General features: G+C 35.9%; 1 protein-coding gene and 3 pseudogenes across 2 annotated transcripts; all 4 read left to right on the top strand.

The window, feature by feature from the left end:
* The first annotated feature begins 55,804 nt into the window (after positions 1-55,804).
* On the top strand, positions 55,805-55,894 carry LOC141523157 (U6 spliceosomal RNA; annotated as a pseudogene).
* A 49,046-nt stretch (positions 55,895-104,940) lies between these two features.
* On the top strand, positions 104,941-237,719 carry PRIMA1 (proline rich membrane anchor 1). Of its 2 annotated transcripts, XM_074235472.1 has the most exons (5): positions 104,941-105,039; positions 113,008-113,158; positions 137,006-137,071; positions 199,079-199,208; positions 230,118-237,719. In XM_074235472.1, exons 1-5 carry the CDS (start codon positions 104,947-104,949, stop codon positions 230,218-230,220), a joined length of 543 nt encoding a protein of 180 aa, XP_074091573.1. In that variant the 5' UTR covers positions 104,941-104,946; the 3' UTR covers positions 230,221-237,719. The 2 variants fall into 2 exon arrangements, with proteins under 2 accessions (XP_074091573.1, XP_074091574.1); XM_074235473.1 differs by lacking the exon at positions 137,006-137,071 and having other exon boundaries at positions 230,118-237,115.
* LOC141522223 (translation initiation factor IF-3, mitochondrial pseudogene) lies at positions 141,392-145,317 on the top strand (annotated as a pseudogene).
* On the top strand, positions 237,206-237,710 carry LOC141522225 (acyl carrier protein, mitochondrial pseudogene; annotated as a pseudogene).
* Positions 237,720-288,358: the final 50,639 nt, after the last annotated feature.

The following is a 288,358-nucleotide window of genomic DNA, read 5'->3' as shown; positions in this document are numbered from 1 at the left end:
GACTTGTTCTGATCCCTGGCTTATTGCTGGCCAAGATTTTGCCTGTGCAGCCCAGGTATTGCCTATGTAGAGCTTCATTTCCTCCTTTATGTCCAAATTCTGCTTATGCAGTAATTTGTTCCCAATCCAGCCTCAGTGTTCCCAGGGTTCAGATTTTGCCTGGGGTTAGGACCCTCCCTGTTGACTTATTATCTAGCTGCTGGGACCTAGATGTACTGTGGCCAGAAGTTTTCCACTGGTATTCCTGCTATCCTGCCTAACAGGGCTTTACTTCCTCTTCTTCCTCCTCCCCACCCCACCTCACCAAGAAGCAGACCTTCACTGAAGATCCTTCACAATGTCTACCGTTGAAAACTTGCTTCTAATTTTTCTTTCTTTTCTTGGTGGAATCTGTAACTTTAATGTCTGTATAGAGGCTTCATTTATCTTAGTTTAAGGAAAAGCTCAGGCAACATGCTAGCTTTATAATATCTTTTTTTTCAGGTTTCTGCAAGGTAATGGGGTTAAGTGGCTTGCCCAAGGTAAAGGTAGGTAAAGGTAATTATTAAGTATCTGAAGCTGGATTTGAACTCAGGTCCTCCTGACTCCAGAGCTGGCACTCTATCCACTGCACCACCTAGCCACCCCCTTTATACTATTATCTTGACTCTGCCCTGGAAGTCTGTCCTCTTTACTTTCTGCCATCAGAGTAATATCAACAGCACATCTGAGATTGTTGATATTTCTCCTGGGAACTATAATTCTGGCTTTTGATTTATCCAGTCTGGAATTTCAATGATATTCTTTACATATAAGTTAAATAAATAAGATGACAATATACAGTCTTGTCATATTCCTTATCCAATCATAAACCAATAAGTTGTTCTATGATAGGTTCTAACTGTTGCTTCCTGACCTATATAAAGGTTCCTCAGAATATAAGCAACATGATATTGTACATCCATCTCTTTGAGGACTTGCCACATTTTGCTGTGATCCACAGAGTTAAAGGTTTTGATGTAAATAATGAAGTAGAAATAGATGTTTCTCTGGTGCTTCCTTGCTTTCTCTATAATTCAACAAATTTTGGCAATTTGGTCTTTAGTTCCTGTGCCTATTTGAAAACCAACCTATTCTTCTGGTAATTCTAAAGCCTAGCTTGCAGAACTGTAAGCATAACTAAAATGAGCACAATTGTTTGATTGAAAATTCACTGGCATTGCCCGTCTTTAGGATTGAGATATAAATTGACTTTTTTTTCCAAACCAAATCTTTTAGGATTTTAAATAGTTCAGCTGGAATTCAATTGTCTTCGGTAGCCTTACTGTTAGCAATACTTCCTTAGGTCGACTTGACTTCATTCCCCAGAATGACTCTAGAGTAAACATTATATCAGTGAAATTGAGATCTTCCTTGTATAGTTCTTTTGTATATTATTGCCATCTCTTCTTTATTTCTTGTTTCTACCATGTTTGTTTTTGCATGAAATGTTTCCTTCAATTCTCTAATTTTCTTAAAGAGATTTCTTCTATTTCTCCTTCTATTGTTTTCTTCAATTTATTTAAATTGCTTATTTAAGAAAATCTTATCTCCTCCTTGATATTTCTATAATTCTTCACTTTAGAAAAGAAGAAACTGAGATGGAGTGAAGTGATTTATTCAAGATCATAAAACAATAAATGAGAGCCACCTCATTTTTCTCTCATTCCTCCTCTACTCTGGATATATTCCATGGTTATGGCAAATACCTGTTTTATGCCTCTCAGAGGCAACTAGGTAGTACAGTGGATAGAGTACTGGAATCAGAAAGATCTGACTTCAAGGGTATGAGTCTCAGACACTTACTAGCTATGTGACCCTGGGAAAGTCACTTAACCTCTGTTTATCTCATTTTCTCAACTGTAAAAGGGGTATAATAATGGCACCTCCCTTGCAGATTTGTTGCAAGGATAAAATGAGATAATATTTGTAAAATGCTTGGCACAGTGCCTGGTGATTGTAGACACTACATAAATACTTATTCCCTGCCCTCCCCTTCTACTCCAATCAATCAGTCAATCACTTAATATTTATCAGGTGGCTACTCTGAGCCAGATACTGTGCTAAGCATTGGGGAAGGGATGGGGCATAAAAAGAACCAAAAGACAAGTCCCTGTCCTAAAGGAATTTATAGTATAATGGATATGGATTATCTGAAAATATTGAACCAAGTCATTTCTAATTCTATTAAGTTAAGTCTCTTAACTGCTTGCCTGCCTCAATTCCCTTAACTGTCAAACTGTAAAAAACTGTAAAAAGAGCATACACCTACCAAAGTTGTGGGCATCAAGTATATAATCATATACATATATTATATATATATATATATATATATATATATATATATATATATATATATATATATGTACATGATACAATGCTTAGCCCACAACCTGTTGCATATTAAGTACTCAATTAGGTACTTGTTTTCCTTTCTTACTTTTTGGAGCTTTGAGTTTTGGACCTTTACATTTGCTGAATCAACAATGTTTTTTATTTGTTTAAGTTTTAGGGGTTTTTTTGGTTAATCAATAAATCATAATCATAGGATGATAAACATATTGTCTCTGTTTCCCAGAGCTGCTGTGAAGAAACCACTTTTTCCACAGATCAGAGCTAAAAAGGGGACTTTGAAACATTGCTTGAAGTAAAACATGCATCACCAATAGGCAGTGGATTGTCCATGGTTACTATTTTTCCCACTGATGGTTTTTGGGTGAAGAAAAAAAAATAATTTTTTTTCTGCCTAAATATTTATATCGCCACAGGGAGTTGGCTGAATGCGGGAATGAGTCTAAACAGCAGTCATTTACCATGAAAAAAAAAAGTCGACTGGAAAGTGTCAGAGCTACAATGAATGAACTTCTCTTGCTAATGGCTGACTGGTCTTGTTATTAATACAAATGTAATGCTATTAAGTTTCCCTTATTAAGTCAGCAGCTCTGGATCTCTGTTACCCTTTATGCCTTAGTTACAGGCTCATTTTTCAATTATATTTTAATTTGCCACATCTTCAAAAAATGCCTGATGTACACAAGAGAAGGCTGCTGAATTTCATCTGAAGAGAAACTCAAGAGGAATCAAGTATCTAAACCTTTGGTTTGAGTTCCAGGAACTTTCAGTTTTCAGGAAGGATAGAAAAGGGATCCCACTGTGTTATTACCAAATGGCCTAGATTTTTTTTCTCACCTATCTTAGAACCAAGACTTTAAAAAGTATTGAGTTTGTGAATACAGAATTCTAGAATTTTAAAAAAGAACACTTTTTGGAGAGGAGGCCTGTGAGGCCTGAAAAGCAGAAATAAGGACAGGAAGATAATAGAAAAAAGGAAAGGAAAGGGCAAGAAAGGAAGGAGGAAGGAAATAAGGAGTGGTAGAAACCAATAAAGGTGTTTTACTTTCCACAAACTCTAAATAGATCTAGAAAGTGTACTAGATCAAATCCAGAGGATGCTGTAAATAGAGCCCTCAAGTTCCCAGAGCAAGAGGAGATTCCACCTATACCTGAGTCCTACCAAACTATGCCAGGACATTGTGACAGAAACAGGTGTGAAAAGACACCTTTGCCTCTCACTATCCAGTTCAGGGATTAAAGATCCAAGGTAGACTGAGAAGGAGATCTGTACATAGGGTGACTTTTCCCTGAAGGGAGGCTCTGATGTTATACCAAGAAAACAGCAAGTTCAAAACCTATCGGCAGTACCCATAGAAGTCTGACATCACTTCATTTCTAGTATTTAGTGCAATCTGCAGATGAACGTTGTCGTCATTGCTTGCCTTTCATTCACAAAGAAGACCAATGACATGAGGAACATGATGTTTTGACTTGTAAGTGAATTGGATTTGAGTGAAGCAGAGCTACACAAAGTCATCATCCTCAATCTCTCCTCTCATCATTGGAGTCCAGTGGTAAGACATCACAGTGGCTGGTAATGGCCCAAGATGCAATGGGTGACCTTGGTCTTTATAAATTAAACTGCAGAAGAATAGCCAGGACAGAAATCCCAGATCAAAGGGGAACCTAAAATTCTGCCTCTGATCCAATAGAACTTTCTGGCTAATGGAGGCTGAGTCTACCAGCAATCTATTGTTGCTCAGACCCAAATCCAGGTCAGGAATTTATGGAGCTAAGATCCAGAAGGCAGCAAACAGCCTTTATCCTGGATTAGACCACTCTATGAGCACTGAAAGGTTTCAGTTCCAAGATTATCCCTGAGATCTTGGAATAACACCACACTTAATACAACAACAACAAGACCAGCCCAGACCTTTCCTCCTAAATTGTTAGAGCCCAACTCTAAAATCAAGTCCCACAGGATATGGGTTGAAAAAATAAAAAGAATCCTACCCAAAAGAAAAAACTAACAAAACTAATCATATATTTAAAAAATTTCATTATATGAGTTGTTCCACACCCAGGGATGCCCTCCCCCATTCTGTAAAGGAGGGAGGGAGAGATATCTTCCCCTATCTCTTCTTTGGAATTGCAAAATTAATTTTTTATTATTTTAATAGGTATGATGAGCTTCCCATAAGGAAAGTCTTCCACACCTGCTATCCAATTTGTTTGAGCTTCCTGGAGTACAAGGTTATTAAATGACTTGGTTAGGATCACACAAATATTATATATCAGAACTGGGAGTAGAAACCACTTTCTCCTAACTCCAAGTCTTATTCCACAATGGCACACACTTCTCTTGCATATAATAAATGTTTCTTCGGTGGAATTTAGTCAAAGATTTTCACAATGGGAAAAGAGCTCAACAATCACCTATTCCAATAATAACAATTTAAAGAGCAGAAAAATAAGACCCTGAGGATGGATATGACTTGCCAAGGTCACATACTTGATGGGAGAGCTGGAAGGAGAACCAGGCTCCTTAGACCCCCAAGCCAGGATCATGTTCTATTTCTCAGAGAAGGAATGCCTAGTACTTCTTGCTGGAAGCAAAAGAAGCCTGTTGAATACAATCAAATCTCCTAGGCCTTTGAGGCAGTAACTGAACCTTCATGTGAAAAGTTTATGCAAAAATCCATCTCTGGGAGAAAACACTTGAGTGGCAGGCTTCCCTCACTTGCTTTGGTCATCAGACTCACAAATTTATTTCCAACCTTTTCTGTCTGAGTCACTGCCAGCCCAGGAAGTTCTACCTTTAGCCCTGAATCCACAATTACCCTCCCCATCCCCCCAAACCCCGGGAGAATTGTCCATGGAACCAGAAGCTTTTTTTTCTTGCTTAAAGAGATTTCTTTATCCTAAGTGAGAACATGACTCCACAAGTCCAGCAAGTTCCTCTATCTGCCAGTGAAACATTAAGTTGCCAGATTAAATGAATGGTTTTAAGTTGTGCCCGATGTTCAGGGTAGCTGGGAGGCAGTTTGTTATTTTTTAAGAGACTCTTGATTATCCCATACATTAGTAGTTGAGTACTTGAATTGTCTGGTGCCCCATCTTAGTGGCTTTTGAATTATGACCTCCTTTGCTTTGATTTTATATAAAATCTAGTTTTCCCTGCTCCCTTTTCCCAAACTCTCATCCATTTTCAGTTCATATTGCTTGCCATTCTAATTTTATCAACCCACATCATTGCCATATCAATAATTTCTTCAGGATGGTGAGAGTACTGGAGACCATACTAAAATGAACCCAAGAGCCTCCTTACTCAGCTCAAGGAAAAAGCACCAGGAAAATTCAAAAATCCCCAAATTTCCCTGTAAGGGCAATGGCTCAAAGCCCCCTTTTCTCCAATGGGATGTTAAAATATCAATTCCCCAGGAATCTATTTTTCTAACCTCTCCTCCAAGTAGTATGAATTAGTACTAGTCCCCATGTCTAGTCTCCTTATTTTCTTTTCTCAATGTCTGGTCTTGCTCTACCAAGATAAGATTTCTATAAAATTTACAGAATTTACAGATTTGGGAAAGCGTAGCCTAACTCCACCCAAGACCACAGTAGCCTATCATGTATTCATCCTCTATTTTGTGAGTATTGTCACTCAAAGGGTTTTATGGAGTATTCAGGAAAAAACTAGTATCTTTGCTATGAGGGCTTACAGAGCCTTTTCAAGACCTCTTATCCACTTATGGTGTCTACTCATACCCAACTGTCTCTAAGAAGTTGTAGCATGTGTAGCAGCCATGTCTTGGTAAAAGGGATCTTGGCAGATGGGCTAAACCAGTTTGAGAATAACCAAAAGGCCTCAAAGTGAGGTAGGTGGCTGTCTGCCTCAAGCATGGGAAGACTTCCCCCAGGCAGAATGGGTAGATAAGAACAGTTAAAGCTGGCACTGGGGAGTACTAAGACCTTGGAATTTGCCAAGGTCATTCACTGCATCCCTGCCCTCGCCATTCATCCTGACTTCTGTCACTGGACTTCATGAAGCTTGAAAAGAGAGTGAAGTTAATGACAACTTTGACAACTCTGCCTCTCTTAAATCCAATTCATGCACAAGTCAGGTATCATGCATCATCCATTATTTTACTTCAGTATCAAGGTATCATCAGTCCTCTTCAAAAATTTTAGACTAACAATCTTCATTCTATAAAGCTGACTTGTTTTGTTGTCTTCATGTGAACTCCATGTCTCCTGGTTGGCAATAAAAGACATACTGTATGAGGATTAGTTGAATGTTGATGATGGTGCTGATGATGATAATGGCAATGATGATAGCTAGTATATTTAGAAAGCACTTTGAGCTTTTTAAAATACTTTTCATATATTATCTCATTTTATCCCCAGCAGTTGTTACCCTCTGAGGTAAGTACTATGATTATCTCCATTTTTCAGATTAGGGAAAAGAGTTTAAATGAATTGTACAGGATCAGATCTTCAAACAACTAGAAATAATTAAGACTTAGAGTAATATAGATGTAGTTAAGCCTCTGGTTGGTTGTTACCCTTTTGTCTAAAAGAGAACCAAAATGACCTTATTATGTGGGGTCAAGGTACAGTATAGTACATATAGTACAGTATAGTGACTGATCAGATGAGCTTGGTCAGAAGCCTCTACCACACAAGTAGTTCATATGAATATTTAGAATGGAGATGTCTCTGAATTTGTACATCTCATGTTTCTTTAGAGCTACTAAAACTCTGATTTGCTCAGAGTCCAGTGCCTTCTTTGATGTGGCCATGCCAAGCTGGAGGGTCCCTGTGCCAATGACTCCCATTTTCACAATCAGATTCCAATGTTCTCCAGAGAGACCTTGAAAATATCTCTGTATCACTTCTGACCTCCATGTGCCTTGTGTGAGTTGGAAATGGAAATGCTTAATGTGGGAGTGGTTGTGGGAAGAGGACTCTAATAATACACATTAGTAAATAGTCTTTTGGGAAAATGCACTTTTGTTTTTCAAACAACATGATCAGACCCTTCATTCACAGGAGTTGTGCACTCTGTAGCAGAGTTTGAATACTTGACAGTTGAGTTTGAGAATGGACCTCTTTGTCTAGTATCTTATCTTGCTAGGTGATCTTCAGAATCTTCTTAAGACAATTCAAATGGAAGTGACACATTTTATAGGAATGGTACTCATAGACTGTTCAAAGGCATACAACAAAAAGGCCAACACAAGGACTCTGTAGACCTTCAGCTTGGTAAGTTCATTTACCTTAGCACAGTATACTTTCCAGAATGTTCACATGAAGTTGTCGCACACATTGCCATAGTTCAGAGTTTGAGAAGTTCTGAAGGAAAGTGTGGAAGAGAAGAAGCATTTAAACATATAAAATGCTGTCATATTAAGGAAGGATAAGAGATAATTTCAGTTACAGGTTTTGTTGGATCCCAGTGCATAGAACTAGAAGCAATACAAAAATGTTGTGAGGGGGCAGAATTAGCTTTGATGAAAAGAAAAAAATTCTTAACCATTAGTGCTATCCAAGTATGCAAAATGTTTCCTTGGGAAGTAGTAAGTTGCTCATCACTGAAGCATTTTAAGTGGAACCAAGATGACTGTCTATTGAGTATGTTTAGACAGAATTATTTTGATAAGAGTTACACCAGATGACTCTGAAATTCTGTGATCTCATTTTTCCTCCAAAGGATTTCACATTTTATATATCTGATCTTCTCTAGAAGGTTTGTTAAGTAATGTCCAGAACTCTGAATTACATCGTCTCTGATAGAATAGGACTGAGACTCAAAGACTTTTGTTTGCTCTTGTTGTCAAAAGTCTTTAAGCACTATCCATAAATCAGTACAGTAGCCTAGATGCAGTAAGGGCCAGAGAAATGAATCTCTTTTTCCAAATGGATACTTGGTGCTAAATAGATCCATGGATTGACCACAGAGACAAAGAGGAAATTAGGAGCCTGTCTGCTTAGTCACTCTTGTAAATATTATAATTAAAGCTGATGCTATTACCTTTCAGTTGTTTCAATAGTGGAGATTGGAAAAGACTGGTTCCTATCCCTACCTCCCTCATTTCTAGCTAGAACAATAGCTCTCAGGTACTAAAACTAGCAATGAGGCTGAATTGAGGAGATGGTTTTTGGTTTAATAGGGCATGACCTCTTTGATTAAAAATAATTTATTCTCTAAGAGAATGATGTCAGACACCTATCACAGTTATGGTTTGGGGAGAGTTCATAACTAAACAAAAGATAAATGTGATCATAGAAGATAATAGATAATTTCAAATGCATGAAATTGAACAGCTGTTGTACTAACTTAATCAATGCAACTAGGACTAAAAGAGAAGCTGTTGATTGGAGTTGATGTGCATCAACTATCTCTGGCAGGGGCATGTTTCCCAATATATGTTGGAAATTAATGAACATATATAAGATTAAGAACTATTTTCTGATAGATAAATGATCCAAAACTATGAACAGACGGTTCTCAAAAAAAAATGCCATTAACAACTATATGAAGAAAAATCACTAATAATTAGAAAAATGCAAATCAAAATCAAAGCATCTCTGAGATTTTTGACTCACACCCAACAAATTGGTAAAGATGGCAAAAAATGGAAATGCTTAATGTGGGAGGGGTTGTGGGAAGAGAAGCACTCTAATAATACACATTAGTAGAGTTGGAAATTGGTCTAATCATTTTGGAAAACAATTTGAAATTGTGCCATAAAAACCTGATTTTTAATGTTCATAGCCTTTGCTAGTCATATTTCCTAAGAATGTCAAAGACAGGAATAAAAATCCTATATATAACATGACATTCTTATCAAAAGCAAATTAAAGTTTCATCAGTTGTGAAAGAGTGAAACAAGCTATGGCCTGAAAAGATAGTTAAATATTTCTGTGCTATGAGAAGCCATGAACATGAAGAAAACAGAGAAATATGAGATCTATATGGACTGATATAGAAGGAAGCAAGTAACCAGAAAAAAACAATACCCCCACAATGACTTCTAAGATGGAAATGGAAAGAAAAGCAACAAAAAACCCAATGAACTCCTGTGAAATTATGATAACTAAAGTGGGCCTCAGAAAATAGTTGAGAAGATCTTTTTTTCTTTTGCAGAGGAGGAGAACCATGCATATAGAGATTTGCATTTACCTTCAGATTGGCCTAATGCATTGATGACTTTTGTTGAACTACAATTTCTTTCTTTTTTTATCCTTTCTTAGGGAGGGGCAGGGATTTTTTGGAAATTAAGGTGATATAAAAACAAGATTTATTAGTAAGAATTTTAACAAAAGCTGACTTGTCCTTTAAAAAGTGACACCTTCACTGACCTTCAGATACAGAGCTGTAACTAGGAATTCTGATAGATGGTACAAATTTAGTTGAGTTGAGGGATGGGGGGGGCATGAATTGAGGAGAACCTGAAGTCATTTATCAATCTACCTATATATCTCCACCACACTCAGGCATGGTTATACTTGCCCTCAAGTTCATAGTGGCAAGGGAGGGGGTGAAGGGAGGGGGCAGAGGAAAGAGGAAGGGAGAGAGAGATAAGAAGGGGGAGGTAGAAAGAGAGGGGATGAGGGAAGAAAGGCAAGTGAGGCAGAGTAAGTGGGAAGAGGGAGAGGGAGAGGGAGAGGGAAAGGGAGACTTAGAAGTCAAGTTGTTCAAAATATGCAAGAGATTGGGGTGAGTAGATGTATGCTAAACTTTGTGGTGGAGAGGTATTGGAGAGTCATCAATGACAACAATAAGAATCTGAACTAGATGAGTCAACTTCAAAGGATGAGAGGTGGTTGCTGAGTGATTGTGGAAGAACAAAGAGTATCCCAATTTCTCTTCATCATCCTATATATCAGAGAAAGGGTATAACAGAAGTTGCTACTGACATGGAGAGAGGGCCAAAAGATGTAGTATCCATAGAATGAATCCTTAGCTCACTGAGCTCCACAAGATGGAAGAAACTTGACAGGAAAAAAAAAATCACAGGATCTTACATTTTCAAGGACCTTAGAAAAAATTAAGGACCCCTCAATCCTCAGAAAAGGAAAATGAGATCTAGTTACATAAAATGAATTTTTAAGAGTTAGGGAGTGATCTGGTGGTGGTGCACATAATTGAATTTAGATTCTTTGTCTTTAGATAGACTTTGGCACTGCAGTACAGTAGAGGGACATTCTTAGAGGGTACAGTGGAAGAAAGGGTAGACAGTTCAAGGAGCCAGAAGGTTGCTCCCTTCCACACTAATTCCCCCTTCTGTTTCACCCTGATTTTAGGTGTCTACTAGGTCTAATAGTTCAGGATACATTGTAAAGGGGTTAAGACAGGGAGAAGCAAAGGGAGTACAAATTACTCCACCATGGTGAAAAAGTCCCCATGAGAGGTGAATAGTGGCCACAGGGCTTAGAAGCCAGGGTCTTTGGTTGCACAGCTGGGCTTGGGGAATAAAACTTTTCCTCCTAGGGAATAAACAGCCCCTCCCTTCCCAGGATGTCAGCATCTGAGACACTGTTCCAAACAATTCTAGCTAGTTCTGTTCAGTTCTGACAAAGAATTTGGAATACAGAAAGTACTATATCACTTCAAACCATAATGAGGGAAGCTGAGAAATAAGTATAAAGATTCCATTTTATGACCTGACCAAACCAGATATAGTAAATGAGGCTTAAAGAAAGCAGATTTTCTTGTATAGCACCCAATTCTCATTTGTATTGGCAAGATAGGTCCCCAGATGGTGACTAACTTACTTCTCCCTTCAAAGTTCTAGGAGTAACTTTAAAGGATTTTGGTTTATAGTTTTGTCCCCACTGTTCTGCTCCCCATTTTCAACCAACTGAATTACATTAGCTTTTAAAAGGGGGATTTATTGAAAAGATGAAGCAAAAAAATTTATGCCATTTGACCAGAACGCTCTCTTCTTCCCCCTTTCTCACATCATTCAGTTGCTTTCTGTCACTATCTCCTCCTTTATCTCTGTTTCACATGAAAAGGTGACCCTTCTTTTTCTTAAGGCAAACCCCTCGACACAGATAAGCAATTTCATTCCATTTTATCTTTTTCCTGGAGACTGCCCTCTCTATCATGACTACTTTTTAATCCCTCCCTGTCTACTGACTACTTCTTTACTACTTATATCTCCCCTGTCCTCAAAATGTCCTAACTTGTTGTGTGGTCCCCCCACTAGCTGTAGTCCAATACCTCTCTCCTTTCTTTTATGGTTACTCTTTTACAACCGGTGCTTCCATTTCCTTTTTCTTTCACTGTCTTTCAAACTCTTTGCAGTTTGGTCTCTGACCTTACCATTCAACTAAAAAACTGCTCACTTCAATTACTAATGAGCCCTTAATTGCCAAAACTAATATCTTTTCTCAGTCCTCATCCTTCTTGATCTCTCTTCATCCTTTGACTTTTCTGATCACTTTCTTATCTTTGATTCTCTCTTCTTTCTTGTTTTTCATGACACTGAATTCTTCATGGCACTTCCTATATGTGTAACCACTCCTCCTCTGTTTCTTTTACTGGATCTTCAACTATGTCATAAAGTGATGTCCCACAAAGTTTTGACTTTTTCCTCCAGTCAGTTTCACTTAATGATTATATTAACTCCCATAGTTTCAATAATCATCTCTACATATCTACCAGGTCAGTTTTAATCTCTCTCCTGACTTCTTCTTGTATTTCCAACTACCATTAGACTTCCCAAATTGCATGTCCCATAGACATCTTAAATTTAACATGTTCAAAATTGAACTCATATTTCTTTTCAAATGCTCCCTTCTTCCTAACTTCCCTACTACTGTTGGTAATACCACTATTTCCCAATCACCCAAACTAGAAATCTAGATGTCACCCTTGACTTCTCACTTTCTTTCACCTACCCTCCCCCATATCCATCAGTAATCAAATTCTATCATTTCCATCCTTCTAGAATCTTTCCTGCTAGAATCCATCTACTAACATCTCTTATATATGCTCTGATTTTTCTCCTTTGACACTGCCTTTGCCTTCCTCCTGGATCATTACAATATTCTTTTGGTTTGTTTTCTTTCGTCAAGACTCTTTCTCATGTCAACCAATTCTCCATTTAGCTACCAAATGAATCTTCTTAAAATGCAGACTCCTTCTTTCTCATTCAGTAATCTCTAGTGCTTCCTTATTAATTATATCGAGGATCAAATGTAAAATCCTGTTTGACTTTTAAAGTCCTTCCTAACCTGCCCTCTTCTTACCTTTCTATTCTTCTTGCATCTTACTTCCCTCTATATATTTTTCCCATGCAAGGTCATTAACCTCCATTGCTGTTCCTCAAAGCTGGCATGCCATCTCCTGACTGTACATCTTTCTTGCCTGGAATTCTCTCACTCCTCATCTCTGCCTCTTTGTCTTTGCCTTCCTTACTTTTCTCAACCGACTTTCTGCAAGAAGCCTTTCTCAGGCCTGCTTAGCCTTCTCTTTGAGACTACCTTCATCATGTTTGTACATAGTTGTCTCTTCCATTATAGACCATGAGTTCCTCCAGGTCAGGGACTGGTTTTTGTCTTTCTTTGTATTCCCAATGGTTAACACAATATCTAACAAGTTGTAGATGTTGAATAAATGCTAGTTGATTGATGGGGTATATTCTCCCCTAAAATAAATGAGATTCCCCAAGAGAGTTTAAAGGACAATGGTACCAAGGCACACAAGTAGAAAATACATGTATTGAGTGCCTCCTCTGAAAGTCCTTCATCAAGTCACCTCCCAATTCCTGCTCTTGAAAGTCTTTCATGATGCGGACTGTGGACTGGGTCAATTACATAGGCTGCTTTTCCACCTTTATTCTTGAGTGTCAGGAAAGGGGAAGATACCAGCTATAGCCTGGCACCTGTGATGACTCCTCTTCAGACTGTAATCACACCAAAGACTGCAAAGTTAACAATGTCATTGTCCGATCATGTCCACCTTCTGACTGTGGCAGGTGCTACTGCTTTCCTTTCCAAGTATCTCTGATCCTGACTGATGCTGGAGAACTCTGATGGGGCTCTATGGATCTTTCTTTTTTTTAAGTTTTATTTATTTAAGGCAATAGGATTAAGTTACTTGCCCAAGGTCACACAGACAGGCAATTATTAAGTGTCTGAGTCCAGACTGAACTCAGGTCCTCCTGACTCCAGGGTGGGTGCTCTATCACTGCACCATGTTCTATGGATCTCTTAAACTCACAAGGCCAATGCCTGGACATTTCCACTCTGAAGTACTCATCTTACACTCAGTTCTGGCTTAGCCACTTCTGAGTCATTAATTCTGATTTTGAAATCAATTAGTTGACTTTCTGTCATCACTTGATGCAGACCCCCTGTCACTTATGGCCAAAAATCAGCTCTCCAAAATTTCCATGCAGTTGGACTGGAAGCAAACAGGGAGGATTGCTCTCCTCCTTCCCCACCCCCATTGGCTAGTCTATCCAAGCTACATAAGCAACCTTTTTTTTTTGTTGTTCTAGCTCCTCTTTCATTTCTCAGAGGGAAGAATAATAGTTCTCTTTATAGTATAATAATTAATTTAGAGCTATGAAGAACCTTAGAGATTATCCCTATTTTATAACTGAGGAGGCTGAATCTCAGAGAGGTTGTGACTAACCCAAGGTTACATGGGAAACAAGTAGTACAGTTAAAATTTAAACTGAATTTCTCTGAGTTTAAATTCAGTATTTTTTGGTTTTTGTCTTTAAATTCTACTTCCAATCTTATTGAATCACACATTGAAGCCTTTATTTCTGCTCCATCCCTTCTCCTTCTCTGTTTCCCTCTCCTTTCTCCCTTTCTCCCTCTCCTCTTTACCCTCTCCTTCCTCCTCCTCTTCCTTCTCCTCCTTCTCCTTCTCCTTCTTCTCCTCCTCTGCCTCACCTTCTCTCTCCCCCTCTCCCTCTCCCTCTCCCTCTCCCTCTCCCTCTCTCTCTCTCTCTCTCTCTCTCTCTCTCTCTCTCTCTCTCTCTCTCTCCTTGTTTAGTTTTTTTTTTTTGATTCTTTCTGGTAGTCAATCAGTCAACAGGCATTTATTAACCTTCTATCATATTTCAGGTCCTGTGCTGAGCACTAGGGATATAAAAGACAAAGGCAAAAGTCAGTCCCTGCTTTCTGGAAGTAAACAGTTAGATTGAATATAATAGTATACAAACAACTATTTGCAAACAAGTCAGAGACCGAATTAATTAGAGATCATCTCAGAGGGAAGGCACTAATATTAAATGGGATAAGGACATTTGCTCCTTGCAAAAGGGCAGATTTTTGACTAAGAGGAGAAAGAAGCAAGAAGGTGGAGATGAGGGAAAAGGATTGTAAACCTGAGGACTGCCATTCAAAATGCATGGTGTTGAAAGATGGAATATCTTGAATAAGGAACAACAAAGAGACCAGTAGATAGAGGTGATGCTGTCCCTTCTTGGTGGGTAGCAAAGTCATTACCTCTCTGACTTAATCTGTCTCTCTTTGCTCTTTTCCCCTTTCCTCCTCCTTCTCTCTATCCCTTCTGCCTCTCTTCCCTCTTGCCCCTTCCACTTTCTCTCTTCTCTCCATCTGTTCCCCTCTGCCTCTCTTCTCTTTTGCCCCTTCTTTTTTCCCCCTCTTCTTTTCTCCTTCCCTCTATCTTTCTCCTCAGCCTCTCTTTCCTCTTATCTCTTCCTTTTTCCCACCATCCCAGGCAAGCCCAAAAGAGTCTACCCCTTCCCTCCTTTCAGGACCCCATATATGTCTTTGCCTCATCCTGAGTTTCTATTAAGAGTTAAATTCCCAACTTAGCGAAGTCATTTTAATGGATTTGTATGTTTATATTATGCTAGAAATATCCCTGAAAATCCATGTACTTGATAGTTCTTATTAAATTTCTTTCTCAAACGAAATTGTTTGTTTATTCAATATGGTTCAGCTTGCCAAGTATTCTATTGTTGATTGCTCAAAAGGCTCTGAGGTCAAGAGAGCTCTGCCTGGGAACATTTTCTGGTGGAGGAAATTCTACTATAAATTCATCTTTTACAGGTGGTTTAAGCATTGTTTTTTCAAATTGTTTTGCTTTATTTGGTTTTAACACTATGGCCTCTTCTGAACAAATACCATAATAGATCCCATTTGGAAGTGTATTCAAAACCCTCTAGAATCAATGAATCCTAATGGCCCAGAATTGGAAAGGATTTCAGCAATTTCAGGGAGTTCAGAACCTGGAATCCCCTCAAAATATGAAGAAGATATTGACAAGAGGGTATCTTACCAAACAGTCATTCATCTGGCATTTATTAAGCCTCTATGGTATGGCAGACTTTCTGCTAAATGCTAGGGAAACAATGCTAGAAAAGACATGTAAATAAGATAGAAAGGATAAATTGGAAATTATCAACAGAGGGAAGGCACTAACAGTAAAGGAGGTGTGGGAAAGAATTGTTGTTACCTAAGCTTCTTGGATGTGAGATCAGTGTTTTCTTGATGCTCCCCAGTTCCCCAACATTCCTACCTTCTCTGACTCACTTCCTCTGCACATGCAACCTGATTGGTCACAACTTTCCTAATAGACCTTCCTGGTCTGGAGGCATAAAAGGTTCCAGCCTTGTATACTCAGGGCCTTTCAGTCAGGTACTGAATCCAAGTGAGTGATCATATTCTGATCACTGATGGATCAGATGAGTTTCCAAATAGAGGCAAGGTTGGGGGGGATGGCAATCAAGAAAAGCTATGTTTATCCTTATTGCTTAGCCTTACTGTGTTAGAGGAGAGCCACACCTCTCCTTTGTTAAATGTTTAATGACTTTTTCATCCAAACATCAAACCTGAACTAAGAGAGTGCTGGTATTAGGGCTATTCCTATAACATAGGGGATATTACAATAATAAAAGCTAACATTTATAAAGTGAGTTAAGGTTTGCAAAGCATATTATTTGTTATCTCATTTGATACTTCTAACAACCCTGGATAAATGAGTTGTTATTAACCTCAGTTTTACAGGTGAGGAAAATGAGGCATCTAGGTATTGTAGTAGACAGAACCCTGGGACTGGAGTTAGGAAGATTCATCTTCCTGAGTTCAAATCTAGCCTCTGATACTTATTAGTTGTGTGACCCTGGACAAGTCACTTTAATCTATTTGCCTCAGTTTCCTCATTTGCAAAATGATCTGAAGAAGAAAATTGCCCATCATTTCAGTATCTCTGTAATGAAAACCCCAAATGGATTTGTGAAGAGTTGAATATTTCTAAAAAAGATGAGAAAGACAGAGACTAAATGATTTGCCTAAGGTCACTAAGCTAAAGTTTTGAGGCTGTGTTTGAACTGGTGATTCCAGCTACAGTGTTCTCTCCACCTTCACTACTTAGCTCCCCTTCTTTGTTGTTTCTGTAAGCAGAAAACTCAATATGTTCTGATTTTATGTACTCCCATTTTGAGGACCGCTTCCATTATTGTTGGCAAGTTTTTTGTTGTTTGTTTTTATATTCAGATTAAATATGCTTTCCTGTATCTCTCTAAACCACTGGTCCACAGTTCTTCCCTTTGGGATCACAGCTATATCAGCCCTTCAAATGTTTGATGATAGCTCTCATGCTCCTCTAAGTTTTTCCTTTTCTCTGTCTACACATTCACATTTCCTTCAATCTAAATATCAGGTTAATTCTTCAACAAGCATTTTAAAAATACCTACCAAATAGGAATACCGCTAACCTCCAATCTAATTCATTTTTTCAAAAAACTTAGCTAAGACAAGACATTGAAGACACCAAGGTAATGCACTGCATCCTGAGCTATCATAAATCATCTTGACTATTGTCTTGCCATTTGACTTTGATGACTCTGGAAGAGAGAGTGAGGTTGATAACTTTGCATAGCTCTTCCTCACTTCAGTTCAAGTCAAAAACGTCAGAATATCACCCTCTTGATATAATTTGTTCCTCTTCAAGAAGGAAGGATGAACAATTGACTGAGTGATTTTGGTCAAGTCAGTTAACATCTCCAGTGCTCTGCCCAGCTCTCTTGGGTGAGAAGTTTCAGAGAAAGTGTCTATCCTACAGTTGTAGAGAGAGTTGCTTTGCCTGAAATTTCCCAATGGAATAAGATAGAATATATAATAAGACATAGAAAACCTTTCAGATTATTTGCCAAGCTCTCTACTTTTAGTAATCTGTTCAGTTCTTGTTGATCCTATATTATGAAGGGCTCTAAGAAGGTGCTATTTTGAAGTACTCAAAAGAGAGGCCCTCAGAGCAGGACTCTTATAAATGGGGAGGGGGGGGATTTCTTCTGAAGTTTAAAATCAAGTATAGAAATCCCTGAAAGGAATTCAGGTAAAAAGAGCCAACTTGATAGTAAATGCTTAACAAACTCCCTCCTGTCTGCGTGTTCACTTAAAACATTTTAGCAGCAGCTGGCAGTCTGCAGCCATCAAAGTAATCTATGTAAATGATTTATTTACACGTAAAAATGAGACATTTCACAATAGCTAGACGACAGCCCCTGGAGTGGGGCACTCTTCGGATAGCAATACCACTGAGGCTTGGAAGCCTTCACAGCTCAATGCTCTTGGTTGCTCCACAGGGGGGTGATTACCCCTCCATAATGGCACTCCTAGCCCAGAGTTGTCAATGTTATTGCTCAGAAATAAATGGCCTAGGAGACTTTCAATGTGAGAGTGAACTTGAAATACAGTAAACATTTTGATTTCAGGAATACCACGAGCCCCTGCTGAAAAACGAGAGTCAAAATGGCAGCAGAGAGGCAAGGGTAGGGGGTCCCTGCTGTGCCCTGCCACTTGGGGTTCTCTTCTATGCTGTTTCATGCTCTAATTGACTCTAATTCTTTTTTTCTCCCTGAAAAGTTAATAAACTCTGAAGAGGAAGGGAAAGTAGTACATTAGGAAGAACAAACAAAAAGTCAGGAACCTTCATCAGTCCTTAACGAATTAATTCAAAATGAGATCTTGGGGAAATTATTCCATCTTTCTGAGTCTCCAGTTCTGTCCTCTATAAAAAGAGGGAGTTAGGATGAACTGACCTCTTCTGGGCAATTGTCTGTGTACTAACACTCTGGATTTTAAGGTTCCTCCTCTCTCAAACATGCTATGTTCTTACCTTCATTGTTCTCTGAAGGCTCATAGAATTTTAAATGCATTTATTTTGAACTTAGCAATCACTGACAAACAGCTATTTCAATAAACAAAGAAAAAAGAAGAATGTATACAAATCCATGAACTTCTGGTGTGTATTTTTAAGTGTCCATTAGATTTGTACAAATTAATAACAAAATTCCCCTAATTGTGAACTCCTTTTTGTTTTCCATATTTTATTGAGTTTTTATTCCTTCTTTCCTTCCCTCCTTTCTAACTTTCCTCTTTCCCTCTATCTTTCCCTTATCTTTCCTCCCCTTTCTTTCATTACATTTTCCCTTCTTCCCTTTTACTCATCTTTCCTTCTCTTTTTCCTTTCTCCTCCCTCCCACCTTTCTTTTTTCCTTCCATCACTTTTCTTCCCTTCCTCTTCTTCCCTCCAACTTTCCCTATCTTTCTTCTCTCCTTTCTTTCTCCTCCCTTTCTTCTCTCCTTTCTTTCTCCTCCCTTTCATCTCTCCCTTCCTTCCTTCCTTCCTTACTTCCTTTCTTCCTTCCTTCTCTCTTTTTTTTCTTCCTTCAATTTCCACCAACTCCCCCATCCCATCTTCTTTTATAACAAGTATTGATAAACAGAAATCAAAACACTGGTCAAGTCTGAAAATCTAAGCTCCATTCTATCTCTCTTACCTTTCAAAGGGTGGGAGACATTTCATAATCATTACTCTGAAGGATTGATTGACCAATGTGTTGATCAGAATTTTAGGGGAATGTTAAGAGCTGAGGGATCTTAGGATATAGAATATTAAAGCTAGCAATGACCTTGGATCATGGAAAAAAAGTATTAGAACTATAAAGAACTAGAAAAATCTAGAATGACTTTATATTTGAGGATATTGTATATTTGAGGAAGCAGAAGACTACAGAGAGAAGGAAAATGACTTGTGCAAAGTCACATGGCTAAATAGCGACTGAGCCAGTTCTCTTCATTCCCAGGTTATTTTTCCTTTGCATCCCCCTGGCATCTCCTTGCCAAGAACATCAGGCACATAGTAGGTTCCAAAAAGTTCATTCTGATTAAGAGAAGGTACCTGCCAACCATAAGTGATCATCACTCAGGCATCAATCCCATTATGCAATTTGGGCTTCCAAGACAGATGCTTCTCAGCAGAGTGCCAAATATACCAGAGTGGAAAACCATTTTAGAAGAACAAGACAATCAATTTACCAAGTTCTTGTGTATACAAAAATACTTTGCTTACCATTCTCTGAAAAATAACAACTTGCCTTGAAAAAGTAAGTGACTGATAGGAAGGTTAATTCCTGCCCTAACCCTTTTTTTTTGCCATTTATGGTCAAACAGCACCTTCAGACTTTCCAAAAAGAGGTAAAGTCTAATCCACAAAAACTTCTATTTCTTGGCTAATGCCAAGATTTCATCTGATATCATGCTCCAAAAGTTTCAGTGTGTTAGATTTTGGAGTGTACTGCATTATATTTGCTAGCAATATATAATTTTCCTTCAAACTTGACCAGATAAAACCTCCTACATGATGCCTTCCCCGATCTTTCTCTAGTTAGAAGTGATCTCTGCCTCCCAAAAAATCACAAAATACATCGATATGAATGCTTTATAAGCATTATTTCAATTCATCCTTACTACAAATTCTGTGAGATAATAAAAACAATAATTAATGTTTACAAAGTCTTTTCTTACCAGTCAGGCAAGCTTAAAATTGTTATCCAATATATGAAAGCATATCATATATATGCAAATGTATTAATTTATGCAAATATTATGATTCCATTTTGCAGATGTGGAAATTACAATGACAACAAATTTGCTAAAAACAAATGACTAGTTATGAATAAATGAAAGAGGATTTATTAAGAATTTATTATATATTCAACTCCAGTGGTACAAATAAAAAAGTAAATAAAGGATAGAGTCCCTGCTTTCAAGGAACTTACACTCTAATTAAGTGAGATATCCCATAAAAGATGATTCAGTTGTAAGGTGATTAGAAAAAATTAGAAATACTAAGGGTACATTTGCAAAACAGTTGACAAGATTCAGGGATCCACAGAGTGCCACAGCAGTTAGGATTTCAGAGCTGTGGCATCTGGCTGGCTGATGTTAAGGTACAGGGGAACCTTAAGATGAAGATGACTCTCCACTCACACAGCCATTACCCTAATTCAGCACCTTGTCACCACTCACCAAGTTTTTTGCATTAGTATTCTAATTGCCTCATCTCCTTTCTCCTCCAATCCATCTCCCACACAGCTAGCTACCAATGTGATAATACACAAAAAAATAGTTCCAGCACTGTCACTCCCCCATTCCATAAACTCCATCGATTTTTTTGCCTCTATAATAAAATAGAAATTCCTCTGTTTGTAATGTGCCACCGGTCACAACCTGGCTCCAACATATTGAGGTTGATGTGGGAACAACGTCCAGTGATGTACCTATCCATTACTTCTGGGCCACATTCTCTCTTCTTCCTTAGAGGAACTAACTAACTTGATAAACACTGTGCTACAAACGTTTGTTACTTTAAAGTGAATTTAAGAAGACTCAAAGAGCAAGACACTGAAAATTGTCTCTGTGAGACAACGCAAAGAAGAAATACCCTGAGTTGTTTTCATTTCATTTTTTATTCTTCCCTTGGGAGCTGTGCTTTCAATAAGATTCATTTTCTGCCTATAATTGGAGGCATAGTGTAGAATATACCGCATACTTACAGCCGAATATGTTTTCTCTAAATTTCCTGTCACACAGGGTAACTGCTTTCAATTTACAAGCATTAATTAAGCCTTAAAACACCTCTGGGAAATATGTTTGATAATTATGTTGCAAGTCAGCAAGCTAACTCATAGCCAGCTTAATATAAGGCTTATTTTTTTAACAAAGTAACAGAATTAAATTTGTGTCAATAACAAACAAAAAAAGTGGAGATTCGCCATCTATCTAAAAAATTTTATTGATAGCAAAATAAGTGCTCAAATCACTAAATGGTTTGGTGATTTTATTAATGCAGACATTCACTCTATTGCTATATGTTGCAACTCATCCATGCCTTCCTATCCTATATGAGCCTCATCCATGGCTTCCCAAATGTTAATTATAGCTAGTTTATATAATATAGAAGAGAACTTTCTTGAATTCTCTTGACATCACAAAGATGTCAATAGAATCACTGAACACTCTAGATTTTCCCTGCTCCCTTTCTTTGAAAAGTCCTTTTATTTATGATCAAAAATTTATTTTATGACATCTTTTCCTATATTCCTTATTTATAATTCTGTATTTGTAATAAGTAGCTTGTTCATATCAGCCATGGACTTTCCTTTTCAATTAATCTTTGGAGATTTTCAAATTCAATTTTTAGCAAAATAGAATGTTTCATGATTCATAGCTATATACAATTTGATGAATAGTCATATTAAAAAATATTGGGCCTTTCTTTTAGAAATAAACAGATTCTACTATACATTCAAATAAGAATGATAATAATAATAGTTTGGAGGAAATTAGCTGGTACATTAGAGTAACGAGCCTAGAGTCAGGAAGGTTCATATTTACTGACTTTGTGACCCTGGACAAGTCATTTAATCCTGTTTGCTTCAGTTACCTCATCAGCAAAATGAACTGGAGAAGGAAATGGCAAACCACTTCAGGATTTGTCAAGATAACTCCAAATGGGATCATGGACTGACCAAATGACTGAACAATAACCAATAAATGTTTGAAAGGCAGTATGACATAATGTATAGAGAGCAAGCAGTGGAGACTGGGTAATCTGACCAGAAGTTCTAGTTCTCACCTGTACTAGGTATATGAACCAGGCAAGATTCTTAGTCTCTCACTTCCCCAAAGAAATTTCTATGACTATAAGTTGTAGAATACTTGCCAACATGTATAGGGAGAGGAAGTTGCCTGACCTGAAGTTCTTTATACTACCCAAGTCAAAAAATATTTTAAACTAAATAATTTACATTTAGATAGTAGTTTTAGATAGTAGCAAAATCCTTATAGCTTTCAGAATGGGTACCTGGGGTGATGCTTCTCTAGGTTCAAGATGTAATTTGAGTCTACAGAAATTCAAAATCATTCATGAGCTCCTATGTATGTGCCTACTAGTAGTAGTCATTAGAAAACTAGCATAATATGAAAAGTGGAATCAAACAACTTCCTAAAAAACTGAGGTACATTTCACAAAAGGCTTAGTTATCAGAGAGAAGAGCAGACAAACAATATAGAACATGTGTGACCAGAGTGCATATGTGTAGAAGCATACCTGTATGCCTCTACATGAAACCAGGGGGACCTTGAGGTAGCAAGGTTGTTGATGTCTTCTGTTGATATCTCACTGAGCCTGTTCCCTACTGGTCTCTGTCATGCATACTGATATATGATATCTGCCACATAAAGCTCTACTGATTATATGACTGTGGAACTTCTCTTCCTTTCCAGCTTTTGACTTCAATTGAAGTACTTGGCATTAATGATATCTCTCCTTCATGAGAAGAATAGTCTCTATTGTGCTAATAGAGTTCATGTTCTGCAGACAAGCAAAATCTGTCCCTAGGTGGAAAAACCTTAGAGAGCATCCTATTATCAGAATCTTTTCTAGAAGGTGTCATGCCAGTAATGAATTCTTTATCCTAAGTGGCAAGTTCTTTAGGCCAGGTTCACTGCTAGCAACATATTTAATGTCCTTAAGTTTAGAACCAAGTTTCCAGATCTCTAGGCTCTCCTCCTTAAGCAAGACCTCACTCTATTTTATGTTGCATTTTCTGTATGCTTTCTGATTTTAGTCCCTGAAGACGAATCTACCAATACTGCTACTACTGTCCACCCCACCACCACCCTCATTACTATCATTGCCTCTATGACTATTCCTTCTACTGCTATTACTACTGCTACTACTACCACTACCACAATCATTATCAATATCATTGCTACTACTACTATTACTATTACTAGCTGCTACTATTAACACCACTAACTGCTATTACACTACTTCTACTACAAGCATTTATTCAACATTTTAAAATTACAAAATACTTTGTAAACATTATTTCATTTTAGCCTCACAATAATCCTTGGAGGCAGATGCTATTATTATCTCTATTTTACAGATGAGGAAACTGAGGCTTTACTAACTTTTTCTAATTAGTGTTTGAGATCCAGACCTGAACTCAGGTCTTCCTGAAGACAGGTCAAAAGTTCTATCCACTCTATGAGCTCTATCCACTATTCTATTCCCTTAGCTTCCCAGTCATAATCTATGGAGTAGGATATTCACCCAGTAACTGCCAAGGACCTTAGGGTTTCAAGATCTCCTAATATTTCAGTTTGAAAATTTTTCCACTCTTCCACATAGAGTTAAGGGTATGGAAAAAGCACAGAGAAAAGGAAGCAAGCTCATTGTTTCTTCTACCTGTTTCCTACATTCTTGTCATATATCTCTATAGACATGACAATTATATAGATATATATCTTTATATGTATATGTATATATACATGTAAATATATAACTTATGAATATATTGCACATACATGTGCATTTATTGGCAACAATATTATATCAACAAAGCTGTTCATCTTACATATATGTATATATGTGTATATATGTATGTCTGCATGGGGGGGGAGTGCACATGAATGTGTATAGCTGGGTGGTGCAGAGGATAAAGTGCCAGGTTTGGAATTAGGAAGACTCACTTTCCTGAATTCAAATCTGACCTCAGATCCTTACTATTGAGTGTCCCTGGATCAGTCACATAGCCCTGTTTGTCTCAGTTTCCTTATCAGTAAAATCAGCTGAAGAAGGAAATGGAAAACCACTCCAGTACCTTCAGTATCTTTTCCAAGAAAACCCCAACTGGAGTCATAAAGAGTTTGACACAAATGAAATGAATTAACAACATCCATACTCTCGCCCTAACATATATACAAATGTATTATATAAGAATATGTGTGTGTGTGTGTGTGTATGAGAGGAGGGATTGTGTGTATATATATATATATATATATACATATATATATATATTTGCATTTATATACATGCATACATACATACATACATATAAATATTCATTTAATCCTTTGAGTAGATAGTAGAAAAGTAGAAAAGGGCCTCATTGGAATTCAGAACAATGATTCAAGTCCCAAATCCTGACCCCTTCACTACTTGTTTGATCTTTGTCAAATCATATTTGTCAGTTGTGACTTAGAAGGGTCATCAAAAGTCCTCTAGTACTTCCCATACATAAGCAAAAATTCCTTTTCAATTCACATCCAGGCTCTGCCTAAAGGCCTCCAGTGATGGGGAATCACCACCTCTGGCAATAGCTCTAATTCACTGAACTTTTGATGAAGATGACTATATTTTGGGGGGAGGGGTTGACAAAGTATTCCCACTAATCCCACATACCTCCCTATTTATATATTCACCAGGATTATCATAAAATGTTCTTTATAATGCATTTATCATACAAAAATGTGGTGTTGTTAATGATGATGACACCAATTTTACAGATGAAGAATAAAGCCTAGAGGAATCTTTTTTAACCATAATTATTTTTTGAATGTTATTTTACTTTATTTTTTCAATTACTTGCAAAGATAGTTTTTAAATTTTATCTTTTTGTAAGTTTTTGAGTTCCACATTTATCTGCTTTCTTCCCTTCTTTCCCTCCTCCCCATGAAAGCAAGTCATCTGATAGAAGTTATACATATACAATTATGTTTAACATATTTTTATATTAGTCAAGTTGTGAAAGTTCTCCATCAGAACTAATGGAGAAAAAACCATGAGAAAAAAAAAAGTTTTAAAAAGTTAAAATAGTATGCTTTTGTTTGCATTCAGACTCCATAGTTTTTTCTTTGGACGGGGATGGAGTTTTTTTTTAATCACAAGTCTTTTAGAATTGCTTAATTACTGAATTCCTGAGAGGAGCTAAGTAAGCCTAGAGAATCTTAAAGATAACTTGCCTGATAACACATAGAAAGTAAATTTCAGACCTGGGATGCTATGAATCCAAATTCAGTACTCATTTCAATACTTTAACTCTGTCCTTATTCAGTGTATCTTATGCAAAGTACAATGGAAAATTTAGAGATGTCAGAGGATATGGGTTCAAATGGGCAAGTCAGATAGTCTATCAAGGTTTCCTCATCTGTAAAAATTAGAGTTGTACTAGATAGATGTCCATAATATGCTCAAACCAGATTAAAATATAATTGGGAAACATTTAACAAAATAAATGAAAATACACTAAAACAAATAAAACAAATAAATAATAAACAAATAAATAAAACTAAGGCAAACAGGTATAAATGTATGGATTTGTAGCCCCTATTTCTATTTGAGTTTGATACTTCTGAAAGCAGTTAGAACTCTAAATCCATGATCCCAGATCTCTATGGTACTCCTTACCTCTCCTACAAATTTTATAATTCTTATGACTAAAACCCTGTCCCTTCCCTTAAAGAACAGTCTTTTAGACAAAGTAAGATATGAAAAGAAATAACTATAATGATTTCTTGTGACTCCATTTGGGGTTTTCTTGGCAGAGATATTGGAGTGGTTTACCATTTCCTTCTGCAGCTCATTTTACAGATGAGGAAACTGAGACAAACAAGGTTAGATGATTGGCACAGGGTCACACAGTACCCTAAAGCTAGTAAGTGCCTGAAGCTTGATTTGAACTCAGAGATGAGTCTTCCTGACTCCAGGCAATGTGTTCTATCTACTGTGCCATCTAGCTGCCCTCTTATGGTTGATACATATGGGAAAATTAGTTATGGCTAAATATATCTTGAAACCAGAATGACTCCAATTGGTCATCAATACTGATCTCTAGTGGGTCCATATTATCACTAAAATTCCCCCTTCCCTATCTGTATTGTGGTCACAGCCATTGTAAACCAGGAGATTCTAAAGTCATGCTGGGATGGCTGGCCATTTTGCCATCTGCTCAGTAGCAATGTGGCAGTCTGAGTGACAGATGAATTTTCAACATCCCAGGAGTGACAGTGATCTGAGTGTCAGACTGACCCTAGAGATGTCACCTGGAGGCCACAAAGACCTTATCAGTCATGTACCAGAAACAGGAGGAGAATCCAATAATCATGTTGCCTGCTGCTTTCAAATCTGCGAGTAAGTTCCCAAATAAAAACTTTTTTTTTCTAAGAATATATGCAATATACAGAAACTATGGTGGAGGAAAAAGTCACAGGCAGCACAGTAGTGTTTAGAAGGAGGGATACCAAGGCTTTGCTAACCACAGAATTTTTAATGGGTCTCAAGTATATTTTCCTACTAATGTGACCAACTTTTCCCTGAGACTGTTCCCAAGAATTAAATCCATTTGAAATTTCTGGAAAGAAGGCTTAATTCCCACATCCCAGAATTTAGTTTCATTCAACAAATATTTACTCAGTACTTATTGGGAGGGGAGAAGTCACAAATAGAAAGGATTCCTTGACACAGATATGAGAAGCATTTAAATGATTTTTCATCTATCCATTTATGCCTTGAAAGGATGATAAGAACAAAGTAAGGATCCAGACAAAGATACTCTAAGAGATTGCAGGAAGAAATCATTTTCAATTTAAGGATGGTCTGATGGTAAATGTTTCACAACCAGCTATCTAAAAGCACATTCTTAAATCTAAGCAATCAACAAAACAACAAGTCAAGTCCTGATTGTATCTTTTCCTGATTTTCAAGATGTAAATTCCTTACACTGAAAGTTTAACAGCTAAACTCTGTTTGCTGCCTTCAGTATAACCTTGGATGGAAGGACAGAAAAGATATCCTGAAAGAAATGTCACCTGAACTGGGAATTTATTACAATCCAATTCAGTTCATTAGTTTGATGATGATGATGGTGATGGTGGTAGTGGTGGTAGCCAATTTATAGAGATCTTTAAAGTTTGCAAAACATTTTTGACACATCTATTATTTGATTCTATATTATTTGTCAAGGGGCTATGTATACTGGAGTGACTTGCCATTTCCTCTTCAAGCTCAATTTATAGATAAGGAAACAAGTTATCATTGTGTAAAGATAAGCCACTAAAATACCAAACTATAATAAGGGCATAAAGATTAAATAAAGAAGGATAAGACATTTGAAGAAAGAGATGTAGTTGGAGGGATCAAGGAAGTCTTCATGGAGAACATGCACCTGAACTGGATTTTGAAAGAAAACCTGCTTTTTTGTTGAATTAAATGATGATAAAGGGAGAAAAATGCTCACAGAATTAATTTAATAAAACAAAGTGGTTCCCATGTAACCCTCCTTTGCCTGCTGAATTTGTAGCATTCCTTTAAAACACAAATCAAATATTATCTGTTTCAGGAATTTTTCCCATACTTCCTTGCCACTCCCTATCTCCTCCCATTAACTCTCTCTTCCTGCTTATCTCTTACATAGCACTTTACTCAAACCTTCCTAGTGCACTTTTACATTATTTTATGTTATAACTTTAAGGGTTTAGGTGTAGGTATCCTTTCCTTCCGATGTCCTTGAGAGCAAGAATGCTATCTAAGATATATATTTCTGCCAGCACCTAACCAAAACAATTCTCTATACGTAGTAGACAGCAAAACATTGCTTGTTTTGAAAGGTGTGTGTTTCAGGAAGCCAAGAAAATTCCCAGACTTCAGGCAAAAGAAGGTTGAAAGTCAAGTTTATAAAAGTTGCTTCTTAAAAGTCAACATAACACAATGGCTTGAGTTGTCTTGACACTGCCTTTTTTATGATTTTTTAAAAATAAAAACTAATGTCAGTTTCCTTAAAACAATCAAGTAAGCACTAATAAATTACTAAGTAAAGCTAGTCAATGGAAACACAGTGTGCTAAAAATATTAGGAGAGATTTATTTGGTTTCTCCACATGACATCTTTTATAATTCATTATGGTTGCTCATGCTTACTCTGTTTTCTCCTCTAAGTGCCTTTTTCTATGTGCTTTTACACACACCATAATAATATTAGATAAAGCCATGCCAAAAGGAGGGAAGGTATTATCTTTGGCATATGAATATGTGTTCTTCCTGATGACAAAATGCATCCTCTTGGGGGGTGGGAAGGAGAGTAGCATTGAGTAGCAAAAGTGTTTGGGAGCAGATCTGGCATAATTCACTGGCCCCCAGGCTTAAAACCTCACCCCTTCTGTAGACAGTAATATTCATTCAAAAATCCAAAAAGCAAATCAAATAGGAAATGTTGAGGAATTCATCAAGTATGAATGATTAAACTTAGATTCCAGAAGCTAAACAGTAATATGTCATCAATATTCAAGAAGGAAAATGAGACAAGGTTTAGGAAATTAGAGACCCATAAGGTTTCTATCATATCCTGGAGTCAATGAAAGTGATCAATAGTCCCTTCAGCTTTCATTTTAAAGATTAAACAGGAGACCAGATGACTGCATGAAAATTCCAGGAAGTATTTAATTTGGAGCTGTATGAGTTGCAGCTCAGGGACCCCAGAGACCTGTATGCATGTAGAAACTGAAGGTTTACTTCTCCCTTCTATTTCAGGCTCCTTTCTCCTCCTCTTCTTCCTCCTCTTCTCCTTTTCCTCCTGCTCTTTCCTCCTCCTCTATCTCTTCTTCTTCTTCCTCCTTCCACTTCTTTTCCTGCATACCTCTTCTTCAAGTAAAGTTTTCTGTAGATTGCCAAGTCCTGAGTGAATATGACAGTATTCTTGTTGCCTGGATTTTTATTATGTGTCTTAATATTGAACTGAGCATACCCAATAGCTCTATTTCTTTCTCTCCCTCCCCCTCCCTCCCTCCTCCCCCTTCATTTCCCCATCTTCTCTCTCTCTCTCTCTCTCTCTCTCTCTCTCTCTCTCTCTCTCTCTCTCTCTCTCTCTCTCTCTGTCTCCTTCTCTGTTCTTTCTTTCAATTCTGAAGTAACTTTTCCAACCTCAGAAGTTCCAAAGTCTCTCAGTGCTACTTTCCTACAAAGTTTCTCCCTCTAGGATCTTCAGTCTCTATCTTGATTTCTTTTTTCTAGATTTCAAGTATGATTATGAAGTCAGGAGAAATGCTTAGGGGAGGGGCTTTGAGGAGCAATATGGGTTCATTTATCAGTGAAGAAATCATAGAAGACTCTCTAACTCAGAAGGGTAATAAAAGGGTTAAATCTTAATTCACAGGTTACTGCAATAGTTCATAGGCTAATTAACAGAGTTCTTTAGCAAGGTAAAGACAGTGAGTTTTTAAAGCTGATAGTAAATTTCCACAAAGAAGAAACCACTACAAGCTAGGCAGTTAAGAAAGGGAAAAGGGAAGGACAACAGCCATGAGACAGGTAACTGAACTGGGATCACATGGATCCAGCAGGATGGAGAAGAAGATGGAAAGAACTTTTATAGGGAGCCTAGCCCACCCCCTGTGCAAGGAGGAGTCAGGGAAAGAGGTCAAAGAGTGACCCACCTGGACATTACTGTAATCAGTCATACACCTTGGAAGGCTAAAAGTCAGACAGATAGAGGAAGGGGAAGGGAAAGGGACTGAAGTTGCTTTCTTTTATCTTATTGAATTTGAATCACTTATCTTAATGAATTTGCATCTGAGAAGGTCATGAGACTGAACAATGGGGAGGAAATCCGCTCCCACAGAAAATGCCAGACAAGAGTAGATAATAGTTCTTTAATAATACAGAAAAGTCTAAACAAATATCTCTCTAATATTTCTCCTTCATCAGATATATTGTTTATCTTAAAGAGAATCTTGTACTAATCTGATGCTATATCTATTTCTCATCTCCCTCTCAGAAACAAGTTTTTGAATGAATGGCTTCATTTTTACCCAATTGAGTCCATCCTCAGGGTCTCTTAAAGTCTAGTTTCCATCTTTGCCATTCTAACTAATCAACAAGTATTTATTAATCATCTACTATTGCCAGGCACTGTGTTAAGAAAGGTCAAAACAAAGCAAAACACCAATCCTTAATTTCTTTGTAGAGGATAGATTGGAGTGAAGAGAAATTTGAGACAAGAAAACCAATTAGGCGGCCAATGTAATATTCTTTTTTTTTAAGGTTTTTGCAAGGCAATGGGGTTAAGTGGCTTGCCCAAGGCCACACAGCTAGGTAATTATTAAGTGTCTGAGGTCGAATTTGAACTCAGGTATTCCTGACTCCAGGGCCGGTGCTCTAACCACTGTACAACCTAGTCGTGCCCTTCCCCCCCAATGTAATATTCTTAAGGAGAGGGGATGAATGAAGGGGAAGGAATGAAAGAGATGTTGTAGAAGCAGAAAAAACAAATAAAAGTTCTCAAAAGACAAAATAGTGATCTATTTACTGACTAATCTTCTTAGCCTTTAACTCGTTTGACCTTGGTTATACCCTATCTCTTTTAGTACTTCCCTTCCTTGGCTTCTCTGACATTGTACTATGCCCTTTCACTCTTTGTCCATTCTTTATGGGTCTCCTCCATGGAGTTCTTCTTATCCAGAGTCATTCAAGAGTCTATCTTTGATCTTCTGTTCTTTTTTATAGAATTACTCTGTCAAAGAAATAATCACCTAGAAGGAAGGATATTGTTCCTGAGTCAGGAAGTCCTTTACTCAAATTCTTCTTCTGAATTAGCTTTATAATCATGGATAAATGGTTTGTCTCAGATTCCTCACCTGAAAAATAAAGGGGTTTGACTCAATGATGATCTTGAAACTCCCATTCAGCTCTAATTCTATATCTATGATCCTTTTCTCTATTTTGACCACTTTTATCTTTCAAACCAAAAATCAAAATTGTCTCATTTGCACTAATACTTCAATAGGCTTTTGATCTCAACTCCCCCTCCCCCAAAGCACTGTAAATTTTACTTTAAGACTTATTTTTTAAGAAAACAACTCTTTTTTGAACTTGAACACCAAAATAAAAGAACATTTCCATATACATAGGATGACTCAAAACCAGGATTGTATATGAAACAATGAATCTCCATTATAGATTTCTTGATTTAAAAAAAATATGTGACAAATTCCATGTTACTTGCAAAATAATCTTATCTTAAATGGTTTCTTCCAAATTACTTTCTTGTATCTTCTATATATTGGAAAAATGTTTCAATGATCCTCTTTTTTGGGGGAAAGGACAACACTATCATTAATCCTTCCTCTCTGTTATAAATGGCCCATAGTTATAAAACTTAACCTGGAGTTATTGAATTAACTTTTATTAACTTTCCTGCAGGAAAAGTTCCCCCTAGGGAGTAAAAAGCCCCAAATTGTGCTAATGACCAGTCTTATATACAATTTGAAAGGTTTTCTCCTCCCCTCCAAGCCAGCCATTGGTCTGAATCATCAGAGGTACAATCTAATGGATGCACCTACCTCATACCACTCTTTAGTATGTTTTCCCTGCCCTGCTCATCCAACACATGTTATGCTGATGAGCCTCAATCATCCCAGGAGGAGTATATAGTAATATGCATGGACTTCATTAAGCAAGCTCACTTGCAGAGGAGACTCTAGCTCAACCCAGGACTAGCTGGACCAAGCCTCAGTCTAATCTCAGATCTGGCATCTTTAGATCAGGTTGGAAGACCTCCCAGTTTGGGGATTGCTGAGGTTAATTCCTTTCTCTCCCCTTTTGTCTTACTCTCACATTCCTGAACATGGTCTTTCCTAACCAATAGCCATAGACAGACCCCAGTTTTTGTAATGCATATATTTTTTTAACTAACCATCTCCTCATGCATCCTGTGGAAACCAAATGCCCTATAATTCCTCACACCTCCTCTCAGTCCCCTCTAATTAAAAAAAACAAAACAAAACTAAGAAAGAGAAAAGAATCTTTAACAATTAGACATAGATAAGCAAAATGAGTTTTTGCAATAGTTATATTCAAAAAGGTATCTCTTTCTTCACTCTGAGTCCTTCACCTCTCTGTCAGGAATTGGGTAATATGTTTCATTGTAGATCTTCTGGAGGTCATTTGTCATCTGGTTGGTCATTTCACTGATCAGAGTTCTTAAGTCTTTCCAGGTTGTTTTTCTTTTTTTTCCAATTACAAACAAAGGTGGTTTCAACATTCTTCCTTTTGCAAGCTTTTAGAGTTCCACATTCAAGTTGTTTTTCTTTAAAAGTTGTTATCCTTATATAAAATTGATCTCCTGTTTTTCCACACTTCCCTCTGGATTATTCCATGCCATCCAAGATTTTCTGAAATGGTCTTTTAAAAATTATTTTATATGCAATAACAATATTTTATTATATTTATATACACTATAATTTTTAAACCACTCTTCATTTGATGAGCATCTGATTTTTTCCAGTTCTTTCTTTTCAATTTTTTCTTTTTCTCCTTCTTCCTCTCCCACTTTATCTCCTTCTCCTCCTTTTCCTTCTTGCTCATACTTGCCGTCACCATTCCACCTCTCTCTCTCTCCACCTATCCCTTTTTCTCTCCCTCTTCCTTTCTCTCTCCTCTGCAATCTCTCCTTAACTATTGACTCCTTTCCCACTATAGTATACCCAGATCATTATATTTATAAACATACTTATCTTTTGACCTTAGGAAAATTACTTAATTTCTCTGGGTCTCTGTAAAATGAAGAAATTGAACTTGATTATCTCCAAGTTTCCATTCCCCCTCTTACCCCCACATCACCATGCTAAAGAGAATAATGTACTCTGAAGTGATTATATTTGCCTTACCTGGAACAACTCATCTCTACCATCTAAAGAAATAGATTTTCATCTCTTTAGAACTGTCCAAAAGCTGCTTTACCAAGGTGGTATTCCATATCAGTGAAGACAAATATGCAGAATATGAATGACCATTATGGATCATATAAAAAAACTTTTTTGTTCAGCTATGGACTGGTCTAGATGACTTCTGAGGACATTTTTCAGATTTGAAATTTTGGAATTCTACAAGAACAAAAAAGCATTTATTGGTGAAATATCTAAGTGGAGAGGTCTCCTGACAGAATATTTGGATGCATGATGCAGATTGAGACAAAAATTTTTTAGGCATGGCAAATAAAAGAATTTGTTTTGCTCAGCTCTTCTTATTTGCTATATCTCTCAATGGGGAGGTGGAAGAGAGAAAAAATAGATTTTTGTTAATTGAAAAAAAATTTAAGTAGAATAAATGAGATGAGAGTGAAACAGATGGCTGATCATTCTGGCCAATGGATGTACCAATGACCTTAATGGTTTGAGTAATAGTCATGCTGTAATTCTATGCATAACATTCACAGAACTCTTATTTTCTCTGACTTGAACAGCTCTTGTATTATATAGGCAGCATGTAGGGGAGTATAATGGCTCCTGTCCTGGATAAGACTCATAAAATCTGGCTTCCTGTCCTAATTCTGCCACTTACTGGTTATATGATCTAGAGCAAGTCATTTGTCCTTTCAGAGGTTCAATTTCTCCAGTGAGGTAGGATGGTATTCCCTTAAAAAAACTGAATTTTGTTGTCCAGAAGACCTAGAATCTAATCTTCTTATGATACCTGACACTATCTCCAGGTTTCTATGGACAAGTCACTTAGTTTTTCTCAACTTCAGTTTTCTCAACTGTAAAATGGAGATAATGGAAGCAGTTGCTGCTTAGCAGTGTTGTGAAAGTCAAATGTGATAGTGAATCTAAAATGCTATAGAAATAAGTTATTATTTCCTCATCTATAAAAATATCATAATAAACCATTACATTAGCTCCCGAGGTTATTATGAGGATGAAATGAAATTAAACTTGTAAAGGGCTTTATAATATAAAGTCCAATATAGATATGTTATTATTTGTCTATGTAACAACCCCTTACTAGGTATGATCACAAGACCTTCTGAGGTCTTCCCAATTTGGGAAATGTGGGAGGAAGGTTTTTACCCCATATGGTTTAGCACAACTACGATAGTTTTGGGGGAGGGGTATTCTTAAAGAGAATGAGGAGGGAAGAAGGGAAAGATGGCAGTCATTCCACAGAGTGACATGACCTGGGTAGCTATTGGTGTCCGTCACATCCATAATTGTGTGTATTTCATTAGGGGCTCTTGCCCTAACATTCAGAGCCAAGTGAGAGGACCCAAGGCCCCTATTCTACCAAAACCTTACTTCTGTAAGACATAAATTGTCATATTTAATATTATTTCTCATAAACACTTTTTGTTTACTGTGCATTTATGTTGATGGGTATCCCTTGCAATCTGAGGGTACATTGGGAGCCATAAAGGAGAGAGGAATCTTTCCAAGTATAAGACTGGGAGCTTTACACCCCCAGGTCTTTGTTAGAGTTTAGTTCTTCAACTGGGGGCATAATCAGTGCAGAATCCCTATGAATCTCTACCCAATTATGTAGATCTACCTTTTAGATGCAAGTCAGATTATATCTATATGCTTGGATCATCTGAAAAACTGATGAGTTAAGTGATTATGATGTTTCATCTGGTCAAGTAGGAGCTGAGAATAGCCTAGAAGAGTCTGCAGTTTCTCAAATTTTATGGTTTTGACTGAATCCTCTCCAGAGTGGGGGAGATTGAGGGAGATGTTCCAGTTATCCCATTCTAGCACAGGTGATGGGGTAGGGAGGGGAAGAAGGGGACACAGGATGATAGTGAATAAGTAATGGTTAGTGGTCAAGGATACAGGTCAGTTAATCAACAAGAATTTATTAAGCACTTACTATCTGAGATGCACCTTGGTTAAGTAATGAAGATCCAAAGAAAGGCAAATCTACTCCTGCCCTCAAGAAGCTTATATTCTAATATACACTATGCAAACAGCAATGTACATAAAAGATAGATAAATGGCAAATTGAAGATAATCTCAGAGGGAAGGTACAAGCATTAAGACTGACTCAGAAAGACTTCTTGAAAAAGATGGGGTTTGAGATGAGTCTTTTAGAAAATTAAGGATATTAGAAAATAAAGTGTAGTGAATGAGTAACAGCAAGAAGACTGGTGCAGCTGAATTTAGTGAAAGGGAGAATATAAGAAATTTTGGAATTTCAAATGTCAGGTATTAAGTTTTGAGGTCTAATATGGAAGCCAAAATTGATAGTCACTAATTGTTGAATTTGGGGCTAAGTAGATTTGAAATAGTAGGAGAATCCTATGCAAAGGTCAAAACCATAATCACAAGGTGAGATGATAATGCAGGTTAGGGCAGGTCAGAACCAGGGTTTACTATTAGGTGGATTTAGGATTTAGGAGGGGCAACTAGGTAGTACAGAGGTTGAGTCAGAGAGCATGAGTTCAATTCCAGGCTCATACACTTAACTAGTCATGTGATCTTTGTCACAATTTCCTGATCTGTACAATGAGCTGTGGAAGGATATGGCAAACCACTCTAGTTTCCTTGCCAAGAAAACTCTGAATGGGGTCATGAAGAGTCAGACAAGATTGAAAAAGGGTTGAACACCAGGATTTAGGGTTGCTTTAGGATTTTGAGCCATCAGAGACCTCAGAGAGATCAACTTTCCTAACTCTCAATTTTACAGAGATGGAAACTGAGGTCCAAGTATTAAGTGATTTGATCAAGATCACATAGCTAATAAGAAGCAGAGCTCAGATTTGACCCCCCTTTTTTTGGCTCCATATCCAAGATTGTTTCCACTAGGTGCTATATTGAGCTATTGAGTATTGATCAGGACCAGAAACATCCACCTTGTCCCAATCTTCAGCTTTGGTGGCATGGGAATCTTTAAGCATTAACTTGTCACCTTTAGGTGTGGAACTCTCTCTGGCCTCAACTCCCTCATTAACTCAGAATTGTGGTGAGAGACCCTGGAAATTTTCATCAAATCCCTTAGTTTACAGGTGAGAAAACAGGCTAGAAAGAAGTGGCTTGCCCAATCTGACCTTGTTTCTAAGTCTCAGAATTGCAAAAGACCTCAGCAACCATCTTCAACTGGGACTTCTACTATAACATCTTCACTTACTAGTCATCTATCCTTTGTTTGAAGATCTTTATTGAGGAGAAGGGAACCTGCCACCTTTCAAGGAGGTTCAAAGCACATTTGGCCTGCTCTAGGTATTAGAAACAGCTGAGTGATAGAGCAGTGGCCCTGAAGTTAGAAAGACTCAACTCCTTGAGTTCAAATTTGGCAACTGTATCTCTGCCAAGAAAACCCCAAACAGAGTCATGAAGAGTCAGACTCAACATAAATGACTAAATAATAGGTTGTTAAGATATTTTCATTGGAATCAAATCTACATAGACTCCATTCAGAGCGAGCCTACAATTTCTGCTCCAAGGGAGACTGAAGCTGATGAATCCCTTAGTTGGGGAGTTCTGATCTGCAATATGACTAAAGTTGACTGGGTGTCTTCACCAAATCTGGCATCAGGACATCTGCCTAAGACACCAGGCTGCCTAAGACATGTCAAAGCTTCCAAACTAATCAGTGATGGGATCAGGCCCATGTGTAGCTTCTGTATTGCCTGGGTAAGATGAGTTGCAAAATAAAAAAAAAATAAAAAAAACAAGCAGCCAAATAGACATGACTAGGAGATATTCAAGTGTTCTTTAATTCAATTCAATGAGGATTTATTAAGCAATCATTCACTATCTGTCAAGCATGGTGTAAGGCATTAGTATAGATACAAAAGTAAAATAGTCTCTGCTCATAAGGAGTTTAATATCTGTTGGAGGAAATAACATTCATAAAGATTGTGATGATGTTTGTTTTTCATTCTTGAGACTATGACATCAAGGAGGTGATGCTGGGACAAGAAAATGCATTGGGTCTGAGTGAGGGGTTGCTGTGCTACATCAACAGTCTCATTTCTCCTACAGAGCTATCTGGGTCCAGTGGCCAGATATGGATCAGGACCTGGATGCAAGGCAATCAGGATTAAGTCATGTGTCCAAGGTTACTTGGATAAGTGTCTGAGGCAGTATTTGAACTCAGGTCCTCCTGACTTCAGGGTTAGTACTGCTGCTCATACAGAGAAACAAATACTGGCTATATACAAAGTAATTTCATGATGGGAAGGGAGGGAAGCACTATGATCTGGGAGGATCAGAAAAGACCTGTCTAAGCCTTTAAGGAAGAAAACAAGCAATTATTAAACACTTACTCTGTACCAGATTCTGTGCTATGTCTTTTGCAAATATCATCCAATTTGATCCTTGCAGCAATCTTTGAGGTAAGTGCTATCCACATCTCTATTTTGCAATTGGGAGACTGAGGCAGGCAGTTGTGAAATGATTTTTGCCTAGGTTTAGAAAACTATTAAGTATCTGAGGCCTGATATGAGTACAAGTGTTTCTGAATCTAAATTCTCTGTGCCACTTAGAAAACTAAGGAGATGGAAGTAAACTGAGGCTAGAAGAGGTTCAGGGACTTTCCCAGGGCAATAGAGCTAATGGAGTGTCTGAGGCAGGATCTGATTTCAGTTCTTCCTGACTTTAGTTCCAGGACTCCATCCTTCTGAATCAAGTAGCAGCTGCCTCTAGTTGGTGATTCTAAAAGGAGGAAATGGTAACAATAACAATAGCTGACATGTTAAAAATCACTTTAAAATTTGTAAAATGTCTTACGTATGTATCTGATTTGTTCCTCTGTATGACATTATTATACACTGGTTTCCTCAAAGGACACATGGAGTGGTGGACCCAGTCTGCAAATGGCAGCCAATGAGAGGCTTTTCTGAGAAGAGCCATCCTTGGTTTGACATTTGACAGTGATGAAATTCCATAGAGGATTGTTATTCAGGACCCACAAGAGTTTTTTTCTTTTTGCTCTTATTAATAGCTGTGGTGGGGGCTTGCGACAATTGATATGTCAGATCGTGTTCCCCTGGGGATTGTGCCGTGGAGATTGAATGCACAAATGAGAACAGCCCCCAGATGGTGGCATGACAAATCCTTCTCACAAGAAATGAACCAGTTTATGCTGCTGGCTGACCCAAATGTCTAGGCTCCTCCCCTGCCATGACAGACTATGCTAAAATAATTCATAGTAAAGAACAGAATTTTGATTGAAGAGAGCGTTCATGTGGAACATTTATAATTTTAAGCATAATCAATGTCTTATCTGGTATCATCCTGGTTTAGGGCAGCAAAATGATGTAATGGATAGACCTCTGTTCAAATCTGTCTTAGATACTTGTTAGCTATGTAACATATTTGTCTCAGTTTCCTCATCTGTAAAATGTGGATAACAGTAATACCTTCCTCCCAGGGTTATTATGAGGATCAAATTAGATGATATGTGTATAGCACATAGTGCCTGGCTAATGTTTGTCCTTTATTCTCTAAGATGACCATGATACCAGGGAGGTGGTGCCTTGACAAGCAAGTGAATTGGATTTGAATGAGGGGGTTCTGTGCTGTCATCAGCCTCACTTTCTTCTCTGAAGCCATCTGGGCCCATGGTCAGATATGAATTAGGATAATTGGAGATGTTCCTGGATAAGAGGCAATCAGGATTAAGTGACTTGCCCAAGGTCACACAGTTAGGAAGTGTTGGATCTGAACTAAGATCCTTCTGACTTCAGGGCCATGGCACCACCCAATGTTCCATCTTAGTTTGGCAAACAGTAAGCACTTAATGCATTTTCCCTCTCCCCAACTTACTTGGACTATGATAATAGCCTTCCTGCATCCTTTCTCAGACTGTCTTCTAATTCATAGCTAAGTACAGCTTATGTGATTCTCTTTTTTCCTATTTAATAATACCTGTACTTATCCTAGAATTCAGTCTCCATATCCTTCCTTTCCATCCTTCAGTCACCTTGCTTCCCTCCATATACTCAGTGATCCAGACAAAATAACCCATCCCCTACAGAAATCCCATACTTCCCCACCTCTTCTCTCCTGGATTCAGATCATTTCATCAGACTTAGAATTTACTTTCTACCATTTGTTTGTTGATATTCCAACTCAAAAGTCCCCTTCATTGTCTCCATCCTCCTACTCAGCACTCCAGAAGAATCTTCCCTTTTCTGAACTTCACCCAGCATCATACACTTCTCATTGGCAGGTATCTTCTATTCAAATTTGTATTATATATCCATATTTTTTGTATCCTCCCACATTAGCTCCTTAAGAATTATAGAAATGGGAGTTATATAAATATGAGTTATTATTGTGAGGGCAGGGATAGTATCTTTGTTTTTCTATCTTCCCTAGCAACTGGCACAGGGTTCTACACAAAGCAAGTCCTTATTTTTTCTGACTCCTATGATTAATATTTGATTTCCTTGGTTAGGGGAATGGAAGGGAGGGAGATAAGAAGGAAAAAGAATAGCAAATCACCAGTTCAATTTCCAATGACAGATCTTTAAACTCTGCTTTAATATTCTAACTGGGAAGGCCTTGCAGAGAGGCAAACTTTGTTTCACTACAAACAAAATCTTCTGAGCAATTAGAGCTATTCTAAGTAGTAAGGTTTGCCATGGGGTACATTGAGTTTCTTCTTACAAGAGGCCTTCAAAGCTGGAAGACCACTTGAAGGGGCATCTTAGGAGAGAGTATTTATTCAGGTACAGGTTGAAGCAGATGGCCTCTGAAGCTGTTTAATACCATGGTCCTCTAAGAACCAGACTACATCCCTCAGGGACAGATAGAGCCTTATCTGAGAAGACTTTGTTTTTCAACAAAAGGTCATTCATTAGGATAGTCAGCAGTTACTTTGAGAATATGATTTATTTTCAAAGCTCAAGACAATGTTAACAAAAGATAAAGCAGCTGCAAAAACAATGAAACATAGGGAAAGAGTATAAAATACAAGAAAATGTTATATGTGGACAGTTTTCTATTAGTCATTATTGGCATACATGCTCATGCATGCATATGTATACACACACACATACACACCCACACACACACATACACACACACAACTATTCCAAAGCTTGTAAAATTGATCTGGATTGATACATGTAGGAAAACAAATAAACTCTACCTAAAGATGAGACTTAGCTCAGACTATTTGACCATTTGTATATCAATACATATTGATTGAGTTGAATTAGCCAGAATAGTATTGAATATAATACTAATCTCCAAGAATTCAGCAGTCTATAATACGATACAATACAAATGTCAATTAAGCAACTACTTTGTGCAAACTCTGTGTCAAATGCTGGGGGAGAGAAAACATCTCAAAAAGACCCAGTCCATACTCCACTCAACTGTCTTTCTGAAACTCAGATGAAGGACAGCTAGGTGGTGCATTGGCTAGAGCACTGGTGGTGGAGTCAGGAAGACCAAGTTCAAATTCGACCTCAGGATACTTGCAAACTGTGTGACCCTAAGCAGGTCATTTCACTCTACTTGTCTCAATTCTTCATCTGTAAGATGAACTAGACAAGGAAAAGGTAAAGCATTCCAATAACTTTGCCAAGAAAACCCAAATGAGGTAACAAAGAGTTGGGCATGACTAAATCAACTTAAGAACAAAAAAGCTTGGGTGATCATGTCAACCTTTTATATTCAGTAAACTCCAAGGTCTCCCTGTAACTTCAGGATAAAAGTTTTCAGTTTTGCATTCAAAGTCCCTTGTAACCTGACCTCTTTCTACCTTTTCAATCTTGTTATAACTTACTTATTTTCATGTATTCTGAGACAGTGGCACTGGGCTCCTGGCTGTTTTTTTTTTTGCATAAGACTTTTCATATCCTCATTTCAGCCTTTTCCACAGACTGTCCCACAGGCTTGGAATTCACTCCCTCCTCATATCCATCTCCTGCCCTCCTTGATTTCTTTTAGGTCCCACCTAAAATCCCTATCCTTATAATGTTATATGTGGACAGTTTCTTCATGTACAAAAAGTTTGACAGACATAGTTTCTGGGTAATTAGTTTTGAGTTATCCAGAATTTTATTAATTTTGCTTGTGTATCCTTAGAAGAGTTGATAATGTATGTATTAGTATACTGTGATTGTTGAGTAGATTAGTCATGTTTGATATTTTATTAAACCATTTGGGATTTTCTAGGCAAAGATATTGGAGTGGTTTGCTATTTCTCCTTCTCCAATGAGGAAACAGAGGCAAACAGCATTAAATGACTTGCCCTGGGTCACACATATGGTAAGTGTCCGAGGTTAAATTTGAACTCATGGAGATGAGTCTTCCTAACTCCAAGCATGGCACTCTACCTATTATACCACCTAACTGTCCAAATATTATTTTAGACTTTATTACTTTGGACTTTAGATACCTTAGGTGGTAGACAAATTATTGAAAGAGTACTAGATATTAGATAGAAGACCTGAATCAAGTTTTGGTCACTTTATCCCCCTCCAAAACTCAATTTATCATCTTTATATACTTTAGATATACTGGGAAGAATACATTTGACTTATTATAAAGCAATAATAAGTGAGTGGTTCTTATTAGCAATGACAATCATCCAAACCATCTGTTAAGTTGATTTCTATTTCTCAGATTATTTCAATATCTGAAGGTTCAATTGGTCCAGGGTCCCTCAGCTGCTTTCTTCCTAGAGATATAGACACAAACATGTTTGTGAGAGGGAAAGGAAGAAAACAATAATTTATTAACCACCTACTATTTTCAGGCACTGTGCTGCAGGCTTTTCAACTATTATTACATTTGAGACTAGAAGACAGTTCAGAAGGAATTATCCAAAATTCAACTGCCCTTGACTTTGTGATATCAGGACATCATTTCTGAGCTCTTTGATAGATTCCTTGCCTAAGATCTTAAACAAATTAGAACACAGTCCAAGATAGAAAGTTTTATTAGATTTAAAGGATTTAGAGTTGGAAGAGCAATCTTCATACATTTTTTAATATCATGGACCTTTTCTGTAGACTTGTGAAGATGATGGATTATTTATCAGAATAAGGTTTTTAAAAGAATGAATTACAAAGAAAATCAATTATATTGAAATATAGTTATCAAAATATTTTTTAAGTTCAAACTCCCTGCTCTCATTCAATAATTCACTCACTTTGCAGAAGAAGAAACTGGGAAGAAACTGAGACTCAAAGGGATAACAAATGTCAAAACAGGGATTTGAAAATTTAGTGAGCTGATCTGAGAGATGATAGGTTCCCTGTCTTGGGATATTTTGAAATTGAAGCTGAATGACTAATGATCAGTGATCTGATGGCTGCTGAAGTCCCTTTTAACCCTAAACTTCTGTAAACCCAGGTCTTCTGACTTCATACTGCTCTGTATTGTCTTAAAGATTAGAGCCCATGATTCAGACACATTCATTTTATGTTCTTTCTTCTTATCCTCTCTAACATTATGATGAATTATTGCATGGAAGTTGGGGGAGGATGTATCCACCAAATCATTCCTTAGTACCAGACCCCAGGATCTAGCCAGTCTTCTCGAGCTCCTACACTCACACAAAGATTCATTCATTCTTGACTTTATACAGTGACTAAAATTCTTACTATACTTATGCAGAGCACTCTTTTCTTTCACTCTCAATTTTACTGCAAGATACAATAAGGATCACCCTTTCCACTTAAAGCTGAGCTTGGAAAGAGTACCTGTTCTGGAGTCAAAAGATCTGAGTTCATATTCCACCTCTGACATTTACTACTGGATGAGCTTGGGCAATTATTTTTATTTGTGCTTCAGTTTCTTCAAGTGTAAAATAAGGAGGTTGAACTAGGTGATCTCTCTGGTCCTTTCTATGACTACCATTGCTAGTTTACATGCTTCCCTGCTTTTTTCTCCCACAGTAGTCTGTGAATTTCTCAATTGTTAAAATATTAGATATTGTGCTTGTAATTGCCATAAAATTGCAGTGAATCTGAATTCTGTTTCCCATAAATAGTATAGACCATAATCCACTGATGTTATCTCCTCCAGAGAACTTCTTGTCCATGTTCTCCCACTAATATTCTGTAAATACTATCACATATAAATGAGCCCCGAGAACACACGGTTCTATAAACTCTATCATTTAATCTGTTCTCAAAGAGATCTTCTCAGCCATTTTATGTAAGGGCCCCCAATAATCTGGATATCTTCTTGCATTTTAATGGGAAAACCTTTTCTTAATGTAAATATTTTTAATATTTTCCTCATAATATAGTAGTTCATTTTCTGTGCCTTTCAACATCTAGAGTGCAACCAGCAACCAAATCATATTATGCTAGTCTAATTCAACATAGATAAAGAAATTCAGAAGGAAAGCAGTTTAGTGAAGGGCAAGAATTCTCTTCTGGATATGCTAAATCTGAGATGTCTACATCCAAGTAGAGCTATATAGCATGAAGTTGGTAAAGAGGGTTTGAAACAACCACTTTAGGGAAGTGTGATAAAAAGTCATTCAGGAAACTTTTGTTGTTCAATCATTTAGTCCCATCCGACTCTTTATGATCCTGTGGACCATACTGAGCATGGGGTTTTCTTGGTAAAGATACTGAAGTAGTTTGCCATTTCCTACTTCAATGGATTAAGCAAACAGAGGTTAAGTGACCCAGAATCACGAAGCTAATAAATGACTGAAGTCAAATTTGAACTCAGGTCTTCCTGTCTCCAGGTCTATCTCCTCCATGAAGTCTTCCTAGGCCCTCCTAACCTAAAGTAACCTAAAAGAAATCTTTCCTTCATCAAAATTTCCTAATACACTTTATTTGCATTTCTCCTTTCCTCCATTACACTCCATAAAGTGTAAGTTTATTTGAGTTCACAGGTTTCCTTCATGCTTGATTATAAACTCCATGAATTTGGGAATTTATCAGTTTTTATTTGCATATTTCTGAGACCTAACACAGTTCCTTGTACATATACTCTTGAATTGAAATGAATTAAACTGAGTTAAATTGACCAATTAAAAGAGTGGTATTTTGTTGGCAATATGTTTCCTTGATAGTCTCCAACATTTGTGAATACAACATACCTGTACATTGAGTCAAAGCTACTTAGAATAGCTTTTAAAGTTGATTTAAAACTTAGGGCTTAATTTCATCTTCTCCCCAAAATAACTCTCCCTAAAAACACAGGTCTGCATATAGGTGTGGGAATACCTTTAAGAAATTATTTACAAGAATATAGTTCAATAGATTTTTGTTATGACTTTTATTAATTATTCAATAATTCAATGAATTATTCAAAATTCTCCTGCTGGTTAATTAAACCAGCATATTGTTTTTCTAAGCCTGATATAAATGCATGCTGATTGTGTTTAGGATCACATGTATATTGGCGGGTTTGTGTGTTTGTCATGTGTATGAATGATATATGTAGAAGTATGCAAGTTATCCAAGATGGGAGCTACCTTCTACTGAGCTGTTGAGCAATAATTCTCCCTGGATAATCTGCATTATTCCTTCTTAGCAGGCAATATATTATTAATGCATTAAGTGCAATATGGAAATCATGTTTTTAAAAAAAAGTCATGCACTGAGGTCTCACTTCCCTTAGAAATCTTCCTAAAGATAGAATTAGCATTCTGTTTCTTTCAATAATGGTGTACCCTGAACAGACCAGCTTGTCTTTTCTATGATTCACATACCATGTGCAGGAGGATATGGAAGTGAGTGATACTGATTCAACTAGGTTGGTTCAGGTTTTTCTCTCATAAGTCCTTTTGTCTTACTGTGTGAATTTTACTGCTACACAACTAGAAAAGGCAGTTAGGTACTCATGTGACATATCTGTGATTCTACAGGTACCTTGTATAGTTCATGGTCTGGACCTATGCTGTTCTGAAACCAAAAATTAGAGAATATATGAGAAAAACCTGAATAGTCATAACATGTCCAACAAATTCTGGATGAGAGTTTTAGACTTGATCATCTAAAATTGAGATCAGGTCCCCATCACTAAATAAAATTACTCATCTTCCTAAGAGTTCTGCTTTCATCTTTAAGTAATGACTATTTTTTGCAATGATGGACAATTTCTCGCACGTGTCTCCCAAAGATACCTTCTGTATCCTAAATAACTTGTTATTTACTAAAGAACACTATCAGCTCATATGGACATTTGGTACAGATAATGTCTGATAGATGGTACAATTTAAGTGCTATGCCTGCAAGGGTTTCTAAAAGAGTTTAGTGAAATGTGCCACTCTCTGCCCAGAGGAAAATTGGATAAGGTCAAGGAATACATAACACATTTTCTGCACTAACTTACCATTTATCTGCAATGGAAATGGGCACAGTATTTGTACATGACTGAATTTGTCCGAAGTGCAATGCAATACACTTTGATGATTCTTATTTCAGATTGCATAGAAGTGTGTTCCATATCTTTGTTTAGAAGATCATCCAGAGACTTTGCCTTTTTTTGTAAGCACAGAAATGCCATTTACATGTGGGTCAAACACCCACATGTAACTCAACCCTCATTCAATTATGTTTCCATGATCTGATCATATAGTCATAGAGCACACCTTCTTCCAATTATGGAGATGGACCTAAAACATAGAAACTAATGGATGTTCCTATGCTGAAGTCAGAACAAAAAAACCCAATAGCCTAAAGGCCTTCTGGAGGTTCTTTAACTTTACCTGATGGCTAAATCATGAAATATTAAGTAGGGCTACATAAAGGCTAGGGAATTCACTCTGCATACCATTTAACTAAAACTTAAATACCCTTCCAAATTTCCACAACTATGTAAACAAATATCACTCATTCATTTTGGATCACAGGAAGCATATGAAGGAAGGAATACTTTAAATAACACACAATAGAGATAATAGCAAAGAAAGAGACAGTTATGAGGAACAGATATGACAACAGGTAGAGTATTATGTATTTGTGAATGTTTGTGTGTGTGTGTGTGTGTGTGTGTGTGTGTGTGTGTGTGTCTGAGTTTGTGTATACACCTTGGTACTCATCAGGTATTTTCACCTAGAATATCCAGAAAGGATATACCTCCTTTCCTGGATAAATGGTTCAGGGACGGGGTCTTGCAAGGATGCATAGTGTTATCCATGGGCAAAAGAATTACCAAGTAGAATTAAAACAATACACTATATCTGTACATCAGGAGCTCTACCCTTACCTAGTTTAGGAAAGGAGACAAGTTGAGAGTTAAGAGGGACTTTAGCCTATACATGGTGGTCATCCAGATTCTGCCTTTTAATATTCAGTATTACAAAGATTAATATATAAGATATTAGATAAGATATAAGAATAGAATACTACTTGATGACCTCCTAAGAGATGGAAGCTACAACCATGTGAGACAACCCATTCATTTTATTGTTGTTCAGGCATTTTCAATGGTGTCTGATCCCATTTGAGGTTTTCTTGGCAGAGATATTGGAGTGGTTTGCCATTTCCTTCTCCAGCTCATTTTACAGATGAGGAAACTGAGGCAAACAAGTTTGAACAAGCTGCCCAATCTCACATAGTTAGTGGCTGAGGTTAAATTTGAACTCAAATCTTCCGAATTCCTGGCCCAGGACTTGATGTATTGCGAATCTAGTTGCCTGACATCAGATGTAAATTTATGTCTTAGTACTATTACCCTTTTTTCCCTAGTACTGCTCTCTGGAGCCAAAGAAAACAAGACTAATCACTTCTACACATGAAAACTCTGCAAGTATTCTAAGATAGATAAAATGTCCTTCCTACTTTGAGAATTCTCTTCTTCAAACTAAATATACCCAGTTTTTTCAACTGATTGGGTCCATGGCCCTCTACCATCATCATTGCCCTTTGAAGTCTTTCTAGCTTATCAAGGTACTTCTTAAACTGATACACCTAGAACCCAGTATCCTATATAAACTTAAACAAAGGCAGAATACAATGAGAAAGATCACCATCTTATTTGTAGAAGTTATGTCCTTCTTAATGCCTTCCAATACCACATTAGCTGTTTTAGCTGCCACATCACACTGCAGACTCACATTGAGCTTTCAGTCCCCTAAAACCCCTGAGTCTTTTTTCAGAATTAATCTTTCAGAATAATGCCCTAGGGAAGGGCAACTAGGTAGTATAGTGGATAAAGGGCCAGGCCTGGAATCAGGAAGATTGATCTTTCTAAGTTCAAACTCATCCTCAGATATTTATGATCTGGGTGACTCTAGGTAAGTCATTTAACTGTTTGCATCAGTTTCTTCATCTGTAAAATGAGCTGGAGATCATTACCACATCTTTACCAAGGAAACTCCAAATGGGTTCATGAACTGGAAATGACTGAAATGACCGGATAGCATCAAAAAAAAACATGGAAGCAGGCAGATGTCCAAGGTCTGGAAATATATTTTGGTCATGCTGAAACATGAAGATGCATAGGGCAAACAATAGTGAGTTTGTCCCAAAGATTCCTACCTATTATGAAATCTTTCCCACTAGCAGATTAGCTCAGTCATGAGATAGGCAGCTTTTAAGGAAATTTTCAAAATTTATCATCCCTATGAGTTTTCCTCTCTTAAGGTCCCTGTGCTCTGGCTCCTGAATCATCCCCACTCAACAAAAAAGGCCAGAGAAGTTAAGGAACTTGCTTTGCAAGTCTTGAACTTGTGGGCTACAGACAGATGCCCAGAGGACCCCAAGCCTGCCACATAAACTCCTACCTGCCCTCCCAGGAGGAAGAGTACTCAGCATTAAGGAAGTTTAGAGGGGGAAATTCAGAACTGTTGCAAGTTTCTTTATCTGCTATTCTCTTCTATAATCTCTCGTACACTGCACTATAACATTTGCCATCTTAGATATCTGCTTCAATAAATGAAGGAAGCATTGAATGTTGTTGCTGTTTAGTTGTGTCTGACTCTTTGTGATGCCATTTGAGGTTTTGTTGGCAAAGAAACAGGAATGGTTTCTTATTTCTTTCTCCAGTTCATTTTAGATGAGGAAACTGAAGCAAATAGGGTGACTTGTTAAGGGTCAGATAGATAGAAATTGTCTGAGTCTAGATTTAAATTCATGAAGGTGAATCTTCTTGTGGCTAGACAGCATTCTATCTACTGCATCATTAAATTTTAGCCCTCTTTATTAAATCATGATAATTAACCCTTTGGTCTTCTTTAAAGTTTCATTTGCTTATGATTCTTCACTACTGATTACTAAAGATTCAGAAGTCCTGGGTGCAGATTCTGCTTCTGTCACTACCTGTGTGATCTTGGGCGAGTCAACTCAGTGTCCACATCTGTAAAATGAGAGGATCAGATTCCATGACTTCTGGGATCACTTTCGGTTCTAAATCTATGATCTAACATATCTCTGACCTTGAACAGTCCATCCTGCTGGGAAAGAGACCATTCCATAGGGGGCAGATGGAACTGAACCTCTAGTCAGTTCTGCCCTTCACTCTACAGAGTTGGTGGTACAAGGATGAGTTCCATTTACATACCTCTGCTCTAGTGCCCTCTGCTAACATTTGATTAGTGCAAAACTAAGGAAAAAGGACAAATCCTAAACAAATAAGACTTTTTTTGGAAGGATCATGTCCTTAACATACTGGTGAAGTAAGTGTCCTCACAAAGCACAAGAGATAGATACAATGGGGAAAACAATTGCAAAGAGATGGATTAATTCTTATTATGTTCTAATAATTAGAAATAAAGATAGATAAAATCAGATCATTCCTGCTTTCAGGGAGCTCACATTCTAACAGGAAGAGACAAATGTATATCAGGGTTTGGACAGGACTGGAGGTCCAAAAATTCTAGTAACAGATTATGTCAAAATCCTTAGAGTTCATTGGGATGCCTTCATTGGAAGGGTAGAGAACCTGTTGGGGATGAGTATAGCACCATTGGAAAGGAAAGGGGAAGAGGTGTAAAAACTGGGATGGAGATCAGTGTTCAGTAAGGAAAAGAAATAAGAAAAGGGATATTGGCAGATTATGAGTGGGACCTGAGTTGGAAAAAGAATATTCCCTTCTACAGTGTGACTTGATCCATCACAGTTTTGATATATGTTGGTCAGCATTCGAAATTAAATGAGAATGGGGGGGGGGGAGTTTTGTGTAACATATGAGACCAGTACCAAACCAAAACACAGAAAAGGTTTAAAAACTTAGAAATGAATAAAATATAAGTTAATTATTATTTTTATATCAATATATTTTATCTTTTCATACTATAAAAATAAAAATTTCTTTTTTAAAATTAAAATAAGTAAAAGTTAAAGTTTGAGAAAAAGAACACAAAAACCAGCAGTTAATACATAAAAATCTAGAAATGAAGTTATTTTAAAAAGTTTAGTAACTCATAAATGCATAAAATATATTTACTGTTATGTATAATATTACCAGTATAATATATATTTTGTTGTTTAATAACATATCTAAAAACATAATTTAATAACAAATATATATCTCCACAATTTAAAAAAATAAATTTATAGTAAAAGAACTGCTGTTCTATGCACTGGTTTAGAGATGCCAAGCATGTTTACAGCAATTTCTCATGTGACACCTTGTAGTGATCCTACAATGATCTTTGCATCTGTTGTATCTGGAATTTCTCATATCTTGCATTGTTATTTTTTTTACCATTATTTATTTATTTATTTTATAGTATTACAATAATCTTGTTGTGAGAGTAAACATAAACCCCTCCCCCTCCCCCCCCAAAAGATGAGAAACCTCAAGAATAATGAGAGAGAAAAAAAGTACTTCAGTCTATGTTCAAATTCCAATGGCTTTGTCTCTGGGATGAGATGCCTTCTTTATCATAAGTCCACCAAAGAAGTTACTTCAATATTTTTCCCACAGTTGCTATTACTAGCTGTATTTCCCTCCACTCTATTCCTTCCCACTCTCATTTATTCCGTTTTCTCCATCCTTTAACCCTGTCCCTGTTCAAAAGTGTATTGTATCTGAGTACTTTCTCCCACAATCTTCCCTCTCTTCTATCACCTATTTACCTCTTCCCTCTCCCATTCCCCCTTATCCCATCTCTTTCTTCTCATTTTTCTCTAGGGTAAAATAGATTTCTATACCCTATTAAGTGTGTTTGTTATTTCATCTCTGAGCCATTTCTGATGGGAATGAAGGCTCACTCATCCCTCACCTTCCCCTGTTCCACTCCATTGAGTCCAAAAACAAAAGCATTTTCTTGACTCTTATGTGAAATATCTTAGTCCCCTTCTTCCTCTCCTTTCTCTTCCTCCCAGTACTTTCCTTTATCACCCATTGACTCCATTTTTTAATATAATATACCATTATATTCAGCTCCTTCCTGTACCTTGTCTATATATGCTCCTTCTGTTCTAATAAATGAGAAAGATCATATGAGTTATCAGTATCTTCTTCCCATGCAGAATAAACAATTCAACATCATTAAGTTCCTCATAGTTAGTCATTTTCGTCCACCATCTCTATGGTTCACCAAAGTTCTGCATTTGGAGAACAAACTTTCTGTTCAACTCTGGTTGTTTCAATGGGGAAGTTTGAAAGTCCCCTGTTTCATTGAAAGTCCATCTTTTCCCCTGAAAAAGGATGTTCAGTTTTGCTGGGTAGTTGATTATTGGTTGTAAACCAAGACCTTTTGCCTTCCAGAATATCATATTCCAAACCCTATGAACCCTCAATGTAGATGCTGCCAGATCCTGTGTAATCATGGCTATAGAACTATAGAATTGTTTGTTTCTGGCTGCTTGTAGTATTTTTCTTTGACTTGGGAGTTTTGGAATTTGGCTATAATATTCCTGGAAGTTTTTCTTTTGGGAATTCTTTCAGGAAGGGATTGGTGAATTCCCTCAATTTCTATTTTACCTCTGCTTCTAGGATCTCAGGGCTATTTTGCTGTATTATTTCTTGAAAAATGAAGTCTAGGATCTTTTCCTGGTCATGACTTTCAGGTAGCACAATAATTTTTAAATGATCTCTTCTGGACCTGTTTTCAAGGTCAGTTGTTTTTTCCAATGAGTTATTTCACATTGTCTTCTCATTTTCATTTTTTGGAATAGTTTTATTTATTCCTGATTTCTTGCAAAGTAATCAGCTTCCTTTAGTTCCATACTGCATTTGAAGGAGTTATTTTCTTCAGAGAGCTTTATTATCTCCTTTTCCAGCTGGCCAATCCTGCTTTTTAAAGCATTCTTTTCTTCATTTGCCATTTGTGTTGCTTTTTTCCATTTGGACCAAACTGGTTTTTAATATATTATTTTCTTCAATTTTTTTTTTGTATTTCTTTCACCAAGCTACTGATTTGGTTTTCATGATTTATCTACATCGCTCTCATTTCTCCTCCCAATTTTTCCTCTACCTCCCTTAATTGCTTTTTAATGTCTTTTTTTGAGTTCATCCATAGCCTAAGCCAATTTTCTATTTCTCTTGGAGGTTTTGGATACAGAAGCTTCAATTTTATCGTCTTCTGAATCTTCTATGGGGCCAAAGTAATTTTCTATGGTCAGATCCTTCTTTTTCTTTTGTTTGCTCATTTCCTCAACCTATGACTGATGTACTGCACTTCCAAGACTTTGGCGGGGGGGTTTTGAGACAACCCACAGGGACCTTAATTCTTCCAAGGTCTTATGAGAGGCTCTCTTGCCTGTGCTTTGCTATGTGGATGATCACTGGTCCTCCCCTCTGTCCTGGAGCTATGAGAAGGGTCCCTGCTTGGCTATCTTAGTATGGAAGCCCAAACTGCAACCTGGATCTGAGTGTGAGCAAACAGCAGAGTCCTACCCCAGGAAGAGAAGAGAGACCTCTCCAGCCCCCACCCCCTACCCCTTTACCATCTGGAGGCTGGCTTCCTTGATTCCTGCTGCAGGTATTCACTGCAAGGGATGCTTTGAGGCCAGCACTCTCTCCACACTCACTCTGGTGTGGCAGAGTTCTCTCGCCACCTCTTCAAGCTGTTCCCAGTGATCCCTGGGCCAGGAGGTCTGGAAACCACCCCGCTTGCCACAGACCCAGGTCCCCCAGGGATCTAGGCACCTGGCCTGGCTGCACTGCAGCTGTGGCTGCACAGCAGCTGCAGCTGTACTTTCAGAGGCTTTTTCCAACTCCGGGTCCTGGTGAAACAGACCTTTCCCACAGAACTTCTAAGTTGTCTTGAACTGGGAAATTGTATCACTCAGTCTTTCTATGGGTTCTGCCCCCTCTAAATTTTGGCTAGAGTCATAATTTGATGGCTTTTGGAGTTTTGGGGGGAACAAGTTTCTGGGAGTTCCTGCCTTTGTGACACCATCTTAGTCCTGCCTCCCTCTTGCATTGTTTAAATTGGAAAAGTAAAGGTCAGAAAATTTGATGCAGATTTTCCAGATTGCAAAGTGCTTCCTTAATGTGAAAGTGATAACTATAGTAAGGATTATTTAGATCTAAATATTGCAGCAATCTCCCATCATGGTTGAATAGCTAGATGTGAAACAGAAAATCTAGACACTGCTTACCTACCAAACTTGGTCAAATTCCTTCATCTCTTTAGACTCAATTGCCCTTCTTATCAAATGAGAACTTTGCCTGAGTGTAGACCAATATACAGATCATATGATATTTTAAGTTCCCTTCTAGCTCTCTAATTTTAAGAAAGGTAAATACTGAAACTGCTATATAAGAGTTTATTCCTTAATCTACTTTTATTCTTATCTTGTACCAATTTTTGTTCTTTCTCTAGTCAAAAGATAAAGTATATTATTAATGAATGAGCCAACTCTCAATTACCTAATTCTTAATTTTATTGACATATACCCAGAAACTGCCATTAATAACTGCCATTAGGGTTGAGTATGACAAGCTGGGAGACCTTGGTGGATAATTGGTTAACCTTAAAAGGGGGCAGGCTTGCCCCCTTGTTTCAGGCTCTAGTTAAGAGTTTATTTTTGAGGAGAAAGATGGGGGGGGAAGGAGGAAAAGGACTTTGATAAATCAAAATGTCTCATTTATAAATTTGTCTTAACACATACAGTAAATTTAGCCCTTAATTCATGTAATCAATACACTCTAAGTAAATACAATAAATACTTAGCCAGAATGGCAGCTCTGATGATGGCAATTGGCAATCACTATAAAACATCATTACTTTAGTTAATATATTTGTCATTCTGTATTTTTATTGCCCTAGATAGGGACTGGACTGAGTTTTATTTTTCCACTAAGAAGAAATGCTTTGTTAAGCAAATTAAAATAGTATTTAAAAGATGCTGGGAGAAAAATGGAAATATCTTGAGAGGATTAAAAGGGTTTTTTTTTAATGCAACTGGAAGAATTTTAGAGGTACCTTATTTTTTTTAACAAATACCTCTGAAAGTTGTAATAAAGAACTTTAATCAATACAATGATCATTTGTGTTTCCAGAGGCAGATATTGGTTACATATGTTATCCATGACAGACAGGTGACCCTCCTAGGCTTTCATCTTGGCTCTTTTGGCTGCTTACAGCTTTCCTGAAGGCTGACAACAGCATCTCACCTAAAATTCTTCCACCAAGGTCACTATCCCAACCTTGATTGCTTATATTCCTGTCTGCCTGACACAAAGTAAGAATTTAATAAATTACTTTTCACTCACTCACTCATTCATTCAATATCAATGTTCAGTTGGCATACTCCATTGGTATCTACCTAAGGTATGAACTCATGGCAGATTTGTTTGAAGATAAGGATAAGAATCACATGGAGTAGACAGGAATGGATATCAAGTGACATAAATTGGGGCAGTCTTAATATTGAAGAGATTATAAATCTTCTATATCACATATATTTCAACTTCTTATTTTCTTTGTATAAGAGTATACCCCTGCCCCAGGGCAGCTAGGTAGCACAGTGGATAAAGCACTGGTCCTGGAGTGAGGAGTACCTGAGTTCAAATCTGGCCTCAGACACTTAATAATTACCTAGCTGTGTGGCCTTGGGTAAGCCACTTAACCCCCCATTGCTTTGCAAAAACCTAAAAAAAAAAGTTATACCCCCTCCAAGAGTATTTATTACAATATAATTCATTAATCCAGTTGAATTTGCCAAAGTTGGAAAATTTTTATACTAACACTGCCTAATCTTAGGTTTTGGGAAAGTTGTCTCTCATTTCTATGCCTCATTTTCTTTATCTAAAAATAAGAAGTGTTAACTAAGAGTATTGCTTCCAGGCCTGACCTTCTATAACTGCCTTTCTTTAAATTTAAATTTCAAAATGCAGTCATCCCACATTGAAACTTTCCCTATCTCAGTTTCAATATATTGTGGGTTGGCATAAGAAATTAAATGGGAATTTTGTAGAAGCCACAGATGACAGGAGAGGGCCAGCAGATGACATAGAAAGAGTTTGGCAACTCAGAAATGCATAAAATATAAGTATAGTATTGTATGATGTCAACATATTTTATCTTTTAATACCATAATAATTCAGACTTCTACTCTGATACCAGAGTAGAAAAATTTTACACAGGTTTTCCAGTTTTCAGGGGTGCCATGTCCCTCATCCCCATGATGTGGAAGGAATGTTTAATTCTTTGGCTATTCTTTCATTTAGCCTGAATATGTCAAGTGTCTCTGTAGGTTTCTTTCCAAAGTAACTATGAATAAACATAATGAAAAGTATTAGTCCTGAGCTCCATTGTGTAAGTTCCAGGTCACAGGAACTCTTGGCATGAAGTCCAAGCCCAATTTAACTAAGCTGATCTTTGGTGAAACCTATTTAGAATCAAATACCGCATAGAAGAGCATCCCACTTCAGTCTTCCCTTCAACTTTTCCTACTTCTCCCAGAATAATTTCTTTGTAAATGTGTACTTGTCAGCCTGTTACTGCATACTCCTCTATTTGCCCTGCTTCAAGTTTTCTTTATATATTTCCAAAACATGGAGTTTTCATCCAATTCTTTTATACAACTTATTAACATATTACATAATTATTTATATAATTATTATTATTTATACATCTTATTATTATCATTTATAGAGAAAAGTCCATGTGTCTGGGACAGCCAGTATTCCTAGATCTGTCCCAAGAAAAGTTTCCACAATTCTACTACTTGGCTGCATCTAGATACCAACATGTCCAGATAAAATCGAAAAATTCAACCATTCATTCAGCTGGTTTACTATGGTGATGTGCTAAATGCATAAATTGCTCTCTGTGCCATGCATTGTAGCAGTTACCAAAAAAGCCAAAAATAGATTTTGTGCTTGCCTTCAAGAAGATATTTATGAGGGGCAGCTAGGTGGCACAATGAATAGAGTATTGGAGTTAGGAGGTCTGGAAGGAAGGATGAAGAGGAGTGCTATATAGGTGCCACAAGGGGTCAGCTAAATATTATGTAATATTATATTTACATTATAATTAATAATTATATAATATTAATATTATGATATTTTATATAATGAGATTATTGACTCATTGAAGAAAAGAAAGAAACACATGGAACATTAACTAATAACTTTGAAGAAGGAAATGGCAGACTAGTATCTTTGCCAAAAAAGTCCAAGATAGAGTCAAAAAAGAGTTGAATGGACCTGAAAAATGATTCAACATCTAAAAATTAACAGTTAGACTGGATTCAGAGACAGGCTCCCTTAAAAAAAAGTGATGAAGAGTGCTCACTTTGGCAGCACATGCACTAAAATTGAAATGATGGCCCCTGTGCAAAGATGACATGCAAATTCGAGAAGTGTTCCATATTTTTAAGTTATAGAGCATTCTAAAATTATGAAGTTGAGAAGTATATCTATAAATATTATTCTTTCAAGTCAGTAAGTACTTGATTCAGTTCTGAAGTGTTAATGGAAAATATTTCACCAAAGTGACTTTGATCAAGTTCTGTTATGATGTAACTCCTTTTAAAGTGTAAGTAAAAGAACAATCTAGGGAAGTAATTATGGCTGCATATATATTTGGCAGCATGTCTAAGATCCAAAATTGCAATTAAAAGTGCTTTAGGGGCAGCTAGGTGGTGCAGTGCATAGAGCACCAGCCCTGGAGTCAGGAGGGCCTGAGTTCAAATCCGACTTCAGACGATTACTAATTGCCTAGCTGTATGACCTTTGGCAAGTCACTTAACCCCATTGCCTTAAATAAAAAAATTTTTAAGTTCTTTCTTTAAAAGATTTAATGTATTTATTTAGATTTGGTATCTTCTGTGTCAAATATTAAACTAAATATATAAACATTTCCTTCTTTTATAAAGCTATCTGGTGGTTGGAAAAAAAAGAAGTGATGAAGAAAATGCTAAAAAATGCAGATTAAACTTAACAGAGAGTAATATCTTTTTTTGGAGAGCTATATGTTAAATAATTACCAGTACATTTCTGTAATGTTCCAGTTCTATTTCTAACATGTCACACAGGGCAGCCACCTAACCCCTCAGTGACTCAGACAGCACTTTTAGAATAATATTTTGTCCATTCAGCTTTGATTTTTCCCATAATATCAATGGTTTAGTGGAAATTTCAAAATGGATAATCCAGATATCTCAGATTCAACATGTCCAAAATAGAATTCATTATCTTCCCTCCAAAAAATCTTTTTCTCATTCAAACTTCCTTATTTCTGTTCAAGACTCTAATAACTATTTATAAAAAAAATTTAAGATTTACAAAATGCTGTACATATTTTATCTCATTTTATCCTTTCATATTAACATCCTTTTAAGAGCCAAATTTCAACATCTTACCCTCATCATCCTCTACTCCTCAGTGTCCTTCACTTCATTTAGCTAATCACTTGTCCAATCCTGCCATTTCTTTCTCTACAACATCCCTCAGATTCTACTCTTTCTATCTGTTCACTCAGTTTAATCTTAATTTAGACCTTCATTACTTTTCTACTAGATAAATTTAGTAACCCCTATTTGGATTTTCCCCAGAGTCTCTCACCACATTGATCCTTTTTATCAACTGCTGCCAGAATAAATTTCCTTAAGCTCAGATCTAACCATGCCACTCCCTTACTCTAGGATAGACTATATACTCCTAACTTTTTCAATTCTTTAATAACCTGTCCCTAAACCATTTTTCCAGTCTCATTAAGTAAGACTCCCCATATGACTGTATGATCCATCCAAATTTCCCTTCTCTTTGTTCCTCACATATCTGGTTTCCATATCTTTCCTTTGCAGCTTCTGTAGTTGGAATCCACTTCCTTTCTTCTCCACTTTATAGAGTCATTCTGAAATACAATTTTTGGAACAACAAAATGACAAAATGGATAGAGTTCTGGACCTAGCATTAGGAAGACATCTTCCTATGTTCAAATGCAGCCTCAGACAAGTCCTAGCTGTGTAACCCTGGGTGAATTATTTAATCCTGTTTGCTTCATTTTTTTCTCCTATGTAAAATGAGATGGAGAAGGACATGGCAAACCATCCAGTATCTTTATCAAATGGGGTCACAAAGAATTGGACACAACTGGAAAAAAAGGCAAAACAACAACAAAGATACAACTTTAAGATAATTTTGTAAAATACAATTCTTGCTTTTAGTATATAATTCATGGAAATTGAGGGAATGACCACAAATTGGGGAATGGCTAAACAAGATATAGTATATGAATATGATAGAACACTATTGCTCTCTTTTCACATATTATTTATTTATTTTAGTGTTTTAACTTTTTAAAAATTTTAAAAAAATTTATTTAAGGTAATGGGGTTAAGTGACTTGTCCAAAGTCACACAGCTAGTTGTCTGCAGTTGGATTTGAACTCAGGTCCTCCTGACTCTAGGACCAGTACTCTAGCCACTGTGTTGCCTAGCTGCCTCTTCATCCTCTCTCCCACTCATTGAAAAGATAACATGATATCAATTATTTAGGTTACATCATCTAAAATATATTTCTTTATCAATCATCTTGAAAAAGAAAACATATACATAATAAAGTGAAAAAAAAAGATCTGCTTCAATATGTACTGAGTTGATCGTTGTCTTTCTTCAGGTGGATATCATGTAAACTCCTTGAAGAGAGATCCTGTCACACTAGTGCTGAGTGTTACCTTAGACAAACTGAGACCTGGGAAAGACTTTGGCTTAAAAAGGATAAGGTCTCCCACTGCACCTGGGGCTAACCCTAATCATTCTTATCTCTATCTGGCCACTGGACTCAGATGGCTCTAGTGGAGACTTTGCACAGCCTTCCCTCACTTTAATCCAATTCAAGTCATAACATCACCTTCCTGAGTCATATTCCCCTTCCAGAATGAAAGAGGAACAAGGAATTCCAACAGAGAGACAAAATGCATGTGAGAACTTACTTGAGAATTTATCTTCCATAATTCAAATGTTTTCAATCTTGTACTCTATCTCTTAGAATCCCTTAATTCTTTTGTATTCATATATATGTATATGTACATAAATACATATATAAAGTACTAGCTCTTATAAAAATCCTTCCTTGACACCCCCCTAGTTGTTATTGACACCCCTCAAAGTCTTGTATGAAGTTAGGTGGCAAAACACTATTGTTCTATAAGAAATGACGAGCAAGTGGATTTCAGAAAAATTTTATATAAAAACGTCTTACATGAACAGATGCTGAGTGAAGTGAGCAGTGCCAGGAAAAACATTGTACACAGTAACAGCTACATTGTGAGATGATCAACCATAATAGACTTAGCTCTTCTCAGTTATACAGTGATCAAAGAACTCAAAGACTTTTGAAAAGGAACAATGGAGTCTGAATGCATACTATTTTCACTTCTATTTATTTTTTTCTTTCTCCTGGTTTTTCCCTTTTGTTCTGATTCTTTTTTCATAGAATGATTAATATGGAAAAATTTAACACAATTGTGTATGTAAAACCTATTTCAGATTTCTGGCTGTCTTGAGGAGGAGGGAGGGAAGGGAGAAAGGGTGAAAAATTAACAAGAGTGAATGCTGAAAATTATCTCTACATGTAATTGGAAATTTTAAAAATTAATTTAAAAATATGGAAAAATGATATAATTCAAGTATCACCTTCCACATGAAGTCTTTCCTGAAACCCTCCCAACTGTTAGTATTCTCAAGCCCAAATGACCTTGTATTTAACTACTTTGTATATATTTGCATTTATGTACTTTATATTTATGCTATCTGAATTTAACAGTGATTACTCTGGCTCCATTTCTAGATATCTGAGCTTGCTACATCTCTCTTCCCTTAAGGTTTGGTGTTGTTTTGTCTCTCTGCCCACTAATTGTCTTCCACAATTTTTGGGTTCCTTACACCCAGTTCTATTTAACTGCTTAACATTCAAGTTAGCTCTTTCAAAATAATATCTACATCAAAGGTATAGCAAAAATAAATATACAAATCCCCACTCCCCCCTAATACCCGGGAGGCAAAATCCAACTTTACACTACCACTACCTCAGTGTCTGGGAAGGAGAAGGAGTTAGGTTCACAGTTTAACTATATAACATTGTCTTAGAAAATCCCAAATCCAAAATCCTCCTGGGCTTGCATCCTGGCTTCCTGGATTATCAGGGTTTCCTTGAAGGCTGGCAGGAACATCTATCCTTGAATTCTTTTACCAAGGTCACTATGCTGCCTTTAGTTTTCAAAGGAAAAAAAAATCAAAGATATTTAACGTAAGGAAAAGTGCTACAAATTGCTAATAATTATAGAAATTTAATTAGGGTAATTCTGAGGTTCTACCTCATACCCAATAGATTGGCGGAGTTGGCAAATGTTGGATGACAGTGAGAAAATGCGTATATTAAGGTGTTGTTGATTTGATCTGGTATAACCATTCTGGAAAGCAACTAAACTATATACTCCCTTTAACAGAGTAATTCTAGGACTATATGCCTAAAAATTTCAAAGAAAGAGTACAAATATTTATAGCAGCTGTTTTTTGAGGCAAAGAACTGGAAACTATAGAGGTGGTTATCAGTTAGGAACTGGCTATACAAATAAAAGTAAATATATAGATTTATATCTATCTATGTATATATTCATCTATATAATTTTATTTATTTTATTCTGAAATTAAGAAATAAAACAAACATCTCTATAACATAGTTGAAGGTTGATTGCACATGAAATTGCAAATCTATTATGTATAACTTGCTATTCCTCTTAAATATGCATTAAAGTTATTCTATAGCTTTCTTTTTTCTTTATTCTCTTCCCCCACCCTAGACAGGGTTACCATTAGACATGAATATTTGTATATATGCATATACATGTATCTGCATATACATGTATACATATATACATATATACATATATAACCATAAAATCATTTTATACACATATCTATAAGTTCTTTCTCTGGATACAGACAGTTTTTTTCTTTTATAGGTCTTTTTTAGTTAGTTTAGGTATTTATAATAATCAAAAGTTGTTCTTAAAAATATTTTTGTTCTTGTATATAATATTCTCTAGGTTTTGCTTATTTTTCTCTTCATTATTTCATGCAAGCCTATCCATGTTTTTAAGATCACTGAGTACATTATTTCTTATAGGATAGTTGTATTGCATCAGGATCATATACTATAAACTTTTCAACCATTCCCTAATTGGTAGACATTTCCACAATTTCCAGATCTTTGCCACCACAGAGAGAACTACTATAAATATTTTTTTAGGGTTTTTTTAAAGGCAAATGGGGTTAAGTGGATTACTCAAGGCCACACAGCTAGGTAATTATTAAGTGTCTGAGACCGGATTTGAACTCAGGTACTCCTGACTCCAGGGCTGGTGCTTTATCTACTGCACCACCTAGCCACCCCTATATTGTGCCACCTAGCTGCCCCTACGCCACCTAGGCGCCCCTAGAGAACTACTATAAATATTTTAAAGCATATTTAATTTTTTTCCTTTTGCTCTAATCATCTTTGGGAAAAAACCTAGTATGGTATAGACAGATTAATAAATCTTTGTGCATAATTCCAAACTGCTCTCCAAAAAAGTTAGATCAGTTCATAATTTCACAAACAGGAATTATTGTCCCAATTTTTTCACTTCCACTCCTACCTTTGTTTCTTTTCCTTTCAGTCATTTAAGCTAATCTTATAGTTGTAAAATGATATCTCAAGGCTGTATTTAATATGTATTTCTCTCATCAATAATGATTTACAGCATTTTTTCATGTGATTATAAACTGTTTTCATTTCTTCAGCAGAAAATTGCCTGTTCGTATCCTTTGATCATTTATAGAGATTTGATAAAGTTTTTTACATATTTGAAATATGAGCTCTTTATCTGGGAAACTGTTAGAATTTCCCCCCATTTTTCAGCTTTCCTTCTGGCTACAATTGTTTTATTTGTACCAAACCTTTTTAATTTAATGCAATAAAAATTATTCATTTTACATCTAATTTTGCTCTCTATCTCTTATTTATTCATAAAATATTTACTTATTCATAAGTATAATAGGTGATACTAACATTCTTCCAATTTTCTTGTAATATCTCTCTTTAAATCTAGATTATGTATCCATTTTGACCTTATCGAGGTAAATGATATAAGATATTGGTCTATATCCAATTTTCACAAGATTGTTTTCCAACTTTCCCAACAATTTTTACCAATCATGAATTCTAATCTCAAAAATGTAAGTCTTTATATGTATGTCTACTCTGTTCATATGTGATCTACCTTTCTATTTCTTAGCTGGACCATAAAGTTTTGAAAATTATTGCACCTTATAGTTTAAGATGTAATATGGCTAATCATCTTTCCTTTACATTTTTTCATTTTTTCCTTTGATATTCTTTGATATTCCTTTGATATTCTTGCAAATGAATGTTGCTGTTTTTCTAACTCAGTAAAATAATTTTTTGATAATTTAGGAATGGCATTGAATATATTAATTAGTTTGGGTACAACTGTAATTTTTCTTATATTAGCCTTGTCTGCATATAAAATTAATATTTCTCCAATTATTTAGATCTGATTTAATTTGTATAAAAAACTTTTTTATAATTGCTTATTGCATAATTCATGTAATGGAATACTGTGATACCATTAAAGTGATAAATGGGACAATTTCAGAGAAACCTAAGGTTTATATGAAATTATGCAGAGTGAAGTGAGTAGATAGGAGAATAATTTATACTATAATAGCAATATTATAAAAATAAGTAATTATGAGAAATTTGAGTTCTTAGATCATTGCAGTAATCAACCATGATTCCAGAGGACAAAGAAGTTTGCTACCCACCTCCTAACAGAATGATAATGGACTTGGTATACAGAATGAAAACAACGTGAGAATTTGCTTTGGTGACTATGGATATTTATTTTTCTTATTCTTTTAATTGGTAGGGAATAGTGGGAAGGATCAAAATTAATTTTTATTAATTGAAAGAAATAAATACAACTTTAAGAAAAAATTTCCTTTTGATGGCTTTTTTAAATTGTCTTGTTTCATTTCTTTCTCTTGTCATTGTTTCTTTGTTTTTTGTAAGAAAGGAATTTTTACTTGTGTTATGTGGTGAGGTAGAGGGAGAGTTACATTTAGGAAATTTCTATTGTCCACCCAGGATTCCCTAATAGTGACTGACATTTCTAGATAAAAAAGCAACTTCATGAAAAATGTTATCTTGGGAAGACCAATATGGCAGCACTGAGTTGCAGAGACTAGTTGCAATAAGACAGTGAGGAAGCTTTTAAAATCCCATAATCATGAGGTAATATGAGATTGAAGTAGGGTGATGGTGATAAAAATGGAAAGAAAAGAACAAAACAGAAAGACATGAATTGATAGGATCTAGTAAATGACTGAATATGAGGATAGAGGTAGCAGGAGGACCCCAAAAATGAATCTGAGCCTTTGAGCCTGAATGATTTGGAAAATGAAAGAGAAAAATAAGTCAGAAGTGAATGTGAGCCAATGTTTGATGGGCACAGGGAGGGACTGAATTTTATTTGAAATATACTGAAGTTGAAGTGATGACAGAACTTCTAAATGGAATTGGATATTCTACAGATTCTTTAAATACAGTACCCAGAAACTGTCCAGTCACCAACTGAAGAATTAACATAAGAACTGGGATATAGATTTTATTATCAGTTGTGTAGAGGTGTTCATTAAAGCCATGAAAGTAGTTGAGTTCTTCAATAGAGAGGGAAAAAATGCAAAAGGAATGAGTGGCAAAGAACTAGAACCTCAAATTTGGAAACCCATAAGATGATTGGTTGATATCTTCAAGTTTCATTTCTCTTAGAGAAAGCAGTATTTGTTACTAATTTCTTGCCAAAGAATCATTTAGATCTAGTGATGATTTAGACAGGATATTTAATGAACAATTTGATAGCATTTTTTTCTGAACTAGATTGTTTTAAAAAATATTGTTATTTTCAAGAAAATAATTAGTATTTTCCAAATTGTGGGAAAAGAGAAATATGGAGTAAGGAAGAGTAGAGTTCAGATCCTGCCAGAAATACTTCCTAGATGCATAACTAAGGTCAAGTCACTTAACCTCTTAAAACCTATTTCCACATCCATAAAATGAACATAATAGAAACTTGGGCAACTAAGTGGAGAGAGTGCTGGGCCTGGAATCAGGAAGACTGGAGTTCAAATATGGCCTCAGACCCCTATTAGTTATGGGATCCTGGGGAAGTCACTCAACCCTGTTGGCCTCAGTTTCCTCATATATAAAATGAAGTGAAGGAAATGGCAAAGACATTTAGTTATCTTTGACAAGAAAACCAGAGTCATGTAGAGCCAGACATGATTGAAATGACTGGATAACAATAATAATAACTCTAATATAATGGTTCTCAAACAGTATGCTGCAAATATTTAGATGTTATGGAAACATCATGGTTCATTGGGGAAAGTGTTGGATTTAGAATTAAAGGACTTGAGTTAAATACCCCCCTCTGATATCTACTAGCTGTGTGACCTTAGACAAGTTACTGGTACTTCCTGGTCCTCAGTTTCCTCCTCTGTAAAATGAGGAGTTGGACAATATGACTTCCAAGGTCCCTTCGAGCTCTGTCTATTACTCTTTGACTCTTGCAGATGTAACCTGGAATTCAACTAACCATATTTATAAGACATTATTTATTGATGGAGAGAACGATTACTGGATGCTTGGTTCCTCCATGAAGAACGATGAGGGAGAGAACTTGAGAGAGGAGAATTCTCCATTTGGTTTTTATGCTCTTTTGGGAGTGATGCCTCTGTAAAGGACAGAAAGACTCTAAGAAGCTAACTTGTAGAGAAATGGGACCCTGTGCCAGTTCGTTTCCTTAGAGACTTTGGGGAGATTTGCTCCTTGATTTAGATCAACAATACTCTTCTTTCCAATTGAATCTGAGCTTTCCCTCTCCCAGAGGAAGAACCCATTTATTCTGTGTATTGTCTGGTATATTCTGCTCTGTATAATTTCTCTTTTCTTTGTTCTCTGCTCATATAAAAGGTTTTATTTGCTGAATACTGTGTGTCTTTGTGTAACTGGCATTTGATGGAAAAGGAATCAAGCTTGGGGCAAATCTTCCCTGTTACAAAACAGTGACTTGAAAGAAAAAATGTAGCTTGAAACTAATTCCACCCCCAAGGGCATATGAGGGATTAATCTATTGGGGAGTGCCAAATAGATGTAATTCTAGTCTTTTTTTGCCTCTCTGAGGAAATCAGAACAGCCAAACTCTTGACCTTAATCTCCTGCTCCCCTGTAGGCAGAATTTAGTCTCCCTTGGAGATATTGGGAGAGACTCTAAAGATTCATATGCTAGGAGCAGCATTTTGACAAATCTTGTGAACATATACATAGCATATGTGGGCAATACATATACAATGTAAACAAATAAAAGACAATATATAAATAATTTTGTTCAATACAAATTTGGCTTATCCAGCATATGTAATATCACAAGAATAGAATTCACAAAAATAAGCAAAACTTAATGATTACACAAAAATTATATCACCAAAACATGTTAGACCATAGTCTTTCAAAGTGCTCAACAAAAAAAAGCTGTTTATTTGGAAAGAAATTGAGAATGAACTTTTCACCTCTCCCAAGAAGCCAATAATTTAATATATAGTTCCTCATGGCAAAGAATACTATGCTGTAAGAACAACAACAGCAAAAACAACAATATTTGAGAACCAATAAGATAATGTGTGGAAAGTACTTTGTAAACATTAAAGTGACAAATTCTAATGTCCATTGTTACTTGTACAATTAATTAAAATTTGCTACATAGGTCAGCTAGGTCATTCAGTGGATAGAGCACTGGCCCTGAAGTCATGAGGACCTAAATTCAAATCTGATCTTAGACACTTAATAATTACCTAGCTGTGTGATCTTGGGCAAGTCACTTAACCCTATTGCCTTAAATAAATTTTTAAAAATTTGCCATATAGCCATACTTTCTCCAACAATAATACAAAAACTTAATCAATATTATAAGGGTAAAGTAGGCAACTGAGGGAATTATCCATATTATATATAATCTTGCCTCATTTACTGAACACCAGGTAAAAATCATCTTATTTATTTTTAAATTAAATTTTATTTCAAAAATAACAAGCATTTATTTTCTCTTCCTCCCACATTCACTCCACCACCATTGGAAAAAAGAAAGAAAAAGAAAACCCTAGTAACGAATATGCAGTCATGCAAAATAAACTCCCACAATGGCCAGGTGCAAAAGTATGTGTCTCATTCTGCATATGCAGTCCATGACTTCTCTGTCAGGAAATTGCTAACATTTCACAATAGATCCTCTGAAATCTTGGTTAAGAGTTGTATTCATCAGCATGCTTAAGTCTTTCAAAATTACTTATTTTTACAATGTTATTATGGTACATATTGATCATCAATTCTCTACCTACTTGATCTCAATGATAAGTTCTTACCTTTTGCTCTTTTCTTTTTAAATTCCTCTTCACAATCCTACCTTTAAGTTTAGGGTTTGTTTTGCTTATGAATAAACTCTCCCTGAATCTCCTCTGCTTTCCCCTCTGTCTTTTCTCTTCTGTTTGGCTGTGGAGTTGAATGTATTTCTACTCCAAAATCTTGGTGAATGCCTATTGAACCCTCTTTTGATCAGTTTATATAAGTGTGTTTCAAATGACTTTCCATGCACCTACCCCTTCCTTATTTGTATAGTTTTTCTACCTATACCTCCAATTATGTATTAAATTTTTCCTTTATTGCTCCTCTTTTTTTCCTTTTGTATACTCCCATCCCCTATATTTCCTTTCTTCTTTTCATAGCACCAGAACATAGTAAAATCATTCCTAGGCTCTCTATCTGATCAGACTCCTCCATGATTCCTAGTGACATTAAGGTTCTGAAAGGACCCTTGTACTATTGCTCTTCCTGCCCTCTTGCATTAGAATATAAGCCATTAATTAATATTTCTCTTTTTGTGTTTCCTTTTACTTTTGTGATTATATTTCAAAATTCTACTTATATTTTTAATAAGGAATACTTAAAAGTCCTCTGTGTCATTAAGGTCCATTTTGCCCTCTATGAGATTATACTCAGTTTTGCTAGGTAAGTTATTCTTGGTTGTAAGCCTACAGCTTTTGCATTTTTGGACTATTGTGTTCTAGTTTTTATTCCTTTTAATTAATAGCTACTAAACCTTGTGTGATTCTAATTGTGGTTCCATGGTACTTGAACTTTCTTGCCATTTTCAGGACTTTTCACCCTCTTTACAGAATCAGAATTAGAAGAATTAGATTTTACTATTATGTTCTTAGGGATTTTCATTTTGAGGTTTCTTTAAGGGGGTGATCATATTTCTTAAATTTCTATTTTGCCCTTTTGTTTTAATATGTGCAGTTTTTCATGTTTTATTGAAATATGATATTCAGTCCCTTTTTTGTTAGTTGTGGCTTTCAGATAGTTCAAAGTTTCTTAAATCTCTTGAACTGGTTTCTAGAATAGTTATTTTTGAAAGATATACCCTAATTTTTTCTTTTTTAATAAAGTTTTGACTTTATTTTGATATTTCTTTTTGCCTCAGAGAGACATTAACTCTTGTTTGGTCCATTAGAATTTTTTAGCAAATATATTATTCAAGTAAGGCTATGGACAACCTGTGCTAATTTGTTCAGTTCTCATTCCAAGTCTTTCTTCCAAATGCCTCATTTTCTTTCCACTTCTTTCCCCAATCACTTTTGTCACATTTATAATACCATTTTAAAATATTTTTTAAACTCGTACTTTATTTCTTCTAGAATTTCTAATTGGTCTTATAGCCAAGCTGTATTTTAACTGGACACTTTGCTTGTGGGTGTTTTGGAGGTATTATACTCATCTGGGTTGTATGTTGGGTGTCCTTGAAATCAAAATAGTTCTATTTCCCTTTTTATTTACTCATTCCTACCTTATTTTTTAAAATGGAACTTCATGTTAGGGCCAGGCTCTGCATAGTTTATTGGGATTGTTGTGGCTTTGTATAACATATTTCTACTGGGACTGTTGTGGCTGTGTATAGTCCTGACCTGTCTCATTCTCTTCTCCTGTTATCTTGAAAGTACATGGGCTCATCAAGGTACCTTGAAGATCATTCAGTTCAATCTCCTCAATTTTCATAGGCTGAAACTGAGATCCCAGGAAGTTACATGATTTTCCCAGAGATCCTTTCCAGTTCTAGATCTATAATCTTATAATCCTATGTTCATGCTGACTTTTCTTGTATTAAAGACCCCATTGATAGTCTTATCAACCATTTTCAGTGGTCTCTGAAAACTGTCTTTTAAATTCAAATAAATGCACATTCATCATTTTTTCAGCTTCCCATAGCTTATGTAGGCTTAATCTCATTGAAGCCAAGATCTATTTATAGAGATAGTGCAATTTATTGTGTTCCAGAATGCATGACCAAGTGCTAAAATCCCTCAAGGAAATCACCAGCAGCAGGCCTGAAAATTTTGCAGTCCCTTGTGATTCCAGCTCTGTAAAACCATAATTGAGCAATCACTGCATTAAGTACTATGTATATTATGTGTTTCATGGAAACTAATTCTAATTCTCATATTAATTCTATGGCATCCATTCATTTACTGAATATCAATATTTCATTATTACACTCAAGTCAACATCTCTCCCACTCTTCATTTCTTCATCACTGGAAACCTGGAATTCAGGAATTTAATTGTTTTTGATAATTATATTGCAATATAGTTTTCTTTTATGCATATCAAAGCATATCATTTTCACTTTTTAAAATTTGTTTATTGCTTTCTTTCTTGTGTTTTTTTCTTTTGTTCTGATTCTTCTTTAACAGTATGACTAATATAGAAATATATGGAACAGGATTGTGTATGTATAACCTGTGTCAGATTACTTGCTTTCTTAGGGAAGGGGGAGGGAAGGATGGGAAAGAGAAAAATCATATAAAGATGAATGTTGAAAATTATCTTTACATAAAATTGGGGAAATAATTGCTTAATTAAAATATTTTTTATGCAATTAAAAACAGCATTCTAAGGAGTCCATAGGCTTCATCAGACTGCCAAAGGGGTCAATGGCATAAGTTAAGAATTCCAATTAGTAAAAATGTAGAATCATAGAATCATGAATTTAGAGCTGGAAGGGACCTCAATGGCTGTATAGTCCAGGTTTGGGCAACTCACATGACCTCTCAGGTTCTCACTTTCCTCATATTCAAAATGATGGGATTGAAATAAAAACCCTTGGAGATCCCTGAAAGGATCTTTTAAAAGTGATGAATTTATATATTCTTTCATGATAACAGTTGTTCTGTGGGAAAATATCTCATCTTGAGGTATAATTTGAGAGTCAGATTTTTGGAATTTTGAAGCCTGGCTTGAATTTCAAATTCTGTTACTGTAATTGACAGACTTTTTCTACCTCCTGTCAGAGAAATAGATTTCAGAGCAAATCCATCCAGTGGTATTGATTGTCCACAGTCATATAATATTAGAGCTAGAAAAGGTCTTAGAAGAGATTATCACTTGGAACATAAAATATGAACTGAGGTATGTGGGGGTGAATTACTGCTTTGGATCCTGGGACATTACACCCACCCCCAACATTTTCTCCTTCCTCCCAAAATTGTCCTACATTTTCATTATACTCAATAGGCCTGGGCCCCTACTCTTTCTTCACCTCCCCCCTTTCCAGTCACAGCAGGATGAGAAAATTGGGTTGCGATTATGATATCATAATAAGCTCAATTCTTCTTCTCCATCCCTCCTGCCTCCCATATTTGAGAAAGGGCTCTTGCAGAACTTCTGTATCTATCAAATCCCTTTTTTATTATTTATGTAGAAGAGGTCAGACCCAGCAAAGACCTTTCTCCTACAGTTACTCTTTGTTCATATAGCAGTAGTAGTTACAGAGAGGAAAAGGCTATTCATTCACCAAAGACACAGGATTCTGACTCTGAATTAAAGGGGCAAGTTAAGATTGAGACTCAGCAAATCCTAAGAAAGGCCTAAATTGAAAGGAGATAAAATAGAGGAAAAGGTCAGACACTGAGAGAGACTCCCAAGGCAATAAAAATGAATCCACAGCCATGTCATGACACTATTGCAGAGATCTGTATGAAAGCACTCTGAATTCTAGGAGTTTTTACATGAGAAGGAAATTTGATCAGATTCTCCTACCTATTTCAATTCCTGTATTTGACAGCAAAACTTGCTCATAATGAATGGTTATGTGATAACTCAAAATACACATTATAAAAAATGTGGAATCAGATCTGTAGGTCCACTTATTTTATTATGCATCTAGAAAGATTGACATTTCTATGGAATTCTTTGGGTAGAGCAGGAATTGTTAACATAAAGAAACCATGGGAGGGGGGAGTGTTTTCTATTCCCTAGCAGGATAATGGGAAGCACTTGTTCACCTTACAATAATTAATTGCCTGAGGATATAACAGATCTTTCCCCAAAAGTACCTTATACATAATCTGATGCCATCTCTTCCTTTTACAGGTGAGGAGCACTAGACACCTTAGTTCAAATCTTATCTCTGAAAATTAATAGTTATGTGATCCTGGGGATAGTCTTTTAACTTGTTGGAGCTTTAGTTTTCTAATCTGTCAAATGAGCCAGTTGGTCTTGATCATTGTCATAGATGATTTGAATTAAGAAGCAACACCCACTTCCCAATACTCTCTTAAAGGGCTGAAATGGCTGATAATGATTAGATTGACTATGCCCTTTGCATAGTTCTAGGGTTTTCTAAACAAGACAGAGACAAGGCAGTCACAGATACTTCAACTAATAACTTCAAGGATCATGAAACTTTTGCAAGTATTCTTAATAGAGTCAGAGGGACTTTTTGGACATTTTTACTTAAGGGTACAGAATATTTATTTCTGTAGTCTGACTTCAAGAAAAATCAGGGATTTGTAGCATGAATACTCCAATTTGACCTCTGACACCAATTAAATCCACAAGATAACTGCTTAGCATACATTTTACTTTTTCCATTGCCCTTCAAAGCTAAATTGCCCATGGACAATCCAGTTTTTCCTTCTTTCATTTCCTTTTTTTAAAAAAGGAAAGGAAAGGTTGGGAATGCTTGGGTCTTATGAATTTCTGGAGGGGTGTGAAGGAATTGAATAGAATAGAAAGGTGTGAATGGGCTGCACTGGTAGAGAGGGTATCATACCTCTGAGATCATGGACCCCTCAAAGTATAAAGTATTTGTTTTCCATTTCAGAAATCTCTGCTGTTCCAGTTTTTTTAAAAAAAATAAAGGACAAACTCTGATGAACTAAAAAGTCTCTGGGGGTACCAAAAATGTTCACAATTATTATTTTGACTCACAATGCTCTTTTGTATCAAATTTTAATTAAGTGAAATGTGCCAATAACTTCAAATGAATTGACCAAGTTCCTCTCAAAGTCCTCTGATTGAAGTAGACCCAAATGTGTAACCACAAACAGAGTACATAAAATTATAATACAAATAACTGTTGCTGTTTTTAAATAATGTTTATTAGAATCTGTTGGCATTCAATAAATGTAATTTACATTGGCCTGTAGTCTGACTTACACAAGACCTCCTATGGTTTTGTTCATTAACACACACAGAGGGAAAAGCTTTCCTTTTAATACTCTCCTTCCGTTTCTACTTTTTAATGAGATCAGATTATGAAACTCTTACTGGATAGAATTTCTCATCCACTTCAACACAAATGATCCTATATGTTCATAACCTTTTAAGGAACACAGTACAAATAGATTTTTAAAAGTCTGGGGAGGGGGGAGGAACATCACATAGTAGGTTCAGATTCACTTCTGGATAAAAAAATAAGAATTTCGAAGTATCATTTAATATGAAAATGTTTGTTGGTATCCCTACAATGCTATGAAAAAGATTTGGATTAGGATTTAGGAGACCTTTGTTCCAGTTTGAGCTCTGTCTGAAACTCATTTTATGACTTTGAGGAAGCAAGGCACCTTTTCTCTCGGATAATTTTCCTTCTATGAAAAATTAGTAAATTAACCTAAAAATGATCTTTCATTCTTTTTTTCAGTTATAACTTTTTTTAAATTTTATTTATTTAAGGCAATGGGATTAAGTGACTTGCCCAAGGTCACACAGCTAGGTAATCATTGTCTGAGTCTGGATTTGAACTCAAGTCCTCTTGACGCCAGGGCCCATGCTGTGTCACCTAGTTGCCCCAGTTAAAATATTTTAATACATCCCCATCCCTACTTTCACAATTAGAAAAGTTAAATCTAAGATCAAGCATCCCAGTTCAGTGACCCACAGATGAATTCATGGAGTTCTTTTTGAGACAGGTGGTGTCAGGAAGATCTGAGTTTAAATTCAGTCACAGACACTAAGTGAATCCCCTTAGGCAAGTCATTTAAAACCTCTGTTTGCCTCAGTTTCCTCAACTACAAAATGGGGATAAAAATAGCACATACCAAAGATATTGTGAAGACCCAAAAAGAAAATATTTGTAAAGCGAAAAACATAATGCCTGGTATATAATAGCTCTACTTCTGACTTCATTTATTTTATCTGTGGGTAAATTTTTTTTATTATTTTATGTGGTAAAAAAATAAACTTTTTATAATTTGACTATCTCTTGTTGGTTAGGAATTCTCTCTATATTCATAGTAATAGAAGATATATGGTTTTACTCTTTTAATTTTAAAAATGAAATAACTTTTTTATAGATCATATATTCTTTTTAAGCTTGTGGCAAATGGCATGAGATGTTGGTCTAACCCTCATTCTTCCAAACTCCTTTCCAGCTTTTCCACTGATTCTTGTCACAAAGTTTTCTGTGTTGTTGTGGTTTTTCATTTTTCCTCAAGTAACTTATATTTTTGGATTTATTAAGAACTGGGATAGTATTGTTCATTGTTTCTTCTTCTTACTTATTCAAGCTGTTCTGTTGAACTACTGTTCTGTTGGTTTTGTTTTTTCCCCAACATGGAATAGTTCTCATGCCTATTGTTTTTAAATGTAGTTTGAGATGTGATAATGCTATGACACCTTCAATCATTCTTTTTTTTTCCTTACTATTTACCTTAAAATACTAACCTTTTTAACCTTCCAAACTAATTTTGTTAATCTTTTGTGGGGTACAAAATTTACTGCCATGGTAATTTGAGTACTAAATCTGTAAGTTGATTGAATTAATTTTGTCATTTTTGGTACATTGTTATGGCCCAACCATCAACAGTGACTGTGGTTCCAAATGCTTATGTATGTATTTCTGTAAAGAATGCTCTGTAGTTAAATTCATATATCTTATATGTGCCTTGGTAGTTTAAGACTTAGATATTTTATATATTTCTGCTTATTTTGAATATTATTTCACATCCAACCAACCCCAATTCTTTATTTCTTTAAGCTGATTCATTTATACAACTTATATACATTATAACATGTCTGCAAGATTTTTCTTGGACAGGAGAATGGTCATGAGTAGTCACTGATAAATTCACTCACAGATTCATAGAGGTAATTTTGGTGTGGGGTAACATTCATGTCTCTACCTCATGAGTTTGCATCAAAAAGTTTCCTATTTACACAACAGCACTGCTAACTCTAAAGCAAAGCAAGACAAAAACAAAACATTAATTATTTTTTAACATTCATTAAAAAAAATTTGAGTCCCAAATTATTTCCTTTCCTCCTGCCCCTCCCAAGCCCATTAAGAAGACAAGCAATATAAATATGCATACCATTTGATCCAGCAATACCACTACTGGGTCTATACCCTGAAGAGATGATGAAAAAAGGGTAAAAACATCACTTGTACAAAAACATTCATAGCAGCCCTGTTTGTGGTGGCAAAGAATTGGAAATCAAGTAAATGTCTTTCAATTAGGGAACGGCTTATCATATATATATATATATATATATATATATATATATATATATATATATATATATATATATATATATATATACATATAATGGAACAGTATTATTCTATTAGAAACCAAGAGGAATTAGAATTTAGGGAAGCCTGAAGGGATTTGCATGAACTGATGCTGAGTAAGATGAGGAGAACCAGAAAAACACTGCACACCCTAACAGCACCATGGGGGTGATGATCAACCTTGATGGACACACTTATTTCATCAGTGCAACAATCAGGGACAATTTTGGGCTACCTGCAATGGAGAATACCATCTATATCCAAAGAAAGAATTGTGGAGTTTGAACAGAGATCAAGGACTATTCCCTTTAATTTAGGGGGAAAAAAACTGATATCTTGTTGTCTGATCTTGCTATCTCTTGTACTTTATGTTTCTTCCTTGGGGATATGATTTCTTTCTCATCACATTCAATTTGGATCAATGTATGCCATGGAAACAATGTAAAGACTGACAAATTGCCTTCTGTGGGGGGGGGGGAAGTAAGATTAGGGGAAAAATTGTAAAACTCAAAATAAATAAAATATTTAATAAAAAAGAAGACAAGCAATGTGATATCAAATAAAAGTGAATAATTATAAATAAAGTGAAAAATAAAGTGAAAAAAGTCTTGTTTCAGTATGGACTCAGACTTCATTTGTTCTCTGTTTGTACATGGATAATATTTTTTCATTAAGAGTCCTTTGAAATTCCCTTATATTATTGTATTGATCAGAGTAGTCCAGTTTTTCACTGCTGATCATCATAATATTGCTGACACTGTGTACAACATTCTCCTGGTTTGGCTCACTTAACTTTCATAAGTTTATATATATGTCTTCCAATTTTTTCTGAAACCATCCTGCTCTTCATTTATCACATCACAATAGTATTCCAACACAATCATGTACCACAACTTGTTCAGCCATTTCCCAGTTAATGAGTACCCCTTCAATGTCTAATTCTTTGCCACCACAAAAAGAGCTGCTATAAATATTTTTGTACATCTGGATCCTTTCCCATTTTCTTTGATTCCTTTGGGATCTACATCTAGCAGGGATATTGTGGGTCAATTTCATAGTCCTCTGGTCAGAGTTCCAAATTATTCTCCAAAATTCTTGGACCAGTTCACAACTCCATCAGCAGACACTGTTAACTGATAAAACATGAAACTTAAACCAAAAGGCAAAAGCAAGGAAGTTTCAAAACATAATGGTCCACTGAAAAACCTATGTCTAGAGTGAGGGGACACACATTTAACAACAGAAACCTAATAGTGAATTTTATATAAATAGCTTGTCTCAATTTTTATCAGCATTTTAGCTCTGATGTCTCCTACATTCTCTTTTTTCTGATGTATTGACTTCTTTACTTGATTTCAATGTTCTCTCTGTCTCTGTCTCTCTCACTTTCAGTTATTGAATCTAGATCTTCTGATTTGATTCTAATCCTTAAATCAGAGTTCTTTATGTGTAGTGTGACCCATATCTGTTAGGCTGAAAAGCACCAGATCCACATATCTGTCAGCTATAGCACAAATAGTCCACTTGCCATAATCCCAAAGTCCTAAAACAATTCTTTGATTCATGGTTTCCCAGCAATAAACTCCAAAGTCCTATAAACAGTTCTGTTCAAATTAGCTAGTGGAAAACAATGCATGCAGCCATCTCGAACATCAATCATTACTGTTGCCTCTGAGCTGCTTTTATTCATGTTCTCTCAGTATTTTTATCTAAGGGGATTTTTTCCCTTGGTCTTAAGAGCTGTTTTTCTTCTTAGAATGCCTTTTCCCCCCGGATTTCACATAAAATACTTTTTTATGTCCACTTTTAGTAAATAAAATGACCATATTAAAAAGAGTTATTATCTTATTTTTCTTTTACTCCAATTATATAGACAATTGGTACTTTCTTTACCTTCTCAGACACTTGATTAATATTGTTTTGTGTGAAAATCAAACAACCAACAGGAAAAAAAATCCCACATTCATGTCATTGTCTAATTCTAGCTTGATGAAAAGAAACTTTCCATTTGTCTTCACTTACTACACTTCACTACTTCTGTTATTTGGTCAATTAGCATGGTAAATAATTCAGCACTTAATTCTAACTCCCATTAAAAGAATTGTTCAAATCCTTCCATTTTACTTAATATCCAGATATTTTCTATGATGGCCAAGTTCAATTTTTCAGGATATAATTTTTAGATACCAGTCACATTCCTTTGATCCTCAGAATCTCATATTCAATTTTCCTTTGATTTATTATAACCATGGAGGAGTTCTATACTGATCTGATTTATTATTCTTAGAATTTGGAGAGTTTTTTCTTACTGCTCATAAAATATATTTTTTGATACAAATCTGAAATTTGATTACAATTTTTCTTGATGATTAAATCCTTGGATTTTTTTTCTAATGGTGTTCTATGGATTACCTCAATCTGAGCTTTGCTATTTATTTCAATATTTTCAGACAATTATCTTTTTTTCTTTTTTTCTTTTTTTCAGACAATTTTCTATAAGATTCCTTAAAGAAAATGGTGTTTAGATATTCTTATAGAAAATAGTGTCCACATTTTTGTTTTTTTGAAATTTTTCTGGTTATAATCCATAGATTATTTTTTACAATCTGCTTTCAACTTTGAGTTCTTATTTTTTAAGAAATATTTTATTTAATTTTGAGTTTTACAATTTTATCCCTATTCGTGCTTCCCTCCCCCCACCCCAACAGAAGATAGTCTGTTCATGTTTGCATTGTTTCTATGGTATACACTGATCTAAGTTGAATGTGAAGAGAGATAAATCATATCCTTAAGGAAGAAAAATAAAGTATAAGAGATCTCAAAATTACATAATAAGATATCAGGTTTTTTTCCTAAATTGAAGGTCATAGTCTTTGGTCTTTGTTCAAACTCCACAATTTTTTTCTCTGGATACACATGGTATTCTCCATTGCAGATAGCCCAAAATTGTCCCTGATTGTTGCACTGAAGGAAAAAGCAAGTCCATTAAGGATGATCATCATCCCCATTTTGCCATTAGGGTATACAATGTTTTTCTCGTTCTGCTCATTTCGCTCAGCATCAGTTCATGCAAATCCCTCCAGGTTTCCCTGAATTCCCATCCCTCCTGGTTTCTCATAGAACAATAGTGTTCTATCACATACATATACCACAGTTTGCTAAGCCATTCCCCAATTGAAGGACATTGACCTGATCTCCAATTCTTTGCCACCACAAACAGGGATGCTATGAATATTTTTATACAAGTGATGTTTTTACCCTTTTTCATAATCTCTTCCTATATAGACCTAGTGGTGATATTACTGGATCAAAGGTATGCACATTTTTGTTGCCCTTTGGGCATAATTCCAAATTGCTCTCCAGAAAGGTTGGATGAGTTCACAGCTCCATCAACAATGCATTAGTGTCTTTGGGTTCTTGTTTTGTTGAGCTCATATATGTTCTTTTAATTTTGCTAGATTTAAAATTTTGTTCCATTAATTTTCCTTCTGTCTTTGTATTTTTGCATTCCAATTCTGTCATTTTATGTTTATGGAAATAGCTTCTCATTAGGTTAATATATATATATATATATATATATATATAATTAAAAGTTCTAATTTCTTTTATATTTTGCATAATTTTTTTTATTATTTTTTGAAACTAATGTGGACTTCCAGTCAAGATGGCAGAGAGAAGACAGGCATGGTGTTAAGTGCTCCTGATTCCCCTCAAAAATAGCATGAAAGAAACCTCTTAACAGAAATTCGATCTACAAAACCCAGAAAGAGAAGCTAGGAGAAGAACACCTACCAACAAGGTCTGAACCAGCAGCGTAGACCGGAGAGCTAGTGTAGGGACAGCAACTGGGGGAAGGCAGGGGCCTGGTGTTAGCCACAGAGGCTTTGGTGTGTGACTGTGCAAAAGCCACCTTTAGCTGTGGAATCTTTGTTGGGGGGGGGGCAGGGGGCAGAACTACGGGAAGTTGAGTTCCAGCACAGAGAGTTTCCCAGAGCATGCCTGGAAAATGACCAGCTGGACTGGGACCTGAAGGCCATACTTTCAGCAAAGTCCCCTCCCCAGAACAAATGGTAAACAACCACTACCCCCTTAGGCTCATGTGTGGGCAACAGAGTTCCCTCTACTGAGGGCTCAGCCCATTGTTCAAGGTCAACTCAGACCCTGCTGCTGAGGGCCTCAAACACTCCAGAGAAAGCAACCAATGCCCCCTACTGGCGAACACTTCGAATTACTAAGCCAAGTGAACAAAGCCTCTAGAATCTTCAAAAGCAAACCTCTGAGAGCCACCCCCCCCCAACAAAAGATCGTAAGAAGATGAAGAAAGGACAGAGGAAGAGGGCCCATGAAGAAATACTTGGAAGAAAAAGATTCTAACCCAGAGAGATCTAGCACTTCTGAGGAGAATATGAATTGGTCTCCAGCCCAGAAAGACTTCCTTGAAGAAATCAGGAAGAGGTTTAAAAATCAATTGGAAAAACTGGGAAAAGAAACTCAAGAGAAAATCAACATGTTGCAAGAGAAAATAAACATCTCAATAAGAAAATTAATCCTTGGAAAATACAATTGGACAAATACAAAAAGAGAATAATTCTCTCAAATCCTCAATTGGGCAAATGCAAAAAGAAAATGATTCTCTCGAAACTGCAATTGGGCAAATGGAAAAGTCCTTCAAAAATAGAATTGACCCACTGGAAAAGGAGTTGAAAAACATAAATGGGGGTGGCTAGGTGGTGTAGTGGATAAAGCACCAGACCTGGAGTCAGGAGTACCTGGGTTCAAATCTGGTCTCAGACACTTAATAATTACCTAGCTGTGTGGCCTTGGGCAAGCCACTTAACCCCATTGCCTTGCAAAAAAAAAAATCTAAAAAAATTTTTTTAAAAGAATGCATCAATCCCCTCTGGAAAGTGATCCTAAAATGAAAACACCAACTATCAGATAAAAGAAAAAATTCTGCAAGCAGCCAGAAAGAAACAATTTAAATACCAAGGAGCCACAGTAAGGATTATGCAGGACCTGGCTGCATCAACATTAAGGGATCAAATAGCCTGGAACAAGATATTCCGAAGAGCAAGGGAGGTTGGAATGCAGCCAAGAATACACTGTCCGGCAAAGCTGAGCCTTCTTTTTCAGGGGGAAAAGAGACATTTAACAAAGTAGGAGACTTCCAACATTTCCTGATGAAAAGGCCAGAGCTAAATAGAAAATTTGGACATTAAATAGGAAGCTCAAGAGAAAGATGAAAAGGTTAAAAAAAGGGTAAAGGAACTAAAACACTTTTATCCAATAAGATGAAACTAGCTATATTCCCACTTGGGAGAAAGATTCTCATAATTCTTAAGAACTGTAACTCTATTAGAGAGAATATACTTAGCCAGAGGTGATGGGAACAAATGACTTATTGGTGAGATTGTTATCCTCCAATAAGATGAAACTGGCTAAATCCCAACCTGGGAGAAAGTCTCTAAGAACTCTCAAGAACTGTAACTCTATTAGAGAGAATATATTTAGACAGAGTGATGGACACTCATAACTTTTCTGTGACTCAGATAGAATTATTGAAAAACAATACCTCCTCAAAAAGGGGCACAGTAATGAGATGGGAGGATGGAGGAGATATAATAGGGTAAATCTCATTACATTAAGAGGTAAAAAAAGACCTATTGTAATAGAGGGGAAGAAGGGAGGAGGTGAGAACTACCTGAATCTTCATCTCATCACATTTGTCTTAAAGTTAACTTACATACATTCAGTTAAGGTAAGGAACTTATTTTACCTTTCAAGTATTAAAAGGGGAAAAAGGGAGGGGGACAGAGATGGGGAGAAAAAAGGGGAACTAACAGAAGGAAGGGAAGGAAGAAGGGGAAAAAGGGAAAGGGGAAAGAAAGGGGAGGGGGTTGATATAGGAGGACAAACACATTGAAGGTGGCATTATTCAAAAACATAATACTGGGGAATATCAATAAAGGGATAAAAGGGGGGAAATACAAACAGAAGGAAGATAGCATGGAGGACAATAAAGAGTTAGTAATTATAACTTTGAAAGTGAATGGGACAAATTCTTCCTTAAAAAGTAACTGAATAACAGAGTGGATTAAAAACTAGAATCCTACAATATGTTGCTTACAAGAAACTCATTTGAAGCAGAGATATACATATAAAGTAAAGGTAAAAGGTTGGAGTAAAATATATTTTGCTTCAGCTGAAGTGAAAAAAGCAGGGGTAGCAATCCTTATCTCAGACAAAGCAGCTGCAAAAATAGATAGCATTAAAAGAGATAAGGAAGGAAACTACATCCTCCTAAAAGGTACCATAGACAAAGAAGTAATTTCAATACTAAATTTGTATAAATGGTATAGCATTCAAATTTTAGAGGGGAAGTCGAAAGAGCTACAGGAAGAAATAGACAAGAAAACTCTTCCAGTGGGAGGCCCCAACCTCTCACTCTCAGATTTAGATAAATCTGATACAAAAATAAACAATAAGTAAGTTAAGGAGGTAAATAGATTGCTAGAAAGCCTAGATATGATAGACTTATGGAGGAAATTGAATGGGGATAGAAAGGAATGTACTTTTTTCCTGTAGTTCATGGCACTTACACAAAAAATTGACCATGTACTAGGACATAAAAACCTAATGATCAATTGCAGAAAGGCAGAAATAGTGAACATATCTTTCACAGATCATAATGCAATAAAAATCATATGTGATATTGGACCAGGGAGATATGGACCCAGAATTAATTGGAAACTAAATAGCCTCATATTAAAGAATGAGTGGATCAAGCAACAAATTATAGAAATAATTAATTATTTCTTCCTAGATAATGACAATATGGGATACACTCAAGGTGGCAGTCAAGGGACATATTATATCTTTAAATGCTTACATGAATAAATTAGAGAAAGAAGAATTCAATGAACTAAATATCCAATTAAAAACATTAGAGAAAGAACAAATTAAATACCCCCAATTGAATACCAAATGAAAGGAGGAAATTAATAAAAATCTAAAAATGAAAGGAGAAATCAATAAAATCAAAAGCAAGAAAACTATTGAACTAATAAATAAAACAAAGAGTTGGTTTTATGTAAAAAAAATAAAATTGATAAACCTCTGGTCAATTTGATTAAAAAAAAAAGAAAAAAGAAAACCAAATTGCTAGTATCATAAATGAAAAAGGTAAACTCACCACCAAATTAAAGTAACACTTCAAAATTATTTTCCCCAATTCTATGCAAGTAAATTTGATAATCTAAGTGAAATGGATGAATATTTACAAAAATATATGTTGTCCAGGTTAAATTAAGAGGAAATTAAAAACCTAAATAACCCTATCTCAGAAAAAGAAATTCAACAAGCCATTATTCAACTCCCTAAGAAAAAAATCTCCAGGGCCAGAGGGATTCACAAGTGAATCAATCATTTAATTAATTAAATGATTAATTAAATACCAAACATTTAAGGAACAAGTAGTTACAATTCTATATAAACTTTCTGGAAAAATAAGTGAAGACGGAACTCTGTCTAACTCTTTCTATGACATCAATATGGTGCTGACACCTAAACAGGAAGAGTTAAAACAGAGAAAGAAAATTATAGACCTATCTCCCTCATGGATATAGATGCAAAAATCTTGAATAAAATATTAGCAAAATGATTACAACAAGTTATCACTAGGATAATACATTATTATCAAGTAGGGTTTATCCCAGGAATGCAGGGTTGGTTCAATATTAGGAAAACTGTTAGTATAATTAATTATTTCAATAATAAAACTATAAGAAATCATATAATTCTATCAAAAGATGCTGAAAAAGCTTTTGACAAAATACAGCACCCATTCCTACTAAAAACACTAGAGAGCATAGGAATAAATGAATTGTTCCTTAAAATAAAAAGTAGTATCTATCTGAAACCATCAACAAACATTATATGCAATGGGGATAGGCTAGAGGAATTCCCAATAAGATCAGTGGAGAAACAAGGATATCCATTATCACCACTACTATTCAGTATTGTATTAGAAATGTTAGCTTCAGCAATAAGAGAAGAAAAAGAAATTGAAGGAATTAGAATTGGAAGGAAGAGACAAAAACTCTCATTCTTTGCAGATGACATCCCCAAACGTCATCTAAAAAATTACTAGGAATAATTAACAACTTTAGCAAAGTCACAGGATATAAAATAAACCCTCATATATCTTCATCATTTCTATATATGACTAGCAAGATGCAGCAGAAAGAGCTAGAAAGAGAAATCCTATTCAAAGTAACCTCAGACAATATAAAATACCTGGGAGTCTACCTGCCAAGGCAGACTCAGAAAGTTTTTGAAAACAATTACAAAACACTTCTCACACAAATAATACCAAATTTAAATAACTGGGTAAATATCCACTGCTCATAGATAGGCTGAGCTAACATAATAAAAATGACAATTCTATCAAAATTAAACTACTTGTCTAGTGCCCCACCAATCAAAATTCCCCCCAAATTACTTTAATGAGTTAGAAAAAATTGTCAATAAATTCATATGGAGAAATAAAAAGTCGATAATTTCCAGGGATTCAATGAAAAAAAGTGCCAAAGAAGGTGGCTTAGCCTTACCAGATATAAAATTATATTATAAAGCCAAACTGTCTGGTATTGGCTAAGAAGTAGAGTGGTGGACCAGTCTAGAGGCAATAGCAGGAAATTATTATAGTAATCTTCTGTTTGATAAACCCAGAGAGCCCATCTATTGGGATAAAAACTCTTTCTTTGATAAAAACTGTTGGGAAAATTGGAAGTTAGTATGGAAGAAACTTGAATTAGACCAACACCTCAAACCCTATACTATAAGATCAACATGGATACAAGATTTAGACATAAAAAACAATATTATAAGCAAACTAGAAGATAAAGCAGTAGTATACCTGTCAGGTCTATGCAAAGGGAAGCAGTTTATGACCAAGGAAGAGATGGAGAAAAATCATTATAACCAATTTTTGATTACACAATTTTGATTACTTTAAATTAAAAAGCTTTTCAACAGACAAAACTACTGTAACCAAGATCAAAACCAATGTAGTAAATTGGGAAACAATTTTTAAAACTAATATTTCTGACAAAGGAATCATTTCTAAAATACACAGAGAACTGAGTCAAATTTTCAAAAAAACAAGGCATTCTTCAATTGACAAATGGTCAAAGGATGTGCAAAGGGAATTTATAGATAAGGAAATCAAAGTGATCCATAGGCATATGAAAAATTGCTCTAAATCATTACTTGTTAGAGAAATACAAATTAAAGCATCTCTGAGTTACCACCTCACACCTCTCAGACTGGCAAATATGACCAGAAAAGATAATGATCAATGTTGGAAGGGATGTGGGAAATCTGGGATACTAATATATTGTTGGTGGAGCTGTGAACTTATCCAACCTTTCTGGAGAGCAATTTGGAATTATGCCCAAAGGGCAACAAACATGTGCATACCCTTTGGTCCAGCAATACTACCACTGGGCCTATGCCCTGAAGAGAGTATGAAAAATTGTAAATCTTAACTTGTACAAAAATATTCATAACAGCCCTGTTTGTGGGTGCAAAGAAATGGAAATTAAGTGAATGTCCTTCAGTTGGGAAATGGCTTAACAAACTGTGGTATATGTATGTCATGGAACACTATTGTTCTATTAGAAACCAGGAGGGATGAGAATTCAGGGAAGCATGGAAGGATTTGCATGAACTGATGCTGAGTGAGATGAACAGAACCAGAAATACATTGTGCACCCTAACAGCAACATGGGGGTGATGATCAACCTTGATGGACTGGCTCATTCCATCAGTGCAACAATCAGGGACAATTTTGGGCTATCTGTGATGGAGAATATGATCTGTATCCAGAGAAAGAATTGTGGAGTTTGAACAAAGGCCAAAGACTCTTTACTTCAATTTAGAAAAAAAATTATCTTATCATGTAATTTTGCTATCTCTTAAACTTTATTTTTCTTCCTTAAGGACATGATTTCTCTGTCATCATAATCAACTTAGATCAATGTATGTCATGGAAACAATGTAAAGACTAACAGACTACCTTCTATGGGGGTGGGGGTAGGGAAGCAAGAATGGGGGGAAAATGTAAAACTCAAAATAAATAAAATCTTTCTTTAAAAAAAAGAAATTAATGTGGATGTGCTTGAAATCATTCCATTATTATTTGAAGTGTCTTTACATAATGTGTTGTAGGATCTTGTGTTCAAATTTTGCCTCAGACATGAACTTAAATGAGTTACTTAACCTCCCAAATTCAGTTTTCTCATCTGTAAAATTAGAAATTTTGACTTAAAAGTCTCTAATGTTCTTTTCAGCTCATCATCTGGAATCTTCTGATTCTATAACCAAAAGTCCATATCAATGACATCTATGATAGATTCTCTTAAATGCTAAAGCATCAAGGTGATATCCTTTGATATTCTTCAAATGCAGCACCCTCTGACTCTTACTTAAAAGATGATAATCATTGAACTTTATGGGGCATGTCTGAATATTTGGATGTAGCCATGGTAAGTAGATAAAAATGAATATGGGTCTTCTATCTAATATGTTAGTTTTGGAAGTTAAGGCTAATTTATCTCCCTTTGATAATGGAATAAAATTGAGTTCTTATCACTAATATATCTCTAAGTCTCTAATTTTCTAACAGTCTTAGTCTGAAATCTCATTGCCATTTACAGTTAACTCTGTGATATAAAATTTAACTGTGCTACTAATCTGGAAAGGCTTCAATCACATGTCAAACTATAACCAAAGGACTAGCTTAATATGTTTGGAGAGGATCTTCATCACTCTCAGAACATTTTAAAAAATTGATTTCTGGTTTGGTTTTTTTTGGCACAGTGATGCAGAAAAACTGTCTTCTAAAGAGGTGAGAGGGAAGGTTGGAACTTTCATTGATAGCAGGAGTACTTTCATACACAAAGTAGTAGTAACTAACAGGTTTAGTTTAAATGAATTAATTTACATATTATATCTGAAATACTTCACTGATATGTTGCTATACAATGAATGATAATTTTCCTTATTGTTCAGTCATTTTTCAGCTGTGTCCAAATTTTCATTACCTCATTTGGGGTTTTCTTGGCAAAGATCCTGGAATGGTTGGCCATTTCCTTCTCCGGCTCATTTTACAAATGAAGAAACTGAGACAAACAGGGTTAAATGACTTGCCCAACGTTAAATAGCTCATAAATGTCTGAGGCAACATGTGTGTCAGGATGATGACTTTTTCTGAATTCACATCCTGCACTCTATCCACTGTACCACCTAGCTGGTGAAAGCTATGCTTAATCTTAGATAAAGTTTAGCTTAAGAAATATTTTTAAGTTAATCAATCCCATAATAGTTATATAACTGTATGTTCTCTCTAAGAAAGGTATGTTGTTTGAGAAGTTTCAGAGCTTAGGTGTCTGATATGGCCACCAGTGAAATCTAATGCCAGCAATAACATTTGTTAGTAAAGCATTCACTGGAATAGTAGCAGCAATTCTCTGTGTTCCCTCTCATCTTCCTAAAAATATCATAAAATTGAAAGGAATTTTAACTAATAGAAACACAATCTAAGTCTTAGAAATACCGTTTCTTGAACAAGAAACATCAATTACAAAATTTGATTGTGACTACAAAGAGGTGAAATTATACAGACTTTCTTTAGGAAAATAAACAGTTTTCCTAATGCTATGTTAGCACTAGTTAGTTTTTTAAAGAGCAAAATAAAACTTTTGGGGGGGAATTGGCAATCCAAGTATTTTAGGAATGTGGCAATGGGCCCATTGTGTGGGAGAACAGCATGTGATTATAAGAAAAATTAGTTCATTTGGATTTGGCAGGTATTTTCCTTACAGCAGTCCTGGACAGTCCTCCCAAGGTAGATCTACCAAACATCTTGTCTGGGCAGATTTCTGCAAATTCAGTCATCAGCAATGAAAATGCTCTAAGTGGGTAGCAACCAAAGCCTCAATTAATTAGTCATTTTGCTCAGTTAAGATAACTCATTTCATTCCCCTTTCAAGGTCTTAAAAAACTACAAATGAGGAAGGAGAGAGAACTTTCCCCCTTTTAATTTAGAATTGACTTAACTAAAGAAAACACTGCACAGTACTTCACTAGATTTCTAAATTCTCTGTGAGCAGAGCTGTAACTATTACAGGGGTGAACGATGCTTTGATTGAGGCCCTTAACCTTCTGGGAAGGAGAATTCTTTGAAAGGGGTTAGACATGTGTGTACTTCCTGCTATTAACTGTTTTCCCATACTTATTCTCAAAGTCCTCTACCTGACCATTCATCAGTGGTGAGAGACTATTGAGACTATCTCCTACATTGCCATGATTAGTTTTTCCCTTTGTCACTTTAGATAAAATTAGTCCTCTGTATCTTACTTTATTCAGCTATAGACTGTTAATACTTTTTTGACCCAGCAGTACCACTTCTAGGTCTATATATCCCAAAAAGATCACAAAAAAGGGGAAAAGCCCCACATGAATAAGAATATTCATAGCATCCCTTTTCTTGGTGGCGAAGAATTGGAAATTAAAATAATGCTCATCAATTGGGGAATGGCTGAACAAGTTGTGATATATGAATATAAAAGAAAATTATTGTTCTAAACAAACAAGCAGATTTCAAAAAAAAAACCTGAAAAGGCTTAAATGAACTGATGCTGAGTGAAGTGAACAGAACCAGAAGAACATTGTATATACTTTAACAGCCACATTGAGTGATGATCAACTTTGACAGGCTTTGCTCTTCTCAGCAATACATCAATCAAAGACAGGTCCTAAAAGACAATTCTAAAAGACCTGCAATAGAAAATGCCATCCATATACAGAGAAAGAACTATGATATCTGAATGCAGATCAAAGCATACTATTTTTACCTTTTTCAAGTTTGTTTTTGCTTTTTTCCTTCTTATGGTTTTCCCCCTTCTTGTTCTGATTCTTCTTTCACAGTGTGACTTATATGAAAATATATGTAACATGATTTTATATGTATAACTAATATCAGATAACTTGCTACCAAAGGTGGGGGGGGGGAAGAGAAGGATGGAAGGAAGAAAACTGCACAAAAATGAATTTTTAAAATTATCTTTATATAATAAATAGAAAAATAAGCAATAATAATAAAAATTTGAAAAGAAAGGTCTATAAGAGTTGATCTAGTGTAGCTAGGTGGGAGAGTAGATAGAATGCTGGCAGTAAAGTCAGGAAGATGAGTCTTCTTGAGTTCAAATTTGGTCTCAGACATTTCCTAGCTGTGTGAACCTTGGCAAGTCACTTAACCCTGTTTGACCCAGTTTCTTCATCTTGTAAAAATAAACTGGAGAAAGAAATGGCAAATTATTTCAGTATCTTTTCCAAGAAAATCCCAAATGAGGTTATCAAGAGTCAGACACAACTGAAAACTGACTGAATAACAACAACTTTTTCTGCAAAATACATGGTTTGAGCCTTCAAGGAGTTCATACTCTAATGGAGGAGACAATATACAAATCTTTTCATAGATATATGTTAGATACAGAATAAATGGAAGATAATACAGTAAGTCAAGTGAGAAGAATACTAGACCAGGACCTAGGACACAACTTCTAGGATCTATTTTTTCTATTAACTCCCTGAGTAATCTAGGACAAATTATTCCCTTTCTGTAAATGAGGAGGTTTCATTTGATAATCTCCAAAAGTGCTCTGAAATTCTTTATTCAAAGGTCCCTTTAACTTCAGATTGCTTCCACCAGGAACCCTTTGATAGGTCCTTTAATTTTCTCATAATTAATATATTTTTATCTTTTTAAACACTGAAATATATATTATTTTGTATTGTTGTGCCAGGCTCATTGTGACCCCAGTTGGGGTTTTTCTTGGTAAAGATATTGGAGTGGTTTGCCATTTCTTTCTCTAGTTAGCTTTACACTAAAATTTAGATGTGAAATTGAGGCAAACAGTTAAGTGACTTGCCCAGTGTTGCAAATTTGAACTCAGGATGCTAATCTAATTCTAGGTTTAGCACACTATGCACTGAACCACCAGCTACCTCACCAAAATATATACATACGAAAAAAAGAAAAACATGAAAGAAAAAATTACCAAAAATTGTGTTTTCTTTCAAAGTTTGTATTAAATTTAGCCAGGTTTTGACAAAATCATACTGTCCTTCTTTGTGGGAGACAGGGATCTAGGTTCAAATGCTAACTTTGATAATTATTATCTGTATATGAATAGCAAAGAATTGCCAAGAATCAATTAAAGAAATTTTTAAAAATTGTTAAATTGTGCAATCTGGACAAGTCACTTAACCTACATAAGCACCAGTTTCCTCATTTATATAGGGAAAAATTGTATTTGATGTTTTCTAAGGTCCCTTCCAGCTCTTGATTCTTTCCTGGATGTTAAAACAGGGCACTGTTCCTGTTACTGCTGTTTTTATTTACACAATTGTGGTCATTTTGCATATTACCATTTTGATTATTTGCAAGGCAATGGAGTTAGGTGATTTGTCCACAGTAACACAGCTTTTAAGTATCTGAGTCTGGATTTGAACTCAGATCCTTCTGACTCCAAGGATAGTGTTCTTCTCTGTGCCAAATAGTTGCCTCAAAATATCCCTTTTTTAGATCTATTTTCTCCATTCTGAGTCATTTGTTACATCTTCCCATGTTTCTTTGAATCCTTCACATTTGGCATTTCTTATGGCACAGTAAGATTTCACTACATTAATATGTCATAATTTGTTTAGTCATTGCCCAGCTTTTTTTTTTTTACAAGTAGTTTATTTCCTTTTGGGGCTGTTACAAATGCTGCTAAGAATATTTTTGTATAAGTAGATTTTTTCTTATTATTAAGTTTGCTTAAAAAATTGTCTTCAATTTAACAAGCTCCAATTGAGACTCTACTGTAAGTACTGAAGATAAAAAACAAAACAGTTTTTGCCCTCAGGGGTACTTTACTTACACTCTACTGAGGCAGACAAAATATACATAAATAAGAAAATATGTAATATATACAAATTAAGTATACTGAATATTCTCTGATTTTTTTTCTGCCAGAGCATAGTCTCTCCTTCAGTGCTCTAAGGGTACTTCTGAAGAGTTGGGATATTTCTTCTCCACTGCTATTGGCTTAAGTCCCTATTCTGAGTATATTCTCTCTTCATTTCATTATTTGCTACCCATGATAAGCATTCTAGTTCCATTTAACAGCTCCCCATCATTTAACTTTTACAAATGAATACTTACTTTTAATCTATAATAAGAACAGAATTACAAATTCTTCAGGAACACAGTGTGCCCTATGAGAAGGCTCATACTGAACATTATTTATACATAACATTGATCAAACCAAGTTCATGTCCAAATTCAACATCTCAATGGATAAGCCCTAGTCTCAGACAGTGATGACCTGGGTCCCAAAGAAGACTCCTTGATCTGTATGGCATAGAAGTTAGACTAACAACAAAGCCTAACATAGAATGAACTCTACGATCTAAGACTTTTCTGACATTTTGAAACACAAGGTCACAGCATTAAATTTCTTTTTAAAAAATGAAAGAACAACTTCTGAGATAGGTAAAGAATTGGAGTTCACATTCTCAGGTCACATACAGGCCTTGAATGCAAGTCCTTGCCCATTGGGTTTTGTTTTTGTTTTTGTTTTTTTTTCTTTTCTCAGCAGAGCACAATTTGTAGACAGTCAAACTAAAAGAATCAAGGGTCTTGTCTATTAGTACCTCCCTCCTCCAAGTTCTGGCTACATAGTGATAGCCTTCAAAGAGGCTTCTGTTTAAGAACTATACTTAGTTACAGAATGTCTAGGCAAGCTCCTAAATCCAATGGGAATTGAAGCAATTGTGAGCCTCTTGCAAATGCGTGCAGCAGTCCCCTGATTCATTCACATGGGTTTAGTGCTGCCTCAAAGTGGCAGACTGTTTAAAGACAGAAAGGCAGGAGATCAAATGTGAATGGGGAAGAGCAAGTTATTTTTTCTGGAATGGAAATGAATGGTAATAATAATGCTAATGCTAATATTTTTATAGTGCTTACTCTGTGCCAGCTACTTTACAAATTTCAACACATTTGATCATCACAATAGCTATTATTATTATTATTATCCCCATTTTAAAGATGAGGAAATTAAGCATATTCATCTAAGTAAAATAAATGTCTAAGGTTAAAATTGAATTCAGGGCTTCCTAATTCTAGGCCTGAATCTAGTTGCCCCATATAAATAATGTAAAATCAGACTGGAAAGATAATTGGAGTCAAATCATACTGAATTTAAATACCAAATAGCAAGGAGTCAATCAGTTAAAAGATATAAATATTCTTAATACTAATATGTCATAATTCCAAACTGCTTTTCAAAAAGATCAGAACACTTTGCAATTTAATGTATATAGTATATAGTATGTAGTATGTAGTATTTTAAAATGTAGATTTTTGAACAAACCGTTTTTGAATAAACTGCTATTGAACTTTTTCAACCATCTTTGTTAAATAGTGAATTTTTTTCCCAGTGTTTTATGACCTTGGATTTTTTTAACTACTAGTCTAGAATATTTGGTTCTATATCATTGTTTGAAAATCTGTCCCACTTTCTTATTTTAAAATTTTTTGTTCAGTTTAAGAAAATTGTAATAATTATTGCTTTATAGACTAACTTTAACTCTAAAAAATAAAAGTTATTTCCCCTTTTTTATTTACTATTAATTTCCTCAATACTTTTGAGAAGCAGCACAGTATAGTGGCTAGAGATTCAACTTCTATGCCAGGAAGATATGGATTCAAGTCTGACCTCTGAAACATGCTGTCAGTCCGGGCAAATGACTTAACTTCTCTATTCTACATAATTTTATATTTGAAGTTGTACAGAAAGTGCTTTGAAAATATTCATGATGGAATTGTATATACTAATGAAATCAGGGGCTAATTCCTATCTCAGTTCTTCCATATAAATACTATTTCCTCCCTCTTCCAATCTATAAAATGTTTCATTTGAATTTTTAGTTGCTATTGAATTTAAGTTATAGATTAATTTGGAATAGTAAGTGTTACTATCTTGGCTAGGATTATCTTTATTGACTATAATTACTTAGTTACTCCTCTATTTTTCTTCCTTTTTTTGGTTTTTGCAAAGCAATGGGATTAAGTGACTTGCCCAAGGTCACACAGCTAGGTAATTATTAAGTTTCTGAGGTCAAATTTGAACTCAGATCTTCCTCACTCCATTGCTGCTGCTCTTATCCGCTGTGCCACCCAGCTGCACCACTCCTCTTTTTTCTAAAAAGTGGTCCTATGTGCATTGGTAAGCTAATGCTAAAATATTTAATAAAATTTGGTATGATTTAAAATAGTATTTTTGTTAATAGTATTATATTAATATTAATTATTTAATAAATTTTTTTGCTGAACCTATTTTTTTATTTTGATCTATTTTACAGTTGTTGAATATCCTGGGGTTTTTTGATAAACCATCATATATCAATTGCATCAATGCAGTTTTAATATTGACAATTGACTATTGCCCAGAGGATACAAAATTACTCTCTGCTTACTGTTAGTTGACTGTCTAAGAATACTTGATTCAACAGAGCAAAATATTTGCCATAAAATTTTACCTCCAACAAGACATTCCCTATGTCTATAACAAAAGAATGCGAGATTCTTTCAAAGATAAAAGGGAAGAATTTATTTTATTCAATGATACATGGATTATTAAGATTAAATGAGATTTAAAACAAGGATACAGATGCTTGCCAAAATAATAGAGGGGATTTGGCTCAGAGATCTTGAAGAAGGATTCTCTGTATATAGTGAGGTTCTCTGTGCTCAGGTTTTCAAATCATATTATGTTGGTTCTATAAGGTTCCAAAACATTACAGAGGCTCCTAAAGAATTCCATATAAACTCCCGAGTTTGTCCAAACTATCCACAAAGGAAAAAATGAATGAAAAAATGTAAGTTTTCCAAACTATGGCAATGCAACTGGATTAACAAACTTTAGAACTCATTCATCAGTATTTATACATCTATTTCTATTTATCTATAGATATATGTAGAGAAATAAATATATCTATATGTATGTAATATATATGCAAAATAAATACATCTTTTATATATCTATCAGTGCCTATATCTATTTCCATTTATATGTATGTAGAAAGTTTTAATATTATGAAAATTATATATGATATAACCATCATTTTTAAAAAACAAAATGAAAAGGATAGCAAAGAAAGCATTTTTTTTCTTAAGATGATTTTAAAGTATTCAACTCAAGAACATATGCAATGAAGAAATAATTAAAACTTTCCCATTAAGAACAGGGTTAAAGTAAGTCTTTCTACTCTTGGAATATATACATAGATAGAGATAGATACAGACAGAAATATGTATATGTATGTATAGATATATGTGTATCTGTACAGATATATGTAAATAAAAGTATACATATATGTACACAGGATATGCATACGCACATTTATTGTATATACATATCTTGAAGAAACATTACATATGGCCATAAATTGAACAGGAGGAGAATGATTTGGGTGACCTTTAGGAAATTACAAAGATCTTTTGTTGGTCCTCAGCTTCTCCTTGAAACAAAAATTCATCTTTTTTTTTTTTTTTTTGGTCTATTTTGATTGAAGCCTGTGACTTTAGGTTCAGGAAGCTTTGGGATAGAAATTTCTCCACCAAAGCAAATCAACAGTCCTCTCCAATTTGCTCCTCTTAGAAAGTTGCTTGGGAGCACTGAGCTATTATGAGGTATAGGTAGGACTTGAGCCCAAGTTTTCCTGAATTCAAAGATGACTTTTCATTTAATTTTCAAGGGTGAATTTCTAGAAAGCTATCAATACAGTATTATATCAACAAAACGGGGAACTTAAATGAATTTATAAATTGAATTAATAGTTAATTATTTATCTTAATCAAATTTAATGAATTTACCAAAATATAAAGTACTTATGTTCACAATACAGGAAATAGATAATCTATATAATCCAATGAGAAAGCAATGTCATGAAAAAAGGACATCAGCAGCAGGTGAATTTTCAAGAAAATTATAGCAAACATTTAAAGAACAAATGCCCCTTCTATATAAATACCGTTAAATTATTTTTCTTTCTTTTTTAAAGAAAGATTTTATTTATTTTGAGTTTTACAATTTTCTGCCATTCTTGCTTCCCTCCCCCCACAGAAGACATTCTGTTAGTCTTTACATTGGTTCCACTGATTTCAGTTGAATGTGATGACAGAGAAATCATATCCTTAAGGAAGAAAAATAAAGTATGTGATAGTAAAATTCCTTAATGATATAACTTTTTCCCCCCTAATTTGATGGTAATAGCTTTTGGTCTTTGTTCAAAGTCCATAATTCTTTCTCTGGATACAAAAGGCATTCTCCATTGCAGATGGCCCATAATTGACCCTGGTTGTTGCACTCATGGAATGAACAAATCCATCAAAGTTGTTCATCACCCCATGTTGCTGTTAGGGTATACAATGTTCTTCTGGTTCTGCTCAACTCGCTTAGCATCAGTTAATGCAAATTGTTCCCATCCCTCCTGGTTTCTAATAGAACAATAGTGTTCCATGGTATACATATACCACAGTTTGTTAAGCCATTCCCCAGTTGAAGGACATTCACTTAATTTCCAATTTTTTGCCACCATAAACAGGGCTGCTTTAAATATTTTTGTACAGGTGATGTTTTTACCCTTTTTTCATAATCTCTTCAGGGTATAGACCCAGTAGTGGTATTGCTGGGTCAAAGGGTATGCACATTTTTGTTGCCCTTTGGGTATAATCTCAAATTGCTCTCCAGAAAGGTTGGATGAGTTCATAGCTCCACCAACAATGTATTAGTGTCCCAGATTTCCCACATCCCTTCCAACATTGATCATTGTCCTTTCCGGACATATCGGCCAGGATGAGAGGTGTGAGGTGATATCTCAGAGATGCTTTAAATTGCTAAATTATTTTTAACTTAGAGAAAGATAACATTCAACTAGACACTTTTTTTATGAGACAATATTTCCAAATAAGATAAGAAGGAAGAAACAAGAAGTAAATACCAATCTCATGAATGACAACCATTATAAAATTATAAATAAAATTCCAGAATATATTTTAAAATTTATTACAACTAAATGCAATTAAACTAGGAATGCAAGGAAACTTCAAAAATATGAAAATTAAAAAATTTATTACAAAAATTATGAAAAAGAAAGCAATTATTCTTAAACTAAATTTAATTTAAATTAAACTAAAAGACAAGCACTATGCATAAATGAAAAATATTAGAAACTTTCCTATTGAGAATAGGGCCAAAATAAATGTTTCAACTCAGCATTGGTTTTAAATAGTATTCTAGAAAAGCTAGATATGGCAATCAGGAAAGAAAAATAAATTAAAAATAAATACTGGAAAAGAGTGGCATCATATTTCTAAATAGAAATGATATTCTAATTCATTAATGTATCTTATAGATATTCAATTCAACACTATTACTACCTTTGATTACCTCTTTGATGCTCATACTAGTTTGTATAATTAAAAATCTAAAAAAACCTTTCTGTTGTTTTCTTGTTCCCCCAAGGTATTTGCATTGATATAGGTGTTACTTAAAAGTAAATACTATAGGTTATTATTTGATAGAGTTTACATTGAATCATTGATTAATCATTCCTAATTGTAAACTTCAGGCAATTTTGGGGGCAAATAGGGATGGACATTTTAACAAGCTATTCTAAGCTTAGCCTTATTTCTATGGTTTCTCCAAGTTACTTTCTTATTCTAAATTATCATCTTTCATCTTTAAAAGTGTGTGGTTTAGCTGGGTACCTGATTTGGACCCAATTTTTCTTGATTTTTTATATTATATGCCTAAAGTTCACTCTCTTATTGGATAAAAAATCTTGGACAATTTAAATTGGTATACTCTTACATGAAATGTTTTTCTCTGTAGTCATTGATAAAATAATCTTTTTATTATATCCTCTGTTTGACATCAATGTGTTTGGTTTTTTCCCAAGGCAAATGGGGTTAAGTGGCTTGCCCAAGGCCACCCAGCTAGATGACTATTAAGTGTCTAAGGCCAGATTTGAACTCAGGTACTCTTGACTCCAGGGCCGGTGCTCTATCCATTGTGCCACCTAGCTGCCCCGACATCAATGTGTTTGGAATAGATTGACATAATTAATAATGTTCTATGTATTCTGTCAATCTGCATTCTGTTCCTTGATTTCAATAATAATTGGAAATTTTCTCATGACTTTTCTAAATTATGATGGATGTTCAGACCCTGTTCACATTTTTCTAAGAAGACAATACTTTTTAGGCTTTTTTTCTGACTTTAATTGTCTAATCTATCACTTTTATTTATAAAACTATCAAGGATTTTCCCATTGGCTTCCTTTTTAAGTTTGTTTTGCTACTTGTTCTGCTGTTTCCACCTTTTGGTTTAGTAGAACAATTCTATTTTACTTTTCTACAGATATTTCAAAGTTGTTATCTTAACTTTCTCTTTTGTTACATATAACTTTTGCTTTATTATCTTCAATATATTTGTCATCCATATCATTATGTCTTATAATAGTTCTGGTTTCATTTGGAAGGGCATTCTTGATGTTAATATTGAATTAGTTACCCTTGCCTCTTTTATTGTCTTCTTTTTGCTTTCTCATCTAAGTTTTTTTTCTCATTATTTGTGAGGGAAAAGTTGTAGAGCTGAGATTTCTTATATATCTCTCAACCTACCAATTTGCTGTAAGTTCCTATCTTTAATTATTCTATGTCCTAACATTTTATCTTATAAGGTCTCTTTTAGCATTAACATGCTTTGTTATACTATCTCTACCATCTTTACATTATATATTCTAAGATCTTTCCCAGCACTCAATAGTCTCTTACTCTAAATGGAGAGTTGGCAACCATCCAATATATACTGTGTACATAGTCAATTTGGATGAGTAATTTTCTTAAAGCTAAATTTTGTCTTGAATAGGAAGATTTCCCTTTTTGATTAAAAATGGCCTAAATGTCTCATGCTTAGTAAGATGTCATTTTATTATTATTATTATTATTATTATTATTATTACTCCTATTAATTACCTTACTAGTAGGAAGCACTTAATTTGCTTCCTTTGTATCATTGAAAAAAGATAGTTCTTTATACTTAATTCCTAGAATCTTGAAATTCTATAGTTCTATGACATCTACAGTAGTGAAATGATAAAATGAGACAATTATCAGGATAATTAAAACCATGCCCTGGAAATTAGTATCAGTTTTCTAGATTTTCCCTCCCTGATCTTACTAATTCTTATAATAAGGATTAATATTCCTTATATATGTTCATGATGTGTGGCTATAGCACAGTCATTGATGTCCATGAAAACTGTGGAGAACATTTATAAAGTGTTTATTTGTACAGGACTCTGGGATGATATATTAAAATTATCCATTATTCCTGCTCTCAAAGAGCTTGAAATCTATTGTGTTCATGTATGAAGGGAGTTCTGTGATGGTGGTATAAAGGCATATGAAGAGACCACCAAGAAGTATATTGATGAAGTGTATTTGTACCAGGTAATGATGGGCAACAAGAAGCATATTGAAGGATATTGTTTCTCAGGTTCATTCTGTGCAGTTTCTTCATAAAACAATATTTAGCCTGGAGAGCTGAGACCAAAAAAGTCCTCCTGGGCTAAAATAGGTCATATGTACATCATTATAGAAGAGCAAAATGAGATTCAAGGAGAATATATGATTAACCTGGGATTATGGAACTAAACCCCAATCTTCTTTTTCCAAGGTCCTGTGTTCTTTTGAACATTTCACTATTCTGTGAGTTTGAGTTATTCAATAATAATGATTAAATTAGGGCCAATAAATGGTACAGTAGATTAAGTCCCCCCTCTGGAATCAAGATAGACCTGAGTTCAAATATGACCTTAAACCTGTTCCAGTTGTGTGATCTTGGACAAGTTATTTAACCTTGTTTTCCTCAGTTTCTTCATTTGTAAAATGAAGGAGAAGGAAATGGCAAATCACACCAGTATTTTTACAAAGAAAACATCTGGGAAAAAATGACTAAATAACAACAATGATTAAATGTGTTCAATTATGTGACCAACACAGGAACTTACATATGATAGCCACTAAAATGTTTGTCAAATTGAATAGGATTAAATATAAATGTGTTTTCTTTGGATTCAACTCAGTCATCTGCTTATGGGGATATACTAAGGTTTTAGTCTTCTTATATACTTATAGGGTGTGTGCATGTATGTATGTGTATGTATATGAATGTATCCAAAGTGCAAGTGATAAACCATCTACTATTTTTTTATCATTCAAAATACTTGTTCTTTAAAAGTTTTCCATTAGGAGTTCACCCCAAAATGCTGGGGACTCTCTTCTAAATCAGGGTTCCTAACATCAGATAAGCATATACTCAAAATATAAGGGGAATTTTTCAAGGGGGGGGTAAATTTGATTAATAATTATGTTATCCTATTGAAATATTCCAAAAGAAGTTGTATTAGTAAGAAAAAGTTGTGTGCTGTTTATTAAAATTAATATTCAATTTTATTTTGTTTCTCAGGTACATGTATAATAAGGTGAATGCTGGAATTTATTTGATTTCATGTCAAATAGAGGGTGTGTGAATTTACTGAAAGTCAAGTAATTTGGAAACCAGTACTCTAGATCAGTCATTCAGTCAATTTCACAAGTATTTGTTTGTTGTTCAGTCATTTTAGTAGCATTTGACTCTCTATGACACCATTTTGGGTTTTTTTGAAAGATTCTTCCTTTCTGAGATTCAATTTAAAGATGAAGAAACTGAGGCAAACAGACTAGTGTCTGAAGTCAGATTCTGAACTCACAAAGCATGAATTCTATCCACTGTGCACTCAGTAGTCCTAAGGTGCTTTTACTAAGTATCTACTATTAGCAACTGTGCTGTGTCTGGGATCCAAATAGAAATGATGATACAATCCCTACTCCAAAAGAGTTTACATTTGATAAAAATGAAAACTCTTAATTGCTGAAATATGATGGGGGTTTTTCTTCAGTCCTTAGTCTCCAACTAAGAGAGACTGCATTTGAAGTTGATGACCATTCTTTCTTCCTGAATTCATAGTCTCTCCTGAGTTTTCATTGTTAACTCTCTTCTGATTCTTTTCCTAGCTTTCTGACCACTCCTCCATCTTCTTAGGTTAATTCATGATCAAAATCATTCTCCCAAATTGTGTTTTCCCAAAGGTTCTGTTCCAGGCCCTCTTCTCTTATCATTTTCTCTGTGCCTCTTTTTTTTCCATCTCTCTGATGCTCTTTCTTGTTCTCTCCCTCTCTTGCCCTTTCTCTCTTCCTTCTCTCATTCTATTCTTTCCTCCCTCTCCCTAGGCTCTTTCTCTCCATTTGTCTTTGTCTGACTTTTTTCTCTATATCTTTCTACAGCTCAGTCTCTCTGTCTCTTTTTCTGTTTCTGTCTTTTTTTTTGTCTTTGTCTATCTTTGTCTGCCTTTTCTTATCTCTTCCTATTTGTGACTTCAGCCCCAGTCTTTTTCTTGAGTTTCAACCCAGCATCACTATTCATTCAACACTTCAAACTGGATATCCTGGAAATATTTAAAATTAAACTCATTATCTTAACCTCCACCCCAACCCTCCTTCCTCCTTTTCCCAAACTACTCTATTTCAGTTGAAGACAGTATCTTCCTTCCAAGCTCCCAGATTCATCACTTCAGCCTTCTTCTGGCTTCTCACTTCCCTTCATCCCATATATCCAATCAGTTGTCATATCTTCCCATTTTTAACTTTACAAATCTCTGATATCCGCCCTTTCTTTTCATTCAAAGTTACTTTCCTAACTCAGGGCCTTATCACCTCTCACCTAAATTATTGCAACCTCCAATTGGTCTCAATTGCCTCATCTTTCAACTCCTGCCAAAATTATTTTCCTAAGAGTAGAGCCAACCATATGATTTCCCTATTCAATGCACTCCAATGGATTCCTGCTGCCTCTAGGATAAAATATAAACATTTCTGTTTAGCTTTTAATAATTGGCCTCAGTCTATGTTTCTGGCCTCATAATAGGACATAAACCCATCTATTATCTTCTGTGATTCAGTGAAACTGATGTTCCATACACACAACACTCCAGTCCCTCTCTCCATACCTCTAGCCATCCCCTGTGCTTGGAATCTGTCCTTTTCATTTCTGTTTCTCTCTTCCTTTAAGATAGACAAAGTGACTACTAGAAGAATTACTGTCAAAAGATTAGAGTGTCTCTGAGCAGGAACAGTTTGTTGTTAACTTGGAGGGAAAACTGAGCAACAGTGGAGCAGAAAAAGAGTGGGCAGAGATCTGGTGTACAGCATTGCATTTGCTCATCTGAGCCAGAACACTCAAAAACACCATGACTGATCTGATAAGAATGATGGGGAAATATAGAAGCTGCTAAATGAAAAACGAGAACTCCACAGGGTTTACCAGCAGGATAGTTCATCCATTTCTAAGAAGGCAGCATTTAATTCCATCCAAAGTAAAGTACAAGGGAAGCTTAGAGAGATGCAGGTTTCTTGACTCAGTAAGAAGGCAGATGAAATTCAATTTTATGCAAAAAGTAACAAATCAAAATGCTTTTATGATGCCCTGAAGGCTATTTATGGGTCAAAAACATATGGTGCATCTCAGCTACTTGGTGCTGATGGATCCACATTGATTAACTATAGGGACATGACCCTAGAGAGATGGGCTGAACATGTCCATAGTGTTCTTAACAAACCAACATTAATTGATGTAGAAGCCATTGACCATTTGCCTCAAGTTGAAATCCTAGATGAAGTTCCACCTGAAGAAAAGGTTTTGAATGCCATTAGGCTCTTTTCAAGTGGCAAAGCATCTGGTGCTTATTCTATTCCAGCTGAGATCTAAAAGGTGGGGGCTCATTACTCATCCAAAAACTGAATGAAATTTTCCAGGTTATATGGCATGAAGAGTTTATCCCCCAAGAATTCAAGGATACCTCCATCATCCATTTCTATAAAGGTATAGAAATAGATTTTCCTGTGACAATCACAGGGGTATTTCTCTTTTAATCTTTGCTGGTAAGATTCTTGCCAGAGTAATTCTCAATAGGCTTTACCTGGAAGATGGTCTCCTCAGTGTCAAAGAATAGTCAATATGGTGTTTGCTGCCCAACAACTCCAGAAAAAATGCCAGGCACAGAAGTCTGTATACAACATTTGTAGATCTGACTAAGGCTTCAAAATCATCAGTTGTGGGGGGTGTATGGAAAATTATGTCCAAATTTGGTGGCCTGGAGAAGTTCATCAGTATTGTACATCAGTTCCATGGATGGTACTCTTGGGATTTCCTAGTCACCAATGGAGTAAAACAAGGTATCCTTGCTACCATACTTTTTAGTATGATGCTTTCAGTCATGTTATCAAATGTTTTTGCTGAGGATGAAATAGCCTCAAGGTCAGTTTCTGCAGTGACAAATTCCTCAACTTGAAAAGGCTAGGAGCCAAGACCAAAGTGGAGGGAGTATTGGTGCATGATCTTCTATTTGCAGATGATTGTGCACTCAGTGGAGCCTCTGAAACTGTGATGCAACAAAATATGAACCCATTTTCTGCTGCTTGTGCTAATTTTGGACTAACAATTAACACCAAGAAAACACAGGGGCTCCATTAGCCAGCAACATACCATCCATATGTGGAGCCATCAGTTATAGCTAATAGAGAAGTTTTGAGTTCTGTGGACAAGCTCACTTACCTTGGCAGTGTCCTTTCCAAGGAGGTACACATTGACAATGAGGTTGACACATGCATTGCCAGAATTAGCTCAGTATTTGGGAGGCTCCAAAAATAATTGTTGGAGACAAGAGATATTAGAATGACTACCACACTGAAGGTCTACAGAGCCATTGTGTTGATCTCATTGCTGTATTCCTGTGAAACCTGGACAATCTACTAATGCTATGTCAGAAAACTGAATTGCTTCCAGTTAAATTGTCTTAGGAAGATTCTGAAGATCACCTGACAGGAGAAGATACCAGACACTGAGGTCCTGCCTAGCTAAACTGCCTAGCATTCCAATATCACTGCAGAGAGTGCAACTATGATGGACTAAACATGTTGTTAGAATGCCAAAATAAAACTATTTTATGGAGAACTCATACAGGGCAAGCACTCACAAGAGGATCAAAAGAAGCAATAGTGAGATCCCTGAAGGTCTCATTGAAGAACTTTAGAATTTATTGTACAACATGGGAGACACTGGCACAGGCCCCCCAGGATTATATACATACATACATACACATTATATACATACATAAATACATGTATGTATATTGTGTATGTGTATGTATACCAGTGGAGCCCACAGGTTGTCAATATGTTGTTCATTATTTCAGTACTTGACTTGTCTGATTGACCCACCTCCTTTAATGGTTATAAAGCTCTTTAATATTGAATCCCTTCTGGCTTACACTTCTTTAATGTAACAAAGTCTGTTTATGCTCACCATGTATCTCTCCATTGTCTTTTTTTTTTTTGCAAGGCAATGGGGTTAAGTGGCTTGCCCAAGGCCACATAGCTAGGTAATTATTGTGTCTGAGGTCAAATTTGAACTCAGGTACTCCTGACTCCAGGGCCAGTGCTCTATCCACTGCGCCACCTAGACATCCCTCTCCATTGTCTTTTGAGAAACTTTAATGGTAGTTTATATTGGTAGTTACATGGTATAACTAGTGATGTTGAAAAAAATGAGCTTTTGCCATAGGAGAAAGATGCCATATGTACTCACTATGTATTTTGCATTTTATTGGAATAAAATAATTACTCTCATTGATCCCTTAGTGAATTTTTAAGATATAAAGACAATAAATTTATATATGATTTTACCTGTCTTATTGATATTTTGAAACTGAGGAAGGAGAATATATATATATATATATATATATATATATATGACTTTGAATCTTAAATTACTAAGCTGCTTACTTGAATTCTTGAAGAAGAGATTTGTGTATATGAGCTAACATTGTCTTTTGTCTCTGGTCAAATTACATTTGAAGTTCTGTCTCCTATCCTAGGCAAATATATAGTTTAGGAAAGACATTGTCAAGCTAAAACAAATACAGAAGAGAGGAAATAGAAAGGGGGGGAGGATTAGAAACCAGAACCAATAACTAGGAATCCTGGCATCTGGGACAAATTCATTTGAGAGGGAGGAGGGGCATAGACCTGCCCTTAGAGACACCTCCAGACTGGCTACAAATGTGCCCAGAAAGGAAACAAGAAGATACAGAATGGTGGATGAATGTAAAGCATGAGGACAGAAATACTGTAGACAATACAAAGGACAGACAGACTGCTGTGAGGAAAAATCGTTCTACCTTATGGTTGCCTGAGACAAAACCCTTGATTTACCCTACCCTAGTTACTCCTCTACTGCCAATCATGTCATATAATTGGTTGAAGGAATTGATCATGTTTAGCCTGGTGAGAGGGAGATTTAGGAAGTGATTGATTATATTTCACACATTCACAATTCAAATATCTCAAAGCTATCATATCAGAAACATTAGATTTGTTCAACTTGTTACAGAAGACAAAATTAGGACCTTGGAGATGCAGTTTTTGGCTCAATATAAGGAAAAACTTCCTAACAACTAGACTGCCCAGCAATAACAAACAGACTGCCTCTAGAGATGGTGAAGTCTCAACCTGAGTGGAGGTGTTTAAGGAGAGGCTGAATTACCTGTTTACAATTTTGTAGTGTAGTTTGTTCCTTTTATGAAAAGAGGAACTAGGTAATCTTTCAGTTTGCTTCCAAGATTGTACTCTATGACATGTTGGGAGTTTGTGCCCAATAGGAATAGAAGAATACAATATAGGTAGCACACTCTCCTCTAATATGGCTTAAGGGTGGGGAAGAAAAGACTTAGGTATAGTGGACAGGAAATTGGCCTCAAAGGCCAATTGAAGTCCCAAATCTTTAGCCACTAAACCACGCAATGTCTCTAGGCAATTCTCTAAAACTAAGTTGCAGAGGTATTTATATGTACTGGTAGGAGAATTTCCTCATTTACAGAACTCCCTACATCAGTCAAATTCATTATTTGGTAAAAAGAAAAAAAATGTGGAGGAATAGGTCTTATTTCCTCTTTTAAATTGTGAACTATAATTGATGTCATGGTATAGGTTTGTGAGCACAGCACTTTTCACAGGATAAGAACTTAGTAAATGTTTGTTGAATTAAATTGAATTTGGTGGAGATATGGTTTTGGATCTCCACGAAGAGAAATGATGGTAAAGATATTTAATTAGGAAACCTAAAGCTAAAAGAAAATGGTAGAAAAGATAGGATGTCAAATTGATTCTCAAAGTATTTCTAATGCCATTTTAGAGACCACTCCCTCTCCTCCCCAATCTCTGGCTCCATCTCTCTTCAGAAAAAAGGAATGACTTCCTAGGTAGTGAGTTTCTTTCTCTGAAAGTAGCTAGGTGACCACTTGTTGGGTGTGACTTCTGAGCTCCCTGGACTGCACTGAGCTTCAGTGAGAATCAAGTTCTCTACCACCTGAAAGTCAACAAGGCCACTAACTTCTAAAGGAACAGGAAAAGCACAGGGACCAAAATGCTGCCCAAAGACAGCGAGTCAGCAGGACTTTTTTTTTTGGGGGGGGGGGGGATTGGGAGAGTTGAGCATGTTCACAGGGCTTTTAGAGTTGGAAGTGACCTCTAGGGCATCGTTTTACAAATGAGGAAACTGAGGTATCAGAGAGGGCTGCACATTTATTTAGTAAGTAGAAGATAATAAAGCTAGCGACCTTTCTATTATATCACCAGGGAGGGAAGAGAAATTGGGAACGTTGTTGGGGGAAAATAGGAGATGCTACAAATCAGTCCCACCCTGCTGCCATGCCTTTTAAAGGGAGAACAAGAAACCCCCCGGAATTGTGTCATCTCGGTGTAAACCCTCTAGATATCAGTCATAGTAAGAATAAAAATTAGGCTCTGAGCAAGTGTACAATACACAATAGACTCAGGAGAAAGGGATGAAAAATCATTGCAGCAGCTAAAGCGAAGATCATAGGCAGTCCAGGGAGAAGAATCTCTGACTCCATTCACTTCGATTCTCTTTTTCCTTTCATTATTTCTCCTCCTCCTCTTCCTCCTCCTCCTCCTCCTCCCACTCTTGTCTTTGCCTGCGCCTTTCCCCCAGCCGCGTCCTCCCAGCACCCGCCCCATGGCTCCTCGCCACCGAAGCCTGCGCTCTCGGCGTCCCCGGGGGACACATATGATGGACAGCCGCGGGCGCTGACATCCCCGCCACCCGAGCGCCGGGCAAGGCGCAGCGCCGAGACTTTAAAGGGAGGGCGGCTGGGACCACGCGCGGGGGCCGAGGAGCCCGAGCCGGAGGCAGCGGGGCAGGGCTTTAGGAACAGGAACCGCCTCTCTGGGGAGTCTTTGGGGTGACTTTTAGGATTATTTCCCTTCTCCTCGCCTTCCCTTGCGCTTCCCCTACCTACACCCCAGTTTTTCCCGGAGATGAAAAAGCGGGACATGCTCTGAGTCTTTGCCGCTTGAACCAAGCCGGACGCATTTCTCTGGACGTTTGTTTCCCCATTTTTTTGCGTCTTTGCCTTTTTTCTCCTACTCCGACACGTACTGAAGACAGGTTTGGGCTAGAAGGAGACTGAAGGAGGGACAGCTTGCTCCCCCCGGGCCGCAGCCAGCTCCCGGCGCCCCCCAATGAGAGGGGGCCGTGCCCAGAGGCTTCGGCTCAGCACCCCGAGGAGGCCGGAGCAGAGCGCAAACTTTTGCACCTGCGCCCCGCGCGCCTCCCCAGCATGTAAAGTCCTGCTTGCAGCCCCAGCTGTCACCGGCGTCGCCGCTGCCTCAGGGGGACCCCCTGCCGGCCCCGGGGTGAGCAAGGTATGAGGGAACCGGGGGAGACTTCTGCACGGAGCTCTGTCCCGGTGCAAGGGAAGACCGGGAATTGGGGAGATGAGGGCACCCCTTCTTTCCCCGCCTCGGAGCTGCTGGAGGAGTTTGGGGAGCCGGGTGGAGAAAGGAAACGTTGGGGTACCCATTCCGCGAGGTGATAGGAAGCCGTGTGTGTGTGTGTGTGTGTCTGTCTGTGTGCGCGCGTGTGCTAAGAGTAGGTGTGTCTCATGTGCCTTGTCCCCTGGGGGCTTTTCAGTGAGTGTGTATGCGTAATGTGCGTGTGCATGCAAGGTGGGTGGTTTGAGTGTGTTGGGTGCGCGTGTAAGTGTGTGTGCGCGCGTGAGCGCTAGAGAGCGCCCCGCGAGCGTGTGTGTCCCCAGGCTCCCTCCTGACCCTTCCGCCTGGCCCTCTTTCCTCCTGGCAGTTGGGCTCTGGGCGGCCGGAGCAGGGATGATGATCTGGGACTGGATGCTTCGCCCTCGCTGCTGCTGGCCCTCCTTGCTGCTGCACTGTGCGCTGCACCCGCTCTGGGGTTTCATTCAGGTGAGCTTACGGGAAGGGCGCCCGAGCCGCCCCGGAGGGATGGAGGGAGCGAGGGAAAGGAGAGGAAGCTCACAGCTTCCTCTCTACAGTTGTGAAGTGGCCTGGGCTAGGGGGGCTTCTTTGGTGGAGTCTAGAGCCTTCCGAGAAGGCCAATCTGGGCATTCTGCGAGGTCCCGAGATCCCCACGGGCTAACCCTTCTCAGCCGGCTTTTGGAGAGAGGCTATTTTTCAGGTTCTCCCGATTTAACGGGGTGGGAAGACATAACTAGAGTCTACTTTAGAATCAGAAACAATACTAGACAGCCTCAAGTTCCCTTAGTCCTAACAGGAAAGAGAAACCATGAAGATGAGAGTAACTAGACCACCGACATCTTTCCTTCACTAAGTGACTTTAAAGCATATTGTTGTCAAGAAAAGTCAGGTTTTTCTAACAATGCTTGGGTTCTGAAGTTGCATTTCTTTCTCTGACACAATCTAATTGTGTAAACCCAGTCCTTTCCTGGCCTAAAGCTAGAGTACAAAATGGCAAACCTTAGTAAACATTCTGATAATGATATTTGTTCCATTAGGATTAAAAGTTGAACCTTCCTGGGCTTTCAAAAAAAAAACTTTTAAAAAATTGTTCTAGGGAAACCAAATTTAACACATTTTATATATATTTTTTGTATCAAGGATAAAAAAATTAAGGTATTTTCTGTGAGGAACTGTGAGGAACTCTAGAAGTTATATATTTATTCATATATGAACTATGATTACATCGTGGGCACCTTTAGCTCTCTTAAGATTCCATATTCTTGAGTAACTTACGTGTTCCTGAAATTTAGAAAACTCACTTTTAAAAATTTGATTGGTTTTCAGAAATCATCTAACAAAATTTTATACTTAAAAATGTGCCTCTCTCCTAATTAAGAATTTGCTTCTTGGTTATTTAATATACCTCCCTGGGTCCACCCCTATTCACACACCTTGTTAAATCTGGCATATTCATGCCTTCTGAGCAAAGGTTCAGGGAACTACTAAGATGTTTACAATATTGAGCATTTAAAGGAACAGGCTTTGGGGAAACCTCTTCTAATTGGATTTTGTCAGAGAGTAGACTTTCTGTATCATGTGATTCCAATCTGAGAACCAGCTAGATGTGAAAGCTGAATCAGCATTGTCCACTCCAGCTCTGATGGTAACTGTGGCGTGATGTGACCTTGGTGGCAATTTGGTGGAACCAGTGATTGTTTTGCTGTCAGAGTATGTTTGCTGGGAAATGAGAGAGGCATTGATAAGAAGGACAACTCCCCAGTCTTCATCTCTCCTTCCCTTATTCCAATCCCATGGAAAAGGTTGGAGGGAAAACCCAGCTGATTTTCATTTTAGAATTATCACACCTGTGAAATAAGTTAATGGTTAGGAAGTCATATGATGTGGTGGAAAGGCCACATCATAGGAATATGAACTAGACAACCCAGATTATTGATCTGTATTGCTAATTAGCTCAGTTTCCAAAACTATAACAAGTTAGACCAAACTCTAAGATCCCTTTCTGTTCCAACAAGTCTGCATATATTCAGAGTTCTTTCTCAGCTGTGCCATTCTATGTCTATATTCTAACAATTTGTGATTCCTAAGGTTCTTTTTTTCAATGTCGAATGTTTTCACTTAACTGTTTCTATTCAGACTTTGGGCTTTTGTCACTTTACACATTTTAGTTACCTAAAGTAACTTTCTTCTTCTGGAACTTTTAGCTGTAACTTAAAAGGTTAATTCTCCTTTCTTTACAATTTGTCTCCTACTCCTTGGAAGACTCTTTCCTTCCCCACCCCTCCCCATAATAGGCAGAGCAAAAATGATCAGACTATTAACTCCCATAGGTCTAGAATTTTGGTTGCAGTACTGGCAAGACTGACAAAGTACATGCTTTTGAATTTTTCTTTAAACAAAAAAGGTAATTACTTGAAAGCAATTGAATATGTTAGTGTATATCCTGTGGACCAGCAGTAAGAATAATACAACTACATCTCTGCAAGAGTTTCAGGTACTATAACAAAATAAAAATCAATTTTAATTAAATTGGATTATGGAGAGGCACCATTTTCCAGACAGGCCAATTTGTTGTAAACTTGGCTAAAGTTTCTGGGAAAAAAACTAATCTTCAAATGACAAGAGCAAAAAAAAAAAGATTGGTGCAGCCAAGTAAGAAAAGGTCTTGGAATGAACTAATCCAGTCTTAAGTAAAGGACTTGAGGGCAAGTCAACCATATTTAGGACAAATGGGATGCTACAAAGCCATGTGTTTTCATAGTAGATTTTTAAAAATGTCAGCTCTTGAACTTCTCTAGAAAAGGACAACTTTGCAGATCTATTTGTTCCTTAATGAGCAGTTTGCTGGAGGAAGAATTCTTCCTGAGTGATAAGAGTTTGGAAGGGTGGGGCAGGCTACAAATAATGAATTCATAGTCTTTAGAAAGGAAAACAGAGATTCCTCAGCTTATTATTATACTCAACTCTTACTTCAAAGTTGGCATTAAAGAAATCCCCAAATTGTCATTGCTCAACTTAAAGGATGTTTTTAAAATATAAAATTGACTGATATTTGAATTAGAGGAAGGACCATTTTGAAGGTATTTCTTGATCATTCTTTCTCATTCCTTTATTTTAGTTCTTATCTAACATAGTTAAAAATGGAAGGGAAGAGAACAAGATATGTCTCATTCCTTATGCTTTAAAATATCTTAACTTGATCCTCACAATTAACCTATAAGGGAAAAAAAAATCATAGGATCACCCAGCTAATTAGTATGGGAAACAGGATTTGCACTCAGGATTTCCTGCGTAGATACTTCATCCATTGGGTCATCTAGCTGTCCTAAAAATCACCTAGTTTAGACTACCTTATTTAATCTTACTGATGAGAAAACTAATACCCACAGAGGTTGAAACATGCCCATTGACAAACGGTATAGCTGGGATTCAAACCAGGTTTCTGAATCCCAGAACTCTTTCTCTTTTTTGAAAATAACTTATTGATATATTTTGTTTTTTACAGGATCTACATTTACCAATAAATCTCTCACCTTATTCCCTCCAGAAAGCCTTAAAATGAAGACTACAAAAGGGGGTAGAAAGTTAATAAAAACCAAAAAAAGCAAAAATTTATAGTTCTACACCCACAGACCTCCTACCTTGGCAAAGACAGAAGGAGGTATCTCATGTTCTTTTTGGGGGTAAACCTTTGTAAATCATCTCATAGCATTGTTTCAGTTGTTTGCAGATGGTCTTTCCATTTGCATCTTTGTAGTCTTTCTGTGCAGTAGCACAGTGCTGGACCTGGAGACAGGAATGTTCCTCTTCCTGAGTCTAGTCCAGCCTCAGATACTTACTAGCTATGTGACCCTGGGCAAGTCACTTACCCCTGTTTATCTTAGTTCCCTATCTGTAAATGATTTGGAGTAGGAAATGCAAACACCCTAATATCTTTACCAAGAAAATCCCAAACGGTGTCACTAAGAATGCAACACAACTGAAATGACTGAATTGACAACAGTCATTCTGTATATTGTTTTTCTGGTTCTGGCTTACTTTACATAACTTCCTATACATTTTCCCATTCTTCTTTATAATCATCAAATTTATTGCTACTTATAGCTCTGTAATATTCCATTACAATCACATATCACAATTTAGCCATTCTACAATCAATGTAAATCTATTTTGCTTCCAATTTTTTTTTTACTACTTTAGAAAGTGCTGCTATAAATATTTTGGTGTATAAGGAACCTTCTTTTCTAAATGGAATCTCTGAAGCATTTTAGACAATTTACTTACATAATAGAAAAATAGTTTCTCAGAATGGTAAGACAAATTTACAACTCCTCCAACAATGTGCTTATGTGCCCAGTTTTCCACAACTCCTCCAACATTGGTTCTTCTCATCTTTGCCAGTTTTCTGAGAGTGAATTAAAACCTGATTTTTCTTTCATTATTAATGATTTGATTCAGTCTTTCTGGTTTTTAATAATTTGCAATTCTTTTTAGATTTAGTTATTCATATTCTTTTTTACTTTCTGCTTTTATGGTTGAGGAGTCTTTCTAGATCTCTCAAAAGTGATAAATTCATTTCTTTCCTTGCAAACTGAGAGTGGGACATCACAGTAAATTATTTGGTATGACAGGAGCATGTCTCATCAAGTTACAGTGTTTCTGCCCTGCTCCTATTTAAAATGCCAGAATCTATCATCTTTGTGATTTTCTTCCTTAAAGTTGTTGTCGATGTGATTTGTTTCAATCAGTTGCCTTTAGCCTTTAAAATCTTATGACTGTATTCTTGAGACATACTTGCAAGGCATAAGGAGCCCATGAATGATCAGAGTCTGTTTAATTAGCATTTTTAAGTACTTTTCATGTCCAAAGTATCATACTAGGTCTTGGTCATGCAGGGATTCCAAAAACCCGAGTCCTTGTGCTTTTATCTCCCAAAATTAGTATGGAGGATAAAAATTCTAAGGCTTTAACTGAATTCAGAAACCAGATGGTAATGGTGTTGTGTGTGTGGTCAGGTATAATGGTATGAACACTAGGTTCAGAGTTAGGAAACCTTGGTTTTTGGAAGTGAAGAATCTCAAGAGTTGGAAGAGGTATCAGAGGTCATCTAAGTCTTACATGACCCTGAAAAGAAATATCTTTTAAGGGCAATTCCTAGTTCCCTACCATTTTAGCTTTGTCCCAGGAATTCCTTTCATAAAATCTCCAAGTGGTTGTCTATCTTCTAATTAAAGACTTCTTTGATGGGGACCTCACTACCTCTTGAAACCATTCACTTTACTTTTTTTCTGTTGTTGTTTTTTTTATATTTCTGAATGTTCAGGTTTTTTGGTCTTTATAAAGGTGGAATCTGCCTCCCTTCCTTTGGCACCCATTGCTCCCAGTTGAATGCCTGGGGACAAGTAGAGCAAATATAAATCTTTTTCTGCAGTGATAAGAATGAGTTAGACTTGCGTTCAAACCTCAAAATAAAATCAGAAAAGATAATAGAACAGATATAATGTGACTGTAGCTCAAAGTCAAGTAAGAAAGAACTTCCCAACTCAGTGAAAGTAATGCTACCTTTGGGTGAATAAATCAGACTGTCCAATATTGAACTAAATTCTTTTTCTTTAAAAAATTTTTTATTTAATTTTTTTTCCAATTACATGTAAAGTTATTTTCAACATTCATTTTTTGGTAAGGTAAGATTTTGAATTCCACATTTTCTCTTTTCTTCCCCTCTCCTCATGACAGTGAGAAATCTGATATGATATATATGAACTACACATATATAATCATGTTTAACACATTTCCATATTAGTCATATTGTGAAAAAAAGAAACAGAACAAAAGGGAAAAAACAAGACAAAGAAAAAAAGCATGCAGCAAATTTAAAAAGTGAAAATAGTAAGCTCCGGTCTACATTCTGATTCCAATTTTTTTCCTTTTCCTCTGGATGAGGATAATATTTTCACAAGTCTTTTAGAATTGTTCTTGATCACTGAATTGCTGGAAAGAGCTAAATCCATCATAGTTGGTCATCTCATAATGTTTCCGTAAAGATGTACAATGATCTTCTGATTCTGCTGATTTCATTCAGTATCAGTTCATATAAGTCTTTCAAGCTGAACCCAAAAAAGAACTACTAATAGTACTTGTGTACCTGAAGAACAAGGCAGTTGGGTGGATAGAACACTGGACTTGGAACTGAAATTCTTATCTCCTTGATACTGGCTAGCTGTGTGACCCTGAGCAAATCACTGAAGCTTCATCTGTAAAATCAGATGGAGAAGAAAGTGGCAAACCATTCTAGTATTTCTGCCAAGAAAATTCCTAAGGGGGTCACAACAACTTGAAGTACAGAACACAGCATATTGTCAAATACGGTGAATGACAACTAGATCAAATTACTACAATTACTCATTCCTTACCAAAAAAGTCACAGATTTTTCCTTTTGCTAGTGATGGGAAGAGGTTAGGTAGAGAATAGTGCTAGACCTGGAGTCAGAAAAAATTGAATTAAAATCTGGTCTCAGATACCTAACTAGCTATGTGACTCTGTATTATAAAATAGGCATCAATTCCCAGAGTTGTGAGATCAAATGAAATAATTTTTGTAAAATCCTTAACATGTGCCTGGCACTTAAGAGGGACTGTATAAATGCTAACTTACATGTGAAACCATAAGTTGTAGACTTTTTCTTCTGTGTCATGTTTCAGACTTGAAGCACAGCCTGTTTTCTATTTCATAATATTATTATTTAAGCCAATCCCTAACCCAAGTTTCATTATATTAATCCCCTTTCTAGACACTTAACTCTCTTTAATTGTCTTGTCAATTTTTTTTTAAAAAATTGCTATTCTTTCAGCTTTCTCACAAAGTACCTTTTGAATGATACAGAGATTAATTATATGGGGAAATGATGTTCCTTGAGACTTGCCAACATACTTGATAGAGCTTGGGGGAGTCAGAGGTCAAAGACTATAAGAGGATGTAGCTTTCAAACAACCTCATTTGAACTCTTAAGCTTTATTAATGCAAAGTCTCAGAAAGAAGGAAGCTTATGGAATAATTGGAAAGAGGTTCAGCAACTGTAAGAGAAAATGATTTTTAGAGATGTGGTCAAACTATAGCCAGGCATGCAGAGAGTTAATCTTGTTTATAAAATAATTGATAACATATCTACTGGATACTGAATGTCCTATTATCAGTACTAGTTAAGTTTGCCTTTCAGGATTTGAAAGGCAGTCAATAAGTTTTTTTTTAAAAAGCAAAGGGGAAGCATATAGGAGACTTTTGACCTCTGCTCACATTAATTTAATCAGTCCAATTTACTCAGTACCATTGTGATGCTCCTGAACACAAATATTTGTATGTATATATATATATATATATATATATATATATATATACATACATATATATATATAGTTTTGTACATGTACATTTATGTATTATATAATATATATTTATCTGAAATTGGAGAATAAGTTGAAAAACTCTCCATCTTGAATAGTTTCCTTCTCCCATCCTTCCCTTTCTTGAAAAGTTTCTAGGGGAAAAATTGTTTCAATCTCACCATGAAAAAGGACAGAGTTGACAGGCAATAGAAATTACATGAACTGGGTCTCTAGTTAAATTACCTGTCCATGCAAGCAGGATGCTAAATTGGAAATCAAGAATTCTGTTGTGTGAGCAAGTTACTTGATCTTTCATTCCTTTAACTATAAAATGAGGGATTTGATAAATTAATTCTGAGGAATCATAAAGCTCAGGTGTTTATCTTTGGTTTTATTTTTGGTAAGGCAATGGGGTTAAATGACTTGCCCAAGGTCACACAAGCTAGGTAATTATTAAGTGTCTGAGGATGGATTTGAACTCAGGTACTCCTGACTCCAGGGCTGCCCTACTTAGTTGTCCCTCAGGCATTTATCTAACAACTAAATAAATTCACTGTGGCTATGTTTTTAACCAGAGTTGGACAGAGGAGACCAAGAAGGACCATTTTTTGATTTTTCTCTTTTTTAAAAAAATTTTATCTTGCTAGATTAATGATTAATTTCCTTTTTCATTTTCATGTAGAAATAAATAACTTTAGGGGTAGCTAGGTGGCCCTATGGTTAGAGCACTGGCCCTGGAGTCAAGAGGACCTGAGTTCAATAATTGCCTAGAGGTGTGACCTTGGGCAAGTCACTTAAACCCATTGCCTTAAATTAAAAAAAAAGAAATAGCTTCTTTGAATCCCACCCACCTCCTTCATTATACCCCTAAACTCCCCATAGATCCTTTCCCCTTCTCCAGTCCTCTTCCTACCTCCCACCCTACCCCCATTTATTCAATGTGAGCATTGAGGTGAAGTGAAAGATCATTTTTATATACTTCCTCATCTGAAGCCCTGATATGAGTTGAGCAGAATCTCATGCTGATCTCTTGGGGTGGGGTTGTGTTTACAGATCACTCACGGTGAGCTCCAGAAGTCATGTTCTAAGACCACTGTGGAAAAAGGTACTGAAAGTTGTCAGGAGATCTGTCAGTGTAGACGACCTCCTCCTCTACCACCACCTCCTCCTCCTCCTCCACCTCCAAGGCTGCTCTCCCTCACACGTAAGTAAAGACTTGAATTTTCAGATTCTTTTTTCTACTTTTAAAAAGAGAAAGATCTAGATATAGAACAGAAGGCAAATCCATTTCATTCTTAATTTTTTAAAAACTGAATTAATATAAAAGAAAAGCTAAACTCGAACTTTACATTTTAGTTTCTGGAAAAATTTATTTTTTGTTATGTTTTACATATTTAAATATATATGGGTATGCATGTGTACATACACACACACATATATATTATATATATATATATATAAATAATCACATGTCTAATATGTCATTTTCCCAGGAAATATGGATATCAGCTAATTAGATAAATGCCAAACTCTAGTTGATATAATACTCTTTTTGGAATAGATTATTCCAAAGGAGAAATACTTAAAAGAGGCAGATTAATTTTAATTATCTCCCCCAAATTTCATTCCAGTTTTTCCTGAATCATCTGTCTCTTAAGGCAACTTTCAGATAATTTCGTTAGAAACCTTCTTTTACTTCAATTATGCAGATAACCACATCTATTTAAATATGCTTGCTGGGATTAATTCAAACAGAAAGTGATTTCTTAGCCCAAAATTACCTTTGCCTTGAATTATGGAGTCCTGAATTGAATTAAATTAGTAGAACTGTGAAAGCTAGATCAAGTATGTCAAGTTAATAAAGTTTGCAAAGTGAAGTTTCACACTTCAGCTTAGTTTCACTTGAATTTCCACCTATAAAATGTCCTTCTTAATATATGGTTCCACCTCATTAAGCACACCTCAACTGAATTATTTTGTGCATGCTTAAATAACCTTGGAAGAAAGGTTCTTCGGTGAAGTGCTTTGTTTTTCATTTAGTAAAAATGCAAGTAAGGAATAGTCTATAGAAATAGTAAATATACCACTTATCACCGAAGCCTGGACTTTGACTAATGGCCCCACTTCATTTCCTATTCTCCTCCCCAGTACCAATTCTCTATTTCCTCATTGCTCCTGAATATGCCTATACATTTACAGGATCATGGGATCACAGAATTTGACAATTTGAGGGACCTTAGAAACTTTGGACCCAGTGGTTTGCCTGTTGTTTCTCCAATTAGAGTGTTACCTCCTCTATTTTTTTTATTCCTAGTGTTTAGCATGATGCCAACCCCCAAATGAAAGGAATTTCCTAACATTCCCACTTGTCTACCTTTTTTCCAGTGTTCATTGCCTGACATGTTAACCCCCACCCTCTCCCCTTCCTATCCATTTAGCTAGGCTCTACCTCTGCTTCAGGTGGTATCAGCTGAAGTCCTACACCTTTCATGAGGTTTTCTCTGATTCCACAGTCCTCCAATCTCATTCCCATTTCTGTTTTGTTTTGGGGGTTTTTTTAGGGTTTTTTTTTTTTTGGCAAGGCAAATGGGGTTAAGTGGCTTGCCCAAGGCCACACAGCTAGGTAATTATTAAGTGTCTGATACCGGATTTGAACCCAGGTACTCCTGACTCCAGGGCCAGTGCTTTATCCACTGTGCTACCTAGCCGTCCCTCATTCCCATTTCTGAACATAGACAGAAACTATCCATCCTACCTACTCATTTGACCTGTAGCCTATGCTACCTTGTATTGACACTTCCCACCTCCCCTGTTAGGGCAAGGACAGAGATCATGTCTTCTACCCCTCTGTATTTCCAGGGACTAGCCATGTATCATGAACTCAGTATAGACTCATAAAATTGTCAGTAGTGAGTGGTAGCAATTCAACATTTACATAGCATCCTCTATGTAGGTACACCAAGAACTTTTTTAGGCAATTAGTATGGTAGAAGGGTGAATGATGGAGTGCTTGTCCTCAAGGAAGATTCATAATCACCAAATTTCAGAATTGGAAGGAACCTCAGTAGTCATCTAGTTCAACTCATCTCCAAAAACAGAATCTTGTTGATGACATACCTAACAAGTAGTAGTGCAAGTTTTGGCAGAAGACCTCTTATGATGAGTAACTCATTTCTTTCATTTCACTTTTGGATAATTTTAATTGTAAAGAAGCTTTTTCTCATATCAAACCTAAAATTGCTTCTTTGCAATATTTACCATTGCTCTTAGTTCTGACATGAAGAGCCAAATGAAAAAAAGTCTAATCCTTCTTCCAAATATTTTTGCAAATATATTTGAAGACAGCTATCCTGTTCCCCTTGAGCCTCCTAGTTACTACAGGATTCTCATATGTCTTGGATTTAAGACTTTTTGCCATTCACCAAGGAAATTATTTCCTTCCTTTGGATGTCCTCTGGCTTATTAATGTTCTTTTTTTCTGGAATAACATTTCATTTTTCTCAGTTATGTGTAAAAACAATTTTAACATTAATTTTTTAAAAAGTTAATGTCCCTTTGAAATGTGGTGCTTATAAACAAACACAATGATCCAGTTGTGGTCTGATTAGAGCAGAATATCACCTCCTTAATCCTGAAGGGGTGGTCTAGTTAATATTTTCTTTGTATCTCCAGTGCATAATCCAGTGACATGTATGTATGTATGTATGTATGTATGTATGTGTGAATGGTCATGCATATATACATATGGTATGTGTTCCTATATGTACACTGATACACATGCATCATGTGTCTAATATTTGCTGAATTAAATTCAAGTGAGAACTACTAGCAGCCTTCACTTGGGTGGTGGAAGACAAGGAAGTAAGAAAAATATAGTTTGGTCATTGATGGTATATGTAGGATGATGGAGAGGGAGCGATAAAATATTACATTATAATTTCAAGCCTGGGTGCCTGGGAGAATAGTGATAACATTAACAGAAATAAGAAAATGATGTGAAATGATGAAAACAAGAGTGCCAGCAATTTCAGCAATCCATTAAAAAAATAAATCCTAGCTAAGTTATCATGAGATCATTACCATTACCATAGTGAAATATCACTTTCCTTTGGCAGCCCAATAGTTTATTCTTCATTAAAATTGATTTATTAGTTGTATTTTTTCCTTCCAAGTATATGTTTTGTGTTGACCTTACAAGTATTTATAGATTGTACCCACTCCTACTATGAGAGAAACCTCTTATAACAAAACAAAACAAACAAAACTAATAATGCTACTGTACTATTAAGGGGCCTTAATTAATAACAACTACTGTATAAATAAGTGACTTTATCTGAGAGTACAGGCAATATCAATATCTTGAGGAAGGTGGGTGAACCAGTAGATAGAGTGCTGGGCCTGGAGTCAAGAAGATCTCAAAAGTAAATTAGGAACAATAACAGTACCTATCTCACAGGGTTGTTATGATGAGTAAGTGAAATAATATTTGTAAATATTGTGCTTGGCAAAAGATTGATGCTACATAAATTCATATTCCCTTTACTTCCTAACCTCTCAATGATCCCTTAACCAGTATTTTTAATGAAAAAAATTAATAGAAATCCACCCTTATTTCACTGAAAAAAAACAGAAAAAAGAAAAATTTCCTCATAACAAGTAAAGCAAATCCCCTCATTGACTATATAAAACACACGTTTGTGTGCATACTTATATACAAGTGTATATTTTATATATATGTGTGTGTGTGTGTGTGTGTTTCATTCTGTTCTCTAAGTCTAACACCTCTCCAGGTTAATTGAATAGCAGCTATGATGTACCCACACTTGCACCTAGAGTAGGAGTTTTTGTTGCTTCCTTAAGTGTCTTTATTCTAAGTAGAAACATGATGCTAGGGAAAGAGGACTGTTGTTGAGTTGTTTCAGCCACGTCCAATTCTCCTTGACCTTATTTAGGGTTTTCTTGGCAAAGATACTTAAGTGGTTTGCCACTTTATTCTCCAACTCATTTGAAGGATGAGGAAACTGAGGTCATCAGGGTTAAGTGACTTGTCCAGGGTTACATAGCTAGTAAGTATCTAAGATTGGATTTGAAATGGGTTCAGGAGGATTGGAGTTCAAATCCAATCTTAGACACTTACTGCTGATAAAGAGATGAGAATTCTTGAAGAAGGCCAACAACTGTGCTGACAAGAGGCTGACCCCGCCCCCCCCAATGCTGTATGGAATCATTAATTATTCAGAATTTTCTGTTGCTCCTGAAGATCTACTGTGTAGTTTCAAATATTTGGAATGAGTAAAATAGAGCCTACCTGCTTATGACCAAGTACAGACTAATGTTCAGTGAATAGTTAATATAACTAGGTAGAGAGTGGTAGGTTGATTCTGAGTCAATGCATTTTATGAGAAAGAATGACTAGATTTAAGGCAGGTTAGAATTATAATCTGAACCTTTTTCTTGGGAGGTAAAAGACCAATTCATGAGCCAACTAGCCTTCTATGTACACTATTATTTAAGTTTAGTTCATGTGATATTCATTGTTAAGCATCATAGTTAATGAGCACTCTATTAGAAGTTCCTATGTGCTTTAAATAGACCCCTTAAAGGATTGAAACCAATCTCCAATGTGTTTAATGCTATTGAAAGGCATAGATAATAGATCTTTAGGATAGAAAGGGAGGGACTTTAGGCTATAGCCAGAGTGACTTGCCCAAGGTAATACAGATACAGTGAATACTAAAGAAAAGACCAAAGTTTAGATCTTGAAGTTCTGGTAATAACAACCTACTCCAAAAGCAATGCCTGCAGTGTTTTTGAGTCCACAGAAATGTGTATATATGGGGTGTGCTCCTGAAGCTGGTTATTGTTATGGACCATCTAGGTAGCATAGGGATTAGTGCTCTTTATCTGGAGTCAGTGAGACTGAAGTTTAAATCTAGCCTCAAGCATTGACTAGCAGTGTGACTTTGGACAAGTCACTTCCTCTCTGTTTACCTTAGTTTCCTCATCTGTAAAATGAGTCTAATAATAATACCTACCTTGCAGAGTTGTCATGAGGTTCAAATGAGGAAATTATGAGACAGCTGGGTTAGAACACTAGGTCTGGACTTAGCAGTCTTAAGCTCAAATCCAGCCTCAGACACTGACTCACTGACTAGTAATGTGAGCCTGGGCAAGTCACTTCACTTCTGTTTACCTCACTTTCTTCATCTATAAAATGCAGGTTGTAATAGCAGATGCAAATGAGAAAATTTTGGGGTAGACTAGAGTACTAGCATGCTGGGCCTAGAATCAGGAGGACCCAAGTTCAAATCCAGCTTTATTTGTTTGTTGTGTGACCTTGGTTAAATCATTTAATCCCTATTTGTCTCAGTTTCCTTATCTGGAAAATGAAGAAAATAGAAACACTTACTTCTCAGGTTTATTGAAATAAGTTTTATTATTAGATAATAATGCACTAAGCACAATAGTAAGTACTATTACAAATATTAGCCATGATGAGGCTGCTGCTGCTGCTGCTGGGCTATGATGGTTATAAGTTCCTTGAAAACAGACACTATATCCCCAGGACTTAACACAGTGTCTGGCACTTTATAAATGTTTGTTGACTGGCTGACTAAACTGTAGGGTAAAGGCAGAGGATCTTTTCCAAGTATTGTCTGAGGACAGAAAATGTAAACGTAGACTCCTGGATTCAGGGTTTTGTTTGCTTTTTAAAATGCCACTAATTATTTTCAGCTTCTTCAAAAAGAGTATAAATGATGTGTATTTAGAAAGCCATGTAGTGGAAGTCACTGCATGAACACCCCTCATTCCCCAGGGAAAGCTAGTACACGCATCATTTTTCAGAACCTGCCTCATAATTTGCTCCAGACAAAAATAACCAACTTCTCTGTGATGCCAGTAGAGTAAGGAGGAAGAGGGGGAAATGCTTACATTTTGATAATGCACTCCTCTAGGAAGTTCAAGGCCCTTTTATAGATTCTTTTCTTTTCCTCATGCTATGTCCGCTTTTATACACAGAAAATGCTCAAACACGCAGAGGTTAAGTGACTTCTCTAAGGGTACTCTGTGAGGCGGTGCTAGTGACAGGAATAGAATTCCTGACTCCCCTTCATTGTGCTGTTGTGTGACTGTAATGTCGAGCTGGTACCATGAAATGACTTCGAGCTGCACCCAGCCCTGAATGACATCTCTGTACTTTCAGAAGGAGGATTGTATAAAGGGCAGAGCCAACCTTATTTATATAGTCATTTGTTATTAACTGTACAAGGCCTTTTGAAAGTTGTCACCCCCAACGGAGCTTGTCTAGAATTAACCCAGGAGGTAGGCAGGAGTCTCATGGAAGGGGATTCATGAACAGGGAAATGTAGATTCATTATTTAGTAACCAGGACAGGGATACAGAAGAACAGAGGGGTGCACTCAACTCTGTATTCACGGTTTCTTGAATGTTTATACAGCTATCTCTTCCACAAAGCAGGGGCTAGGTGTGGGGTATCCTTGAGATCTGGAAATCCAAATAAAATCCATAGGGGTAAACCCTTCAACCTTCATTTTCCATTAAGAAATAATACAAGAACTTAGCCTTTTCTCATATGATGCCAGTCTACCAAAATACATTTTTATAACAATCCTACATTTCTGAGTTCCTAAACTATTTCTCTGTTGTCTGCTGGCTTTCCTGAGTCATCTGTGGCTTATGCAAAATTTCCCCCCAAGAATAAGAATTCTTATGCCAACTTCTGATATACCAAAACTGTGATGGGGAAAATTTTTTTGTGGAAGGGATAACTGTACTCCTGTGGCCTTTTCTCATCTGCCAACAGGAGGGGGGGGGGGAGAGAGAGAGAGAGAGAGAGAGAGAGAGAGAGAGAGAGAGAGAGAGAGCGTGCATGTTTTATAACAATATGAAATTATAAGCCTTTGTAAAGCAAAGTCTTTGCCCTGTATATCAGTGTATCTTATGTGTTTTTAGTGCTGAATTAATGTTGACTAAATTGGATTAAAATTGCACTGATTTTGAATGAGAAGTTGAGTCTGACTCTTTGTGTCTGACTCTTTGTCTGACTCTTTGTGTCTGAAACTTTGTTAAGTTACACCTTATAACTCATCTGAACTGAATTAAGTGACCTGCCTAGTATGTGTCTGAATTCAGATCTGATCTCTGACCCAGTGGTCTGTTCACTATGACATCACCTACCTGCCCCTTGAATGAAAAGATCCTGGTTCAAATCTCAGACCTGTTACCATCTGTATTACTTTGAACAAGACATTGACCATCAATTTCCTGATCTATAATAAGAGGGAACTGAAATAGATAAGGAATTCTTGACCATTTTTGTGATTTAAATCCCTTTGGAAGTCTGATGTAGTCTAAGGGCCCCTTCTCAGAATAAGTTTTTGAAATTCATAAAATAAAAACAAAGGATTACAAAGGAGAAAAAGTTAGTGAAAATTAAAATTTATATTTCCCCCATATTACCCCTTAAAAATCTTTCCACAGATTTCAGGTTAACAGCTCCTGGACTAGATAAGTTCTTAGGTTCCCTTGAACATTAAATCCAAGGTGAGATTTAGTAAATCCAAAAGAGAGTATTGGAACATAACAAGGTTAGTAATGAAGATGCCATTTGTTTCCTGGAAACCTTGTTATTTTGTGCCTTTTATTAAACAAATGTATTATATTTCTTCTCTATTATATATCTACTCTGGCAGATGGGTTGATCCTTCTAATGCTTTTGAAAGAAATATCAACCAAATATGCTATCAGTTCATATTCATAAAACACAACACTTGTACTTAAGGTTTCAATACTTCAAACAATTTGTATTTTCAGTGATATGGATACTTTCTCTGTTAATGAAGATTGCAATCTGTCAATAGTTGTCCATCCTGTGTAACTCTTGGCGGTTTCTTCCCATATTTCTCACACAGGGGTCCAACCAATCTATTGGGTACCGTCTCCTTCCTTTGCCATTATTTATATACAAATGGAGTGTGAGCGTATTATCCCTCATTCTTGCCACAAATACTCCTCCATTTTTCTCCTACCTATATAGCTCTTTAATGAAATCCTTTATGCTACTGTTCCAATGTGATTCCTCATTTGTACTATGTTGCAACCTTATTGTACCCACTGTGCATCTTTCCTTTGCCTTTTGTATAGTTCCTAACTACAATTCTTTTTTTAAAATGTTATTTTATTTTAAAAATTATATGCAAAATTAGTTTTCAACATCCATCTTTTTATAAGCTTTTGGGTTCCACATTTTCCTATCTCTGTTCTATGACCCTGGGCAATAGGAATAAATAGGAATAAATAAATAGGAATAAATAAATAAATAAAAAATAGGAATAAATGAGTTTCTCCCCATAAGATCAAGTAATCTGATATGGATTGTACATGTTCAGTCATATTAACTTTTTTTTGGTTTTTGCAAGGCAATGCGGTCAAGTGACTTGCCCAAGTTCACACAGCTAAATAATTATTAAATGTCTGATGTTGGATTCGAACCCAGGTCCTTTTGACTGTCTCCAGGGCTGGTGCTCTATTCACTGCACCATCTAGCTACCCTAAATCATATTAACTCTAACTCTATAGAGATTTTAGTATGTTACAAAGTTTGATTTCTATTTCAGGTAAAAAATCTTAAAGTCATTGGAAGTATTATATGATTTCCCAAATGTTATCCAGTCTGCTCTCTGTGAATTAGTGGTATAGATTCTCTAAACAGCTGCAAACCATGAACAGGATAATTGTCTTTTTCATTAATTCAGCTTTTCCTGATAGCAAATAGGTTAATTTCTTTTGGGTGAGCATCAATTTCATTTAATAGATTTTGTTCACTCCAAGTTTAATATAGTCATTGACACTTGTAAACAATAATATTCGAGGGATCTCACCAGCTATTAAAAATCCCTATTCATTTGAGTTCTTTACTGTGCATCACCCATGATAGTGAAAATTACTTTTGGTATATGTATGTGTATGTGTGTGTGTGTGTGTGTGTGTGTGTGTGCATGTGTAACTCCCTTTTTTATCTTTTCTTGACAATTCATAGTCAGAAGGTTGTGGAACCAGTTAGATCTTTCAAGGAATCTTGCATTAACATGATCATAGGAATATCTTTATTGGTACCATTTTTGTCTATTGAATGTATTTTTTATAGTCATTAAACAATAAGCACAGTAAGATCTTGTATTCTCTATAATTTTTAAGCAGGTATATTACTATAAATATGTTATCTATCAATGAACCTCACTTATAGAGGGCTGCCAATTTCTTTTTACAACTTTATCAAGGATAACCAAGATGCAAATATAGATTATTCTCATAAAATTTTTGTTTAGATGTACAATTATGAAAATTGGCCATTAATTATTGATTTTCTTCCTGCTACCCTTTGCTCTTGGTAGAACTGAGGCATGGTACTTTTTCTCCTATTGTTTTGGTATCTTTCTCTCCTTTAAAACCTTGGAATTGATCCCTCAGTGCCCTCAAAATAATATTGATTCCTTCATGGAGCTACTCTGTGTAATCATGGTCTAGTTGCTTTTCCTATCTTTCTTTCAGTGCTATTTCCTCTTTTGATTGCAGCAATCTTGAACTGCAGTGTTAGAATCCAAATCTGAAGGCTCTAATTTTCTTTTATGGTTTAAAAGAAAATAATTTTTTGGGTAACAATTTTCCAGATCTTTTCCATTTTTTTCATCCATTTCTTAGTTTGGATCCAGCTTTATCTTTAGATATGTATAGGATCCCTCACAAACTTTCTCTAAAATTTTTTTCTCCACTGATTTTCATTGTTATATGAACAGAATGTAGGTGTATGCTGGGGCTATCTCCTACTGGATTTCAGAGGTGTTTGTTAAATTTCTGGCATGAGTATTTATATCTTGGAAATCAGTAAACAGAAGAAATCAGTGAAAAGCAGTTATGGCACAGTGGATAGAGTATCAGGTCAGGAGTCAGGAAGACTTAAGTTCAAATTTGCCCTCAGACACTTATTAGCTACATGACCCTGGGGAAATCACTTAGTCTCTATTTGTTTTAATTTTCTTAACTGTAAAATGGGAATAAATGAGTTTCTTCCTCCCAGGATTGTTGTGAGGATCAAATATTATAACATATCTCACATATGAGATATTTGTTAAAAGTTCTTAGTACATAGAAGGTACTAAATCCTTCCCATCCTTTCCCTTTACAAATTAAGGATAGATTTATTGTTTTGTTAATTGTCTAGATTTTCACCTAGACTCTGGACTAAATAAAGTGATAGGGAAAATTTTAATAATGTAGGTTAAACTTAAAAGTATGTTATATTGACTGATATTATAATATGTTAGACACTTGTACATATATAACCTATGTCAGATCACTTGTCATGGAAAGGAGGAAGGGAAGGGAGGTCAGTAGAAAAATGTGGAACTCAGAATCTTATAAAAAAGATGTATGCTGAAAACTATCTTTACAGAGGTAGTTGGGAGAGCATCTCTGGTTGTTTGGATGGATGTGGACCTAGGAGTATTTCAGTATAACTCCAACATTATAAGCCTCAATTGCCATGACTGGAGGCAATATTGACAGAGCTAGGTCAAGAAAAGAAGGAATAAAGTTTCAGGAAAAAGCGAACCTGTGAGTTTAGGACTTGTGTAGAAGGTGACAGTAAGATGTTTAGGAGAGATGCCTCAGTAGCTTTAGATGGTACTAGGTTCAAGGAAATTAATTTTTTTCCTGTTAGATAGAGAATAATTGAAGATGCCATTAAGAAAGGATGAAATGTAGATAACATTAATAGCTTACATTTATTTATGCAACACATAAAAGTTTATGAAGTACTTTATTCCCTTTTTTCTCATTTCATCCCCATGCATGACAAGATTATAAAATAGATAATACATATAGGATTATTCCCCTCTTATAGTTGAGGGAAATGAAGCTATGAGAGGCAAGATTAATTGCTATAAACGTACAACTAACTAGTAAGTGGCAGAACTAAGATTCAAACCCATTTCTTCTCATTCTTAGTCCAGTGATTATTCCACTATTATAATTTTATATTCAAACCTGATTTAGCATTTTTGGAAAATATAATAAACTTTGAAAATAAAATCCCTTATTCCCAATCTTATTGGGAAAACAGGAACACAGGAAACATTAAAAGAACTGTTCACAACTCTTACTCCAATAACTTTTGACTGATTTTCTAGAGTCATCAATGACCCTCTTATTGCAAATCAACAGTCTCTTTATTTGTATTTGTTCTATACATTTTAGAGAAGGCACTAACTTGCATTGGTAGAGGGAATTTCCTTACCTTTGAGGTCAGTGATCAATGAATGCAATTATAGATCTAGTTCCTATCCCTGGTCTCTTTTATCTATATGACACATCTGAGGGTTCCTCTTGGACACTTGGTTCTACGGGTTTTCTTGACATTACTGTATGACTAGGTTCTGTTTTTGGATCTTCTCTCCCTACACTCTTCTTTGGAGTTCTCATCAGTTCCCATGACTTCAGTGATCATTTCAATGCAGATTTCCATATACAACCCCCATCTTTCAATTGCCTTCTAGTCTATATATGCTTTATAAGTATCTCAAACCTGATTCATTATAATTTTCCTGAAACTCCCCATCTTCCTGTTTCCCTATTTTGTCATTTACTTCTTGCCAGTTTTTCATATTTGAAACTTTGAATTAATCCTTAACGTTTTATTTTCCTTCACTTACCATATCTAATTAGTTACTAAGTCTCATCAATTCGACCTTCACTGCATCTCTCACATCTGACCCCTTTCCACTTTCACCGCAACCACCTTCATTTAGACACTCGTTATTTCTTGCCTAAACTATTGAAATAGTCTCGTGATTGGTTTGCCAATCATTAGGATGCTTCTACTCTATCCTCCAGACAGCTTCCAGATTGATATTCTGAAGGCATCTATGTGAATGTGTCATTCCTCTGCTTGAGAAGCTTCAATGGTATCCTGTATCTAGGTTAAAATATAATTCCTCTCTTTGGCATTGAAAGCCTGTGTTCATACACTCCAACCTGTCTTTCTAAAGCATTTCACATTCTAGTCCTCCATACTTTCTGTATTCCAGCCAAATTCACTTACTTTCTGTTCTTTATAATGTGTTAGTCCATTGCCTGCCTCTGTATCTTTGAAGGGTGTTCTCCCATGCCCAAAATGCTTTTCCTCTTCATCTGTGCCTCTCTTCTTAGAACCTCCAACTCCCTTCTAGCTCATACTACCTCTTATATGAAGACTTTTCCCAACTTCTATAGTATTCTGACTTCATGAAATTACTTTGTATTTAATTTGTATTTACTTATCTGTGTACATATTATTTCTCTCCACTACAGCAGGAACCAATTGGTTTTTGTCTTTTTCAGTGCTACTTAGAGTTCCTGGCACATAGCAGAAACTTAATAAATTGTTAAATCATTTATATTATCACCCTTACTCCTCCCATTTCCCTACTTTTGATCTTTCTACCTCCCCATGTCTAAATTGGACGTTTCCCAAACTCCTTTCCTTCCTCCAAGGTTCATAGCAATAATACCTCTCTATGAAACCTTTCCTAATACTATTTCCCCTAGAAAAATCATCTCTGTTGCCTCAAATTTCTCATAGGGTGTTTTGTGGATCTCTTCTTTATATTAATTTCACTACACATTGTATCAGTTATGCTTATAATTGCTCTTCACCATTAAATTATAATCTTCTTGAAGATAGAGCCTGTGTCATATCTATTTTTGTGTCACCAGTACAGTACCTTACACATATCATTGTCATTGTTTGTGCTTTGTAATTGAAGAAGACCAATAGCATCATGATGTTGAGGTTAAAGCAGTGTGTTCAACTGTGGCTAACCAGTCCAATATGAGCTCCAAAGGGGGTACTACAGGTTGAGTACAAAGAATCCCTTTTAACTCTTGGGATGGAGATGCCTCTAGATTTTCATATCTTGCATTTCCTTTGTGATACTGCAATTCTGCAGTAGACACAGCCTTTTCTTTGATTTGCCAGGTGGTCCTGTACCAGAGTCTGCTATCTCATACTCAATACTACAGTTCTTCAGAGAGATCTTAAGAGTGTCCTTGTACTATTTCTTCTGACCTCTGTGTGAGCAATTGTCTTGTGCTAATTCTCCATAAAATAGTCTTTTAGGTAAACACTCATTTGGCATTTGATCAATGTGGTCGGTGTCATTGGAATTGTACTCTCTGCAGGAGAGTTTGTATGCTTGGCAGCTTAGCTCAAGAAAGGACCTCAGGGCCTGTACCTTATGTTTCCAGGTGATCTTCAGAATCTTCCTACAATTAAAATAGAAGTAGTTCTGCTTTCTGGCATGGCACTGGGTTTTTTAAACAGGATTGTATTGAATTTATTGAATTGTTTATTGGAGTATATGATTCAGTTCATAAGTATTCTAAGTCCTTAGGGGAAAATAAAGAGGAATATGGGTCAGAGTAGTCGGGGAAAATTCTGTGGTGGAGACAGAATTATTCTGGCCCTTTAAAATGCTAGGATTTGGAAAGGCTAATATATTAGCAGGAGGAAGGCCATCTCAGAAGTGAGTACCATGGCCAGAGAGGGAATGTATGTAAGAAAAAAGATACTGTATACAGGAATTCATGAACGGTCTCCCTGATATGAAGAATTTAAGGGTTATAGCAGGCATGCCTAATGATAGAGCATGAGTTTTATTAGTGAGTCCTTAAAGAGAGATTTATATTTCATCTATTAGGGTACTGAGTCTGCAGGATAATAATCTTGATACAGTTCTCAAACTTAGGCAAAAGGAAGACTAAATTGTCATGCTATTTTCATCCTAGAATGAAGAGTTTAATTTCCAGTGGACAGAGCACTGGTCTTGTAGTCAAGAAGACCTGAGTTCAAATCCAGCCTCAGAAACTTATTAGCTGTGACCCTGGGCAAGTCACTTAGTCTCTGTTGCTCAGCTATAAAACAGAAATAATAATAATAGGACTTGCCTCATAAACCTCATAGGGTTATTTTGAGGAACAAATGAAATCAAATGTGATAATATTTCTAAAGCACTTAGCTCAGTGCTCAGCAACATGATAAATGCCATATAAGTGCTAGCTTTAATAATTATTATTATACATTTAATAAATGGCGACTATGTTCCAGAAAAGTGACTTGCCTAGGTAAATGTAGTAAAGCTGGGATGGATCTGGGATTTCTGACTGTGAATCCAGTGTTCTTCTCATTGAATCATCCTGTCTTTTGCTAAGAGAAATCACATATAAGCAGATGATTAGGAGCAACCCAAAATTATTCACTTATAAAGTAACATTAGTTAAAACAAGAGCATAGAAAGAGAACCAGGATTGAAAACATAAGTTTTGGGTTCAAACCATGACTCCTACATATACTCCCTGCATGACCTTGAGCAGATCATTTCTTTTCTCTAGATCCACATTGACACTCACAGTCTATCTGAATGGGACTGGTGGAGGTTGTATCATTCAATTTCCTCAGTTTACAGATGAGGAAATGGAGACCCAGAGTGATTTGGCCTGGGCCACACAGATATTAAATGACAAGGTTAGCATCTGAACCCAGGGTCTTTCCATCTAAATATGGCAGACTTGCCACTGTTTCATAATATGACAAATATTTGAAAACATTGATTGCATGTACTGTCCCCTAAGTCTTTAGGATAAACACCTGCAGTTTATCCACACACCTTCAAATGATTACCTTGGTTCTCAAAGAACTTATAGACTAGTAGGGCAGATAAGTATACAGATAGTAGCTATAATACAAGAAAATACCAAGTGCTTGAGGGAACACTTCTCTGCATTCCACTATCTCTTCCAAATGCAAAGCCTGAGGGAGACTACTTTAGAGCATGGGAATATTGTTTCCAGTTTGAGGACAGGGGATTAGGAATTACTTCAAGAAGAAGATAATGATGAACAGTCAGTCATTTCAGTCATTTTTCACTTGTATCTGACTGTCCTTGACACAATTTGGAGTAATCCTTAGTAGAGATACTACTGTAGTTAGCCATTTCCTTCTCCAGCTCATTTTATAGATGAGAAAATGAGGCAGAGTTAAGTGACTTGCCCAGGGTCACAAAGCTAGTTAGTATAATTCTTCCTGAATCCAGGTCCTGCAATCTATCCACCATGCCATATAGCTGCCCTATAGTATTTAACAGGATCTTGGAAAGTGAGTAGAAGGTGCTATACCCCTCAGCAACCCAATCACTTTCCTATAGATATGCTCAATAGTATCAATAGTGTTACTGAAAGAAAATTTAAATCACTTACACAAGACAACCAGAAGTTTGGCAAGAGAAGTTTGGAGTGGATGATTTCTATGGGCTTTCCCATCTCTAAATCTGTGATCTTTAAAGTAGAGTCTGGCAGAGAGTTTCTTGGTGAATGTGGGAAAGGTGGGGCCAAAATAAGAGATATTGAAAGAAAGAAATGACAGGATTTTGAAGTGAAGTGGATGTAGCAATATTAAGAGGATGAGCAATGACCAAGTCACATGAAAGACTACCTGATGTAATCCATGAGGCAGAATCATTAAAGAACAGTATCCCAACTTCAGAAAGGTTTCGATAGAGCAGTTTTCTAAATGGCACAATATCAGTTTAATTGAAGAGAGGAGAACTGATTTATGCATTTAAAAGTTCTATTGAGTTAAGGATAAAAATGTATTGTGTGGGTTGCTTATGGGGTCTTTTGAGCTGAGTGCTTTATTGCACTCATTAAAGATAATGATCATTATGATGAGCCTACTTCTTTCTGATTTTAATCCTTACATAGTAGTAGAATTAATATCATGAATTCTGACCCTTTTGCCATTTGAACTTGAATCACAGGAGCACCCCCATAATCTATAAAATGCTGGCATCTTTTTGTCTGCCCATTAAAGCATCCAAAAGAATTTGTGCATATGTCCTTAGAATATGTGTGTTGAATTCTATTGTGAGGTATTTTAAATTCCATGAATATGAGTAGGAAATTTGGGTTTTTTAAGTGATATGTGATAGGTAATGAGGGAACTAAAAATGAAGAGATATTACAGGAAAGAAAGGAAAAAATGAGAATTTGTTAAGTACTTATTGTATACCAGATATTACTGGGGATACAAGTAAAAAGAAAGAAAATCACTGTGCAAAGAATTTATATTCTAATAGAGAAAGACAACATAACATAAAAGGAGATGAAAAGCTGAGATGAGATGGGAAAAGGAAGAAATGAATATTTCCAAAGTGATGGGGGGCATAATTTTGAAGCCTAGAGAGTTAGGTACAGGATCAGGAGGAGAATGAACATAGACAGTCATGGGCTTCTTCATAAACTGTTGGATCCAGGAGGAACTCACCAATTGAAGAAAGATGGGATAGGTCTTCTAGAAGGTGAACTCCATGGAGAGCAGGCTTTAGGAATGGTAAAATGATCCAGAGTGATGAGACCCAGTTGTGAGGTCAAGTCAGCAGGTGAGGGATGATTTTGAAGTCCAGAAGGTCAGAAACAAGGTCAGCAGGGGGATGAAGAGAGAAAGAAAAGGAGGAAAGTAAAATAAGATTTAGATATGAAAGGGATATGAGAGAAAGGAACCATACAAGGAACCTAGAGATAATCTAGAATAGAGATTCTTAATTTTTTATATATGTCATGGACCCCCTGAGTGGACTGGTGAAGGCTGTGGATTCTTTCTAAGAATGAATGTTTTTAAATTATTGAAGAAAATGCTAAATTTCAATTAAAGGTTAATAAAAAAAGATGTAATATTTCCCATCCAATTTCACAGATACCCCACACCTTCCCTCTTCCCCCACCCCATTTGAAATCTCTTTACAAAGATATCAGGTCAAGATATCTGATGAAGACCAGCCCTTTCATTTTGAATATATTGGAAATAAGTTGCCTGAATTCATTGTTACACATGTTTATCTCTTTGCACTCTATTCCCCCACCACCACCACCAGTGCCTTGTAAATCATAGTCATTCAGTAACCATTGAGTAAAAGAACTCATCAAGGACTATAACTTCTATCCCAAATAGAATGGCTGATATGCCCAACCCAAGCCACCCAATGTGGCTAAAGCCACAGCTTCTTCTCTGCATTCCAATATCTCTTCCATCTGCAAAGCAAATTCATGCAGGACATATGAACCACTGGTTTTATCTAGAACTTAACTCATAAAATTATGAGGCTGACATTTTCCATAGGAACTAGAAATGCCTAGATTCATTGACTGAGTCACTTAACAGATATTTATTGCCTATACACAGTGTTAAGCCACACCAAGGGATATGCTAAAGTTAAATAAGACAGACATTGCCCTCAAGGATTTCACCATCTTTAGAAGATGGGTTAAAAGGGGATTACATAAATAGAAAATGAGAGTACACATTTTTAGGAGAACACAAAAATTCACAAGATCTCTTCTATGTCTTTCACCCCATGGTCCCTCTCCTTAGAGAACTAACTTTCTAGTAAGGGAGACAAGGCAATTAAACATTTAACCATATTATATAAAGAAGAAATATGCTGGGATTGAGAAAGAGCTGGACAAAGTGATTCTTATAATTCAGAGTAGGGAATGATTGCTTCTATCCTGGTAGTAGCCTAGGGAAAGATTCATTTAGGAGGAGGTATCCTAGAAGATGGGTAAGATTTTAGTACACATAGGTACTAGGTAAGGGCTGTTAAAATACATAGAAGCAAGAATGTAGGACCCAAGAAGTAATTTGGTTTTATTAGACCACAATCAGTGTGTTGGCAAAGAGTAGAAGAAAAGGATAGAAGGCCTTGAGTGTCAGGTTGAGGAGTTAAAATTTTATTTGATATTTGATGGGTAGCAACTAAAATAATTAACTTATAATGAATTATGCTGTGTCTAGGGGTTATCCTTAAGGACCAAATAAGCCATATGTTATCTTCCATATTCTTAAAAATTGAGCTATTTAGTCACATTTGAAAGTGTTAGGTCTCAGGGACAGGATTTGTTAGTTAAGTGCTGAGGCTGAGGCTGAGTCAAGAAAGTACAGGCATTTAAGTTGAGTGAGATATTTTGTGAGTTGGAATACACGTTATTTGAATGCTTCAAAAGTGAGTTTGAAAGAATTAGAATAAATTAGAGAGACAACTGAGACCTGGGAAAGACCCTAATTTAGAAAGACCAGGGTCATCCACTTTATCCCAAGCCATTGCCAGTCTTCTTAACTTTTGTTTTACCACTGGACTTCAGTGGGTCTGGGTCTGGAGGAGTGAAGCAAATAACTTTTCACACCTCTGCCTCAGTTAAATCCAGTCCACACACAAGATAAGACAATCAACCACACGATGTCATTGAGCCTCTCTGAGAAGGAAAGATAAACAACAACAATAATAAAAATGAGGGGGTTGGGCTGTATTACTTCTAATATTCCTTCCAGGCATAAATCTATAATTTTAGAGACTCATCATAAGAATACTCACTCGATCTCTCAACTGAAAATACTCTCCATCGTCTTTCTCCTTTCTTTTTCTCCCTTGCTGTCAGTTCATGGAAATGTCTTGGTCTTCTTTTGTTCCTTTTCACAGTATTTTTATAGAGGAATATGTTTTGAACTGTTCCTCAAACCTGTTTTTTTTTTAGAATATAGTTATGATGAATTGTATTTGGTTGAATTTCCTGCTCATGTGTTGCATTTGGCTTATTAAAGCCAGTAGCTGTCTGTTTACCATCATTTGGCTGTTGAGAGAAGAAACACAAATAGTACTGAGTTTTTCCATACACTAATCTTCTGATTATACTATTGCAGTCTTTAGAAATGGGCAAAGCATCCCTAAAGGAATCCCTAAACACTGCCCCTCAAGTTAAAAAAAAAAAAAGCTGAGAGAGGTTTCTTATTATCCATTTTCAGTCAAGATCTAGCCTAGTTCCAAAATTTAGTACTGTATGCTTTTGCCCACTGGGTGGGCTGTCAGATGCAAAGCAGCTATCCTCTTCCTTCTATTTGACTTCACCAGGAGAATCACTGGGATTAAGATTTTTCTAAAAATGAACGTGTTTGTCCTGAAAAATCAAGGTTGCCAAGAGTACTTTTGGTAAGACTATTCACAGATTCCTACCTTCCTATCCTCTCTGACTAGGCATGCATGTATGCACACACACACACACACACACACACACACACACACACACCCCAGAGTCATATAAATCTATTTAACTCTTCCACAAGCCTGTACCTCAAAGCCTGATTAAGGGGGTTAGCCTTCCAGAACTAAGTGATGATGCATGCAACTGAACCTTGAGGAAGTAATAATAAGAATAGCAAACTTCTTTTTTTTTGCTTTTTGGTTTGCAAAATCTTTTCCTCATAACTGTCTTATTGAAGAAGGAAGCCCAAATCTTTTAAAATCCTTATTCTAAAGATAAGGAGGCTGAGACTCAAAGAGACAATGTGTTTTTTTCCATAGTTGTGCCTCAAATAAATAGTTGCATGAACAATAAATGGAGGGAAGTATAGTTTAGTAGAAAAAATGTCAGATTTGGAGTCAGTGGACATATATTTGAACTGGACTTCTCTGCCTCTGTAATATTTCTATTTCATTCTTGGCTTCATTTTTCTCTTCTGTAAATTGAGGGGGTTGGATTGAAAGATCTTTGAAGTCTTTTCCAACTGAAATCCCATTGTTAATATATGTATGTGCATGGATTTTCTAAATATAATGATGTGGCCTGTGGGTGGGATGAATAAATATGATCTGAGATCTTTTCTGGCCCTCCCCATCTTCAATGAGTATGCCTTTCTTTCTTTAAGAGCAATAATAGAAGGGTCATGTCAGCACTGCCAGGGGCCCATTTGGGGAAAGAGGGGGATAAATAGCATCCAGGACCTCTGAGGCTGGAAAATCCCTCTGATTTCTAAGATGTATGTCAAGATAAAATTGTATGTATAGTTGTTCTTTAAATATCTCTAGTCTTAGGGAAATTAATTAGGTTCAAAGGAAAATCTATTTTTCATGATCACTTTTAAGTGCATAAGGTATCTCTTAGACTCATTCACTAACTTAGCCCTTGCCCACCAAACTCAGGTTACACAAAAGACCACCACAATTGTCAAAATGTGATTAAAACCATTCAAGTAAAATAGCTAGTAGAAATTCTCTTTTCCTCCCTCTTCTTTGTCACCTTCTTTAACTGATTTCTGCAACCAGGTTAAGTACTATCCCTTGCTATATACAGTATAAAATACAGTTACATAAAACATTCTCTTAGCTCATCAGGAGTCACATCTCCTTTCACATATGCTGAATGAAACACAAGGCTTTCCCTCTCCCACTTCACCCAGCTAAGAGTTGCTTTTGTACCATGTTCCTTTGGAGAAGCCATAACTTGAACCTAGGTCCTCAGACTACAAATCTAAAACTATTTTTACCACATTAAAATCATATAGCATTGATTAGCAAACCCAGAATTATGGAAAACAGACCACTAGAGCTGGAAAGAATGACAGAATCACAGAACATAAAATATTGGAATTAGAAGTGACCGTTTGTAAAAATTGAAGTTCTTTTTTGCTTTTACAATTACACGCAATGTTAGTTTCTCAATATTCATCCATTTGCAAATTTATGAGTTTCACATTTTTTCTACCACCCTCCCCCCCAACCCCTGTGGCAACAAACAGTCTGATAAATGTAGTACACATACAATCCTATTTAACATATTTCCATAATAGTCATATTGTGATTCTTCTAGTTCTAATTCCTAAAAGGAAAGAAAAAACATAAGAAAGGGAAAACATAAAAGAAGTTTTAAAAGAGAACATAGTGTGCACTTTTTCCTCCGGATTTGGATGGCATTGTCCATAGCAATCTCTCAGGGTTGTTTGTGCTTAATTTCTGAACTGCTGAGAGGAGCAACATTCATCATAGTTGATCATCTCATAATGTTGTTGTTTGTGTATAAATGTTCTCTTATTCTCTTAGTTCTGCTCACTTTACTAAACATCAATTCATGTTATTCTCTAAAGTTGGACCACTCGTGATTTCTTTAAAAACAATAGTACTCCATAATATTCTTATACCATAACCTGTTCATTCCCCAGTTGATGGGTAGCCCTTCAATTTCTAATTCTTTACCACCACATAAAGAACTGCCATAAATATTTTTGAACATTGAGACTTTTCCCAGTTTTTATGATTTCTTTGAGATTTAGACCTAATGTTGGTATTGCTCGTTTTTAGATAGGTACTGCTTATTATTTCAAGGAAACCTTCAATTATGCCTATATTCTCTAGTGTTTTTAATTGGAATGAATTTTATCAAAGATTTTTTCAGCATCTATTGAAATAATCATAGGATTTCTGTTAGTTTTGATTGTTTTCCTTACCTACATGGTATAAACCCTACCTGATCATGGTATTTTATTCTAGTAATAACTTATTGTAATCTCTTTCCTAAAATTTTATTTAAATTTTTGCATCAATGTACATTGGACAGATTGGTCTATAATATTCTTTGTCTGTTTTGTCTTTTCCTGGTTTATAGGCAGCACCTTGGTGTCATAAAAGGAATTCTTCTTCTCCTATTTTTAAATATAGTTTATATAGAATTGGAATTAATTGTTCCTTAAATGTTTCATAGAATTCACTTATAAATCCATCCAGCCCTAGAGATTTTTTCTTAGGGAATTTATTGATGGTTTCTTCAATTTCTTTTTCTGAAATGGGGTTATTTAAGTAATTTATTTTTTCTTCTGTTAACCTGAGTAATTTATATATTTATGAATATTCTTCCATTTCACTTAAATTATCAAATTTATTGTCATTTATTGGGAAGAATAGTTCCAAATTATCACTTTAATTTCCTCCTCATTGGGGGGTAAATTCACCCTTTTCATTTTTGATACCAGTAATTTTCTTTCTTTTTTTTAAAAATCAGATTAATTAAAGGTTTTAGCTATTTTATTGGATTTTTCATAAAATCAATTCTCAAGTTTTATTAGTTAAATGGTTTTCCTACTTCCAATTTTATTATTTTCTCTTTTGATTTTCAGAATTTCTAATTTAGTATTTAATTGGGGATTTTTAATTTGTTCTTTTTCTAACTTTTTTAGTTGTATATCCAATTTATTGATCTCCTCTTTCTCTATTTTATTCATATAGGCATTTAAAGATATAAAATTTCCCCTTAAAACTGCTTTGGCTGTCTCACTGTTGACATTGTTTTGGATGAAATTCTTGATTATTTCTGTGATTTGTTGTTTGATCCATTCATTCTTTAAAATTAAATTATGTAGTTTCCCATTAATTTTAGGTTCATCTTTCCATTTTTATTGCATCATGATCTGAACAGACTCATTTAATATTTTTCCTTTTCTGCATTTGATTGTAAGGTTTTTATGCTCTAGTACATGGTCACTATTGCTATAGGTGCCATATTCTGCAGAGAAAATTTATATTCCTTTCTATCCCTATTCAATATTCTCCTGAGTTCTAGCACATCTAAGTTTTCTAAAATTCTTTTTACCTTCTTAACTTCATTACTGGTTTTTTTTTTGGATAAATTTATCTCATTCTAATAGAGGAAGATCTAGGTCCCCCATTATTGTAGTTTTGCTGTCCATGTCTCCCTGAAATTCATTTAACTTTTCCTCTAAGAATTTGGATGCTAAACCACTTAGTTTATGTATATATATATATATATATATATATATATATATATATATATTAATAATAATAATATTGCTTCAGTTCCTTTTAAGAAGATGTTGTTTCCTTCCTTATCCCTTTTAATGTGATCTATTCTTGATTTTGCTTTGTTGAGATCAGGATTACTATCTCTGATTTTTTTTATAGCATACTATATTTTGCTGTAGTTTTTTACCTTTACACTGTGTGTAGCTCTCTACTTCAAATGTGTTTCTTGTCATCAACATGTTGTAGGATTCTGATTTTTAATCTATTCTACTATCTGCTTCCATTTTGTAGGAGAGTTCATGCAATTCACATTTCCTGTTAAGATGACTAATTCTGTATTTCCTCCCATTCTATCTTTCTCCATTTATATTTTTTCTCTTTCCTATCCCCTTATCCCTCCTCACCAATGTTTTGTTCCCTTTCTCTTTATACCTTTCTTTTTAACTTTAACTTTAATTTTTCTTTTACTTTAACCCTTCTTCTCTTTTCCTTCCTTTAAATTCACTCAAATTCACTTGGGAATGTATGTTATTCCCTCTTTGGACCAGATCTGTTGAGAATAGGATTTACTCAGTGTTCACAAACGCCTTTCTTTCCCTCTACTATCATTTGTGCCTCTTCATGTGATACTGTTTATCCTGTAATGCCTAGCCTTCTCCTCATATAATCCTTCTTTTTCATGTCTTTCTTGTTTTCATCTTGTTTTGTACCTATAATCCTTCTTTCAAAATATACTTCTTTTATCTGTACTGAGAGAAATACCTTTCACAATGGTTGATTCATTGTTTTATTGATTGCTTGATAAGCAACATTACCTCATAGTCATTAACTACACTCCCCCTTCTGTCTCATTAGAAATATATTTCTCAAGTGTCATAAATAACATCAAATTACAATCAATTTATACTACCTCTTTATATGTGCTTTTCAAGAACTCTATGGACATACAATCCTCATGAGCTAAAGTATCACATAAAACAAAAATCATTCCATGAATCATTTATATCCTTCTCCTCTAAGTGTACTCTCTCTCTAATTGAGGCTAAAATATCAAGTAAAACAAAATAGCTTCATGATCTATTTATATCCAGTGCCTCTCAGTACCCGGTCTCTTACTATTCCTGTAGTACTACAACTACAGCACTACAACCCTTGTTAACTAAAGCATGGAATAATCCAAGATCACTTCATCTATTTAGGGCAATTTTCCATGATAATTTTCTGAAAGATCCAAGCTCTTTTTTTGATCTAGGCTTTCAAATTGACCAATTCATAAATTGTCTCTCCTGGATCTATTTTCCAGGTAGTTTGTTTTTCCTAAGAGGTATTTTATGTTTTCTTCTTTTTTTTTTTTTCAGCCCTTTGGTTTTGTTGGATGGAGTCTTGGTGTTTCATGGAGTCATTACTTTCCAAATCTAATTTTTGTAAGTTTATTTTCTTCAGTTAGCTTTTGTGTTTCCTTTTCTAGTTGATCAATTTTAGTTTTACATGAGTTACATCCTTTTTCCAGTTGTTCATTTTTACTTTTTACAGAGTTGATTTCTTCAGTCAAATTTTCATAAATCTGAATGACTCTCATTTCTTTTTTATATTTTTATTTTTCCTCTAATCTTTAATTTTTAAAATCCTTTTTGAGCTCTTCCATGAAGTTTTGGATTTGAGTCCAATTCTTAAACTCTTTTGAGGCTTCCCATGTAGGCAATTTGTCACTGCTCTCTTCTGAGATGGCATTTTTATCATTCCTATCTGAATAGTAACTTTCTGTGGTTAGCTTTGTTTTTTGGGTTTGTTTTTTTTTTTTTTTTTGCTCATTTTGATAGTTGAACTCTGCTCCTGGGGTAGAGAGAATTTAGTCCCAATTTTTTTTTTTTTTTGTTTTGGGACTGGATCTCTGGTTTATCTATATAGCCCAAATGTTGCCTATGCAAAGGTTTGTTTCCTCCTTTATGCCAAGTTTTTTTTCCTATGCAAGTTTTTCCCAACTCAATCCCATCTGTTGCCCTAATGTTCCCAAGGCTTGGACTTTGCCTGGGGGTTCAGACCTTCACTGTTTGGCCTGTCATCTAGCTGGTTTGCTGAGCCTGGACCAGAACTGTACTGTGGCTAATAGCCTCCTGCTTGCTTTCTGGCTCTCCTGCTTACACTGGGCTATACTTCCTCTTTACCTCTGAAGAGCCCTACTAAAGATCCTTCACAATATCTTGAGCTGAGAGAGTGTTTTGCTGTAGCTTTAAGGTCTATGTTTCACTGTAGCTTTATTTAAAATTATTTTAGGGTAAGTTCTGAGGGTCTGCTAGCATCACACCACCATTGGCTCCACCTATAAAGTCCAGAAGTAACCTTTGAGATCATCTAGTTCAACTATTACAAATGAAGAAACTGATGGCCAGAGAAATAGAGACTTTTCTGAGGTTACAAAGCCTAAGAGGCAGAACAAATGAGACACTAAGCCACACCTTCAGAACATTAATCCAATGCCTTTTCCAGCCTCTACCACTGCCACTTTTATGTCTTTGTAATTGACTATTACAAACAAAATAGGGAATATGTCTTGCAACAGTGGCATTGTTAGAATAAGGCATGGCATTCTTGTGGTAAAGGAGAGAAATCTGCTCCCCCTTTTTGAGTGGATATGTCATACCACCACTGTCTTGGCTTCTCTCTTATTTTATCAATGGTATTTCCATGCAATATATATTTTGTACTAATTAAATCAGTTGATTGGCATATATTCAACAGTGTGGCCAGATAGGAATCAGGTTGACTGGAGATGCCCCTGGATGTGAAGTTAAGTAACTTGCCGAGGGTCACACAGCTAATTATTGTGTCAAGTATTTAAGGTCAGATTCAAACTCCTCTCCTCCTACTTCCAAAGTCACTACTTTATCCTTTGCACCATTTAGCTGCCCTATTTTTCTTCTTTGAGAAGGATGGACAAACATTATTCAATGTGTGCTGGCAAATATCTAACAATTGACTCTGAAAAAATGTACACACAACCCATTATTAACCTTAATTTGCATTTATTAACATTTTCCCCATCAATTTCTTAAATCTAGACAATTGACAAAATAAAACAAACCCTGATGTTTTAGAGTTTACTCATTTCTAAGATATAAATGCTCACAGTGAGAATTTAACAATTGACTCTTGTGAAATCTGGTTCAAGTTGACCCCAGCACATCTTTGCACAGTCTCCTAGAAGCTTAGCAATATGGTAGGTCCTCAGGTGAAAGTAAAAGTGGGCAGGCCAATCACAGAAAGCAATAGAAGATCATCTTATAATTCTCATGAGAACTGAAGCTTTTTACCATCCTATTACCCATGTGATATTTAAAATCAAATTAAAAATTACTCCTCTACAGAGTTCCCAGATGATGGCAGAGAAATGGTGTTTGTGGTTATGAATTAATTCCTACTAAATGGTCTTTGTCACTCCAACCTGACTGTCTGAGAATAACATGTTCAAGTTAAGTACAATGGAAGAACCTGTTGACTTATAAGCGAATAGTGTTGACTGCACACTATTGATATTGAATAGGGGTGAGGCTGCCCCTCCTCCATCATAACTCAGGTTCACAGTTATCCAGATATTTGGAGTTGAACCAAGGGACCTGTCAAGACGTTCTATAATCCTGAAAAGTCTATATTTATAATTATTACAGACTACGGAATTAAAAAATAATTAATATTTTCTATGGTTCATTCTCATTCCATACAATTTTTATAAAATTGAATTTTTAATGTTTATAATTAATTTTAATCAATACCTCTTATTTTTATATAACAATTTTATTCTGTTAACTTATGCCTTAACCCCTCCTAGGGAATCATCTCATATAAGAATCAACTTTTTTAAAAAAGAAAATCAATCAGAAAACTAATCAATATATATAGAAAAAAATAATGTTCCATATTCATGAACCCTACAGCAAGATGGTGCAGGGATAGCTTTTTGAGCATGAGTCAGGAAGATCTAAACTCAAGCCTTACCTTAGGCACTTACTAACTGTAGACCCTGAGCAAGTCATTTAACATCTCTCTGTCTCAATTTCTTTAATTGTAAAATGGAGATAATAAACAGATTGGTTTAAAGATCACAATTAGATAATTTTTGTAAACTGTTTAGCACGGGGCCTAGAACATAGTAGGTTTTGTTTCCTGTCCTTCTTCCTTCCTTCTCTTCTTTCCTTGGTACTTTTCCTTCTCTGAAATGCTTTGAAGGAATGAGGGATGCATTTTCTTATATTTCTTCTTTGGGGTCAAGATTGTTCTTTATAATTCCTCAACACTGATTAAAAAAAAATGTTTTGTGGAAATTGTTCCATCCATTCATATTATTATAGTCATTTTATATTATTTCCATCATTCTACTTAATTTATTTTGCATTAGTTCACAGAGATCATTTCATGTTTCCTTGTATTGATCATATTTATAATTTCTTAAAACACAGTAATATTCTGTTACTTTTACAAATCATGATTTTTTTTAGCTGTTATTCATTTGATGGATTAGAGCAGCTAAACAGCATAGTTGATCCACTCTGGATTTGGAATCAGGAAGACCTGAGTTCAAATCTAGCCAGCTTCAAACACTAGCTCAGTCAATGCCTCAGTTTCCTCATTTGGAAAATGGTCTGGGGAAGGAAATGACAAACCACTCAGTACCTTTGTCAAGAAAACCCACAATGGAGTCATCAAGAGTCAGACATGACTAAAAATGACTGAACAATAAGCTATACTTCAGGTTTTCTACTTTGTTTCCAGTTCTTTGCTTTCCCCTCAAAATGTTGCTTAAATATTTTGGTGTGATTGAAGTCTTCCTTTTTGTCAGTGACCTTCTTGGGTTCATGTCTAGCAGCGAAATCTCTGGGTGAAAGAATAGGGACATTTAGCACTTTATTTGCGTATTTCCAAATTGCTTTCCAGAATGGTTGCACTAATTTACAGCTACACCAGTTTGCTAGGTGTGAGGTGAAATACCAGGGTTGTTTTAATTTGAATTTCTCTTATTATTTGCAAAATGGAGAGTTCTTTCACAGGGTTATTAATATTTTGCAATTCTTTTACTGAGAACTGTTTGAACAAAAAATAAAAGTAATGAATCTAACAAAATAAGCAAACAAAAGAACAAGATGAATTAATGAGTGAAAAATATTTATTAAATAAATTATTTACTGTAATTGAGCTAAGCACTGGGAATGCAATACACTGAAGCATGGCAGTGAGGAGCTTACCTTTTAATAGGGAAAGACAAGAGATAGGGAAGTGAGCACTAAAAAGGAATATCAAAATGGTGTGATAATTTGATTTCTCCTCTGTTTTCTGCAGAGTTGGATCTATAAAGGGAATGGGATAAATGTTATTATATGCCTAGAAATGACCAGGAAGTATTTTCCTTAGTCACAGAGTTGGCTAGATGTTGTGAAAGCTCACCAGTGACAGTTCAGGGTTCCAGGTTCAGAGTATTAATTTCAGTCAGAGGAGGAGACTGGAGTTTAGGCTGCTTGGGTAGGACACAGCTGAAAAGTTAAGGGAAAAGATGATTAATAAAATCTCAAACTACATCATGATTTTTGATGAAAGTGAAAATATAAACTTTTAAAATGACATTTTGCTAGCTGTCATCTTGTAATCTTTTATCTTTGTCCTTACAAAATTTTATAATTGCTTAGAAAATTGAATTGTGTGGGGGGAAAGGCTCGCGTGGGGCCCAGCGGTGGCTCCGAGCACCCGGCTGCGGGGCGCTGCGGGCCTGGGGAGCCACTGAGGCCTGTAGTGCAGCGAGGCTGAGGCCAGCCTGGGGGGAGTGCCTTCCAGAAGAGGTAGAACCGAGGCCTTTTCTTCTCAGACCCCGATGAGGCTCAGAATGACATCTCTTATGAGGAAGTTCATACATCAGACTGTGAAAACTGGAATTAAGTGCAATGATAGATATTTTTGTGTACAGATAGTACAAAAGGCAGCACTAGCACAGTTTGGGGCTATCATTGTTACCAAAAGATTACTTCTGCCTTCATGTGCTAATGTATATAGTACTATTGAAGATACAGAAGATGAAAAGGATAAGAAAAAAATCATCAAAACCAACTTTTGGTAATGTTGGGCGAAAAATTGGTCATTGAATTCTTCAACTACTTGATAGTAATGGAGACAATTTGGGAATGATGCACTGAGCTGAAGTGATTAGACTAATGGAGGAACAGAACCTGAGACTTGTTTGACGGAAAGACAATGCAGATCCTCCAGTGTACCAGTTAATGAAAGGAAACCAGATTCATGAAGAACAGCTTCGACTTAGAGAGAAAGAAAAGGTTCAATTGAAAGCAGGACCTCCCCAGTTAAAGGAATTGACCTTTTCTTCAAATATTGCACAACATGATTTGGACACTAAAATTAAACATATTCAACAATGGATTGAGAAAAAATATGAAGTCTAAATTACAGTAAAGAAAGGGAAAACTACAGTCCCAGAAGATAATATGGAGGAACTGTTTAATAATATTCTCAAGACTTTGCCTGAAATTGCTACCTTTGCATCTAAGCCCAAAATCACAAGAGGTGGAAAAGATGCAACCTGTGTTTTTCGTCACTTGAGCAATAAGGAAATGAACAAATTTAGGAAAAGTAAAGAAGAGACTCAAAAAAACAGAGACACTATGAATAACGAAAATAGTGATAATATGGGATCAAATATTCTCCAACAGTGATATTTTAATGAAGAAAAACTTTCAAAGATTATTAGGGAAAATGATATTTTTAATTAAAAAACTTATTTACATAAATCTACATATGTGATGTTTAGCCAAGGGTCAGTGTTGCAACAGTGGAGAGCATATTTTCTTCAAAACAGTCTGATGATTTGCCATTTTTAGGCAATGTTTCTTTAATTTTGGGAGGAATGTATCCACTGAGACGAGAGGCCAGACTCCGTTTTCCAGAGGATCGTTTCACCTTTGAGAATTTAAAATGAAATCAGTAATACATCCACATAGGTATTGCTTTAAGAAGTTTTTATACATATAAGTGTCTTCTTGAGATCTGACTATAACATAAGTTTTTTTTTTATTTTCTGGACCTCTGATTTCATTGGTGTAAAGATTTCCTACTAGTATAGTGAGGTGGGCAACTGACTCATTAACTTAGTCTTGGAAAACTGCTCAGGGCTCTGAGAAGTTACATTATGTGTCCATGGTAATATGGCCACTATGTGTCAGAGGATTTAAGGATTTAAATCCAAGTCTTCCTAACATCATAGAACTTATATTATTGTCCGATGACACCATCTCCTAATAAGAGCTAAAGTCAGCATCATTAAATTAAAAGCGGGTATTTTGGCTGTCCCACAGAGAAATGAACCTATTTCCTAAAATATATAGTAACATGAATTCACACTTCATAAATTCCAACTTACCTTGATCTTTGATTTTCTCTTATCAGGATCATGTATAACAGCATGTCTTGTAAGACTTTGCTGCACTGAAAGGAGGGAGAAAAATCAACCTAGGTATTCTTTGTGTACAAATTTTGAACCTGTTAAAAACTTCAATCTCCTGCTAGTTGTACTATCATTAAAGATCTGTCTCTTCTCCCCCCCAAAAAACAACAACAAAAAAGTTGAATTGTGTGTTGTTGCTAAATTTAAATTCTTTCTAAGTGTGTTTGGGAGGTAGCTAGGTGGCACAGTGGATAGAGTGCCATGTCTGGAGTCCAAAAGACCCATTTTATAGAATTCAAATCTGGCTGTATGACCCTGAGCAAATCACTTAACACTATTTGCCTCAGTTCCTTCATCTGGAAATGAGCTGAAGAAGGAAATGGCGAACCACTCCTGTAACTTTGCTAAGAAAACTCCAACTCGGGACATAACTGAAAAACAACTGAACAACAACAACAACAAAGCATGTATTATTATTCTTTTAAATTTGAACAACTGCATTGATGCATTTATGCATAATGGTATTAGAGTTCCCACTTGTCAATCAGTTTGACAGCAGAATATTTTCATGATACAGACTTTGGAGAATGTAATTTAAAATGTTTTGCTGGGCCCAGTCTTGGTAGAACCAATTAAGATGGAAGCCTATCCAACTTTCATTAGCAGAACAATGTTAACCTTGGAGTTAAAAAAAAAACTTTTCCTCCATTTATGTTTCCTGTATCCATTTACCCTTTTCCCTTCCAACCTGTCTTCCTTCCTTACTTCCTGCCTTTTCTCCACTTCTCATGGTTATGTCTCATGGTTACATCTCATGTTTACATCTCATTTTTGCTTCCCTAAGACTCCTAGAAAGCATTTGACTAGTAATGTTAGCACACTAGGGAAGATATAGCAGTGGTAAAAGAGCAGATTGTGATGTTTATTACTGATAATAATTCATATATGACATTTATATGCTCTATTGGCATTCCCTCTTTTGATCCTCTTGACAATGCTGTGAGACAGGTATTGCAAACATCGTTGTCTCTATATTGATATAAAGATCCTTGAAACTCTGAGAGATGAAGCAATTTGCCCAAAGGCATACTCCTAATTAATTGATGGAGATGGAAGTTTAACTCAGATCACCTAAATCCAAATTAAGGTGGATTATACATTTGTTGTTGTTCATTTGTTTCAGTCATTTCTGACTCTTCAAGATCCCATTTGGGGTTTTCTTGGCAAAGACACTAGAGTAGTTTACCATTTCCTTCTCCAGTTTCTTTTACAGAGAAGGAGACTGAGGACAAAAAGGTTTAATGTCCTGGCCATAGTCACATAACTATAAGTGTCTAAGGTCAGATTTGAACTCAATAAGATGAGTCTTCCTGACTCCAGGCTTGGCACTCTATCCATTCTGTTGCCTTGTTGCCCCCAAATCCACTAATATTTCCACTCTACCATCGATGTTTGGTATTTCTACTAGTGTCATGGTTATGTGTTGCCAATTATTTATGTAACAGAGCAATGCATCTATTGCTCAGTTTTGATTTTTAGATCAATTCCTTTTGATAGAAACTTGAACACAAAGCTAAATTTCAGTCAGATGAGTCAAAACTTTTGTGGTTGTAAGAAGCATAGCTGGGATGCTTCTTACCTCTAGATGTGCTTAGTTTTGGGAGGCTATATTTATGTTTCACTAAGACTCATAATATTTGTGAACAGAAAGAAGCAAGATAGATTATCAGTGACCCTCAGGTGGTTCTTGTATATCTTTGTCCTTTGCTAGCATGTCTTGCGCTCCTAAGAGAGGCTTAGTGTTGAGACAGCCAAAACTATCAAACTCATTAGTGCTTTCTGATATCACACAGATTCAGCAAAGGATGTGGTAGAAGGTAAACAGTCTGGGCCTTGGAATCAGGGAGACCTGATTTAAAATCCCTTTTCACATTGTACACCATAACAGAAACATGGTGTTGATGATCAATCTTAATGGACTTGCTCATTTCATCAGTGCAACAATCAGGGACAGTTTTAGGGTATCTGCTATGGAGAATGCCATCTGTATCCAAAGAAAGAACTGAGAAGTTTAAACAAAGATCAACGACTATTATCCTTAATTTAAAAAATAACTTCTCTTATTGCGTAATTTTGCTCTTATGTTTTATTTTTTCTTACAGGATATGATTTCTTTCTCAAAACATTCAATTTTGATCAGTGTATAGCATGGAAACAATGTAAAGACTATCAGACTGCCTTCTGTGGGAGGTGGGGGGGAGGGAAGCAAGATTGGGGGGGGGATTATAAAATTCAATAAAAATAAAAATAATTTAAAAAACAGAAAAAATAAAATCCTCTTTCAGATATTTACTAGCATGATGACCCTTGTCAAATAATTTAAGCAGTCTCAGTCTGTTTCCTTACTTTTAAAATGAAGAGACTAATATCCACTTCACAGTGTTATGAGAATCAAATGACATATGTAAAAGTGCTTTGTAAACCTTAAAGCTCTATGTAAATGCTATCTGTTATTATTATTATTACAAGTTATCATCATCATCATCATCATCATCATCATTATTATTATTATTATTATTATTATTATTATCATCATTATTTTGCCCTAGGGCTGGTATGCGGGAACCAGATAGCAAAGTTGATAGAATATTGGGGTTGGAATCAGGAAGACTCATCTTTGTGGCTTCACACCTGATCTCAGACACTACCTGTGTGACCCCAATCAAGTCAATCCTCATCTGTAAAATGAGTTGGAGAAGAAAAATAGCAAACTACTCCCAGAAAACCCCAAATGGAGTCAGAAAGAGTTGAATATGACTGAAACTATTCAACAACAAGCAAAACAAAAGAATCTAGTATGTCAACAACAACAACAACAGGCAATTTTTAAAAATATGATCACATTTTGAGGTCATTATTTATTACAGGGGTTATTCATAGTAACTTTGTAAACCAAAAAAAAAAAAAAAGACTGCCTAGAAGGGCCCAGATATCTTTTATTTATGCCCACTGCCTGGTAAGAGCTTTGATTCACAGGATTAGGATACTACATTGCTTAGTATGTGGAACTATATAAAAGGCTATTTTTCTGTCTTTTATAAGTTACACCAGCTAAGCTTCTGATAGAGAACTATTGATAGAGGATTTAGATTTAGAACCAAGAACTGTCATCACATAATAAATAAAATCCTTAAAGCCTCAAAGAACTAAGCCACACTATTATTTTTTACCTTTTAGCTTTGAATCACACAAGCAGTTTATAGTTTTCAATAAGTGATAACCTGTGAACTAAAACAACTTCCACCATGTTAGATGTTTATATCAAGGTGTGTGATTGCTCATATAGAAAAAGAACCAGACCAGTGGCTGCCTGAAAGCAGAGAGTGATGGTCTGGAGTTCTAGTCTTAGTCTAGGTCTTAGTTCTTAGGTCAGCCACAGATACAGACTAGTTGCATGACCCTGGGCAAGTCACTGAGTCTCTTTCACACTGTTCTCCAATATGTAAAATGGAGAAAATAATAACATCCACCTTCTGGTATCAAATGATGTAACACGTGTGAAGTACAATTTGGAGTAGTTTCGTTTAGAGGAGATGAGATGAAAGCTTGAACAAAGGTGACTGGTTGGTGAAAGGAGACAAAATGATTGATGCAAAAATATTTAGGGCAGGTGTAATGATAAGATTTAATAGGACAGGGTGAAAGAATGAGTATGACTCCCAGCTTACAAACCTAAATAACCAGAAGTATGGTGGTATAGTTGAGAAGGGTAGGGAAATTAGTAGGAATGATAGGTGTATAGAAGAACTATGATAAGTTCTATTTTAGAATAAAGCATTTTGCATATGTTCTTTTGCTGAAGGAGAAATATTAGAGAAATGTTTGTCTAGCCTTTCCTGTAATAATAAGGAACTATTATGTGTGCTTGTCTGATATTTTCTGTGGGTCTCTGATTCCTTCTCTATTTTTCAGCTTAACCCTTTTCTCAAATGTAAATTCACTAAGATAATAGAAAGCAACTTCAGTCCCTTCCCCTTACTCCTCCTCCACCTGTTTGGCTCTTAGACTTTCAAGGTGTATGCCTGATTCCAGTCACATCCAGGTGGGTCAGTCCTTGACCCCTTACATCTGACTCCTCCCTGTCCAGGAGGTAGACTAGGCTCACTATTAAAGTTTGGCCTTCTTCTCCATGCTGAATCCATGATGATTTAACCTCAGCTATCTTCTTGTGGCTATTACCCTTTTCCCCTTTCTTAATTGTCTTTGCTGTTCTCCTATTTGAACTTCCTATCTTCTTAAATTTCTTTATCTTCTTAAAGGACTTAGAGACCTGTTAACTTTTGTAGTAACCTGTGAATTAAAATTTATATCTATTCTTGCTCTCCTGAGTCAGAGAACTTGGAGATTTGATCCCCCAAACAAGCCCACGTCAATCTTTAAAGTCTCCTTCCTCCCATGTTCTTTTTCGTGGCATCACTTGCACTCCCTTCTAACCAATCCATCCTCTCACAGATGATTGATAGTCCTCTAGGGCTTGTCTGACAATGTACCCCTCTTCACAAAGATTCAATGGCTCCCTGTTGCTTTTTCTGGTCTTTTTTTTTATCATTTATATTCATTTTTGAACTTAGATACAAAAATAAAAAAAAATTTTCATGTGCACATCACAACATGAAAAGAGGATTCAACATAAATTTTCATTTCACACTTTAGTTTTTTAAACTGTGATAAATACTACACATGATTTTCAAAGCTACCCTACTTTTCTATGGTTCCTTTTAAGTTTTCTTTTGCTTTCTTCTATATTCCCATTGCTTATAAGAAAAAAATACAAGGTCTCCTATTTAACATTTTAAAGGCTTTCACATTGTGGCCCCCAAATGTCTTTATGGGTAGATTACACATTCTTCCCTCTCCAGCACTTTGCTTCTGTCAAACTGGACATTCCCCATATGTGTTATTATTACACCAAATACAAGATTCCGTTTCCCCACTCTTTGACTTTATACACGTTGTCCCCCATGCCTGGAATGGTCTCCCTTCTACTGCCTGAATCCCTCTAACTCTTTCAAGGATCAGTGCAATGACACCTTGCCCCCTTTAAAGAAGCCTTTTCTGATTTTCCTAGTTATTTCTTTTATCCATCGCTGTGTATTTATTTTGTATAAATCCTCTATTTACTTAACTATAATCATGTTATTTCTCTTCCCCTCACAATAGACTAAGAGCTCCTTGGATTCAGAGACTGTTTCATTTTTGGTATTGTATTATCCACCATCAATCATAGTACCTAGCACATGTTGTTATTGTTCAGTCTTGTCCAACTCTTCTTAATCCCATTTAGGGTTTGCTTGGCAGAGCTACTGAAGTGGTCTGATGTTTCCTTCTCCAGGCCATTTTACAGATAAGGAAACTGAGCCAAGAGGATTAAGTAACTTCTTCAGGGAGAAATAGTTGGTTTCTGAGACCAGATTTGAACTGAGGTCCTTATGACGCCAGACTCAGAACTGAATCCATTTTGCTACCCAGTTGCCTCATGCCTAGGGTGGTAAAGTAGACAGAGAGCTAGGTCTACAGTTAGGAAGAACTAGCCTCAGACATAAACTAGCTGTGTGGCCTTGGGCTAATCACTTTACCACTACCTGCCTCAGTTTTCTCCTCTATAAAATGGGAATAATAATAATAGCCACCTTCCTCCAGGATTGTTATGAGGATAAAATAATATTTGTAAAGGGTTTTGTAAACCTTCAAGCACTATATAAATACTAGTCATTTCTAGCATTGAAAATAACAACAGGGGCAGCTAGGTGGTGTAGTGGATAGAGCACTGGCCCTGGAGTCAGGAGTACCTGAGTTCAAATCCGGCCTCAGACACTTAATAATTACTTAGCTGTGTGGCCTTGGGCAAGCCACTTAACCCCATTGCCTTGCAAAAACTAAAAAAAAAATAGCAACAATAATTATAATAATCATAAGTGCTTGCTAATTGTTGAAATAGCTATATAGTCTCCTAAGATGGCTACTTTGAAGAGGACCTCATTCATTTAGGTAATGATAACAATTTGCATTACCATAGTGTATTGAGGTTTTCAGTCACTTTCCTCATAAAAATCCTAAGAGGTATATAGTGAAAGTAACTTGCCTCTTTTTCAGATGGGAAAACTAAGGTGCCATATCTCTGTGTTATAAATGTGTGTGTGTGTGTGTGTGTGTGTGTGTGTGTGTGTGTGTGTGTTATTTTTCTCCCCGTATGTATATTTGTGTATATGTACAATTTTTAAAGTAGAAATTTTCCTCTTCATCTGATTAGTTTCAAGAGACAAATTAAAACCAAGGTAGATCTACTGTATAGATCCCAGGGAAAAAGTAAATTGGAGCTAACAAATCAGCCTAGATGTGTTTTTCTGAAGTGTGAAGGCTAGCCTCATGCACTTGGAGAGAATTAATTAAATTTATTCTTTTAGTATTTCAGTATAATTTGTATTTGCATAAAAAATCTTGCTCTTGTAAAACATTGAACAAGACTACAGATTTAAAAGAAAACCCTATCTCTTCTTTATGGAGAATTTAAGAGAAAAGGTGAAAAACTGACCATTTGGATGTATGACTTATTCTTTACCTTTATTGTTATATTTCCAATAAAAAGCAATAGAGATTTATAAAAAAATAACTTCACACAATCCATCCATTCCATGGAATAGTATTTGTGAGTTCTATTCTGTAGTCTACCTTTACTCCTAAATAGATGGTTCTCTATTATTCAACTTACTTCTATGACTTGCCCTCTGCTACTTCTTTTATTTTTAATCTTTTTCTTGATGTCTTTTGTTTTCATTTCAACTCCATTTCCAGAGATATTCTTCTTCCCTCCTCCCTCCTTTACCCTATCTAACAAACAAAAAAAAAAGAAGGAAAAAGTAGTATGTGTATTACCCTCTTCTCTGCAAATTAGGGATAGAAGGTAGTTTTTTCATTTTTTTTCCTTGAACAAAACCCCCAGTTTTTTGGTCATTTTAATTGTACAAAGTTCAACATAATTTTTTAAAAAATTCTTTTTTTTTTGTTATCGCGTATGTTGTATTCCTGGTTCTACTTACTCTATCCTGTACCAGTCTTCATAAGTCTTTCCATAGTTCCCTATATTATTAGTATTCAACATATATGGGTCATAATTTGTTTAGCCATTCTCTAATTGATGGATATCTGCATTGTTTCCAGTTTTTTGCTACTGTAAAAAAATGGCATCTTTTTATGTATATGGAACATTTATTTCAGTTTTTTATTTCCAGATCAGAGGATTATGGAAATTTTAGTCACTTTCTCAGCACAATTCCAATTTATTTTCTAGAAAGGTCAGATCAATTCAGATCTACCAATAACAAATTAGTGAGGCTCTCTTTCCAACACACCCCCTACACATTGAGTTTTTTTCTTTTTTCTCCTTATCTTTACTGATTTGTTGGATGTAAGATGAAATCTCATAATTGTTTTGATTTGTATTTCTCCTATTACTGATTTTCAGAAGTATTTCAAGGGTTTTTTTTTAAAGTAGTTTGAAATTTTTCTTTTGAGGAATGTTTCTTTATAGCCTTTACAACTGCTATCTCTTTTATTTGATTGTTTCTCTTTTATTTATTTGTTTCCCTTAACCTGTCAGGTAGGCAAGGCTCAATTTTTTTTCAACTGATCTTTTCAGACAGAATGTTAAAGGGAGAGAGAAATTCAGTGATTTCTTATTGATCTACTGAATGAATTATGCATGGAGTTAGAATAAAAACTAAAAACCATATCCTAAGGGACTAGAATACAGAATATGAGGATTTAGAACCTGGAGAAATATAAACCAATAGAGAATGTATAGGATTATGGATAAATTTTGGTTTGAAAACTTAATCATTCCCTTTACAAATTCAAGATCTTCGGGGAAAAAAACTTCTCATAATCATGTCTTGTCATTAGACAGACTAAATAGTTAGGGGAAAGAGCCCTGGAATAGCTCCAATACTTCATTTGTTGTTTATTTAGGAAAGTCATTTTAATAATGAACCTCAGATTTCTCATCTATAAAATGAAAATTAAAATGTTCTTGTTATATATTTCTCGAATCATAAAGAATTATTTTGCAAACCCTAAATATGAATGGTTTTTAAAGATCCATCATTTCACTATTGTGGATACTCCCTACAGTGCCAAAGATTGTAACCCATGCTTCTCACACTGGCCAATTCTTGCCATGTGTCCTCCTAATAAACTCGCCAGATGGAACCTTCTTAACATTATGAAGGTGCTCTTCTATTTTATTAAAAATTTCATAGTTATCAGTGAAAAATATAGTCTCTCTCCTATTACATGATCATCCCATATCTTTTTTCTGGAGAAAGAAGACTATATAAAGACTGTATAAAGTCTCTGGAAATATATATTATTCTAGTTCTTCTAGGCATGTCTTTGTTGAGTATATGTTGATACCTTCTTTACAGCCACCCTGCCTCTCTCCAATCTTGGATATCTTTTAAAAGCCAAGCCCCACTAATACTCAAGAGTCTCAGGAGATAGTTGCAATTAGCATAATTCCTTTGAGAAACAAAGGTATTTGAAGGGCCTCACCAGCTATAGCAGATCCCCCTGTGATTTGAACTCTGTGCAAGACATACCTAATAAGAGTGTCCAATATCTTTGAAAAACCAATCTCTTTTTGATGCGTCATTTAATAAGAAGGTTTATTGAACAAAACTATCCCTGGTTTTTCTATTGAGAAATTTTGTATGATCCTTAGGCTATAAATGGAAGTCATGTTGTTTTGAAGACCTTTAAGTTTATATAATTTGTTTCATTGATCATTTTTTTTAAATAATGAGAAAACAGCATACACAATTGAAATTTGTGGTTTTGTATCCATTGAAATTGGGGCAGCTAAGTGGTATAGTGGATAGAGTGCCAGACTTGGAGACAGGAAAATTCATCTTCCTGTCAAAACTGGGTGACCTTCGGCAACTTCCAATTTAACCCAATTGGCCTCAATTCCTCATCAAAATAAGTTGAAGAATGAAATGACAAGCTACTCCTCTATCTTTGCCAAGAAAACCCCAAATAGATCACAGATTCAGATATGACTGAAACAACTAAACAACAAATCCAGTGACATCATTATTTCAACTCCTGAAGATTTCTTCTGTGAATATTGTACCTAAACTAGCTGTTTTTCCACAACTTCATTATTAAATATCCTTTCTGCTTCTTTATATAGCATATTAGGAGCTAAAGTATAAAATTCCAATTGGGTAGACCTTTTATTACTGATAGGCTGACGTTCTTGTCAATTTTTCACCTATTTGTTGTCCTTCCATTTTTTTTTTTAGGTTTTTGCAAGGCAAATGGGGTTAAATTGCTTGCCCAAGGCCACACAGCTAGGTAATTATTAAGTGTCTGAGACCGGATTTGAACCCAGATACTCCTGACTCCAGGGCCAGTGCTTTATCCACTGCACCACCTAGCCACCCCTGTCCTTCCATTTTTCATCTATAAATACTGTAGGATTATCTGACTTATTTGGGTCTCACACCAAGTTTTCAATAGCCTTATTTTTTCCTTCTAAGATTTTGTTATTTTTGGAAAACAATATTAATATTGAATATAATCTTCCACCATCCTCCAAACCTTTGCATATCAATTTATTTTTTTAAACTTTGGCCTTTCACTAACTTGTCTGCAAATGTTGGCAAATGTTATTTTAGTCTCCTTGTTTTTGTAATTGCTTTACATAAGGAACCTTCAGGAAATAGTGATAATCAGTTTATAGTTAAAGGAATTTAAAGGATGGGTTTTGACTTTTCTAAATTAAACATTCCTAAGTTAAAGAAAAATAGGGTTAAATTTGGGTTTAGGGTTAGTGTTAGAGTTAGTCTTTTGTCCATGTCCCATTTTTAGGTGTCAATAACTTGTTTGAATAAGGCAGTTACAGAGCCGGGTCTAGAGACAGAAAGATTTTAATTTATATCCAATCTAAGACAGCTTACTTTCTTTGTGACCTTGGGAAAAATCACTTCTCAGTTTCAGTTTTCTCCTATGTAAAATGGGAATAATAGTAGCATCTACTTCTCAAGGTTGTTGTGTACATCAAATGTAATAAAATTGTGTAGTGCTTTGCAAGTTTTAAAGAACCATATAAATACTAGCTATTATAATTGGCTATAATGGTTACTGTATCTTTTTCGTTGAGGTGCTAATTGTGACTTTTGCTCTAATTAATGACTAGTCCACTTGATGTATTCAGAAGTGGCCCTAAGATCATTAACCTGTCATTTCTTGATTATTAAGATTTAGTCAGTTTTATTTCTTTGCAATGTTAGTGTTCACTATGCCCAACAATTACTTTTTTGCTTCTTGAAAAAAGTTATCCTAGACTATAGACCTGAAGGTTCTCACTGTTAGCAGCATTTGTACCCTTTATTTCTTCATACTGAACCACATTTTCCAACTCATTTTTCCTATTTGTGACCATCTCTGTTTTGAAATTACTGAGAGGGCCACTGGATGTCTAAGTGGATAGAGCACCAGCCTGGAGCCAGGAGGACCTGAGTTCAAATATGAGCACAGATACTGATACTGAATAGCTGCGTGACCCTGGGCAAGTCACTCAACCCTGATTGCCTCATCTCCCCCCCAAAAGATGAAAATAAAAATAAAAATAAAAAACGACCTGAAATTACCAAGGAATCTTATTAGGGTCTTTATCTAATTTCTCTCTAATGCTTGGTCATCTACTTCATATGTAAATACAAATACTTAATCTTAATGGTTTTGGTTGTTTTATGCCATTTCTTGTCATGAATCCTGAAAGACAAGGTTACCAAGAGTTGTATCCAATTATATTTTAAAGGTCTTTGGGAATGCTGTGAAACCAATCAGCCAGCATCTTTGCCTCTGTAAACAGAACCTTCTGAACCACCCTTCCATTTGGCTGCTGCCTCCTTTGATTTCATTTAAAACAAGAATGTAGATAATGATATGGCTCAGTTCCTCCACTAATATATTAGCCCATAGATGATTGGAGCTTGCATTCAGGATGTCTACAGTTAAATTACTCTTGATAGATGGTTTTTAAATTGATTCCTTGTACCCTCTGCCCTTTATATGCACTTTATATGATCCTCCCATTGTTTTTTGCTGAAAAAATTTTAAAAAAGCACAGGATTTGAGATTCATGTTGAATTTCTCTTTATTTCAGGGTAAACTTCAACCCAAGAATTCATTCCCTGATGTTTAGTCTTGTCCAGGAACAGCTGGCAATCTGTGCAGAAATCATATTTAAAGCCTTTTTTTTTTTTTAATCTGGGAAAGCCTGCTCCTCTTCTGGCTATCCTCTCTTTACTAATGTAGTGGTTAATGGAATGTTGCAGTTTTAGTCATCAGACAACCAATGTGGTTTGGGCCTATATTCAGAACCTCTCTAGCTTGCTGAAGTTTGCTTCATGTATATTTTTTGGGTAACTCAAGGTCACCTCCAGACATAGTGAGAGTTAGAGTAGGACAGTTTTGGAATTGAAGCTTAGTGACATACTATTAAAAATAAAACTTTCTCTAATTCCATCAGTCTAAATGGAATCTCTGCCCTCTATAGTAATTCTTCCAGTGATTTATATCTTCTATGTCATGTACATAAGTAATTTTCCTCAAGTGCATTTCTAATTAGATGACTCCCCTACTCAAACATTCTAGTTCCTTCTTTCTATTGTCTGTAAAACAAAATATAAATCCCTATGTTTGACTTTTAAAGTCCCACATTACTTGGTCTCAACCTCTATTTTGAAAATTATTTTGTCCAATTTGGACATTGGACATTATTCTGCTTCCCACTCTCTTCACTCTAGTTAAACTGGTCCTCTATACCTCAGATATGATGCTCTATCTCCTGATTTTCTTCTTGTTCATTCCCTAGAATTACTCTCTTCCTTTAAGATGCAACTTGGGCAATATATTTTACATGAATCCTTTCCTGGTGCTACCAATATTAGCACCCTTCTCTTAATCTATCTTGTATTTAACTACTTTGTATACATGTATTTAACTTCATATTTATTTATGTATTTATCCATATATGTATTTATCCATACATACACACATATATAATTTTATACACATACATACATATACAAAATATATATATTTTTGTTTGTACCTATAGGATGTAAGCTCAATGAAAATAGGGATTGTTTCAGTCTTTGGACTTGCACCCCAGTATTTTGATGGGTGCTTAATAAATACTTATTGACTAGTTGATGGATTCATAGATATTCAAGGACCTGTTTTATCTTGAGTGCATCTTGAAGGACTGCATCTTATTTTTTTTTTTGATTTTGCAAAGCAATGGGGTTAAGTGACTTGCCCAAGTTCACACAGCTAGGTAATTATTACATGTCTGAGGTTGGATTTAAACTCAGGACCTCCTGACTCTAGGGCCAGTGCTCTATTCACTGTACCACCTAGCTGCCCCCTTCTTACTCTATTTTAAATCTACAGATATGTCAACCTGTAATCAGCAAACATAACTTTTTTTTTTTTACTTTTATCCTTTAAAATGTCTTACACTGAATAAATTTCCAGTGAGTGATTAAGGGGTGTTAAGCAGAAAGACACTGGATGTGGTCAATTAGTTCCTAAACATTTATTATAATTACTGTATGCCAGTCATTGTACTAAGCACTCAGAGTGTAAAGATGAACAAAAATCAATCCATGCTCTCAAGTAGACCACCATCTAATGAAGAAAGACAACACATAAAAAAGAAGTTGAAAGGTAGTGGAAGGGATCCAAGGGCACAATGAAGTCTAGAGGAATGAAATGGGGTGGGAAATGATAAATTGGCTACCCTGGTTACCCACCTTAAATAGAAGAGCTAGGAGGAGCTCTGCACTGGCTACTCTCTATCCATCCAGAGGGAAGAACTCTTTCCCCAAAAAATCTCTACCCCCAAAACAGGGCAGAAAATACTAAAGTGATTTGACTTTCAGAGTTGACATGATTTTGCAGAATGACAAGGTTCCCAAGGGTAAGGAAGGAATAAGTCCAGGGGAGTGTGCAGTCAAAATTTCAATCTGGATTCAAATACTACCTCTCAATTATTTAGATGACATCATGTAAATTACTTCATTGAACCTCAGTTCTTTCATCTTTCAATAAGGGAATTGGATGAGGTGACCTTTAAGATACATTCTGATTCTAAATCAATGGTCCTGAAGATCTGCAGTAAGGTGAAAGCCTTTATTTTTTCTAGCTCCTCTGAACTCTTATGGAAATCTGAATTAAAAATAGAGTCCTTGTGTGTCATCCCACAAAAGCAAAATTGGCTTTTGTTTATATAGGAGATGATAACCTGGTTTCAATATTACTTTGTAGTAATTTTGTCTCTGCCTTCTCATTAGCAGCATTTAGATCACTTTTGCTAATGCTTTTAAATTGATATCAAACCATTCAGTAAAGGATTTTATTGAGCCTCTAATATGTGCCAGGCACAAAATTGTTAAAATAACAAATCACATTTAAGTCAAGATCATAATAATCCTGTAAGATGGGTGGTGTACCAGAATCTCAGCTTTGATGAACCACTAAATGGTGGAGTGAATAGAATCAAATCCCATCTCAGCTACTGATTATGTGACTAGATAAGTCTTTCTCCTCAGTTTCTTGAACCATCAAATGAGGGTAATAATAACACCTACCTCCCTAGATTGTTGCAAGGAACAAATAAAGTAATTCAGGAATTAATCATTTTAGGCATCATTTTTCATATTAAAGTTAGCAAGATCCATTTTACTTCCAAGGTGGAATTTCCTATATCCTAGCCATCAACCAGTGGATACCTTTAATTTAACTTTGTCAAAGACCAGTCACAACTTTCCCAATTGATAAAAGGACAAAGGATATGAACAAGCAGTTTTCTAATGAAGAATTTGAAGCTATTTATAGTCATATGATAAAATGTTTCAAATACTTACTGATTAGAGAAATGCAATTAAACCAGTTGAGGTACTACCTCACATCTATCAGACTGGCTAAGATGACAAAAAAAAGGAAATGATCAATGTTGGAGAAGATCTGAGAAAATTGGGAAGTGGGAAAATTAATACACTACTTGTATAGTTATGAACTGATCCAACCATTCTGGAGAGCAATCTGGTACTATGTCCAAAGAACAATAAAACTGTTTATATTCTTTGATCATAAAAAAATAGTAAAAGGCTCACATGTTCAAAAACATTTATAGGTGTTCTTTTCACAATGACAAAGAATTGAAGTTTGAGGGGATGCCCATCAATTGGGGAATGGCTGAACAAGTTATGATATAGGAATATTAGGGAATACTATTGTTCTATAAGAAATCATGAGCAGTTGGATTTTTAGAGGAGCATAGGAAGACTTACATGAACTGATGTTGGGTGAAATGAGCAGAACCAATAGAACATTGTACACATTAACAATAACATTGTGAATATGATTAGAAAGGAAAATGAAGGAGGATGTGGGAAAACTGGGACTCTAATGTATTGTGAGTGGAAATGTGAACTGATCCAACCTTTCTGGAGAACAATTTGGAATTATGCCCAAAGGGCAATAAAGCTACATGCTTTTTGATCCAGCAATACCGCTACTGGGTCTATATCCTAAAGAAGTTATAAAAAAGTATAGAAATTCCACGAGCCCAAAAATGTTCATAGCAGCTCTTTTTGTGGTGGCAAAAATTGGTTGGGAAATGATTGAACAAACTGTTGTGCATGTATGTGATGGAACATTATTGTTCCGTAAGAAATCATGGGGGGGGGGGGGCAGCTAGGTGGTGTAGTGATAAAGCACCGGCCTTGGAGTCAGGAGTACTTGGGTTCAAATCCAGTCTCAGACACTTAATAATTACCTAGCTGTGTGGAAAGCCACTTAACCCCATTTGCCTTGCAAAAACCTAAAAAACAAAAAACAAACAAACAAACAAAAAGAAATCATGAGGGGATGGGGTTTCAGAAAAGCCAAGAAGACATGAATTGATGTGAAATGAAATGAGCAGAACCAGAACATTATACATAGTAACAACATGGGGTGATGATCAACTGTCATGAACTTGTTCATTTCAGCAATACAATAATCAAAGACAATTTTAAAAGATGGAAATGATGGAAAATTCCATCCATATCCAGAGACGGAACTGTGGAGTTTAAATGAAGATGAAAAGCTTATTATCTTTAACTTTTTTTTTTAATCTTTAAATTTTTAAAAGTTGTCATGTATTATGTAAGTTTTTCTCTCTCTAATTTCTTTCATCTGTTTGGATCTGATTCTTCTCTCACAACATGATCAATATGGATCTATTGTTTAGCATAGTTATAAATATATCTGCCTTTATCAGATTGCTTTCTATCAGAGGAAGGGGGGAAGAGAAGGAGGGGAGGTAGAAAAATGTAAAACTCAAAATCTTGCAAAAAAAAGATTGGTAAAAACTATCATTTCATGTAGTTGGAAAAAACAAATAAATGAAATATTTTTTAAGAGTATATTCAAACTTGGGGATAAAAATTTGTAGTCCTAAAAAAAAAAACAGACATTGCAAGACATGATAGATGCAACTCCTCTCAACAATTCAGAGACTGCTGAGGACAGTCCTGAGAGACCTGTTATGGGCATTCCACATTCAGAGAAAAACTATGGAGTCTGAATGCAGAGCAAAGCAAACTGTATGTTTTCCTTTTCTTCCCCTTAGTACTAATTCCTCTTTCACATGGAAATAAGTTTACAGGATTGTAAATGTACAACTTTTACCAGATTGTTCATTGTCATAGGAAAGGAGGAAGGTAGAAAGGGTGGCAGAAAAAATGTGGAACTCATAATTTTGCAGATGGATGAATGCTGAAAAAGTATTTTTGCATGTAATTGGAAAAAAAATTTCAACTGGAAAAAATCCAAAGACATCTTATTTAAAGATGCCTTTTTCTTTCTGACAAAAGATTTGCTGTTTCTACCTGAATACTTTTTTCTTTTGCTTTGAGAAAAGAAGAAAGGAAAATTTATTTAGGAAATCGTTTTTTCAGAACTTCTTTTTAATTATTTCAAAATTTTATTTTTTCTCAGTTATTTGGGGTTTTTTTGAATTATAAAGATTTTACTTATTTTGAGTTTTAAAATTTTTCTCCTAATCTTACTTCCTTCCCCCCACCCCCCACAGAAGGCAATTTGCTGGTCTTTACATTGTTTCCATGGTATACATTGATCCAAATTGAATGTGATGAGAGAGAAATCATATCTTTAAGGAAGAAACATAAAGAATAAGAGATAGCAAGATCAGACAATAAGATATCAGTATTTTTTTCAAAATTTAAGGTAATAGTAATTGTTCAAACTCTACAGTTCTTTCTCTGGAGATGGTATTCTCCATTGCAGATAGACTCAAATTCATTACCCTAATTGTTGTACTGATGGAATGAGTGAGTCCATCGAGGTTCATCATCGCCCCCATGTTGCTGTTAGGGTGTACAATGTTTTTCTGGTTCTGCTCATCTCACTTAACATCAGTTCATGAAGATCCCTCCAGGCTTCCCTGAATTCCCATCCCTCCTGGTTTCTAATAGAACAATAGTGTTCCATGACATACATATACCACAGTTTGCTAAGCCATTCCCCAATTGAAGGACATTCAACTTGATTTCCAATTCTTTGCCACCACAAACAAGGTTGTTATGAATATTTTTGTACAAGTTATGTTTTTATCCTTTTTCATCATCTTGTCAGGGTATAGACCCAGTAGTCGTATTGATGGATCAAAGGGTAATGTACATTTTGTTGCCCTTTAGGTATAGTTCCAAATTTCTCTCCAGAAAGATTGGATGAGTTCACAGCTCCACCAACAATGTAATAGTGTCCCAGATTTCCCACAACCCCTCAAACAATGATCATTGTCCTTTCTGGTCATACTGGCCAGTCTGAAAGGTGTGAGGTGGTACCTCAGAGAAGCTTTCATTTGCATTTCTCTAATAAGTAATGATTTAGAGCAATTTTTCATATGACTATGGATCACTTTGATTTCCTCATCTATAAATTGCCTTTGCATATCCTTTGACAATTTGTCAATTGGGGAATGGCTTTTTTTTTTAAAAAAATAATTGACTCAGTTCTCTGTATATTTTAGAAATGAGTCCTTTGTTAGAAACATTAGTTGTAAAGATTGTTTCCCAGTTCACTACATTTCTTTTGCTCTTGGTTAGTGGTTTTGTCTGTGCAAAAGCTTTTTAATTTAATGTAATCAAAATCATCTAGTTTGTTTTTAGTGATGTTCTCCAACTGTTCCGTAGTCATAAACTGCTTCCCTTTTCATAGATCTGACAGGTAAACTAGTCTTTGATCTTCTAGTTTTCTTATAATATTGTTTTTTATGTCTAAATCCTGTATCCATTTTGATCTTATCTTGGTATAGATTGTGAGATGTTGATCTAATCTAAGTTTGTTCCATATCAACCACCAATTTTCCCAGGAGTTTTTATCCCAATATCTGGATTCTTTGGGTTTATCAAACAGCAGATTACTATAATTGTTTCCTGTTATTGCAGCTAGTCTATTCCACTGGTCCACCACTCTATTTATTAGCCAATAGCAGACAGTTTTGATGACTGATGCCTTATAATATAATTTTAGATCAGGTAGGACTAAGCAACTTTCTTTTGTACTTTTTCATTGAATCCCTGAAAATTCTTGACTTTTTATTTCTCCATATGAATTTACTTATAATTTTTTCCAACTTATCAAAGTAAGTTTTTGGAATTTTGATTGGTAGGGCACTAAACATGTAGTTTTAATTTTGGTAGAATTGTCATTTTTATTATAATTGCTTGACCTATCCATGAGCAGTTGATGTTTGCCCAGTTATTTAAATCTCATTTAATTTGTGTAAGAACTGTTTTGTAATTGTTTTCAAAAAGTTTCTGAGTCTGCCTTGGAAGGCAGATTCCCAGACATTTTATATTGTCTGAAGTTACTTTGATGGTATTTCTCTTTCTAGCCCTTCCTGCTGTATCTTGCTAGTCACATATAGAAAAGTTGAGAATTTATGAGGGTTTATTTTATATCCTGCAACTTTGCTAAAGTTGCTAATTGGTTTCAGTAGTTTTTTGGATGATTTCTTGGGATTCTCTAGGTGTATACCACCACATCATTTGCAAAGAATGAGAGTTTTGTCTCTTCCTTCCAATTCTAATTCCTTCAATTTTTTTCTTCTCTTATTGCTGAAGCTAACATTTCTAATACAATATTAAATAGTAGTGGTGATGATAATAGGCATACTTGTTTCACCCCAATCTTATTGGGAATGCCTCTAGCCTCTCCCCATTGAATATAATGCTTGTTGATGGTTTCAGATAGATACTGCTTATTATTCTAAAGAACAGTAAATTTATTTCTATATTCTCTAGTGTTTTAGTAGGAATGGATATTGTATTTTTTCAAAAGCTTTTTCAGCATCTATTGATACAATCATATAATTTCTGATAGGTTTTTTGTTGATATAAATAATTATACTAACAGTTTTTCTAATATTGAACCAACCCTACATTCCTGGGATAAATCCTACTTGATCATAATGTGTTATCCTAGTGATAACTTGTAATTGTTTTACTAAGATTTTATTTAAGATTTTTGCATCTATATTTATCAGGCAGATAGGTCTATAATTTTCTTTCTCTGTTTTAACTCTTCCTGGTTTAGGTATCAGTACTATATTGGTGTCATAGAAAGAGTTAGGTAGAGTTCCATCTTCACCTATTTTTCCCAAAGAGTTCATATAGAATTGGAAACAAAATTGTTCCATAAATGTTTGATAGAATTCACTTGTGAATCCATCAGGCCCTGGAGATTTTTTTTCTTAGGGAGTTCAATAATGACTTGTTGAATTTCTTTTTCTGAGATAGGGTTGTTTAGGTATTTAATCTCCTCTCCATTTATCCTGGGCAACTTATATTTTTGCAAAGGGTAATGTACATATTTTTGCAAATATTCTTTCATTTCACTTAGATTGTCAAATTTAAGAGATAGTAAGATCAGACAATAAGATATCAGTATTTTTTTCAAAATTTAAGGTAATAGTAATTGTTCAAACTCCACAGTTCTTTCTCTGGAGATGGATTGGTGGTGAGTTCACCTTTGTCATTTATGATACTAGCAATTTGGTTTTCTTCTTTCTTTTTTTAATCAACTTGACCAGAGGTTTATCAATTTTACTGGTTTTTTCATGAAACCAACTCTTGGTTTTATTTATTATTTCAATAGTTTTTTTGGTTTTGATTTTATTAATTTCTCCTTTAATTTTTAGAATTTTAATTTGGTATTTAATTGGGGGTTTTTAATTTGTTCTTTTTCTAATTTTTTAGTTGCATATTTAGTTTATTGATTTCATCTTTCTCTAATTTATTCATGTAAGCCTTTAAAGATATACTATATCCCCTGACAGCCACTTTGAGTGAATCCCATAGGTTTTGGTATGTTGTTTCATTATTGTCATTATCTAGGATAAAATACTTAATCCTCTCTATAATTTGTTCTTTGATCCACTCATTCTTTAAAATGAGGTTATTCTGTTTCCAATTTGTTCTGGGTCTGTATCTCCCTGGCCCATTATTGCATATGATTTTTATTGCATTGTGACCTGAGAAAGATGTATTCACTATTTCTGCCTTTCTGCAATTTATTATTAGGTTTTTATGCCCTAGTATATGTGCCATGTACTGCAGAGAAAAAGGTATATTCCTTTCTATCCCCATCAATTTCCTCCATAAGTTTACCATATCTAGTTTTTGTAACAATCTATTTACCTCCTTAACTTCTTTCTTGTTTATCTTATGATCGATTTATCTAGATCTGAGAGTGGAAGGTTGAGATCTCCCAGTAATAGAGTTTTGCTGTTTATGTCTTCCTGTAGTTCTTTCAGCTTCTCCTCTAAGTGTTTGGATGCTATCCCATTGGGTGCATATATATTCAGTATTTAAATTACTTTATTGTCTATGGTACCTTTTAGGGGGATATAGTTTCCTTCCTTATCTCTTTTTAATGATATCTGTTTTTGCAGCTGCTTTGTCTGAGATAAGGATTGCTATCCCTGCTTTTTTTTTCACTTCAGCTGAAGCAAAATATATTTTGCTCCAACCTTTTACCTTTACTCTTATTTTTAGGTTTTTTGCAAGGAAAATGCGGTTAAGGGGCTTGCCCAAGGCCACACAGCTAGGTAATTATTAAGTGTCTGAGACCGGATTTGAACCCAGGTACTCCTGACTCCAGGACCCATGCTTTATCCACTGCACCACCTAGCCACCCCTTACCTTTACTCTATATGTATCTCCTTGCTTCAAATTAGTTTCTTGTAAGCAGCATATTATAGGATTCTGGTTTTTAATCCACTCTGCTATTTGCTTATGTTTTAAGGGAGAGTTCATCCCATTCACATTCAAAGTTATAATTACTAATTCTTTATTGCCCTCCATGCTATCTTCCCTCTGTTTGTATTTTCCCCTTTTTCCCTTTATCCATATTCCCCAGTATTTTGTATCTGAATACCACCACCTTCAGTGTGTTTGCCCTCCTATATTCCCCTCCCCCTCCCCTTTCTTTCCCCTTTCCCTTTTTTGTCCTTCTCCCTTCCCTTCCTTCTGTTAGTTCCCCTTTTTCTCCCTCTCCGTGTCTCCATCTCCCTTCCCCTTTTCCCCTTTTAATACTTAAAAGGTAAGGTTTTTTTAAGTTAACTGAGTGTGTGTGAAAGTTAACTTTAAGCCAAGTGTGATGACAGGAAGATTCAGGTGTTTCTTTTCTTCTCCCTTCTTCCCCTCTATTATGATAGGTCTTTTGCACCTCTTAATGTAATGAGATTTACCCCCATTCAATCCCATCCCTCCTCCCATCTCCTTCCTGTCCTCCTCTTTAAGGAGGAAGTGTTTTTAAATCATTCTATCTGAGTTATAGAAAATCCTGAGTATCCATCCCTTATGGCTGAATATATTCTACTAGAGTTACAATTCTTTTTTTTTGTTTTTAGGTCTTTGCAAGGCAATGGGGTTAAGTATCTTGCCCAAGGCCACACAGCTAGGTAATTATTAAGTGTCTGAGGCTGGACTGGAACTCAGGTACTCCTGATTCCAGGACTAGTGCTCTATCCACTGCAGTACCTAGCTGTCCCTAGAGTTACAATTCTTGAAAGTTATTAGAGTCTTTCTCCCAAGTAGGGATACAGCCAGTTTCATCCCATTGGGTAGCAGTCTCATGGATAAGTCATGAGTGTCCATCAGTTCTGGTTATGTATATTCTCTCTTATAGAGTTACAATTCTCCAGAGTTATGAAACTCTTTTTTTCCCATGCTGGGATATAGCCAGTTTCATCTTATTAGATAGCAGTTTTTTTTTCTTTACACCCCCCCTTTTTTTTTAACTTTTCATATGTCTCTTGAATCTCCTGTTTGATGTCCAAATTTTCTATTTAGCTCTGGTTTTTTTCCTCTGGAATTGTTGGAAGTCTTCCATTTTGTTAAATGTCCATTTTTTTTCCCCTGAAAGAGAAGGCTCAGCTTTGCCAGATAGTGGATTCTTGGCCATATTTCAAGCTCTCTTGCTCCTTGGAATATCTTTTCCCATGCCCTTTTGATCCCTTAATGTTGATGCAGCAAGGTCCTGCATAATCCTGACTGTGGCTCCTTGGTATCTAAATGGTTTCCTTCTTGCTGCTTGCAGGATTTTCTCTTTTATCTGATAGTTATGGAATTTGGCCACAACGTTCCTTGGTGTTTTCATTTTAGGATCTCTTTCCAAAGGGGAGCGATAAAATTTTTTCAATAACTATTTTTCCCTCTGGTTCTATGTTATCAGGCAATTTTCCATCACTATATCCTATAATATTAAGTCTAGGTTTTTTTTTCTCTTCAATAAGTTCAGGAATTCTCAGGTTGTCCCTTCTTGATCTATTCTTGAGGTCAATGCTTTTGCTGATGAGGTATTTTACATTTTCTTCTATTTTTCCTATTTTTTGGTTTTTTGTACAGCCTCTTGCTGTCTCATGAAGTCATTCGTTTCCAGAGACTCCATTTTTTTTTGAGAAGTTTTCTTCATTTACCTTTTGAAACTCCTTTTCCTATTCATCAATTCTGTTTTTGAAAGAGTTTTCCATTTGACCAATTGAGGTTTTGAGAGAATTATTTTCTTTTTGCATTTGTCTAATTGAGGATCTGAGAGCATTATTCTCACTTTGTATTTGTCCAATTGAGGATCTCAGAGAATTATTCTCATTTTGTATTTGTCCAATTGTATTTTCCAATGATTTGTTTTCTTGTTGCAAGGTGTTAATCTTCTCTTGGATTTCTTTTCCCAAATTTTCCAATTGACTTTTAACCTCCTTCCTTATTTATTCAAGGAAGATCATATTCTCCTTAGAGGTTCTAGGTCTCTCTAAGTTAGGGTCTCTTCCTTCTAAGAATTTTTCTATGGACCCTCCTTTCCGCTGGCCTTTCTTCATTTTACTAAGACCTTGAGTTGGGGAGGGACTGGTTCACAGAGGTTTGTTGTTGGGATCCCTAGAGGATTTCCTCATGGTGTGTAATATCTCCAGCTGGCCAGTAAGGGGTGCTAGATGTTTTGGTCACTGAGTGTAATATCTCCAGTTGGCCAGTAGGGGGCCCTGGTTGCATTCTCTGGAGTGTCTGTGACCTTAAGTCCCTCTCCCTTGGCCTGGAGGGAGTGGTTGAAGCTGTTAAATACTTTTGTCTTTGATCAATGGTTATACCCCGGAATGTGGTGGTCACTCTCCCTATTGTCAACTGAGGTGTTTCTGCTGCTTGGCCTTAGCCTGGGGCAGAGGTAGTCTGTAATTGTGTTTGTTCTGGGAAGAGGCTTCAGCTGAAATGGAGGCATGGACTCTTGAGTTCTTCCTGACCAGAGGAACCCAGGGATGAAGTCTGCAGCTCTCCTACACCAGAACAATTCCTCTAGCCCTGGAGTGTCAGTGCCAATGCTAATGCCTCTGCTCCCTAGTTGACTCAAGCCCCCCCTCCCCCCAGGCTCTAGCCACACTGCTAATCAGGTTAATCCTTGGCTAATCTAGGCTCCCAGGCTCTCCTGGTCTGTGGTACTGGCAGAGTCAGCCCTCTGCACCCTGACTTACCCACCTCCCTCACTCTGTCCTCCCTTCTACCAGTCACCCTGCCTTTCTTATTTTACTTTTCCCTTCCCCTTTTCCCTTCCTTCTACTAGCCCTTTCTTCTGCTTTGTTGTTCCCTTTCCCCATCTGCTTCCCTGTAGGATAAATTTCAAAACCCAATTGATAATGTATGTTATTCCCTCTTTGAGCCAAATCTATTGAGAGTAAGAGTCCCTCAGTGTTCACACCCTTCTTCCTTTTCCTCTACTGTAATAGGTCCTTTGGGCCTCTTCATGTGGTGTTAGTTACCCCTTTCTGCCTCTCCATTATTCTCCCAGTAAAATCCTTTTTTAAATGTCTTAACTGTTTTATACCTTTCTTATACCAACATCTTCTATGTAGACTACTTTCAACTGTCCTAATAGGGCTACAAGTCTAGAGTTACAAATATCACTACATCATAATAAATTTATAGCCATGCCCTCTAATTATGCTTCTGTCAACAATCCTAATAGAAATACAGTTCTTAAGAGTTGCAAGCATATCTTCCTCCTATGAACACTTTAGTCTTACATTGTTTTCTTTCTGTTTACCTTTTTTACACATCTCTTGAGTCTTGTATTTTAAGATCAAATTTTCTCTTCTGTTCTGATCTTTTTTATCAGGTAAGTTTGTAAATCATCTATTTTGTCAAATTTCCTCTTTTCATCCTGAAAGAATATTTTTAATTTTGCAGATCCATGGTTGTAATCCAAGTTCCTTTGCACTTTAGAACAACATAGTCTGGTACATTAGTGTTTAAGCTGATAAGTTCTGCATAATTATGAAAGTGGCTCCATGATATTTGAATTATTCCTTTTTGGGTTCTTGCATTATTTTCTCCTTTTAGCTGAAAATTTTAAATTTTGTCTACAATATTCCTTGGAGTTGTTATCTTGGGATCTCTTTCTTTTTTTATTTTTAGATTTTTCAAGGCAATGGGGTTAAGTGGCTTGCCCAAGGCCACACAGCTAGGTAATTATTAAGTGTTTGAGACCAGATTTGAACCCAGGTACTCCTGACTCCAAGGCCGGTGCTCCATCCACTGTGCCACCTAGCCACCCTTGGAATCTCTTTCTGAAGGTGGATTCTTTCAAGGATATTTGGTCTTCTTGTTCAAAGATATTAGGGCAGTATCTTCAAAAATTTCCCAAAGCATATTTTTTTGATCATGGTTTTCAAGTAGATGAATAATTTGTAAATTATCTCATCTGGATCTATTTTCCAGATTGGTTGTTTTTTCTAAGCAGTACATTTTATTTTCTCTTATTTTTCCAGGCTTTTGGTTTTCTTTGATGGATTCTTAATGTTTCTTAGAGTCATTAATTTCCATTTTCTCAATTATTATTTTAAAAAATTTTCTTGTTAACTTTTATATTACCTATTCTTGTTGGTTAGTTTTACTTTTAAAATAATTGTTTTCTTTTTCATTTGGCCAATTCTACTTTTAAAGGTATTATATTCTTCAGTCAATTTTTGTGTGTCCTTTTCTAGTTTTTCATAATTCTCCTGCATGACTCTCATTTCTTTTCTCGACTTTTGTTCTTCCTCACTTCTTTGTTTTTATAAAAATCTTTTTTGAGTTTTTCTAAGAGAAGTTTTTATATTTAAGACCAATTCATGGTCCCCTTTGAGACATCACATGGGGGCATTTTGTCACTGCTTTTCTCTTCTGAGGTGGCATTTTGATCTTCCCTGTCACATTAGTAGCTTTCTACGATTAGCACTCTTTTTTGGTGTTTTGCTCATTTTGAAAGTTGAGCTCTACTCTTGAGGCACAGGTAGTACAGTCTGAGGTTCAGGGGTCTGGTCCTTAGATTTCCAGGTCCTGGCAGCTTGCTCCCTGCATTAAGCTAGCTTGGACTTGTTGCACCAACTCAAAGTATGCCTTCCATTTTAGGACTGGAACCCTCATTGCTGACCTGCTGTAGAACTGGTCTGCTGAGTCAGAACCAAGGTGTTTGGTTGCTAAGTTGCTCTGTGGCTCATTCCCTGGCCTACAATGGACTGTACTTACCCTTTTACCCACATAAGACAGACCATCCCTGAAGTTCCTCCAAAATCTTGAGCTAAAAATGTTGCTTTATTTTGCCTTTTTGAGGGTTCCGTTGCATTAGGTTTCAGAGGTTTCATTTAAAGTTGTTCAGAGGGAGACTGGGAAAAGCCCTGGGAGCTTTCTAGCTTCTCTCCAGCATCTTCTAGAGTCCAGTTTCAAAAGTGGATTTAATTAGCACAAAGAAAGTTTATTCTATTGAAGCAGTAGATAAAAGTCAGAAAACTTCTGACACTGGAGTTTCAAAAATTGTAGTCAGAATCTCTAGGTTCAGAACATACTCCAGAAATTTACTACCTGTGAAATTTTGGTCAGATTATTTTATCTCCCTGGACCTCAGTTTCCCCAACTGAAAATTAAAAGGGAGAGGTAAACTAAATGATATCTAAGGTCTTTCTAACTCTTCATCTATGATCCTACAATCCAACATATAGCAGAATGGCGGGGATGGCAACGGATTAAGAGAGAGGGAAAAAAAGGAAAAAATCCTTTGAGTTTTGGGCTATTGCATCAAAGGGCATAATGAAGAATAATAATAGAGATGAGAAGCAAGAATGAATGCATTTTATATTGGCAACCTTATACAATTAATTTTAACATTCATTGACCCAATGTTCACTGCCTCCCATTCTACCTGCAACTATATAAAGTCTCTCTGCTACCCACATTTCTTCCCTTCTTATAGAAAAAGTCATGAGGCCATCCACTAAAATCCCATGAAATAGGATCACGGTTTTCCTTTTGTAATTCACATGGGGAATTAGCTGTAAGCGATTTTTAATAATTTATGAAAGGGCCACCTCAAAAGCAGTGTCTGGGAACACTGTCCGTGATGATAAACAACACAATGAAACCAACCTGGGCTCTGTGCCCAGAAAACTGGACTCAAATAAATAAATCAGAGATGCTCTGGAAAGACTCACCCCTCCCACTAAATTGAGGGAAGTGAATGTGATCAGGGCTTAACTGACACAGATGGAAAAGTCCCACATGAGATCCTAAAGATTATTCCAAGAAGCCTCTGGAAGGAAGGTCTGACTTCCCAGTCTTCTGGGGAAAGTGAAAGGGGATCTTGAGGTCGAGATTGTATCTCTACAACCTGGCTAGACTTGTAAGCCCTTTGAAGGCCAAGTACATATCTAACTTATGTTGTCCTCTCTTTTCTGCCTAGCATAGGGTCTTGTCTTCTCCCTCTATACTCTCTCAATTATCTCATTGAGATGCTCCCTTCTTCAAATTTTCCAGTTTCAATTAGAGGCACCATGCTCCTTCTAGTTACCTAGGTTGATAACCAGCATCATCCTTGACTCATTCCTCTCCCATATCACCCAAAAATATAACAGTTGCCAATTCTTCTAGTTTATAGTCAATGCCTTTTTATTCACATGGCCACAACCTTAATTCATTTAATCAATAAACTGGCATTTTTATTAATTAAATTATTAAATTAGCATTGTGCTTGGCATTAAGGAAAACTCCAAAAATGAAATAACCCTTATCCTCAGGAAACTAACATTATATTAAATTCAGGTCTTTATCATCTTTCATCTATATCATTATTATAGCCTCCTAATTGGTCTCCTTTCTAGTCTCTTCATCCTCCCACCATTTACCTACTGCCACAGCTGCCAAAATAAACTCCCTAAATCAAAATTACTTCCCATCTCAGAAATATTCAATGCCTCCCCACTTTGCTTCTAGAATAAAAATGAAAATTTCTTAAATTGACATTTTAATCCCTTCTTCACTTATTTACAGTCTTCCTTTCCATATATACCTTATATTATCCCACTTTATATACTCTGTGTTCCAACCAAACAGACCTTCTAGCTGTTCCCTAGATAATCCACCTTCTATTCTCCCAATAGTCCATCTTTGACTGCCATGGCTCCATGTAAAATTGAGTACTATTTTTTTATTCTTATTTTATGTCCTCATATCTGATATAATTACTAGCATTTATAAACACTTTACAAATATTATTTTATCCTTATAGCAACTCTTTAGAGGGTAGGTAATATTTTAGGACCATTTTAAAGATGAAAAAAACTGAGGCCAGTGAGGCTAAGTGACTTGACCTTGGATATAGTAAATAAATAATAAAGGATTGTTCATGGATTTTGAATTTGGCTGCTTCTTGGAGAATTCTATGGTTGAGGAATTCATAACATTTTGGGGCAGCTGATTCCATGTTTGACCAGCTGGGATTGTTATATTAGGTCAAAATTTGCATCCCTGCAACTTCTGTGCATTGGTTTTAGCTCTTTACTCTCAAACTACAAGGAATATACCTTCCTACTAGTTAATCACTGTGTATATAAATAAGTATAAGGAAAAGGCAAAATTATTTCTCTGAAAGGTGCTCATGGCTTCAGGTTTTTGTCTATAAAGAGGAGGTAGTGTTTGTATTACCTAATTCGCAGGGTTTGGGATAACATGGTCAAACCTTCAAGTTTCTAGATATATAAACCATTATAATTATTATATATGTGAAGGGGAGGGATCCATGAAGTCGAACTCAAAGAAGAACTCTAGATCAGAAGCTAAATATGTGCTAGGGAAAATGGATTGAAATGAGTACAGCTCGAGAAAAGGGCAAGCAGGCAGTCAGTTAACATATATTATGGACCTATTGTGTACCCCCATTGTCCTAAGCAGAGATAAAATGAAATGCAAAGGACAGTTCCTCTCTCTCTCAAAGAGCATCCATTTTAAATATGGAGTCAATGCACAAGTAACTATAATTAAAGAAGATATAAACAGGAATAATGGGGAGGTGATCAGCAGAAGGACAGGATTAGAATAAGGGCAATTGAGTCTTCCTGAACAAGGTGGGAGTTTGGTTGGGATTTAAAGGAAGCCAAGGAAACTAGGAAGTGGAGATGAATCATGAGAGGAGCTGTATTTGAATTCCAATTCTGCTACTCACTGTTAGTTTACTTTGGGCAAATTATTTAATCTCTCTGATTGACAGTTTCTGCATCTTTTAAATGAAGAGGTTGGATTAGATGTTCTATTCAAATTTAGCCTAATAGTTCCTGCTGTGCTCTCCTTGTGGTTTTGGACACCATCTGAACTTATTTCTGTTTTCTTTTTCTATTCGCTTTTGAACAATTTATTCATGAACTTTCTTTCATTTAAAAAGATCATAATTGATTTCCTCCAAACCACCTCTTCCAAAAGCCCTCTTTTGTAACAAATAAGTGTAACCATGCAAAGCAGATCCACAATTAGCTATGTGTAATAGTGTAACTCTTATTGTGCTCTTCTAATATATTGCCTCTCTAAAGTGGAAGAGCTTTGCCTCTATAGTGAGAAATAGAGCAAGATTCAGCATTGGTTTTCTGGAATCATAATTAGTCATTGCATTGATCATTGTTTTTAAGTCTTTCACTTATTCTTCTGGTTCTACTTACTTCATTCTGCATCAGTTCATTCAAGTCCATTTTCCTAATTTCTTATGGAAACTATATCCCCTAATTGATGGTGCCCACTTAAGTTTACAGGTCTTTTTTACAATAAAATATGTTGCAATAAATATTTTTTTTTACACAAGAGTCCTTTCCCTCTTTCTTTTATCTCTTTTTGGGGTATATGCCAAGTAATAGAATCCCTGGGACCAGAGAATATCCATAGTTAAATACTTTTTTTGGCTCTAATTCTAAATAGCTTGCCAGAATGAGTGAACCACATTATAGTGCTACCAACAATGCAGTATTGTGTCTGTTCTCTCAAATCCCTTAACAAAACCATCATTTTCCTTTTGGTTTTATTGTTGCCTTTCTGGTGGATATGAGGAGGAATTTCAGATTTGCTTTAATTTGCATTTCTATTCTTATTAGTGATTTGGAACATTTTATCATATGGTTGTTGAAAGTTTGCTTTTATTCTTTTGAGAACTATCTCTTCAAAACATCTGGCCATTTATATATTAGGAAAATGTTTTTGTTCTTATGAATTTCTATCAAAGTTGTACCTCATCAATATCAGAAAAAAACTGCTGCAAAGATTTTTTTCTGGCTAATGATTTCATTTCTAAATAAAATTTCATTTGATTTTCTTGTACAAAAACTTTTCAATTTTATTTTATCAAAATCTTAGCTCAGTGTTCAGTTTCTTCTAGGTCTTCATTTCGACTGATAATTTCTTGTTTGATTTTTTTTAAATCAGTACCAGATAATTTTAATTGTTACTGACATATATGGTGCATCTTAAGATCAGATACTGCTAGACTACCTTCCTTTCTAATTTTTTTTCATTATTTCTATTGAGTCTCTTGCAGTTTTTGTTTTTATAGAAGAATTTTATTTTTTCTAGGTCTACAAAATCGTCTTTTAGAAATTGTGAGATGATCTGAACCTGTAAAAGACTAGTTATTATTGCCATATTATTGCCATATATTATTGGCAAATCCCATGCAGGATCAACTAGTCATTCAAATTATTTATGTCTTTATTTCTATAAGACATTTTTTCTTCATATAATTTCCCTGTATATCTAACTGAACTCTCAAATATTTCAATCATTATGTAGTTATTTTGAATGAAATTTCTTATATTTCTTTTTACAGGGTTTTGTTGATAATATAGATTTTTTTCTACTTTACTGAAATTTCTTAATTATTTTAAGCATTTGAAAAATACTTAATAATCTCTAAGGTCCTTTAAGTAAACCATCATGCCATTTGCAAAAGTAATCATTTTGCTTCCTGTGCTTATATTTATACATATTCTCTCAATTTCTTTCTTATTGTTATAGATAACAATTCAGCATCCAGTAATTATCTTTAAAACTAGCTAATATTGAATTAAATTCTATTTTGAACTTGTTATAGAGAAAAAATAAATTAATACATAAAAACTAAAAATTCAGAAAAAATCTAAATTAAATTTATAATTTACATTTGTAGCAATAATGCAGGAAATTTTGCTTAGAAGGAAGCAGAAAGAAAAAAACTTAATAGGATTTTAATGCACAAGCAGAGAACAAGAAAAAAATTTCAGGGTGAGATTCTCACTTGAAATACCAGTACAAATGAAGAATAGAATTGAACTGTAGGAACTCTTTTTCCCCTCCTTTGATAACTCTTTTCTGGGAAGGAAGGGGCTGAATCATTCCAAACTTCGCTTCCCTCTTAGTCCTCTTCTTTCAATCCCACATGTCTCTTATAAGAAACTGGAAATTTACTCAATCACACTCTTACAAAAAAATTATCTTTACTCTAAAGGCGTAGAATGACCTTTATATCTCTGTGGTTCCTATGTTTTCTATTTTGTGGAATTTATATGAAATGAAATGTTATTAATGCAATCATAATAACTCAGAGCCCTGAGATAAGAAAATGCCTAATATTTGATCAAAGGTTTGTTTCTCTGTCCTAAATTAAATTTGGGATATCTGTAACTAGCGTCTGACTTCCTGAATTCCTCTTCTCTTAGCACAGATATAAAATATATTTAAAACCCTTCATACCTGAACACTGGTCAGGGTTTATATGATTCAGGTGCCTTTATATACAAAGCAAAATCAGAATACAGGAAATAATTAGATAAAAGAAACAAGAAGCAAATATAATAGTGCATGGAGAGGCATGAGAAAGGGGAGTGAGGGAAAGAGTAGATCTTTTGGAATTTCCTTCAGTTTTGGAACTTCCTTTGATGAGGCTATTATGATTGGTAATTTCAGCCTAGGTTCATTATTTGAAGACCTTTGAAGGGACAGAACAGTCATCTTCCTTCTCTGCTACAAATCAGTTCTTGTTTCTTTCTCTTTCTTTGCTTACTGCCTCTGTACTGTTGGTTCTTTCCAGTTCTGTTCATTTACTCCCCGATGGGAATAAGGAAATTGCCTCCTCCAGCACCACCGCTTAACTCATGCCTTCCCCATTCTTTCCATTCATTCCACTTTCATACAGATCTTTTTCAAAACTTCTAGGCATCACTCATCTGTCCTTGCTCCTAGGCTAATAGGAAATACTTGTACTTTTTAACTAAGAATGCTAGAATGCCAATTTCCAAATCTTTATTACAAATTCAATTTTTAATTTGTTTTCAATAATGCTTATATCTTTGATTTTCAGAATTTCTCTTTTTGTTTTTGGTATGGGGGTAATTTATTGATTTCCTAATTTATTTAATTACATGCTGAATTCTTTGATTTGTTCTTTTGCTAATAGAAGTATTTGAAGATAGAAATTTTATCCTAGAAATTGTCTTGTCTGTATCCCAAAAGTTTTGTTGTGCTTCCTCATTTTTTATTATTTTCTTAGTTGAAATTATCCATCATTTGGAATACAATCAACATCTAGACATATTTTGACTAGAATATGTGAGTGAAAGAAATGAGAAATGTGACTGGAAAATAGGTTGACACCAGATGGTGAAGGGCTTTAAATGCTAGAGAAGTAATTGGGAGCCAGTTATGCTTCTTGAGCAGGGAAGTGATATAGCTTCATCTATGCCTCAGGTGTAACAGTTTGGCAGTTAAATGGAGGATGGATTGGAGAGGGGAGCAGTGAGATGTAGGATGACTAATTAGGAGGCAATTTCAGTCATTAGTGAGCAAAAGATGTGTTTGATATTTCTGCTTTTAGTCATTTGTTTATGATGGAGTTTTTACTTTTTAGGACATGTTCATATCTGGGAAATATTTCATATTCCTTTCTATTTTGTTTCAGTAATTATCAGAGATCTATCATATATCACTTTTTTCTAAAATTCTGTTCATACCGTAAATATTTTAGCAATCACCTTTTTGATAGGTTTGTCTTGCCCTAAAATGGGTACATTGAGATCTCCAACGTTGTTTTATTTTCTACTTCTTTCTGTAACTTGATTATTTTTCTGTCAAACTCTTAGATTCATATATTTGATACACATAGATTAGATAATAATATTATTCTATTACCTAGTGTGCTTTTAAGTCTTATTTAGTTTTTGTATTTCTCTTTGAGTGTTGCCTTGCCAGATAGCAAAATTGCTACCCGAGCTTTCTTAAATCTGCCTAAAGTATAATAAATTCTGCAATAGCTCCTTATCTTGATAATCTGAATTTTTATGTTTCAAGTATGTTTCCTTTAAAATATACATATATATATATATATGCATATGCATGTATATATACACATATTGTTGGGATCTGTTTTCTCATCCCCTCTGCTACCCTCTTTTGTTTTGTGAGTGAATTTGTTACCATTATGATTACCAATTTTGTATTTTACCTGTAGCAAAACCTCTTATGCTTTCTTTTAATGATCTTCCTTTACATTATAAAGAAGAGGGCATGAGAAAGAGAAGGAAATTGCACAACACTAATAATTTATAATTGAAGTAGTATACTTCTACTTCCCTGCTATCTTTCCTTTAATGAATCTTAGACCTTAATCTGTTCCTTTCTTTTTATAATCAGCCCTTTATGCTCTATCTACCAAAGTTGAAGTTTATTTTGCTTATGATTCTTCCTTCCCTGATCCTGATATTTTCTCTTATATCCCACCCTGTTTCTCTGTTGTATTTAAATGCCAGACTTACTATGTATGCAAGCCTCTTTTATACAATACCTATGAGAGAGGTCATGAAATTACTGTTCCTCTTAACCCTTCTCCTTAACCTTTCCTCCATATTTTTATGCTCATTTATGTGAAATAGTAAGCTCCATCCCTATTTCCATTATTTTTTCCCATGTTCTCCCTACCTACTATCCCTTTTCTTTCTTATCTTAAAACAAACAGAAAACAAAATCATTTCTGATTAATTATTTAACTCTTCCTGTCATACTTAATTCTATATTCTTGAATGGATATTTATCTCTTCTTCCATTGTTAAAATGTATTTCAACATCATTTATCCCCTTCCAATTTCTCAGATGGGTTTACCTTTCCAGGTTTTTCTCTACTACTGTGTTTGCCTTTTTTTCAGTTTCTGTTCACACCTGGTAAATTTTATTTTGGAAGCAATGCTAGGAAACTTTTATTTTAAAACTCCCTTTCTCCTGTGAGTATACTTTTTTGCAGGTAAGTCATTCTTGATTGTAAACCTTTATCTTTTCAATGATTATATCCTAAGATACTCTCTACTTTAAAATAGTTGCTTCTAAGTTTTCTGTGATCCTGTTTGCTAGTACCTGAACACTATTTCTGGTTGCTTACAGCATTATTTTTTTGTGACTTTTGAAAGTGCTATATTTGGCTACTGCATTTCTGAGTGTTTTCAAATTGGAGTTTATTCCAGAAGATTATTTTTTTTCTATTTCTATTTTCTTCTCTGGTTTTAATAGATCTGGGCAGTATTTGTTTGTAATTTCTTGAAATTATTATTTCCAGGGTTTTTGCTTGGTCATGATTTTCAAGGAGACTGATTCTTAAATTATTTTCCCTTGACCTGTTTTACAGATTAGTTGTGATAGTATATAACATTTTCAGCCTTTGGATTGTATTTGGATTTGTGTCAGAGAGTCCTTGGGTTCTGGTGGCTTCAGTTTATTTTTCAAGGAATGTATATTCGGGTAACATCTTCCACTCCTTATTCTAATCTATTTAGTCTCCTTTCCTTCCTCCTGAAACTCTCATTTAATTTATGATTTCTTTTTTATCTCGTTTCATTTCTTCCAGCCAATTTTTTAGTCTTTAAGCCAAGTCATTGTTTTTCTCTGAAAATCTGCTTCTTATTGTTGTGGGATTATTCTTTTTTAACAATATTTTAAAAATTTTCTTTAATTTATTTACATATTACTAAAATATTTTTAAGAGTAAACATAATACCCCCCTCCCCCACAAAAATGAGAGAATGAGAAATGAAATGAAAGAAAGAAGAAAAAAATGTGCTTCAGTCTGTGTTCTGATACCATCAGCTCTGTCTTGGGTGCATCATCTTCTTTATCATAAATCCATAGTTTCATAGTTTTCCACAGTTGCTGTTGCTGATTGTAATTCCCTCCATCTATTGCTCCCCACTACCATCCACTATATTTTCTCTCTCCTTTCACTCTGTCCCTCTTCAAATATGTGCTATGGGGCAGCCAAGTGGCTCAATGGACAGAGCATTGGCCCAATGGATAGAGCATTGGCCCTGGGGCCAGGAGGCCCCAAGGCTATGTCCCACCCCAGAGACCCAGCAACCACCCGGCCACATGGTCCCAGTAAGGCCATCCAATCCCACCACCTTGCAAAAAGTAAAGAAGAAAATCTGTTATATCTATATTCTCTCATGATCCCTCCTCCCCTCCTCCTGTCCCCCCTTTCTCCTTTTTCTTCTAGATGTCTATATCCTATTGACTGTGTATGCTGTTTCCTAGGTTACCTTTGTGTTCATTTCTGACAGGTCAGGAGTAGATCTTGTTCCTGATCCTTTGATTTTGCATTGGTTTGTGATTTCCCAACCTTCCAATCATTCCCCCTCACCCCCCCCATACAATTGCAAAAGCTATATGAAATATCTTAGCCAATTCTACCTCTACTTTCTCTTACTCCCAGTACATTTCCCTTTCACCATTGACTCAATTTTAGCATATATTATATATTCAATTCCAGCTCTCTACTGTACCTCAATCTATAAAAGCTCTGTCTGCCTGCTCTATTAAATGAAAAGGTTCATATGAGTCTTATCAGTATCATCTTTCCATGTAGGAATACATGCAGTTCATCATCACCAAGTCCCTCATAATTTACTTTTCTCATTCTCTCTCTCTCTCTCTCTCTCTCTCTCTCTCTCTCTCTCTCTCTCTCTCTCTCTCTGCTTCACCTGAATCCTGTTTAGCTCTGGTCATTTCAACAGGAACATTTGAATTTACCCTGTTTCATTAAGAGTTTATCTTTTCCCTTTGAAGATGATGTTCAGTTTTGCAGTATAGTTGATTCTCAGTTGTATTCCAAACTCCTTTTCCTTCTGGAATATTATATTCCAAGCCCTATGAGCTTAGATGCTGCTAAATCCTGAGTAATCCTGACCTTAGCTCTACAATATTTGAATTGTGTCCTTCTGGCTTCTTATAATATTTTCTCTTTGACTTGGGAGTTCTGGAATTTGACCATAATATTCCTGGCAGTTTTTTTGGATCTTTCTTTCAGGAGAAGATTGGTGGATTCTCTCAGTTTCTATTTTGCCCTCTGCTTCTAGGATATCAGGGCAATTTTCCCGCAGAAATCCTTTAAAAATGAGGTCAAGGCTCTTTTTCTGATCATGACTTTCAGGTACCCCAATAATTTTTAAATTATCTTTTCTAGATCTGTTTTCCAGAACAGTTTTTTTTCCAATGAGAAATTTCACATTTTCTTCTAGTTTTTCATTCTTTTGGTGTTGAAGTATTGTGTCTTGATTTCTCCCAAAGTCATCATCTTCCTTTAGCTCCATTCTACATCTAAAGGATTCATTTTCCTCGAAGAGCTTTCTTATCTCCTTTTCCATGTGGCCAATTCTTTTTAAAGCATTCTTCTCCCCAATAGCTTTTTGAATTGTTTTATCGATTTAGCCTAAACTGGTTTTTAATATGTTATTTTCTTCAGCATTTTTTTGGATCTCCTTGACTAAGCTGTTGACTTCATTTTAATGTTTTTCCTGCATCTCTCTCATTTCTTTTCCCAATTTTTCTTCTATCTCCCTTGATTTTCAGAACCTTTTTTGAGCTCTGTCATAGCCTGGGCCCAACTTCTATATTTCTTGGAGTCTTTAGATGCAGAAACTTGGACTTTCTCATCTTCAGATTATATGGTTTGGTCTTCCATGGGAATAAAGTAATTGTCTATTGTCAGGTTCCTTTTTCTCTGTTTACTCATTTCCCTAGCCTGTGCCTGAGCTTTTGAAGATTATTGGGAAACCCCCACAGGGACCTCAGTATGTGAGGCTCTGACTGCTCTCCTGGTCTGTTGAATGGCCACAAGCTCACCCCTCTGGAGCCCCAGACTGTGACCAGGGTCTGAATATAGTCAAAGCCCCAGAGTCCTGTCCCAAGGAGAGAGGACAGACCTCCTTCCACTCTGATAGCTTTGGGGGGTTGAACACTCAGGGAGAAACTGCTGGGTGGCTCCTGCTGGGTGGCTCCACAGGCCTGCTTCTGGAATCTGGGCTGTGCTGAGGGCTGCAGCCATGCTGGCCTAGGCTTTGCCCTTGCTCTAGAAGAGGTCTCCCTGCTGATCTTCCAAGTTGTGCTTGGTGCTCCAGTCAGGAAACTGCTTCTGCTACCAGGAGCTGGTGCTCCCAGGGATCCAGGTGCCCTGGTGCTGTTCCTGGAAGGCTGAAGCTCCTTTGCTGTGGTGCCCCCCTCCAATATTGTGGAACAGAGCTTTCCCACTATTTTCTAGGTTACCTTGGGCTGGAGAATTGCCTCACTGGATCTTTCTGTGGGTTCTGTCTCTCAAAAATTTAGTTAAGGTCATAATTTTAAGGGTTTTTTAAAAATATTTTGGAGAGAGCACCCAAGAGAGGCTGTTTTCCTGCTGCCATCTTGGATCCATTCCCTCTCTTATTCTTTCTGCATAGTCTTCTATACATGTATTTCTTCATTTTAGTGGGTGTCTTCTTATGTTTAGTCATATTTTCAGTTCTGGTTCTTAGTTTGGGATTTTGTGTTCATTCCTCTTTTCTCTAACTCTCCTAGGTGAGCTGGTTGGTGCCAGTTTGGTCTTATTCCATCTGCAGTCTAAAAAACAGCTAGGTGGGATGATGGCTAGAGCACATTTAGACCTAGAATCAGGAAAACCTAAGTTCAAATTCAATTTCATATATATAGTAGCAATGTGACTCCAAGCAAGTAGCTTACCCTCTATTTGCCTCAGTTTCCTTAACTGTGTAATAGAGATAAAAACTTTACTTATTCCAAATGATAACTGTCAAGATAAAATTAGATAAAAATTTCTAAAGTGCTTAGCATTGTGCCTGGAACATAGTAGACTCTATATAAATGCTTATTTCCCTGTCAATTCAGATAAGGTACTGGCATAGATCTGTCTTGATCCTTGGCTTTTCTTTTAGTCTCCTGGTAGTCCCTTATGGGTCTTGATATTTGCCAGATTCTATCTTCTGCTTGCATGCCCCCTAGTGAGAAATTTTTCACATGGTCTGTTGTAGTCCTGACATGCGCAGCTACAATATTGGAGATTTCACTGGTCTCTTGCACAGCCCTCCTAGAGTTGAGTTGTACTGTCTGCTCTTATGGTTCCCAGGAGCTCCAGGGATTGCATAACCACGTCCTGTTTCCCTTTGAATATTAGGTTCTGATTCTTTCCCCACTTATATTCTGACAGGTCAGGAGCAGATCTCATTCCTGATCCTTTGATTTTGCATTGGTTTGTGATTTCCTAACCTTCTAAACTCACCTTGTTCAGAATATTGGATGTCTTTGGATCTGTTTGCAACATTCTACTAGCTTACCTGATACCTCTAATGTATTCATTTTATTTAGCTTCGGTTTATTTATATGAGCATGACTTCTTTCCCAGGATGAGGCATCCAGGTTTACCTTAGTTCAGTCTGGATTCCCTGGATGACTTCTACCCACCTCTTCTAGCTTCTAGCCATCTTTTTATTCAGTTCTGGACTGTGTAGTAGGGATTGCTTCTGATTAGTTTTCTTTATAAATCATCTTTATGGGGTCCTTGAAAGATGTTTTCTGAAGTTTACATGGGATAATTGACTTATGACTTTTTACACTGATATCTTGACAAGTTTCTCTTAAGATACATGAAAGGTAAATCATACTGTCAGATTTCCATTTTTTCACCATATGGTACATGGTTAGCCAAATATGTATAAGTAAATAGAGTTCACTCCTTGTTTTTCTTTTATCCCTACTAAATCCCCATTTTCTTCCATGTCATCTGCTATATCAGAATCATAACCTAGACATTTCTAAAATCTGTCCACTCAGGACTCCAATTTATTTTGCATACTGTTGATTAAAATAACTGGTGTAATCTCTAGTACAAAGTTCTAGTAGAATTGGAGACGTAAAGCTTAGAGACCTTTTGGTCATGGTATCATGGATTTAGAACTATAATAAACTTCATAGGTCACCTAGTCCAGCCCTTTCATTTTACAAATGATAAATGAAACTCTAAGGGACTAAATTATTTGTCCAGTGTCATACAATTATTAAATGGCAAATATAGGTTTTGAACATAGGTCCTCTGACTTCAAATTCACTTGTGCTATACTACTTCTATTAGATATGAGCAAAAGACTGAGATACTACAATTGATCAGAATGTAAAGAACTATAATTCATGTCATAATATTGTGCTGAGTAAAGAAGCAGAAAAGGTGACACTTCCATGGTCAGTTGTCTTGTTGGTCAGGATTTGATAAGCCATGCAACTTGCTGTGGTAAAATTTATTACTCTGATTTTATATAAAAGTTCATTCTCCCTTGCCCTCTCTTCCCAACCACTGCCAATACTTTTGATCTCATGTTATATCATTTAGAAAGACTTCTAGTAAATTTCCAGTGGCAGATTGAATTTGTTGTCAAGGAGACCAACCTAGCCAAGCAGTTAGGTTGATCAATACTGAGCTGACCATTTGGTCATGAATTTATTTGGCTATGGTTATGACTATGAAACAAACAAAAATTTTAAATGGGCCTCAGGCCTGTGGGTTCCCCTTTCTACATCCACAACAATGATGATGGTGGAGTGATTGAAAAGATGACAGAAGGATGTTAAAAATTACAATTTTTTTTGACAGACTATAAACACTAACAACATTTAATACTCTCAGTGTGATATCTTTTATCTTGTGGCAAAAAGAAAAACTTCTATTAGAAGAACTGAAGTTAATTAACATTAAAAAATAAACAAAATTAGAAATTGAAGCTAAATGAAGAAGATGGGTCATAGGTTCTGATCTGAGTTGCTGAGTTGGTTTCTTCCTGTGTCTGGAGGCAATATAAAATAACCTTTCATGGGGCACTTGGTAATTAAGCACTTGTAGTGTTTTTGAATAGCATAATCCAACATCTGTTACAAAAGAAGAAAATTTAGAAAAATTCTATGAAGAATCCTCCAAACAAAGGTAAAATATAATTTTGAAATTCAGAAATTTTTTGTGAGACAATTACAGGACATAATAATGAAAAATGGGTTGGAAAAATGGCTCATTTTTCATAATCAAAAATGGTCAGAATTATGAACCATTCAGAAATATCAAGCTTTTTTTTTCTAGAAGAGTTAGGAGTTGGAAATATAAACTGCACAAAACACTAACAACATGAACTTAACTGTATCTTAACATTATTTTCTAATGTGAAAGTAATTTGGAATCAGCTCTCTCTGTGCAATCAGATCAACATTAAATTGGAAGAAAGGATAAACATGAGGAAGCACTACATAATGAGGAAGCACTACATAAAATTGAGAATACTTAGATAACTATTCAAACAAACCGCTGGCGCTGAAAAAGAGATGGAAAAGGCAGGAGAAAGAGTCATGATGGCGGTATGAGAGAAAGATTTCCCAGAAACTCACTTCCAAAATACTCAAAAAACCTTAAAATTATGATTCTAACAAAATTTTACAGAGGTAGAACCCACAGACAGACTCAGTGAAACAGTTCTTCAGCCTAAAGTAACTATGAAGATTTGTGGGAAGGCTCTGTTCCACCGGGGTTGGAAGGTGTGGCAGTGCAGCCAAGGTCACACAGCACTGGAGCAAATGAACTTCAGCCTTCCAGGAATAGCTCTCACCAGGGTATTTGGGTCCCTGGGGTCATGGTAGCAGCAGCAGTTTCCAGACCTCCCAATCCCGGGATCACCAAGCACAACTTGGAAGATCAGTGGGAAAATTCTGGCAGAGTGGGCATGTAGCCCAGGTCAGCATGACCTTCAGTGCAGCCATGGCCCTTGGCACAGCCCAGTCCCCAAAATGAAAGCAGGCCCATGGAACCACCCAGTAGGAAACCAACCTGCATCTGATTCCAGAGCCCTCAGCCCACAAAAGGTAAGGGGGTAGGGGGTAGACTGTTGAGGTTTCTCCACTATCCCTGGGACATGGCTATTGTACTTTGATCATATTCAGACCCTGGTCACAGTCTGGGGCCTCCCATTGACATAGCAGAGCAGGAATCTTTCTCATAACTCTAGGGAAGAAGGGAGGGTTTGTGGTCATCCACAGGCCAGAGCATAGGCCAGGAGAGCAGTTAAAGCTCTTCAAAGTTCTTAAAATTCTTCAAAGACATTGAAGAAACTGAGGAGGTCCTAGCAGGGATGTTGCAATAACACTCAAAAAGCTTGGGAAGTACCTCAAAACCAGGGCACAGGCTGGGGAAATGAGTAAACAGAAATAAAATGAATCTGACCATAGATAATTACTTTGGTCCCATGGAGGATCAAAACACATAATCAGAAGATGATTAAGTCCAAGCATCTGTATCCAAAGGTTCCAAGAAAAATATGAATTGGGCTCAGGCAATGGAAGAGCTCAAAAAAGATTTTGATAATCAAGTAAGGGAGATAGAGGGAAAATTGGAAAGAAAAATGAGAGCAATGCAGGAAAAACATGAAAACCAAGTCAGCAGCTTCATCAAAGAGATACCAAAAAACCCCAAAGAAAACAATATGCTAAAATCCTGAATATGCCAAATGGAAAAAAGAAGCCCTAAACATTAATAAGGAGAAGAATGCCTTAAAAAGCAGGCCAGATGGAAAAGGAGATAAGAAAGCTCTATGAAGAAAACAACTTCTTTAAATGTAGAATAGAGCTAGGAATGACTTTGTGAGGAATCAATGAAACAAAACCAAAAGAATGAAAAACTAGAAGAAAACATGAAATATCTTACTGGAAAAATAACTGTTCTTTTTTTTAGGGTTTTTTTTGCAAGGCAAATGGGTTTAAGTGGCTTGCCCAAGGCCACACAGCTAGGTAATTATTAAGTGTCTGAGGCTGGATTTGAACTCAGGTACTCCTGACTCCAAGGCCGGCGCTTTATCCACTATGCCACTTAGCCTCCCCAAAATAACTGTTCTTGATAACAGATCCAATAGAGACAATTTAAAAATTATTGGTCCACCTGAAAGTCATGATCAGGAACAAATCTTGATTTCATTTTTAAAGCATTTCTACAGGAAAATTGCTCTGGTATCCTAGTAGGAGAGAGAGTAAAATCTACCACTCCCCTCCTGAAAGAGAGCCCAAAAAAATGATTGCCAGGAATATTATAGCCAAATTCTGGAACTCCAAGTGAAAGAGAAAATATTACAAGCAGCTAGAAAGAAACAATTCAGATATCATGGAGCTATAGTCAGGATTACACAGGAGTTAGCAACATCTACATTAAGGGCTCATAGGACTTGGAATATGATATTCTGGAAGGCAAAAGGGCTTGGAATGCAACCAAGAATCAACTACCAAGCAAAACTGAACATCCTCTTCCAGGGGAAAAGATGGACATTCAGTGAAATAGGGGAATTTCAAACTTTCCTGTTGAAACAACCAGAGATGCACAGAAAGTTTGATCTTCAAGTACAGGACTCACGCAAAGCTTAGAGAGCATGATTGAGAAGGGTGAATTATGAGGAATTTAATACTCTTGAACTGCTTGTCTTCCTGCATGGGAAGATGATACTGATAACCTCATATGAACCATGTCAATAGAGCAGTTAGAAGAAGCATATTTAGACAAGGCACAGGAGAGAGCTAAATTTGAGGTATAATATATTACAAAGATGGAGTCAGTGGGTGAAAAAGGAATGTACTGGGAGAAAGGGAAAGGAGAGGTAGAATGAATTATGATATTTCACATAAAAGAGTCAAGAAAAAGCTTTTGCAATAGAGTAGACAGGGGAAGATAAGGGGGAACGAGTGAGCCTTCACTCTCATCAGAAATGGCTCAGAGAGGAAACAACATACAGGAAATGGGAGAAATGGGCCAGGAGTGGGGCAGGAGAGGGTAGTCAGATACAACACATTTTTTTTTGTTTTTTTTTGCAAGGTGGTTGGTTGGGGTCATACATCTGGGTGGTTGTTGGGTGTCTGGGGCAGGATTTGGGCTTGGATTCTCACGGCCATAGGGCTAGTGCTCTGTCTGTTATGCCATACAGCTACCCCATAACACACTTTTGAGGAGAGAAAAAGGAAATGGAGAGACTGAATAGAATAAATGGGAGTTGGGAGGAATGGATGGAGGGAAATACAATCAGAAATAGCAACTGGGGGCAGCTAGGTGCCACAGTGGATAAAGCACCAGCCCTGGAGTCAGGAGTACCTGGGTTCAAATCTGGTCTCAGACAGTTAATTACCTAGCTGTGTGGCCTTGGGAAAGCCACTTAACCCCATCTGCCTTGCAAAAAAACCTAAAGAAAAGAAAAGAAAAGAAAAGAAAAGAAAAGAAAAGAAAAGAAAAGAAAAGAAAAGAAAAGAAAAGAAAAGAAATAGCAACTATGGGGAAAAAAATGGAAACAACTTCTCTGATGGACTTATAATAAAGAATGTGATCCACCCCAGAGACAGAGCTTATGGTATCTGAATACAGACTGCAGTACATTTTTTCTCTTTCTCTCATTTTATTTCTATTGAGGCTTTTCTATTTCTGTGGGGGGAGGTGGGATGATGTTTACTCTTACAAGACTATTTTAGCAATGTGTAAATATATAAACAACAAAAAAAATGACAATTAATAAAAGAAAGAAATGGAAAAGACAAATATAAAGATGTTGACCTTGATAATCACCATTTACTATAAAATTTGAACTAATAAGGCAATTAGACCAGCTAGGCCATACGATTCCAGAAATTGCATTGTCAACACTTATTTCATTGCCATGTCAATGGTGCCTGGGTTATCTATAAAACACTAGGGAAGCAGATCATAGAAAATTTTGACCTGTATCCCTTCCTAAAAGAGCAAAAGGTAAACAAAAAAGTAAAAATTGGACTTCAGAGAACTTGACATGAGACACAATTGGACCCAATAATCCCTAAAGCATTTATAGATGAAACTAGCATGAGAATAACCAAATAGATGCAAACATGAAAAGATTTATTAACATTTCTATATTATTTTTTCTTTTGTCATTGAAAAGATTGTCATTGACAATTATTTGAACTCTGATACCTCATAGTGTCCTAGAATCATAGATTTAGAGGTGGAAAAAATTAGAAATGTGGAATATGAGCCCTGGAAAGGACAAGTGACATAGCCAAAGTCATTTAGTTAATGCTTTTTAAAATGCTAATAAACAAAAAAATGGAACTGGTATTTTATAAAATAAAGTTAGAAAAAAGATTAGTCCAAATGCATTCTGAGGAAATCCAAGATGGAGGTAACATAGTTTTGAATTGTTGGGAGAATGTTTTATTAGATACCTTGGTCTACTGCGGTGATGACTGAGAGTAAAGATTTCAAAGAATGGAAAACATCACAGACATTGATACTCCAATAAATGATCAAGAGAACATCAGTAATTATAAGCCCATGTCTTCCTTTTCATCTTTATAAAATCTTTATAAGAATTATGACCACTTTTTTATTTTTGTTTTGTTTTTTGGTTTTTTTTATAATTTTTCTTTAATTTATTTATACATTACTGAAATAGTTTTGTTTAAGAGTAAACATAGGGGTGGCTAGGTGGCATAGTGGATAAAGCACCGGCCCTGGAGTCAGGAGTACCTGGGTTCAAATCTACTCTCAGACACTTAATAATTACCTAGCTGTGTGGCCTTGGGCAAGCCACTTAACCCCGTTTGCCTTGCAAAAACCTAAAAAAAAAAAAAAAGAAAAAGAGTAAACATAATACCCCTTCCCCACAAAAATATATAGCCTCATGAGAAAAAAAGGAAAAGAAAAAAATGTTTCAGTCTGTGTTCTGATACCATCAGCTCTGTCTTGGGTGGATCACCTTCTTTATCATAAGTCCATCATAGAAGTAACTTCCATAGTTTTCCACAGTTGCTACTGCTGATTGTAATTCCCTCCATCCCTTCCTCCCCACTAGCATCTATTATATCTCCTCTCTCCTTTCATTCTGTCCCTTTTCAAAAATGTGATGTGGGGCAGCCAACTGGCGCAATGGACAGAGCATTGGCCCTGGGGTCAAGAGTCCCCAAAGCCCACATCCCACTCCAGAGACCAAGCAACCCCATCCAACCCCGTGGTCCCAGACAGACCACCCAATCCCAGCACCTTGCAAAATGCAAAAAAAGAAAATGTGTTATATCTGACTATCCTCTCCTATATCACCCAGATCCCTGCCTCCCACTGTCCCTCTTCTTTTCTTTTTCTTCTGGATGTCTATACCCTGTTGAGTGTGTATGCTATTTCCTCTCTGAGTCATTCACCTTCCTTCCTTCCATACCATTGCAAAAGCTACAGGAAATTTCTTTTATATGAAATATCTTAGCCTATTTTACCCCATTTTTCAGCTCTCTCCTGCTTTATCTATAAAAGCTCCTTCTACCTACTCTATTAAATGAGAAGGTTCACATGAGTATTATCAGGATCATCTTTCCATGTAGGAATACATACAATTCATCATCATTAAGTCCCTCATATTTTACCCTTCTCCTCCACTTTCTATGCTTCACCTGAGTCCTGGACTTGAAGATCAAACTTTCTGTTCAGCTCTGGTCGTTTCAACAGGAACATTTGAAATTCCCATTTCATTGAAAGTCAATCTTTTCCCCTAGAAAAGGATGTTCAGTTTTGCTGGGTAGTTGATTCTCAGTTGCATTCCAAGCTCTTTTGCCTTCTGGAATATCATATTCTATTCCAAGCCCTATGAGCCCTTAATGTAGTTGCAACTAAGTCCTGTGTGATCCTGACTGCAGCTCCACAATATTTGAATTGTGTCCTTCTGACTGCTTGTAATATTTTCTCTTTGACTTGGGAGTTCTGGAACTTGACTATAGTATTCCTAAGGGTTGTTTTGGATCTTTCAGGAGAAGATTGGTTAATTCTCTCAATTTCTGTTTTTCCCCTCTGCTTCTAGGATATCAGGGCAATTTTCCTGTAGAAATTCTTTAAAAAAATAAGGTCAAGGCTCTTTTCCTCATCATGACTTTCAGGTATCCTAATAATTTTTAAATTATCTTTCCTGGATCTATTTTCCAGATCAGTTGATTTTTTTCAGTGAGATATTTTACATTTTCTTCTAGTTTTTTCATTCTTTTAGTATTGAAGTATTGTGTCCTGATTTCTTGCAAAGTCATCATCTTCCTTTAGCTCCATTCTACACCTGAAGGATTTGTTTTCCTCAGGAAGCTTTCTTCTCTCCTCTTCCATTGGTCCAATTCTGCTGTTTAAAGCATTCTTCTCCTCAATAACTTTTTGAACTGTTTTATCCATTTGACCTAAGCTGGTTTTTAACATGTTATTTTCTTCAGCATTTTTTGGATCTCCTTGACTATGCTGCTGGACTTCATTTTCATGTTTTTCCTGCATCGCTCTCATTTTTTTCCCCAATTTTTCTTCTCCCTTACTTGATTTTCAAAAAATGTTTTGAACTTCTATATTTCTTGGAGTCTTTAGAGGCATAAGCTTGGACTTTCTCATCTTCTGATTGTTTGGTTTGGTCTTCCATGGCACAGAGGTAATTGCCTATGGTCAGGTTCCTTTTATTCTTTCTGTTTGCTCATTTCCCCAGCCTGTGCCTGTTTTGGGGGTGCTTCCTGAGCTTTTGAGTATTATTGGGACACCCCCCCCCCACAAGGAACTCAGTATGTGAGGCTCTGACTGCTCTCCTGGTCTGTCAATGACCCCGGTGATCTCTGCCATGGTGCTATGAGGGGTGGTCCCTGTTCTATGGGGGCCTAAACTGCGACCAGGGTCTGAATGTGATCAGAGTCATGTTCCAGGGACAGAGGACAGACCTCAGCAGTCTCCCTCCACTCCCTTACCTTTGGTGGGCTGATAACTCAGGGTGCAGCTGCCTAGAGGCTCCTGCTGGGCAGCTCCATGGGTCTGCTTCCAGTTCCTGGGATCTGGGCTGCGCAGAGTACCATGGTTGCTCTGAGGGCCTAGGTTTCACACTTGCTGTGGCACAGGTCTTCCTGATGATCCTCCAAGTTGTGCTTGGTACTCACTGGGGTGCAGGTCAGGAAACTGCTTCTGCTGCTGGGAGCCACAGCTCCTAGGTGCCCTAAGGCTGTTCTGAGGAGGCTGAAGTTTCTTTGCTCTGGCATTGCCACCACTCCCCATGGAACAGAGTCTTCCCACTATTTTCCAGGTCACCTTGGGCTGGAGAATTGCCTCACTGGATCTTTCTGTGTGTTCTGTCTCTCGAAAACTTAGAGTCATAATTTTAAGGTTTTTGAAATATCTTGGAGAGAGCACCTAAGAGAGGTTGTTCTCCTGCTGCCATCTTGGCTCCACTCCTATGACTACTTCTTAATGGTTATACATAATAAAAATATGAGAAGAAAACAAAAGGTTGAGCTAGATAGATAACTTCTATTTTCTCTTTTAAATCTAACTCTAGGACCTTAAGTTTTTCTACATCAAAGATCATCTTTTCACTTGCACAACTGACTAAAATGTTCAAAGAATATAAGACCCCACTGTATTTATTGTTAGGTCATATTAAAAAGCAACAACAAAAAAGTAAAAATTGACAATAGAATAAAATGAAACCTCAAAGACTCTCTCTAACACGTATATTAAAAAGATATAAAATTCCCTGATAAATGCAACCTAAAAGATACCTTTTTAAATTTTCCTCTGTGTATTAATGTCATATGAGAAATGTTTGCCCAAGATATTTTCCATGGTTATGGGAAATATTCTTCATAGAATTCAAAGTATTTCCCTAATAGGGAAAGTATTTCCTGCAAATAGTGAGATCTTCCATGTTTGCTTATGAAATTGTGCCAATAGTATCAAACTATAAATAATACCAGATCTCTTTCATAAGATCCATGATTACCTAAAAGAATAGAGCCAATAATTCATGGAGGCACAACTAAATGAAATAAGGTGCAGATTGTCCAGACTGTGATATGCAATTGGGAAGTTAGTCTGTTTTAGAAGTAGTACATGAATACTCATATTTTGTTCAGGTGCTACATGTGGACCTGTAAATTGAGCCCAGCATTGAACAAGAGGATGGAAATATGGAGGTGGGAAAATTTCAGTGTTTTTAATGATCCCATTAGGAATCGTTAAAATTTATCTTACTGGCCAAAACTACACCTTTTGCATGGAAATTTCCTACTAATGAAGCTTTGGGGTTGTGAATCTTCTAAGATTCACAACCCCAAAGCTTCATTAAAAATTTTATTGGAGAGGCACATGATAGGTATAGATATGGTGCTGTCCTTTTCCCCCCAATAATATCACATGTACAAAGAAATAATATTGGAAAAAAAGGAAATAGACTATTCAAAGAGAAAGAAAGAAGGACAAATGATAGAAATCAGGAGTAGTTGAATGAGTTGTAAAGAAAAGATTTAAGGAAAGACTCGAATATTATCTGGACCTTAGTCAAATCATTTAACCTCTTTGGTTATCAGTTCCTCCTTTATAAGATGAATAGGTCAGATTAACTGACTTCCCAGCCTATTCCAGTGGTGTTTCACAATAGAAAGTGTTTTCTAATTGGGATCAGAGAATTTGGGTTCAAATCTGTACCCAAACTATATGACCTTAGCGTGTGACTTTTCTGACCCCCAATTTCCTCTTCAGTAAAATGAGGGATTTGAACTAGATCACTTCTGATGTCCCTTCTAGCTTTAAGATTCTATAATCCAATATTTTTAAAATATTTCTGACACATTGGGTAGGAGAACTTCTAAATGCTATATGAATGTTCACTCTTATTATTGTTCAGATTGCTGCACTTGTGCCTCACACCCATTCTGTGGTAGGTACTATAGGGTTTATCCCATTTACATATTAAAAACTCAGATTCATAAAGATCAAAAATGACTTTCCCAGAGTCACACAGTTGCTAAGTGGTTGAGCTTATATTTAGATCCAGATCTTCTTGAGTTCAAGTAGAGCATTCTATCCCCACTACATCTTAGGTCCGTCAATGAGTTCACATTGATTGTATGTTAATTATCTGGTGGCAGACTGTTGTACAACTACTTTCTGAAGACTTGCTAAGAAGTTCATCAATAGTAAAACCTTTTAGTCTCAAGAGCTGTGGAAGTTTGTGATCAATAAGTCATGAAATGTTAAAGTATCAGGTATTTTGGTTCAGTTATTTCAGTTGTGTCCAACTTTTTGTGATCCCTTTGGTACTAGAGTGGCTTACTATTTCTTGCTCTGGTACCTTTTACAGATGAGGAAACTGAGGCAAATAGGACTTGTCCAGGGTCATTCAAAGATGAGTTTTTCTGATTCCAAGCCTAATGCTTTATCTACCATGACACCTAGTTGTCCTGTTTGGGGACATATCAGAGACTAAACCATAGTCCCTGTGCCTAAGGTAATTATAGTCTAACTGGGGAAAAATAATAACTTCCAGAAAATGATGAAGAAATAAAGATATACCTTCCATTAAAAGCTTATAGTGAATATGAGGGGACCCCAAGTTTCAGAAGGTCTTACTAAGTTGAAAAGATTTTGGGTACCCATTCATTGTGCATGAGTTGCCTGAAGAGAGCCTAGCCAAATGCAGAGAAACCTGGCAGGACATCGTGTGATGATTTTTGTTTTGTTTTATTTTGCTTTGCTTTGTTTGCCAGTCAGCCATGATGGCTATCTGTTAAGGTTTATCAGGGGGGCACCTAATGGATGAAATTAAAGATCTTTTGAAGTCTAAAATTAAGCATGACAGGTTCTATACAACATAGTTCTGCCTCATGAATATGTTTTCTCAGCACAGCAAATGTGTAATCAAATCCTTTGCAGATGTAGAATTCAGTGTGAAAAATAATTCTCATTTCTGAGGTGCTTGAACATACACAAAGTGCTTCTATTAAAACAAATCTGTGAAGTAGAGAGAATGAGTATTAACTCATTATACAAAGAAACTGGACAAAAAGGGCAAGTTACTTGCCCCTGGTCACATGGATCACAAATAGCCCCAAACCAGTCATTTTTCCTATAAGAACATCTTTCCTATAAGAACAATGAGATTGTTCCATTTAACAAATATTTCCATTTCTGCTAAATACAAAGGATTGCATTAAGTGCCAATGAGTGTGTTGGGTGCTGAATTCAAACTCATGCCTATGCTTTCACCAGGATAGGTGTTATCTCTGCCAAAATGAAGGAAGATTATCTTCATCTTTCATAAACATTCTTATATAAAAGTTTCTGTGATCAGAAAAATTCCACATTTTCCAACTCCCGATATTTTCACTGGCTTCCCCTTGAACTCTCCTCCTTGGCTTCCTTCAAGTTTCTGCCAAGTACCACCTTCTGCAGAAAGTCTTTCCCAGTCCTCCTTAATCTTAGTATCTTCCTTCTGAGCTTATCTCCAGTTTTATACTTCTATATCTATATCAAAAGATATAGATCTTTTGAATATATAGTTGGTTACATACTGTTTTCATCATTAGATTGTAAGCTCCTTGAAAGAAAGGATTGCCTTCTGTCTTTCTCTGATAATCAATTCTCAGCACAAGTGCCTGTGATGCTAGTATGTGTTTAATAAATGCTTTTTGACTTGACAAAGAGTTCATTAACTTTCTGTAATTTATTTTTCTGTGAAGCTAGTTGCTAAAGCAGATAGAGAGTAGTTTTATTGGAAATCCTGTACTTGGATATGTAATGGAGTAATTGATCAATCAGTCTTCAAGCAAATAATTCACTATATGCCCATTCACTGATGATACATAGAGAAAAGTGAAACAGCCTTTGCCCTTGAGGAATTCATATTTTATCATGGAGATAATATGTACAAAGATAATTATATATGAAATGTATATAAAATAAGGTAACTTAACCCTGTTTGCCTCAGTTTTCTCATCTTCAAAATGAAGTGGAGAAGGAAATGACTAACCACTCTAGTATCTTTGCCAAGAAAACCCCAAATGGGATCACTGTATATGACTGAAATGACTGAATAACAAAATTTATATTATGTACTAACAGCAGAGGGAAATTAGAAATGTCTGATTTAGGGAAGAGTAACATTTGACCTGAATCTCAGAGTTTGAAGATATCTCAAAGATTCTCTAGCTTAATGTTTTTTTTTTTTTTCTGAAGCATGAATCCTCTCTATAACATTCCAGCAATTGTTCATCCAGTCTTCAATTGAAGGCTGGAAACCTAGTACTATGGCTTCAGCCTATCCCATATCTGGACAGATAGAATCATTATCCATGGAAGAAGGATTGTGACATTTGCCAACCTCACTTATATGTCATCTCTAAACCTATTGCTTGACTCATTACCATATTTAATCTTATTGTCCCTGGTTTTAGGGCAGGGAGTCCTGGTATGATCTCTATGGACCATATATATATATATATATATGGTAAGTAGATTTCTGGAAATCTTCAAAAAAGGAAAAGACCTTTCACTATCTGAATATGGTATTTGTATCTTTTCCAAGTCTTCTCTTTTCCATGTTAATTGTCCCTAGGTCTTTCTGTTATGCTCATAAGGCATATCTTGATTCCTCTTGCCATCCTGAACTCTCTTCTCTGAATGTAATCCAGTTTTTCATTGTGCCTCTTAAAATTTAATTCCCAGACCTGGACACGGTGCTTCATTTTTCATCAGACTGGGTCAAATTTTCATATCCCTCATTATGAGAGCATTATGGATTTTTAAATTTATGTTACTTCAGTAAGCTATATCAGGTATAAAGTTGGGGACCAAAGGAATCATAGCAAATGAACCTGAAGTAGTATTATTTTTTTCCTTTGGTGAGGCAATCAGAGTTTATGATGCCCAGGGTCACCCAGCTAGGTCTGAGGTCATATTTGAACTCAGGTCCTCTTGTCTCCAGGGTAGTATTATGATTTCAAAAGACCCTGAAGCATCTTGAAAAATCAGTCTAGTCTTAAAACAGATTATTTCAAAAGTCTATTTATATTGCTTAAAATTATTTTCATCTCCCTTGTTTCCTTTAAAAAGTTCAACACTTGCTGGAAACTACAAGCTAAGACAAGAGAATTCTCTTACAGACACAGAGTGGGAACTCCAAGTATTATTGAAGATGTAAATAGGAGCTGAAGGGTCACAGGCACCACATTCTCCTTTTGTACCCATGTTTCCTCAGCATGTTGTTGCCATTAGTGTCAATGGACATTAGAGTCCCTTATATTCAGAAAACAAAGGATCTCATTTACTCATGCTAGTAATGGGGCAGGCAGGGTGGAGGGAAGATGAATGGAGCTACACATTCTTGACATTTTGTTTGCTGAATTTGAATTTCTGCCATGGTCATTTAGCAATGAGTTTCTAATGGTAAAATGTCTAGCTGATGATGAAATGATATGGTCTAGGTCCATTAAGCAAACTATGGGAAACATTTCCTTGCATCTCCATAAAACTCCTAATCTGTTGTCTCATAGTGTGGAGGTGACCCTGGATTCTTGAATGCTTGTGGCCCAGTAGCACAAGCTCTTTTAAGGGTTAATAACCTAGAAATTCTTTGAACATGTGTGGGTCCTTGTGCCAGATTTTTTTTTAGTCCTTCATCTGAGGATCTGGTTAGCACTACTACATTGGCACAACCACTTTTTAGAAAAATAAATCTTATTTGTTATTTTTATTCATATTTTTATTTTCACATTACCTAAATTTGTCCTTATTTTTCTCACTTCCATCTCTTGAGAGTGATTTTCTCATAACAGCATTTTTTCCCAAAAAAATAAAAGGATAAAGTAGGGGGGAAAAGTCACCAAAACAATTTCATACATTGAAAAAATTCTAATAGTATATGCAGCATTGCACACTTAGAGACCCCCTACCTCTGCAAGGAAGTGAGGTGATCTTTGTGATTTCTCAGCATCTATTTCAAACTGTTTTGTCCTTTCCATTTATATTGTTGCAGTCACTATGTATATTGTTTTCTTGGTTCTACTTACTTCAATTTGCATTAGGTCCTGTAGTTTGTCCCACGTTTCTCAGCATTCATTGTATTCATTGTATCTTTTGGCATAGTAATATTTCATTACATCTATGTATCATAATTTGCTTTGGCTTTACTTTTTGCTTACAAATTGTTTAAAATTTATCTATGGGCTTTACTTTTATTTTAGTTCTTTGCTAACACAAAAAGTAATGCTGTAAATATTTTAGTGCTCATGAAAGGTCTTCCCTTCCTTCCCTCCCTCCCTCCCTTCCCTCCCTCCCTTCCTTCCTTCCTCTCTCTTTTGTAGCTAGCTTGATATTTATGAATAACAGTAAAATCTCTGGTTCAAAAGCTATAAACACTTTAATAACATTATTTGTATAATTCCAGATTGTTTCCCAGAATGTATCTACTAAATCATAACTCCACTAGCAATACATTAGTCTTACTATCTTTCTACACTCTCTCCAACATTGACTCTTCCCATTTTCTTTTATTTTTGCCAACTTGTTGGATTTGAGGCAAAATAACAAAGTTGTTTTAATACATATTTCTCTTGTTATTTGTTATTTGGGCATTCTTCCATACGATTCTACATAGTTTGCAGTCTTTTGAGAATTGTTTGCTTCTACTCTTTGACTAACCTTTTGGACTCAGAATCAGAAAGACTTGATTTCACATACTGCTCAGATACTTAGCAGCTCTATGGCCCTGGGCCCGTCTTTTAACCTCGTCCTCAGTTTCCTTAATTATAAAGTAGGGATAATAATAGCATCTAACCTCCCAGAGTTGTGAGTATCAAATGAGAAAAAAAATGTGAGGATCAAATGAAAAATGAGATCAAATTAGCACAGTACCTACACATAGTAAATGCTTAATAAATCCTTCTTTCTATCCTCCTCATCTTCCCCTTTGACTATTTTCTATTAGGAGATAATTTTTAGTTACCAATATTTCTGTTACTTGTCTATATATCTTGGATTCTAAGCCCTCATACAAGGAGTTTTATATAAATATTTTTTCTTCATTAAATTACTTTCCTTCTTACCCTGAGTGCATTATTTTGACCCAAAGTATTTCAAGTTTATGTCAATCAAAATTTTTATTTCTTCTTGTAATTACCTTAATCCTAAGGTCAAGAATTCCTCCTCTGGGGGCAGTTAGGTTTTTCAGTGGATAGAGCACCAACCCTGAAGTCAGGAGGACCTGAGTTCAAATGTGGCCTCAGACACTTAATAATTGCCTAGCTGCGTGACTTTTGGCAAGTCACTTAATCCTATTGCCTTAAATAAATATATTTTTAAAAAAAGAATTCCTCCTCTTGCCTATAGCTACATAAGTTGTGTGAACCATTTCTTTTCTGATTGCTTTATGATATTTAGGTCAAATTTCCATTTTTATTTTATTGTAGAATATAGGCTAAGATATTGATCTAAGAGCTTAATTTCTACTAAACTGAGCCACAGCACTCTTGGAGACAAATTACAAAAAAAAAAAAAAAAAAGAACTAGGGAAGACGGGCTTCTTACACAAATGAAATCACAGATTCTGGAAATAATGGAATATTTCTCTGATACCAAAGAAGCACCTACCTAAGTTAATTTATCCCCACAGTGCCCTATAAAGAATGATCCATTTTAAAGCTGGGAAGACAAGCAGAGGCCTCGAAATTCAATTCAGTTCAATATGGATTTATTAAATGTCGCCTGTGGACAAAACACTTTGGGATACATAGCTAAAGATTAAAAATAGTCCCTATCCCCAAGAAGCTTATACATTCCTAAGTAATAAAATGCATAAAATGATCAGTACAATCAAGATAATTTGAGGAGGGCAAGAACACTGGAAACTAGGGAGATGAGAGAATGCTTCTCATAGGCGTCACTACCTGAGCTGTGTCTTGAAGGAAACAAAGAATTTTCATAAATAAAAGTGAGGAAAAGTATATTTCAGCTGTTGGGGGTGGGGTGGGAATGAGTTCATATAAAGTTATAGAGATAAGTTAAATGTCAGATTTAAGGAATTCCAGGCAGGATAGCTTGGCTAAAGCATCTAAAGAGAAGTGGTGAGTGTGGAAAAGTAGTCTGGAACTAGACTGTGGAAGGCTCTAAATTCCCAACAAATGAGTTTTCATTTTATCCTAAAGACAATTGGGAGCTGGATTCTTGAGCATGGTATCTTATCTCAAGGATTTTACAGGATAATGGAGAGAATGATTTGAAGAGGAATAGGTTGCTTTCAACTGTGAGGGATCAGTGGAGGCTTCACAAAGGACAAGATCCCCGAATTTTATCTTCAAAGAAGAATTTCATTTTATCTATATGATCTTGGACAAGGTTTCCTAAGGACAACTGGGTATGCTCAACCAGAAGATTTTTAGGTCCTTTTCAGTTCTGGGATTTAAACAGGTATGCATATGGAAGAAGTTCAGGGCATGGACTGTAGCTTGTTTGTAATTCATGAGAGTGGAAAAAGACAGAATCAGATGAGTGAACAGAAAGGCAGCATTTCTAATGGGTAGGACACTGGATTTGGCATCTGCATAATCTAGGTTTAAATCTCACAACTAAATCCAGTCTTGTTTTTTTTCCTTGATTAATCAAAAACATCATGACTAATTTCTCTTTGAAAAAGAGTCCATCTTCCCCTTGTCCTCCTTACTTTCTTCTAAGAAGAGAGGAATTTCTATGACCTGATTTATTCATTCAACAGAAACTGTCTTCTCCAATGTTTCAGTGATCTCTTAATTACCACATCTATTAGCTTTTTCTCAATTGTCTACTGCAGCAGCTGACTCTGTTCATGAACCTTTCCTCCTCAATAACCACATCCATAGAGCTATTCACCTCTGCCATCTCTTTCAACTCAAGACTCTCATTCTTTGACTGTTTTTTGTTCCTGTAGAGCAGAGACTATGTTCTTCATTTTTTTAGAGGACTGATGCTAATATAAGTGCACTAAAGAAAGAGGACCTGGTTGAGCAAATCACAACTTTTCTGGACTTGTGACCTGAAATATGAAAATAAAGTAATTAGACAGATGAGTTCTATGAATTTCTAGCTACTGACATCTCCCAGGGTCAAGCACAATATCAGACATGTAGTCAGTTCTTAATATTGACATAGCTAGGTGGTCCAGTGCTAGGCTTGACATTGGGAGGACATGAGTTTAAGCCCAGCTTCAGATCATATTTGCTTTGTGATCTTGGGCAAGACACTTAACCTCTCTCAGCCTCAGTTTCTTCAACTGTAAAATGGGGATATTAATAGCAACTATCTCACAAGGTTGTTGTGAGGATTAAAAGAGATAATAATTGAACAGTGATATTAATTATTATATATTATTATTACTAAATTGTTGAATTAAATTTAATTTCCCTGTGCTTTCCTCTATTCATATCCATCCCACAAAGTATCAATATGTAGTTTTCATTTTGCCATATCTGCTACCCACCTCAGTTCCAAATGCAGTTCATTAAATGCCTGTAAAAAGAGAATTTCAAATGTGTGGATGTGTTATTTTCAAGGAAAATCAAACTTGCACCTGCCCTCAATGACCTCATGCTGAGAATAAATTGTTAGCGATGTGATGTTTAACCTTTGATCTTAGTGAACTGTCCTCTGATGCAGAGGAGGACTAATTGAAAAAACAGCCAATGATGTCATCTATCACATAGCACAGACATTAAAGTATGACTAACCTCAAACTGAGAAAAGCTGAAGCCTTCCAAATGAGGTCTCTTGAATATCTTCTTTCCCCTGCTCTTTGACAGTTTCATGAATGATAGCTTGTGAATGGTTTACCATGGGCTTCTTAGTGAAAGGAACCTGAATTAACCATGTTCTCTCACTGTTTCTATCTTTCACACAGCTCCCAACTCTACCTCGTGTCCTCCTGAAGATACCTGGTGGTCAGGCTTGGTCATCATCATTGCAGTATGCTGTGCCACACTTGTGTTTCTGGTTGTCATTGTCATCATTTGTTACAAAGCCATAAAAAGGTAAGAGTGTATAGTCTCCCTCTTTGCTCTCTTACACCACCACCCTCCAACTCCAACTGATAAGTGGTTTCTTTGTGGATTAATGGGAAATTCCTCTTCCTCCATTTTTTTTAAAGTTTTGAATTCCAAATTCTACCTCCCTCCCCAAGATGGTAAGCAATTTGATAGATATCATGTTTGCATGCACCCAGGAATTATGATATGGCATTCATTGCCCCCATCATTGGGGATATAGGATCTAGTTCTGTAGCATATTATTATTTGCAGGTGAAACAGCACAATCACTCATCTTTCAAAAAGATGAGAAAGTAATATAGGGGAGTCAGATAGCAGGTTCAGATCCCAGCTTTTGATAATAGCTCAGTGGGGCAGATAGGTGGTGCAGTGGATAGAGCAATGGCACTGGATTCAGGAGGATCTAAATTCAAATCTGGCCTCAGATACTTAATAATCACCTAGCTGGGTGACCTTGGGCAAGTCACTTAACCCCATTCCCTTGTTAAAAAAAACAAAAAAACAGAAATTGGAGTCATTTTTATGAAATAAAATAGATCACATACATAAAACACTTTGTAAACATTTCTTTTAAACAGGAATTCCACTTCTGGTATTAGGCATGTAGCCAAGAAAATAAAAAAACAGAAAGCTTTCTTATATAGCAAAGTATTTATTAATAGTAGCACTCTTTGTGGTAGCAAAGAACTGGGGACAAAGTGGGTGTGTAAACATAGTGGAAACTTTGGGAAATGTGGTTCATTAATGGAATGGAATATTATGATGCTAGAAACCATGAATATGAAGGATTCTGGAAAATTTGGTGCAAAGCAAAGTAACCCCAAACAGGAAAACAGTTACTATACTATATGATGACATAAATGGAGGGGACAATAAAATGAAACTGAATATTATATAATTATAAGGCCTGGTCTGGAGAAGAGATGAGAAAACATAACACCTTCCTTTCACTGAAGAAGGGGAAAGACTGACTATGCAGCATGTTCTGTATTTTCAGACATGGTCAGTGCATCGATTGTATTGATTGGATCTTTTAAAAGTCTTTTTTCGGGGTGGCTAGGTGGCACAGTGGATAAAGCACCGGCCCTGGTGTCAGGAGTACCTGAGTTCAAATCCGGTCTCAGACACTTAATAATTACCCATCTGTGGCCTTGGGCAAACCACTTAACCCCATTTGCCTTGCAGAAACATAAAAATAAATAAATAAATAAATAAAAATCTTTTTTCAAGGCTCACTTGGGTAGAGGGAGAAGGCAAGGTAATAGAGACTCAAATGAATTCAGATCTCATGGAGTAATTAAAGAATTGAAAGTTGTGATTTTGAGGACTGATGTCAGTATTCTTTGAGAATTCATCAAGAATGGCAAAAATAGGCAGAGAGGGCCAAGATGGAAGAGAGAAGACAGGCACAGTTCTAAAATCTCCTGATCTTCCCCCATATATGATATGAAACAAACCTCTTAACAAGAATGGCAAAAGTCCTAAAAAATTGAAAATAAGACAAATATTCTACATCCTTAATGCTCCCTCCCTGCTACTACTGTCTTGAACCTTACAAGCACTTGGTTTGAACAATTTAAAACTCATTATTTTTTTTTATCACAATTACTTGTATATATTACCTAACCCTGTTCCAAACTATGTAGTCTGTGAGGGCAGGGAGTATGTTTTTAGTCTTATCTCACATGTTTTGCCCAGGAAAACCTTTTGTTTTGAGCCTGATAAAAGTGAGATTGTTTATTCATTTGTTACAAAGTGGACCTGAATTCTCAGAGGAAGGAATGAGACAAGCTTTTATTAGTTAGGCTTCCACTCTATGTCAGACACTGTGGAAATACTATTTCATTTGATACTCACAATGATCCTGGGAGATAAGTTCCATTGTTATCCTCATTTTACAATAGAGGAAACAGGCAAGTAGAGGTCAAATAACCTGCCAAGTTCACACAACTAGCAAGAGTCTAAGTCTAGATTTGAACTCAGGTCTTCCTGACTCCAGCCCCAGTGATCTGCCCACTGACCTTCTCTTTACAATATTAATGAAAAGTGACCATGTTTTTATACATGGCACTATGGTGCAGTGAAATCTTGAAGTCCAGGTTTTGGGCTCTGACCAGGACCCTTACTGATGGAAATAGTACTCGAATTACCTACAGGACAGAGTTGTGGCAAAGGTTCTTTCCAACTCTAAGAGTCTAATGTAGTATATTGGTAGAAAGCTAGGTGGCTCAGGGAGTGCAGGTCTTGGAGTTAGGAATGCAATTTTTTTTAGGTTTTTGCAAGGCAAATGGGGTTAAGTGGCTTGCCCAAGGCCACACAGCTAGGTAATTATTAAGTGTTTGAGACTGGATTTGAACCCAGGTACTCCTGACTCCATGGCCAGTGCTCTATCCATTGTGCCACCTAGCTACCCCTTAGGAATGCAATTTCAAATCTTACCTCCAGCAAATCACTTAAGAATGTCTGCCTCAGTTTTCTCAGTTGTAAAATCAGAAAGGTGATAATAATAGCACCTATCTCATGGAGTTGTTGTGGGAATCTGACCTGACCCATGTAAAGAGCTTATTCTTATAGTATGAGGCTTTTTCCCCCCAGGTGACCTTTTGACTGAGATGACATTTTGGCCAAGAGGAGTGCTCAGCAGCACATTGGAGAATGAATAACTCTTCTTTCTTTGCTGACAAAGAATTCTCTGGCTCCATTCTTTGGCAGAAAGTATACTGATGCTGTCTGGCTGTGTTTTTTATAGTGGATATTTGATTCTTTTTTCCCTAACTTGGATAAAGCTTGGGAAGTTAAATGAACATCACTGAGCCAAGGCCATAAATTCCGCTGTTTCTGACCTGAACATGTAGTCTCACATCTCATAAAATTAAGTCCAAACTCCAGTTGATAGCAATGTCAGCATACTGGACCTCACTTTGGCCAGAGTTAATCAAGAGATGTTTTGCTCTAATTGCCTGGGTTTGGGAAGCTGCCACCCACATGCTTTATGTGTAAAATAATTGTTGGTCCATAGTTAATATAATTATTAGTATAATATGATGTTAATAGTATTAGTATAATTATGAGAATGCCACAAATTTGTTTATTCTTCTAATATTTAAAGTTAGCCAGACCTGTCTGGTTAAGCCCAAGATTTCCTGTTGATATTAATATCCAAAGGAAAATGTATTAGATGATCTGAAACTCTTTATAGACATTTTTAAAACCAAAATCAATTCAGAATCTACCTGATAAGCATTACTTACTAAGAAAGGAGTGGTACCTCAGGGTAGTGGTGATATAAAGAATTTTAAATTGTATGTTTTTAATAATTTAATGTAATTAAATTAAATTTTAAATTTTAAGTTGTATATAGTTATATGAGTCTTGTGGAGGTTCTCCAAACAAAAAACTTAGGAAGAAAAAGAGAGAGAGACAGCAAATAGTTCACATGCCTGACCATGATGTCAAAAGCCCTGGATTCAAATCCAAATTCTGGCTCCTTACTACTTATATATCCAAACAAGCCCAGAAGATCGAACTAGATTCTCTCAAAGGTTTCTTCCCATTCTAAATCCTCTGAGTCTGTTTTTTTTAATATTTTTAGAGCAAATATGTGACCTATGATCCAGTATCGCTCTACTGCACCATGGTGTTTTTCAACCAATGAGGTTATAAACTTCGTAAAAAGGGAAAAATAGGCAGAAAGTATCTTTTTCTTTTTGTTTCTCCCTTTGCTCCAGGCAATGGTGTTCTGCATCAAATAGATGCCTGTTAGTATTAAAATCCAATGAAATGTCTTGATTCAGCTTTGTACCTATGTTTCCAAACAGAATCCCATTTTGGTCATACCCTTTGTGAAGATAACTAAGTCCAATGCATAGAATTCAAAATAAAATTCACCCAGAGAGTCTTAGAAGGGATCTAAGAAAGCATCTAGTCCAATCTTTGCTTGAATAAGAAACTATCAAATTGCTTGAAGACTTCCTATGAGGGTTACCTCATTAGGTAACAAGCATATTCTACTTTTGTATAACTAAGTGTTAAGAAGTATTCTGCCTCAATCTGATTCCATCCTTCCTTTATCTGACCTTTGGGAAATGAGCAGAACAAATGTAATTTCTCTTCCAGTTTGGAGAGAGAAATATTTTCTATTTGGCAAATTTTACCTCCCCCCATTACCCATCTTGGTATTCTGTATTTGCCCATGAACACACTTTACTCACTTTTAAGAGATGTAGAAATAAGTGGTCCTGGTTCTGATTTTCTCTACTGAAATGAGCTTTGCATTGCCTCACTGCCACTTAAGAATTGCCTCAACCCATTCTCTGGAGGGAAGAAGCTGGTCTTATGGCAAAGTGAGGCATATCATTGATTATGAGCTTTTGTTCAGCTAGGACAGATGTTCATGTAGATTTTTTTTATTCCTGAAAAACAGCTTCTTTCCTCAGGTCACTGGCATGGCCAGAGTCACCCAGGAATCGGAAATTGTCTGTTTGGGGACTTCATTCTGGCCCTTCTTTATCTCTTGAAATTGATTTTCTGTACAACTATTCAATCTCCATTTACTTATTATTTACAGCCTCTTCTGCTGTGAGACCAGTAAAGATCTACAGAATATTTTGACCAGTCTTCTTGATCATGAATAATGCATAAGAAGAGGAGCATAGATTTAGAACTGGAAGGGACTATTGAGAAATTTAGTCCAATCCATCATTTTTAAGATGAGAAAACTGTTGCAAAAGAAATTAAGTGACTTGCCCGAGGTCACACAGGCAGAGACAGCATTTGAACCCAAGTTCCTTGCCCCCCAAACCAGGGCACTTTTACTAACTACACTGTAAACTACAGAAATGTATTTGAGTGTTGTGACTCTAACCAAGTCACTTAACCCTGTTTGTCTCAGTTTCCTCATCTGGAAAAATGAACTGAAGAAGGAAATGATAAATCATTCCAGTACCTTTGCCAAGAAAACCCTAAATGGGATCACAAAGAATCAGTTATGTCTGAAATGACTAAACATGTGTATATATTACATATATATTTACAAGAGATAAATATTTTTATAAATATATGTGTGTATACATACACAAATACTGTATAGATAAGTATATATATTTTTATGGCATGTTCAATTTATCATACATAGTAAAAATCAGAATTTAAGTATGGTTGAGTGACTTGAACTTTTTCTGAGGGCACTAATATTTAGAGGGAATTCACATCATCTGGACGCTATCTAGTAGAAACAACTGATCTTAATTAATAGTTTATAGGAATCACTAGTTAAAACAGGAAGCTACCAAATGGCAAGCTTCATTCCTAACCATGGCAGCCATACCACAGCAGATCCTGTATTGTCTCCTGGGGTCCTAGGATTATGTCCTATAGCTCTTGGTATCTGAGGCCTCCACAAAAATGACTAAATTTGCCTTATAACCAGGTATTAGGATCACTAGTTATAACTTCAGTGAGAACTTAGTAAATGATTGTTAATGATTGAATTCTTTTCATTTTATAACTAGATCCTTGGATTAGAACTCTTTATGGAAGGCCCTTTTAAGTCAGCCTTGGGCTCATGTTATATCTAGGACAATAGTTTTCAACCTATTTGGGGGTGAACAGCCCCTTTGACTGATTGATAATCTCATGGAACCCTTCTCAGATTAATATTTTTAAATAAGTGAATTATAATTAAATAAAATTTCTAAGTCTACATTTGGGGTACTTAATTCACAGTCTCTGAACTTGAAAGTAATAGCCTTATATTTGATCCCTAAACCTCTACTCAAGTGTCCTCATTGGAAAATTTCTTATCTGAATCTATTTCTTCATTTCTAAAATTAGATAAAAATATTTTTTACTTCCTTTCTCACAAGCTTGTAGAAAAAGTTCTATGCAAATTTTAATGTTAGAGAAATTAGTTATTAGTGCTGTTATCATTACTGTTGTGTTTATACTATTTCCTCAGAAAGAATTGTTTCAAAACCATATTTTCTGTATAGTTCAGCATAGTGTATTACGAGGCACAACAAAATTCAGGTACAGTGGGAAGACTAAACAGGCACAGATTGTTTGGAAAACATGTCAAGTACATTACACAACTCAAATAGTCATAAAAAATACACTTTTTATAATAAATTTTGGAGGAAATATTCCACAATTATAAACTACTCCCTCAGTTTCTTCAATTGTAAAATGAGGTGATTAAATGTCCTCAAAGATCATTTTTTACTTTAAAATTGATTGGCATTTAAGTTCAAAAGAAAGTTAGGTTTGAGGGGACAGTTTGGGTTTGAAATGCTTCTGGGCTATCCAGTTCTAATTGTCCAATGAGTAGTTGATGGTGCAATACTGAAGTTCAAGCTTGAGTGCAACTGGAAAAAAATTGATTTGGGAATCATATGCATAAAGATGACAATTAAATCCATGGGAGTTAATGAGATAACCAAATTGAAAAACACATTTAAATAGAAATTTAGTTATACAGAGAACTTAACATCTGGAAGACAAAAAAATTTTCAATAAAAGAACAGATTCATTAGCAATATGTAGAGGCAAATTATCTGAAATTAATAATACCTCTGAATAATAATAATAATAATAATAATGCTTGTCCTTCATTTTCAAAGAAGACCACAACATCAGGGAGGTGATGCCATGAAAAGTATATGAATTGGATTTGAGGGAGGCCTCACTTTCTACTCCAAAGCCATCTGGTCTGGTGGTCAGATATGAATCAGGATGACTGGAGATGACCCTGACTTTCCCAAGGTCACACAGCTAGTAAGAATCAAGTGTCTGAGGCTGGATTCAAACTCTTGTCCTCCTGACTCCAAGGCCAGTATACTGTGCCAACTAGCTACTCTGCTTTTGAATAAGTAAAGACAAAAAGCACAGGATCCAGGGAAGAAGAGAAAAGCATCTGGACATCAGGGATGAGATGAAATGACTTAGATCTAATTGGATAATGGGATTTCATTCCTTGTATTTTGTCTTGTGCATTTGTTTCTTGTCTACTCTGGATACTAAATAATGTCTGACCTCCCAAGTGGGTCCAGAGAGCCTAGAATCCAGGGAATTTTTAAGAATTCTCAAGAAGGGGGTGGCTAGGTGGTGCAGTGGATAAAGCACCGACCCTGGAGTCAGGAGTACCTGGATTCAAATCTGGTCTCAAACACTTAATAATTACCTAGTTGTGTGACCTTGGGCAAGCCACTTAACCACATTTGCCTTGCAAAAACCTAAAAACAAATTTAAAAAAATTAAAAATTAAGAATTCTCAAGAAGCATTTATATTCAAACCCCATCCAATAGGCTCTTCAGGGAAGTGATAGCTATTTTCAAGTATTTGAAAGGTTGCCATATGGAAAAGGGATTGAGGTAGTTCTATTTGTAATTTGAAGTCAGAGCACAAAGCATTGTGGATAGAAGTTACAAAGAGGTGAATTTAAATCTGAGAGAGAGAGAGAGAGAGAGAGAGAGAGAGAGAGAGAGAGAGAGAGAGAGAGAAATCCTAAGTGATGAAATTTCTTCCAATAAATAGTGGTCAGCAACTTTTCAGAATCAAATAGTCCTAAAGTGAGAAGTGACATGATTTGCACAGGATCACATAACCATGCTGTATTAAATACAGCATTAGAACCCAGGTCATCTTTCTGAGGTCATTTCTCTCTAATCACTGCATTATGTTGCTACATCAACAGACATACAAAGTATGAGTAATAAATAGAATGAACTGAAGATTCAAAGAGGCAAATTTGGCCCCTTAGAAATCACTGAGACTTGGTGGGATGATATTCATAACTGGAATTTTGCTCCAGAGGGGGATAATTTATGCAAAAGACAGAATAGGTAAAAGGAAGCTTTATTCAAATGAATCTGTGATCTCATCAATTTTAGAGTTCCTTCAAGCTATAGAGAAATACCTATTCATATTTCCTATCCCATACAACTGTTTTCCATGTAATCCCAAAAGTATGTTATGGCATAGCAATATATACTAAAATTATATAGTCATATGAAAAAGTGCCCATTATTTCATTACTTAATTCATTATCCACTGAGGTTAAAAATAAATATTACTGTATTCCATTCACCAAGCATTTATTAAGTGCTGTCTATTTATTAGGCATATTACCTACCTTTGTAAGTTTCACCAGTCTGCGATAAGGGCCCATGAGCCCATGGCACACATAAAAAAAAAAAAAAAAAAAGATTAAGAAACTCTGACCTACATAGAAGAATTAAATGAGCAGTTTGGAACTTAAAACTAGAACAGAAAGAGGTTATTGTAGTGAAGGTGATTTTAGCCATTTGGAGGTTTGGAAGTCTCTCTCCCTCATCCAAAAGCAGAGAAGATGATGAATTTGAGGCTTACCTCAACGATAATTTCAACCTTCAAAAAGTGGAGGAAGAAACAAAGGAACTTGCTATTCTGATTCTCACCACCAAGGAAGAAATGTCCTTTGAAGTCAAAATGAAAAGATCCTTGGGGCAAGAGTTCACTCTGGAGAAGGAAATGAAAGTCATACAGTCTGACATGCACCCCAGATTTTCAGAGAGTCGATTTCGAAGTACTCAAAAGAAAGGCTAGATAAGATCCAAAGGTTTCATGTGTTGAAGGGGAGGTCAGCCCAAGAGGGACATGAAGCTCTCAAGTAGGAAATTCTGAAGAGTCCAGCAAAAATTATTCTAATGGGGAGAATAAAACAGCTACTGATTGATATGACTGCCCAGGGAACCTATCAACATACTTAGATTTTTAAAAAGATATTTTCAGAATAGGGTAGCCAGTACAAGTAACCAAGGATAAATACAATGAAGAGAATGGTTCTGTAAGAATTAGATGTTGCAGTTCTAAAACCCAGAATGAGCTGAGACTGATGATCAGTGCTAAAGATAAAGGTCTGGGAATATGGAGTTTCTTAAAGCTATATTAAGAAAAGGTCAAATGAGGTGTGAGAGTACTTCATACATTGGGGCAGCTAGGTGGCACAGTGGATAGGGCACCAGTCCTGGAGTCAGGAGAACCTGAGTTCAAATTTGAATTCAGACACTTAGTAATTTCCTTTTGTGTGACCTTGGGCAAGTCATTTAACCTCATTGCCTTGCAAAAATGAAAGAAAAAGAGTACTGCATACAATGCATAGAATGATATTGGTGGGTAAAAATGAAAAGCTAAACATTCAACTCTTGGGGTTTTTTTTTTCTTTTTTTTTCAACAGGAATGATTAGGGTAGACAACAACAAATTCAAAGTAGGGATTATAATTCAAGAGAAATGAGAGGATGGCCAGCCAATATCTATCCATCCTCAATTAATTCAAGTGACCAGACAGATAAACTATATCTATCAGTTAACAATTATTAAGTGCCTTGTTTATTAAAAAGAACTGCTAGGAAACATTGTTGACTGCTATTGATGATCTTTGAAAAGTCCCAAAGAAAGGAATAGTTACTACCAGATTGGACAAAAAGGCAACTGTCTTAGTTTTTCAAATGGGGGAAAAGGTAGAGCCTGGAAACTCTTGGCCAGTAAATTTTATTTCTATTCCTGGCAAAATTCTATAACATCTTGAGGGGATGATTTCAAAGTACATGGAAAGGGAAGCAGGTATCATGTGATTTCATCAAGAACTGGTGATATTAAATTAATCTTGTTTCTTTTTTTTTTGACATTGTAACTAGACCAAGGGAAATCAATAGACATAAAATACCTAGTTTTCAGCAAAGCACTTAATTTTCATCATAAATGCATATGGGTAAGATGGAGAGATATGAAAAAGATGATGTCAAAGTAAGTGGATTAGGAAGTGGTTGAATGTTATACTTGATAACTCATCCTCTGCTCTTCATTTATGTCTTCTGTCTAGGTATTTGAAATATAATTCAGTGTCAGGCACAAAAATTAGTTAATGGTCTATATCATCTTGGAGAGTCTCTAGTGGAGTGACTTGAAGTTTGGAGGGCTCTTGTTCCCACTATGTTCAATATTTTTTGGTTAAATAATTTGGATTAGGGCACAGATGCCATGATTATAAAATCTACAGATGATACCAAGTTTGTCGAAGTATCTAATATGTCAGATAGCAAAGTCCAAATCTGAAATGACCAGGCCAAAATGATGGACCAAATCAAATGAAATGATATTTCATAGGAATAATTATAAAGTTTTGCACTGGTTCCAAAAACTAAACTTCACAAAGACAGGGGAGATGTAATGAGATAAGAATTTTTGTGGAAAAGATAGTAAAACACTCAATATGAGCCAGAAATTTGATGTGTTCAAAATTAACTAATACTTTCTCAAGTATTATTGAGTGAGGTGCTGTTCCAAAATTAAGAAGATAATAACACAACTGTATCTTGCCTTTGAAGTACTATGTTCAGTTGCAGGCACATTTTAAGAAAGTGGTAGAAGCTGAAATGTTACATTTATAGGGCAATGAGGATGACTAAAGTCTGTGCTATATAGATATTTGGTAAGGTAATTGGGAATGTTTATCATGGAGAATAGAAGACAAAATTGCTATCATGTTTGTTGCCTGGAATTTATGAACTATCTTGGGTATTTTAGGGGGGTTTCATGGGCAGCTAGGAAGGACAGTGGCTAGCGTGCTGGACCTGGAGTCAGGAAGACCTGATTTCAATTTCAGCCTTGGTCATTTACCAGGGCAAGTCACTTAATCTCATTCAGTTTCTTCATTTGCAAAATGGAGATAATATTAGTGTCTACCAGCCAGAGTTTTCATTAACTCAATATGCCCCTTTGCATTAGAAGATTGTCAAAGATGTTGGACTGTAGCTCGTAAAACAAGCTGTTTATTGTCAGAGGTGATTTTTTGTTTCTTGCCTTTTGAGACTGCTAGGCACTGACCTCAGAGGAGATATTTTGATTACAGTTTATCTGTTTTCTAGACATGGATTGAAGAGAGCTCCCCATTTTCTTTCTATTTCTTCAAAAATCATACATTTAGAGCTGGATGGATCTTTAAGGTTTTCAAATGCAATCTTCTCATTTTATGAGGGTTATATGACTGGTTGGTGTCTGAGTTAGGATTTGAGGGTATGTCTTCTTGGATCCTAAGCTGAAAGAAATATTTATTTCTCTCCTCTATTAAGAACAAGTTATTGAATTAGGACTGAATTTCTTTTCCCCTTTTCTACTTACTCATTCATAAATTAGCCCCTCTAGATTATTCAGGCAGGATTTGAAGTTTAGGACTGAGAGACAATTCAGATCTATTCAAAAGGTAAAAAATTTTAGGTAGGTGAACTGATGGATTCTGGTCCATTGTGTTTGATACTCAGAAAGGTCGAGGAAAAAGTCAATTTTCCTTTATGTCTAGATTACCCTCAATGGGTGGTATGGGTATAGATAACTTTACCCAAAACTGAGTGATTAGAACAATATCCCCTCAGCCCCTCATTAGAATATGTTCACTTCTCATTATAATGTTCATTCTCTTATTACTTGCTAATTAATCAGAGCTGATTTTCACCCTCAGGTGCACTCCCTTTTCCAAAGGTTTTATAAGTATTGAAGGTTTAACAGATTAGGCCTCTTTGGTGGTCAAGAGGACAAATGAGCATTTTTTTAAATTAACTACTTGCTAGCAGTTGTTGATTAAATTGATTATCATTTACCCAGAAACTGTCCCTTGAAAATTTTGACAAAGTCCAGTGTTCTATCCCCATCTACTATGTTACTTATATCAGGAAATAACTTGGCCAAAGGCCATGTCAGCAAGTGTTATAGAAGAGTTCAACACAAGGTTCAATATCTTGCCCAGGTCAAGTGCCAGGCAAATAAGATCAGGGAACCAGATGTTCTCTAGTGGAGGGAACTAGAAATGGATGAAAACTCATTTTTCATGCTACTGCCTTTTCAGGAAAAAAAAATCAATCATGTGAAGTAATTCAGCTAGAGAAGATACTATCCTTAATTTAACTCCCTTATTTGAAAGCTTTTTAGCTATGAAAGCAAGACCTGGGGAAATGGAAGGTGATAGAAACAATTAACAGCAAATCTTTGTACTTGAAGAAGCCTCTCCTCGGAAAGCTTTAAAGAATTCCATCAATGTTACTGTAATGATGCTACAAGGCTCTTGGGTGGTATTATGTCTGTTCAATAGATTAAGATCCTCTGGTATCCAGAGGTTAAGTAATTAGGCCAGTATTCACACAGGTCTTTAGTAGAACTGGGAGAGCCTTGGGATTTCTACCAGAGAACAGTCTTAACAACTCAGATTTCTCCTTGTGTGTCTGTTACAACAAATTCTCCTCATCTCATCCTTAGCCCACCTCTATATACCTTCACTTTACCCCAGTCAAAGAGTAATTTAAAGGTCTTTTCTTAATATGGAATTAATGGATAGATGATAATTGGAATTTAGATTTCTATTAAACAAGAGTAGACAATTGAGAGAATGAGGTTATTTGCATCTTCACTTTGCAGATGAAAATCCTGATTTAAACAATGGCTGGAATTTAGTGATTGGATGAGAAAAATTAGGGAGACCCAAGAGATTAGTAGCAGAGGATTACTTAAGTGAGTTGCTATAACTTGGGGAAATTAACATCCCAATGTGTATTAACATCCCTCACTTCTGTTTTCATAAAAACAATCAAAAAGGATATTTTCTTCTTTGCAGATCCCTCAAGTATACAAATTAGGCAATTAGTTAATGTTTACCCACTCTCTGCCAGGCACTAAACAATTTATAAATATTATTTCATGTGTGATCCTTGCAACAGTCCTGGGAGGTATATGCTACTGCTAAGTAAACTAGGTGGCACAGTGGATAGAAGATTAGGCTTAGACTCAGGAAGACTAGTCTTCCTGAGTTCAAATCTAATCTCAGACACTTACTTCTATTTGCTCAATTTCCATATCTGTAAAATGATTTGGAGAGGAAATGGCAAACCATTCCAGTATCTTTGCCATGAAAATCTCAAAATGCAGTCTCCAAGAGTCAAACATGACTGAACATCAAAAGATGCTATTGTTATCCCTAAGTTTTTAGTTGAAGAAACTGAGGCAAATGGAGGCTAAAGTTACTTGTCCAAGGTATTCATGTGAAACTGTATTTGGACTCGTGTTCCTGATTTCAAGCCTATCCGCTGCTCCACCCAGCTGCCTCTAAAGAAGGTAGATAAAGAAGGGAGATAAAGAAAGTCTTCATGCAGAAAGTAGAATTTGATCTAGAACTTGAAAGAAACTAGGAAGTGGAGATGAGGAGAGAATGAATTCTGGACTTCGGGGAGAATCAGTGGAACTACCAGAATCTAACCAGAAACAGCGAGCTGACTAGTGTCAAATGAATACAGTTATGGAAGTGAGCAATGTGTAAGACTGGAAGGGTAGGAAAGGATTATGAAAAACCTTAAAGGCCAAATAGGATTTTAATATTTGATTCTGGAACCATTTGAGTTCACTGAATAGTAGAGGGGGAAGGTGATTCCTGCACTTTGGGAAAATCAGTTTGACAGCTTGAGAGGAGTATGGAATGGTGCAGGAAGAAAAACCAGTAATACACTTCTGTAAGAGTCTAGGTGTGAGGTGTGTTGAGGACCTGTACCAAGGTAGAATGATGACAAGAAATAGAGAAACAGAGAGGCACTGATGATTTGAATAGATATAGAGTTAGAAGAGACCTCAGAAAACATCTAATTCAATCTCCTCATGGAGTTGAAATATATGGAGATAAAGTGACTTGTTCAAGGTCATTGAACTGTCTCTGACATTAGTGCTATTTGAACTCAGGTCCTCAAAGTCGAAGTTCAATATATTTTTCATTGTCCTTCATCTCCAAGGTCTCTTCCAGCTTTATGAATCTAAAAATCCATGAAGCTTTTGTATTCCATTAATTTAAGAAACCTAAACTTGATAACTGCTCCTAAGATTGGAGTATTTCAAATGCCAAATCATTGGCATGCAATAATATAACATTTAACGGAGTTGAGACAATAAATATAACATTGAGACACCTAAGGGTGGCTCAGTGGCACAGTGAATAGAGTGCTGGGCCTGGAGTCAAGAAGTCTCATCTTCCTGAGTTCAAATCTGGTCTCAGACACTAGTTGTGTGACTCTGGGCAGATTACTTACCTCTGCCTCAGTTTTCTCATTTGTAAAATAAGCTAGAGAAGGAAATGGCAAACTAGTACCAGATCTTTGCCAAGAAAACCCCAAATGGGGTCACAAAGAGTTGTATATGACTGAAACAACTGAATTACAATAAGAAGACACCTAATGGTACAATGGAAAGAAGTTCTGGCTTTGGAAATAAAAAACATGGGCTTGGATCCTACTTCTGATTCTTATTAACTATGTGATTTTGGGCAACTTAACCTCTGTGTATGAAAATCCTCTGAGGAATTTGGATAAACTGGCCCTTTCCACTCTAGATCTAGGAACCTAAGGTATACTTAAGGGGAGAAAAAATGAATGGAAAGAGGATGGAAAATAAGAAAGGATCTAAAATCAGAGCATTTCTCAACCACTGAAAGTCCTTGAAGATTTAGTTCAGATCTTCTTTTTGATAAATGAAATGAGGTTCAAGGGAGGTGAAGGGACTTAACTAAGGTCACACAACTAATTGACAGTAGAACCAGAAGTAGATAGTGATCAAGTCTCCAGAATCTTAGTCTTTTTCTTCACAGAATCACAGAACTGAAAAGACTTTCTGAAACTCAGTTTCCACCCATATTTAACTGAGATAACACTGTCACTCTACTGGTCCCTCCCAGGCTCTGCTTTGAAACTTCCCATAAGAGGTAACCTCCTCCCTCCCTCAGCAGCAGTTCATTCTACTTTGGGGCAGCTCTAATTTTGAGACAATTTTTCCTTACATCAAGGCTCACTATGATTATTCTCAGCAATGCTCTGCTCCAGGCCCAGCAATCCATTTCTGTTACTTTTGCCATTTGAGCAAAACATATTGAATCCTTCTTCCACATGGCTAACTGTTCTGAGTTTTATCTAGATTAAATAATCCCAATTCTAACATCTTAACTCTGTAACACATCCTCCCATCATTTTGGTCACTTTTTTCCCCAGACATTCTCTAGCTTGTCAATTTTTTCATAAAATATGATTCCAGGTACTTAATGCAATACTTCTGGTATGCTCTGTCTCGAGCAAAGCCTAGTGGCAATTATCACCCTAAAACACAGAACTGATCTTGTTGTTCCTCTAGTTAAAAATCCTCAACACTCCTCCCTATTACCTGTAAAATACATTTAAATGCTATTTAAAGCCCTGTATAGCATGACTACCTTTCCCATCTTAATGCACACAACTCTTCTTTATATAAATGCCTTCCCAAACAAAATGGTTTCCTAACGGGCCCCAAACACTACACAAACACAGACACACACACACACACACACACACACACATCATCCATTCTATCTTCTGTCTCTCTGCTATTGCACACAAGAAATACACTTCCTTCTAACCTCCTCCTTTAGCAGTGAGTATAGTTGCTATACTGTTACATAAGACTTTTTCTAACTTCTAGCTATTAGCATTTTTCTTCCTGAAATTAATTAACATTTACTTATCTTGAAAACAAGGACTCTTGGGGCGGCTAGGTGGCGTAGTGGAGTCAGGAGTACCTGGGTTCAAATCTGGTCTCAGACACTTAATAATTACCTAGCTGTGTGGCCTTGGGCAAGCCAATTAACCCCATTTGCCTTGCAAAAACCTAAAAAAAAAAAAAACACAAGGACTCTTGTTTTTGTCTTTGAGTGCCTTGCACATAATTGATTAATTCTTTTTAAATAGTTCAAATGAATTTTATCGAACATTGTATCTCTTGTATTGAAAACTATGGATGGTATTCTCTTTTTCAGTGACTGTATTATACTGCTGTTTTGTACTGTATTTGTAGTTTCGTAAAACTTCTAAATCATTTCATAGACGTTCTCCACCACCATTTGTATTCTTGACATTGATTTTTGAGCCTACTTAGGCAACATTACATTTAAACCTACTCAACTTGATTTAGCTAATGTTGTCCCTTGTTTTGAGTTGTATTCTGGCTGTCACTGTGTGTTAGCTATTCCTTCCAAAGTTGTTCCAACTACAAATGTCATATATATCATCTCTGATATCTATCAGTGTGGAACAGTTCAGGGCAAGGGATGGCTCTCTAGACTACTCTAACAGAGGCTTCCTTCAAGTTGGCAATGAACAATTACTTACTATTCTTGGTCTATAATCACCAAGTTCCTAAAGTCAATTTATTTCATCCACTAACCCACAAGCATCCATCTTGTTCACAACAGAAGCAAGAGAGAGCTTGTCTGTTGCTTTGTCAAAAATCTAGATGTCTACAGAAAATCTGATGGACTAGGGTAGGAACTTTGTCAAAAAAAGGAAATACAGTTGACCTGCAGTGAGCTGCTCTTAATGGAGCTATACTTGTTCCTAGTATGCATGGGTTCCTTTTTTCTATACTCATAGGTCAATTTCCTTCAGAATGTGTCCTAGAGTTTTTCCAGCAACAGAACTCAAGATTTCTGGCTTATCATTGGCAAACTCCATCTTTTTCCTTTTGGGTTTTTTTTTGGGTGGGTGAGGGAGGGAAAATTGGGAAAACTCTGACCTAGTAACTCCCTTCCACTTCTAGGATTTTTTAAATATCAAAGGTGAACTTTCTTTCTTTCTTTTTTCTTTTTTAGGTTTTTGCAAGGCAAATGGGGTTAAGTGGCTTGGCCAAGGCCACACAGCTAGGTAAAAGGTGAACTTTCAATATGCCAAGTTATAATTCATCTGGGACTGAAGTGCTTAACTCACAAAGGAAGGAAACAAAGACATTCTCTTACCATCTCTAGTGGCTAGAGTTACTAGTGTTAGAGTTAGAAAGACCAGAATTTAAATTCAGATACTCACTGAACAAGTCACTTAATCTCATTTGTAAAAATTAGGGATAATTGCATCTTCTAAAGATGTAAGGAAAAAATGAGATAATATTTGTGAAGCTTGTTTTTTACTTCAAAAGATCCACATCAGCTCTTGACCCAAGTTAATTTCTTTTTGTCATCTAGCTCAGTTCATCCAAGATGTAATCTCTCACAAAGAATGTATATGAAGCATGTAACAGGAAACATTTTATCACTGGGAAGCCTTTTGTATCAGATTTGGGATTAGTATTTTATTAATTTAACTAAATAACCTCCTGGGGTTATGCAGCAATCCAATCTTGGAGGGACGCTCATCTTGGTTACCACCAGCTTGAGGCAACTGTTTGCACTCTAATTCTATAAAGTAACTGACTAAAAACCCAGCCGATTTAAGAGAATACTAGAAAAGACAAAGGACAGATCCAATTGACTTTCAACTTCTCCAAGCATCAATTTTTCCTTTGTCACAGAGATATTTAGGGTTTTTCTAGACCCACAGATTCAGAAGAATTAGGGGTACATTGTGTGTCTGGCACATAATATACTCTTGTTGATTACAGAAGATATTTGTTCTAACAAAGTAGATGGTAAAGCACATTGTTGCAAGATGAAACCTTTCAATTCAGCAAAATTCAACACATTAACCAACTACTATATAATAAAAATACTTTGCTGCATTTAGGGGATACATTTTTTTATTACATATGGTTCCTGCCCTGAGGCAATTTACAGGAGAAATGAGAAATGTAGAGAATCACTAAAATTCACGTTCAAATTTGATCAGTGCCCAGAGAAAGAACAAGTAAAATAGTAAGAGAGATTCAAGAAGAAAGATCACTTCTAAATGGTTAAGAAGATCAAGGATAGCTTCTTGGAGGAGTCAACTCTGGAGTTAATACTAGAAGGAGGGGCAGGACTTCTATTGTAGACTGGAGAATATCCTATAGTTTCAGAATTAAAAAAATTGGGGAGGGAACAACTCACACTCATCAAATTGGCAAAGATGACAAAAGATGTGAATAACCAATGCTAGAGATGGTGGAAATATAGGCATGCTCATGAGTTGTTCATGGAGCTGTGAAATGATCCATCTATTGCAGAAAACAATTTGAAATTATACCAAGAATGTAACTAAAATTTTCATGTCCTTTGATCCAGAAATGGCACTTTTAAGCACATCCTCCCAGAGAGGTCAGGGACAAAAATGAATGCCAAATATACCAATATATTATATATATATACACGTACACACACACACACACACACACATATGCCTATGCCTATATACACATGGAGAGAGAGGGAGGAGAAGGAAGGAAAGACTAAATAAAGTATATGAATGTAATAGAATATTGATGCTGATATAAGCAGAAATGAATAAGATAAATATAGAGATGCATGGGAAGGCTTATAAGAGCAACCTCAGTCCCAAAGAAAATATTAAAGGTACCTTCCTTCTTTTCTGGGGAAATGGGAGATTAGAGATATGGAAGAGTATAGATAATATTAGATATTTTTGATATACTGGTTAAATTTGCTGAACTGCTTTTTCCCTTTTTATTCGTTGTTATAAGGGACTATTCTCTGTGAGGAGATATATTGGGAAATGTGGGTAAAATAAAATTAAAATATATTGATAAAGCATATTTTCCAAAATTGGGGAGAGAAGAATTAATATAGTTAGATCTTTGAAATGTTGGATAGTTTCCCTCCAAGAATAAATCTAGCTAGGTTTAACTCTACAGAATTCTATTCAGTAGCATCTGAATTTGGAATTGAGGACCCCTGATGATGTCAGTGCTTAAGAAAAAGATGGTTGAAGTTGAGAATGAAATTGGAATATTCATAACTGGAGGTCTTCAAGTGAAGGCTTGGTTGACATCTCTTAAGCAAGTATATAGAGGTGATTCTTGTTCAAGAACTTGAAGAGGAAAGAGACTAGAGGTAGAGAGACTAATTAGTATACTACTACAATAGTTCAGGGGCAGAGGTTATGAGATACTAAATTAGGATGAGGCTATGTAAATGGAGAGGGTGGACTGAATGTTAGTTATGGGATGGAAGTAGCATTAGTCGGACTTTGCTGAATGGATATGAGACTGAGGGAGAGGGAAGAGTCAACTGTGATTCCACTGTTGTAGACATGGATTCCCAGAGGATTTTGGCCCTTTTAACAAAAATAAGAGAGTTTAGAAAAGTGATGGATTCTGGGGACAGGAGAATAATATAATGATTTCCATTATAGGCATATTGAGTTTGAGACCTTTTTGAGATATCTGAATGGAAAAATAACACTAGATCTCAGAAAAACTTTAGCAGTCACCTAATTTAACCTTCTTATTTTATAAATAAGGACAATGAGGCCTAGAAAGTTTAAGCAATAACTAAAAGGGATTGACAATATGGGCATCAAGTACAAAAGACAGATTAGGATTGAATATACGAATTTTGGAGTTATCTTCACAGAGTTACAGTAATAATTGAACCCATGGGAATAGATAAGATCATAGTGGGATAGAGTGTGTGGGCTAAAGAGAAAGAATGGAAGACAGTTCTTGGAGAACATCCATACTTAGTTGGAAGGAGTAGGTTGATACAGCAAAGGAAATTAGAAAGAAATGGTCAATTAGGTAGGAGAATAGTATCAAGTCAAGAGATGAGAAATTGAGGGAAAGGTATCAAGAATTACAGAGAAGACAAAAAAGAAGAGAACTGAAACCTAAAATTACTTTTCTTTGAAGTATACAGTGTATGTTAATATCATAAAAAACGTTGTACCCAAATCCTTTGTCCCCATTAACTATTGTTTTATCTAAATCTATATTTAACACAATGTTTGGAACATAAAAAAATACTTAACAAATGTGTATTAACTTAACTGTTCTTCCCATATGCTACTACCTCTCCTAAGCCCATGAATTGCCTTTTTTATTTTTTTGGTAAGGTACTGGGGTTAAGTGACTTGCCCATGATCACACAGCCAAGTTTTAAGTGTCTGAGGCCAGATTTGAATTCAGGTCCCCCCTGACTCCATGAGTAGTACTCTATCTACTGCAACACCTAACTGTCCCAACCCATGCATTTTAAATGACTGTCCTGTCTCTAGAATTAATCACTCCCTCTTCATCTCTGAAGGTGAAGAGGGAGCTTGCTTAGCTTCCCTAGCATTCAGCTCAAAAACTACCTCTAAAATTACTTTTTTTACTTTCTTTACCCACCCCTAATTCCCCCCCTGTACTTTTCCTCTAAAGTTACCATTCATTTTCATTGTATTTATCTTGTCTTATACATAGTCAAGAAATATTTATGATGTGCCAAGGGCAGCTATGGCAGAGTAGATAGTCTGGGGGGGGGATCAAATCCAACTAGCTATATGACCCTGGGCAAGTCACTTAACCCTGTTTGTTTCAGTTTGTTCATCTGTAAAATGAGTTAGAGAAGGAAATGGTAAGCCACCCCTGTAGCTTTGCCAAGAAGAACACAACTATGGTCAGAAAGTTGACTACAATGGAAAAAATGACCTAACAACTACTATGTATAGGCTCACTGTTGATTGAAAATACATTTTTGTTTTTATGTTGTCTCCCAGATTAGAATTCAAGTTCCTGGAATGTAACAACCTTAATCTGATGAATAGGGATGAGCATTTAGTACTTGCTTACTTAATAAATACTTGTTGACCAATCTAAGCAAATTTTTAGTAGAAACTCTTGTTCTAAAGAAACTTGGTAATGAAACATATGAATAGTCTGTAAATCAGTACTTCAAGAAATTTCTAGGCAGATATTTTTGTTGCTAAGATATCCATTGTGTGACCCAATTATTTGTGTACCTTGAGGACCAATTTTTATTTCATCAGCAATCACTACAAGCATTCTCATTGTTTATGCTTAGCAACCACTGCTGATTAAATTAGTTGGTTTTGTGGAAATTAACCTCTTTTCCAGCCTGATCATCATTAATTGAGAGTGACCTCATGAGACATAAGATTCATAAATGACTCATAAGAAGTGTTGTAATTATAGTTCTGTGCTTAGCAAAAGTTACCCAAAGGCAAAGGACTGGTACAATTTAAAAGTCTCATCAGGTCACTGATGAGAACATGACAATGGATTTGTTAAAATCAGCACTATTAGCCTTTGGGTGTTTTTCTTTCCTCAGATATCTGTGAGCAAGGAAAACTTAGATTGCCCACTTGCCAGCATACCATATAGAAATGAATGGCTAGGTGGATAGAGCACTGGCCCTGGAGTCAGGAGGACCTGAGTTCAAATCCAACCTCCAACACTTAATAATTATCTAGCTGTGTGACCTTGGGCAAGTCACTTAACCCTATTGCCTAGCAAAACCAAAAAAAATAAATAAAAAGAAATGAATGACTCAACTGTATTCTTCATGATTCCAGAAAAGTTAACTACTTTGATTTTCACTATAAAATCCAATGGAATTTCAACTGTTTATTTCAATTCAACAGACACTTTCTAAGTCCCTGCTATGTACTAGGTTTGGATCGTGTTTTTGGAAATATGCCAAGACAGTGACTGATCTCCAAGGACTTTACAACGTAATAGGAGACAGAAACACATACATTAGTTGTTATACAAAATGAAACACAAGTGGTGACTAAGGGAATTACAAATGAAAAAAATTTGAGGAAGAAAGATCATGTCTAATTTGAGCTTTGTGGGGGCAGCTAGGTGGCGTAGTGGATAAAGCACCGGCCTTGGAGTCAGGAGTACCTGGGCTCAAATCCAGTCTCAGACACTTAATAATTACCTAGCTGTGTGGCCTTGGGCAAGTCACTTAACCCCAGTTGCCTTGCAAAAACCTAAAAAAGTTAATTTGAGCTTTGTGGAAGGGAGAGGGAATAGAAAAATCATGAAAGAAGTGCTATTTTGATTGGGCCTTGAACCATCACTAGGATTTTTAAAAAAACAAAGAAAATGATGCTAATTCAGGCATGACACTAGCTAGGAAGTTTTATGATAACACGGTATAGTAAGTAATTGTTTGAGATAGTTATTATAATCTTATTTAAGCAGATCCCTTATAACTAGAGTATTTTATCAAATTTTTACATTTATAAATGCATATTCAATTTTCATATTGTCTCATTCCTTTACCTTTTGGTAACTTCTGTTAAGTGCAAGACTAGAATTACAAGTCTTGTAAAGAGTAGAGACAATGATTAAAAGCAAAACTATAGACTTGCCATTTTGATCTTTATAAAGTCTTACTCAGGCAGTGCAGTGGATAAGTGCCAAGTCTAGAGTTAAGAAAACTCATGTTCCTGAGTTCAAATCTTGCCTCAGACCCTTAGCAGTGTGACCTAGGGCAGATCACTTCATTGTGTTTACCTTAGTTTCCTCACCTGTAAAATGAGCTGGAAAAGGAAATGGCAAACCATTCTAGTATAGTTGCCAAGAAAATCCCAAATGGGATCACAAAGAATCAGATCACTGAATGACTGAACAAAGTTTTCTTCTAGTTCTAAATCCAATAATCCTGAAATTTCATATGTTATCACAAGTAACAGTCATTCCAGCACTTTTAGAATGCCAACATTCTTCTAAACTCTTAATATCTTCTGGCCCTGTTTCCTCATCTGTAAAATGCCAAATATAACATTCCATTAATCTAAATAACAACAATTTTCATTTAACCATCTTCCAGTCTCATTAGTATTTGATTACTATTAGTTTATTATTTAGCTAGCTAGTTAAGGGAGAAGCTATTATGCTACAGCAGATAAAATTGGTAAAGAACATTGAATTGAGAGTCAGAAAACCCTTATTGCTAGACCAAGTACTACCACTAAATTAGCTTTGTGACCTGCTACAAGTGTGAATTACAGAATAATTGGAATAGATAGGATCTCAAATGAGCATTTAGTCCATCCCCAGCCCAATTTAAATAGTATTTTCTTTCAAGCACCTTTGTCAAATGTACACTTTGTCATCTTTCCTCTTCATCACCCCTCCTTGACCTAGTAGAATGTATGCACCTTGAGGGCAGGTATTTTTTTGGATTTTATCTTTATACCTTTAGCACCAAGCAAGCATAATAGCACATAGTCAGTCTGAAAAGAGAGGTTGAACAAGATGCAACTCAATTCAGTTGACAATTGTTTAGCATCTGCCATAAACAAGACATAATACTGTACTCAGTGGAAAAAATTATATTGGATAAGTTGAAATCTGCCTCACTTCGAACCATTGAGCTGACTTCTGCTCTCTGGAACTATCCAGAATAAGTCATCTTCTTCAGAAGTTTCACTTCAGCTGCTAGCTAAATATCTATTAGTATATCATTATCAGCACCCAGTAGAATCTTCTAAGCACCCTCCAAATCCTTCATTTCTCTATGATGTCTCTAGGATCTATCTCCTACTCTCACTAGTAATCATTAACTGTGTGAGTCAAAATTAATAAATAGATGAATAAAAGGAAGGCTGGGCTTATACTGTGGGTGAATATTTATAATGGGACTTTTGAATCTACTTAAGCAATACATTTAATAAATCCGTGAAAATTTTAATTCTGTAGCTGTTGACAGCCTACTCAAATTTCATCTTTCTCTGGTCTTATGGCATTTTCAAATTTGGATGATTTGACACCATACAACTCCTTCTCCCCTATCATTTTACCAATCCATTATCCTATTGCTCCCCCTTTCTGAGTCCAGAAAACAATACAAACATATAAAAAACATGTGTTAAAGATGTGTTACATGAATGCATGAATAATAAAGGAATGAATAGGTGAGTGAACAAAATATGTTTAGTTGGTACATTAAAAAACCTAAGAGTAGGATTTTGTAGCCTATCAAGAATCCAGAGGGGATGAATAGCTTGAACTGAGGACAAGATATAAAGTCATAAACTTTAAAAAATATAACAATAGATTATCTGAAGTAAAGGAAGTAGGGGTGGTACGGATAATTCTCAAACTTAATTTTAACAAATTCTTTCAACAATCTTCCAACATTTTTAAAACTATATTTAGTTGTTTTTGTTTTTGTTTTTGTTTCTTTAGGTTTTTGCAAGGCAAATGGGATTAAGTGGCTTGGCCAAGGCCACACAGCTAGGTAATTATTAAGTGTCTGAGACCAGATTTGAACCCAGGTACTCCTGACTCCAGGGCCGGTGTTTTATCCATTGCACCACCTAGCCACCCCAAAACTATATTAACAGAGAGCAAAACTGAGACATCTTAGTTTCATCCAATTTTAATTATTATTTTAAAAGTTGTGCTATTAGATTAATTGTATGACATAACAAATCTTATTCAGTAGGTAAGAAGTCATTGAAGATACGAGAGTAGTACAAAAAGAGTCATACATTACTAAGATAAATCTGAGAGCAGATTTGTGTGTGTGTTAGGTTTTATCATCAGTATCCAAAAATACTTTTTAAAAAGACCTATGATAACATTGGGAATGGAAATTCTCATATGCAAATGTTTTACTCTTCTAGTCTTAGAAAGTTGCCTGGGACACTGAGAAATTAAATGACTTACCCAAGATGGCAGCCAGTATGAGTCAGAGACAGGACTTATACCCTGGTCCTGACTTTGAGGCCAGCCCTCTGTCCCTTGTGCCATGATGCATCTCCTAAAGTACTTATTAAGCAAGTATATGGTCAGGTTTGATTGCTAAGCTACGTAGAGTAAACTATAGACAGAGAAAACCTATAGACAATTACTGGGTATAGAATAATACATGCTGATGCTGCAAAGCTAATACATAAGGAAGCAAAATGGTTTACTGCAGTGATTTCCAGCATTTGGGAATATTATGAGCACTTATCTTGTACAATTAAAAAGCTTACAGATCCCACATGATATTACTTGTACTGTTATTGTTCACTGAACAGGAAATACAGGTTGAGGAAAAAAAGCTATAAAGAATTATGAATGCCTTAAATTAATTTAGATTTCATCACTACAGTATCAATGTATATTAAAAAATAGTAATGCACATCTGCACATAACATTACTCAGCCTACAGAAGCTAGATTTGCATTAATGTTACTCTTCACTGTATTATAATTTTCATAGATAGATTTTTCAAGTCCTACCCCTTGATATTTAATAACTTTGTAGTCAGGCAAGCCATCTAACCTGTCTTAGCCTCAGTTTCCTCATCCATAAAATGAAAATAATAATAATGATACTTATTGTACCGAAATATTTTTAAAAGTTTATTTTGTAGCCACAGAGATTTGGAGAAAATAGGTTGACTCCTTGTTTGTGGAATGACTAAATAATTGTGATTGTATTACTATAATGGAATACTACTGTTGCCATAAAAATGATGAAAATCAAGAATACATAGTAGCATGGGAAGATATATGAACTGATGCAAAAATGAAATAAATAGAAGTAAATCAACTATAATACATAGTGACTACAGTGATGTAAATGAAAAGAATAAAATGAAACCTCCTCCCTCTTTGAAGAGATAGATGACAATGGAAAATTACATATATTATCAGGCTCAGTCATCATGTTGATTCACTTTGCCGGATGTGGTACCCTTCTTTTTTTGTCCCTTGGACCTCTGGGGAGGGAGGGTGGAATACATTTGAAATTAAGTAGATATAGAAATTAAAAACTGTAAATATAGATTAAGAGATAATGACAGTACCTCTCCCACAGAGCTGTTGTTAAACCCCAGGTGAGATAATTTATGTAAAATATTTTTCAAACTTTAAAGTGTTATGGAAAATGTGTTATCTTCATTATTATATAGTATCATATAATTGTGTGTTATTATTACTATAAAGTAGCTCATCCTTGGCAGTGAGACTTCAAGTCATATCTATAAGGATTCACTCAGAACCATGGACAGCACCTTGCATTTAATAAATGTGAATTTGAATTGATTTTAACAGAACTGAATCACTCCAAAAATACTGAGAAATTCTATAGAAAAGCTGAACAATTCAATTTTAACAGTTGCAAAGCTCATTTTACTTTTTCTTGGTTTTAGGAACCATGTGATTTAGGCAGCAGTTTGTGGAGCATTCTTTCTCTCACCTCTCAGGTGGAAATGCCTCTTCATGTATGTGCTGGAATAACCAAGGTGCTCCACATGTTTGAAAGCATGCTGTTTATACAGGCATCTGAGTATAAAATATTCATCAGTCTCCTGAATGAGAAATTAGGCAGAGAGCAGGTACAAACCTGGTTCAGAGAATCAGGGGTTGTTGTTTTATCCTGAGCCTCTGAGTGAGTATGACATGAAGTATATTTACCTTATCCCTTTACTAATCTGGACTATCCATCTCACCAATTCCAAGAGTCATATCACAAAAGCAAAGTATGAGCTGTGGCCCATCACATCTATTCAATTATTTTAAAGTGTCTCCTAGCTTCATGTTGAGCTTACAGATGAGTCAATGGTACAAAAACAGTATGGTATCCTGTAGGGTGGGGGGAGTGGGAATGAGCCAAATTAGTGAATTTGGAAAAAAACAGAAAACATAAAAATGGACAAGGTGATTTCAAAATGGAAATTTATTGCCAAAAGACTAAATTTTATTCCTGGCTCTGTTATAAATTTCCAGTATATATTCATGGGTAAGTAAGTTTCTTCCCTTCTCTAGGCCTTACTTATTTGCTCTTTAAAATTGAGGGAGAGTTGGATTATGAGATTTCTAAGACTTCTCTCTGTTTCTAGAAATATATATTATATTAATGAGTAAAAGAATATAAAAGGAGATATAGAGACAGTTCTTCATTATAGAGACAGTTCTTCATTTCTTCTATTTTCATGGACAAGCATTTCTTCAGATTTAAATTAAGTGAAAACAAGCAAAAACAGAAACCTTAGGCCTAACTTGTGAGTTAGTTGTAAATCTAACTCTGGCCTGTTGGCAATATCCTTAGTCTGCCTTTGGCTGCACAAAGCTGAGGAAATAGACCAGACTGCCTTTTCCAGATGCAGAAGGGAATTTTCCACCATTCATAATTGCCCTCTCAAATATATGCTGATCTGAAAAGTGGCACCACAGCAGAAATCAGCTAATGTCCAACCTTGGCAATAGTAGGGTTTTAAAAAACCAAGTATTCAAAGGACCTGAATTGAGACTTTCTGCTCTTCAGGAAAGCTAAGAAGAATAACATTTGAGAATAAGCATCTTTTCTCCAAGGAAGCCACAGAGCTCTCCAGACAACGTGTCCATAGTTTCTTTCTGACCATAAAATAAAAGACTAGCTTAAAATAAGTTAAATTATGAAGTACAAAGATGATTGGGAGTCCGAGGACCTGTTTTTAATCTTAACCCTACTATGTACCTAGCTAACAGGTGACCTTCCTCAAATCAGGTCAGTTATCTTTTGTGGACCTTGATTTCCTCACTGGTCAAATGGATTGAACTAGATGAAGGTTAGGATTCCTTCAAAGTCTTGACATTCAACATTTGATATTTGGTTTTTTAATTAGATCTTTCAATTCTGTTGTGAGATCTGAGACCCCCCTGACATTAGTATTATATATTCTAAGGTCCCATTCAGTTCTAAAATTATATATTCTTTATTCTTATGTTCTGTGTTCAAAGGTCCCTTCTAACTCTGACAATCATGTATTAGGCACTTAGAATGATAGACAGCTAGGTAGCATATTGGATAAAGTACCAGACCTGGAATCAAGAAGACTTCAGGCTTGTGTGACCCAGGGCAAGTCACTTAACCCTTTTTGCCTCAGTCCCCCATACATAAAATGAACTGGAGTAAGAGAAGGCAAACCACATCAGCATTTTTGCTAAGAAAGCCCCAAATGGGACCAAGAAATTGAAAAATTACTGAAAAAAATGATAACGGGGGTTCCAAAGTCTTGAAATGAGATAAAGCCTGCATTAAAGGAATGTTTATTGTAATACCCTTTCACTCAAAAACACCCTTTTTCCTCTGTGATTCTATCACCTTCATTTTACAAGTAAAAAACTATAGGCAAGAGAAATAAGGTCCCTTGCCCAGATCATAGTAGGAGACAGCAATGGGGACTCCACATAGGGTTCTATTTGTCATATCATACAAATTAGGTGCTTGGGCGATTGTGAATTTTTTGTCACAGCAGAATGAGAGGGAATCCTGATTTTTTTTAATCAACCTATTTCCATGTATCCAACTGAGCATCATAGAACATGGACTAGAAACAAAGGAACTTGGATTTTTATCCCAGTTCTGCCACTAACTGCATAAGATTGGCTCATTTTCTGAACTTCAGTTTTATAATCAATCACAAAGGGAGAGTAATAGCTGCTCTAGTCTTCTATATTGTAATCAATAGTCTTTTCTGACAACATAGAGTTGCTGAGAAGATTAAAGGAGATAATAGATATAAAGGTGCTTTGAACAAAGTACTAAACACTATGGAAACTACTTTGATAATTGATGTACATTAAAGGAAGGATTAGTGACTCAGAACTGCCACCAAGAAACTATGAATGGGGTTTGGTTTCTTGGTCATTTCCTCTGTTTTACTACTATTGAAAAGAAAGAGGAGAAAATCATATTTTCTTCTTTTTGCTGTGGGGACAAATAGTTGATGGGATTTTTATGCTGATCATTAATTATCATCAACTTACTGGTAACTCATCTTACTGAACTTCTCTAGTACTTTCCATTCATCTAAATGCTAAACTATTGACCCATACCAGTGTCTCTCAAGTGGGAATGGGGATGCCTAAGATGGGCCTTGGGAAACTTTAAGGGGCTTTAAAAAACAGATGCTGCAGATTTCTGAGGATTTTTGTGATAATGGATAATTTTAGGCTATGGTCAATGCAGCTGAGAAAGTTGTCAATACAAATTTCACTAGTAGAACATATCATGGATAATGGAAAGAACACTGAACTTAGAGTCAGAAGGCTTGAGGTTGAAATGCAGCCTTACTATTCAATAAATAAGCAACTAAGCTAGAAAGTTAATCACGGAGCCTAATTTTCCTCATCCATAAAAGAAAGGAAATATTCAACACATGAGCAAGAAAAAGAGAGAGAATAAGAAAAAGAGATGGTTTGAACATGTAACAGAAGCAATGAACAACTAGTAAATAGGCCATATACTCCATTAGAAGCCACTCTATGCAATGTGAAAATTAGGGAGGCCCCTATTAATTTGAGTAATCCTGCTACAATAAATATATGGAACAATCTGGCTGAGTCACAGGATGATCAGGGTCAAATCAGTTGGGATCTCCATCCATGGAAGAAATAACCACTGTATGAGAGCACAGATTCATTGGAGGAAAAGGAAGGGGCTGATGACATTATCTCTAGGGTTCATTCCAGCTCTGATGTTCTAAGGTGAAGTATTGTATAGTGGGAAGACTACACTATCTGGACTCAGGGGACCTGGGTTCAAATCCCATCTCCGATGATTTACTATCCATGTGGAGTTGGACTACTCATTTCACCTTCTTATCCCTCAATTTCTTCCTCTATAAAATGAGGGGGAGTTAGAATCTGAAGACCTCCAAGACCTCTACAAGCTCTATGACTCAATGACCTGAGTCCCATCTCATTCTTCTATGTACTATGTGACCCTGAACAAATCATCCTACCTCATTAGATTTTATTTTATCATCTGTAAAGCATGAGGGAGGGAGTTGGACCAGATTTCCCAAGCTTTTAAACGACCCTATAAGATGTGACCTTTGCTTTCAATCTCATGGAAAAGGTGATACACACACACACACACACACACACACACACACACATATATATATATATATACATATATATATATATATGTATGTATATTAAATAGAGAACAGAAAACTAGGTAGAAGATATGGTTTAAGTGCCATAGTGCATTGTACAAGAAAGCAGGAGGCATTAGAGTTTGGGGGCAGGTAGGTAGTACAGCCAGGTCTGGAATCATCTTTCTAAGTTCAAAACTGGCCACAGACACTTCCTAGTATGACTTCAGGCAAGCCACCAAACCCAATTGCCTCAGTTCCTCTTCTGTAAAATAAACTGGAGAAGGAAATGGCAAACTACTACAGTATTTTTGCCAAGAAAGCTCTAAATGGGGGCATGAAGAATCAGATACAACTGAAATGTATAAACAACAACAATGAGAGTTTGGATCCATCAGTGCAATTAGTAAAGTTTGGGGAAAAACTTCAAGGATAGTGCTAGGTCTTAAAACACTGGTAGAATTTAGAGAAATAAGGGTTGAGCATTAATATGACTAATCCTCAACCCATCCCACAAAGACATGCTTGAGAACCACTGGTACATACTAATTATATTTTTATTGGTACTACTATTATTATCAATTTTCCTCTATGCCTCTAGTCAAATTAAGGTAAGAATGCCTTCTACAGTTCCTTGGTATAATAAAACACAAGCAGTGATATGGAAAGAGTTTGGATTAGAACTTATAGAACCTGGCCTAGTTCTAGTCTTCATCAGTGGTGTGCTCAAGATAGCATCAGTCACCTATCTAAGCTGCAGTTTTCCCAAATATAAAATGAGAATATTAATAATCCTTATAAGGCCTACCTCTAATGGGGTGTTGGGAGGGACAAGCATGTAAAGAAAACACATTGCAAATCACAGGATACCATCTATTGCATTTGTTATTAATCAGTCTCCCATTCAGAGACTGATCTATATGCCTTGTCCAGTAACCTAAGGTCACTATAACGTTGAGAAATACAACAATGCTTAAATAAGTCCTCTGAAACAGGAAGCAAAGTCCTCCCCACCCAATGTATTCATGTATAGTTCTAGAAAGAGACAGGATTTAAACCCTTCCCCTTTCACATCCAACAATATTGGATGGTTTGTAATATACCTTCAAAATAGCATAGGAGAGAACATACTATGAAATTCTTATGGTACACCTTGAAAATTATGTAATATTGAGTTGAAAAGCAGGAATTCCTTCAATATATATGAGTTCTAAGTCTGCCCTAATAAGTAATTTTCATGTTTTTCTCTATCCATTTTTTTCTTCTCTCTTCTCCCACCTTCCACTTTCCAGGAAACCACTAAGAAAAGAAGAGAATGGAACAAGTGGAACTGAATATGCAATGACCTCCTCTCAAAACAACAAAACAGTGGATGTAAATAATGCAGTTGTGTAATTCCTGCTGACTTCCAGACAGCCTGGCTGGAATGAGGTCTCTGTCAAAGCACACAGGGATACAAGAAGAAGGGAGGGAGCAAAGATATAGCAGATGGCAGTTTGATGGGCTCAAGACTTAATTTCCCAATTCCTGCACACCTCAAGTATTCAAAGAGAGAAAATCGACTGTTTTTCAAGACTTCCCTGAGCATTTGATGAAAAGGATTTTGACTGCCAGTCAGAGGCAGCTCAGAAAGGAGAATATAGAGTTAGAAAGGACCCTAGAGATCATCTAGTTCAACCCCCTCATTTTATTGAGGAGGAAATTGAAGTCAGGAGAGTCAAGTGACTTATCCAAAGTCATACATCTTAAGAAGGAGCTGCAGTGTTGGAATATGAACCCAGATTTTCTTATTTAAGATACAGTGTTCTTCCTCCTATGCCCAGAATGAAGCATGATGACTACATGCAAAATCCATAGAGGAAACAAACATCAACATGCCTTGAGCTTCTCTCTTATGGTTGCTGTCCTCATTTTAGTTTGATCCACAGTTCACAAGAACAAAAGAGGACTTGCTGGGATTGGAGATTTGTAATGGGATTCTCTCTCTCTCCTACATACCCCTGCTGGTTACATCCCTCTGGCAAGGCAGTAGTACTCTCCACTTCATCTTAACCTTTAGAGTGAAGGCATCCATGAGTGTATACTATCTGCCCCTAACCTGCATGCCCTCACAAGCAAGGCCAGGAAACCTATCAGCAGTCTGGTGACTATGCAATTTCCAATGACCCAAGGCTCCTTCAATCAGGACAGGGCTCCTTCAAGTGTTGGTATGACTGTGAGAATTTTCATTTTTTAAAAAGGTGCTTTCAATACATTCCTACTCAAGAGCCTTCATCCTTTGCTTTGGGTTTCTAGCATACCTTCTTTCTTCTTCACCCAGAAAATACTTGAGTTCCTTGTTCCTCCACAACTCTCCAAATTCATAGTCTAAGGACCTATTGCACAGCTAGTTCTTTGTGAAAATGCTTGATGAAGGAGAAAAAAAGAGAAAGAAACTTTTTTACAATGGTTTGGATAAACTGCTGTGTTCATGGTCTCAGATGTAGAAAGGATGAGCCAGACCAGAAACCAAAGTTCTCCTTCCATCCTTTGGATGAGCTGTTGAATGGGGAAGGTCCCATTCCCCACCTTATTGGGTTTTTTCCAATTTTTGGCATATTTTTTTAACTCACCAAGAGCTTAATAGACCTAGCCTATAGTTAGTGTTGTTTGTAGAAAAAAAAAACAGAAAATGATTGTGAGCTAAGTTCTGATTGGCTGTGATCAAGGCTACCTATTATGCCAAATTATATATGGAAACTTTTTTTCATCCTTATGTTTGGCATGGATTATGCTTTCCCTAAAATCAAGCTGCCACCAAATCCAATTCATTTAGTATTGCAAGTATCAAGTTACTAAGGCATTGAGTTGTCCCCTCTCTATAAAATAAACAATTAGATCTGTTCCTCAATACTGGAGGTCTTCATAGGGAAACTGTCTAACCACTTAGGGATGTTGAAGGGGAGATTTATGATCTAACTTTGGGCTGTAGTAGATGATCCTCAGAAGTCCTAACTCTGGGAGTCTAGGATTGTGAGACAGCCTTGTTTTGTCTCCCTTCCCCAGAAAGCTAATTTGTAGCTTTCTTTATCATCTAGATATTGTTTTTTCAATAACCTTGCTTCAGAAAGAAAGTTCTGAGAATTGAATTGTAGTATGAAAGAAAAATAAAAAAGAAAGTTAAAAAGAGTGATCTCACATACTGATTTTCAGTGCCACTGTGAAACCTCTGTAATATTCAATATCTGTGTCTTGAGCCAACCATAGCAAACTCATTACTGAAAACATTCACCCATGGGATTAGCACATGTCAGTAAGGATATTGACATATGCTCTATTTTGCATTATATAGTGCATCTATTTAAATTGACTACCCATTAGATTGTAAGCTCTTGAGGGCAGGAGATTTCCACATGGAGCTGATTGACAAAAAAAATCATTCCTAGTTCTATGTGGTTGTTTTTTTCAATCTTTGAATTTCCTTCAGCTCCCACAACAATACCCTTCTTAAGTAGGTCTCTATTAATACAAAAGCAATCATCTAAATGTGTATTCAAGGTAATCATCACTGGGTGGAATTTAACCACATTTCACCCAAGTTCTGATTTAGAGTATACATCCCTATGAATAATCTTTTACTCTTAAAACCCCATGCTTAATATGATCTGATATGTGCTTGTGAAAAAAAATTGCAAATCTAAGTAGGAGTAACTACTAATACCAATTGCAGTTTGGATTGGCCTTTCCAAACTGTAATGAGCTCCTCTAAAACAAATAATCCTTTATTTTTGGATTATTTCCTTTAAGAAAAAAGCAGCGCATGGTGGCCTCTGATCTGAGACATGTATTATCAGTCTTATAAATGAGTAGATGTTTGTAAGCAGAAGGAAATTATATTGATCAGAATCTAAATTTTGAATTACTTCCTATTACATTCAGTTATAGTACTTTATTAAACTTGCCCCCCCAATATGGTGCAGTTTAAATGAGCACAGACATGCCATAGTCTCCTCTAGCTCACCAAATATATTTGTTGTTTTGATAATAAATTAATAGGCTGGAAGTGAGATACTCCCCACTCACATCTGCCTTTCTGGCTTCTAGAAAGTCAGAATGGAAGAAGAATCACAGGGCTTAGGAGAGAAAGAGGACCTGAATTTTGAGTCAGGAAACCTCCAAACTCTGATATTTACTCTCTGTGAGATCTTGGGCAAGTCATTTAATGTCTCTGGGCCTTGGTTTCTTCATCTGTAAAATGAAAGTTTTTAATTAGACATCATCTTTAGAACCATGGTCTTATGAATATAATTTTCAAATATAAAAGGACCATTAGGGATCAAATTCCAACAACTCCTCATTTCACTAAGGAGAAAACTCCTTATGAGTTAAGACTGGAAATGGGAATTTGCCCAAAGTTACATAGATAGTACAGCTGTGTGGCACAATGGATAGAGTATCATCCCTGGAGTCAGGAGTACTCTCAGTTTCCTCATTTGTAAAATAAACTGGAGAAGGAAATGGTACCACTTCAAATGGGTCATGAACAGCTGAATGTGACTGAAAAACAAATGGACAACATAATAAGTAACAGAGTTGAATTCAAAGCTATTCCCTCTAACTCTGAATTCAATGATCTTTCCATTCTATCACGCAGTAAAATACAAATACTGACAACTCATTGGAGATTGAGGATTTGTACACTAAAACCATAGTGGCTTCATTTTGAATATAACCTTCATACATACTTTGGTTAAATGAAAAAAAGCATCACTCAAAGAATCAGGAGGCCTGAGGATCCAGTCTGGTTTTGTCAGCTATGTGACTTTAGACAAATGACTTGCCCTCAGCAGAATCATCTCTTTTTCATTTCAACATTCAGTAAATTAGTGATTTGTGAGTTCTCATATCATTTAAGGAAGTTACTTTCCCGGTAAAATTAAAAATGTTCATATTAAATTTTAAAAATTTAAAAATTAGAGCTATCCAAAGCTGAATTCCTCATCCCTAGAAATGGGAGGGGCAGTATATTTTGAAGGGGATTCTTCTTCCAATATGGGTTCACTTGGTGACCCTGAAGATCCTCCCAAGTTTTAGACTGTGATAGCTCTAGTAACTCTATTTTCTGAACCCTAAATGTAGATCATGTGGTTTCAGAAAGGCTATTTCCCAACCCTTATTAAAAATATTCTTTTCCCAAAATGCAGTTACTTTCTAAGTGGAAGGTAAAATGTCTTATCTTAAAAGTGGGTTGTTAGTTGAGCTTCTCTATTCAATGGTCTCTGTGGAGAAGGTCAGTGTAAGAGCAAGGTCTCAAGAAAAAGTTGGAGACCCTTAGAACATAGAATATTAAATCTAAAAGGAATAAAAGAGGTCATTTAATTTAATACTTTTGTTTCATAGATTTGGAAACAAAGGTCCAGGGAAGGGAGTCCAAGATTATATATCAAATCAAAGATTGAGTCAGCATATAGACTCAACCAAGCCAGGATTCTTAACCCATCACACTAGAATTGGGAAGCAGTATTAGAGGATTTAGTACAGGTCATACAGATTGTTTTTAAAACTAAGCCATGGGACTTCTAAGATTATTTGTTTAGAATTGGAACTGCTTGTTTGACCTCAGGCAAGTCATTTCTTTAGAACCTTTTCCCTCATCTTCAAAATGAAGAATTTACTTAGACTAAATACCCTGTAAGTTTTCTTCCATCTCTGATATTATTTGGTTCATTTAATAAAATGCAAAGAAAACATCTCAGTTGGTTTTTTTAAGTCACTTCAGACAAGACCTCTGAAGCAGAAACTGGTCATTCAGAAAAAGATTTCTTATGGACTGGTGAGAGAAGGGGAGGGAGTTCCAATTGCTTTTTACCTGATTAAATGACATCAGGTCACTTTTTAAGCATACATAAGATCCAATCTGACTTTGATCTTTTTCTAGCTGAGAATTTATTTTTTTTAGAATGTATCTGCAGTCCCAAATCAGAAATAGAGACAGATTCTCAGAATATTTTACAAGCTCTGAGGTCCAGAATGAAATATGACTTTTCTTTTTTACATTTTATTAAGATAGATATTTTCCAAAGTTATCATAGCTGAGACTTACTTTAGAATTTAATAGGCAAACAGAATTGTCAGAGTTCTCCAGCCCTTTCTTTAGGAGCTGCAGAAACAAGCTTTGAAAGGAAGATTATGAACAGGTTTAAAAGCATAGAAATATATATTATATATATATATAGCTATATATTTAAAGAGAGATAAACAATATATAATTACAATATTCCCTGCATATATACAAAGTATATTATTTCAATTGCAAAGGTAGCGTGTTAGATTTAATGCATGAATGTAAATATCCTGAAATCTGCCTTCTTAACTGTGTGCCACATGTACAGAGGAAAATGACTACTGTTTATTGAGAATCTGTATCAATGGTAATCTATGGAGAAACATAAAAATCAATGTCGTCATGTCCTCCAATAAGCCATTAATGTATATTTAGTCTCTAAGGATATTGCACAATAAATATGCCTTGTAGCATTTGGAAATTGTGCAGTACACCATTTGAGATGAGGGAGGGAAGAGGGAATCACTAATTTTTTATTTTCAATAAAAATGTACTTATAAGAACAAGTTCAATTGTCGTTTGTGAAATAAACTGGTAGAGAGATGGAAACAAAACATGAAATTGGCAGGATAGGGGACTATTGGCTCTTATCATCAAAGATAATGAAAATAATTATCCTATGACAATTTCACACAGATTCTTTCAATTCAACAAGCTTTATTATGTCACTACAACTTGAAAAGTACTATACTGACGGGGGTTTTTAAGAAGCTTAGCTAAGAAAAGGTCATTGTCTATATGAAGCTTAGTGTCTAGTTCATTCAATCCTTTTATCAAATACTTAGTAGGTATATACTTTGTGTAGAGTTCTAAGGTCCCCTGAAATAATATACAAAGCTTAGAAAAGATCCCATTCTTCATAAAGTTGATCATCTTGTTGGTTATTTCATTAGTTCATTCATTCATCCAATACCAAGCTTCCACCAGGTATAGAGCATTGCTGAGTACTAGGCAAAATCCAAACAAGGCAATTTACCTGCCTTTAAGAAACTTATCCCCAGTAGGGTGTTTAAAAGATATACATAAAAGATAGCTAGGTGACACAGTGGATAGAGCACTGGCCCTGGAGTCAGGAGGACCGGATTTCAAAATTGACCTCAGAGACTTACCAATTACTTAGCTGTGTGACCTTGGGCAAGTTACTTAACCCCATTACCTTGCAAAAAACAACAACCAAAAAAGAAAGTATACGTAAATCACTATAATACCGAGTAGAACATAGACAATTCATAAAAGGCATACAGGAGGTAATGGACTTAGATGATAACTTCTAATAATAACAATAACATCTGGCACTATTCACTGGGAATTTGTAGAAACAAAAGCTAACACGAGAAAGTGATTTGAAGCCTTTGGGAAATAGTGCTTTATGATCAGTGCCATGTAACATAGCAGATTCACATCCTTAAACATACCAGTCACATGGAGCCAATCATCATCATCATCATCATCAGGAAAGGGAACAAAAATAGTTCACTAGGTTAAGAACAGATTTCAAAGCAAGTAAAATAGCTATCTATAAGTATATCTTATACATATATTTATTTATCTTAACATAAATAAACATAGCTCAACATAACATGGGAACCAGTGAACTCACAAGAAAGCAAAAATACACTATCTACAATTCTCATCAATTCAAGCCCACCTAGGGAGAGTTACAAAGATTTATGACACAGTGCACAATCTTGAAAGAGAGAATAGACACAAATAAATCTAATATAAATTATAGTGTCATAAGTGGAGAAAAATATTAAGTACTATAAAATCAGATGAGGGTTAATGATATAACCACATTCCCAGGTATGAGCCTTTTCATAACACACTTATGTAAATGTATTTTAAATCATAGAATTTCAGAGAGGAAGGGTTTTCAAAGGGTCTTTAACCCAATCCCTAACTTGAAACAGAAATCTGTGCTTGTAATTTTCCAGTAAAAAGGGATTCACCACTTCCCAAGTTGGCAGCTTTCATGATCAATCTTTTTGAAGAAGTCAACTTAAAAAAATTATCAAGGGTAGCCTTGAAAAAGAGGCTATTTATAGTACAATAAAATGAATCCTGGGCTAGAGTTGCTGGTGGGAGGAGCGAGGGCAGGAAAAGAAATACCAAGTTCGAGCTTCAAATCTGATGCCAATAGTTGGGTGACCTTAAGCAAACAAGACGCTGAATTTTTTTCTAGACTTTATTGTCCTTATTCCAAAAAAAAAGAGAGGGATTGATTGATCCAGGTGATCTCTAATTCTGACCTCTAGTTAAACAATTAATCAATAAACAATGATTAAGGCACTCTGGGTCGGCATAGCCACAGTGGCCCGTGTCCTCTCCACCTGTCTGCCACCTGCCCTCGGTCTTGGTGCTGCTGTCCGGACCCCGGGCCCCACGTTCACCTTGGTTCGGCCGCTTGGATGGGTCTCTTGCAGCGGCAGGGCAGAGGAGGAGGGTGGCAGCGGGGGTCCTTGCCCCTGAACATATCCAGGTTTCAGAAATATCCCTATAGTTGAGCCACCAATATAGTGATTTGCCCCCTCTGACACTGGAGAGCATTCAGGATAGTGTCCTCTATGTCTTGAAACTATATGATAAGATTGACCCAGAAAAGTTTTCATTATCTTCCCATTTCATGAAAGACCTGGGCTAGGATAGTTTGGACCAAGTAGAAATTATAATGGCCATGGAAGGTGAATTTGGGTTTGAAATTCCTGACATAGATGCTGAAAAGTTAATGTGTCCACAAGAGATTGTAGATTACATTGCAGATAAGAAAGATGTGCACCAATAAAGTAATTTTTAAAAAAATCAAAGAACTTGGATGATCCCAGAGAGTATATGAATGTGAGAACACATTTTGAGATTGTTGCTGCTTTTGTTGGAGTATTTCTGTTGGAACTATATATTTAAGTTGTCTAAATATGTGTTGACCTTCAAAAATAAACATATAAAATTAAAAAAAATGATGATTAAATGAGTGTATGAATGAACAAATTTAGTTAGCTATTTGTATGTGCAAACAGGTTTAAGTGACCGGTCCAGAAAGATACAGTAAGTGACTGAGGTCAGATTTGAATTACAGTCTTGGCACTCTATCCATGGCACTACCCACCATCCACATAAGCTCTCTATATGCAATCATAATAATTCTCAATACTACTTGATAAATGCATTAGAAAGGTACAAAATTGAGTGAGATCTGAGTGTGAAAGTCATTAGTATCTAGGGAAATCTGACAAGATTCCTAGAGGAGTTGTTAGATAAGTTGAGGTTTAAAGAACAAGTTAGGCTTCACCAGATAAAGATTGGGAGTTACAGGAGGACATTCTGGGAATAATGCAACCCTTGAAATAATATGAGTAAAGGCATTGAGATGGAAAATTGCAGGATATATATATATGGGGTACTAAGAGTACTGTTCATTATCTTCCTCTGTTTAAATATCCAAACCCAACATAGCTCCCTGACTAGATTCAAATTTATCTAATAGTTATCAGAGAGCAAATGTGATTGACAAGCTGGTAGAGTAATCTTTCCAAGCTAAAAACCTCAAATAAAAAAAATGTAACAAATCTAGGATAAGTCAAGCTGAATCTAGAAGACAGAGATACCAAACAAGATAAAAGCTTCTTAAAAATGACATCAAAGAAATGAAATCGTTCAATCAGCATACCCTCCCTAGCCATACACTGAGTGCAAACAGCATGACCTATCTAATTGGCTTGTATTTCAAGGGCAGGCTTATTTTAGAGGGAATAGGAAGTAACTGGAATTTTCTGAACTGAGAATAACATAATTAGATCAAACCTTAAGAAGATTCCTTCAGGAGAAGTATGTAAGAGAGGGAATAGATAAAGTAGGGAAGTAATTTGGTCACAAACCAACCAACAAGACTCCATGAGGGAGAGACAATAGGTAGTATATATTAGGCAGATCACAACCTCACCAAATCTATCCTCTTAGGACCTAATAGAAATAACCCAGGACCCTGAACCTAAGAGCCTTGGTAGAAACAGCACCCCTCAACCACTCTGCTTCCAGTCCCACTTTGTCAGCCTTTTTACCTGCTCTGAATTACCTCTGAGACAAGTAAGGCCCGACCAACAACTCTACTTCTAGTCTGGCCCCAGCGGGCATCTTCCAAGGGACCAACCATCTTCACTAGTGACATCTGCTTAGCAAAGGTCACCACAAATAGGACGGCTGAAAAAGCAGTTCCTACAAGAAGTGATATGTGTAAATTTATCAAACTGCTGCCACAATCCTAACCACTACTTCCCCTTAGATAGAGAAAGAAACAATCCTGCAAGCTGAACAAAAAAGCCCTGGGAATAGCACTTCCCCACCTAACTACTGGCCCTGCTTCTGGTCTGGACCTCATTACCATTATACAGAGAAACAACCCTTATCTCTGTGTTACCTGATCTCTGCCTCCTATTTGTTTACCTAGTACTCAGTCTAGTAGTGTGCATATAGTAAGCATATAATAAAAATATTTTTTATTGATTTTCATTCCTTGACAGTACAGGCAAGAGTTGATGGGTCTCATGGCTAAGGATGCTCATTCCCACCATGCAACATCGGTTTCTTTTTGAAGGCCTTCTTTCCTTTACTCCTATTTTTAAAGAGTGGAACATATCAGAAAAGAGCCCCCATCAAAACAAGAAGATGCAATAAATATTCAAGGGGAAGATGGAGTAAGATTACAAATGTATATAGCACATATTTATGATGGACAAAAGTTTTGTGCCCAGGACAATTTGCATTCGAAATGGAATGAAGAGGATAATAAAATTTGTTGTTCAGTCATTTTTCAATCATGTCTATATGACTCTATGAGGTTTCCTTGGAGTGCCTTGCCATTTTCTTCTCCAGCTTATTTTACAGATAAGGAAACTGAGGTAAACAGGGTGAAGTGACTTGCCTAGGGTCACTTTGTTAATAAGAGTCTGAGGCCAAATTTCAACTCAGGAAGACTCATCTTCCTGACTCCAGGCCACATGGTTGTCCAAGATTGGAATAGAGAGAGAATAAAATAGGGACAGGTAAGGGTTCAGCTAATAAATGCAAGAACAGAATTCAGCATATATCAGAAAGGGAATTCTTTCAAGGGAGAAAGACAAAGTAAAGGGAAAGGTTTTGTTTGTTTTTGAAAGAATACCATTAAAGAATATTACTGAAGCTAAGAACTTGAGACTGCTGGCTAAAGGGATAATTTTGAACCACTTGCTTATTTAGACAGGGGAAAGGAAAGGTCAAAAGGAAGGAAAGAGAAATGAACAATTTAAATAAAATCAAAGATTTGAGGTAGCTCAGGTAAATTGGAGAAATGGCTCAAACAGAGTGGGTAGAGCCTGTAGGAACAGGCTGGCAAGAGAATAGTGTATTCATAGGAATGAAGTGCTAGTTCTAAAAAGGATGGGTTTGAAAATCAACAAAAAAAAAAAGAAAGAAACGAAGGAAAACAAAACCAGTCATCTGCCTTATTAAGGACTAAAGGTTTAAGATATTGCCCTTCTTTTTGTATGTTTATCTGATGATTTTGGTTTATTGTTATTAAATTCATCTTTTTTTAAGAAAAAAAAGTGGATATGTTAAACCATGTAAAAGATTTAGGGTTAAAAGATCACTAAATTCAAATAATGGAAAAATAAACATCTAGAAAAGGAACTGGACTTATCTTTCTTGGTATGAGAGAACAGCTACAGACATTAAGTGGAAGTTGTAAAAAGGTAAATTTTTCTAACCATCAGTTATCCAAAAAGCAGGTAGAGATCGGGGGCAGTGGGACCCTGATGCTTTAATGCCTTTCTTTGTCAGATGGATCATCACCTGTCACAGATGTTGCTGAGAAGATTCCTAATCAATTAAAGACTAGATACCCTTGAAGGTCATTCACCTGGGTTGACCTGTCTTGGCTCTTGTTCTTTGAGACTGCTGGGAGAGCCATCTGTTCATTTCCAGGGGCTGTTTTCTCTTTCTGTTTTGTCTTAGGGCACCTTCCCTGGAAAGATGGGAAGGTAAAAGACCCCATTGACCTACTTAGCCTCTTTGTCATCACTCTTATGTCAACCCAAGGTTTTCATTGCAGAAATGGAAGAAATTCTCTGGATATCTCTTGATTAAAAGTTCCCATGTCACCTGTACCCTAGCCTGAAATGCTTTTATGGCAGAAGATTGCATTTCACATGAATAATGGCAGTATCAGAGGTGCCTTGAAGAAAAGAAAGTTGACCCAACCTCAGTGAAAGCCCCTTTACATCAACACATGCTTTTCTTTCCTAGTGGGAAGTTTGAGGATAATTCAATTAGACATTTGAAGCCATTTAAACATGTGGGCATTGTGTGGCAGCTAGTGCTGGACCTATTTAGCAGCAAACCAGATCTGACAACCTTAGCTGACCTAGGGAAAAACTCAGGGCATCACCCCTCCCACAAAGTCTTTTTTTGGATGAAAGCTTTACCCAGGAGTCCTCAGTGAAGATGGCTCAGTCATTTGCCTGAAGCATACTACATATGCCCTGTGGTAGGATGGCTTAATAAATATCTGTTGACTTTGAGATATCTGAGTTAGTGTTATGGCTCTATCATTGTGTGACCCTGAGCATAATACCTGGATTCTTCAAACCTCATTTTCTTCTTCTGTAAAATGAGAGTGATAATTACTTGAAGCACATGCCTTGAAGGTTTAGAACTAGAGTAATTCTTTTTTTTTTTTAGGTTTTTGCAAGGCAAACAGGGTTAAGTGGCTTGGCCAAGGCCACACAGCTAGGTAATTACTAAGTGTCTGAGACCGGATTTGAACCCAGGTACTCCTGACTCCAGGGCCGGTGCTTTAACCACTGTGCCACCTAGCCGCCCCTAGAGTAATTCTTTATGAACCTTCAAGCTCCAGAGAAACTATGGGAAACATCACTAGGATTCAACTTTGAGACACTGTCTGCTTCCCCATGTAACATCCTCAACTTCTCAAACAATGAAATTCTTCCAGCCAGCCATGAACCTTGGTCAGTTTTGCTCAATAGACCCAGGGCTGATGATAAAAGGATGAGAAAGGTAATGTGTAAAACTGAGCTTTATACATAGTGATGTTCAAGAAACAACAAAGTTCAAAAGTCTGACTAACCTACAATCAATCCAATCTAGATCAATCTAATGGAATCCAACAAGCATTTATTAGATGCTTGGGTACATAGTATCCTTTTGGATACAAGGAAAAGACAAACAGAAGAAAAAACTTTTCCTGACTTCAAGAAGAATACATTATATTGGAGAGACAGAATTTTAAAATGTGCAAACAGGTAAGTATTTTTATGTTAATTTGAAGAGAAAATCACTCAAAACTAAAGGAGTTAATTTTTTTTTGCTTCATGGGACCCTTTACCAGTCTGATGAAACATATGGAGTCTTCACAGAATCATGTTTTTGAATGCATAAAATAAAACACACAGGATTACAAATGAAGTCAACAAAAATTCTGGGAATTGCACCTAATTTTCTCATTGCAGATGAGGAAAGTGAAACAGCCAGTGGTTAAGTGACTTGCTCAGGATTATACAGCTAGAAAATGTCTCAAGTTAAATTTGAACTCAGGTCTTCTTGATTCTAGTTCTTCTGTCATTTCTAGAAGGAAGGAAGGAAGGAAGGAAGGAAGGAAGGAAGGAAGGAAGGAAGGAAGGAAGGAAGGAAGGAAGGAAGGAAGGAAGGAAGGAAGGAAGGAAGGAAGGAAGGAAGATAGTAGATCCCATGGTGAGTTCAGGAAAGATTTTCTATAGAGTGGCACATGAATTAAACTTTGAAGGCAGATAGGAATTCCAAAGGACAAAGGTAAGGAAGAAGTAAGTGTGTTCTAAGAAGGGGAATAGGTTATACAAAGATATGGATGTAGACAATAACACACTGAGGTCAGGCAAACATAGGAACAGATCCAAGATATTTTTGCAGCTCTAAATGTGATAAGACTTGACAACTAATTAGATTTTGATTAAGAAGATTAGGGAAGAACAAAGATGACTTAACAGCATAAACCTAACTAACTCAAAGATTTTGAGCATCCTCAAAAGAAAAAGAGAAGTTTGGGAAAGAAATGGGTTGATGGCAGAAGATAAATTCCATCTTGAAAATACTGAGTTTAAGATCAGTGAAGGCAAGAAGGATTTATTAAGCACTTCCTACATACCGAACATTGTACCAAGCCCTGGGGATATGAAGTGAAAAAGCTAGGCAGCCCCTGCCCTTAAGGAGCTTACTCTACTTAAGGGAGCCAATACATAAAAATACAGAAAGTCATTAAAATAGATAAACTATAGATAGATATTTTATACACTTGCTGGGACTTTTAGTTCTCTGTCTCTCATTATATATATATATCTGTATATCTATATCTATAAATCTATAGCTATGAACATTTAGCTATGGATATATACATATATGTAAATGTGTATGGATTATATATGTACTATAATTAATACATATAGAATTTTATGTATATATTATATACATATGCATATATATGATACCCATATAGCCCACCAAGATACCTTGGTGATGGTGGCAAAGGATCAGAGTTCAGGAGAAAGACTAGAGATGGAGAGTTATATAGATAATCAACAAAACTAAATATAAACCATTATCTAAAAGATATCATGATACCATTGATAGAACACTGGATTTGGGGTTAGTGGCCTGGATTCTAATCCAGATTCTGCTAATTGGGTGACCTTGGACAAATGACAACCTCTATGGGCATGTGTTTCCTCAATGCTAAAAAGAGGAGATAGGACTAAGTGATCTCTGAGGTCTCTTCCATTTCTCTATGTATGATCTCTATGGACAATTTGAGAACCAGAAGGTCTATGTTCTGGTTGCGGACAAGCATCTGGACCACTGTTTTCTCAGGTACAAAATGAGGGATGGGGGCAGAGGATACCTTCCAAATAAAACATTCTGTGTCTTAGTAGCCTGTATTCTGAAGTCCAAGGATTTCTCTGCATCCCTGATTTTAAAGTCCAAGGATTTCTCTGCATCCCTGATTTTAAAGACTCTTTCATCTCTAATTTTCAAAGTTAAACTCTAATCAGAATGTTTCTTATGGTTGTGGATTCTTATTCTTATCTGGTTGTTTTGGTGTCTTGCCCTGTGTCATTTTGTTTCTGAGCTATTTGTCAAGGCAAGAAGCACTCTTCTAAAGACAAGATGCCCTTTGAGCCCCAGCTGCCTCTGGAGGGACACACTTGTTCCATCTGTTTAAGTCGATTGGCCACATCCTGTGGAGAAGAATGACCTGAGCCCCTGGGAAAGCTGAGTCCTCTTTTTGGGTGACAGCCCCTTGTCACTGATGTAGAAATTTAACAGGGGCTAGAGGACTGTGCCCTCTGTCTTGGGAAAAAGGAACCAGTAAGGAAATAACTTGACATTTGAAAGACTTCAGGAAAGTTTAATAGCATTTTGTGCTGTTGGAAATATATGTTATCTCTTTAAAACAAGGCTAGTTTAGGGGAATACAAGCTGTGAGCCTATGGGAAATATGTTTTTGTTTCTGTCTCTTCTCTTATTTACTTTGTCTAGGAATCTGCCTTTGCAGGTGAGGCTGAACAAATCTCAAATAATATACTCCTAGGATTGTGAGATCATAAAGTGAGTAGGAATATACAACAGTGAACAATTGTGAGCTGCAGGGATCTTAGAACACAGAAAATTTTTGTTTGTTTGTTTGTTTGTTTGTTTTTCAAAGTTTAATGGATTGCTGCTTGTTGTTTAGACCTTAGTTGTTTCATGAAATGTCTTTTTCCTATGGAATCCTCTGAATGGAAAAACAAAACTGATCAGAGAACATTGTATTTGACAGTATACAGCAACAACCACACCTGTTTTTTCTCCATTTCTTTTTTGTTGTTTTATTTTAATTTTTTGTTTTTGCAAGGCAATTGGTGTTAAGTGACTTGCTCAGTCACAGTTAGTAAGTGTTAAGTATCTGAAGACAGATCTGAATTCCATTCTTCCTCACTCCAGGGCCTGTGCTCTCTTTTTGGTACTACTTACCTGGGCCTCTTCCTCTACTTCTTAACTTGGAGGAAGGAAATGTTTCTAACCTATTCTCAGGGTCCACTACATTTAATCTGAGATCAACCATCTTTTAGTTTTGTTTTTGGTTTCTTTATTGTAATCATTATTTTCCTGTGATTTTTTTTTTTCTATTCTGCATCATTTTATCTGAGTCTTTTATTTCTCTGAATTCTTGATGTTTGTCTTTTTTTCACCACTCAATCATATTAGATTAAAGGATTATGGGATCACAGATGATAGATTTAGAGCTGGGAAGTATGTTGGAAGATCATTCTTTAGATGGGGAAACTGAGGACTAGAGAAATTAAATGATTTATGAGGTAAGATTTAAATCATGATTGTCCTAATTCCAAGACCAAGGCTCTATTCACTGTGTCACAGTGCCTCACGTATCATGATTTCAGATATTTCCAATTGATGGATACTGATTGTTTCCAGTTCTCCTTTACCACGAAAAGAAATATTTTGATAAATGTTCAATCTTTCTTTTTGTCCTCAAACTCCTTAATATATATGACCATTAGAGGAATTGCTAGGTCAAAGGGCAAGTGACGGGGCAGCTAGGTGGCGTAGGGGCAGCTAGGTGGTGTAGTGGATAAAGCACTGGCCTTGGAGTCAGGAGTACCTGGGTCTCAGACACTTAATAATTGCCTAGTTGTGTGGCCTTGGGCAGGCCACTTGACCCCATTTGCCTTGCAAAAGAAAAAACCTAAAAAAAACAAAGACAAGTGATATTTAATGTTTTTTCTTACACAAGTCCAAATTGCTTACCAAAAGTTACATTAATTCAAAATTTTACCAACAACAAATTAGCACATCTGTCTCTTCATAGCCCCTTTAATATTTTGTCCAATTTGTCAATTTGATGGATTGAAGACAAAAAAGAAGGATGTAACATTTAACCAAAATACATGGTGTCCCAAAAGTTTTAGTGCAGTTTTAAGTCATTAAACTTAAAACCCAGCAATAAAACTGCACTAAGTCTTTTGGGAGACCATGTATTTGTGGCACCATTTTTTGTGGCAGCAAAGAAATGAAATAAAGTGTGTTCATCTTTTGAGAGTGGCTAATATCTCCTTCCAGTCAGAGTACTGAAATATATCTCCTGTTTTCCCTAATTTTATTATAATGTATCTCTGAAAATTTAATTCATTTATCTATTCAAAACTTATTTTGCATCTTTTAGTACAAGGATCTAAAGCTATTTTCTGCCCTAACTCCTTTTCAGTTTCCCAGTAACTCTTGTCAAATCAAGTCTGTCCCTCAGTAGTTTATGTTCTTAAATTTACATAACTTTGGGTTACCCTGGTAATTCCCTTCTAGATATGTTTGTTTATATAGAGAAGTATGAATTCCATTACTTTTTCTACTATCTCAGTTGTAGAAAGGGAGAATAGTTATCTGGTCTTAGCTTGAAGACCTCCAATGAGCATGAACCCATTGTCTCCATTCCACTTTGGGAAAGCTCTAATATCACAAAGTTTTCCATTTTTTATTTTTAATTTTTTTTAATTTTTATTTAAGACAATAGGGTTAAGTGACTTGCCCAAGGTCACACAGCTAGGTAATTATTAAGTATCTGAGGTCAAATTTGAACTCAGGTCCTCCTGACTCCAGGGTTGGTGCTCTATCCACTGCACCACCTACATAAAAATGCTACCCCGTTTTTCATTTTTTAATTAAAATTTGCCTCTTTACAACTTCTGCCCATCACTCATCCTCTGGAGCCAAGTAGAACCCCCAAACTCTTTTCCATGTGCCAGCTCTTCAAATTCTTTATTGCAATTCAATTCAACAAACATTTATTAAGGGCATACTACACATTAGGTACCAGACTATGCATATAGATTCCAAGACAAAAAGCAATAAGATCCCTACCAGAAGGAAGCAACATGGACAAAGAGAAGTTAAAAGGAAAATACATGAAAATCAAAAACAAAGTGATTATTTAAAAGAAATAGCCTTAACAACTCTGGTGAGAGGCATATAAATATAGGAGGCCTCATATGTAGGAGGTGACATTTGTACTGAGTTTTGAAGAGATCTAGAGAGCCCAAGAGACAGAGAGAAGGAAGAAGAGTATTTCAAGCAGAGAAAGTACTCTGTAACAGCAACCACAGGGTCAGAGGGGTAGAATAGAAAATGTTGAATTTGGGGATATAGGGACCTGTGGTACCCTGATGGAGCAGGAGCAACATTTAATAAGATTCCTGCCTTGTATATAGATTAGGCTTGTTTTTCTCTAAGTGGCAATAAAGCTATCCTGGACCCTTACTTGGTCCAGGAAGTCTGGATCAACCTGTTGATGTAGTATGATAGTCTAATGTATGAAGAATGGCAGAATGAACAAACACCTAGGCAGGCCATTTCACTAATTTGGGCTTCTATTACTCATCTCTGAAATGGGGGATCAGATTAGATGACCTTTAAGTTTCCCTTAAGCAATAAATTGATGACTCCTATGAATTCATATTGAAACTAGACATCCCCAGTTTTTTCAATCAGTCCTTATGTAGCATAAACTCAAAGCTATTCACCAACTATTTGTCCTCCTCTGGAGAATTCATTCTCTTCCCTATCCAATTCATCTTCCCCATGCTGCCAGATTAATCTTCTTAATGCATATCGCTAATCATATCATTCCATAGTTCAAAAGTCATCAGGAGCTCTCCATTGCCTAAAGAATAAAATCTGCCTAGATTTTCAGACTCTTCCACATTATGGTCCTAACCAATCACTTGATTGATTATTATCCCTTACTACCACTTTATCCAGAATCTGCCAAATTGATTTTTTCATTGATTCCCATACTCATTTCATACTCCAAGCCAAGGCCCATGATGTTCTTCCAAATAAAAAAGTAGTTTGCTGAGTCATATGTCTATCCAAATAACACCCCAAAATCTCTAGCTCTAAATTCCCTACTGACTGACTATCCTAGCCTTCATGTAAGACATGGAGTCAGGAAGACCTGAGTTCAAATCAGACCTCAGACATTTACTAACTGTGTAATCCTGGGCAAGTCACTTAACAGTGTTTGCCTCAGCCCTTAACCATAAAATGAAGGAAATGGCAAACCTCTCTACCATTTTTGTCAAGAAAATCCCAAATGGTGCTATGAAGAATCAAACATGACTAATGACTCAATCCTAGCCTACAGTCTCCTTACTCAGAACTCTTCAAACTTTCCTTTGTCATTTAACAGACACTGACTATAATTATTTGATTTTTTGGATTTTCATCTTTTCTGTTCAACTAATATTGAAGTTTGTGGAGGGTAGCAATCAAATTTTACCCTCTTATAACCATTATAAACACATAGACTAGAGATGTGCTTGAGAACTAATTGAAAGAGAAGATGAATGAGCTGGCATTCTTCTTCATTCAGTCCAAATTACATATATACTACTACCACATTTCATTATCTTATTTGACATCTTGTCAACCAAATAAGGGACATCATAGCAAGAAGTTCTGGTTTTATATTTTATAATTCATTCCTTCATTTAAGAAGTATTAATTAAGTAGTTACTAGGAACCCAGAATTATGTTAAGTGCCAAGAAAGCCAAAAAACTATTTAGGAAGTTGCCCTTGTCCTCTAGAAGGTTATTGTTTTGGTGAAAAAAATAAGACAAATGCATGTAGAAGTTAAATTAAGTATTAGTATATGATTAAATATTATTTATAGCATTATAGATTTAGAGTTAGAAGGGACTGAAGAAATCACTTAGTCTGGCCCTCCCTCTTAATTCACAGATGAGGAAATTGAGACCCATAGAAACAAAAATGACTTGCCCAAGATCACACTGTTATTTACATTGAGAGATTATTATACATTATAGTAAAATCATAGACTCATTGCATGTTAGCACTCAAAAAGTTCTTAGAACATAAAAATTTAGGCCAAAGAACATACAAAGGCACGAGACTGATTTATGTTATTCACCCATTCAAAAATCTTCAGTGGGGGCAGCTAGGTGACACAGTGGATAGAGCACCAGCCCTGGAGTCAGGAGTACCTGAGTTCAAATCCGGTCTCAGACACTTAATTACTTAGCTGTGTGGCCTTGGGCCATTTAACCCCATTTGCCTTGCAAAAAAAACTTCAGTGGCTCCCTATTGCTACTAGAATAGAACAAAATAATTTCTTTATCTAGGCATACTTCAAAGCATGACTCCATTTATATTCCTTAATCATATTATCCCTTCACAGCCTCAAAATTCTAGTTAAGATGGCCAGACAACTATTTCCTTAACTTAACATGCTGCTTTCCATCCCTCTCCCTTGCACAGATTGTTTGCTGTGGCTAGAATTCATTCTCTCTTCATCCTTTGCTTCTTAGAATCCTTAGCTTTCCTCAAGGCTCAATTCCAGGTTCCACTGCTTATGTGAAGCTTTTACTTATGTCCACCAGTTATTAATATTCTCCTCTTTGGCAAATCATGTTACATTCACACAGCTATATTCATTTTGTATCTTGCTCCCTGTGTACCCACAACCCTAGTATTCTGTAAACCCTTTAAATGAAGAAACTATTTATTTTTTGTCTTTGGATAGCCAGTGTCTAGTGCAGTATCTTGCATATAGTAGATACTAAATACATGTTAGTTATTGAAAGGAAGAGATGATAGAACCAAGAATATTAGAACACTGAATGCACAATTTTAAAGCTGGAGGAAGTCCTAAAACATTGAATTTTATAGCTGAAAGGGAAATTAGAATTAAAAGTAGCCTTTAGGGCAGCTAGGTGTCATAGTGGTTAAAAGCACCGGCCCTGGAGTCAGGAGTACCTGGGTTCAAATGCAGTCTCAGACACTTAATAATTACCTAGCTGTGTGGCCTTGGGCAAGCCACTTAACCCTGTTTGCCTTGCAAAATCCTAAAAAAAAAAGTAGCCTTTAGACAGAATTTAAAAGCATAGAACCTTAGAATTAAGCAACACATTAAATGGTCATTTAGTCAAATATTTTTGTTCCTAGATCATAGATTTGGAGGTCATCTAGTCCAACTTCATAATTTTACAGGTATTAAAGCTGAAGACACAATATTATCAATAGGCTGGAAGAGGAGCAACTCCAGTGGAGTCTTCAAGGATGGGTAGGATTTAGATAATTGGAAAGAGATTCTCCTTTTTATACTGGGAATTTCCTACTTGTTGACACTGTGAGATAAGCAAAATTGAACTGTTGTACCCACCTCTACTCACCTTTTTGCACATATCTTTCAACCAGTGATATTCCACCACCCCCCAATAAATACCCAGGTATCCTGTAGTTCTCTCTAAGAGACCAATCAAAAACTCCTTTAAGAGTATCCTCAACTTGCCATTCAAGAAAGAAAAAAAGTCAATTTAAAGAAATGACTTGGGGCAGCTAGGTGGCGTAGTGGATAAAGCACCGGCCTTGGAGTCAGGAGTACATGGGTTCAAATCCGGTCTCAGACACTTAATAATTACCTAGCTGTGTGGCCTTGGGCAAGCCACTTAACCCCATTTGCCTTGCCAAAAACCTAAAAAAAAAAAAATGACTCGCTAATTTTAGAATTTGGAGTATAAACCAGCTTGTTATAAAGATATTTGAAGGGGGTAAGAGGAAGCCTTCCAGTGGTGCTAAAGTTCGTGAGTTCCTCCATTAGATTACAGACTTCCCCATGGCACGGACTAGATTTTGTCAGCACAGTATGTGGTGCATTGAAGCTTAATAATGCTTATTTACTACTCTGTACAAACAGTACCTACTTTACTTGTCTGAATGAATCATAGAATCCCACTGTTAGAAATGATATCAGAGGTCACCTCATTAACCTCTAACTGAAGGAAGAAATACCCCGCAGCATCCCCTAAAGATAATCAAACATTGGGGTGACTAGGTGGCAGTGGATAAAGCGCCCACCCTGGAGTCAGGAGTACCTGGGTTCAAATGCAGTCTCAGACACTTAATAATTACCTAGCTGTGTGGCCTTGGCCAAGCCACTTAACCCCATTTGCCTTGCAAAAGCCTAAAAAAAAAAAAAGTCAAACATTCATTACCTTATAACTTTCAGTATGAGAGAACTTACCATCTTTTAAGGCAACCCATAAGTTTAGTGCCAATTGTTAGGGACTTCTTATGTTGGATCGAGGTCTGCCTCCCTAGAACTTCCATTCACTGGTCCAATATTTATTCATGAGGTTTAAGTAGTGACACCTCTGTTATACATGCCAGTCTCAATTTTTTTCTCCTAGAACCCCAAATTTAGTATCTACTGGCTTGGCAATCTTCACTGCCCCCCCCAGCTGCTGATCTTATCTTATCATTTAAATAAATATACTGTTTCTCCCAGACAAGCTCTAGGACGCCAGGTTTTCAGACCTTAGGCAATAACAATCCTTTATCCATTAGATCTGGCAGTCACATTACATCTATCACTGGCTCATTCAGGTTTGGTATAATGAAGTTTCTGGGCTCTTTCTCATTTGAAAAGCTTTGCAGTCTGGGATATAGACAGAAGTATTTGGCTATTTTACATTTAATTGTAGGTACATTTTAAATCATTTTATCCAAGGAAAGTCCCAAGAGTGACCTTCAACCAAGGATCCATCCTTGGGGTCAAATCTAAATTTACATCAATGAATAAATTTAACTATTATCAGCTAGGCAGAATCCATCCATTCCTTTTTTTTTTAAGTGAACATGCACTTACTGTCTATGTTCAAAGCCTTGTGCTAGATACCAGGGAATAAACATACACACACATACACATATAAACATACAAATACATATACATATATACACACATATAAATGTATATATGCATACTTGTTAAGTCAATTAATCATATACAACACTTCATGATCCTATTTGTTATTTTCCTTGTCAAAAATATTAGAGTGGTTTTCCATTGCTTTTCCAACTCATTCCAACAAATGAGGAAACTTAAGTAAATAGGGTTAAGTGACCTGTCTGGGATCATACAACTAGCATTTAGGGTTGGATTTGTTCTCAGGTCCTCCTGTCTTCAGGGTTGGCACTCTATCACTATGAGATATATGAATGGAAGTGTGTGTGTGTGTGTGTGTGTGTGTGTGTGTGTGTGTGTGGTGTGTAGTAAATTTAGCACCATTATTACTATATACACTAATATAATTATTTAAGAAAATTATGGGAAAATGTAAACCTCTCCCTGAAGGCAGGTATTATTTTTTTGCATGCCTAAGACCTTATAAAATGCTTTGCATCTAACAATCATATGGTGTCTGTTGAATTGAATTAAATTAAGTCAGTTTATACCCTTAAGAACCTAAAGTCAAATCAAAGGTACAGACATAAGAGCAAAATAATCCAGATGCTATGATGGGGCTCAACAAATTCTGGGTGTTTACTATGTGGTCTAGCAATTTTATCCCAGGGCTTATTATCTTCAACTTAATATTACCTAACTTTGAGAGCACTAGGCAGGTACACACAATTAGATGAGCATACAGATCAAGGAGCAAAAGGAGACAAGTCAGTGGAATAGCTGGAGTAGATTGTAGATGAAGTTGAGCAGCCAATTGACATGTACAGTAGTTGGTGAGAGGGAAGTCTATTCAATGGTTCAGTTCTTTCCTCTACTTTCCCAGTCATGGGATTATATACTTAGAACTAGACATGATTTTAAAGATTATCAAATCCCACCCATCACTTATAGATGAGGAAACTGAAGTCCAGAGAAGTTAACAGACTCAAACTCTGGACTTCTTGACTCTTAAACCCAATACTCCATTTACTAACTAAATGGCACAGAAAATTAACTGCTCCAAATATAGTCTAACTAAAGCAGAATGCAGCAGGATTTCTTTCTTTCAGAGTTGACATGACCCAAGTCTCTTAATAGATTTTAGATCCACAGAACCCATAAAAGTGAAAAGGGGAACATCTTCCAGCAAGGTGAGCATGGACAAACCAAGGGCAGAAGGCAGAGATCCAGAGAACCAGTGGCAAGGTGACACAGGGGCCTTACCTGACTGGCAATGAGCACAGTGGGCAGCCCAGGAGAGTTCCAGCAGGATTGCCCAGAACTTCCACTCTGGAAGACCCAAACTGAAAATCTCCAAAGTTCCCAGGAGAAACCAGGCATTCCTATGGGAAGGTCTGTCTTTCTCTAATATAAACACAGAAACAGCCTCAGGTGTTTGTACCTTGCCCCTAGGCCTGGGTGTGGGTGGGGACTTCCCCAGCATTGATTACAAAAAGAGACCCTGTAGGATTTCTAGCCCTGACTGCCTAGCCCAAAGATTGGGTTGTATGAAGGCAGCCCCAGGCTGATTCTCCCCAAAATAGACAGTCAATAAAAAGGCTTTCCTTACTTGTTAGTCCATAGAGTATTTCGCTGGAATTACTAACAATGGGCAAGGCTTCTAGAGTTCTACAGCAGAAGTTCTGCAAACCAACCCTTCTCCAATTTAAGACCCTAGGGAAAGATAACATCCCAAAATGAAAAACAGGCCAGCACAAAGCAGGGTCTATTGAATGTTACCTTGGAGATAAGGATATTATCTCAGAAAAGATCAGAAGAGATGCTATATGTGAAGCTCCAGAGGAGAATATGAATTGGTGTCCAGGCCAGAAAGACTTCTTAGAAGAGATAAGAAAGGAGTTTAAAAATCAAATAGAAAAATGTAAGAGAAAATTAACATCTTACAACCAAAAATGACAGAAGAAACAAATCCTTTAAAAATATAATTGGAGAAATGCAAATAGAAAAATAATTCCCTCAAAAACACAGTTGGGGTGTGGATAGAGCACTGGCCCTGGAATCAGGAGGACCTGAGTTCAAGTGCAACTTCAGACACTTAATAATTGCCTAGTTGTATGACTTGGGGCAAGTCACTCTTAACCCCTTAAATAAATAAAAATTTTAAAAATATATTTTAAAAAAACAGTTTGGCAAATGGAAAAAGATAACCACACCTTTAAAATAGAATTGACCAAATGGAAAAGGAGATGGAAAACCTAAAATTCCTCTCTAAGAAACAGATTTGGATCTGTTGAAACTAATAACTTCATAAGACACCAAGAATCTGTTATACAAAATTTAAAAAAATTAAAAAAAGAAAATATAAAATATCTCATTAGTAAAACAAGTCATCTGAAGAATAGATCCGGGAGAGACAATTTAAGAATCATAGAACTGGAGCAGCTAGGTGGTGTGATAGAGCACTGCCTCTGGAATCAAAAGGACCTGAGTTCAAATGTGACATAAGACACTTAATAGTTGCCTAGCTGTGTGATCTTGGGCAAATCACTTAACCCCATTGCCTTGCAAAAACAAACAAAAAAAAAATCATATGACTACTTGAAAACCTTGATCAAAAAGCAGACCAGTCCATTGCTCAGGATATAGTTAAGGAGAACTGCCCTAAGATCAGAGATTCCCCTCCTGAAAGGAATCCCAAAACGAAAACATCAAAGAATACTGTAGCCAAACTCCAGAATTATCAGATCAAGGAGAAAATCCTACAAGCAGCCAGAAAGAAACAATTTAATTACCAAGGAACCACAGTCAGAATTACACAGAACTTGGATGAATCAACATTAAGGGATCAAAGGACCTAGAATATGATATTCCATAGAGCAAGAGAACTTGGATAACAACCAAGAATCCATCATCCAGGAAAACTGAGTCTTCTCTTTCAGGGGAAAAGATGGCCATTTAACAAAATAGGTGACTTTCAAACTTTCTGATGAAAAGACAAGAGTTAAAAGAAAATTTGAGCTTCAAACAGGAAACTCAAGAGATACATGAAAAGGAAAATGGGGAAAAGGAAAAAAAAACTCTTATACAATAAGATTAAACTGATTACATCCTCCTCTGGGAGGAATACAGAATTATAACTCTATTAGAAGGAATATACTTAGGCTGAAGGTATGAGCATTTGTCAATGACTTTGATGTAATGATATTTAAAAATTATTTCATTAAAAAGGGGGGATTGTAAAGAGATGGGAGGAAGGGGGTGGTTGAATGGAATAAATTAAATCACATGAAGAGGGGCAAAGGACCTATTTCAATAAAGGTAAAGAAGGGAGGAGGTGAAAACTTCCTGAATCTTGCTCTCATGGATTTGGCTCAAAGAAGGATTAACACACACACACACACACACACACACACACACACACATACTCAATTGAATTTAGAAATTGATCTTGCTTTTTAAATATTAGGAGGAGAAAGGATAAAGAAGAAAGGAGGGACTGATAGAAAGGAGGGAAGGAAGAAGGGGAAAAGGGTAAAAAAGGAAAGTGATGGATAGAAGGGGAAAACATACTGAGGGATGTGGTATTCAGAAGCAAAATACTGGGGAGGAGGGATAAGGTGAAAGAAAGTGGGGGAAATAGAAAAGGAGGGGAGATGGCATGGAGGATAATAAAGAATTAGTAATTATAACTGTGAATGTGAATGGAATGTACTCTCCTATAAAATGGAAGTGGATAGCAGAGGGGATTAAAAATCAAAATCTTATAATATGCTGCTTACAAGAAACACATTTGAAGCAGAGAGATACATACAGAGTAAAGATATAAGGTTAGAGCAGAATATATAATATTTAGAAGAAGTGAAAAAAGCAGGAGTTGGATTTTTATCTCAGACAAAGCAATTGCAAAAATAGATCTTTTTAGAAGAGATAAGGAAATTAAATCCTCCTAAAAGGTACTACAGACAATGCAGTAATTTCAATATGAAATATGTATCCACCAAGTGGTATAGCATCCAAATTCTTAGAGGAGAAGATAAATGAGTTAAAGGAAGACATAGACAGCAAAATTCTACTGGTAGAGGATCTCAGTCTCCCCCTCTCAGAATTAGATAAATCTAACCATAAAATAAACAAGAAGGAAGTTAAGGAAATGAATAGAGTGTTAGGAAAACTTAGGTATGATTGAGCTCTAGAGAAAACTGAATGGGGATTGAAGGGAATAAACATTTTTGTTCTGCAGTACATAGTATTTATACAAAACTTGACCATGTGTTAGGGCATAAAAACCTCATTATCAAATACAGAAAGGCAGAAATATTGAATGCATTCTTCTTCTCAGACCCTGATGCAATAAAAAAATCACATTTAATAAAGGGCCATGGAGAGATAGATTTAAACCAATTGGAAACTAAATAACTTAATTTTGAAGAATGAGTGGATCAAACAACAAATCATGGAAAGAATTAATGATTTCATCCAAGATAATGACAATGATGAGACAACTTACTAAAACTTATGGGATATAGCCAAAGCAGTTATTATGGGATACAATATTTCTCTAAACGCTAACATAAATAAAATTGAGAAACAGGAGATAATGAACTAAGCATGCAACTAAAAAAAGTTAAAGAAAGAAAAAATTAGAAATCCCCAATTAAATATTAAGTTAGAAATTCTGAAAATTAAAAATGAAATTGACAAAATCAAAAACAAGAAAACTATTGAACTAATAAATAAAACCAAGAGTTGGTTTATGAAAAAGACAATAAAATAGATAAAACTTTGATTAATTTGATAAAAAAGAAAGAAAACCAAATTGCTAGTTATCAAAACTGAAAAAAGCAAATTCAGCATCAATGAGAAGGAAATTAAAATAATAATTTGGAATTATTTTGCCCAATGTATATACCAATAAATTTGATAATCTAAGTTAAATGGATGAATACTTACAAACTATAAATTGCCCAGGCTAAAAGAAGAGGAAATTAAATATTTGTATAACCCTATCTCAGAAAAAGAAATTCCAAGCCATCAATGAGCCACCTAAGAAAAAATTTTGAGGACCAGATGGATTCACAAGCAAATTCTTCCAAACATTCAGAATAATTGGTTCCAATTCAATATAAATTATTCAAAAAAATAGGTGAAAAAGAAGGTTTGTCAAATTTCTTTTATTACTCCAATATGGTGCTGATACCTAAACCAGGAAGAGTGAAAACAGAGAAAGAAAATTATAGACCAATTTCACTAATGAATATTAAAGCAAAAATTTTAAATAAAATATTCACAAATTACAGAAAGTTATCACTAGGATAATATACTATGATCAAGCTGGATTTATATCAGGAAAGTAGGGAAGTGTCAATATTAGGAAAATTATCAGCATAATTGACCATATCAATAACAAACCTAACAGAAATCATATGATTATCTCAATAGATGCTGAAAGAGCTTTTGACACAACACAGCACCCATTCCTACTAAAAACACTACAGAGCATAAGAATAAATGGAGTATTCTTTAAACTGATTAGCAATATATATCTCAGACCTCAACAAACATTATACATAATGGGGATAAACTAGAAGCATTCCCACTAAGATCAAAGGTGAAACAAGGATGCCGGGCAATGTCACCACTATTATTCAATTATACAATTATAATATTATATTAGAAATATTAACTTTAGCAGTAAGAAGAAAAAGAAATTGAAGGAATCAGCACAAGTAATGAAAAAGTAATGAAAAACAAGTAATGAAAAACTCTTACCTGGACCCGAGTTTAAAACCAGTCTCAGACACTTAATAATTACCTAGCTGTGTGATCTTGGACAAGTCTCTTAGCTTTATTGCCTTGCGAAATAAAAAGATAACTTCAAACAACATAAAATACTTGGGAATCGGTCTATGTGAGGGCAGAGCCAAGATGGTGACAAGAAGGGATCCAGTCTTAGGAACTCTCTGATAAAATTCATCAGCTAAGGACTCTAACTAAACTTTCGAGAGACAGAACCCACAAAGGGACCCAGTGAGGCAGTTCTCCTACTCAAGCCCTGATTCAGGAAACAGAAGCAGGCGGAGCCAGTAAGCAGGAGCCCCCAGGGCATGAGCCCATGGAGCTGAGGGAGGGGAGTGAAAAGAGACTGTCTAGCTCTGTCCTCTACCCCTGGAACAGGACTCTGGGGCTCTGACCACATTCAGATCCTGACCACAGTCTAGGCCCGCCCATAGAACAGCAGCCCCCCCCCCCCACCTCAGCCCCTTGGCAGAGGGGGGCACTTATGGTCATTCACAGACCAGGAGGGGGGACAGAGCTGCACACACTGAGACCCTTGTGGGAGTGTCCCAAAAGCTCAAGAAACACCCCAAACCAGGCCCAGGCTGGGAAAATGAGCAAACAGAGAAATAAAAAGAAGACTATTGAGAAATATTTTGCAAATGAGCCCAAGAAGGACCAAAATACTCAGTCTGAAGATGAGGAAGCACAAGCTCCTGCATCTAAAGACTCCAAGAAAAAACAGAAATTGGGCTCAGGCTATGATAGAGCTCAAAAAAGACTTTGAAAATTAAATGAGGGAGTTAGAAGAAAAACTGGGGGAAAAAAATCAGAGAGATGCAGGAAAAACATGAAAATGAAGTCAGCAGCTTAGTCAAGGAAATCCAAAAAAATGCTGAAGAAAATAGCATGCTAAAAACCAGCTTAGGTCAAATGGATAAAACAGTTCAAAAAGTTATTGAGGAGAAGAATGCTTTAAAAAGCAAAATTGGCCAGATGGAAAAAAGAGATAAGAAAACTCTCTGAGGAGAACAAATCCTTCAGACAAAGAATAGAATTCAGGGAGATTGATGAGTTTAACAGAAATCAGGAATCAATACTTCAAAGCCAAAAAAATGAAAAATTAAAAGAAAATGTGAAATATCTCATTGAAAAAACAACTGATATGGAAAACAGACTTAGGAAAGATAATTTAAAAATTATTGGAATACCTGAAAGTCATGATCAGGAAAAGAGCCTTGACATCATTTTCAAAGAATTACTACAGGAAAATTGTCCTGATATTCTAGAAGCAGAGGGCAAAATAGTAATGGAGAGAATCCACCGATCCCCCAGAGAAAGAGATCCCAAAAAACCAGCCCCTAGGAATATTATAGCCAAGTTCCAGAACTCCCAAGTCAAAGAGAAAATATTACAAGCAGCCAGAAGGACACAGTTCAAATATCATGGAGCTGCAGTCAGGATCACACAGGACTTAGCAGCAGCTACATTGGAAGCTTGTAGGGCTTGGAATACAATATTCCAGAAGGCAAGAGAGCTTAGAATGCAGCCAAGAATCAACTACCCAGCAAGGCTGAATGTCCTCTTCCAGGGAAAAAGATGGATGGACTTTCAATGAACCAGGGGAATTTCAAACGTTCCTTTTGGAATGGCCAGAGCTGAACAGAAGGTTTGATCTTCAGATACAGGACTCAGGTGAAGCATGGAGATTGGAGGAGAGGGGGCAAATATGAGGGACTTAATGAGGATGAACTGCATGTATTCCTGCATAGAAAAATGACACTGATAATACTCATATGAACCTTCTCAGTTAATAGAGCAGGTAGAGAAAGCTTTTATAGTTGAAGCACAGGAGAAAGCTGAATTCGAAGATAAAATATGGTGTAAAAATGGAGTCAATAGAAAAAAAGGGAAATGGAAGGGGAAAAAGAAAAAGGAGAGGGGGAATAGTCCAAGATATTTCGCATAAGATTTTTTTTTATTACAATGAGCTATTGCAATGATATGGAAGGGGGAGGCAAGGGGGAATGAGGGAAACTTTGCTCTCATCAGAGATGGCTAGGAGAGGAAACAGCAAATATACTCAATGGGGTATAGACATCTGGAGTAAGAAGGAGGGGGGAGCAGGGGGAAGGGGTGGGGATGTGAATAAAGGAGGAGAGGATGGACCATGGGGGGAGAGTGGCCAGATATAACGCATTTTCTTTCTTACTTCTTGCAAGGGGCTGGGAATGGAAGGCCTGCCCAGGACCACAGGGCCAGGTGGATTCTGGGACTAAGGGGTGGTATGGGGGCTCAGGGCTTCTTGGCCCCAGGACCAGGGATCTGTCTGCTGCACCACTCAGCAACCCTACGGCAGAGTCATAGTGAAAGGAGAGAGAAAATAGAGTACATGGTAGCGGAGAAATAAGAAAGGAGGGAGTTGCGATCAGCAATGGCAACGGTGGAAAAATATGGAAATAACTTTTGTGATGGACTTATCATAAAGAATGAGATCCACCCATGACAGAATTGTTGATGTTAGAACAAAGACTCAAGCACATTTTTTGTTATGATTATTTGGGGGAGGGTGCAGGGCAAGTAGGGCTGGATGGCCTGCCTGGAGCCACATAGCGGGGTGATCTTTGGGTGTCTGGGGCCATATTTGGACCCAGGTGCTCCTGGCTCAAGGGCCAATGCTCTGTCTGCCACCCAGCCACCCCTACTATTATTACTATTTGATTTTATTTTGGGTCTTTTTTTCTTTCTTTTTTTGTTTTTTGCAGGGCAGTGGGGATCGGGTGGCTTGCATGTCACATGGCTGGGTGATTGTTGCGTTTACGAGGCTGGATGTGGACTCTCCAGGTGCTCATGGCTCCAGGGCTGTTGCTTCATCCATTGCGCCACCTGGCCATACCTACAATTATTACTATTATTATTTTTTTATTTTAATTTTTTTCCTCTCCCCTTTACTTTTTTCACCCAAGCAAGTCTATCTATATTCATGGGGGAGGAGGGGTATTTTGTTTACTTGTAAACAAGAATATTTTATTAATGTAAAAAAACATTTGTACAAAATGAGAATAAAAAATAAATTTAAGATGAAAAAAAAAATACTTGGGAGTCTACCTGCCAAGGCAGTCTCAGAAACTTTATGAAAACAACTATAAAACACTTTTCACATGAATAAAATCACATCTCAATAACTGAGCAAATTTGCTCATGGGTAGATCGAGCTAACATAATAAAAATGACAATTCTACCTAAATTAAATTACTTATTTAGGAAATAAAAATCAAATTTCAAAAAAAATACTTTTGTGAGCTAGAAAAAAATAGTAACTAAATTCATATGGAAGAACAAAAGAACAAAAGATCAAGAATATCAAGGGAATATTTGAAAAAAAACATAAAGGAAGGTGGCCTAACTATACCAAATCTAAAACTATATTATAAAGCATCAGTCATCAAAAGTATATAATACTAGCTAATAAATAGAGTGGTGGATCAAAGGAATAAATTAGGTGCAAAAGAGTCAGCAATAAATGACTCTAGTAATGCATTGTTTTATAAACCCAAAGAATTCAGCTTCTGGGATAAGAACTTACTCTTTAATAAAAACTGCTAGTTAAACTAGAAAATAGTATGACAGAAACTAAGCAGAGACCTCACATCTTATACCAAGATAAGGTCAAAATAGGTGCAGAATTTAGATATAAAAGTTAATATTATAAACCAATTATATAAACCAATTAGGAGAACAAGGAATAGTATTCCTGTTAGATCTATGGAGAGGGAAGCAATTTATGAACAAAGAAGACTGGATAATTTTGATTACATTAAATTAAAAAAGTTTTTGCAAAAATGAAACCACTGCAACCAGGATTAAAAGGAATACAGTAAACTGGGGAAATTTTTTACAACTAGTGTTTCTGACAAAGGATTCACTTCTAAAATATAGAGAGAACTGAGTCAAATTTATGAAAAAAGGAATTCTCCAATTGAAAAATGGTCAAAAGATATGGAAAGGTAATTCTCAGATAAAGAAATCAAAACTATCTATAGTCATATGAAAAATTGCTCTATCACTAATGATTAGAGAATGCAAATTGAAGCATCTCAACCTCTCCGATTGACCAATATGACTAGAAAGGATAATGTTCAATGTTGGAGGGGATGTGGGAAAACTGGAACACTAATGCATTGTTGGTGGAGGTGTGAACTGATCCAAACTTTCTGGAGAGCAATTTGGCATTATAACAAAAGGCAATAAAAATGTGCATACATTTTGACCCAGCAATACGGGTTTGTATCCCAAAGGGATCATGAAAAAGGGTAAAAATCCCACATGTACAAAAATATCCATAGCAGCTCCTTTTGTAGTGGCAAAGAATTGGAAATTGGGGATACCGATCAATTTAGGAATGATTAAACAAACTGTGGTATATATGTGTGATGGAACATTATTGTTATATAAGAAATCATGAAAGATGAGATTTCAGAAAAGCCTGGAAAGACTTGCATGAATTGATGCTGAATGAAATGAGCAGTACCAGAAGAACATTATAAAAATTAACAACATGGGATCCTGATCAACCATGATTAACTAGTTCATTTCAGCCACACAATTTAATTATTTAATTAACTCTTTAATTAGACAATTTTAAAAGACTTTTGATGGAATAGTAGAGTTGAATGAAGAGAAAAGTTTATTATCTTAAATTTTTAAAAGTTGTCTTATGTATTATCTCTTTTCTCTAATGTTTTCTTCTATTTGGATCTGATTCTTCTCTCACAACATATTCAATATTGATCTATGTTTAGTATAGTTATAATAAAGAGTTTATATTAGATTGCTTTCTGTCTAGGGAGGGGGAGGGGATGAGAGGGAGGGTGAAAAATTGTACAACTGAAAAACTTAAAAAAAATTACCAAAAACTCTCATTGAAATAGTTGGAAAAACAAATAAATGAAATATTTTTTTAAAAAAGAGTTGGGGTAAATCCTCAACTTTTCTATATATGACTAGCGAGATACAGCAGTAAGAGCTAGAAAGAGAAATCCCATTCAAAGTAACTTCAGACAATATAAAATACCTGGGAATCTATTTGCCAAGGCAGACTCAGAAACTTTTTGAAAACAATTATGAAACACTTCTCACACAAATTAAATCAGATTTAAATAACTGGGCAAACATCAACTGCTCATGGATAGGAAGAGCTAATATAATAAAAATGACAATTCTACCAAAACTAAACTACCTGTTTAGTGTTGTACCAATCAAAATTCCAAAAAATTACCTTAATGAGTTATAAAAAGTTGTAAGTAAATTCATATGGAGAAATAAAAAGTCAAGAATTTCCAGGGATTTAATAAAAAAAAGTACAAAAGAAGGGGGCTTAGCCCTACCCAATCTAAAATTATATTATGAAGCATCTGTCATTAAAACTATTTGGTATTGGCTAAGAAATAGAGTGGTGGACCAGTGGAATAGACTAGGTGCAATAGCAGGAAATGATTATAGTAATCTGCTGTTTGATAAACCCAGAGTCCAGCTATTGGGATAAAAACTCTCTCTTTGATAAAAACTGCTGGGAAAATTGGAAGTTAGTATGAAAGAAACTTAGATGAGACCAACACCTCACACCCTTTACCAAGATAAGATCCAAATGGTTACAGGATTTAGACATAAAAAACAATACTATAAGTAAACTAGAAGATCAAGTTTACCTGTCAGATCTATGGAAAGGGAAGCCATTTATGACTTAAGAGATGGAGAACATCACTAAAAACAAACTAGATGATTTCAATTACATTAAATTAAAAAGCTTTTGCACAGACAAAACCACTGTAACCAAGATCTAAAGAAATGTAGTGGGGTGGCTAGGTGGCGCAGTGGATAAAGCACCGGCCCTGGTGTCAGGAGTACCTGAGTTCAAATTTGGCCTCAGACACTTAGTAATTACCTAGTTGTGTGGCTTTGGGCAAGCCACTTAACCCATTGCCTTGCAAAAACAAAAATTTTTAAAAAGAAATGTAGCAAACTGGGAAACAATCTTTACAACTAATGTTTCTAACAAAGGACTCATTTCTAAAATATACAGAGAACTGAGTCAATTATTTTTTTAAAAAAAGCCATTCCCCAATTGACAAATGGTCAAAGGATATGCAAAGGCAATTTACAAATGAGGATAACAAAGCAATTCACAGTCATATGAAAAATTGCTCTAAATCATTACTTATTAGAGAAATGCAAATGAAAGCTTCTCTGAGGTACCACCTCACACCTCTCAGATTGGCCAATATGACCAGAAAGGATAATGATCCTTGTTGGAAGAGCTGTGGGAAATCTGGGACACTATTACACTGTTGTGGAGCTGTGAACTCATCCAACCTTTCTGGAGAGAAATTTGCAACTGTGCCTAAAGGGCAACAAAAATGTGCATACCCTTTGATCCAGCAATACCACTACTGAGTCTATACCCTGAAGAGATGATGAAAAAGGGTGAAAACATCACTTGTATGAAAATATTCATAGCAGCTCTGTCTGAGGTGGCAAAGAATTGGAAATCAAGTAAATGTCCATCAATTGGGGAATAGCTTAGCAAACTGTGGTATATGTATGTCATGGAAAACTATTGTTCTATTAGAAACCAGGAGGGTTGGGAATTCCTGGAGGGACTTGCATGAACTGATGCTGAGTGAGATGAGCAGAACCAGAAAAACACTGGACACCCTAACAGCAACATGGGGACAATGATCAACCTTGATGGACTTGCTCAGTCCATCAGTGCAACAATCAGGGATAATTTGGGGCTGTCTGTGATGGAGAATACCATCTGTATCTAGAAGAAACAACTGTGGAGTTCGATCAAAGACCAAGGACTATGACCTTAAATTTAGAGAAAAAAAAACTGATATCTTATTGTCTGATCTTGCTATCTCTTATACTTTATGTTTCTTCCTTAAGGTTATGATTTCTCTCTCATCACACTCAATTTGGATCAATGTATACCATGGAAACAATGTAAAGCCTGACAAATTGCCTTCTGTGGGGGGTGGGGGGTGGGAAATAGGATTAGGGGAAAAATTTTAAAATTTTAAATTTAATTTAATTTTAAATTTAAAAATTTTAAAACTCAAAATAAATAAAATCTTTAATTAAAAAAAAGAGTTGATGGCAGCTAGGTTAGTGCAGTTGATAGAGCACCGACCCTGGAGTCAGGAGGACCTGAGTTCAAATCCAGCCTTATACACTTAATTATCTAGCTGTGTGACTCTGGACAAATCACTAAAACCCCATTGTCTTAAATAAATAAAAAAAATTAAACTTAGTAAATTATTTTCAAATAACCAAATGAGAATGATAGAGGAAAAAACAGGAAAATAAATCACAGCCAAAGGAAAAAATGAGAAAAAAATGAGAAAAAATAACCATTTAGAAGAGGTACAAATTCTTAATGAAGAAAATAATTCTTCAAGAAATATTAAGATAACGTCAAAAACCTAAAATAATAGAATAAAATGCAAGGTATCTCATTGTAAAAAAACAACTACCCTGTAAAAAAAAATACTTCTCAGAGGAGAGATAATTTAAGAATCATTTAACTACCTGAAAAACAATGACCATAAAAAAGGATCTTCATATTTCAAGAAATCATAAAAAGAAAATTTCCCAGATCTTTTAGAACTAGAAGGAAAAGTAAAAATGGAAGGAGCCCATTGGTTACGTCCTAAATGAAATCCCCAAATGAAAACTACTTGAAATATTAGAATCAAAATTCAGAACTCCCAAGTCAAAGAATAAATACTGCAATTAGCCAAAAAGAATTCAAATACTGAGCAACCATAAAAGATCTAGGTTAACAAAGGTTGTTAGCAAATTATAGCAATTATAAAAGACTAAACAAGTATACATTCTTATATGAGGAGATGATACACCTGTATCCCCTCAAAATTCTCATCACCTAGGGTAATAGATGAAGTTTAATTAAATATAGGGCCTATGGGTGGTTCTGCTATGTTTTAATTGTAAAAGAAAGTAGAAAGGGTAATGAAGAAAAATGAGAGAGGAAAGGAAGGAGAGAAAGAATGGAGATAATTACCTCACATAAATGGAGTATAAAAATAGAAAATACAAGGAAGAAGGAGTAGGAAGTGGGGGAGGGAGTGTTGACACTTGAATTTCATTCTCATATAAATTGTCAAAGGAGGAGAGAATTCTTTCAAACACACATGGAAAGTTGGATACAGCAATATATTTCATCTATCATGAAACAGGAGAGGAAGGAGTGAAAAAAGTTGGGGGGTGAGAGGATTAAAAGAGAAGGTAGATCAAGGGAGGAATTAGATAGAAACAAAATAAACTCTTAAAAAAGAATCAGGGGGAAAAGAGATGGTAAAGTGAGAATATGATAGAGGAAAATATACAATTGACAACCATAACCGTGAATGAGTGGAATGTACTTACTTATAAAACGGAAGAGGTTAGCAGAATGGATTAGAAACCAGTGTCCAATAATATGTTATCTACAAGAAATATATTTGAAATTGAAAGATACACACAGTATGCAGATAAAGGACAGAGTAAAATAAATTTTGATTCAGCTGAAGTAAAAAAAGGAGTAGCAATTGTGATCTCAGACATGACATCAAAAATAAACCTATTTAAATAAAATAAATTACATTTTGCTAAAAAGATATGAAATAATGAATTTATATATATATATACATCTATCTATCTATCTATCTATCTATCTATCTATCTATCTATCTATCTACATACCAAATGATATAACATATAAGTTCTTAAATGTGAAGTTTAATTAATAGGAGGGAGAAAAAAAGACAGTTAAGCTATAAGAGTGGGAGATTTCAATGTTTCTCTCTCAAATGTAAATAAATCTAACCCTCACTAAAAAATGAACCAAAAAAAGAAGGACCTGAAAGGAATTTTAGAAAGTTATATATGATAGACTGCTAAAAATACTGAATATAAATGGAGAAGAATATGCATCTTTTTCACCTGGACATGATGCTTTACATTTTTTAGTGCATTAAAAAACCTCACAAACAAATGCAGAAAATCAGAAATATTATTAACATCTTTTATCAAACCACAATAGAGTAAAAATCACTCAATAAAATAAAGGGCCTTTGAAACAAATTAAAAATTCATTAAAAACTGAATAAGCTTAATCCTAAAGAACAAGTGAATCAAATAACAAATCATACAAAACAATCAGTAATTTCTTGAAAGACAATGACAACAATGAAGCAATATCCAAATTTCTGACATACCCCCAAAGCAGTACTCAAGAGAAAATTCATATCTCTGAACATTTATATCAAGAAACAAGAAAAAACATAAAGCAATGAATTGGGAATACAACAAAAAAAAACTATAAATCCAACATTTTTTTACAAGCAAATGAAACACCAAAATAGAAATTCTGAGAATAAAAGGAGAAATTACCAAAATTTAAAGGAAGACAAAATAAGAAGGGATGGGGGGGGATAAAAAAGAAGAAGGGGAGGAGGAAGAGGAGGAAAAGGAGGAGGAGAAGAAAGAGGAGGAGGCAGAGGAGAAAAAGGAAGAGAAAAAATAAAACTAAGAGCCATTTTGAGGATGATATAAAATAGATAAACATTAGCTAATTTGACTGTTTCTATAAAAAAGAATACCAAATTACTAGTATTGAAAAATGAGAAAGACAAATTCACAATCAATGAAGAACACTCTCTCTTGGTTCATGGTTAAGGCAGGTCAATGCACTAGCAAGCTATTGTATACACCAGACAAATTGCTTCAATGGCATAAATCTGGTCCTGACATCTTAACCAGAAAAAAATAAGAGCAAAGGAAAAAACTATAGACTATTGTCCCTAATAAATATTAATGCAATAATTATAAATAAAATTATCAAGAAGAGTAGGGTAACATATCACTAAAATTGTATATTACAAGTAGATTTACACCAGGAATTACAAGGCTGGTTCAATATCAATAAAAGTATAAGCATAATAGACCATATTAATAACAAAAAAAACCATATGATATATCAAAACCAGAAAACAGTTACAGATAGATACATAAAATGTTTTTCATGAGATAATGCCCATTCCTGTTAAAAATACTGGAAAGCATTAGAAATAACCAAAGCTTTCTTGTGGTATCTTTCTAAAGTAAAAAAAAAAGCCAAGCATTATCTATACTGAGGATCAATTAGAAACCTTTATAATAAAATCAGGGATTTATTATGGAGGTCCATTATTACCATTACTCTTCACCATAGTCCTAGGGTTGCTAGCTATTAGAATAAATATAAGGAACTGAAGGAATATGCAGAGGCAAAAACGAAACAAAACAATCAATTTTTACAGATAATATGATGTTTTAATCAGAGAATCCTAGCAAGCCAAATAAAAAGCTAATTAAAACAATTAATGACTTCAACATAGTTTAAGATATAAAATAAATGAACACAAATCATCTTCATTTATGTACATTATTAACAAGAGCCAATAAATTCTACTTAAAATAGCCACTGATAGTTCTTGAGGAATCTACCTGCCAAGATATACACAATAACAACATAAACACAAGTACATTACACTTCACAGAAATACAGAGCTAAATAATTAATTCCTAAAATATTAATATTTTATGAGTAGGATGAGTCAATATGATAACAATTATAATTTTCCTTAAATTAATTCACTTATTCAATACCATACCAAACTACCAGAGTATTACTTAAAGCTAATAAAAAAAATCGAAAAAATTCATCCAGAGAAACAAAAACATCAAAAATATCAAGGGAAATAAAGAAAAAAGTGGAAAGAAGCAATACCACATCTCAAACTATACTGTAAGAACTAGAAAGGTAGATTAGTAAAATTGATTCAGTATACAATATATAGAAGCAAGTATTGCAAAACCAAAGATCCCAGTTATCAAAACAAAAATGTATTATTTGATAAAAATTTTTCAGAACACTGGGCAAAACTAGGTATAGACCAACACCTCAAATAGTCTATCAAGACAAGCTCCAAATTGATATATGACTTAGACATAAAGGTTGACATAAACAAATTAGAGGAGCAAAGAAGAAATTACAAATCAAGTCTATTGATAGTTCACAGCTAAATAAGAAATTGACCAGAGTCAAAATGGATAAGTTAAATTATATAAAATTAAAAATATTTTCCACAAATAAAAAACAATGCAGCTAACATTAGAAGAGAAGCACAAAATTAGGGGGAAATATCTTTGCAACAGGTTTCTCTGCTAAAGATCTCATTTCTAAGATATATAGAGATTTAAGTCAAATCAATAAGAACAGGTGTCATTCTCCAATTGATAAATGGTCAAAGAAAAGGAATAAATGTTATCACCATCAGATAATGACAACTATCAAAGAAAAAATCCAAGTATTCAATGGGTATATGAAAAAATGCTCTGTCAGTAATTAAAGAAATAAAAATTAAAACAACTCTGTGGTGCCACTTCACCTCCTCAGACTGACTGATGCCAAAAAATGGAAAATGCTGGAAGGGATAAGAGAAAATTGGTACACTAATACACTGCTATTGGAATTATGGAGTAGTTCAATCATTATGGAAAGCAATTTGGAAATATTCCCTCAAATCTATCAAACTGTGCATATCTTTTGACCTGGCAATACTTAAGTCTATATACCAAAGAGATCAAATAAAGAGGAAAATAACCTAGATATAGTGATCTCTTTTATTCTTTCAAAGAATTAGAAACTGAGGGAACATCCATCAATTTGAAACCAAGTAATAACATATAAATACTATGGAATATTATTGTGCTATAAGAAATGATGAAGGGGATGGTTTCAGAGATACCATGGAAGACTTGTATAAGTGGATGGAAAACAAGGTGAGCAAAATTAGGAGAATTGCTGATACAATATCACCAATATTATAAAAGCAAACAACTTTGAAATCCTTAGGAATTCTGATCAGTACTGTAACCAACAACAATTCCAGAAGATTCATGATGAAACTTGTTATCCACTTCCAGACAGAGAGATGATTAACTCAGAGTGTAGATTTTTTTGGACATGGTCAGAATTTTGTTTAACTAGCTAGTTACCTGCCTAGATAGAGATATATAGATGTAGATATAGATAGGCCTAAAGACACATATGTGCACATATGTGCATTTATTTTATATACACATACACAAACATGTATATATATATTTATAAAATGTATTTCATTTTTCTTGTTTTCTTAATTGGAGGGGGGAGAAGAAGGTAGAAAATTTAAAATTGGAAAGAAAATGAAACTGACTTTTAAATAGGAATTCACATTTTAATGGTAGGAGATAGTTTTAGAGAGGTACCTAGAGAACTGAAAAGTTAAGTGACTTGCCAAGAGTCATAGAGCCAGCATTAGTCAAGAGTATTGGACTTTAGGTGAGGAAATCGTGGGTTCAGATCTTTTCTCCAACTCTTACTGTGTCATCCTGAGCAAGTTACTTAATTTCTCTTTGCCTCTGTTACCTCATCTGTAAAATAAGGGGGTTGTATTCAATAGCCTCTAAGGTCCCCTAGAGCTTTAAATCTATGACCTATATGCCATTGAAATAGCAAATGAGTTTCAAAAATTCAATTTTCTGAGTGCATTCTGGCTAAGTGGGGACACTGTAGAAGGTAAGTAATTTAAGTAATTACTTCCATATCTTGAGTGTTCCTAAACTGGCCAAATGATTAGTATTTACTACTGAGATAATCTGTCCTCTTTTCAAAAGCCTGGATAAAATTAATCTATGGGGTTTTCATAGACCAGATTTTTTTTCTGCAAAAAAGATTGAAAATCAGCTCTAGACTGTAAACACTTGAGGTCAAGGACCATGTCATCTCTTGTCTTTATAACTCCATGGTTTTTAGAAAGACCTTCTGAAAAGGACTGAAAAGGACTCCCAGGGAGGATTATGTGAAGAGAAAAATTAATAGACATTTTGCCAGTATAAATGTATATAGAGATGCAGACTTCTTTTAAGATGATTAAATAAAAGACTTTATAAGTTTAACTCCTGCTCAGACCAACAAAACATCTGAAAATGCATGAAATAAACTGACAGCACAACAACAACAACAACTAAGAGGATGGGAACATAGGAAGTTCTCACAGAAAAAGCACTGGAGAGATGGGCAAAATAAGCAAAATTTCCAAAAACTGTATAGAATAGCTAGCATTTACATAGCTGTCTAAGAATTGCAAAGAGCTTTACAATTGCTATTCATTTGATCCTCACAACTACTTTGTGAAGTAGGTACTATTTTTATCATCTCCATTTTACAAATAAGAAAAATGAAACTGAGAGGTAAAGTGACTTGCCTGGAGATCTGGATCACAAAGTTAATGAGTACCTAAGGCAGTATTTGAACTTAGATCTTTTTGACCCCAAGTTCATCACTCTATAATGCATAGAAGAAATATCATGAGCTAACCAATTGCCAGGAAAAAATCTTTAAATGAAGAGAATAGCTCTGTAACAAATACAAGTAAAACCCCTGAAATGAGAATGGAATGGCTATAAGTACTCCAACAGTGTTTGGAGGACTTAATAAAAAGAATTAAGGCAAGAAGTAGAGAGTGAAATTCAAGCATTTATAAAAAACTTGAAAGAAAAATTAGCTGCCTAGAAACAACAACAAAAGCCTTAGCAAAAGGGTTGGGAATAAATGAAGTAATGGGAACTCAAACTCTCCATAGAACCATAAAAATTGTAAAAACAAAGTCAAAGGGCAGTATGTTTGGAAGAATATTTATGAGCTGAACAATAAAAAATTAACCTGAAAAACTGATGCTGTGCAATCAGAAGCTTGGATATTTGGGATGAAAGAGAGTAATGAGCTAAGGATGAAATTGAGTTTGCAAGCCTGGGTAACTGGAGGATGGTGGAGGTCTCAATACTATTAGGAAAGTTAGATAGAGGGGAAGATTGGGGGGAATAAGATAATGATTTTTGATTTAAACATGTTGAGTTTGAAATGCACTGGGACTTCCAGTTTGAGATACCCAAAAGGCAGTTGGAGATGTGAAAATGGGTTTCAGAAGAAAGATAAATTTTTTTTTCATAGATCTAGGAATAGATGTAGAGGCAATCATTGAAACCATGATCCCAAGGAAAGTAATACTGGAGAAAAAAGAAGATGAAATAGAGTCTTGTATAAATTCTATGTTTATCAGGCATTACAAAGATGAAAATCCAGCAAAAGAAACAGGAACAATACTCTGGAAGGTAGGAGAATGAAAAGAGAGAAATCAGTGTCACAAAAACCCATAAAGAAGAGGGTACCAGGAAAAGATGATGATTGAGAGTGTCAAAGGCTATGGATAAATATGAATGAATATTGAAATAAAGTCATTTGATTTTTCAAATAGGAGATTGTTGGTAATCTTGGCAAGGGCAGTTTCAATTGAATGATGAGGTCAAAAACCAGTGATACAGAGGATGAAAAATATTCTCTGAGAAGAGAAGGGGAGGCAGCAAGTGTAGACATTTTTCTCAAGGAATTTAGCCAAGGGGAAAAAAAAGATTTGGGATAATACCTATCAAAAATGGCAAAATCAAGTGAGGGAGTTTGTGGATGGGAGTTAACATGAGCATATTTGTAGGCAGCAAAAACTTAAAATTTTAAGAGTAGAGAGAAGAACAGGAATTATAGTGAGTACAAAAAAAAACACAACAGAAGGAATTAAAGGAACATTTGACATGACAAGGAGAAGAGCCACTTCTCTTTCAGAGACAGAAATGGAAGATAGTTAGGACAGATGCCTAAGTGAAATCACATGAGAAGAGGGCTCTGTCTCAGCAAATGGTCTTAATTTGGTGGGGGATGAGGATAAAAGGGTCTACAATTGAGATGGTGGGAAGAGGTGTAGAGAGAGATACTTGAGGAGGGATGAAAAGTGGGAATATTCACTGAAGTGGGACTGTACATCCATTTTGGGATAGGCAAGATGTTTGCCTTGCATCAGGGAGAGTCCAGTTTATACTTTTGTACTTAAAATTGTAATGAATCCAATCAGCTTCCTTCAGCCACATATGAATACGATTGAGAGAGATGAGGAAATGTATGCTTGGAGCAACTGAGAAGTGGAATTTGGTAAAGCATGATTGGTGACAGAACAAGGAGGAAAAGGAATAAATAATTGTATTTATACAGTATATGTCTTTAATATTTACAAAACATATACTATAGTAAAAAGTTGAACTGATTCAATAAGTCAAGATAGGGAAAGGAGAGTGTAGCTAGAGGAGAAATAGAAGAAACAGGATTCATAGAGAGGATTAAAATAGAAATGGGAGTTATTAGGCATTGGAAAAGATAAAAGGATAAGAGATTATAATCTTTTGGTTAAAAATATGAAAAAGGAATTTTGGAGTTCATAAACTCCAAAGAGGAACCTTCTATGGTTTTGTAACCTTCAATTTTAAAAAAAGAAGAAAGTTATACTCCTGTGTGTATCAGGTTATGAAAATTTAGTAGGCTGAGGAATTGGGAAGTTAGAGCATGTATATTAAAGTCTCCTGTTATGAGGGCATAATTTAGGGTGAAGAGAAAGTCTAGAAGGGTGGCTCAGAATTCACTGAGAAAAAAGAATATCTTGGGGATTCGCAAATAATAGTCAGCTGGATTTGGACTGCATGATAGATTTGCATAGCATGCAATCTGAAAGAAGAAATATTGCTGAATTAATAGTGGTGGAGAAGGAACTGGAATTTGTCATAGGTCAAAAAAAGCATTTCAATGTTTCACCTCAACCAGTAAATCCTGAGTGAAGCAGGAGGTATAGGGGGACAGAGGGAAGATGAGTGAATAGATGAGTATATAAGATAAAAGATGGATATAAGCAATACAGGAAAGAGTTGCCAGGCATGCATTGTCCTTGGGAGGGAGCCAGGTCTCCAAATGTAAGAAAATGTAAGGAATGAGAAAGGAAGAGGCTTAAGATGAATGGGAATTTGCCAATTATGGAGCAATCTTAGTTGAAGAAGCAGACATTTCTAGAGAGGATTATTGGTGGGTGAAGGTAAAGGAACAGTTTGGTTCAGAAAGGGGATTCAGAATAACTGGGATAGGGTGACCATAAAGAGGCAGGAGATGAAGCAATGAATCTAGGTGAATAATAATGGTCTTTTGAGAAGAATAGTAGTTATAATGTTCAATAAATATGGTAGACATAGTACTGATTTTCCTCCCATTTTATCAAAAGGGGAAAAATTTGCAGCAAGATTTAATGGAAGAGGAAAAAGACCCTGGATAATCATAATCATTAATGTGAATATGAATAGTATGAAATCATCCATCAGAGAAGAGGGATAGAAAGTAAAATATTCAAAGAGAGAAAAATAAGTTTTGTCAAATTTATTATTGCTTAATTAAATTTTTCAAAAGCAGAATGAGTATGTAGGGTTTCAGACAAGGAAATGGTAAAAATAGGAATAAGAGAGCTAGGCAAAGAAATTGCATTTTATTTAAAGGCATCATAGATCATGAAAAAATACTAATCATAAATACTGCTTATTGTTTTCAAATGTATAGTATCTAAGTATTTAAAGAAAAACTAATTAAATTACAAGAATTATGGGTAGGAAAATGATGACCTGACCACACTCAGTTTCTGGGCAGCTGGGACAGAACCATAACAAGAGATAAGGCCAAAGAGGTCTTACAAAATAAACCTAATCTTGGCCCCCATGCATATGGCTAGGAAGAACCTGCTCACATCATTCAAAGATGTAAGAGGGAAGTTAGATTCAAGCAAACTACTTCCCCTAGTCTAGACACTGAACCATCTGAGATGAACAAAACAAAGAAAATATTGAATACTATTATGAGAGATGATCAGGGAACAAGCCCAAAGAAAAAAATCCCACACAAGTGTAAGAAGAGCCTTGAAGAAAAAATATCTTGACCACAAGGATCACAAGAGGACCTGTAAGAACTAAAACAAGAGATATTAAATCAAAGAGCCAACAAATATAAGAATTGATACCTTAGAACTGAAGGTGGGGACCCTCGCCTAGAAATTCTATTCCTAAAAATTAGAATGGACCAAATAGAAAACAATAACTCAAGGAGATAACAAGAAATAGAATAAAATCAAAAGACTGAAAAATAAGAAAATATAAGAAATATGAAATTTAAAAAAAAATACTGACCTGGAAAAACAAGAGGAGATAAACTAATATTAATTACGTTAACTGAATATCAAGACAGACAACCCTCCTACAAAAAATAATGGATACCATGTTTCATGAATTATAAAAAGAAAACTACTTAGAATTCCTAGAGACAGAGAGAAAAGTAAAAACAGAAAATCACTCACCATTTCCCCCTCCCCAAAGAAACACAAAAATGAAAATTCTCAGGAATGTTGAAAACCAATACAATACATTTTCTTTGTGTTGTCATTTCAGTTCATCCAATAGCTTTCAAAGACTTCTAAACTGATTGAGGATTTTTCATTTTTAGTCTAAACTATTTAATTATTATCTAGGTATTTTTCACATCTAGTTCATGCTTCTGATTGTTGTCATCTGACAAGGTGTCTGACTGTAACATCTTGTCATTGACTTTAAGTGGGGATGGAGGAACTGACTGACTCAATTCCTCATGCTTGCAAAAATATTCAATCATACCATAAATTATATAGTTCTAACATAAGGTCACATCTTTCACAATTACAGATAAGGGAAGCTTTAAAAAACACAAGAAAGAAAAGATAAAATATACAGTTGACTATATAAAATTATTAAGCATAAAATATAACAATAAGTATGATCAGAATCAGAAAAAAAAGCTATTGATTAGGAAAAATCTTTCCATTAAATAGCTCACATATAGCTGCAATCCAATAGCTGCAATCCAAAAGCATTACGAAATTAATACAAGGTTGAGCTGTGGCATCTCTTCTCTAAGAATGACAGAATCTCAGTTATAATGGACCTCACAAGTCACAACATTACTGACAAGTGTCCATTCAGTCTTTGGTTTAACATTTTTATTGAGGAGGAATTCATCACTCTCTGGAGCATCCCCTCTTGGGTACTCTCAGTGATTATTAGGAAGCCCTCTGAAGTTTTTAGCCTAATTTCACTCTCTGGAACTGAGTCAAATCAAATCTTTCTTCAACTTCAGAGTTTTTAATAATATTTTTGAAGAAAGCTGAACCTCAGTTTCCTCATTTGTAAAATAAGTGGGTAAAACTAGAAGACTTCCAAGGCTCTACCCAGTTATAAATCTATGACTCTAGAATCTTTTAGACATCCTTGACCCCTCCCTAAGTCTTCTCTAAATTAAAATTCCCCATTTCTCTCATCAAATACTTGTCCTGAATGATATTTTGGTCCCCTCTTTCCAACTAGACCTTTTCAGGCAGAATAAAATAAAGGCAAAAATAGCTGTCTGCTCTTTATTAGTTGTAAACATTGTGTTTTTATATCCTATGGGGAGGAATAAATTCACATTCAGTCCTTAAATTTTATTCTAACCAAAACTCTAACCTCTTTACCAGCCAAATCTTTTAAAAAAGAGAGATAATGGTAATAATAATAATAATAATAATCCCTCACCTTTATGTTATTACAATAGCTAGTATTTGTATGGATTTTAAGTTTTGCATTACACTTTACATATATGATCTCATCTTATCCTCACAATAAACCTGGGAAGTAAGAGCAATTATTTTCCCCATTTTACAGATGAGGAAACTGAGACTGACAGAGAGGTTAAGTGACTTTTCCAGGGACATATAAAATGAAGTTAGACTGCATAATTGGTAAAGTATCTTGCGGTTCTAAATAGTATGATCCTCACTTTATAAATGAGGAAACAGACACTAAGATGAGGAGCAATGTGTCCAAAGTCAAGAATTAGAATCGAAATGTTTTGATTGCCATGCTATTATGCCTAATTTTGAGGGATGGCGCTAATGAGACCAGAAATGCCCAAATATGGGTATGAAAAGAAAGGAAAACAGGAAGAATGTATCATACACCACCTGTAGTATCAACTCTTTAGTCATCAGGTGTTGGCTGAAGGTAATGGAAACAGCTGAAGCATAATTAGATAACACAGGCCATTGAGTTAAAAAGTTTCTGTGCCAGGAGAGTTTGCCAAGCTTCTCCACTCTGTTTAATAGGTGGTTCTTTCCAAGGAGCTCCACTGACTGTGACCAATGCCTTGTGGCCAGAATAGGGCAGACAGCTGTGAATACCATCAATAAGATGAACCATAGTAGCCTGAAACTAGGTGGCAAGAGCCCAAGTATGGATTTCCAATAGTTATTCAAACATCAAAATCTCTTTTTTTCATTGCGTAAGTGGGGAAATAGGGAAAATATGCCATTTGTATTGATCAAGTCAAAAATCTTGAGATTCAAAAGAGCATTTGGTTTTTAGAGGTTTTGCTTTCAGTTGCTAAATTCAATTCCTAAATTCAATCACTACCTGTGACCTTGGTAAATTGCTTCTCATATTGGAACTTCACCCAAGTTTCCTTATTTATGAATTGAAAAAATTGTGCTACCTGCTCCTAAAAGTTCTGTTCAACCTCAAACTTGCATGATATTATCGACATGGCTGGGACAACATTAGCTAATGTGAGGTTATAGGATGGCTAAATGAGATGGGCTCTCCCTCAATCTACTCAGTTCCTTACCTTCTTCCCTTCAGCATTAACGTTCCTGCAACAGCCTTGTCTCACCATAGGCTATGTTTATCCTGCCACAGAGTTGTGGTTCTCTCCACCACCCTACTTCTGACTGAAGGGAAAATGGGAGGGGGGTAATTTCTCCTACTTGTCCATGGGTGAAAAATTCCCATGTAGAGCTCCATTAGGGTGGATACAAGCTCACAGCACTGCCCACTCCCAAATCTCCTGCCAGACTGGTACCTCACCTCACTCCTCACCTCCACCCTGAGATGCTGCTAATCTGAAGACTGGGTCCAAATCATATCCCCAACCCTTCTTCATCAGTCACTGAAAAAGTTGGTGGCACAGTTGACAGTGTGCTGGATCTACAGCCAAGAAGATCTGAATTTGGGGGTGGCTAGGTGGCACAGTGGATAGAGTAATGGCCCTGGAGTCAGGTGGACATGAGTTCAAATCTAACCTCAGATACTTAATAATTACCTAGCTGTGTGACCTTGGGCAAATCATTTAACCCCATTGCCTTGCAAAAAAAAAAAAAAAAAAAAAGATCAGAATTCAAATTCAGCCTTAGGCACCTACTAGCTGTGTGACCCTAGGCAAGACAGTTAACCTTTGTTGGTCTCAGTTTCTTCCACTATAAAATGGGGATAATAATGGCATTTATCTTGAAGGGTTGTTGTGAGAGTCTGATGAAATAATATTTATAAAAAACACAGTGTAGCGCCTAACACATGATGATGGTTTTTGTCTTTTGTTTTCTAAGAAGACCATGACATCAGGGAGGTTATGCCACAACCTTCAAGTGTGGGAGTGAGGGAGGTGCTTTATAAATGCTAATCCCCTTCATTCCTTCATCTTCAACTTCAAGAGAGGATGAGATACTCCACTAGTTGGTGCTAACAACCAAAAAGTCCTGTGATGCTCCTGTTCATACAAAGAATAACCCACTCAACAAAGCAAACTCTCTTTTCCTTATTTCTCTCCCACCAAAAGATTGTCTTCTTTTTTTCGTCAGTATTGACCCATGTTTACATTAAGCTACTATGTTTATATGAATCTATGTAATACCTAACTGTGTAATCTTGGTCAAGTTACTTAACCCTACTGCCTTGCAAAAAAAAAAAATGTTGCTAATGAAACATATCCTGTGATATATACCCTGTGTACTGTAGGGTCATGGCAACAGCTTGAGAGCCTCTCAGAGGTCATTTGCTGATTAGCAGAAGAGAGGATAATAATAATAATAATAATAACAATAACAATAATAATAATAATTTCCATTTCTGAAGCATCTTAAATATAGTCTCATTTGCTTATATACAAAGTAGGAACCTAATAAATATTTACTGAATGGATGAGTGAAGGAATGAATGTGTGATCATACAAATAGAGAACCTGTGGGAACACAGGCTATTCTAACAGCCATGATACAAATCATTTCCAAGTAAACCGCCACCTGGACAGTCTCAGGAGCTGGCACACTGCCCTGAGAGATAAGGTGCACCAGAGTCTTTGGGAGCTGGACATTCCGCCCCACAGACCAAGGGCACTAGACACAGCTGTGTTTTACCACCTCCCCCCAATGTAACCCCTTATCCTGTAACACACGATGCTGCATGTACACACTGCTTGTGCACCCCCATTCCCTCAATTATTCTTTGTTCTACCCAGGAAGACCTAACAGTATATATGTAATAGCTAAGCAGTAATAAAATTGAGCTGGAGGCATAAGACAGTGGTGGCTTGACTCCTTATTCCCAGCTCCCCTCCGGGAGGGAGGTCATCGCTGTGGACCCCAAGGTGAAGCAAGCCATGACAAGAACCCTAGACTTTTAGGAAACCTTAGGGATCACCTAGCCCAACAATTTTTGTTTTTATTGTTGTTCAGTCATGTCCAACTTTTTGTGATCCCATTTGGGTTTTTCTTATCAAAGATACTGGAGTGGTTTGCCATTTCCTTCTCCAATCCATTTTACAGATGAAGAAATTGAGGCAACCAGATAATTGTTCAAAACTAGTGAATGTCTGAGGTCAGATTTGAACTTAGGTCTTCCTGACTCCAGGCTCAGTGCCCTATCTACTGCAGCTCTTAATGACTGAGTCCAACAATTACCTGAATATTAAATCCCTCCACAATATGGATTCTTACACTTTTTGTGTATCATAATCTCCTTTGGTAGTCTAGTAAATTTGTGAATACCTTATCAGAATAATGCATAGGATTACCAAGGAAATCAATTACATTGAAATAGTTATCAAAATATTATTTTAAAAAGTCACAGACTGGGACGGCTAGGTTGCGCAGTGGATAGAGCACCTGCCCTGGAGTCAGGAGTACCTGAGTTCAAATCCCACCTCAGACACTTAATAATTACCTAGCTGTGTGGCCTTAGGCAAACCACTTAACCCCATTGCCTTGCAAAAATAAAAAGTCACAGACTACAAATTAAGAATCTCTTTTCTAAAGTATTCCTGACAATTGGTCATCTCAACTTTACTTAAGGTCCTCTAGTGACATCCAATTTGCTACTTAAGGACATATCTATCAAAATGATAATGCTATAAAACTATCAAAAAACCATTTCAACTGTTTAAATGCAAAATGCAAAGATGGCAAATTTGTTTCAGTTAGACCAGAAAAATATCACTTAAAATGTTCATTATTAGAAAGAAGGAGAATGAGTAGAATATTTAAGGTTAGAAAAAACTCGAAGCCCCATGTAATTATCTTGGGGGGGGAAGAATTTACTCTTAATAGGAATGACGGTAACATGGAAAAGCAAATATAATATTACAATAAAACTTCTTGTAGTTCATAAAAATAATATCATCCACTGCTGAATACACAAAAAAAGAAAAATAGTACTTATAAGGTTAAGAATACTCCAGGGGTGGCTAGGTGGCATAGTGGATAAAGCACCAGCCCTGGAGTCAGGAGTACCTGGGTTCAAATCTGGTCTCAGACACTTAATAATTACCTAGCTGTGTGGCCTTGGCCAAGCCACTTAACCACGTTTGCCTTGCAAAAACCTAAAAAAAAATACTCCAATCATTTTTTTTCATTTAGTGATGTTAGTTGTTTTAATTTTCCATGATACACCATCTAGTACATGTGAGAAAATGGTAAGTTTTGCTTATTATGTGAACTGGGTTGTTTTCTACCTAGGATGAATGCTCTTAGGTTATTAGGTCTCAGTAAGAATAAGATTAATGCTATCACTTCCCAAGCTATTATCATGATGGGAATTCTGATGTTAGTGTTATCAAAGAAATTGGATTCTGTTCATTCCTGAAGACTTTCTGATCTATGCAATAGGACTGATGTTGATCAGTCTTCTCATTGTGTGATCATGACAGCAAATGTACTCATGGGTCTCATCAAATTTACTTCCTTGCTACTTCACAACTCCCTACACCTTGTTCTATCTGTGGCAAAACAGCATAAATTAGATTCCTCCTTCCCAGGTAGACATTCTCTCAAAGAGGGCATCAAATAGTTAGAAGATCAAAGCTTGGTTCCCCATTGAAGAATGAGAAAATGGTTAAGTACAGTTTTCCCTTTCACACTGGAGGGGGCGGTTAGGGGTGAGTTGTAATCTAGGAAATCTGTATAAAAGCTTTTAGTCCTCCCTTTATACCAGAGAAATATAAATTTTTCTTTTTCTTCTGTGAGATGTTTATAGAACCTTATTTTAAAATTTGTGGTAAATAATTGGTCATAGGTTCTGTGTTATCTAGACTTCCACAGACTTCTTATTCTCAGCTCCCCTCCCAGAGGGAGGTCATCGCTGTGGACCCCAAGGTGAAGCAAGCCATGACTACCAAAAAAAATCCCATTTAATTTCTTATTCTGACCTGCAATATATTGAGACTGTGATAGGTAAAGTCACAAAGTGGAAGAGATAACTATAAAGCTAAGTAGGTCTGACTTTAAGCGCTATAGAACCTTTAGGAGGAGAAGTTCAGAGTGGGGTTAAGTGATCAAAGAAGGCTTCATAGAGAAAGGGAGTTCTACAGAGCTTTGGAGATTCGATAGGATTTAGGTGAGTGCTAAAAAAACCATTCCAAAGCCCCAAGAAGGTAAAGAAAAGAATGAATGCATTGAATGAGACAATTCTTACCGACAAAGATCTTATATTCTAAGAGGAGAGAAAATAAATATAAAATAAATTTAATAAAATAGAGAAGAGAACAGCAATTGGGAAGGGAATCAGAAAATTGTACATGTGGAAGGCGGTACTTAAGATGCATCTTAAAGGGAAGTATTCTATAAGAAAGAGGTGGAAAGAGATGATAAAGTTGTCAACATGAAGGAGGAGGGAAGAGATCTAGATCCATATTCATTGATTTTCACCTTTTATCCAAGTCATGAACTAATTCAGTTTGATAAATATTCATCACATCTTGCCTTTGCAAAGAGGAAGTCAAGATATTCAAGATACAGTCCTTACCTTTTCAGAGTTCACAGTCTAATAGAATTCTAGATCTAGAGCTGGAAGAAATATAGTTCAACTTCCTCATTTTACAGACAAGGAAACTAAGTCCCAGGAAGGTTAATTGACTTGCCTCAAAGTCACACAGATATTCAATTCCAAGTGCTCTGATTCTAGAGTCTGTACTCTTTCTACTATGCTACATTTCCTTGAACAAATAAACAAAGGAAGGTTTCTAACCAAGTAGTTTGCATTTCAATTCAATTTAATTTAATTCAATAAACATTTTGTTAAATGGTAGATTCCTGATGCTGAAGTTCCTTCTAGTTTGTTGCATGGTGGGAGTTGTGGGGAAGAAAGAAGACAGGAAGACTTTCTGGAAAGGTGTTTTGAATGACTCAAGACTTGAAAGAACAGAAAGGTCAGAAAGAACTGATTCTAGTAATCTAGTAAGAGATGAGAAAAGTTTATGAGTCAATTATAGGCATGAAGAATAATAAAAATCAAGGCAGGGACAGAAGGAGAACAAATACAGGAAACAGTGATGTGTTCAATTTAGTTAGTGCATAAAGTCATCTAATCGGAGTATTATAAGGTAAAATTGAAGAGGTAGATTGGAACCAGATTTTGGTAGACATTAAATGCCAGAATATTTTGGGACCTTATTAAATTAGAAGTCAGGGGATACTAAAGGTTTATTTTGTTTTGTCTTTTACTTTTGTTTATTGGGGAATGTCATGTCATCATAGTTCATTAGAAAAATTATTCCAGGGGTGGCTAGGTGGCCCATTGGATAGAGCACCGGCCCTGGAGTCAGGAGTACCTGAGTTCAAATCCAGCCTCAGACACTTAATAATTACCTAGCTGTGTGGCCTTGGGCAAGCCACTTAACCCCATTGTCTTGCAAAGAAAAAGAAATATTATTCTGATAATATGTGTAAGAAAAAAGAGGAAAGGGTTATACTTTGTTGTTGTTCAGTCAACTCTTTGTGCCACATAATGGGGTTTTCTTGGCAAAGATTCTAGAGTGGTTTACAATTTTCTTCTCCATTCTCTTCTATCTTAATGTTATGTCTATTAGGAGGTAATTACAGCTTTTTCATACAAAGATGAAGATTTGGATAATGAAGCTAGTAGGAAAAGTAAAATCTGAGGGGACTAACTTTAGAACAGGATGGATACTTAGATATTGAAGAATCATACATATAAAGCTAGAAAAGGTCACAGAATCTATCTAGTCTAATACCCTCTTTTTACAAATGAGAAGGGTATAGTGACAGACTCCTACACTTATTAAATTAAAGAACCAATATTTGAAATGACAACTTTTGTTTCCAAATCTAGAGCTCTTTCCTCTATGCCCCAGATGACTCTAAAAGGGAAATAAACCCCACTAGGGCTGCTCAGAAGGAAGGACAGTAGACACCAATTCTAACCCCAACTGACTGTTCCTCTTGATTTATAGATTTTCTTCTTCCAAAGGCATGAAACTTGGGTCAGAAGTAGCCCATGATTCTGCACAAAATCCTTCCTTTAGCCAGCTCCTGAGCCCTGGGATGTTAAGTCAATCAACCCTGGGAGCTGCTTATTAGTAATTGGAAGGAGAGAGGGGAAAGGAAGAACTGATTAGAATCAGGAACTCCTAGCATTTGTTCCCAGCATAGGAATATAAGACACTGCATATTTAACCATCAGACCTCACCAGTTTCAGAACACATGAAAATGTGATGTCAGCATTGAGGGAAAGGATAGTGAACAGAAGAAGACACTTTAATAATGAGTCATATTTGTACAGCAGGTATTGTTCAGTCTAGTCTGACTCTTTGTACCCCAATTAGGGTTTTCTTGGCAAAGACACTGCCATTTCCTTCACTAGCTCATTTAACATATAAGGAAACTGAGGCAAACAGGGTTCAGTGACTTGCCCAGGATCACTCATCTAGCAAGTGACTAAGATCAAATTTGAAATCAGATCTGGTAATCTATCTCTTCTGTCACCTAGTTGCCATGATAGTAATGTTAGGATTTACAAAGAGCTTTTACATCAGTGATTTCATTTGTGTTCATAGGATTTCAGGGCTAGAGATCCAGAGGTGGAAAGTACCAGATCTCAGACCAAAAAAAATCCTTAAATTGGTAAGAACAGGAGAATAAATAGCACTGAGTGACATTATTGGAGAAAAGGTCATGGAATAGGTTGAATTGAATATCCCAGAATATCAGAGTCAGATAGAACTTGGAGAACAGTTTCTTAACTGAGGTGTGTGAACATAAATTTTTTTTGAAAACTATATTTCAGTATCATCGCTTTTCTTTATAATCCTATATATTTTATGTGTTTTAAAATATTATTCTAAGCACTCCATAGCTTAACCACACAATGTTTTCCTCTGTCTTTATGGTTGTAAAAGTAAACCTCAATCATCACAACAATCCTGGAAGAAAGAAAATACATTGTTAATATTACTATTTTATAGATAGGGAAATGGAGGTTCAGAGATCACACTGTTACTAAGTAATAGAGCTGAGATTCAAACCTAAATGTCCTGATACCAAGGTTGCTAGTGTTGGAATGGTATAGAGAATCATAGCTCCTCCAACCTACTTATTTATGGGTTTAATATTTTTATGACCTCAGGCAAATGATTTAATTTCTCTAGATTTCAGTTTGCTCAACTATAAAATGAAGGAGTTGTATTAAATAGTCTCAAAGTTTCCTTCTAAAACTATACCTAAGAAGCTATGCTTCCTTCCACCATACTTTGCTGAATTCACTGAGGTCTATCATAAAGGCGGATTTCTAGAGAAGTTGAATGTGCAAGGTCAAAGGGGAGAAGTTCTTCTGGGGAGACTAGCAAGTGAAGGGGTAATATATCTTAGAGTGGAGCTTCCCTACACTGGACAGTAGAGTACCATGTGGACAATCCTACCCTGACCTATATGAGTAATGCTCAGAAAGACATATAATGTCATCTAGGAGGGCAAATAGTAAGGGAATTGTGATAAATTTTAATACATTAATGTAATGTATTAAATACAATAATACAATAAATAATACAATTAAGACCAGCAGGGATGGTGAATACAATGAAATATGGAATGACCTTTGTGAAATAATGAAAAAAGGAAAGAAAAAATAATCATTAGAATGGAATCTGTATCAACTGCAATCATATAAAATGAAAAAAAAATGAATGAGAATGTTTGCACAAAGAATTCATATGAAGACTGAAAGGGAGTGACTTCTGAAGGTCTTCCATCCTGAAGGTCCTCCATCCTAAAGCACTGTCATAAAATTAAATTTAGAACAGGGAAAAAACAAAGACAAATAAGCAGAAAATTCAAAGAAGCTTTTTTTTTGCACTTTCCAAAGAACTTTTTAATAATTAAACTCTCTAAAAATGGCTGCCTTTATAGTCAGGGATTTCCCCATTAGATGACCATTATGGAAGATTTTGTTTATTTCATTCCTGATTTGGAGAGGGCTTGAATTAGCCAATCCCTGAGCCTTCGATTCTATGGTTCTACAAATCATGTAATTTAATTAGTAAAATCAGATCATGTGTATAGGTGTGAATGGTTATCTAGATTTCTTCAATTGAGAAAATGATGTCTGAAATTGTGATTTATTGATAATTGGGAACTCTAGCTGCAGAAACTATATTTGCCAATGCAGACAGGAATTCCCCTATAACTTGGAGTCCTGGATAGCTGCCTGTGGAATGAGACTACAAATGATTTGCCTGTATCAAAAGTAGATATTATTGGTCAGCCAATCAATGAACATTTATTACATGTCTATTATGCACCAAGGATTATACTAGTGACAAAGACAAAAATGTATGCTCCCCGCTCCAAGAAGCTTATATTCAATGGAGAAAAGTTAAATATATACATAGAAGTATATTCAAAATAAATTCTGGGTAATGTGGAGGATCAGGACATATCTCCCCATAGAAGATTCTTCAGATGAACATTAAAGGAAAGTTGGGATTTTAATTCAAAGAGGTGAAGAGGGGGACTCTGCAAAGCCATGGCAATGGCATGCAGGAGTTAAAATAAGATAGTGGTGAGAATGGGAATAACGTACCAATAGCCTGGAAAAGGACATTGAAGCCAGGTTGGGAAAGACTTTAAATGTCAAGCAAAAGATTTTATATTTGATCATAGAGGTGATAGGGAGACTTGGGAGTAATTTAAACAGGGGAGAGTAATAGTATTACTTTGCTTTAAAGAATATCACTTTGACAGCTCTGTGGAAGATAAAATGAAGTAGGGAGATGCTTATAAAAGGAGATAAATTAGGATGCTTTCCCAGTAGCCCAGGAAAAGGAAATAAGGTAATTAAAAGGTGGGCTAGAGTTGTATATGGTGTGAGGGAGGGTAGGGAACAAATGCAAGGAAAGTCAAAGTTAGAAATGGTAAGACTTTGTCACAGGATATGAAGAGAACAAAGGGTTGAGGATACAACTCTGAGGTTGACTTGGGTAACTGGAAGAACTGTGGCACCTTTGATAGAAATAGGGAAATTTGGGGCAAATTTTTGGGGGGATAATGGGTTATATTTTGAACATGTTGCATTTGAAATTTCTAAGAGACATTCAATTGGAAAGGACCAGTAAGTACCTGATTATGTGGAACAGAACTCAAGGTAGAAACTAGGATTTGATATGTGGATTTGGGAATCATCTGCAAAGAAAGGGTAGCTAAACCCATGGTTGCTGATAAGGCCATCAAGAAAGTAGGGAGAGAGAGAGAGCAAAAAAGAGCCCAAGTCCTTAGGAGAATATCTACACTTAAAGGAGAGAAGATGAGGTTGCAGCAAAGGAGACAAAGTCATAATTTTTAGGAATCTTTATGGGGAAAAGAAGGGAATTAAGGAATTAAGTATCCTCCATGTGATGATGTACTAAGTTCATTACTGACACTATCTTATGTGATACATTTGATAGGTATTTGAATAAAGGTAGATGTGGTTACTAAGCAAGTTGCTTATTATGGTGTTTAATATTAATTTTTTTTACAAAACATAGGCTGTAGTGTTCAATATTAAGTTCTTAACAAAACATTTCATTTTTTTAAGGTTTTTGCAAGGCAAATGGGGTTAAGTGGCTTGCCCAAGGCCACACAGCTTGGTAATTATTAAGTGTCTGAGGTCAGATTTGAACTCAGGTACTCCTGACTCCAGGGCTGGTACTCTATCCATTGCGCCACTTAGCTGCCCCTCAAAACATTTCATTTTTAAAAAATAAAATGACCCTTCTTTTATGGAACAAGAAACTAGCCCCATCTGCTGGGCTCCTTAGACTGAATTCCACTGTGACCATCCTCCCAGGAAGCCTCATCACCTGGAAACTCATCATCTTGAGAGAGTATATCAGATTTGGTACTCACATCTCATTAGTACCCTCGATACCTTCTGCCCCTCTGATTGTAACCTCCATTTAAAGAGGATTCCCAGGTGAGAAACACATTATTTCCCACCAACTGTACTCCTTGGACTAGATCCCACCAGTGTTCTGAAGATAAGGTTCTGCAACCAGGTATCTTCTTCCCCATCCCCACCCCCTTTTCCTTTTCCTTTTAGGTGCTGTCTTCTACCATTTGATTAGAGGCTCCTTGAAGGTAGGAATTGTCTTCTTCTTATTTGTATCCCCAGTATCTAGCCCAGTGACTGGCACATAGTGTATAGACACACACTCAAGCACACATATTCACAGGAATTCAAAGAAACAACTCTCTCCCTATTCTCCTTCATCTTAGTATTTATTATATTTACCATATTTTTGAGCATTTGTATACTTTGTATTTCGTTGTGTAATATTCCAATTCCATTGAAGATGTTCCACAACCAGTAAGTGTCTGAGACCACATTTGAACTCAGGAAGATGAATCTTCCTGGTTCCAGGTCAGGCACTCTATCACTACACCACCTAGCTGCTCACAAACTGAGGAGGAAGATATTATTGTTATCCTCTATGGACACAGAAACTGAGACAGAAAAAAGACTAAGTGATTTGTCTAAGATCACACAAGGAAATGAGGTAAGACCCAAGTTGGGGTCTTTCTGACCTCATGGAGTGCTCTATCCTTTGTGCCACATGCTACTTTTATGAGAATAATAATTATTATCATTATCATCATTATCATTTTTATTTATCCCTTTAAGGGTTTACAAAGTGCTATCCTCATTAAAACTCTAAGGAAGATTGCACAACTAATATCTCTGATTCTGTAACTCTTTCAATCTATTAGTAACTACTTATTAAATTCCTATAATGTTTCTGGAACAATTCTGTGTCTGAGGATATAAAGATAAATGTGAAATCATACTTAACATGTTTAACTTGTATCTTAACATGTAGCTAATTCTTCTATCACTCTTCTCTTTTTCTCTGTCAAACTCTTTGAAAAGGTTCTCAATACTTGCCATCCCTACTTTCTCTTATCCTATTCTGTTCTAAATGTGATACAAACTGGTTTTTGAACTCATAACTCTACTGAAATTTTTTTCTTCAAAATTACAAATGGCCCATTAATTACCTACTCTCTGAAGCATTGACACTGTTGACCATTCTCTTTACCCTTTGTGATTTTTCATGACCCCACTCTCTCTTAGTTCTTCTAATGGAGTAATCTCAATCTGAAATCTCTCCTCACTCCAATCCATCCTCCTCACAGCTACCACCTTGATTTTCATAGGCCACTGCTATTGGTTGACTCTTGACCTTTGTTATTGAAGATGACCAAAATTACATCACTATGA

Source organism: Macrotis lagotis, chromosome 4 (assembly GCF_037893015.1).
Source record: "Macrotis lagotis isolate mMagLag1 chromosome 4, bilby.v1.9.chrom.fasta, whole genome shotgun sequence".
Taxonomy (NCBI): Eukaryota; Metazoa; Chordata; class Mammalia; order Peramelemorphia; family Peramelidae; genus Macrotis; species Macrotis lagotis.
Note: the sequence above shows the minus strand (reverse complement) of the source record. Positions and strands in the feature narration are given on the sequence as shown.

Bases quoted from the DNA above. Each gene is read 5' to 3' on its own strand.
- PRIMA1 (XM_074235472.1), top strand. From the start codon at position 104,947: ATGATGATCTGGGACTGGATGCTTCGCCCTCGCTGCTGCTGGCCCTCC. The intron at 105,040-113,007 runs GTGAGCTTACGG...TTGTGTTTACAG, and splicing joins CGCTCTGGGGTTTCATTCAG to ATCACTCACGGTGAGCTCCA. The intron at 137,072-199,078 runs GTAAGTTTATTT...TCTTTCACACAG, and splicing joins ACTTTCCAAATCTAATTTTT to CTCCCAACTCTACCTCGTGT.